This window comes from Trachemys scripta, chromosome 5 (assembly GCF_013100865.1).
Source record: "Trachemys scripta elegans isolate TJP31775 chromosome 5, CAS_Tse_1.0, whole genome shotgun sequence".
In the NCBI taxonomy this organism is placed as follows: Eukaryota; Metazoa; Chordata; order Testudines; family Emydidae; genus Trachemys; species Trachemys scripta.
The window spans coordinates 38,028,372-38,316,729 of NC_048302.1; the positions used below are offsets into that span (position 1 = coordinate 38,028,372).

Sequence of the window (288,358 nt, forward strand, 5' to 3'; positions counted from 1 at the left end):
TTAAATATTAAGTAATATTTTATGGACCTGTTGTAAACATTCTTTGAAAACAGGAAATGCAAGTATAGGTATAATAGGGTGGATTTCCACTGCTTGAAATTTGATCACTTGTAGCATAATATACAGCTCCTAGATAGGTTTCAGAGTAGCAGCAGTGTTAGTCTGTATCTGCAAAAAGAACAGGAGTACTTGTGGCACCTTAGAGACTAACAGATTTATTAGAGCATAAGCTTTCGTGGTCTACAGCCCACTTCTTCGGATGCTCCTAGATAGTTTCCTTTATACAAAGAATGTTTCAGAAGCAGTGTGAACTGCATGCTCAGTGCCTCAGATGTGGAAGTTATGTAAATTTATTCCTTAATTGGACATATTTGGTTTTCTGTGCATTTTCATTGTCTGACAAGCTTTTCAGACCCTTTAAGAACAAATATGGGAAATTTAGTTGTATTGTCCATTCTCTGCATAAATCATCTTTTTCCTGGTGTGCTTCATAAAAGAAAACATGTAGCATCTGCTAAATATATTTACTTACATCCTAAGCCCATAAAGATTTATGAACTTACTTAACTTTGAAGTCAATGGGACCATTCAGAGTGCAAAAAATTAAGCATAAATCTTTTGCATGATTAAGTCCCCAGAGGCTACTTTGGATTATGTATTGAAATTACTGTACACTTGTGAATCTAAACATGGTTGACGCATTTCTGTTTTACTATCCTATTCTTGAAATGAAATGAAGGCATAATTTGAGGTATTAAAAGGGTGAGTTCATACTGTGTTTTGAAAAGTAAAGTTTTACAGGTTGATTAACCAAAGTAGTGCTATTTGTTACCAATAAAGTTTTTTATAACAAAAGTAAACAATATTATTAGTAAAATCAACATTTTTATCAACAACTATTTTTGTTTATATATGTGTATTGTAGGTAATAACTCTTTTAAGGCTATACTTCACTGGATCAGTCATACACACAGTTTTTCAACATGTATTAAATATATTAACATTTTCTACAGAATTCTGTAGAAAGCCTCCTCATAAGGGGGTGTGTGTGTGTGTGTGTGTATAAATACATATACAAATAAAAAATCAGTATTAAATACAAAGATTACATTAGTATTCACATAAAGCATCTCAAGCTTCACAAGAATACTCTGAACAACTGATGGTACCTGGTGCAGAAGAATCTTTTGCAATGTTACTTATGGAAATGAGAAATGGTTTGTACTAATATCTGATTAGTTGAACTACGTTTTCCTCAGTTTCCTGGCATTTGTGAGGATCAAAAAGAGGAGATGTTATAGTACTGAAGCTGTAAAATGAGAATCTGAACCAGAGTTTTAGCTGTATGGACAGAGAGGAAAGTACCTTAAATATGTTGTGCAGGAAGAAGTGGCAAGATTTAGACCAGAGGTTGACAACTTTTCAGAAGTGGTGTGCCGAGTCTTCATTTATTCACTCTAATTTAAGGTTTTGCATGCCAGGAATACATTTTAACATTTTTAGAAGGTCTCTTTCTATAAGTCTATAATATATAACTAAACTATTGTATGTAAAGTAAATAAGGATTTAAAAAGTGTTTGAAAAAGGTTTAAGATGTTTAATAAGCTTCGTTTAAAATTAAATTTAAATGCAGAGCCCCCCCTCCCCCAGGATCGGTGGCCAGGACCCAGGCAGTGTGAGTGCCACTGAAAATCAGCTTGCGTGCCGAAGGCCACGCATGCCATAGGTTGCCTACCCCTGATTTAGACCCCTTCCACATGTTGAGAAAGTGGTCTGAGTCAAAGATGGATTCCCAGATTACAAACCTGAGGGGGGATGATGGTGTAAGTGGGGAGAGCTTGTAGAGGGAAGATTACGCTCAACATAGCCAAAACTGGCTGGGTATTGACAAGAATGTCAGACAGGCCAATATTTTAGATAGGCTTGTGAATCATCAGTGTAAAGATTAGTTATAAAGGCATGTCTTCGAATGAAATCTGCAAAAGAGGATGGGGTATGAAAAGAGGAGGGGGCCAAGAATGGAGCCTGTTAAACCTGCACTGAAAGCTAGAATGGGGATGAGCATGATCCTTAGACCAAAATGCTGAATGATTAGAGAGGCAGGGAGATAGAATAAGGGCCCAGGCAGGACAAAATTTCAAATGAGAGCATGGTTAACTGGGTTGAATACAGTTGACTGTGCAAGGAAGGCAAAGAATACCAATTCTGAGACTTGAACAGAAAGAGGTTGTTAAGAGACTTTGGTGAACGCTGTTGTACTAAATTGCATGCTGATATTTTGAATTAAGTGGAAATTTGTCTATGACAAAATTCAAAGATGACCTGTTGCTTTGGGGAAATTTTGCTCAGCATTCCAGTGATGGGTATTTCTAAAGTAGATCCCTAATGAAATGTGTTATGCTACTTTGTAAATCATAGAACTGTAATCTTCATTTCTGTTCAAAGTAAACAAATGGAAAATTGGTGTTACATTATCAGTTTAGGGTAGAACATTGGAACTTCTATGTGAGAATAACTACCTTAAATAGATTTAACATGCTATTGATTCCCTATTTCAATGGTAGTTTTGTTTTGCATTGACAGGGACTTGGGGAACAGAATTGGTATTCTAAGCCAATATTTTGCTCAAAAGCTTGAGGTGTGTGGTTTCCTATTCAAACCTAACATAAGAGTGACAGCTGTTGTAGGGTATGTCTGCACAGCAGCTGGGAGATGGGATTCCCAACTCAGGTACACGTACACACAACAACTGTTCGAGCTAGTGCTTAAGAATAGTTGTGTGGTGGCTGTAGCAGCAAGGGCGGGAGCTTGGACTGATTGTATACTGGCAGCTAATCATCCCACCTGACCCTCAAGGGTATGCACTTGCGTGGTTAGCCAAGCTACCACCCATGCTGCCTCAGTCACACCATTATTCTTAGGTGCTAGTTTAAGCCGAGTTAGTACGTGTATGTCTACTTGAGCTGGAAAACCCATCTCCCTGCTGTAGACATACCCATAGTGATTGCATTAAAGTAGACTACTTGGATATTATTACTGTTACAAATCAGACCAGTTGTTATGACAAACTTAATGTAGTTCATAGTAGACTGGATCTGCACTTGAAATGAAACTTAAATATTTTGGTTACTGTTCTCAATTGACTTTTGAGTTAAGATCCTATTGAGATGAATGAGGTTCACACCTCCAGAGCAAATGGTTTGTCTCATTCTGTAGTTTCAAGAAGAGGCATCACTCGGTTGTTTCACATTTGGAAAGAGATTAGATTGGGGCCTTGAGCCACTACCACAGTACAAAGACCAAATAACCAGGACGAGAATTTTTGTTTTAATGGCAGCTTAAATGCTGCAGAGAACACTGAAATTCAGCTTGTCTTGATTGCAGATTTGTCATTTGCTTCTAGCAGAAAAAGTGACAGTATCTGTAATGATATCGTTAAATCACGAGCCAAAATTCCAGTCTGATTTCCCCATTCCAAATTAAACTAATTTAATTTCTTTCCTCTTCTCTTCTTTCCCTAACAATGAATTTGGTTGTTGCCTTTTCTTATTCCTTGTCATTTTAGATCTTAGAACATGGACTTATTTAACTGAATCAATTTAGAAACTGTTATAGTGCACCCTCTTGTGTTGACACACTTATTTTTTTTCTGCCTTTTCAATTTAGCTTAAGTTGATAAAAGCTAAATTGATACTAGTCACTCTTAAACTGAAATGTGTGCACTGAATTAACTCTTTCTAAATTGATTAAGTTAGTGGCACAACTTTTCTTTCATAGACAAGAGGCTTCATTGTCACCTCATCGCAAGCTTCCTCCACCTATGCCCACCTGCATTTCTGTAGTTCAGTACATTATGCATCACAAAATTCTGGACATTGCAAAGGCAAGTGCTAGCACTATGCAGATGAGATTTACCCTTTGCTATGTATGACTGTACCACTACCACTAGGATGGTCCAGTGCTTGGAAAAGACTGGTTTGTGGATGAAGAATAGTTGATTGAAGCTGAACCCAAGCAACATACAGGGTATTCACTAAAAAGGTGATTAATGTTTAACTCAATTAATGCTTAACACAATGTTAACAAGGGTGAAGACTCTTGGGCCAGAATAGGGGAACAGGTTAAAGAATATGTAAATTAGATGAAATTCACCCTAGAGTATTTAAGGAACTTGCCAAAGCAACCATTAGTGTTTATCTTTGAAGACCTCATGGAGAATGGGTGAGGTCCCAGAGGACTGGATGGAGCAAAAAGCATAGCTCTGCCTTCAAGAAGGGGACTAAGAAGGAACTGGGCAATTATAGGCCAATTAGACTAACTTTTTTTGATTCCCTGAGAAATACTAGAACAAAATTATAAAAGTTTGTTCAAACCTGGGTGGTGATAATAAGGTCATAGGTATTAGCCAGCATTGATTTGATCAGGAACAAATTCTGCCAAACCATAGTGGATGGGGGGGGGGGGCAGTAAACATGACATCTGGACTTCAGTAAAGCTTTTGACACAGTCCCATAAGCAGACTAGGGTAATACTTCATCTAGACCATTACTTTAAAGTGGGTACACAACTGGTTGAAAGACTGTACTCAAAGAGTAGTTATTAATAATTCTCTTTCAAACTGTGAGGGCGTATCAACTGAGGTCCCACAGGGGCCTGCCTTGGGTCTGGTACCAGTCAATATTTTCATTAACTGTTTGGGTGATAGAGTGGGGAGTATGCATATACAATTTGCCGCTCACAGCAATGTGGAAGCGGTTGAAAGCTCTTTGGAGGACAGGATTAGAATTCAAAATGATCTTGATAAATTGGAGAATTGGCTTGAAATAAATAAGACGAAATTCAGTAGACACGTGCAAAGTACTACACTTAGGAAGGAAAAACCAAATGCACAATTACAAAATGAGAAATACCTGGCTGGACAGTAGTACTGCTGGAAAAAAATCGGGAGGTTGTAGTGGATCACAAATTGAATGTCAACGGTGTGGTTCTGTTGTGCCAAAAAAAAAAAAAAGCCCAATGTTATTCTGTATTCATAGAAATGTTGCATGTAAGACATAGGAAGATAAATTGCTGTTGTCTACTGAGCATTGGTGAGGCTTCAGGTGGAGAACTTTGTCCAGTTTTGGGCACTGTATTTTAACAGATATGTGAACAAATTGGAGAGAGGCAAGAGGAGAGCAACAAATATGATGAGGAAGGGTTGAAAAAACTAGGCATATTTAATCTAGAGGGATAGTTAAGCTCTGCATCAGATTACCTAGGGAGGTTGTAGAATCTCCATCGGTTGATGTTTTTTAAGAACAGGTTAGACTAACACTTGTCACGAATGGTCTAGGTATACTTAACTCTGCCAGCTTGAGGGGAGATGGATTAGATCAATAGTTTTCAAACAGGAGTCTGGGGCCCAAGGGGGCCTCAAGCAGGTTTCAGGGGGGCCTCCAAGCAGGGCCAGCAGTAGACTTGCTGGGGCCTAGAGCAGAAAGCCGAAGCCCCACTGCATGAGGCTGAAGCCCAGGTACCTGAGCCCCGCCGCCTGGGGCTGAAGCCTGAGCAGTGTATCTTTGTGGGGGCCCCTGTGGCATGGGGGGCCCAGGCAATTGCCCTGCTTGCTACCCCTCTAACGCCGGCCCTGGCTTTTATATGTAGAAACCCAGCTATTGTTGCACAAAGTGGGCCATGGAGTTTTTATAGCATGTTGGGGAGGGGATCTCAGAAAGAAAACCCCTGGATTAGATGACCTCTTGAGGTCCCTTTCAGCCCTACATTTCTATTATTCTATTCTAATAGGGTGAGGAAAGCATTTTGAAGAGTTTGCAGCCACAATGCAGTCTCCATTAGTTGAAGGTACTCACCCACAATTGGTCAAATTAGTCTCAAAGGTACCACAGGACCCTCTGTTGCTTTTTACAGATTCAGACTAACACGGCTACCCCTCTGATACAAATTAGTCTGTAGTTCAGGAGTACTCCTGGATTCTTCACTGATGCAAAGCTGTCGCCTAGCAGCATTCACGAGTAATATTTTCCTACCACCTGGCTAGGAGACTCCATCTTTTCCTGGTGATCGATGACCTGTCCTCAGTTGTTCATGCCTTCATCATCTTGACTGTACTACGGCAATGTAGCATATCTTTGCATGAAGCTTTCAGTGCTTAGGAAACTCAGCTGGTATAGAATACTGCAGCATTGTCTCCTCAGTAACACTGGCTTACTGCAAACACACCAGTCCTATTCGCCAATCCATACACTGGCTTACCATAGAATATCAGGTCAAGTACAAGGATTCAGCCCTTATCTTTAAGGTACTCAATTACATGGGCTCAGGGTATCTGAAAGACTGCCAAAAGCTCTGGAATGAAGACTGTGGTTGACAGCTTTGCTCTTCTGGCACAATGCAACTTTCTACAATAAAGGTGAACTCCTCTCTGCAGTATCAGAAGGGTAGCCGTGTTAGTCTGAATCTGTAAAAAGCAACAGAGGGTCCTGTGGCACCTTTAAGACTAACAGAAGTATTGGGAGCATAAGCTTTCGTGGGTAAGAACCTCACTTCTTCAGATACCCACGAAAACTTATGTTTATCCTCTTTGAACTCCTCCTCAGTGCAGTATTCCATTATTATCTATTTATATTTCACAGTAAAGCTTCCAACTGTAGCAAAAATTCTTGTTAGAAATTTTAAATTCTTTAATGATGATGTGCATATCTGTTGTCATTTCTGCCTGCCTTGGCTTCAGAAGTCCTTTTTCATCTGTGCTATGCAGTTACCTTCACTTCTGTATTCCTTTGCTTAAATTGCATATGCTCATTTTTGGAAGAATGGCAATTATGTAACAAAGGATACTTTTTCACTAGAAGAATCTCTCCTTAGAATTCTCTCACTTTCAGGTGTTTTGTTTTCTTAAACTGGTATGCATTCACAATTTTTATTCAATTGTAGCTTTTTTTCTTCTGGGTATATTTCAGTAATCTTAATGAAAATGAAATCATCACTTTTTGGTAATAACCTATTACCATGGACTTTGAGGTTGTTTTTAAATAGAGATTTAAATTTGATATTTAAATCTCAAGTTCTTTGTTCAATTCAGTTGTGGATCATGCTTCTTGTTTCCTGCATTTTTAAGATCAAATTACTTATGGTTGAGATACAGTAACATCTGTAAACAAAAATCATGGGGTTATGCACTGGTCAACACAGACTTTTGGTGAAGTTCCAGTTATTGATTCTTACTAACACAGAGTTCCAATATGCTCTTTAAAGATGGGGCATTCGGGTGGGAAGAAGTCTAGGAATAAAAAGGGAGATAATTTTAAGGGTGCAAAGATTTTTCTCATTAGGGATGCTTTTGAAAGGCAAATATTTTTGGTTCTATGTGAGGCCTCATTTTCTGTACAGTTTAAAAGATGTTGAATTATTTAGCCATAACAATGTTTGTTGGGACTACATAGTTGGATGAAACAATTATCTGTTCTTTACAGCATTCTAAACAAAAATTGTAATCCTTAATTGGCATTTACATGACCTTTAAGGTTTCCACAGTACAGGGGAAAAGATGATTATAGGGATGAAGCTGCTCTTTCAAAACTGTTAGTATATTATTTTTAGTAGCTTATTTATGTGCATTTTAAGATCTGGGGTGAAATTCTGGCTTTTTGGCCTCACTGCCATCAAGGACTTTTACCCCTGGTTCCTTTTCTCTTTTCTATACACATGACTTTTAACTCTTCTTGCCTAGCAGCTAATCCTTGGGGTTTTTTGGTCTACTATCGGAAATAAGTAAGTTATAGTATGGCATAAGTATGCCAGTGACCTTTGTGTTGCAGACCTAAATGGATAATCCAGTATTTTGAGCTTAAAATGTTGGCTGTGAATATGTAATAACCTTCTTACTGTCATATAATGTATATACAAGAGTAACAACTTTCGTGGCTGTAAACTGAGAAGCCAGAACTGATGCAAAGATTCAGTAGGTGTGACAACAGAGGTCTCAGGTGGCCAGTTCTGTTGATATTGGTACGAAATTTAGGAGAAACTCAGCTAACCCAATTGCCATATTATTAAATACATGTTTTTCAAGATGTTCATATTCAATAATATGAAATGAGAATACAGTATAGCCTGGTATCAAGTAAATTCCTCCCTATCATCTGTTTAGTTAACTTTTCTTTAAAAACATAGAAATATTTAGTAGATATTTCACACATATACAAACGTTAGGATTAGCAAATCAAAACCTTTACTGAGTAGTGATGATGTACAGTTTATCAAAGGCAACCCAATATTAATTCAACTTTGAGATCCTAAGTGAGAAAAAACAGATTTTATGCAACTGTGCTCTATGGTTTCATATAAGATGACACTTAGTGTTGACAGAAGTCAGCACCTTTAATCTGATTATGGTCTCTGATAGAAAATAATATCTGGACTATGATGAATACTGAACCATATCAAATTGACCTTTCTGTCTTAACACTTTTTCCATTTAATGATGTCTTTAACTCTTCTCTCTCTATGAAACTCCATTTACCTTTAATTGTTACCTTGTTTTATTCATCCGAGTTCTCTTAATATACTGTTCTAAAGAACTTATTTTAAAACATTTTTTTTTCTCTGTTGCAGATTTGCTGGGAAAATAATGAAATAAAATATGGAGTTTTCTATACTGGAATATATTTCATGGACCATGGGGGAGAGAGCCTATGCTGTTAAAAGGAAAAGGAAGACTCAAGGAAATGAGAGAACAGCAATATAATACCAGACAAGAATTTTCTATTTTTGTAATGTATTAAGGCCATAGCATTTAAGAATTCTTTCCCAATTCATGTTTTGCAGTAATACTTTGTTTCAAAGACATCCCTAGAAGAAAAAGTCAGATACTGGGTGACATGCTCAGCAAGAACTTTCATTCTAACAAAGATGGACTTTCAGAATATCTTAATTTTAACAGGACATCATTAGTTTTATGGGTTTTTCATTCTTTTGTAACTTTGGAGACTAAAAAAACTTTTTGTGGGGTTACAAATCTAGTTGACAGACTGTTCCCGATAAATAGCCAACAGCTGCAGAAGACAAACTCTTTAAGTGGATGCCTTTGTACTATCTGAACAGAATGCCATGACTTTAAGGCACTTCTCATAAATTCTTCTTTGCCTTATACTTGTCATATCCTTAAAAATATTAAAAGTGCAAAGAGCTTGATTTTTATATACATTTTAAAAAAAATAATGGCGTGGGCAAAGTTCTTGCGGAAGCCTGCGGGTAACCTTGGAAAAGTGTATCAGCCTGGAAGTATGTTGTCCTTGGCCCCTACCAAAGGCTTGTTAAATGAGCCAGGACAAAATAGTTGCTTTCTAAACAGTGCTGTACAGGTAAGAAAAGATTGTCACCACTTTTACACTTTTTTATTTTTTTTGTAAACAAGCTGATGTTTACAGCAATGTATTTGTATTATGAACATGTATCTGTTCTTTTTGAAAGGCTATTAAAGCCTCTGTGTAATGTATATGCTTCTTGCACTGCAGAAGTACAGTAAGTTTTTCATTTAATGGTTTTGACTGTGGTCATGTTTTCTTAATCTGTTGATAACGATGCCAGGTGCACTCCTACTAAAACCACAGTAGTGCTTTCTCATTTGTAAGAACACATTACTTTCCTGAACAAATGGTGCATATTTTACAAGTAGCAAATTTTTGAAAATCTGCTTAATTGGCATCTGTCCTTTAAGAATGGATTAGGGCTGTTACAAAACCTTTTACTTTGCTAACAAAATAGATTGTGAAAGATTGGGTAAATGAAAGAAACGGGAAGCTATGGTACTAGTGTTTTATGCATTTCTCTTAATTGGTGTAGATTAATCCGAAGGAGTTAGCATATACTTTTCAAATTATAATGAACAGTGACACTTAAATATCTGGTCTACCATTTTATTTGCAAGTTTCAGGAACAGACACTTGTCTTTCCCTTCAAATCTGGTAGCAAGCCACTTGTAATGTCCACACTGAATTTTTAAAACTTTTTTTAATATGTTGGGCAGGAAATGTTTGTAGTCATATTAATTCACAAAGTGTACTAGACAATTTTCTTAATTAGACCAGGCATTTTCTTTTACCTAAACTACTATCACTTGAGAATTTAGTATATAAATCTATGGTGCTTAATCCAAATTGTTTTTGTTAGTATCTTGGACTGAATTCTATTTTATTATGAATTTTTTGATCAAAGACCTGATTCAATCTCAGGCATGTATATATAGCAACAAATCTATATAGTATCTATGATCAGAAACTTGTTCCATATTCCCTTCTTATCAAGAAAATAAAACATAGGTTTGCTTTCACTGTATAAAAGCATATATTTTAAAAAGCCAATTCTTACATGTGTATGTCTTGCTACATACTTCCATGTTTATAGATGATCTATAGTTCTAAAAAAAATTCTAAATACCATCATAGGTCTCAAAATTCACCATAAATTAAGCTTAAAGGCATTCTCCTGGGATGCTGTATGGTGATAAACTTCCTTTCAGAGGGCAGCTATTTGTTCCTAAATATAGGGTTATTTTTTATGTTCTGTAGATTAGTACCACAAGTGCATATTATTCTCCTAACTTTGATGCCAGCCCAATAAAAAGCCCTTGTTAGTGTGGGAGAAAACCTAGTTCCATAGTAGACGATAACCTTTCCCATGTTGCCAGTGGGCAGAATGCCAACAAAAATCAGTCTCAGAGTAGTGTTGGATCTCAAGTGAAATTCAATTTTTAAATTGCATATTGCTGTGTTTTCTGTTTGTTCTTAATTATCCTGCTGTAGGGCATCTTTCCTATTAATATTTACATTAGCTTTAAAAACGGTGAAGGGGAACATCTGTCTCTTGTTGTACTACACTTTAGTGAGATCTATTGTAGAACAGTTTCATGTAAAAAACTAACACACACAAACAATATGTAGCCTTTTAGATCATACCAGCATAAGTACATTGCAGTACTCATTAGATTATGGTGTTAATTATGTCCTTTGACAAAGGGTTCGCAGCATCAGTGGATCTATGCCAGCTGTCAAAATGTTACTATTTTTAAATTGTCTGGTTGTATTTGTATTTAAAACAGGGAATAGTATGGATACAGCAGAATGAATATGCTGCTTTACATTCATTTTAACCGGAACAACCTGACCTATATTCAGTTTAGTTTTGCTTTTCCCTTAGAGTGCCTAAAATTAAACCCAAAGTCCATTTTTTAGTTACAGTTTCAGACAGTCCTACCACCCACCAATCCACAGATGTTGATTCGGTGGAGAGATAATTGGCAACAATGTTCTTTTATGAGGAGGAGAGTGGGTTGTTTTTTTCGTCCCTTCCCCTTCCTCCGATCTTTAAAAAGTGCTTTGTACTCTGACTTTGTTTTCAAATGTACTTTATTCATTTTTGCATCTATATAGACAGAATTTTTATTGTTCCTTTTTATTATTGCTGGGTTAGGTTTCAGCCTGAAAACTGCTTGCCACTCCCACTCCATACACAGTCTCTGTAAGAGAACTCTGATCTGTTGCACAAGCACTGCAACTTAGTTTTCATAAAATAAAAGGTAGATATAGGAAAAGATTTAGAAAGCCTCATAACTTTAAAAATTTCAGTGAATTGTTTTTATTTTAACCTGTTAAGACAAATATTTTTCAACAGCCCTTGTAATAAAAAGATAAATTGTACAGTATGGGTTGTGAATATACGAAAATTGTAGCTAACAATTGTTTTATTGTTTACACTTCTTTCTCCATTTGAAAGAGTACATTGGGAGGGTGGAGTAAAGTAAAAAGTCAGAGGAAGACTTCTACTACTTCGTGCATTTTCCCTGATAAGATCCATCTACATTTTGCTATCTCTATTTACCATAATTCCTGTAACCCCATCTCTGTTTGCCACTCACTTTATAAATGTATGTTCTCACTTGTTCTGCAAATTATAAATATTTCTTACACCCCTCTCCATTTTTGCAATATGAGGGACCATTATTCTTAAAATAAAAAATTCTGCACATGGGAATACATGTGTGAAAGGCACAAATGCTAGTCTTAATGGGGAAAAAAAACAACAATTGTAGTAATTATCATGCTAACATTGTACATGCCATATAAAGTTAAAAAAATAGTCTAATAAATGTGGTTAAATTAATCTTATATTTTTAGGTAAGAAATCCTTAGACTAGAATCCTTATTTTCTTTTCCACTTTATTTTTCTTGTAGGTTTTATGGCAGCTTGACATATTCCGACGGAGCTTAAGAGGTCTAACTGGACATATCTGCCAGGGAGATGCCTGCATATTTTGTGCTTTAAAGGTAAATACTGAATATTTCAAATGGAAATTAAATCAATTTGTACTTCCAGTTTTTCTATCCATTTCATGACATGGAGACTAATTTTCATCAGAATAAAGTAGTACTTTTCAGACACTAATGGTTGGTACATGTATTCAGTCAGCAGTGGAGAGAGACCTTACTAATGAGGAGTTGATCACTAGGTGTATGGAAATTGCAACCAATGTTTCAAAATCTTGTTCACATCTAAGTAGCAGAGGCACATACATTTATATTTAAACAAAATGTGAATTCCAACTTTTGTCCCTTATATAGATGACTTAAACAGTTTGTTTTGTAAATTAGTTTGTATTATGCTAATTATTAACTTTCAGTTTGCAGTTTGGGAATTTTGTTTTAAGTGTGTTGATCATATCTTTTCAAACAGTAACTCTGTTTTATAAGTTCTAATGCGTTTGTAACTGAATAATCGACTTTAAGTGTATTTGGGTTTTTTCCAGCTTGAAAGCAGTGAGCAGTTACCATAGTTATTGGATAATTAAAATAAAGCTCATAAGTGCTACATGTTTGTACATCAGCATCTAATCTGCATATTTTAACTATTGTCTGACACATTTCCATCTAAAACTGCATCAAAACTTCAAGTTCATAAACAAATGTTCTGTTCTAGTCTGTATATGTTTTTATACTGCCTTCTTTATTTTATAGTATTTGATTGCCTATGTTTAACATTGGAGGAAATATCTGTAGATGTGAAATAGCCAAATAAGTAAGTTTAAGCGGGGAAGGGGAAACCTCTCACACACTTTGCTTGGATTTTTATTCCTTTGTGTGTTCTTGGCTAACTGTGAAAGTCCACAGTAAACACATCTTTGAGATTCCAATATGATCATGTGGAATGGGTAGCGATATGTAGAACGTAAGAGTAGCTGATACAACATGGAATATGGGGAAAAATACTGTTCAGTAAAGAGATGTTTTTCTGCCTGTGCTACATTTACTTTGTATGTAATGTGACAAAGTTCCTCCTCTATCTTGGTGGGTCCTGTGCTTATTGGTGGATTTTCTTGGCTCAGAGATTCACCATGTGGGTTGGGGAACAGCCCAGAGACCTTCCCCTCTGGAAGAACCCACAGTCCAGGTCAATTGGGAGGTTTGGGGGAACCCAGCCCTGCCCTCTACTCCAGGTTCCAGCCCAGTGGACTGCAGCTGTCTATAGTGCCTCCTGTAACAGCTGCATGACAGCTACTTCCCCCTTCTCCAAACATCTTCCTTATTCTCACCACAGGACCTTCCTCCTGGTGTCTGATAATATTTGTGCTCCTCACAGCAGCACTCTCTCTCAGTCTCAGATCCTTGTGCCTCTTTCTCCCAGCTCCTCACACTCACACCACAAACTGAAGTGAGCTCCTTTTAAAACCCAGGTGCTCTGATTAGCCTGCCTTAATTGATTCTAGCAGCTTCTTAATTGGCTCCAGGTGTCCTAATTAGCCTGCCTGCCTTAACTGGTTCTAACAGGTTCCTGATTACTCTAGTGCAGTTTTTGCTCTGGTCACTCAGGGAACAGAAAACTACTCATCCAATGACCAGTATATTTGCCCTCAACCAGACTCCTGTACCCCACTGGTCTGGGTCTGTCATAGTAAGTACACTCTGCTTTTTGGGAGAGACCTATCTGTTGTACTGGCTGAATTTGTGGTACGAGGTGTGTACAGCACACAGTTAAGGAGCAGAACAGCTTGGTTGTCAGCTGCATTTCCTTTGGGCTGTGTGGGTTTCAGAGTGACTCTTAACAAGTAGTACTATATACTGTGCAGCACAACTGAACTAGAATGGTGTAAATGAGGACTGAATGAAAGGTAGTTGAAAGGAAATCAGACAACAGATTTGGGTTTAGAGGTATGGAGGGGGATTTAAAATAAAACAAAATGGGAGGGGTAAAAATAAGGGAATAGGAAGAACACACTTTGTCCTATGTGTGGGGGTTTTGGGAGAAATTCCCAAAGTGTTTCTGTATTTCTTCTGTTCAGAATTTTTCCACTCAGAATTTATACAACTGTTCTTCTATAAAGGCTTGTAGGCTTGAAAGTAGACCTAAAAATCTTTGTTTTGGTTCATGATTGTGAATATCTATACAATCTTTCCTACTGCTTGTGTTTCTTGGAGGTGGCAAGGCATTTAAATGATTAAAAACCCTGTTCTCATACAGGACCTCAAGAATCTTGCGTTTAATACTCTGATGGATACCAAAAACTGAACCAGCACGCAGAGCATAGAGGTGGCACATGATAAATATTTACAAATCAAAGTGAACTGAACGTTGTTAGATTTTATAAATGTTAACCTCCATTTTTGGAGGCCTTGCTTGTAATTTTTATCAAAGTAATAAGATAGTAATTGGTGTTTTAGGGGCAAGGGAGAAGTTAAATATTGTACTGCCATTTTGATTGTAGCATCATCTTTTTTTCATGAACATCCAAGACTAGCTTAACTGTTGTACCTGAAGATCTGTTGGACAGAGCAACATTATCACTGTGAACGCCAAAGAAGTGGAGAATATCACTATTTAGACTTGATGTGGCTTTTCTTATAAGACTAAATTTGAAGCCAAAAACTAATTCTTGGGAATGGACTTCACCTACCACTTTAGTTTTTGCCTCTTATTTAATGTCCCAAAAATTATATCAACTGCTTAACTTCATGTCCCCTCAATTGTTTTTTTTTTTTTTTTAAGCTTTGAATAACTAGATCAGGGAATACAAATAACTTTAGTCCAGCAGAGATATTTAGTCTTTATGTAACCTTCAATAAGTCTGTTCCATAGTTATTTCAAGAACACACACAGTATACTTAACTCTAGTGTCAGCTGACCCAGCTTCTTAGAACCTTCACTGGTTCTGCAGTTAACTGACTTAATTATAGTATTTTTCAGTATCGCTATACAAACTTCTAGTTAAAAAACAAAATGAATTGGATGCTGATCATAGCTATCTTTAACGGGGGAAGTGTGTAATTTCCAAACAAGTGTTTTGCATATTTCTTTACCATTTTAGAGAGGTGTATCTTTTTATAATCTACCCGTTTACATTATTTTTACAAAATCAGTCATTCATTAAATAATGCTCAAGTTACTCTAACATTTCATCCATTTCACCAGCCATAAAGCTAAACTGATAGATTATGCATGGCTTGGTAACTATTTTAGTGACCAAGATATAAAGTAAAGTTACAAATTTTAGACTATGTAAAAGCAGTGAATAAGTATTAATCACAGTTCTGTACATTTTCATGATTTTAATAGGCCAAGCATAAAATCTGCTTGCCTGCTCTATATTGATATGGCTCAGCTCGGTCAGAGTAAACTGTATAATAGATCACATCTCAGCAAAAATACAGAAATGGGATTGATTTGGAGGGAAACGATCTATCAATTTCAAAATGTACAATTACCCCATTGTATGTTTTTATATCCATTTAATATTGGATAGGTAAAAATAGCTAATGGGATTTTTTACTTGCCCCAGGTAAATAGATAAACAGGATTTTGTATTAAATGCAGTATTAAATTTCTTTTCAGCAGTAACATCTATTTATGAATTGTTGGCCTGTTCTGATACGATATATGAAAAAAATGTCAGTGAAGTTATCAATCATTTCACTTACTTCTAGACAATATTTGCACAGTTTCAACACAGTCGAGAAAAGGCACTCCCATCAGATAATATGAGGCATGCCTTGGCTGAAAGCTTTAAAGATGAACATCGTTTTCAGCTTGGCTTAATGGATGATGCAGCAGAATGCTTTGTGAGTATTTACAGTGGTGTTAATTTGTTTCTTGTTAAGAGTTTTTCTTGTTTTGGTACGTTGTCAAATTGGCTCTTTGTATTTAAACTCTGGCAGAATGGTGAAATAGGTCCTGAAGGATTTACTGTGCAAGGGCCTTAATAAATAAACACAACACAGTGTTTGATTATTTTTTTTACCAAGAGGATATTATGCTTTCACCAGTGATTTTTCTCCGTTCCAGTTGAAAGTACCATCTTGTACAAAAATTTACAAAGTAAGCTGCTCAATATAGAGAGAGCATTGAACCCAGTCAGCAGTTCTGAAACTTGAACTGTGCTCTTCAGATTACCCAACTGAGTTGCCATTTTAATGTAATGAAATAAAGTATCCTCTTGATCAATGAGATGTGCACAGTGAAAGAAACTAACATTTTCATTAGATTTAATAAATGTGATGTAGCCATTTCTGTTTGTATTTCATGTACTAAAACATAGTTCACACATCTAAGAAATATTTCACTGGCCATGTAAACTACTCAGTTGCCTGGTGTTTAGGTCATTTAATATGTGAGGGTTGTCCACAAAAGATAATGACTTCAAATATTACATAACATGAAATGGTGTCTGCTGATAGATTTGAAGTATGATCGCATGAGGGGAGGGTTAGCTCAGTGGTTTGAGCGTTGGCCTGCTAAACCCAGGGTTGTGAGTTCAATCCTTGAGGGGGCCATTTAGGGATCTGGGGCAAAATAATCTGTGAGGGACGGTCCTTGGTCCCGCTAATGAAGGCAGGGGCCTTGATGACCTTTCGGGGTCCCTTCCAGTTCTATGAGAGAGGTATATCTCCATATAATTAAGACAGTATATATCTGTCTTAAGATTTGCCTACATGAGCATTTATCTGAAATCCTCCTATTGTTTGTTTAGCACCAGAGAGGTACTAGAACCAATGGTGGGGATGCTAATATAGACAAAGATAGACTTTTTTACCATGGTGTCATCTAAAGCTCCTCATTTCATTGGTGGGAGATCCCTGAAAAATTTTAATGTAGAGATAGACTTCAGTTTTCATACAGATCCTGTCATCCCTGATGGGGCACGCTATTGTACCAACAGCTTCAAATTGTTTCTAATGGCTTGTGACTCAGTGAATGGCTGACTTGTATCTTCATTGTATTTCAACTCATGTTTTCCCCACACAAATTTGGGAATGGCTGACACTCTGTCATTTTTGTTTTTTGTAAATTGATCTAGATTGTAAGCTCCTTAGTGAAAATGAATCACCTTATGTCCATGTAGCACTACATGACTGTTAAGTAAACATTCTATCTGTCCCAATATGGTTAATATTTTCAGAGTAGCTTTATAATAAATTACTGATTACTTCATTTAAGTTATTACTACTCTCCTTCATATTTCATGATGAAATTGATGATACAAGACATTTTGAAACATGAGCCAAGTTCTTTACTGGTGTAAATTGGCACATCTCCATTGAATTCTGAGGATTTGGCCCTGTTTCTCATACTCTGAAAAGCAATGAAAAAGATTGCTTAGAAAAGCTTTCTTGTATGTAATGCGCTGATTTGATACCTGATTGCATGGAAGTGATCTAGTAACTAATTACAGTAATTGGTTGCTGAGATGCTATTGGTATCGAGCTTAATAGTATTTCATTTTGATTCATGTGATTAATTTTCTGCAAGGAGCACTCCATCTGCAACAGGGCCACTGTTCCTCTTGGTTCTAGCTTGATTAGCTCCACCCCCTAGCTGTTAGACAACTTGTGCCTACTTAACAGTGACCCTTCTTGCTGCAGTTTGTGGTGTATCCTCAGTTTCTAGATACTTTGCAGCTGATTAGTGAGCTCCTTACTGGAAGAGAGCATCACTATGAAGCAACAACACTTTTCAGTATTTGTTACCTGCTGTGTGGGACCTTCACCCTGCCATGAGAAGCCAGGGAAACCCCAAGAAACATAACCCTGTTCCCCCGAATGCATGGCCTCGTCCAACATGGGAGGTGCTAGGACTGAGGCAGAGACCTGGAGAAGTATGTAGTGGGGTCAGAGTAGCCTCACATCATATTTTTTCCCCTCTTTACTCTGTTTACAGGATGGAGGGGAAAGCTCTGTATTTTCCTCTTTGAAGTGTCTGCATCACAGGGTATCATTTAAGTAGATGAGACCCTAAACCTCCCTCCTCTTCCCCCTCACCCTCCCCTTATCCCCCAAGCACTGTTAGGAGTGGTCATTATGCTGAAGGAAGGGCTATCAAGGGGCTTTGTACTGGGTCTGCCTGCCAGGTATTCCCATCTTTACTCAGATGGAAGGCAGTTCATTCAAGGATTCTGAGACAGTGGATGGAAGACGGTGAATGTTTTCTTGAAGAGAAGTCCTTTCCCTGATCCAAGAGCAAAGAAAGGGGTTGATGCTGAAGATCTGGAAACTCTGTGGAAGAGTTGAAAGTCTAGTGCTCTGGCTTCCTCCTTGCTCAAAGTAATATCGCTGGCAGAAGAACTCTGGTTCTGAACATAGGAAAGTGCTGTGTGTCACCTTCAGTTCTGGCAGGCCAGTTCTCAGTATGAAGAAATCTGCTTCTTTGTCCTTCCCTCACCAGGATCTTGATGGTCCCTGTGGACTTCCCAGGAGATCCTGTTATAAGTTTCTCTTCCAAAGATCGAAAGGCTCCCAGAAACAAAAGTGTGCCAAGCTAGATGATGATAGTGTTAAATCTCCCCTTTCCTATTTTGGGTGGCAGGCATGGATTCTTCCAGCAGCACTGGTACACATCCAAAAGACAATGGTTTAAACACAGACTCACCAAACTGGTGAACTACACTAGTGGGGGGGTTGCTTTCATTTCCCTGGAGTTAACTGGAGATTCTTGGGATAGAGAAGACAAAGGCAGTTGGCCCAAAGAATTATAAAGCGGATGGTGATCAGTTGTTCTCCATGTCCACTGAAGGTAGGACAAGAAGTCATGGGCTTAATCTGCAGCAAGGGAGATTTAGATTAGCTATTAGGTTAAAAACAAGTTGGACAAACACCAGTCAAGATGGTCTAGGTTTACTTGGTCCTTGTCACAGCTGACTTGATGATTTCTCAAGGTTGTTTCCAGCCCTACGTTTCTATGATTGTGGGATACTTTTGGGACCCAAGTCCAGGGGGCTTCGTCTACACTGCAGAGCAAGAGAGCTTGGATTCTGGCTTGACTCTGGCTGAGACCCACCACCTGTGCAGGGCCCTAGGACTCTTGACCTGAATCGGAGCAATTTGTGAATAGATGGAATGGAGGTTTGGACTCAAGCCTGAGTCTGAGCCTGGGCTTATATTGCAGTGTAGGTATACCCTTAAGGTACTTCTTGCGGAAAGAACTTTGGTCCCAGCCTATAAATTGACTTTCTACAAAGGAGTCTGCATGTCTGGAAGGCCACTCAGGTAACACTCATTCTGTTTTGCAGTTCTGTTTTCTTAATGCTAGAAACTTTGACTGGGTATAGGCTGTCATGAACCAGGATAGTGATCAATGCAAATTGCCTGCCATATAAATTGCAGTTAAGAGGTAAATTTGCTGGAGCTAACAGGATCAGTGGCCAGAATAACACATTACTGGTAATATTCAAAATCCATCTATTTACAATGTCATCATTTCCTTTAGGAAAATATACTTGAGAGAATTCATTTCCACATTGTGCCAAGCTGTGAAACAGACATGTGCACTTCTAAATCCTGCATCACTCATCAGAAGTTTGCTATGACACTATATGAACAGGTAAGATCTTTGTGTTACAACTTAATTTTGGAAATAAAACAGATAATGAATTTGTGAAAATGAAAACATCTTGTTTACTTGCAGTGTGTATGCCGTAGTTGTGGGGCGTCATCAGATCCCTTGCCTTTTACAGAATTTGTGCGCTACATTTCTACAACAGCCCTGTGGTAAGTTCCTTTTCTCCTCATTTCCCCTGTTCACCTCCTCCCTCCCCCAAAAATGCAAAATCCCATGTATATTATTCCTATAAATGTTCATATTTTGTATATTTTTTTCTTTGCTGAAATTGACATATGATAAATGGTCCAAAAAATAATCTTTAGATAGTAAAGAAGAGGGTGGAGAGGATTTGATTGAGGTATTCATAATCAAAGGTATGGTACAAAACTAGCCTTTCTTTTTGTTTAACCTGTCACTGAACAAGGAAGTGCTCTAAATTGACTGCTCTTTAATTTGACGTAATAAAAAAATACTTCATAGATTCTAGGACTGGAAGAGACCTCGAGAGGTCATTGAATCCAGTCCCCTGCCCTCATGGCAGGACCAAATACTGTCTACACCATCCCTGATAGACATTTATCTAACCTACTCTTAAGTATTTCCAGAGATGGAGATTCCATAACCTCCCTAGGCAATTTATTCCAGTGTTTAACCACCCTGACAGTTAAGAACTTTTTCCTAGTGTCCAACCTAAACCTCCCTTGCTGCAGTTTAAGCCCATTGCTTCTTGTTCTATCCTTAGAGGCTAAGGTGAACAAGTTTTCTCCCTCCTCCTTATGACACCCTTTTAGGTACGAAAACTGCTATCATGTCTCCTCTTCTCTTTTCCAAACTAAAAAACCCAATTCTTTCAGCCTTCCTTCATAGGTCATGTTCTCTAGACCTTTAATCATTCTTGTTGCTCTTCTCTGGACCCTCTCCAATTTCTCCACATCTTTCTTGAAATGCAGTGCCCAGAACTTGGCACAATAGTCCAGTTGAGGCCTGTGACAACGTTGGGACTCACCACCGTGGCACATCCTACTGGTCGTCTCGGAATTGGTTCGATCCAGTAGAGCGCCCCCTTCTGGTGGTGTCCCGTCTGTCGTCCCACCTTTGGTTGGCGTGTGGACCCGCGTTGCTCCCGACGCATGGTGTCGTCTATTCACACCCCCTTCCAGGGGCTGGATGATCAACAGTCCTACCCCTCCAAGTCCATCCCTACAGCCCGGGATCTGGTGTAGTTTCTGCTGGCCGCTCCCTGCGGCCTATGGTTGGGTGTACTGCCAAGGGGAACAAAGGGGGAGAGGGGGACCCAGGCCTGCCCACTACTCTGAGTCCCGGTCCAGAGGCCCTCTAGCGACAGCCTCGCTGTCCTCCTTCTCCTTTCTCCCCTGTCTGTTCCTCTGGACCACTTCCCCAACGGCCCTTCTTCCCGCTAGGCCCTTTCTTTCAAGGCCAGCCACCTGGCAGGCTATGGAGTAGGACCTTCTCCTGCTCTCCAAGGCTGGCCTGCACTGCGCTGTCCGTGGTGCTGGCCTCCCAGCTCTGGAGACAGACCTTCCCCCCTGACGGCCTGGGACAGACTGACCACTCTCTCCCTGAGCAGTCTTTTATATGGCTGAGCTTGGCCTTGATTGGCTGTCCCCAATCTGGCCTCTGATGGGCTCGCAACAAGTCCTTCTTATTGGCTGCTGGGATGTGCAGGCACCCGGGCCTGCCGCAGCCCACACTCTCCGGACATGGTGCAGCCGCCCCACCGCAAGTCCTAACCAGCGCAGAGTAGAGCGGAAGAAAGACTTCTCGTGTCTTGCATTAACAGGTGTGTTGTGAGCATCCCAGAATCATGTTTGCTTTTTTTTTTTTTTTATCTTTTTTGTTTTTTTTTTTTTTTCAACAGCATCACACTGACTCATATATAGCTTGTGGTCCACTATAACTCCTAGATCCCTTTCTGCCGTACTCCTTCCTAGACAGTCTCTTCCCATTCTGTATGTGAGAAACTGATTGTTCCTTCCTAAGTGGAGCACTTTGCATTTGTCTTTATTAAACTTCATCCTGTTTACCTCAGACCATTTCTCCAATTTGTCCAGATCATTTTGCATTATGACCCTATCTTCCAAAACAGTTGCAATCCTTCCCAGTTTGGTATCATCTGCAAACTTAATAAGCGTACTTTCTATGCCAATATCTAAGTTGTTGATGAAGATATTGAACAGAGCTGGTCCCAAAACAGACCCCTGCAGTGCTTATTTCACATGTGTTGTTGACGACTGCAGGAGGATCAAACACCTACTGGAGTTAGCCTTCTGAGTAGGATGGAAAATTATGGTCACTAAAATAAGAGTAGTAATGCAAAAAATCCCTCTCACCTACTGCCAACTACTGTATCTTTTTTTCAAATTCCTTATTTATATTTGTATAAACACTTCTGTATATTTCTTGGAACAGCAGACCAGCTGGTCGTCTACTGGCAGTTATTTGGAGGTACCCGGGGGTAAATGGCAGGAAGGTGGCATAAGGGAAGTATGTTTCTGTAGTTGAAGAGTGAGAGGAGCAGTGACCGGACAAGGTTTTGGACGTGATAACGAAGAGGAAATGATGGATTTTTGAGAAGTTATAGATGGGAAAAGTAACAGGATTTAGTGGTGTGAACGAAAAGAGTGAAAAATGACAAGGTTATGAACCCAGGTGACAAGAAAGATGGTGGAATCTTAAGTGAAATTGTGATTTTTATGGTCTGCATGCCAATTCAAATGTTTGTCTTATTTTCTCTTATTAGAAAAACTCTTGAATGTTCCTAAAATAGTTAAAGGTGACATGCAAAGGATTCTTAATTTTTGTTGTTGTTGCTTTTTCTTGAGGTATGAAAGCTCTTTTTTATCTTTACCTTTAGAAATAGCACCAATGTCGTCATCTCTGGTCTCCTTTCGTTTTCCAGGAGTATCTCCAGCATGTCTGTGGTGGATTTTTTTTTGTGTGTGAACTTTGTGCATTATCTGAAAGTGGAGCTGTTTGATTTTTAAATAGAGAGGGCCTTCTTGAGGTTTTTATAATAGAAGAAATCCCTCCACAGACACTGAAAATAAACTCTTCAGGCCTTCTTTATACACCTATACCCCGATATAACGCCGTCTTCGGGAGCCAAAAATCCCTACCGCGTTATAGGTGAAACCCCGTTATATTGGGGAAGCAGCGGCAGGGCTCCAGCAGTGATTTAAAGGGCCCGGGGCTCCCTGCAGCAGCCAGAGCCCCAGGCCCTTGAAACGCTTGCTGAGCCCCGCTGCCGCTGCTCTGGGGTAGCAGTGGCAGGGCTTCATCGGTGATTTATAGGGCCTGGGGCTCCCCGCAGCAGCTAGAGCCCCGGACCCTTTAAAGCGTTGCCCGAGCCCCGCTGCTGGAGTCCTGGGGTTACCGCAGTATATGCGAACCCGTGTTATATTGGATCGTGTTATATCAGGGTAGAGGTGCATATCCATAAAACAGCATAGAGAAGGGCACAAAATAATTTTTTTAAATGTTCTCTTGGTGTATTGGGAACTCTTGTGTGGCAGTGAGGTGAAAACTGATGGCCAAACTCCCTGCCTGATGGGCATTTTCTTTCTTTCATGGATTTTGAAGGCATCCTTCAAAAAGTGGAAGTTAAATCCTAGTGAGGAAAATAGAAAGGAGCATAAACTCTGGCAAATGAAGAGTAAAATTATAACTAGGAAGGCCAAAAAAGAATTTGAAGACAAGGTAGCCAAAGACTCCAGGTAATAGCAAAATAAATGTTTAAGTACATCAGAAGCAGGAAGCCTGCTAAACAACCAGTGGGGTCACTGGATGATCAAGATGTTAAAAGAGCACTCAAGGACGATAAGGGCATTACGGAGAAACTAAATGAATTCTTTGCATCGGTCTTCACGGTTGAGGCTGTGAGGGAGATTCCCAAACCTGAGCCATTCTTTTTAGGTGACACATCTGAGGACCTGTCTCAGATTGAGGTGTCATTAGATGAGGTTTTGGAACCAACAGATAAAATAAACAGTAATAAGTCACAAGGACCAGATGGTATTCACTCAAGAGATTTGAAGGAACTCAAATGTGAAATTGTAGGATTGTTAACTGTAGTTTGTAACCTATCATTTAAATCAACTTCTGTACCAAATGACTGGAGGAGAGCTAATGTGACACCAATTTTTATAAAGGGCTCCAGAGGTGACCCTGGCAATTACAGGCCGGTAAGCCTGACTTCAGTACCAGGCAAACTGGTTGAAACTATAGTAAAGAACAAAATTGTCAGACACCTAGATTAACATAATTTGTTGGGGAAGAGTCAACATGTTTTTTGTAAAGGGAAATCGTGCCTCACCAATCTACTAGAATTCTTTGAGGGGGGTCAACAAGCATGTGGACAAGGGGGATATAGTGTATTTAGATTTTCAGAAAGCCTTTGACAAGGTCCATCACCAAAGACTCCTAAACAAAGTAAGCAGTCATGGGATAAGAGGGAAGGTCCTCTCATGGATTGGTAACCGGTTAAAAGATAGGAAACAAAGGGGTAGGAATAAATGGTCAGTTTTCAGAATGGAGAGAGGTAAATAGTGGTGTCCCCCAGAGGTCTATATTGGGCCCAGTCCTATTCAACATATTCATAAATGATTTGGAAAAAGGGGTAAACAGTGAGGTGACAAAATATGCAGATGATACAAAATTACTCAAGATAGTGACGTCCCAGGCAGACTCTGAAGAGCTACAAAAGGATCTCTCAAAACTGGGTGACTGGGCAACAAAATAGAAGATGAAATTCAATGTTGATCAATGCACATTGAAAAACATAATTCCAACTATATGTATAAAATTATGGGGTTTAAATTAGCTGTTACCACTCAAGAAAGATCTTGGAGTCATTGTGGATAGTTCTCTGAAAACATCCACTCAAAGTGCAGCGGCAATCAAAAAAACTAACACAGAACGTTGGGAGTCAATAAGAAAGGGATAGAAAATATCATATTGCCTCTTTATAAATTCATGGTATGCCTACATCTTGAATATTGCATGCAGATGTGGTCGCCCCATCTCAAAAAAGATATATTGGAATTGGAAAAGGTTCAGAAAAGGGCAACAAAAATGATTAGGGGTATGGAACGGCTGCCATATGAGGTGAGATTAATAAGTCTGGGACTTTTCAGCTTGGAAAAAAGATGACTAAGGGGGGGATATGATAGAGGTCCATAAAATCATGACTGGTGTGAAGAAAGTAAATAAGGAAGTGTTGTTTACTCTTCTCCAAACACAAGAACTAGGGGTCACGAAATGAAATTAATAGGCGTCAGGTTTAAAACAAACACAAGGAAGTATTTTTTCACACAACACAGGCAACCTGTGGAACTCCTTACCAGAGGCTGTTGTGAAGGCCAAGACTATAACAAGGTTTAAAAAAGAACTAGATAAATTTATGGAGGATAGGTCCACCAATGGCTTATTAGCCAGGATGGGCAGAGATGGTGTCCCTAGCCTCTGTTTGCCAGAAGCTGGGAATGGGCGATAGGGGATGGATCGCTTGATGATTACCTGTTCTGTTCATTCTCTCTGAAGCACCTGGCATTGGTCACTGTCGGAAGACAGGATACTGGGCTAGATGGACATTTGGTCTGACCCAGTAGGGCCGTTCTTATGGTTGAAAACAATTACTATACATTAGAGTTAAGCTCTAATGAGTCATCTTTTGCTTCCATCAATTGTAAACGTTTTCAGGCTGATAATTTCAGTAAGAGGTTAAAATTAACTTATTCCATACAAAAATTCTGCTGTTCAGCAGACTTTGCCATAAAATTAGTTGATCTTAGTATAGTTCCTAGTGGACTACCCTCTCACTTGAAACATAATCAGGTCCGGTTTGAGACACATTGCAGTGCAATTGCAGGGAAACTTGCTTGTCTGCAGTCCACATTATAATCCTCCTGATCTGGATAGAGGGCTTCAAGGCTGATGATCTACAATTTCAGGAGAACTAAATTCACTAAAGAAAAAATATTGGCAAATATCATTAAGAAAGGAGGGCAATCTTGTATTAATTCTTAAGTATACATTGCCACACTAAATTTTTGAGGCATTACTGAGGTAGCTTAAATCTGTTTACTATTAAAGTGGAAGATTTCTAGTGAAATGTGTTTCTATTTCATGTTTACAGCAATGAAGTTGACAGAATGATGGAAAGGCATGAGCGTCTCAAGCCAGAAATGTTTGCAGAATTGCTACAGGCAGCAAATACTACTGATGACTTCAGGAAGTGCCCTGTAAGTAGACAGAATAAACAATTCTTACATTTCTGTGGTTTAGACATAGGAAATAATTTCATAGGATTCAGATTCAGTAATATTTTTGGACTGCATTTGAGTACAGCTCAACTTCGAACATGCAAACTCTTGCATCTACTCCTTGAGTGACACTTTGTCAGCACTTACCTACACATGCAGCTATCATCTGTGTGTGAGGGTTTGCACATAAAGTTGTGGGCACACAAATGGCCATTGTGAAAATGAGGTACTTAAGTCCATGTTTTGTTAGTTGAAACTCTTCATTTACTAACAAACTACTTACTTGGTTGGATTTGATGACCCTGAATGATACATGCTGACTAAATGCAGTTTCCTTTAGTCTGGTTTTTGGTAGTGATATGGCTTGATAAAAGACTGTTTTCTATCTAGTTCATCTCAAGTCTCTTCTTTCTTGCTTGTGTCTGCCTTTCTCTCACTCTTGTCTCTCTCTCATAATTGTCTGGCTTTGTGTTCTAGTACTGTTTGTTTCAGGGCCACAGAGCAATATTCCCGAAAAACACTAAACAGTGATCAAAGAGAAGAAAATAATAATAAAGTCCGTGTCCTCCATCTCGTAAGTTTGCCATAAGTGGCTGGGGGAATGAAGCTTGGCTGACTTTGAAGATGACATGATCAGAATATGTGTCCAGTGTTTTATAACACTATGTGATTACATACATATCTTCATGGTTTCTACTGACAATTTAGAGGTCATAAATTTAAATTTGAGGCTAGGAAAGAAGTGTGGAACATCTTTATTTTTACTCTGGTCATCCAATACCTTTCTCATTGTCCTAGTTGTTGGCTTGTTCAATCTTTTGCGTCTCACTTTTTTCTTCTAGAGTAACTGTGGTCAAAAAATAAAAATCCGTCGTGTTCTCATGAACTGCCCTGAGATTGTGACAATCGGTTTAGTTTGGGATTCAGAACATTCTGACCTGACCGAAGATGTCATGCGGAATCTGGCAACACAACTTTATCTTCCTGGGGTATCTGAATTAAAATTAATCTATTTTGTTTTTAAAATTTCAGTCCCAACTGCTGATGCATCATGCTCATGCCTTTTTTTTCCTTAAAATAAGTTTATATATACCGTATATACTCTATCATAAGCTGGTTCATTTATAAGCCGATCCCCCTCCCAAGATGGATAAGTAAAAATGGAAAATGTTTATAACCTGATCATAAGCCGACCCTATAATTCTGGGGTCAGCAAACTTTGGCTCCTGGGCCATCAGGATAAGCTGCTGGTGGGCAGAGATGGTTTGTTTACCTCGAGGGTCCGCAGGCACGGAGGTAAATCTAAGTAAACAAAGCGTCTTGGCGTGCCAGCTGCTTACCCTGACGGGCTGGGACAGCAACTGGTGGGGAAATTTTTGTGGGAGGGGGAGGGAGAAGCTGGGAGTCAGGGGAGTAACCCCTGTGACCACCACCCACATGACAACCCCTAACCCGGGACCCCCACACTCTTGCCATCCCGTCCCTTCCCACCTTATCTGGGGAGGGCCAGGGGAGGATGTCTCTAACCTGGCTGGAGCTGCTCCGGCAGGCTGGGTGGCAGGGCCGCAGCCTGTTCCGGCAGGCAGGGCTGCAGCCTGCCAGCCCTGGAGCTGCAGCTGCTTCGGAGGCTGGGGGGAGAGCAGTGTGGCCAGAAGTGGAGAGACTCTGGCCCCGCCTCTTCCCTTCTGTCTTTGCTGGCTGTGCTGCCTCTCCTTGCTCCCTCTGTTGTGGGGAGGGGCTGTGTCCGACTTCTCCCTCTCTATACCCGTTCATAAGCCGACCCCCTTCTCTGGTGCTCCCTTTTTTACTAAAAAAAATTTGGCTTATGAACGAGTGTATATGGTAACTAACTTTGAAATTACAATTAACATTTAAAAATAGATCAGGGAGTATATTTTGTGTGAACTATTATAATAATCTTCATGACACATCTGTGGGGTAAAGTGGTGGTAGCCCCATTTTACAGTTGGGGAACTAAAGCATCCAGAGTAATGGCAAAATTATCAAGTGTCTGCTAACTTGAGATGGCTAGGACCTGGTTTTCAGACTTCATGGCATTTTATATGTTCAAGGCACAGGTCTAATCGACATTGAGTACCCAGAACATGAACACAGAGTGAATGGCCACTTGTGAAAAGCTTGGTTTAAGTGATTCCAAGGTATCAGTTCTCCAGGGTGACATTCAATTGCCTTAACCATGAGACCATCCTTTCTTTTCCTGCAGTCCTCACCTCATTCACTGTATACCTTCAAACTTCTGCAATAAATTAAGCAAAAGTCCTACAAACATAAGTGTCCCTCATCACACAATGGATTAGTTCTCTGAGCATTAGTCATCTTGTACTCAGAATGAGGCAGGGATACTTTAGAAATTACATGCTCATGTAACTCCTGTTATAATGCAGATAGACACACAAGGAGACATGCATGCAACCTTGACTTAATCTAACTTTACAACCTCAGACGTACTTTTTCTTTAATCTATCATAATCATTTTTACAGCTGTTCTATAGGGTTACAGATGAACAGGCCAAGAATAGTGAACTTTTTCTTGTGGGGATGATTTGCTACACGAGTCGACATTACTGTGCCTTTGCCTTTCATACCAAGAGTTGCAAGTGGGTACTGTTTGATGATGCTAATGTGAAAGAGGTAGGCTCTGCATTATTGATGCTAGATTTAATGACCTTTATATTTTTTAATGGTACATTGTGCCCCAAATATAATTTTTTCTGCATTAGAACATAACTTATTCTTTTGACACCAGACTTAAAACACAATCAGATGTCCTCATTTTCATGAAAAGTAGTCTGACAAGTCAGTTTTAAGTATTAAAAAAAAAACATGAATGCACAACTTCACTATTCTTAAATGTGCAACAATTGGATAGATGTTAGTGTGATTTTTCTTAAAAATATAGGTTTAATAAGTAATGAATATGATAAAATCTGTTGATGACTGTATTTGTAATGTGTTGATGTTTAGTTTGCTAACTCGTATGCAAATGTTTGCTTTTCTGCTCTAGCTTCCATAAATTTAAAATGAGCAGTACAGCTGCAGTTGTGCTGTGTTTTTAGGATCAGACATTCAATTAATGTAAAATGTCTTTTGGTTTATTAAGGTATGCTTATAATTGGATTTAAGTACTAGTTAGTTTTTATATTCGCAAAAATATGAACATTTTCGTATTAGGTTGGAACAAAATGGAAAGATGTGGTCTCCAAGTGCATTCGATGTCACTTTCAGCCATTGCTGCTATTTTATGCTAACCCAGATGGTACACCAGTATCGACAGAAGATGCCCCAAAGCATATAATTCACTGGTCTCATTACAAAGCAGCTGCAGGAGATGACTTGGGTAATAAAGTTTTGACTAATGCCATTTTTTATAGAATATGACCAATATCTGTTAGCTAATAATTGATTAGCTGTCCTGATCTTAAGTGCCTTTATCAATAATTATCTAAATGTCCTGATCGCATTTGGTGTGTGTATACTTAACATTAGAACTATCTAAATAATGTTTTGAATCAAATGTTAAAATGTGGATTGAGACATTTAAAGGATTCCTAACTAGAAACATTCTTTAACTGTAAAAACACAAATGGCCAAAGCACTAAAATTACACATTGGAAGAATATGGTAAATCGTACTTCTCTAAGTTGGTACCATCAACCTGCGGAACTCTTTGCCAGAGAATGTTGCGAAGGCCAAGACTACATTGGGGTTCAAAAAAGAACTAGATAAGCTCATGGAGGATAGGTCTATCAATGGCCATTAGCCAGGATGGGCAGGGATGTAAAACCATGCTCTGAAGTGTCCTTAGTCTCTGTTTGCCAGAAGCTGGGAATGGGTAACGGAGGATAGATCATTTCTGTTCATTCCCTCTGAAGCACCTGGCATTGGCCACTGTTGGAAGACAGGATACTCGGCTAGATGGACCATTGGTCTGACACAGTATGGCTGTTTTTATGGTCTTATGTTGACCTAAGTGATCTCATTTAGCCAAGAAAGAGAGAACTTTGATTTTTCTATTGTGTGGTGTTTTGTTTGTGACTAAATAGTATAACTAATAGTATTTAATTGTTAAATACTATTTAATATGTAGTCATGGCATGTTTTGTCTGCATGAGAGTAGATAAGTGATGGTATATATGTATTTTTTCGATACCCCCAAAATAGTATAAAACTGGAAAAAATGTTTTGAGGAAGAACTGTGAGCAAGTGATGACGGTTCAGAACCTTGAAGCTTTGAAGTTGCAGGAGACATATTATTTAGGGATTCATTATGAAAGGGCAGTGTCGTCTCAGTGTCTGGTCAGAATCTAGCCCTTTGACTCTGCAATGTTTGGCTATTGTTTTCTGTGTTATAAAATTTGAAAGTGATGATGAAAAGAAAATTGGATTTGGCCTGTTTCCATTCACTTAGTGAACTGTTGCCTGATGGTGACCATCTCAAGGAAGAAAATCAGAAGTGAATGCCCATCACCGTATTTATATTGGAAAAATGCATAATATGTAACATATTACAAAAATCTTCTTGTATGCCACAAACTATTAAGTGAACTATTAAGTAAAACTTAAAGTAATCCAAAACTATACTTTCTAATTCTTGAAATTAAAAATAAATGTGACGATGTAAATGAGCAAGAATTTCATTTCTGAAGATTAATGATGTGTAATGTTATAGGATTTGAGAAGTCATCCGTTCCAAAGTCAGATCACACAAAAGAGAATGGATTTGGAGAATGTGCTAGTCAGAAGAGCATTAAAAAATTTGAGACCGACAATTCAGCCTTCAGTAGAAGCCATATTCTAGCAAGTGGTGGTAGAGTGCCAGGTAAGTACCTTCTTAAATATGTAATTTCCTAACTTTTTTTTCACAGCAGTGTTATTTTGGATACATTTTCTTTAGCTGCAAAGCTTGTTCTGAAATAGTTCCATCATTGGTACTGAACTTTCAGTCCATCTACCATGAAGAATGATTGATTGACATGTGAAAAACTAATTTGAACTTAGTCACTATATGACTAAAAAAAGAAGAACAGGAGTACTTGTGGCACCTTAGAGACTAACAAATTTATTAGAGCATAAACTTTTATGCTCTAATAAATTTGTTAGTCTCTAAGGTGCCACAAGTACTCCTGTTCTTCTTTTTGCGGATACAGACTAACACGGCTGTTACTCTGAAACTATATGACTAAGTTCTCCACTGCCCTCAAGCCCCAATAAAAATCCACTATTGTAATATGTTGGGCTGTAGTTATTGACTGTAATTCTTTGCTTTTTAATTGATCTTTCCTTGTCCTATGTTTGGAAAGCAGAAGTAGCAATAGTCACTTCCTTTTTATGGTGGGTTTCTATTATATTTGTTAAAACATCAGTCCATTTTAATGTGTAAATCAGATTTTTCAGGTTAAGACAAATTACAAAATTCTCATATCAGGATATCACAATTGGGTGATGCTGATGCAGGAAGGGCACAGCTTGCCCTCCCTTCCATCCCCTCCCCCTTGTTGGGTTGCCAATGTGCTTTAAACCTTAGACCAGTAAGAGAGAGAATGAAGGACCTAGCCAAGAGAAACCAGTTCTGCTTAATTAAGAGATTTATTTCTCTTCTCTGTTAATTACCCCCTCCTGTCTTCCAATATCTAGATGTTAGCTAAAATTATTTTCTTCTTACAACTTGAAGCCAGACTTGATGGCTAAGTACTTTTTTCTTTCACTGTAAATTTTAAAAACGTTCAGCTTGCTATTAACTCACTTGGGACCGATGGTGACCCAAAAATGAACACTGCTCACTGACTATGAACATCAATTTAAATAAAACAGATTACAGATTCTTTACTTGAAACTCCACTATATTCTCAGAAACGAAGCCTTGCTTTTGATGAAGTAATTAGTGTTAACTCTCTGCTTTGTTTTAGTATGAGCCCTAAAGGTTAATTTTCATTCAGATCAAATAGTTTTAGATCCAGAGGGAAAAAATGTAGTATGTTCAATAGCTACAATTAAACCTTGCTTACATGAAGCACAGTCAGTGTACATATTTTGTCAAATTTATAACTTTACATTTGTAAGGATCCCTTTAAGGTAAGTATTATATATTATTGTTAATTAACCTTAATGGATTTTGCTGTGTGCAGACTGTTTTGGATTTTTAAAATTTGAGGTAGATAAAAGGTGGTGGTGGTGTAGTCTTCACTAGAAAGTGAAGATATAGTAAGTGTAATTGTACATGCTTTTTGCCATGGCTATTTAGATAAGATACAATAATGAATATTTTTGCAGTTAAGTTGGGGCACAGTGATCAGAAGGACAAATTAAAGGACATCTCCAAAGAGTGTGCCCAGAAGGCAGTTGACATGAGAAACTTTTCATCCTACCTAAGAAAAGATGCAGATAGAGGATCAAGAAGAGACTCTGGGAGACAAAGAGGTACATTTAAAAATCAAACTTTAGAAACAAATGGCTAAAATATCAATTTGTCTAGATTAAAAATGTTATGTGCTAAAGCTGCTACTTTAGATAAAGAAAAAAATCCCAAGATTAAAGTCTCCACTTTTACAGACATTTTTAAAATTTGTGCCATTTGAGTCTTTTTTTTTTTTTTTTTTTTTTTTTCCCCCCCTTTAAATTGTTATGGCATAGCAGGAATAACTAGCTGTCTTATGCACAACAATGTCAGACAGGGAAGATTTTTATTAAAAGAATGTACTTGAAGGAGAACTTCAATAGAGCTTCTTTTTTGTTTTCTTTTCTTTCATTTTACAAGATCTAATAGGAGAAGACCGCTCTCATTTTAAGTCAGGATCACCTCCTGCTGGAAATGGATTTAGACACTACACTGATCAGCGCCTATATGGTAGCCAGGGAAGAGGACCTTACAAACATGAAAGAGTACCAAACCAAACCAGGCCTACTGCACAGGTCTTAGGGTCAAATAAAAGAGAAGTTTTTCCTGCTGGGGAGAAAATGATGAGCAGGGTTAGGGCTGACAGTGCCACTGGCTATGATACAGACAGCAGCCAAGACTCTAGGGACAAAGGAAGTATCAGCAGAAGCAGAAACAGAGGTTGGAAACCTATGCGAGAGACACTAAATGTGGACAGCATTTTCAGTGAGACTGAGAAGAAGCAGCATAGCCCACAACATAAGGCAAATCCAAGCAGTAAACCTAAACATGAAAAGGAGCAGAGCTTTAACAATTGGCCAAAAGAGAACCAAACCCAGAAAGGGTTAATGACTATTTATGAAGATGAAACAAAACAGGAGACAGGAAGTAGGAGTTCCTTGGATTCAGAAGGAAAAGGAAATACTGAGAAAATTAAAGGATTTACAGAGAGAAAAGTCCATGCTGACAGTTGGCAGATGCAAAGGACTGAGTCTGGGTACGAAAGTAGTGATCATATCAGCAATGAATCTGCCAATCTGGATTCACCTATTGTTGAAGGAACTAGCCCACTGGACAACCAGGGTATTAAAGAAAGTGTTTCCTGCAGGTAATGCTAACAAATACTCTAAATAAGAGTCTTAATGAAGTGCGAATTGTTTTAGTGCCATGTGTTGTTTTCTGGATTGTGGGTAAAGTTAACTGTCTGAAACATTCCATCTTTTATTGTAGGCAACAGTTGTAGAAAATTAGGAAAGGTTGAAATTTCTCTCCTAGAGAGTGGGAGGGGTTGTGTAGGAAACACATGCAAAGTCAAAAACTATTAGACTAATTATGAATTCTGTATAATCACCGTGGCCCAACACTTTCACCATTCAAAACTCTCATTAACGCTTATGAGACTTGTACATGTAAGGGCTGCAAAATTGGTCCCTTAGTGAGTAGAATTTATGGGAAGGCTGAACAAATCCTATGAGAATGGTGTGAAAGCAATGTTGCATGTAATCTAGAATGAAACATTTAATTTATATTGAATTTTAGATGTACATCTTGAAGTTCAGTGGGTAAAGTGCGCCAAATAAATCTGTGCCTCAGAGCTTATAACGTAAATGCACACGTTGGTACAATTAACACACCAGTTTAACAAATCCTAAGCATTATTAAACTTTTTGCAAACTGTAATATACAGAAACAATGAACATAAGATGATATAAACCTACAACGGCTTGTTTTCATGGCTCTCTAACACTGAAGACCTTAAGCAGTGTTTTTTACCTGCTAGGAATCTAAATTTTCTCCTCCTTTTGAACCATGTTTTTTTTAAAAAAGCTAATATATTACACCAAGCTCTGCCACTTAAAATGGTCCTTGCCTTCCTAGCCAATGAATATTTTTGGTAGTAGAAATACTGCAGATAAACAACTGAATTTCAGTGGCAAGTTGCTTATACCATTTTTTTTATGTACTTTTCTAAGGCTGTCTCTACACTGCACACCTTTCAGTGGCACAGCTGTGCTGTTACAGCAGTGCCCTTGTAAGATACACTGTATAGCCACTCTTCGTTGGCAGGAGAGAGCTCTCCTGCTGACAAAATAAAACCACCCCCAACGAGGGGTGGTAGCTTTGTCAGTGAGAAAGTGTCTCCCGCTGACAAAGCACTGCTCCCAATGGCGCTTTTTATTGGTAAAACTTTTGTCAGTCAGAGATGTTTTTTCACACTGACTGACAAAACTTTTACTGACGGAAATGCAGTGAAGTTGGAGCCTAAATCATTAAACTGCTTTTCACTAATCCATTATCAGTGATTTCTTGTTTAACACAACTCCTTCTGAGGTGTATTGTACGTCTGTAAGCTTGTGTTCGTTCATCCCATTTTGCCACTCCCAGTGATGCAGACTTTCCAGACCCATCATTTTAACAAGCTATCAAAGGGAATTTCTTGAGACTGCTTTCAGGATGTAGGGGGAGAAAAAACTTGAAAGCTACATAATGTATGTGTATTCCAGTAGGCTCTTAGGGTACATCTACACAGCAGTTAAACAGCTGCAGTTGGTCCCCAGGTCAACTGACTCTGGCTTGCGAGGCTCAGTCTGTGGGGCTGTAAAATTCCTGTGTAGACGTTCAGGCCTGATCTCTGGCACCCTTCTCCCTCACGGGGTCCCAGAGACCAAGCTCCAGCCTGACCCCAATACCTATACAGCAATTTTTACCCCCACATCACAAGCCCTGCAAGCCAGAGTCAGCTGACTGAGGCCAGACACAGCTGTGCCATGGGTCTTTTATTTCTGGGTTAGATGTACCCTTCATTTTTTTTCTCACTTCCCTCAAATACTATTCCTTGTTTTCTTCTCCTGCCAAGTTATCTCTCCTATACTTTTAGTGATGTGTACCTCTTTTTCCCTGCCTTCTCAAGACAACAAAGGTAGAGAGTAGTCATGGTTCCTACCAAAGGTATTAGGAAGAGAGCTTAGGGACTCGATCCCCTTGCCGTACCAAATCTGTTGACTTTTCCTTTCAAGCCTGCTGTTATAACTTCCTAGCTGGATTTTGTGATAGACTTATTTTAAAAGCTTCACAACTAGGTACAAATGAATGGGTCTATGTGACAATCACAACTTATTGAGGGAAGATCTCAGTTTTAATATTGATACAAACAAGATGTTAATGAATAAATGCATGTCTAGACTAGGAAAATAGGTTGTGTTAAAATGTGTTTATGCCTAGTGTAAACAGGTCTTATGCTTTTAAAAAATATTTTAGCTGGTCGTGGTCAGAACAAGGCTCTGCCGTGTTTTAACCACCAAACATTTTAGGGTTTAAACTTGTAACACTTTGATGTATTTTCAGTTGTTTGCATCTAGTTGGATGTGATGGTAAATATCTGTCAAAATATAACTGTTTTGAATGAAAAATCCTAAAATCCATTTCTCCTGGGTTAAGAGTGACAAAAATTAAGCCATAATTATTTTAATGTTTTTTCTGGAATAGTTTTATATAAAAGTGACATGGAACATTCACTTGGGGCCCATATTTCATTCAAGGAAAATGATGTGCAATATTTCCCAGACTATGGTCCCATTTCTCAAACAGGGGTCACCGCTTGTGTAGGGAAAGCCCCTGGCGGGCCGGGCCGGTTTGTTTATCTGCCCTGTCCGCAGGTCCAGCCGCTCGCGGCTCCCACTGGCCGCGGATCGCTGCTCCAGATCAATGGGAGCTGCTGGAAGCGACGAGGGCCGAGGGACTTACTAGCTGCTGCTTTCCCTACACAAGCGGCGACCCCTGTTTGAGAAACCCTGAATTAATTGTTCACTCCACACAATCAACCCCCACCTTCCCCAAAAGATAAACAGATGGGTCTTATAGCATGACCTGAAAATTTCCATATTCTGAAATAAGGAATGAAGCAAATTCCAAAGCCAAATACCCTGGTTGAAAATCTCTGCCAGAAGTAGTAGTTTGAGGATGAGTTTAACCAAAGTTTTTGTGTGACAACTGTCATGGTAAATCTATCCATTGTTTACCACAGCATAAGCACAGATCTAATAATGTAAATCTGAAAAGTGCATAATAAAACAGCCTATTGCCCAACCTTCTTCTCTTCACTGAGATCTCTCTTCAAAACAGACTTTTTCTTTAAAGATTTCCAAAGAACATTACAATAGGTGATAATATGTAAACAAAAATTAAGTCTGCTTTGAGGTTTGATGTTATCTGGTCCACAGATTCTGTCTGATCCATTATTTTCCTTATATTGGTTAAAAGTCCTTTGGGGCAGAGCTGTTTTTTCCTTCTATAGGTGGTATAGCGCTGAAAAGAGTTTTAGATTATCGGTCTGAGCAATTGACAATGGTGGGGGAGAGGGAGCTACTCTTTGTAGCTGGATGTTCACGTACTTCTACAAGATACATCTTTGAAGCTGAATCAGTAGTATGTATTATTATTGAATCTTTCAGGATGCACAAATCAAAATGAAGTGCTATTTTTTCCATTAAGGTTTATACAGGGGCAGGGGATGGGAATGTAATTCTGGCTCTGTAACACCACATTTGGTTGTATTTGACCAATTTGCCTGTTTCAGACAATCTAACTTTGACTTGGTAATGTTTTTCTGCCTTGAAGCTATTAAACTTAAGTTTTTAGTGCATAAGGAAGGTTCTAACTGCATGGTAAAATTAAACTTTGAAGAAAATGGCAACAACATAAAATTTTGTGTCTCTGGGTGCTTGTCTATGTATGTTTGTGTATAATATTAAAAAAAAAAAATTCTGGAGAGGAGGAATTGAAAAGTTAAATATTTAAGAGCACTTTTTTTGCATGTGCCCATTTGGAAATACTTGGAGTTGAGAGCTTATCCTTTCTTTAAAAAGTGTGCTTTTTCTCACTCTGGTAACCTGAGAGGAAGATTTTTTTAAAGGCAAAATGGGAGTTGGGCACTCAACTCCCATTTATGCTTTAGAATATTTATCATTTAAGGGGAAACTTTCAAAACTATATCCTGCCTTCTCCCTGGCCTTGATTAAGGACAAATTTTAAGCAATTTCCCCTCCTCCCCCCCAAATAATGTAAGTTGTTGATGTCAATCACCTTTCACATCTAGCACATCATTTTTCAACCACTGATAACTTTGAGAACCAACTAATATATATTCTGTTCACCTGTTGAGTATACGGCTTAAACAGAAAGACTTGTAAATTTTGTAAGGAGAGGGAGGATTAGGACCTAAATTAGTGTTTGTAAAGCCAAATGAATGTTCTACTATAAAACATTTAATTCTTTGTGTGTACACTTACATATACGGGCAACTGTAATCGTGCACTAATATTTAAATTTTAAACTACAAGGTCTGTTTTATTTTTCAGTGACCAGAATCTGTCGATCAAATATGCTGAAAGTGTGTTGCAGTCTACCTCCCAGCAGACCAGAAACTATTTTGATGGTGAGAATTTTAACTTGCATATCTACTATAAAGTTTTCTAAAGAATCTCTAGATGTGCTGTTGTCCAAAATTGCCATTTTAATACTGTGTAAAAAGTTGAAAGGTTCCAGATAGACTTTGCATAGTTACTGGTAGCTCAAATTTTGCAGAGTTGACAACCCAATAAAAGTGAACTTCTCCTTCTCTTACTATGCCAACCGTTGCTGCTTAGTACTAGATTACCAAGTCTTAGATTTGCATTGGCAAAATGGGCAAGTGCACATGTGAAGTTAATTTGTATTTGGGTGAATCTGAACAGAATCTATATAGTACTGGGAATATGTCCCACTGGACCACCATTTTCCCATGGAGAGATGCCTTGCTTCCATTCTGTACATATCCTATGTGTTTATAGCCTTCCCCTGTCTTCCTGGTGGCAAGCTGACTTTTTTCTCCACAATGAATACAATATTTTGATTCATTCTTCAAATACTGTTCACCATTATTCAGTGTTCTGACTAATCTTAATAATTTGAGTTCTTCACATCACAACTTGGTAACCCTGGCGAAACTGATGCTGTTTGGTATTTCGGTAACCATGTTACATGTTCTAGGAACATGTATAATTTTTAATAAATTTGTATGAGAGCGCTCTTAGGCAGCCTCATTTGTTAAGAAACCGCACCAAGTGATTTTAAAAACAACCAACCAACCGCTCAAGTATGTTGGAACAGTAGTTCTTGCTGCAACAGAGAAGCTTGGGAGACCCTATCATCCCAGTCTGGTCATGAGGCTCATCACGTCCCCATGTGTTAGAAGATCATCTCTGTTAATTAACTGGTGGTATTCGTTGAACCCTTGAATTCACTTAAATCATGTTTCATTGTAAAGCTGAGTTGACTGTTACATAATTCAGATTGCAGTGCACTAGTGCAATTTTTTGGTTACCCATGTCTTTCAGCATGCTGGATTAGACTGCATTTGTTTCTACAGTTTACTTAGCTCTCATACAGTGCTTTCCATTGGTAGATCTCCAAACACTTTATAAATGGGGAACTGAGGTACAGAGAGTGGAAGTGATTTGCAGAAGTCACCCTGCAGACCAGTGGCAGAGCTGGAAATAGATCCCAGGTCTCCTGAGTCTCAGTCCAGTGCTCTAGTCACTAGGTCACACAAACAACTTGTCCTTCCTTGTGTATGCTATACATAGGCATGACAGAATTCACATTTTTTAAATTTTGAGCTTTTCACTTTTTATAGATATAAATATTCATAGTTGTGGGAAATCATGTGGTGGGAGGGAGGGGAGACAATGTGGAGGTTGAACAGTAATTATTCAATGAGATAAAGCTTCATAGCTGTTAAAACAAATTGTCAACATCACGTGTCAAAATATTCAAACGAAATATCCTTAATTCAAACTTTAAGTTCTCAAGCAACATCTTTCTCTATCTGTAAATTTCAGTTATTATTGATGGAAATGTTTGGGGGTGGGGATAGGGGGGTGGTATGCTTCCTGGGGTTACCCAGGGTTGTGAGGAACCTTGCTACTGCCCGCCCTTAGCAAGAAGATGCCTTGTCTGTGCCTGCTGTGGATCAGTTTCCCAGCGCTGCCATCCTCTGGCAATACAAGAACTGCCTTCCAGGCCTTGCTCTTTCTTTGCAGGTTAATGATAGGCACAGTCCAACCCCCAAGTCCTCCAAGTGTCTGCTTGGAGTGCCCAGCCCCGATCCACTGGACACTCACAGAATTCCCAGATCGAAAGGAACAGTACATCACAGCTTACCAGTTATACCATAGAAGACAGCTCCACTTAACACACAGCACTTAGGTTTGTTTGTAGAGAAAGCAAGAGCAGAGTCAAATGATAGCATGCAGAAATATTGAAAGCCAAGGGTTAGATATAAAATAAAATCATAACATGCATAGTAGAGGCTAAACTTAACTAAAGATATTATCATTAGACAGAGCAAAAGCTCACCTAAAATCTTTCCACAGTATTACAGCCATTGTCGTGCTTTCTCAGTGGAAAGATGCAGAAGCTTTTTTTTTTTTTTTTTCCTGTCCCTAAAGTTAGTTCATTGTCTGCACTTGCAGACAGAAAAACCTTCATTGCATGTACTTTTTTCTCCTCGGGAAACTTTGCAATCACTTGATTAGCATTCTGCTTGGACTGTAAATGGGTTGTCCATTGTGAACCTTACATTACTCAATTTATGTGTAGACAGATGGATAAACGTAAACCCATCTCTCACCTTTACTGGTGACCAGCCCCAAATCAGAGAACCTAAGAACATAATTTTCAGTATAATATATGCATAACTCCTTACATACTATCCATGTATGCATTTTATAATCATTGAGGACTCTTATGACACTAGCTTTCATTAGAAACTTTACATGATATACTTTGGTGAACTAGTAAAGTAAATACCAGAGCCAGGGGATCCCTGTAGCCCTTATGCACTCCTGTGCTCCCTGCCAGTTGGTACCATGAGGTCCCTGGGTCACAAAGGTGAAATCAACATTTACTGATAAAAATCTAGTCCTTCCAAGCCTAGCCTATGTACCCTTTTTAGAAATAGTCCCAGAGTTCCATCTCCTTTGTCTTCCTTTCAAAACTTTCTCTAACACTGGTTAAATTGAAATCTCCATTTTTACTGCTTGCCAACAATTAACAGTAATAAGTGTCTTTCTATTAGGAGGATGAGAATGTATAACTTTTTTTGTTAAATCTTTTTAAATTCCTTGGGTTCTATTCAGGAGATTTTTCTCTAGAACTATAGGTCTTCTGCTGGGTACAGGGCTGGCTCTAGGTGTTTTGCTGCCCCAAGCGCCAAAAAAAAAAAAATCTCCAAGAGCGCGACTGCCGAAGCGCAACCCCCCCCTTCCCCCCCCCGCCCCCCCAAACAACCCGGAATGCTGCCCCAACCACCCAGAATGTCGCCCTTGGAACCGTGCTTCGTTTGCTGGTGCCTAGAGCTAGCCCTGGCTGGGTATAAACTCAGTACTAAGTCCGATCTTAAATAGCTGTACACGTCACTCAGAAGCTTTTCGTTTTCATCAGATACATAGCAATATTAGGAGGAAATACTTACAATAAGGAAATCAACTTCCTTTACATATTAAAATGTCTGGATTTTCATAAAGCTGGTAGGTACTTCAGCATATAAATATTACAGGAAATAGGATGAGGTCAGCCAAAATCACAACCTAATTTCCGTGAAACAATTACATTTTCTGTACTTGTACAAAGCAGTCTGTCAGCTGGTGGCAATGAACATTAAGCCACTTGCTAAGGAGACACTTGATTTTATAATTACCTAGCTGCTTTTTTAATCTTCTGTTCGATTCGTGTGGCTTCTGTTTTTTTAAACCTTAAACCAAATCTACAGTATCTTTTCTCTGCTATTTTTCTAATTCTTTATTGGATATACATGACTTCTTTTTCAATCTGGTTTCCTTGTCACATGATGTGACTAACTTAAATTGCCAGGTATTGTGTGGATTACCTCGAATATATTTGCCCGTTAACATTTATGCTACAACAAAAATTTGTTGTATTGTCTTTGTGTATCAGTGGGAGAATGGACATTGGTGTTCACTGGCAGTAGGAATAAGTTAGTGACAATGTATCAAAGGATACCTCCGTATCTAATGCAAATTAGATGTAATCAAACAATATTTGAAATTTTCAGTTGCTGAGGTATTGTTCAGGGGTTACTGAATAAACTGTATTCAAATACTATATTTAAAAATATTTGTAGGGCAAATATTTCCTCAAAAATGCATCAGATCAGCATCATTTGAAAGCTTTGTATATAGAATCCTAAATATTTACTGTTAAACTATTCAGAATCTATATACTCTTCCAGATTAAAATGGGTATTTACAAGTTGCAACAAATTTGTTCCTTTTTAAAGCAAGTGTAATTAGTGTAAATTGTAAGTAATGGGTATAGTGCATTCTAACAGTTCAATTGGGGAAGTAATGTTGGGATAAAGGGCAGTTAAAGGAACAAATCAGGTTAGCATATGCTCAGATACATAGGTGTAACCACAAACCAGATTGGAGGCAGAGGGAAATAGAGAAGCCTTTGTCTTTTTAAAGGAACTTGTGAATTTTAAATTTGCATAGGGCCAAAGATTCTATTTTGAGTCCTTTAAAATATACAGAAAGATGTCTGTCATGTGCCTTTGAATTAAGTTAAGCAAATAAGTAGTCAAACTAAACCAACCAAGGTCCTCCACTAGCTATTGTATTAACCTCTTGGAGATGGGGTGTACAAGAAATAGTACTTTAGAAAGTTACACATACCCTGAACAGAAAAACTGAATTAAATCTAGTTCAGATTCCAGCTCTCACCGGCTACTTATTTGATTTGGGGCAAATGAGATTTTGTCTCGTTTCCCCTCCCCCTATCTTTATCATGGAATTAACTTTATAATTGATAGCAGAATTAAACCAGTTAGACAAGTGCTGAGTACTTTTGAAAATCCTGCCCTTAACTCAGAAAGCTGTTTACTCTGATCAGTTTTGATACAGCACTTACTTAGTAATTTATATTATTTATTAGTGAATTTAGTGTTCAGGAAAGCTGAAAGCTTGACTGCCCAAGAGACTGAAGTCCTTTTATTTTACAAGGGAGAGATAGCATAAGCAGTGGCAATGCAAACTTCCCAGCTATCCCTGCCAGTGTTCCTCAGACTTCTAAGCTGAAGGGACCTTCTTTGTGGGTAAGAGGAAAGCTTACTTTCATCTCCCATCTTTTGCCTACAGATAGCTTGTTACCTAAGCCTATTTAATGGAATTTCTTGCAGTGTGGATACCTGTCCATGCTAATTAATGGAGAGAGCACTTATTAATTAACTCTTGATGACTCCCTCTGACACAATATGTAGACCTACTGCATTATATTATTGGGATTTTTCTCTCCCTGCTTTCACATTTTTGTTGAGTCCTATGTTCTCATGATAGTTTATTTCCAAACTGAATATGGTTATTTTCCATTGACCTTAGATCCATTCTGTATCTTCTGACAGAGGCAGTAAACTTTCAATAAATGTGTCTCAAACGCCATACTTATCTACTAAGTAAGAGGATTATAAGCAAAATTCATAAATATCAATTACAGTATTTTAATCAAATAATTTATTTTGCCCGGGTCGGGTGTGAATGACACATTAAAGCAACTCTTGTTCTATATCTTTTCACCCTGATGAATGGGATGGAAAAGGGGAACTGGAAATGAGTCTATAGAAAGATAACTTCATTTAAATGCAGTGATGTGGAAATATTCAGACACTTCTCTCTTTGGGCTCTGTTAGTCATCAACATGCAGGGATGTTAACCCTTCATCAATTCTCTAAAGAATTATGGAATATTTTATGAGTATCGTGGATGTTTGTAGCTAGTGAAGCTCCATAATGACTAAAGCCTTTCCCATCATAAAGTTTTAGTGACGTGTAGAAGGAGTTGAGTCTTCACCTGAATCCTGGTGAATAAGTGTCCACAAAACAACTGCAAATGCTAAGGACTGAAGGAGAGTGGAATTACCCTGTCATCCTTGAGGCTGCCCTCCTTAGAATGGGGTTTTGAGGCTGTAACAGGGTTCATTACTGACTGCTGGCGTGCCTCCTCATGGCTCACCTGGGGAATAGCTCGTCAGTAGTCAGATGCCCCTTCCTGCGGTCACTCAGCTGTTGTGGTCTCACCCTCCAGGACTTGGGGTAGCCATCTTCTTTGGGACTCAGGCTGCTCCCTCTTCATGACTTGGCCCTCTAGCTGGATCACAATACCTTCCCTTCTAGGGTCTGTCAAAGTCCCTTCAGACTAACTGTCCCCCTGCCTTTCCTGGCAGTTCTCCACTCTGTCTGAGGTGGTGCTGCCTCCCCACTGGCTGGTAGGAGAACCCAGGCCCACCCTGTACTCCATGTTCCAGCACAGGGACCCTGTGCTCTGTAGCTATAGTTTACTTATTCCCAGACCTGCTTGCTATTTTCCTGGCCTCTGTCCTACTTCCTCCTCCTATTCTTTGGCACCACTGGGCATCTGAGCTTCCTCAGCTCTCCGTGGCTACTTCCCCATCTACATAGCACCTTCTTATTCAAGGATCTTGAAGAGAAATGCTACACGTTCTACAAATGAGTGAAGTGAGTTAAGGGTAAAACTGATAATCTTTAGTCCTCAACTCCCAATTCTCTTCTTTTTAGGAATTAACAACTAATTTCTTGCATTACTAAAGCCTGCAATGCTTTTTAAATAAAATGTTAGCTCTGTCATACTGCTAATACAGTGTCTCATCTGTTGTAAACACAATTGTTTTAACAGCATCAGACAACCAACTGTTTGTTTGAAATCTTGTTGAATTAGTAACGGGGGGGGGGGGGGGACAATGAATTCAAACACAAGGCTCAAATTGTTCCAGTTCATTTGAGGATAGGTGTCACATCACATCTTTATCTGAGTAAAAAGGGAGGAAGAAAGAGATGTAGTGTAAGGGATACCTTTTTACCCAGGAGAGATGTGATGTCTCATTCCCCTAGTGAAAATTCCAAGCATAAATTTACAAAGGAAAAGATAGGAATATGTCTCTTAAATTTTGTCCAAATGAACTTCACATATTAATCCCTGTTTCTTTAACGAAATCCAGTCACTGCCTTTAAAGACACAGTAAATGTAAGACAGTCTGTCTTGTTTTATATTCACAGATCTGTGTACTGAAATGTACAACTATTTAATTTGCATAATGTGAAACATGAACAACAACAAGGATATTTGTTTAGAGTGGCTGTAGTTGTGACTTACTCCATATTTAATTGACTAGAAGGAAGACTTTAGTCAAATATAGTTAGAGGATAAAATATGTCTAGTGATGACACGTGATTCTTTTAAAAGCCTGTTTTTATAACAATTACATCAGTGCAAGTAAGTGTGAAATGACATCCCAATCTCTAATTTTGAATATCAAGAGCACAAGATTTTAATCTTTCTCCCCATGCCCCAAACACACACAATCTGGTAATATTTACACGAAACACCAATTTAAATCCAGTTTTTAAAGTTATTGCAAGACACCCTTCCACACACACTCTGATCCATTGTTCTGTCTACATGTGTGTTTTAATTTCTTATTTTGGTCCTGACCCTTTTTTCAGTCAGGCTGCTATTTGAAACCCACACACAAAGTTTGCATGAACCCTAGGGGCAAAATCTAGGGCCTGCTGCCACATACCGGGTGGCTTTCCTTAAACCATTCAGGAGTGTGTAAACCTGGGGATGTAAAGAGGCAATGTTTCCTTCCTGTGGATGGAATGAGGCCCAGTGTTACCTTTACTTCCTTCTCCTCTGGGAGGCAGAGAAAAGTGGAACATGGTGCTTGCCCCAGGAGAGAGAAGTGATAGTCTCTACCTCTCCTCCATTCCGTCCCCTGCCCTCCCCCAAATTAAGAGGAACTATTTTAATCTAATACAGGAAAGTTCTGGATTGTAACTATTTAGGGAGCTTTTAAAATTGCACTCGCAATAGCCAGTTTCAAGATCAGGCCCTCCATTTTTTTCAAGATCTCTTTTGGTTCTTTTAACTTTGAAGGAACAATTAATTTGTGCTTAATTTTGTAGTGGGCCGGGGAGGGGGGAAGAAGCTGCCCACTATCTAGTGCCCACTGGAGAAAGTGGTGGGGGGAGGGTAGAAATCATTGCTGGCAACTCTAGTTATTAAATCAATGTGTATCTGCAGTGGAGGTAAGGAAACATTTAATTTGCAGGTTTCTGAGAAGTCATGAAATACGTGCAGATGGATTACTTGTCAAATTAAGAATACTTCAACCTTTTTAATTGGGGGTTGAGTAGAGTGAAAGCATTGTGAAACCTAACATGGATCATGTAGGGGCAAGATTAAACTAATTCTGACAACCAAATTAAGCCTCATCAGATCTTTTTTTAAACAATTTTTGAAAGTACATAAGCAAGTGCGATGTGCATGCCCTAGTGAAGGGAGGGCATATAACAAGAGCGGATGTCTGTAAATTACGAAGGTCCTTCATTTCATTTCTGTTAAAACATCCATAACAGTAATACTGTAATCTAGTTTTTCCAAGGTTCATTCCCAAATTTTAATCCCTCTGTAAATTCTTCAAATATAACCTAAAAAAAAAAAAAAAACCACTTTAACATTTCATTTGTCACACAGAAAATACTGCCAGTCATTATACTTTGGCTTCTTACTAATAGTTATGCATCTAAAAATGAAGTTCCTTTTGAGACAATTGGGTTTTGTATATTTTATTAGCAATATTTTGACAATACAATAGAAAATATTTTCTAAAGCATGTGGAAATAGTCTTCACTCTGCCCCCCCCCCCGCCAAAAGGTGGAGTTAGAATACTCAGCTGATAGAAGAATGGCTGTTCGTAGTCTTTTTTTAAAAACAAGGCTATCTATTCAGATGTTTAAGTGAGAAAGTAAATCCCAAAAATCTTACTGGCTTGTATTTGAGAAATGCCAAAATTATCTTTAATTTATTGTTTGAGTTTTTTGTGATGGTGTTGAGGCTTCTGCTGTGCAGTATGCTAACATCTGCCATATTTAGGTTTACAAAGAACCTGGAGCCAAAATTCCCCAGTAGACTGACTCTCTCTCTCTCTCTCTCTCTGGTTTTAACCATGCATGGATCTCCATGTCAGCAGAAGAGAAAAATAGCACATCTATTTTTAAATTGGCTGGAATTCCAAAGGCACAAACCTCCTGCTGTCTGTGAGCCGCTGTGATTGAACGCCTGCCCTGGTGACATTCTAGTGATTGCTTGCAAATCGTTGCTGCCTCCTTGTGTCCAATTTACATAACTGTTTCACCGAGGGACTTCACAACTCCTGAAACAAAATTCAGTAAAATCATTGACTGAATTGTTTAGCTAGGAACTGCAGTTCACATTAGTCATTTTATGGGGAGTAAGGAGCAATTGTGTGGAAAACATAACTAGATAAAAATAAGAACCAAATGATTGATATTTAAGATATGAATTCAGAGTTTGAATGTTGAAAGCTTAACTATAATCACAGTAAACCTAGTAGCAACTGTTAGGCTAAAAAGTTAAACTTCTTCCATGCCCATATCCTAATTTTGGATATAAACTTAATAGATTGACCTAAAAATACTATATTGTGGGGGGGAGAATCTTAAGGGATTCAAGACAAAATTTCTACTTTTTTCTATTGAACAACATACATTTTGAGTTTCAGGGTAGCAGCCGTGTTAGTCTGTATCCTCAAAAAAAAAAAAAAAAAACAGGAGTACTTGTGGCACCTTAGAGACTAACAAATTTATTAGAGCATAAGCGTTCGTGGGCTACAACCCACTTCTTCGGATGCATATAGAGTGAAACATATGTTGAGGAGAAATATATACACACATACAGAGAGCATGAACAGGTGGGAGTTGTCTTACCAACTCTGAGAGGCCAATTGAGTAAGAGAAAAAAACTTTTGAAGTGATAATCAAGATAGCTCAGTACAGACAGTTTGATAAGAAGCAAGTGTGAGAATACTTACAAGGGGAGATAGATTCAATGTTTGAAAATGGCTCCCATTCCCAGTCCTTATTTAATCCTGAGTTGATTGTGTCTAGTTTGCATATCAATTCCAGCTCAGCAGTCTCACGTTGGAGTCTGTTTTTGAAGTTTTTCTGTTTTAAGATAGCCACCCGCAGATCTGTCATAGAATGACCAGACAGGTTAAAGTGTTCTCCCACTGGTTTTTGAGTATTATGATTCCTGATGTCAGATTTGTGTCCATTAATTCTTTTGTGTAGAGACTGTCCGGTTTGGCCAATGTACATGGCAGAGGGGCATTGCTGGCATATGATGGCATATATCACGTTGGTAGATGTGCAGGTGAACGAGCATACATTTTAAGACATTTTTGGCAGAATGGCTTTCAGTATGAGGTTCTTAGGAAAAAAGTTTTCTTTATCTTGACTTCTGCTCTTTGGACCCATGGTTCCTGCTCCAAGAAGGGGGGAGGGATAGCTCAGTGGTTTGAGCATTGGCCTGCTAAACCCAGGGTTGTGAGTTCAATCCTTGAGGGGGCCACTTATGGATCTGGGGCAAAAAATCAGTACTTGGTCCTGCCAGTGAAGGCAGGGGGCTGGACTCAATGACCTTTTGGGGTCCCTTCCAGTTCTAGGAGATAGGTATATCTCCATATATTTTTATTTATAAGAAGAAAGTGCAAATGCTAGTAGCCATCTTTTAGACAACACTGCTCTACCCAGTATTACTATCAGAAAAAAGAGAAACTCAGATCAGCTGAAGAAGAGAGAGAGTCTACCATAGGCAATCCTGTTTACTCTTTTGCTTTTCAGTCTGGGGCTTTCCCCAGGTAACAAATTTGATGTAAGTGTCAAAAGCCTGATAGAACCACCAGAGAATTTTTTAATGTCTTGGTATCCTGATGGCAACCACCTCTTATTTTCAGAAATCTTGGCAGCGGCAGAAAGCTTGCTGTGGAGTCAGTGGGAATCCTGGCTGCAACACACTGACATAAGCTCTGGCAGTGCTGCAGCCAGACTAGGGTCGGCTGCCCCCAGGCTACTTCCGAACTCCCACCCTGGAGGTACCTGGATCCAGATGGTGTCCTCCAGGGGGTCCTCTGGATAAATGGCGAGGGGCAGGCTGAGCAGCTCCTCCGGGCTCTGGTCGGTGTTGGGCGTTGGCAGGTCAGGCCAGTCCTTGGGTCCATCGTAGGTTGCCGGGGTCTCCCAACCAGGAGCTAGGCCGGAGACGTCTGTCCTCTCCAGTGGCTTCCTGAGTGAGCTCTGGGGTTGGGCATTTATACTTTCTGTCCTGCGCCTTGACCTCTGGGGGGCAGGCGTGGGACTCGCTGGCTCCGCTCACTCTGGTGTCAGGAGGGTTCGTCCCTCTCTGGGGCGATGGGGAGCCACACCACCTTGCTACACTACCAATACAGGGTCCTGCCTTTTAGATTTTCCACACCACCAAAGGTGTTCACCAAGTGCTTGGCAATTGTGGCAGCTCATATTAAAAAAAGCAGGAATTCAGGTCTGTTCATACTTCAACTAACTAATTCAAGGAAGATCACACCAACCAGGTGAACTGAATTCAGGTAACCCTACAGCTTTTTGCCTTCCTGGATCTCAGTCAACAGAGAGAAATCCACAATGGCTGAGAGCATAGCTTTCATTGGAGCAGGAGCAGTGGACTCTAGGTCAACAGTTTACCTTCCACAGGAAAGATTCCAAACAATAATGGATCTTACCAACCAACTTCAGGATCACCCAAGAAAATCAGTGAAAACATGCTTGACTTCTGGGACACGTGGCTTCAAGCACCTGTATAACATGGTTTGCCAGACTTCACCTATGCTCTATGCAAGTGTTCAAATTAGTGTATCTACAGTAGACCCCATGTGCATGTGATGGTCATGGTCCGAGAAGAAGTCATCTCGTTAAACTGGTGGAAAGATTGACCCTCTTCAGTACTTTTCTCTACTCTCTGCTTACCAAGACTTGGGTGACCTCTTCTAGATCACCTTTGGATTCAGGGCCCCATGGTCTCCTCAAGAAGCCTGTCTCCATATAAATGTCCTAGAGCTCAGAGCCATCTGCCTGGCATGCAAATATTCCTGCCTCTTCAGGGTTCCACAGTACAAGTGCTAACAGACAACTTTCTACCTATGCATGTCAACAGGTAGGGAAGAGCAAGATCATCCCCCTTCTGCTGGCAGGCTATGTAGCTTTGGAATTGTGGGATCTTATTCAGAATACACTTAGTGGATCAGCACCTTCCCAGCCACAGACCAGGCCAACAAGTGTCAGATATTTTGTTCAGGGGCAGGGGGGGGAGTGGCGTTTGAGCCCAGGCTCCTTGGCAGATGCCTTTCTCATCTCCTAGATGCCAGGACTGATGTATGCCTTTCTGTTGATTCACTGTGATACCAAGGGTTCCAAGGAAGGCGAATCAAGACACAGGACCGAGCATTTCTGATAGCCCTAGCATAGGATAGGCAGTTCCTGTATTCACAACTGATGAAACTTTCAACACAGCTGTCCTCCCTTCCCTCCCTCCCCCCCACCCCCATCCCATACCATCCTAACCTTTGGTACAAGGAATAGGTTGCTACTTTTCATTTGCTTTTTTAGTGGCTGGTACATTAACTAGAAGGGTAGAAGAAACTTGTGCTTTCATGTCAGGTCCCCCTTATACAGGGTTTCATAAATACAAGGTCTCTCTTAGGCATCACTGAAGTTCCTGCTCAAGGTGGTTTGAGTTCTATATCACCCAATCTATTTGCTTCCTAGTTTTCTGTCTCAAACCTCATTCAACCTTGGGAGAAGCTAAACTTCACACACAATTAGTGTAGTAAGGAGAACTGTCTTCCTACATCAACAAGGCAAAATCATTCAAGAACATGCTCAATCTAGTCATGGCCTTTGCTGATAGTTAAGGGGGAACTTATACCCTCACACAGGTTATGTAAGTGGGTCTCCAGCTATATAAGGACATGTTATGAGTTAACCAGGTTAGATTCACCTTGCTACATTAGAGATCATTCTACTGGAAATCCTGCATCCTCTGTTGCCTTTTTGAAGAATGTCCCTCTCCCTGCAATCTGGGATGCAGGTATGTGGAGTTTGGCCCACCCTTTAAAAGACCCTGCGCTTTGGTGTAGAAGCTCCCAGTTGGGATGTCCATTTTGGTAGGGCTATCCTGCAGTCATTGTTAAAGAAGGAACTCTAGTATCTACCTCCAAGCAAACAGGCAACTGCTTGTTAGAAACCAAGAGTAGAATCCATGTAAACAATTGCTCAAAAGAATGGTTACTTACCTAAAGTAATTGTGATTCTTCAAAATGTGTTGTCCATGTGGATTCAACAACTCTCCTTCTTTCTCTGCTACTATGGTGTCCACCTTTCTGTGATTCTATATTGGTGAAAGAACTAAGGATAATTGTGCTTGCCCTGCCCCTTTATGTCCTTGGATGATGGAGACATGAGAACATCTAGGGCATAAGCATGGTCCCAATGGACATTGCTAGTAAAAAGAATCTGACCTTATGCACATGGGGGACATGGAAACCAATAGCATATATATAGTCAATATAACTTGAACACAGATACTGTAGGATTAAGTACCTGTTCTTTATACTTTTTGGGGAGTTGAAGTTAACCTTTAACCTTGTGCCTCCATGGACATCATCTAGAAATCTTAGAAATGCACTGTGTCCATCACTTGCTAGTGTTTAAGTATGTGATATTAACAGAGATCAGAGGTATATTTTTAGTAATTAAGCTATTCAGTATGTAGGTATTTTAGTAGGTATTCCTTATTAAAAAGCCCTTTTTTGAAGTGTAACAAATTAAACTTATGAAAAAAAGTGTAGAAGGTTTTTACTGGAAGTGGTTTTGTTGACAATATTCTTTTCATTGTAATTTTGAAAATAATGAACAGTGTCCTGTTTAGTGGAGGTTTGTTTTGTTAGTGTAAGTAACTTGTAATGAACCCCTAAGAAAGAGGAAGCATTTTATTTGTTGTAAGGTAAAACTGGGCTATTTTTTTTTCCAGACTTGAGGAAAGACCAAATGAATATGGAAGCTAATTACAGACCACACACTAACTTTCCTTCAGAAGCTCAATTGCAGATGCACAGTCCTCCACTGAAGAGGTAATTAATTTTTTTGTTTCTTTACTGTGAAACTTTCCTATCTGAAATGCAATGTCCATGTGGAGCTCCATTTGTTGACCAGAAGAGAATATATAATATATCCAAATGCATTTCAAACCTAGTCTTCAGACATTCTTTTAATATTGTACCTCATGTGTCAAAATGACTTGGCTGACATATTTGCTCTTTGAAAAGACAAGGAAACCTGATTGATGTTTATAAGGATCAGCCAACAGAGAACCAAATTTTAGGCTAGATTTTTAAAGGGATTTAGGCACCTAAAGACTCAGGCACCTAACTAGCATTTAATAATCTGGCCTTTATCTGATATTTAACCAGTTTAACTAGGTCAGGAGTTTAAAGTGATGTAATTCGTAAGTGATGTAATTTGTACATTCATACAACAAATGATTGGTCAAACTCTTCTGACAACTGTAAAAATGGGATAGTCAGTTCCCTAACACCTAGATCTGCCTTTCTGAAGTGATGTGTATCCACAGCTCCAACTGAAGTCAGTGGGAGCTGCAGGTACCTAGCATTTCTGAAAATCAAGACCTGGAGTGTAAAATTGGGTAACCAAAAGTAGTGGACATTTTTTTTTTTTTTTTTTTCAAATTTTTGACATACCTGACTTGCCCAAAAGTCAGTGTGGTGTAGGATTAGGTAAAGAACCCAGACCTGACTCCATTCTATGCTTTAGCAAGATTCCTCTTTCCTTATTGGAGGTGAATCTATGAAGCTTTTGTAGAGCTTTGTTAATCCTTCAAATTTCTTATGAAAGAAAATCTGCTGTGATTCGATACATCTTTGAGCTAAATGAATATTTGTTAAATAAGTTTCTTAATCCTCCAGTTAAATCAAGGGTAAAGGATATTTAAATAGTATCTCCAAGAACACCATTATAAAAAATTGCATATTCGTATTACTTAGGACTTATAGGTGTGGTATATGCTTTAAAAAAACTGCATGTGTAAATGTTTGTGAAGAAATCTCTTGTGACTGGTTCCCAAATACCTGTGCATGTTTATATTTTAGAGCAGAGATGTCACACAAGAAAATATTCCCTTCATCGACTCTACAGCCAAATTTTAAGGACCATGTTAAGAGAGAAACAAAGATCAGCAAGTTAAATGAACAGAGCTCTTCAGAGTGGCTTAATCCAGATAAATTTGAGAAGATCAGTATGCCAGTGTACAGTGCTGAAAGCTCAGCCCACCCTTATAACACTGAACTCTCAGTTGTGTGTGGAAAGAGAGTGAACAACAATGAATTTCTCTCATCCTCTCCGCTGCAGTCTCCTCATACAAGAACTCTTGGATCAAAGTCAGGGCTTGCATCTTTAGTTCAGCAGAATCTGTTAGAACAGTCCCATACGGAGTTGTCCTTATCTGGTGAATGTGCTGTTCAGTCATTTGGTAGGACTAATAATCTTCAGATTCCAGAAGTAATTTACCAAAATCTTCCACCTCCTTTACCTCCAAAGAAATATACTCTGAATGTTTCGCTAGGATCAAAAAATGAATCTACAGCTGATGTAACATTGCCAGAAGTGTTGCAGAGTAATCTTTCAGGTTTTGAAAGGCAAACAGCTATCGCTTCAAAATCTGCATCAGAAGGTGCATTTACAAATGAAGAAAGATTTAAAGAAACATTTCAAGGGAATGATCACACCATTCACAAACTGGATACCGCACCTAGGTCATCAGTTAATGACTGTCAGACTGTATCTGGCAGTATATGTAATAAAGGATCTCAGCACACAGGACCAAGTGTTAGCTCTCCTGATGCAAATGATAGTGTATCTCTAACAACCTATTTTTCAGTAGATAGCTGCATGACAGATACATACAGGATGAAATACCATCAGAGACCCAAGCTGTATTTTGCAGACAGTAGCTTCCACAAAGATAAGCATCTACCACCAACTGGAATAGACCTGGGCATCGTATACCCTGGTATTCTTGATTCTAGTCATCCCACATCTGAACAGAGATACAAACCTAGCATAGAAGGAATACATTGCAACAGGTAGATTGTCAAATCCATTTTCTTATGCATTTCACATGGTCTGCTTATGGGGCAGGAAGCATGGACTCCTCAATGTGTGGTGACAGGTATCCAGAGCTCAAAAGCTTGTTGACCAACAGAAGTTGGTCCAATAAAATATATTACCTCACCCACTTTGTGTCTCGGACATAGCTACAACACTGCATACTTAGGTATCCTGTCAGCTATGCTTTTAAGAGATATGACTGTTTAAATGATTCTTCAAATCTGGGTGAGCAGGGGAAAAGGTGCTAAAGTTTTGGCCATGGATTTGTCATTTTTCTTGCCTTAACAATGTTTACCTCCATGTGATGATGCTGAATAAGTTTGTAAGTCTGTTACAAATAGCCCCCTTAAGTGTGTGCTTTTAATTAATACCTAGGTAGATCAGTCAGCATATGAGATTAACTAAATAAAAAGTTGTTCATTTTACTGGAGAACTTAATACACTTGTGGCTTAGTGCTCACAGACTGAAAAAAGGTGTAAATTAACCTGTAATCCTTTAAACTAGCTAGTGATATGCTGATAAACACAGTACCATACATGGCATGGTACATAGAACAATATCTGCTTTATGAAACCATTGTTCCTAATGAGTAACAATGTGTTACCTATTTCTTCATCTGACTTCTGTGAAAGTCTAACTTAATTTCCTTTAAGTGTCTTTTTTTAATGCAAGTTTACCCAGAGAATTGGATTTTTAGTACTCAAAATGATGCCTTAATGAGTGATTTTACAAATTAGTGTAGCCTACGTGAACTACAAACAGAACTTTACAAGGGAATTGAGATTTTTTTAAAACTATCCTAAAACTCCAGTTCCCTAATTTGTACACTTTTTTTATCCAACTGTTGTTTGCTCCTTAACTTAAATTCTAGTCAGTGTTCCACAAGCAAAGCCGTGATAATTTAACTTATTACTGAAATTTAATTTAGCTATGTAAGCTACAAATTAATATAGTAGTCTGCAATGTGCTGTAGAAACAAATATATTTTAGGATATGAAGTTGTCACATAGCTACAACAGATTAATTTAAGAAGCAGTACATTTACATTCAAGACCTTATTCTTCAGGTCAGATTGCATACAGCTGCAAAATCAAATTCAACCCTACTATGTACTTGTCTGTCTCTTCACCTTCCCTCTTGAAAATACATCACTGTGGTTCACATAAACCTGAGCAAATTTATGGGATCAGTCAGTTTGACTTACTGTTACAGAACTTTGTCCCCAGCTAGCAGTCTCCCACTCCAAAACATTTCTAGACTGTATTTTCAATGAATGGGTAAATTTACATCCCCTTTGGATAGGCTTTTAATTGAATCTGCACTCTTTAGGGAGGTTCAGAATTCAGCTTCACTGTAATCCGTTAATGCTTTGTACCATTTGTTGGCCATTGAAATAACTAATGAATAACTAATAAATAATGCTACCAAAGCAGGACTGTGTAGAATGAGTAGTTGAAGCTCATGGCTTTCTTAAATGTAAAGGAAAGTGCTTAGATTTTTAAAATTGGGTGGTACTGATTACAGTTAAGTGTAAAATGCCTTTTAGTTCTGAGCTTAATGCTATATATGTATGTTATACTTGCCGTGTGGTCAAACAGGTTTAAATGTTTTTTTGTAAATTATGTGAATTACAGTGCTTCAACCAAATGGTGACAGTCATGGGTGTATATTAAGTTATCCAAAATATAAAACAGAAGCTGTGGTTACTTTGGCAATGTCCTAAGATTTGTCATTTTTAATATAATGCAAACATGATATGCCTCAGACTAAATATCTCAAACTAGTCCCTTTATACTTTTCAGTCACCTAGTAGCATTTGAAAGAATTAATTCTGGAATTGATATTGTTACATCTAAAGCAAATACATTCAACATGTATGGATATGAATGCAAGTGAAATTGAACCTACTGAAATCCTTACATTCTGTATTGGGGATAAAATTGGGTGGGGAGAAAGAACTTGATTTAAAAACACTTGGATGTGTGACAGCATGGAAGATTCCCACTGTTAATCTTTTTGTTTAAAAATAGCTTTTAAAAATGAATTTTGAATCCATACCAGATAGGCATTACTTAATGTACAGTTAATTAAAATTACATCTTTAAAAAACGTATAGTACTAGAACTTGTCAAGCTTTTCCAGAAATCTTGTACACCTCTACCCCAATATGTGACCAGATATAACACAGTAAAGCAGCGCACGAGGGGGGCAGGGCTGCGCACTCCGGCAGATCAAAGCGAGTTCTATATAACGTGGTAAGACTTTTTTGGCTCCCGAGGACCGCGTTATATTGGGGTTGAGGTGTATTTGAAATTGCGGTATTTTAATGTATAAAAAGCACAGCAACAACACTGAATACTATACAAGAGCAAACAGTCATACTTCTATACAAAGGAACAATGTGAATGCCTATTAGTAATACAAACAAGTGAATTTGGTTTCCAGAAAGCTAGTGAGCATAATTGGTGAGTTTATTCAAGACTAGCTGCTTAGGTTCTTCTGGGGTTCTGAAATGCAGCAATCTTCATTGAAGTCACTTAGATGAACATTGATCTTTCTTTGCTTGGAGCTGTCTTTCCAGGCAAAACCTTTTGTATATGACCTGTTTACCAGATAAGTTATATGTGCACTATTATATAAATGACAGCTTCACCTTTTATATTTACAGGTCCTATGTTTATTTAATATTTGTTAACTAATGTATGATCTGACATTGATTTAGCTAGAGTGCCTATTTATTTTTTTATAAATGTCCTGGTTAGATTTGTATAACAGACATTTTGTAATGTTTTAATGCATTTAACAGGTATTGTAATATATTTTTCAGTCTTTAGAATTTTATTTTCATGCAAAGTTGCATTTTTCTGCATGTTCAGACTATTAGATTAAAAACTAACTACTTTTGTGGCTACCTCTATTCTCTCTGTATCTTACACAGGTGGTTTAAAAGTGGTCAAACACAATGCTGGAACACCAACTAACTGTTTGCAAATTAGGTTGGTCATCTAAGAACAGTAGATAAATTTATGGTGCTTGAGTAGTTCTCAGCTATCTAACTTGAACAATGATGCTCACACCTTCACTAAAACACATTAGCCAGGAATACCTGGTGTTTAACACTCCCTCCCACCCCCCCAAAAAAAACTTAACTTTGTGGAGAATAAACATTGAAGTTTCCCAGATCTCTTGTTTGAACCATCAGTTCTGCTGTATGTGCAAAAAAAATGAAGTTTGTCTTCTGCTAGTTGCATTCAGGATCTCACCACCTGTACTACCCTGTTTTTACTCAAGACAGAATTCTGAACTTGCTCTTGGCAAATTTTTTAAAATCCACATTTAAAGATGACCATTAACCTACTACTGTTTTATGAGGTTCAAGTGTAAGGTTGTTTAAACTGTCTGATCACTGTTACAGCTTACTTTAGTACACTAGCAGGAACCATATTTGTGTAAAACTTTCATTCATGAAGATGTGTTGTGGTTAACATCTACCTATACAACTTCTCTCTCTGCATAAGAGCTGCTGGGGACACTAATGGAATTGCCTAATAGATAAGCAAAGTTGAAGTATTTGATTATGTAAGTGGGAGATTTTTTTTTTTTAAAAGGTTTAGTGACCAATGACTCAATTAGCTATTATATAGCTGTACCCTATAGTGGAGCCTAGCTTTTGCACCCTGGGCTATGGCCTCAAGCTCTTATGCAGTTTTGTTGTAAATCAAAAACAGTTCAATTACATGAGCTGCACTTCTCACTATTTTTTCCATCTGGTTCCTTCTACCTCCTCACTCTCAGGGGATTCTGGCTCTTATGTTTTCTCCACTCCTCCTATAGCTCCTCTTCAGCCCACATGCCCTCTTTTAAAGCTCAGTTGTTAAAGAACCACTATGATCCTGCAACACTTCACTTACTTACTTCAGCTACATCAGAGATGTCATGTGCATTTGGTGGAAAGTGCTGCATTCCATGTTAATTTAGGGGGTGGGATATAATTTCAGTGAAGGTGGTAGGAGCATGCTCCCCCCTGGGGACAAACAGGTGTACTAGCACAAACTACAGGGCAGCAGCAATGGCTTGGGGTAGCACTCTACCAAACCAGTGAGGCTCTGGGTATGTAGGTGAGTGGTTAGTATAAGTTAACACCCTTGAACAATGTAGTTATACTGATCTAATTACCCATGCCAATGTCCACCTTCTCCCATCAACATAGCTACTGCCTCAGGAAGGTGGAGTACTCATGCCAACAGGAAAAGCCTGCCCTGTGGTGTAGGTCACATCTTCACCCGTGCAGCCCTTTAAATATAGGCAAGCTTTAAGCAGCCAGGCTTGCCTTTTTACATGCCTTACTTAGTTACAAGGGGATTTTCATGTCAAAACCTGCTTGATATTTTAGAGGCAATATAACAGTAGTGGTTAGCACAGGGGAGGATGCCTTTAACAATGTGACCCTGTACCCACAGCACTACAGGTTATTCCAGTAGGGAAGGATAGTGGTAGTAAGCAACCAGCATAGTAAGCTGGGTAATTTAAGAGGACACCAGTAAAAACTTATTATGGCCATTATGTCTCCAGACAGAGCTGCATGGAAGTGTTTGAAAGTTGATCTTGCCAGCTCAGAAAAGGATGTCATAACCAATAAACTAACCAATCCACCTAGTCTGAAGTTCCATTTTTTTCAATTGATCTTTATTCAAACACTGAACATTATGTAAAAGACAAATGAGCAATCTATATTACTGTTATGGAAACTAGAGTATCCTCAAACTTTTTAAATTTAACTTAAGGCACACTTTACATTGTCACTGAAGTAAATAGGCTATAGATGAACCCCAGACCCCCTCAAATCAGTACATCCATGAATGGATCAATGTGTATCACTAGCACTCTGGCTTAACAGGTTTGAGAGTCTCATTTCCAGTTGTCCTGTTGCATGTAGTGTCTTCCTCTTCCAAAGCATGTTTTTATAAATAAGGTTCTTCATCTTGAATAGGAGCTGCCACTATGAGGAATGGAAAAATCAGGTTATATTGTCAGTGGTATAAGGTCATTAAGAAAGGAAATAAGCATAGGTCTACACTTAAAAAAAAAAATTAGATCAACCTCAAATCATCACTGAAGGCTGTGAAAAATGTTGCACCCCTGAGCACCATCAGTAGGTCCTAATCTCCTGTGTAGATGGGGCTAGAACTACAGCCTGTTGGAGAGGTAGATTCCCTACATAGAGGGAAAACCCCCTTCCATCAATATAGGAAGCATCTATAGCAGAGGCAGGCAAACTACAGTCCACAGGACCATCCTGCCTGGCCCAGGAGGCTAGCCCCCAGCCCCTCCCCTGCTGACCTCCTGCCCCCACAGCCTCAGCTCACTCGCTCTGCCACCAGCGCAATGTTCTGGGTGGAGGGGCTGCAGAGCCAGCCTGACCCAGTGCTGTGTGGTGGCAGGCAGCAGCAGCATAGCCCGGCTCCAGCTGGGCAGCACAGCTGTAGCGCCACCAGCCACTGGCGCTCCAGGCAGCACAGTAAGGGCAGGGAGCAAGGGAGATTAGCTAGAGGGCAGGGGGGAAGCAGCTAGGGGCCAGGCCATGACCCCCTCCCCTAACCAGCCATCCATACAATTTACGAAACCCGATACAGCCCTCCAGCCAAAAAATTTGCCCACCCCTGAACCACAGTAGGATACTGCTGTAGCACAGATATACCCACAGATTAGGTGCTGTTTTCTTCAATAGGAAGGTCAGATTTAATTACCTTTATACCAGTCCAGTGCTGTTTGAGCTATAAAACTATCAAAGTTTCTAATGTATCAATTTAAAAAAAGACTAATACTAATATTTGTTACCAACCAGATCAAGATCTGTCAATAGTACCACTATTTATTTGTATCAGAGGGGTAGCTGTGTTAGTCTGAATCTGTAAAAAGCAACAGAGGGTCCTGTGGCACCTTTAAGACTAGACAAATATTGGGAGCATAAGCTTTCGTGGATAAGAACCTCACTTCTTCAGATGCAAGAAACGACTTGCATCTGAAGAAGTGAGCTTACCCACAAAAGCTTATGCTCCCAGTACTTCTGTTAGTCTTAAAGGTGCCACAGAACCCTCTGTTGCTTTTTACTATTTATTTGAAACTTAACACAGCAGATTTCATATGTTTATCAGTGATAGCACTGTGGCTGCTTGACAGGTTTGTTTTCATAGATTTTTTCCTTCTCATCTCTGCTTGAAAGTTCAAGTTTCAGAGTTTTAATACTGTTTTAATTTCTACCACATATGAAGCACAACAGAAATAGACCTAGAAGAGGGAGAAAAAGTAAATGGGAAAACTGCCTGGACAGAACTTTCTTTAAATTCAAAAGCTTTCAGATCTATTTTTGGTAGAGAAGTTGTTTGTCAGAACTTTGGTTTATTCACCATACTTTTTAACTAATCAGAGCTCTAGTTGCAGATTTCCACTTTTAAGACATCTTACTGGGTTTAGTCACCTCCAGTCTTACATTTGCCAGCCCTCTGCTCAAAAACAACAGTTCTCCTTGAAACAGGGAAGCCTGCTTTTAAACCATTTGTGCTTCCTTGTGCCCTAGGGCGGTAGGAGCAGATTAGGTCCTTGGAGCAGATTAGAGTAGATTCAGGGCTGCTCTAACTTGTACTACTTCTAACAGCTCCCTAAGGAGCATTACACCAAGCAGGTTGCAAAAGCACAGCCCACTTCAGCCACACCTCATTCTGTCCTGCCACATTCTAGAAAAAGGGTGGGGAAAGTAGGGTAGCACCGAGCCAGTAATATGCCCATGAGATCACAGGCACAGAGTTTGTCCCTGTGTGTGCCAGCATTCCTTTTGCAAAGGGTGTAGCATTTTTCTATGCTTGCACATTTGGATGCCATTTGAAAGAGCCCTGCAAGATGTATAAAATATTGAATTCTCATTAACAGAGAAGCAAGATGTGACAGGACTTTCCTTTAGTCAGCAACACTGTTAAGAAAGCTTATTAGTCACTTCCCACCCACAGAACTGAAGAGACAGAACTAACATTTCTACTCTGACCTTGTACCTTCTAATGCAAGATGTCAGCCATGATCAGAGGGTCTGTACTCATTTTGGATAGCTTTGGCTTGTGAATTTCTACATGCTTCCTAAATCTAAAATAGAAATGATATTCGAGCAAGACAACCACTCAGGAAAAGTATATTACCAATGGACAGCTTTGCTGTTAGTGTGATTCATTATAGTACCACTACTGATACCTAATGGGAAGTTAACTTCTGCACTCCCTGTCTTGACAAAGCCACAGATATAAGTAGATTCTTTGAAGTTTAGCTAAGCATCCTGTTGCAGATATATATAGTAGTGCAAGTCTGGGAATCGCATGAGCAATTGCTCAGATAGGAACTGCAAGGGGTTTTTATTTGGAAAGAAGGGATGGATGATGGTGGGTCTAAGTGTATGTTCACACAACCAAAATGTATGTTAGAAGAACATAAAGGTTGAAAAGCCAAGTAGTCTAGTTAGGAAATGCCAGAATTAAGACAACCTTAATTCAGAACCCTTGGGCCTATGAATCATATTTCTTCCCACTGAATTCCTGGCTCATTCAATGCTCGCTTAATGAGCAACTATTTAATATTACATTCCTGTTGTTCAGTGTGCAGTCCCATGCCTTATTTCCTGCACCTTAATCAAACCCTCCTCATGGGCTTTTCTTTGGCACTCATTACAATTGGACAGGCATTCTGGCACTTCCTAATTTTTGAGTGCTTGAGTTTGCATCCTCAGTAATACTCTTAATATATAGGTTTTACTTAAAAAGGCAAAAAAAAAAAAAAGGCAGTTTCCATCATGTGGCTTCACACTGACACGCACATGGGTCATCAACAGGATAGGGACATTTTGATTCACTGCACAGGCCTCTGCCACTTGAGCTAACAGAGTAACTGATAGGCTGTCATCCTCTACTTTCACAAGCAACAGACTTTGCCACTTGTATAGACACTGACAGCAGAGGAATGGAGAGTTTTGGACTCCATTGCAGGCTTCGGAGAGGAGTATGCTCTAGTAAAGCACAGACCTTCCCCCTCATACCTAATCTTGAGTCCTTCCTGCCCTGTTCCCCTCCAACCTCTCAACTCTAGTCCCACCTGTTCCTCTTCTCTTCACTTAGCCCCAATCTCCACTGGTTACCCTGGCCAGCCTCTCCAAATACTGGCCTGTGTTCCCCACTGGCTCCCACCCCTGCAAATTTGGCTCTTGTTCCCAAATCAGGTAACCTCCAGCACCCAGCTGCCTGGGCACAGCAGGAGGGCACTGAGAGCACAAAGAGGCAGTCTCCCGGTTCTGGTGCCTGGACCCGGGCCCACAATAGCGCAGGGCAGCACAGAACTACCATTGCAAGGAAACTCCTGTTCAGCACCAGGGTGACGCATGCTCAGAACCTTCCCAGTTCTTAGCTGCAAGCTGCTAACAAGCCTCTACTGAGCATGTGCAAACTGCAGTGTTTCAAAAGTTTATAACGCGGATGAATTTTCACAGAAACAGCAGAAGGCAGATCCCTGGCACCAGACTGCCCCGTGCTAACGTTTGAGTTCCTGCTCCAAAGCATAGCCACACCTGGGCTTCTCCAAGAAATAACAGCCAGAATTTTTTTAAACCTGGGCAAAGCAACATACTGTCCCCTATCCTCTTTCCCGGCCACACCTGAACCACTCTGGCGGTCACTTTCCATGGAAAGTCAGCCTGAGACAGCCAAAAGGCACTAAGCACTTCAACCCCAAATACAGGCTACTGACAACAGCACTGGGCCCTACTTCCCTCACGTAAGTGAAGCCCTTAAACAATAATCATCACGGGGCTGCCCAGACGCGCAGGGCTGCAGACGAGGTGGGAGGTGCAGCGGAGAGCCCGGGAGTTTTACCGCAGGACACAGACTGGGGAGCCGGGGCCTGTGGGGGGAAGCAGGGTCGGGGGACGAGGGGGGGAGAGGAGCGGGTCCGGGTCTCACTCACCCGCGGGCTCAGGGCAATAGATAGACGAAGACGAGCAGCGCCAGGTCGAAGAGGACGAAGAGCCACACGTCGAGCCAGTAGGACTGTCCGGAGAGCGACAGGGGGCGGCTGCAGTCGCCATTCGCTGTGGCCGGCGCCGGCTCCGGGCCTCGCTGCCGCTGCTCCAGCCCCGCTGCCTCCATCGCTCCCCCTCCGCGGTAGCTCCTGCTTCGCCTACCAGAGCAAGGCGGAAGCGACGGGGGGGCGTGGCCCAATAGCTCATGCGCACCTGTTTGCTCCGGAGGAGGGGAGGCTCTTTGCACCAATGAAAACAGCGGGCGGCCGACTGCTGGGCTGGTCACGTGACCGCTCTACAGCTGGGCAGGGGCGGAGGGCTGCCCCCGCGGCGCTCAGTGTGTGACTCACGGAACGTATCTGCCCAGCTGGCTGCGCTCGCGCCCCGTGCGGGGATGGGGCCGCTGCAGGCCTCGCTCTGCCCCAGGCAGAACTGTGCTTCAGAGCTGCGTCCCGCCCCGCCCCGCCCTCCGAGCCCGTCAGCAGTACCAGAGAAGTACAGTACGCACAGAAAGAATTAAATTGTATTAGAGACTATTTAAAAAATAAACGATACAGAGAATTTGAAGCGTCAGTTATTGGTCATTGGGGGTAACATACAGAGTATAGGGGTATGTTGCTATAGCCAGGGTAAGTCCAGCTCCCACACAAGCTTCAGAAAACATACACCAAAACACAAACCCACATGCCTCAGGGCATAAGGCATCCACTAACTGTGGGGCTTAGCAAATTTTCTTATATGAGCATGTTATTCCACGGTTGCCCGTTATGGTGATTTTGCATGTTCCTGTGGGACCAGGTGTACTGGCCACTGCCCCACAGCAGAGGTGACTAGATAGACCACAGCTGTTATCTGATAAATAAATTATGTTTTCATCATTTTTTAAAAGAAATTGTTGCCTAAAAGATGTAACATCAGTGAAACATTCCTTCTTCCGTTCCATCCATCCCAGCCTTCCAGAGATGGCAGCAGCGATGCCAGGATGGAAAGTGGCTTTAAGAACAAATGATCCCCAGCCCATGCGTAGTTTCCATTTATACTAAAATGGAAACGGTTAGCCCAAAGTATTTTTAAATATGGTTTAGTTTTGTTCTAGTCTAGCCCAGGAAACTGTATCAGCACATTTCTTGGAAGAGTCATATTTATAAACAGTTGTGGCTAACAGTTTTTTTCTGGGATAAATGGGACTCTGGAGAAACAAACTTTCATAATATTTCAACTATCAAGCACATGTTTGTATCTACAGAGGTTCATGGAATCTGAGATGGTTTACAAATGTCCTCATGTAGCTGAAACTCTGTGGGTCTTCAACACCATAAAGAAATTATTAGATGTCTACACCTTTCCAATAAAACTACTGCTAAAACTATTTGATGGCTATAATCCAACCTGTTCTACTGTATGTGAATGAAGTCGGGTTCAGTTTAAAACTAGACATAAACCCTGGTTGTCACCTAGCAGACTACCCCACCACAGTGAAATATGCAAACCTGAGATACACTCTCACCAAATATAGACTCAGTGACCACAGATTAGAGATTGGAAAGAGGCAGATACGAAGCGCAATAAACCCAGAGAGGAGAGACTGTGCAGCCAATGCAAGAGAGGAATTCTGAGTTAAAGAAATACTTTCTACTAGTATGAAAAAGAGAATATATTTGTTCAAAATGTCAGGAATCAGAATACTTCTAACCAAAAACTGACAAAGAAAAACTGTGCCTGATCTTCAAAGAAAGGAGCAAGAGATGGCATGATACTGTTTAGCAACCTGCCACTAGATTAGGAATTAGGATTGTCCTAACTCTAAAGAGTTAAAGGTAACTCAGATCTACCAGTGACAAAAGGCTCAAAGTGACTTTCCCCCAAATTGTGCTGAAAGACTTTTAGAAAAATGTGCCAATAAATTTCTGAATAGTAATAGTGGAACCCTCAGTAGAGAGAACTCTGAACAATGGACCTGAAACACAGGTTAAATCAGTTTTGGCAGAGGCTTATAGCTGGTGTTGCTTCTTTGGGGCAAGTAGTTAGTCAATATTGGAGCCTGCCCTTAAAGGTTGTTTCCATTGGGAGGAGAAATTGGTTACATCAGTCAGGTATTTTTTTGATACAATCCCATTTATTTACAAAAAATATACACAAAAGCCTGTTTCCCTGAACACATTAGGAAAACAAAACAAACAAACAAATATAAAAACACAAGCAGTTTCCTCACTCTATTTCCAAGTCTGCCCCTCCAGTCATTTCTGTCCCCCATGGAGCTCTGTCTCTGTTCTTTCTAAGGGCTGTGCTCACAACTGCTTCTTCTCACTGTCCACTGGCTTTCTCCTTTAACACACAGACAGCTTGCCAAAACAAAACCCTAGCCCCTGCTTGAAAAAGCAGGGAACTTTGGAGCCCACAAGGCTGGCTTTTCATCAGGCCTTGTGCTGTGACTTGTCACATTAGGTGGTGGCTTGTACTGTTTCCAGCTATCTTACTACCTAAAGCCGCTTAATTAATCCTTAAAACACCCCTGAGTGACAAGTTTTGCTGGCATAAATGCTCACATGCACAGCGCTATGTCACTCATTGAGCTGGTTTTATTATGTCAACATGAGAGCTCTCTCCTGTCAGCATAACACGGCTACATGAGCTCTCCTACAGATGTCCCACTGTAAGCTTGTAAGTGTAGACATGGCCTTACTTAACTGGAATTTTATTATGTCTTAATTAAATGGAATGTGTTCTAGACCAGTGATCTCCAAAGTGGGGTGCGCAAGAGGATCCTTGGGAGTGCGCGGCAGGAGGAGTGCTTTTTTTTTTTCTTCGTCAGGCAGGAGTCTGAGCGGCTTTTTCTTTCTTTCTTTTTTTTTTTTGCTTTGGCAAAAATGATAGAGCTGGCGCAGCAGGGGGTGCGTGCTCAAACATTTTTTACTGATAGGGATGTGTGATCAAAGAAGTTTGGAGACCACTGTTTTAGACAAACAAACTGCAACATCAACATAAGTGTAACTCAAAAATTAATCTGTAGATCTACATAAATAATCTAGTTGTAGATAACACCTTTCCTGAGGTAAATCATTTTCTGAATAGGTTCTGAAATTATGACTCTCTGCTTTATTCTGCATAGCATGCCAGAAGGAAATAAAGTTTCGTAGCACAACAGGTGATACTTATTCTATTGAAATTATGGAAACGGGGAGAACTGCCATTGTCATGTACTGGCTTAAGTGTGTGATCAGGTTGTCCTGGGCTCACAGAGGGCAGAAATGCCTTTCTGTGCTAATGGGGAGTCTCATTTAGCTCAACTGCTAGAGATTTGGGTTTTTGAAGCTGAAGGATGTGGGGTTTTTATTTGATACCACAGATATCCAGCTGATAAGCATGTTTATCTGACTGTTCTACTAGATTTGTTACATAGTCTCCAGTGAGTATTTATAATACCACCTCATATTCTGTATCACTTACCTGAGGATTTCATGTATAAATCCAATGATACACAGTTTCCTTTCTCTGGTATTCAGCAGCAATAAAGTAGTGTCCCTAGCAATCACACCTTCACGTGACAACACTTGCAGAAACACATTTCAAACAAACAAGTTAAAACAGGTCCTGTAGCCTAGTGGTAATGTTCTGTACTGCCATGTAGCAGATACTTATGTTACAGTGCTGGGTGTGGTACAAATATCTAGATCAGTAGGAGAGCTCTGTGTAGCCTAGTAGGTAGTCTCTTTCACAAACAGCAGTTGGTCCAATAAATGATATTACCTCACCTACCTTGGGTTTCTAGATCAGTAGACTACATGGGTTGGAGTTTATTGCTTTTCTCCCACTTCCTTAGCCAGAAAGGCCTAGGGTTGCAGAGGTAGCATGCTCAATTCAAGGGAAAAGGAAAAGGCATATCACGAGACTCAATGGTTCTCTCTTAGTCAATGAAGAGAGTGTTCATGGGCTCAAAAACATTTAGTTTGAATCCTTGAAAATTTGGAAGCCTGCTCATTAGTTCTGTCCTTTACAGTATAGTAGTGATATTGACAGCATGCCATGCATCACAGATTCAACTCTGCAACATGTTTTTTTGTAATTAGGATTCCAATCCTGAAATTGGTAGGTAGGCCCTCATACCTGCATGGAACCCTATTGAAGTTAATAGGCACAGGGGTCAATCTACTCACCTGAAGCTCATTGCAGGGTCAGGGCTTTAGTTCTCCCCCTTTTTTTCTTTAAAGGCCATTATCTTTCACCAGTGTGTGTACGGAGTTCCATCACATTCAGTTTTGGTCTTGTAGTTGGATTTAAACCAGGAATGAATGTTGTTTACTTCTACATACATTCAGTATCCAGTTTTACACATCTTTATTCATGTGATTAGTCCCATTTAAGTTAACATTGCCATCTTCATAATGTATGCTAGCTCCAAAAATATGTTATTGTCTGATGACAAAACAGTCAGCCAAGCCCAACAGAGGCTCTTTTATTCCTCTGCCACACAAATGTAAGAAATATGAAAAAGTAACGAAAGTGGTAGCCCTGACCTGGACTGATACTGCAGGGTCCTTCACTTCCTAGTTGCTTAAGTTTTACAAAAAGAACAGGAGTACTTGTGGCACCTTAGAGACTAACAAATTTATTAGAGCATAAGCTTTCGTGGACTACAGCCCACTTCTTCGGATGCATATAGAGTGGAATAAATATATGCATCCGAAGAAGTGGGCTGTAGCCCACGAAAGCTTATGCTCTAATAAATTTGTTAGTCTCTAAGGTGCCACAAGTACTCCTGTTCTTTTTGCGGATACAGACTAACACGGCTGCTACTCTGAAACCTGTCATTAAGTTTTACAGTTCTTCTTTAGCCTCATGGCAGACTAATCCTCTGTTACTTCTCAGAAAAGTTTTCTTTCCCACTCTCTCTTGAGGAGCTGGGGCCTTATTTATATCTTCCAGCTGGGAATCAGAGCCAATCACTAGCTACTGCCTAGCTGGATCAGCTGATTTCCGACACCTGCCTGCTGGGGTTCTCCTTAGGCCTGGGCTTGCTGCTCACTGGTTTCCACAGGTCCTTAAAGGGGCAGGCTGCCCTGATATATATATATATATATATATATATATAATGAAATAAATTGATAGACATAAGTATATTAAAAGAAATTTAGCTAATCCTTAATGTAGGATTGTGTGTCCTATTCTTTATGGCACATTCAACTGGAATATTAGTTACTGAATCAAACTGTTTTTAAAAGTGTTTCATGATCACATCTAACCAGTAGATGGAGCTCTTAGACTCTGTGGAAAATAATAGCTCTGGTAGATGAAGTTACAGAAACTGCCAAAAAAATTCACCTAATGAAAAAATTTTAAATGCCCAGAAGGAAGAAAGTACAGGAAGATTAAGAAAGAAATAGCCAGAATAATTACTGTGTAATAGCTGCTCCAAAGCCATTAATATCACCATAGGTTATTTAAATGTATCCTTTCTGGAAAAGATTCATGGAGGAGCCTTGGGATTTGGAGGCGCCTAGAGATTAGAAGCTGAAAGCGGTATAATACACGGCAGAGTGCTGGCTAGCCATCTGCTGCCAATACAATATCCAGGGAGTAGATGCATCTAGAGTCCAAGGTGTTCACCAGAACCCTAAGGAAATGATATGAACCAAGGGAAGTGGGCCAGGGTTGGAATGGCTATGAGGCAAGCAACTCAAGCATGAATAGCACACCTGGGTGGCTACCATGGTAAGTGGTAAAGGTTTGTGGATCCAGGGCCAGTTTAGTCTGAATTCACCTTTTAGCTCTTTTTAAAGAGATGAATGAATCAAATTCCATATTTTTATCAGTGATCTAGGAAAAAAATCATAAAATCATTACTGCTAAAGTTTGCACAACATAAAGATTGGTGAGGCGGGAGATAATGTTGAAGACAGGTCACTGACACAGAGAAATCTTGATCTTTTGATAAACTGGGAACAAACCAGATAAGTGTGTTTTAATACAAATGCAAGATCCCACGAATAGGAACAAAGAGTGGTGAGTTATGAGATGGGTGACTTAATCTTCCAAAGCAGTGACTCTGAAAAAGTCTTAGGGATCCTTGTAGATGATCAACTGAACATAAGACTGGCCCTATTGGGTCAGACCAAAGGTCCATCTAGCCCAGTATCCTATCTTCCGACAGTGGCTAATGCCAGGTGCTTCAGAGGGAACGACTGGAACAAGTAATCATCAAGTGATCCATCCCCTGTCGCTCAATCCCAGCTTCTGGCAAACAGAGGCTAGGGACACCATTCCTGCCCATCCTGGCTAATAGCCATTGATGGACCTATCCTCCATGAATTTATCTTGTTCTTTTTTTAACCCTGTTATGGTCTTGGCCTTCACAACATCCTATGGCAAGGAGTTCCACAGGTTGACAGTGTGTTGTGTGAAGAAATACTTCCTTGTGTTTGTTTTAAACCTGACGCCTATTAATTTCATTTCGTGACCCCTAGTTCTTGTGTTTGGAGAAGAGTAAACAACACTTCCTTATTTACTTTCTTCACACCAGTCATGATTTTATAGACCTCAATCATATCTCCCCTTAGCCATCTCTTTTCCAAGCTGAAGAGTCCCAGACTTATTAATCTCTCCTCATACGGAAGCCGTTCCATACCCCTAATCATTTTTGTTGCCAATTCCAATATATCTTTTTTGAGATGAGGCAACCACATCTGCACACGGTATTCAAGATGTAAGCATACCATGGATTTATATAGAGGCACCATGATATTTTCTGTCCTATTATCTATCCCTTTCTTAATTATTCCCAGCATTCTGTTCACTTTTTTGACTGCCGCTGCACTTTGAGTGGATGTTTTCAGAGAACTATCCATAATGACGCCAAGATCTCTTCCTTGAGTGGTAACAGCTAATTTAGACACCATCATTTTATATGTATAGTTGGGATTATGCTTTCCAATGTGCATTTATCAACATTAAATTTCATCTGCCATTGTGTTGCCCCGTCACCCAGTTTTGAGAGATCTTTTTGTAGCTCTTTGCAGTCTGCCTGGGACTTAACTATCTTTAGTAATTTTGTATGTAATTTTGAACATTAACTCTTGGGGTAATGTTGTGTCGAGAAAGACTAATGCGATCTTTAAATGTGTAAACAGGGGAATATCAAACAGAATTAGGGAATTCTTTTACTTACATTTGAATGTGCATTTGTATATTGCATTGGTTAGACTGAAATACTGGAATACCAAGTCCAGTTCAGGTGTCAACACTTTAAGAAAGATGTAGAAAAATTTGAGAGGATTCAGAGAAGGGCTACAAGAATGATTTGAAGAGTGCCTTCAATAAATGTGTTATTAAAGAGAAAAAGTTAAGAGAAGTCTTGATCATGATATATAAACACCTACACAGGGAGAAGATAGATATCTGCCACTAGGGGGCTTTTAATATACCAAACAGAGGCATAACAAGATCCAATAGATGGAAGCTGAAATTAGAAAAATTCAAATTGGAAGTTAGATGCAACTTTTTAACAATGAGAGGACAACTATTGGAACTGCTTGTCAAAGGCTATGGTAAATTCATAACGACTTGGAATCTTTTTGTGGATTTTGGATGTCTTTCTGAAAGAAGTGCTCTATCTCAACCACAAGTTAGTGTTTACTTAAATAGCGGAGAAGAATAATTTCTCCACTGCAGGAATTACTAGGTTAAATGCTATGGCTGTGTTATACAGAAGGCCAGATTGGATGATCATAGTATACTCTTCTGGCCTTAAAATCTAAGAATCTATAAACATCGCAGATAGTTGCCCTATTTATCAATATTCATGTTCTTTGAGCATTTAACCAGCCATCCCACATCTGCTGCTGCCAGAAGTGCTGACAGACCTGAGCTAGAAGAGTTAAGCAGTACAGCTAGCTTTACAGCTTGGATGGCAGAAACCTCAATCCCTTTCCTCCAAGTCCTGCTGGAGGAGAGGACATATCCCAGCTCTCCCCTCCACGGGCCTCAGGCTGAGGAAGGCAAAGGTTATCTTCAGTCCGATCTAATTCCTTAGGGCTCTTGGAGGGTAAGGAAGATGATTTCTGGTGCGTCAGTTTCCCAAGGCTGCTTGGATATCTGATTCCTAGACAGCCCAGGGGAAGAAAAAGATGACTTGTGCCAGGATACAACCTTCTCCTATAAACTTCTCTAGGGATCAACCAGTGGACATGTTTCCCCTATCCTGATTCTTTAGGGAGCCAGTCCGGTATGGCTGCTCTCCCCAGACACTCGGTTCAAGCATTGCCTGAATGGGGACAGCCTCCCTTTCACTGAGTTCTTCTGCAGCAGGACATAGAGCTAACCTCTAGGTTTTGCAGTGGGGACCATTGTGTCTTACTCCCCAGCCCCACCCCACCCCTTTCCTCCAGAAGTCAATATAAGGTAAACAAAGGGAGTCCAGTCCTGCAGCGGGGAGGTAGAAAGTCAGCTCAAATAATAATCATATTCAGGTGGGAGTGTTTCCAAATATCAGGACCACTAAATATGAATCTCTTTTGAAAAATGGGCTATTTGGCCACCTCCTCCATACTTGCCACTGCAATATCTGGCATGCATGTAATAGAATCACAGAAATGTAGGGTTGGAAGGGACCTTGAGAGATCATCTAGTCTAGCCTCCTCCGCTGAGGCAGGACCAAGTAAACTTAGACCAGCCTGGCAGGTGTTTGTCTAGCCTGTTCTTAAAAACCTCCAATGATGGGGATTCCACAACCTCTCTTGGAAGTCTATTCCATGCTTAACAAGCCTTATAGTTAGAAAGTTTTTCCTAATATCCAACCTAAATCTCTCTTGCTGCAGATTAAGCCCCATTACTTCTTATCCTACCTTCGGTGGACACAGGGAATAATTGATCGCCATTCTCTTTATAACGGCCTTTACCATATTTGAAAACTATCAGGTCCCCCTAAGTCTTCTTTTCTTAAAACTAAATTAACATGTCCAGTTTTTGTAACCTTTATTTGTAGGTCAGATTTTTAAAACCTTTTATCATTTTTGTTGTTCTCCTCTGGCCTCTCTTTCTTTATCTGGATGCACTACTCCAGGTGAGGCCTCAACGCATTTATAGATCTGTTTCTTATTGCCTCTTACGTCCCAAGGTGTAGCTCATTTTGTGTCTTAGCTTTTCTGATTTTGTCCCCACATTTGTATGCTACTCTTTTGTATTTATCCTTAGCAATTCATCCATGTTTTCACTTTTTGTAGCATTCCTTTTTGGTTTTTCAGGTTACTAAACAGCTCTCACGATTCTTCCTATTTTTCTTTTAAATCAAGATAGTTTGCTGTTGTGGCTTTAATATTATCTCTGAGAAACTGCCACGTCTCCTGAACTACTTTTTCCCTTACCTTTTCTTCCCATGGGATCTTACCTACCAGTTCTCTGAGTTTGTTAATATCACTGAATGCATCTCCATTTCCTGTGCTGTGTTGGAAAGAGACTTTGGTTGTACTCTCTTATCTTATTTAGCAAAGTTTCATGACAATCCCATTGGAAAAAATCACTATGGAAAAGGCTAGTGAATATAGAAGGAAAAACACAGAAGGTCAAATTTCTTTTGAATTGGCCCAATACACAGATCACATCAAATAATAGGTAGTTGGATTAGATTACAGCTATGGTATCTACAACCTGCTCCAAAATGTTAAAGTAAAAATATTAGAAAAGAAACTAGATAAGGGCATGGGCTACATATATCTCTATTAATTTAAAATTGATTATTGGATTTTCTGCCCTAGAGATCCTTTGTTATTGGATGACTTCATTGAAAAAACATACCAATAAATGTACAGTAAGGGCCTGATCCAACTCCCATTGATACCAGCAGGAGTTGGATTGATCTTTCTAGGAGATGAACTATATTATCAGAGTCACAATCTTTACAGCTACAGACACACAAACTTCCAGGAGTTATGTACATGGAAGGGCTGCAGGATCTTGGGGATTTGTTTTTTTGAGGGGGAGGTTATTTGTTTTTTGTTTGTTTAAAATATACAACCAATATGATTCAATATACAATACATGGAGAAACATTACAACAACAAACACCTTTTATGGTGATAAAAGCAAAATGCCACTTGAAAAATCAGTGCAGAAACAGTATTTATTTTCATTTACAAAATGTAAAAAGTTTTCACAGCCCTTAACAATTCCATATATCAAAACAGTTATTGATGTATAATACAAATATGTAATATTGGAAGGACTGGAAATGCAAAATGTTGGCCTGTGTTTAAATCAAGACTGATCAATCAGTAACTTGGTGCTTGTCGGGAAAGGGAAACAGTTGCCATATGCAACATGATTCTTCTCCCATCAGATTTCTTTCTGGGCTTGAGGTTTAAACCCTTTTAAAGATTCTCTTGGCTTCAACTCCTTCATATATGTAAGTCTGAAAGAGATTAATGAAGAGGAAAAGGCTTTCATCACTGACTATTTCCATTGAGATTTATTTTACAGTTCCCATCAAGAGAGTATTTATTATCCATCACAGGTTTACAACCTAAGGGCTCAGTCCAGCTACCACTACATCAGTAACCCTCACTCATATGAGTAGTTCCATCAAAATCAAAGAGAAAGACTATAGTTCCGGACTGTGGATTTTTAAAATCTTCAGACCTAGATCTGCACTCCCTTACTTAGGCCTGGTCTACACTAAAAAGTTAGCTTACCCCAGCTATATTGCTTAGGGGTGTGAAAGCTCCACAGCCCTGAGCAACATAGGTAAGCTAATTTAACTCCCACCGTAGACAGTGCGAGATCGACAGAAGAATTCTTCCATCAACCTAGCTACTGCCTCTAAGGTCTACAGTAGGGGATTGGTCTAAATTATGCAACTTCAGCTACGTGAATAACGTAGCTGAAGTCGATGTACTTAGACCTACTTACGGTGTCTTCACTGCAGTAAGTCGACGGCTGATGCTCCCCCGTCGACTCTGCCTATGCCTCTCGCTCCAGTGGAGTACCAGAGTCGATGGAAGAGCACTCAGCAGTCAATTTATCACGTCTAGACTAGACGCGATAAATCAACCCCCGCTGGATCGATCACTGCCCGTTGATCCAGCGGGTAATGTAGACAAGCCCTCAGAGAGGTAGATTACCTACACTGACAGGAGAACCCCTCCTCAGGGGTGGCAGGTTTGTATAATTTTTGGTGGTGCCCGAACTGGTCCAAGTCGCACCCCCCCCCCCCCACACACACACACACACCTGCCTTGTAAGCTGATATATATTTTTTAAAATAATGTTAAAATGGACTGGAAACAGTAAGTGTTTAACAATTTCCCTATATTGCACAATGTGGGGGGATGAGGGCTCTGGATGGGGGTGAGAGCTCTGGGGTTTGGTGTGTGGGAGGGGCTCAGGGCTAGGGCAGAGGGTTGGGATACAGGGGTGAGGGCTGGGGATGACGGGTGTAGAAGGGGGCTCAGGGTGCAGGAGGGGGCTCAGGGCTGGGGAAGAGGGTTGGAGTGTGAGGGGGTGAAGGTTCTGGGGTGGGGTAGGGCTGGGGATGAGGAGTTTGGGGTGCAGGCAGGCTGTCCCGGGGCTGCGGCCCAAGAGGAGGACTCCACAATCCCCCCAGGCCTCTCCCCCATGGCAGCACACTCACCCGTCACTTTCACTGGACATGCTCCTAGGGGTCGAACCCCTCTCACCTCCAGGAAGCCCCCTTGCCTCCCCTGTGGTGAGTGCCGGGGGGGAAGGGGAGGGCTGCCATCACGTGTGTGTCTCCTCCTCTCCTCCCTCTGCAGATGGTGGCTGTGCTGCACCTCAGCCTGCTGCCAGTGCTGCTCCATTTTGTAGCCGTCAGCGGCCGGCGAGGGAGCACAGCATGAAGCGGCAGGGCAGCTGCCCAGGGCGCAGGCAGGGATGCTCCGGGGGAGGCACGTGGGGGCAGTAGGTGGGTCTGGGGGAAGCGCACGGGGCAGCAGGTGGGGCCAGGGGAGAGACCCAGCCCCAAACATTGGTGGAGCTGGGCCCCTGGGCCCTGAATTTGCTGGAGCACAGGCACCAGAAGCCTATATAACTCACCGCCCCTACCCATCCCGTTGGGGTAAGTAACATCTGCACTGACACGTTACAGTGGCACAGCTTCAACACTGCAGCTGTGCTGCTGTAGTGTTTCAAGTGTGTACAAACCCTTGAAGATTAAGACTGGCTCATTAAGGGAGGATGGAAGTTTTGTGGTTATGACACGAGTGGATCTCAAGGTATCAGATTTCAATGTGCAGCTCTGCAATAGGCATCTTGTGTGATTTGGGATGTCATTTAATATAACTACCTCTAAAATATGGGGACTATATGCCTTTTCTACTCACAGGGGCATGTGAAGACATATTCATTACCGGTTGTGAGGAACTCAGATCCTAATGTGAGAATGGCCTTATTAGAAACTAACAGATTCAGGACCTTTGGTCAGAATGAGCATGAACTCAGTAGTGGGCTCCTTTAGCGTTAGCTCAGGCTGCACTCAGATAATTGAAATGAATGCAAGTGGGTAGGAAAATAGAAAGATTAGAGTAAGTCAAAAAAGTTCAATATTTGAAATTCAATGGTTTTTTGAATTTCAAAATTTCAAATTTTGAATAAAAATAGGATTTAAAAAAAATAAATTAATGATACATCCCAGTTTCAAGCAGCTTTAAGAGAGGGCTCAGTTCTTTATAGTTTGATGCTGTGCATAAAGGAAAAAAATTGACTTAACTCACCTGAATTAATTCATCTCCTACGATTTCTCTGAATGCTTTGAGCTCTTTCCCGTTATCTTTCCGGTTGAATTTTCCCACAAGCTTATTTCCTTCCAGGTTCCAAGTACCCTACAGTGTAAAAATAAAAAAATCCAAGGAATTCACGACAATGTTGATATTGTATATTTATTCTCTGGCTGTTAAAAGAGCACCAAAGAGGTAAAGCAATTGAATATCAGGTTTTTGCAAAATGGCAGGTACAGTAAAGGAGTTTTACCCCCTCCACAACAACCAAAGCACTTCTAGTTTTGATTATATAAACACATACATACATATATATATAAGCATTCTTTTAGCTTGTCACTTTGACCATGTCACCCCTCTCTTTGCATCCCTCCACTGACTCCCCCATCTCCTTTATATCAAATATAGCTGCTTATCTTCACTTTCAAGGCCCTTCACAGTCAATATCCAGCCTATATATCATCTCTTATTCACTATTGAGCTGTCTGTGCTCACCTTTGATCAGCCCATGATGCCAGCCTCCACTGCCCACTTGTTAAATTTCCAGACAAACACTTGCATGCTTTCTCCCAGACTATCCCACATGCTTGGGACTTGCTCTCCATAAACTACCACAAAGTTGCTTCGTTATCCACCTTCAAATCCCTGCTCAAAATAGTTTTTCTATGATGTATAGATAAAGCTTGACAACAGTCAGGCTGCTAGTGTGCTCAGACCACTGCCTATCATGCAGACCAATATTGTCTCATTGTTTTCTTGTATACCCCCACTTCTCTGTAACCATCTGTTGTCTCTTGTATTATAGTTAGAATGTAAGCTTCTTGGGGCAGGGAACATCTTTTTGTTCTGCGTTTGTATAGCCTCTAGCACAATGGGGCCCTGGTCCAGGACTAAGTCTCCTAGCTCCTACAGTAATATAAATAATATAATATTTATTGTGTAAATACAGTTCTCCTTCCCACACAGCTCATACACATAATTAAATGAATACATTAATCTACCTCTTTCTTTGACATAGAAAGAATAGTCCCTCACAAATAATCAGTTCCATTTCATTCTCTATCACACCCTACTGTGGACTCTGACCCTTCCTACTTCTCAGACAAATGTCTGAGAGAGACAGTGGGTGTTTCATTGCACTCAAAGAGCCACAAGACCCTTGTTTCACCAGACCAGCTCAGGCAATGAATTGCAGAATTAGGGGCCTTGTAAGAAGGCTCTGCCTACAACCCTATCATGTTTAAAGCTAGAGGATGAAATCCTGGTTCAATTACAGTCAATGACAAAACTCTCCTTGACTTCAGTGGTACCAGCATTTCACCGAGAGCCTCTTTGGTCAAGCCCTCTAACTGATTTCAGTTGCCATCGTGGTTCATGTGGCGGGAGATTGTCTCTCAGGTAGCCAGGACCATGCCACATTGTATTTCCTACAGTAATGTCAACACTTGGACATTGCTCAAGCAAACATGAAACAAGTGCAGTTGCTAAAGGAAAGGTGTAATACACTCCTGTTAGCTCACATCACATTGATATCCTTGTTCGTTGTGAAGGATTTGATTTTTACATAGAGCAAGTGAATAAATGTTTCATTGCTCTGGCCTTATGCCTAGAGAGACAGATTCTGCTCTCTGCTACATGGGTTCACGTTCCCTAGACAGAGTCAAATTTAAAATAAAATTAGAAAGATGAATAAAACATCCCAGCAATAACTTTATTAAATACAGGCTTATCATATAAAAGTGGATTTCTCACACTGAGCTCAGTTCCATCAGCCAGGCTGTATTCAAAATTGACTCCCAGCATGAATATTATTTCTATGGTGCGGAAAGTACTTGATTCCTTGACAGTGAATTTGTTTCCCTCCTGCTGAATAGTGATTTTCAGGTTGTCGTGGGCTCCTAGCTTTCTTTTCATTACATTAATACCTAGAAAAACAAATGGACATCAAGCAACTTATATTGCAGCATCAGATTTGTATATTTTCCAGTCAGGGCTGGCTCCAAGCACCAGCCCAGCAAGCAGGTGCTTGGGGTGGCCAAGGGGAAGGGGTGGCACGTTGGGCGGTTCCGCGGCAATTCGGCGCCAGGTCCCTCTTGGAGGGAAGCACCTGCCACCGAATTCCCGCTGAAGAAGAAAGCGGTGAGGTGGAGCTGCCGCCGATCGCAATTGCGATCGCGGCCTTTTTTTTTTTTTTTTTTTCCGCCGCTTGCGGCAGCAAAAACCCTGGAGCTAGTCCTGTTTCCAATGACCTTTTTTGGGCAAGTGAATTTAATAAATTATGGGCCTTACTGGAGCTCTCTGGTCCAGGTTCTTCACCTTCATCTTTCACTTTGGCCAGGTCTACACTACCCCCCTAATTCGAACTAAGGTACGCAACTTCAGCTACGTGAATAACGTAGCTGAAGTTCGAAGTACCTTAGTTCGAATTAGTTCGAACTTACCTTGGTCCACACGCGGCAGGCAGGCTCCCCCGTCGACTCCGCGGTACTCCTCTCGGCGAGCTGGAGTACCGCAGTCGACGGCGAGCACTTCCGGGTTCGACTTATCGCGTCCAGACTAGACGCGATAAGTCGAACCCAGAAGTTCGATTTCCAGCTGTCGAACTAGCGGGTAAGTGTAGCCAAGGCCTGAGTGTAGCCATTTTGACCTGTGCAAAGTTAGTGCAAGACACTGCCAAAGAGAATGATTGCATTTCCCACCCACTTTGCTGAGGTTTAAATGACTACACAGGGTGCAAGGCAGTGGTGAATCAGCCTTTCTTGGACTGGTCATGCCTGCAGAACTTAATCTCTATTTTTCTTTTTCTGTTTTAGCTCCAGGTTCTTAATTTTTCAGTATGGTGACTTGTGTTTGTGAGTGCACTTTGACTGAACCAAACTCATTTCAATGTGATTTTCCCCATTGATGATTTAATCCTATGGCCAAAAAAGCAGGGAATTCCCAATCTCTCCCTCCCTCCCACCCCCCGCCTTGAGCAAGTAAACAAATCAGAAATTAATTAAATATCACAAGACATAAATGATTGCTTAGCTATATATTGTCTTCCCTATTTCTAAAACTGCACATGAAAATTCCTCTTCACCCTTCCAGACATTGAAGCCCATCAGGCATAATAGGGGATATTCTCAAAAGCAGCTTCTAAGATGGGGTGCCCAGTTTTAGGCACCTAAATTACAGGTCTTTACCAGTCGGTATGTTGCCTGCGGAAATTTACATTTCAAGGAATATTTCTGCAGTAATCTACCTTGCTCTCTTTCTGAACTTTATGGAAAAGTGCTATAGAATTTAATAGGGATGGAACCAAATGCAGTCTATAGGAAATAAATAGGTTCTCTAGAAATTAGTCTAAAACCTGAATATTAAGAGAGAAGAACAATCTTTCTATGTGGTTTTAAACCAACTTATAAAATGTAATAGAAAATCATATTCTTGCTATAGAATTATAAAGGAAGATTATCATTCTTTTAAATTCTATAGGACTTTTCCATAATGAGAAAAAAACTTTAATGAAGTGGGAAATTTTTTTTTAGTTATGCCAGTGTAAATCAGGATAGTTCCACTGGCATTAAGAGAGTTACTCCAGAGATCAGAATCTGCCCCAGTGTCTTGATGCTGTCTCTTTCTACGGTGGAAAAAAAAGATTATTCTGGAAGAAAATATGAGGTAGTCAGCAGGTGGGCAGGATAGCAGAAAGGCAGTTAACAGGAGGAAGACCAAGGGCAACACTAGCATTCAGTGATTGCTCTTAGACAAAAATGAGGCACTGGAAAAGTAAAGCTTACCCATCTGCTCCATGAATTTTTCATAGTTTTCACTTCTGTCTACCTTCCAGTTGCCATCGAATGCCATTTTTCTGACTGAAGTGGGAGTTCCTTGAGGCAGCTTCTAGTCAACCTGAGATGCAGCTCGGCTTTAAAAAGGGAATTTATGATCTGTCTTATCTTTACAGGATGATGTGGCTGGCTAAAGCTCAGCTCATCATGTGATCTCTTCAAGGTCAAGTTTTTGGATATTCGAGTGACCTCTCTTTTCTCCCCATCTTGTCAAACTATGAAATGCTTGACTACTCTGTCTTAAAAGATATAATAGTTATTGTGTTCACGTTACATGTGACATTACAATGGTGGTGAAAAGTGGCAATTCACTGAAGTTACTCTACTGCTCAGGTGAATAGTGCCAGCTGACTGGGTTTAGCTCCAGGACTTGCTAGATTGGACTTTGGCTGATACACTGTATGATTGAGTGATTGCTCCCTACACATAGAATTATAACAGTGCCAGATGTCATTGAAATAGTTCGAGCTTCTCTATCTTTGCAGATTGCAAGACAGAAGGTAAATTTTCATTAAAAGTGCAACTTCAAAATCAACTAAAATAATTATTTGGACTGTTATATCAGATAATTTAGAATGGCTTTTCACTCCAGCCAGTTTCAGTGGTATTTATTCAGCTAACATACAAGAGAAGCAAAATAAAGTAGCACAACTAACATGTCCCTTCTTCTACCTTAAAAAATAAAATGTGAAACACTCTGAGTAAAAGAAATACAAAGTATAGAGCAAAATTGCATAATCCTATATATATAAGGGGCGGGGGAACCTTAACAACAACATTTAAGTCTCTGTAGTAATGTCTAAATGCAGGTTAACATTACATAGCGCTTATGGAAAAGTTCCAAAACAAATTTGCAAAAGGCAAACTTTGCACACACAAAAAAAGCAGGCAATTTTATTTGGTAGAAAAATAAAAGATCATTTTGATGGTTAAAATATCAGACATTAAACATCATTTCCAGCACTGAGCACTGCATCCCTTTTGAATTAAGGGCAAAATTAAGACTACGTTTCGCCCTGAGTATGGTGCAGTGTGCAACCGTGGAAAGGAAGTGTGACTTGGAGAGTGACAATTCCTTCCCTGCCTGTCCTGTTTGCTTGGGGGTGGGGTGGGGAGGGAAGTAATCTACTGGGTTTTAGCAGATGGAGATCACTTTCTCCCATGTTGGCTCTGTTGTGCTGCCTGGAGCACTGGGATTAGAGACTTACTATGTGCTGTGTCTACAAGACATAATCAAGCCTCAGTGATGAATTACTTTTCTTTTACAAGCAGATATACTAATTATCTTTTTTATTATACTGGAATTTTCCTTTGACCTCCAAAATTATCAGTCTTTATATATATCAGATGCTATAGGTTAAGTTTATAGATGCTTCGTGTCCGATTATAGTTCACAGCAGTTTATTGATAGTTAATATAATTATTAACTTTATTTTCTTCATGGTTTTTATAGGTGAGTATATTGCCACTGGCCTCATGCAACTTCTGAATAATGTATTTTTTTCTATTCAATCCAATAAAATAGAAACCCTGTGCAATGCTTCTTCTGCAACCTTAAATTCAAGTCCAACATAATACCTAGCACTCATAACACTTTACAGCTGTAGAAAATTGGCTGTCTATGCTCCTCTATTGTCAGCAACTAGCAAAATTGAAAATGTTCCATGGGAACAGTGGAAAGAGACCTTTAGTTTGCATTGGAAAAGAGGAGACTAAGGGGGGATATGATAGAGGTATATAAAATCATGAGTGATGTGGAGAAAGTGGATAAGGAAAAGTTATTTGCTTATTCCCAAAATACAAGAACTAGGGGTCATCAAATGAAATTAATAGGCAGCAGGTTTAAAACAAATAAAAGGAAGTTGTTCTTCACGCAGCGCACAGTCAACTTGTGGAACTCCTTACCTGAGAAGGTTGTGAAGGCTAGGACTATAACAGAGTTTAAAAGAGAACTGGATAAATTCATGGTGGTTAAGTCCATTAATGGCTATTAGCCAGGATGGGTAAGGAATGGTGTCCCTAGCCTCTGTCTGTCAGAGGATGGAGATGGATGGCAGGAGAGAGATCACTTGATCATTGCCTGTTAGGTTCACTCCCTCTGGGGCACCTGGCATTGGCCACTGTCGGTAGACAGGATACTGGGCTAGATGGACCTTTGGTCTGACCCGGTACGGTCTTTCTTATGTTCTTATTATGTTCTTATGTTCATTATTTGGAAGCATATGAAGTCCAGCAAATAGGCATACTATTAACATTTCTTCGAAGCATTCTGGGAGAGGCAACCGACATCTTGGTTACACCCTGCTTTGTTTGTGAAAAGCTGCTCGCTGATTTCACAGTGCTCTCAGGGAAGTGAACTGTGAAGCTAAAACAACAACAAAAAGTTTGATTTGCTTCTTTGTGCTGGATAAAGATGGCCTCCTACACTTTTAAAAGATTTTATTATACTTATTTTTTTCACATCAGCGATATCTGTCAGGTTCTCCTTTCCCTTTTCTTGCTGTAAGGACTTGCTGATATCTTTGGAGGACCTAAATATTGATATCACATGAGGCTGTAACTTGAGCTACATCTAACAGGATTTCACTTTCAACTCAGATCACTGAGCACTCGACAGAATTGCTTGAGGGTTACCCTACTGAATTTGCCTCAATCCCCTTTCAAAACTTCTCTTTCCCAAGTAGCCACTGGAAAAAATCTGTTTCAGGAAATACTGAGCTGAGCATGATAAAGATCATGTCATTGTTCAGTGTTTGCTTAAATACATTATTACTGCTTGACTGCCCTACCTCATTATTATTAATCACCGCTCACTCTGTAAAGTACCACCTTAAACTATTCCTACTGACAAAAGGACTCTGAGTAGTGGTGAGCCAGGAAGGGTTTCTCCATCCAGCTTATTCCCACAATTCTTCCGAAAATTTAAAGAAAATACTTCTGGAGACTTGCAGGTGCTAATTAAAAGGAGTCCTGGATTCACCAAAACTTCTGTGCTACCCAGATAGTCTCTTCCACCCAGCAGCTCCCACTCCTGGGTAAATCTTCCTCCACACACTTATCCCACAGTTGGGCTATTGTCTTTCTTCCATTCATGGGTCTTTCATCTTTCTCCCAGGTCAGGTTGACTAGCCAGCTCAAGTCCATCTTGCCACATGGGCAGTTATCATCTGTATTCTGTACTCTCCATTACAACTTGTTGCTTTGGCTCTACCTCATTTCTCTATGCTGATCTCTCTTCCTGGGGATCTGAATCCCAAGGATGCTGCTTTAATCTGCCTCTGAAGATCTGGCAGATAAATGAGAAGATCTGCCAGAGGACCTGTATTTGTGATGTTCAGCAACATGTAGGAGGGACACAAGGGGGGGGCACCAGTTAAGGGGAGGCACGTGTCCTCCCCACATGACTCCTACCCGCCCTGAGCCTGGGGCCCCCATCCCCTCCCCATCCCACGTTACCTGGTGGGGTGTGGGGGGCTCTGTCCCGCTGCACTGCACCGGGCAGTGTCCCCTCACAGGCAGCGTGGCTGGAGGCTGCCTGGGAGAGTGCAGCCACTGCGCTGCACCGGGCAGCGTGGCCGGAAGAGGAGAGGCTTTGGCCCTGCCTCTTCCCTTCTGGCTCTGGCAGTTGCTGGTCCCTTGCCCCCTGGTGTTTGGGGAGGAGCATAGGACCCTTCTGGGCCCTCCCCCGCCCCATGTCTCCACGTAGACATTCACTGTTGCTCTGAGGACTAGTGGTCTTTTAATGATAGAACATGCTGTATTTTTCCACCCTCACAATTTACCTGTGCAGTTCAAGAATATTCATACAATAAAATCTGATCTTGATTTTCTCACAGGTAAAAATTATACCAGCTTTATTCATCTTAAAATCTTTTCTACTATGGCTCTTATAATAAAAGCTTTTTTTCGTTTGTTTGTTTTCTCCCGAAAGAAGCCTTGACCTGGCCTTTCTAATTATGCCTGTAGTCAATTTTTCCCCATGGCTGATGTGTTGTGCATGCTTTTGTTTTGCATGCCTTTTTTCTCATCTAAGAGGTTGCCTGTGCAATTTTTGACATCACAGTTTTCGCACATGAAAACCATGTCTTCAGTTTTTGAGGATACTATTGAAAAATCTGTCCCTTAGCATTGCTCATTACATAACATTGTGTAGCATGGAGTCCTACCTGGTTGAATTTGAGGCTTCCGGATGAGGCCTCCTCTCCAATCTGTATCAGTTTTAAAGTGCAGAAAATAGACTACACAACGTTTTAACATTTGAAGTTTGATCTGTATTGCCAGGAACTGACCTCTAATTGAGGTGGATGGAAATAAATTATTAACTAGCACAGCCATCTAATCATACCATCACTGATAATCAAGAACATATCACATAAAGCTGTACTATAGAAATTGAATGACATTCCAAAGATCAGGGGGACATGCATGTGTTTACAAGAGCTGACATTCTGCTAGCTCGCTGATGGGCATGCTGCATCTCACTCCTTCTTGCCTTGTCAGTCCTATAATTTGCCGCCATTGCAGAACCCAAGCTACACAGAGAAAGTTAAGGGTGTCAGACCAAGGTCTGCAATGCCACTTTTCTAGCAAGTGGGTCTAAGAACCTGTGACTATTAGAGCTACTTGGATAAACTGATGGCTGTGGACTTGCTTGGGGGTTAAGCACAAGGTTCCTTCTGCTGTTAAACTGGCTAGTTCTTCTGGATGTTATTCTCTTTTAGGTAGATGTTCAAGGGGAGTTGGACACCTAAGTCATTTAAGTGCTTCTGGAAAATCCCACTTTTAATTTCTGTCTAGGAATGTATACTGCATCTCTGTTTCTATGGGAGATTTGGCTATTCTTACCCAGATAGTCAAATTAGAGGATAAATTAGAGGATTGGGCCAAAAGAAATCTGACGAGGTTCAACAAGGACAAGTGCAGAGTCCTGCACTTAGGACTGATGAATCCCATGGACTGCTACAGACTAGGGACTGAATGGCTAGGCAGCAGTTCTACAGAAAAGGACCTAGGAGTTACAGTGGACGAGAAGCTAGATATGGGTCAACAGTATGCCCTTGTTGCCAAGAAGGCTAAGGGCATTTTGGGCTGTATATGTAGGGGCTTTGCCAGCAGATCGAGGGACATGATCATTCCCCTCTATTCTACATTGAAAAGGCCTCATCTGAAGTATGGTGTCCAGTTTTGGGCACCAAACTACAAGAAGGATGTGGAAAAATTGGAAAGAGTCCAGTGGAGGGCAACAAAAATGATTGGAGGCTGGAGCACATGACTTATGAGGAGAGGCTGAGGGAACTGGGATTGTTTAGTCTGCAGAAGAGAAGAATGAGGGGGGATTTGATAGCTGCTTTCAACTACCTGAAAGGGGGTTCCAAAGAGGATGGATCTAGGATGTTCTCAGTGGTAGCAGATGACAGAACAAGGAGTAATGGTCTCAAGTTGCAGTGGGGGAGGTTTAGGTTGGATATTAAGAAAAACTTTTTCACTAGGAGGTTGATGAAGCACTGGAATGGGTTACTTAGGGAGGTGGTGGAATCTCCTTTCTTAGAGGTTTTTAAGGTCAGGCTTGACAAAGCCCTGGCTGGGATGATTTAGTTGGGGATTGGTCCTGCTTTGAGCAGGGGGTTGGACTAGATGACCTCCTGAGGACCCTTCCAACCTTGATATTCTATGATTCTATGATAGTCCATTACCTTGATATCCATGTTTTGTGTGGAAGGCTCTAGGTTACTTCTTGTCCACCCACCATCTTATTTCATGAATCAAAATTAAAATTCTTAAGATGTGTGCTGTAAGAACACATGCAAATGTAAGAGGTAGACACAGAAATTCGGTCACTGTGAACACAGTGAGGATAAGTTCTAAACTTAAAACCCTTTGACCCACCAGAGCACCAGAAACTGTCACTACCTTAGTAAGCACTTTGGAAGGAGAAGACTGGCTGGTCAAAACTTAGAATTTCCCTTCTGTGGGGAATCTGAAATTAAAAAAAAAAAAAAAAAAAAAAAAGTTCCATTTTGGAACTAAAAGGGGGAATTTCCCTTTGTGGGAAATTTCTACAAAAAATTCATTTTGAAAAAAAAAAATTCAAAATGTTTCATTTCCAAGAGTTCAAAGTGAAATTCTGAAAAAAATTAGAAATGTCAAAAGCTTAGAAGCTCTGGGACCCCTGGCTGAGCCAGGAGCAAAGACTCCCAAATTCAGTAGACTTAAATAGGTTTCTCCTATACAACTTTATATAGTAGCGTGAGCCTACAGCCCTACCATGTACATTGTCCCAATGAAGTTAATTAGGCTTGTCCTGTTGGGACATTGTATCTCTTTGCTCATTCCCAGCAGATATTCTACACTCTTCTATACCTATATATAACAGTCACATCTTAAATTTCCTTGTAGATGCCTATAAAATTTAACCTAGCCAAATATTCCATCTGTAGGGCATTGTACTCGGAAGTTTGTTGGAGTTCAGTTAAAAAACAAACAAACAAACAAACAAAAAAAACCCCTACCACATTCAAGATTGCACATTACTAGTTAGAGATAAAGGAGGAATTATCCATCCAGTACTCAGAATAATCTCTTGATAGTGCACCTAAGGACTAAGATTTCATGGGAGCACTTTACTGATAGCAAGATAGTGGTTAGATTAGCCATGTGTAACAAGGCGTTTTTTAAAGAAAGTGCCTTGTCTTCTTTCGTACCTGTTAGGAATACACTGAACTAATCTGTTCATTTGAAAAAAAACCAAAACAGACTAAACTGAACACCCTGCCACCCTTCCTTCTTTTCTCCCCATTAGCAGTACACTTTCATAAGGACTGTAGAATTGGGCCTAACTGGACTGGGCAGGAGCAAACTTGCATAGCAAGAAGTAGGAGCAATTCTCTGTTGATAAGAGGGATATGTTTGATGAATGTACAGGTCTTTTGCATTGATAATGTAGGATATATTTTCCCCTTGTTATTGAGAAGAATTTCCATAGTTTTCAGGCTGTGACTATACAACGATTCTGTAAATTATCTTCTACATGGCTATTATTCCTGCACATGGCTTATAAAAGTACTCTTCAGAGGGAAAAAGTAATGTTTTCCCTCTAATTATAGTATCAAAATAGCAAATGTGAAAGCTTTTACTTTTCAACTTCCATTGGCAGCATCAATGCTAATAAGTTATATCTGGTTTCCTAAAAACAATATTTTTTGCTTTCATAGGGTTCTTTTTTTCCAGAGCCACTTCAGAAGTACTTGTTTCAAATTTGGTTTGTTAAGAAGTATAATCCAGGTGACTGGGGATAATGAGAACATCCTTCTAGCGATCATCTACTGAACCTGATGTGATTTATTCCCTCCAATACTGTAGGTGAGCTAGAAAGGAATGACTAAGAGAAGCTAATCAGAGAAGCTGATAGTGGTATCACAGGGTTTGACTCCCATCTTTTCTGCTAGTTCTTCAGCACCTGCCTCAGCAGGGCTTGGATCCTTCTGCAGGGGTGGTGACTCTGGGGTCCAGCCTGGGAAGGTATAAGTACAGGGGTGAAAGTAAGATAAAAGACTTACCGGTACGGGGTCCCGGCCCCCATAAGGGGTGGGCCCTCGGGCAGAAGGGGTGGGGCTGGGGGTCAGCCTCCCCCAGCCAGCCCTTTCACGCTGCCTGGCCAGTGCCGCCCAGGGCTCCAGAAGTGATTTAAAGGGCCCAGGGCTCTGGCCGCTGCAGTGACAGTGGCTTGGAGCTCTGGGCCCTTTTAAATTGCCGGGCCCCAGGGCAACTGCCTCTCCTCCTCCCTCCCAAAGGCAGCCCTGGGGGTGGGGGAAGGGACAGCAACATTAACATGGGCTGTGTATGGGCCGGTACTAGCGGCCACTTCTTACTGGTACGCCATACTGGCCCACTTTCACCTCTGTATAAGTGCCCTCTGCAAAAAAGGCCTCCAGAGCAACTGCAGCCTATTTCCCAGCATCCAGGAAAAGCAGAAGCTCCCTAAAAGTGTGTGTATGGGGGGGGGCACTGGCATTCAAACTGTGCCCCAACCCTCCATGCTGCCCCTTCTCCCTGAGCTCCCACCCCTGGGCTGCCCCTTTCCCTGAGGCCCACCCCCTATGCCACCTCTTACCCTCAAGATCTCCCCTTCCCCATCACTCCCCCTTATGGCCAGTAAAAAGTAGGAGGGCATAGTCCTCCCACTTTTAAAAGTAATGGGGCCCTGGTCCCCTGGCTCACCCTATTCTGGTGCCCCTGCCAGCAGCCCCCTTCTACTCCAAGCTCCTGGGCTTTATCCAGGCCACTTCTTTTCCTGCCCAGCTGAGCCTTATCTCTAATTAATCCCTGCTCCCTGGCTCTTCATCCAGGTGTTGCCTGGGCAGTCAACCGGCCCACCAAGCCACTGAAACCCTTTTGGGCCTTGTGTGGGGTGGACACCCTATCACCATGGGCTCAAGTGAAAGGGGTCTGGTAAATGAAAAGGCCCCCATAAGGGGTGGGCCTATGTGTGCAATTTCTATTTTTGGGAAACTTCGGGATTCTTCTTCTCCCCTTATATGCAAAGGTAAATTTGTGTGTAATTCTCTCTGGAGCTTGTCAACATTGCTCTTGAATGGGCTGTAAGTGTATTATGATATGCTCCTTCTCTTCTGCCTCCCAGAGGTCAGCCTCCACAGCTCAACCTGCCCAACAGAAGGAGCAGCAGCATTGACAATAGCACACACTGACACATACAAGGTATTTCACTTAGTCTCACATTCTGTAAATTGTAACCCTAGCTGGGATTAGAGAAAGGAGACTTTCTCTTCCATCCCCTATGTAATAACCAGAGCCATCTGGTGGCTATAACTTATAAAAGCTTCAGTTGTTCATAACATCAGTACTGACTCAGAAGCAAAACTATTGGAGTTGTTTGGAACATGGAATTTTTATCCTGCACGAATTTTTGAAATTTGAGTTCATTCCGAAACAGAAGTGAAGTCTGATATATTAAAAAATCTCAAACAATGAAAAATTCTGAAAAGTTTTGAATCAGAAATGTTGAAATGAAAAACTTTGACAGCTTTGATTGGAACAAAAAGGGTCATTCTGAATCTACATTTTGACATAAAATGCCAGAGTTTCCTTTTGAAATGTCAGTTCAACAACAATTTTTGTTTTGACATGTCTCACCAGAACATTGAAATTTCCTCAGAATTTCTGAAATTTCCTCAGAATTGGTATTTTCCCAATGAAAATCTTTGGCTTCAACAAAATCATGGTTTTTGGTGGGAAAACTTTCGACATGAAAAATTGTAATCAGCTCTAGAAAATGTATACATATTTGGGCCTGGTTTCCAGAAAATTCTTTGAGTTTTTGATTTTTCATACTGTACAGAGCCTATAGCAACTCTGGTGTTGGGAAGAAATGAAAGATGATTTTACTAGTAAGATTGCTCCCACTTCCACTTCTTACTGGTTTCCTCCTATAGAATTGCTGGACTACATGCATTTATAGTGCGACATACCAGGAATTAAGATAGGTGCTAAGAAAGACAGTCATGCTTACATATCAGTCACTGAACATCCATAATGCTCAGCAATGTTAGGGGTTATAATATGTTTAGGACCAAGTTTTCCTCAGGTTTGTGTGCGCACATATAGGTACAGTTGCTTAATTTGTATGTGCAAACTGAGATGTTATAGGCATAGGGTGGTATTTTCAAAAGAACTCAGTCTTGGTCTAACTCTAAACCCATTGAAATAAATGGTAAAAGTTTTATTGAAGTCAGTGGGAACAGAGTTAAGGCAACACTGAAGTCTTTTGAATATGAGATCCTAATATTAATTGTCTTGTTAAAGGATTACTAGAGGGAGGTAATGGCTTTAATGGCTGATTCAAACTATGTTAGAAAATGGTTAATATGTAGCACTAAACTGTTATAAAGGTTATTAAAGCATGTAGAGATTTTAATAAACTGAGGTGTGTAAAGCACTGAAGCACTTCAGTGACTGAACTCTACTGGATGGAACCAGAACTGCTGAGTCATACTGCTAATATTTAAAGGTGCTTCTTCTTTGGTAAGTGGCAGGGGACTCCCACTATCACTGGGAAGTTCTATATGGCCATGGTGTATCACACAGTGATGACAGGGAAGTTCCCAAAGGTACACTGCAATTCCACACCCGTGGCTGGCCTGTGTCAGTTGACTCGGGCTCATAGGGCTCAGGGTACAGGGCTGTAGACCCTTGTGCCCTGGGACCCTCCCTCCTCATGGCATCCCAGCGCCTGAGCATCTACACCTCAATTAAATAGCCCAGTAGCCTGAGCCCCATGAGTAAGGCTAAGTTTTTGTCATAGATATTTTTAGTAAAAGTCAGGGACAGGTCACGGGTAGTAAATAGGGTTACCATATTTAAAAAATAAAAAAAGAGGACACTCCACGGTCCCTGACCCCGCCCTTTTCCCACCCCCGGCCCCGCCCCAACTCTGCCCCTTCCCCAAAGTCCCCGCCCTAACTCCCCCTCCTCCCTCCCAGCCACGCGAAAAGGGGTGCCCGAGCGCTACTGGCTTCACGGTTTGCCGGGCAGCCTCCAGACCCTGCGCCCCCGGCCGGCGCTTCCCCAGCACAGCTGGAGCCCGGGAGAGGAAGTGCCCAGCCGGGGGCGCAGGGTCTGGAGGCTGCCTGGCAAACCATGAAGCCGGTAGCGCTCGGGCTTCGGGCAGCCCCCATGCCTCCGGACCCTGCACCCCCGGCCGGGCACTTCCCCTCCCGGGCTCCGGCTGCTGTGCTCCTCCCCCGACTCTTCGTCTCTGTTTGAGCCGAGCTGCCCGAATGCTCCAGCTTCGGGCAGCCCCCTTGCCTCCGGACCCCAGCCACCGGAGCAGAGCAGCTGGAGCCCGGGAAGGGAAGTGCCCGGCCGGCGGCTTGGGGTCCGGAGGCACGGGGGCTGCCCGAAGCCGGTAGCGCTGGCTCGGGCAGCTTGGCTCTTAAACAGAGCCAAAGTCTGAGTCGGGGGAGGAGCAGAGCAGCCGCGGGAGAGGAAGTGCCCGGCAGGTATTTTTCCCAGACATGTTCGGCTTTTTGGCAATTCCCTCCGGACGGGGGTTTGATTGCCGAAAAGCCGGACATGTCTGGGAAAAACCGGACGTATGGTAACCCTAGTAGTAAACAAAAATTCATGGCAGCCTGTGACCTGTCCCAGACTTTCACTAAAAATATCCTTGACAAAAGGGGTAGGTGGGTTCAGCGCCCACTGCTGCTGGGACTCCCGGGTCCCCCACCAATGCGGTGCGTGGGAGCGCTGGTCCCCCTGCCCCTGGGCTGCTGTGAGATCCCTTCACCGTGGGCAGCTGGTAGCTGCAGGGTTGCCCAGCTGCTGGCCATGGTTGCAGCTGGGCAGCTATGGGGAGTCCCTATTGCCCGCCGCATCTGGGCAGATGCAGGGAGTCCACAGGCTGCTGGCCACATCTGGGCAGCTGTGGGGTCCCCCCCACCAGGTTGGGGGCTGGGAGCTGCGAGGGCAGGGCTAGCTAGGAGCTCCAGCCCCAGAGCAGAAAATGTCACGGAGCCTCTGGAGGTCAATGGAAATCACGGATTAATCATAGCCTTACCCATGAGCCCAAGTCAGCTGACGTGAGCCAGCTGTAGATGTGTAGACATACCCTAAGGGGCTGTGCACTTGTTAGAATATAGTTACATGGTTTTAAAATACATATGCAAATGGCGGTTAGCTTAAGCAAATGGGCAATAATGTGCCACGTTGTGTGCAGACTCAAAAAATCTGATATTCAGTGACTCTATTTGGAAGTTATTGCTGCTTGCATGCATACTTACCCATTTTGCCTAGAGCTGCAAAACTCCTAGAGCCAGAAATGTTGCTGCTCAAAACCTAACAAGGCAAAGAATAAGAAATGCCGAGAGGCCTGTTGGCCTGAATCAGCAGTCAGGGTCAGCAGTCTGCACAAGTTGTAATTTTTAAGATTATGCTGTCAGATTAAAGTGTATTTACCCCTTATTTTGTAAACTCACCAGATTAAACTCTTGTAACCTCTGTTATATGACTTGCCCTTTGGGGGCTAATTTTATTCACACAGCACCTTTTACAGCAGCTATATTTGCCAAGCTTACTTTTCTAAAAAATCAGACAGTTTATGATAGGTCCTGGTATGTGTAATTGGAGTGCTTTTTAGTGGGAAAAACAGCCACTTTCTTTTTTCTTTCTGTTTTTCGTTTGTTTGTTTGTTTGTTTGTTTTGGAAAGGGGAAACTGTGCCACCGGTTTTCAGTTATGACAAACCTTGTGCCTAGGGAATTTCCTGATAGTAAGGCAAAAATTCTCTAATGCTCCAAAGCAGGATCTCCCATATCAACAGAGGTTTATAAACAGATACAATTAATTACAATACCTAAACAATTAGAGGCAATTTCTTGGATCAGGACAATGACATTGCTTTGAAAATTTATCCACAATAAAATTAATGACCAAACAGCAAAACATAGTTGACATCTTCCTTTTTTTATTTTACAAATCATGAAAAACAATACAAAGAAGAGAATGAGGAAATAAGTAGTTGAGTAGCAGTTTGATCATAGAAAATCACCTAGCTGTATATTCTTTCTTTTATCAACTATACAGTAACTAGGACAAACAATTCTGTTAACTAACTTAAGAGAGTTATGCTGAATAACTATGTAGTGGGGAAAATTGAAGAAGCAAGAACAAGTCAACATTCAAAAGACTTTAATACTACTTAAAAGCTGAACATAATATACATAGTAACCTTGTTAGCCTAATACAAAAATACTGTGCCCAGAAACTATATATTTGTTAAAATGTTTGAAAAGGTAGAAGAATACAAATAGACATGCTCAGTGGCAAGTGACAGTTCATTACGATTCCTTTTATTAAACTATAATAGAAATTTATTTTTAAACTATGTACAGTGCTTTTCACACTACATTCTTTAACAGACACATGCATGTGTCTATCATGTTTGTACACAGAAGGCTCAAATTCTAACTTCAGTTACACCTGTGTGGTACCATTGAAGTCAATGGGGGCTGGCTGAATGAACTATAGATTGTGCAGGTGTCACTGAGGGCAAGAATTTGGTCCAGGGTCTTTATCGGTATAGGCAAGAATAAAGATAAATTTGGCCCGCTTTGCAACTCTCTATGGGGCCCAGTCCAGCTTCCACTGAAGTTAATGGGAATCATTCCATTGACTTCAAGTGGGCATTTGATCAGAGACCCTATATCATGGAATGGACGAGCTCATGGTGCGGCAGTTAACAGAAGCCAGTTACTGTTTAACACACTTAATTAATATACATTTACAAATGGTGCTTAGATATGAATTTCTCTATGGAAACCAACCTCTCTTTGTGGAAAACAAGGCTTTCCATGCAATTTTCATTCAGCTAGCAATGCAGAACATAGAATTAGCCTGATCTCATAATTTGCTGCATCTAATAAAATATCACTAATATCCAGACCTGACTCAGATGATGGCTCTCATTTCTGTGAGTGTCCAAACAAAAAGGCTCAGACCCATCTTTTAAAACAATGCAGAGGTCTGGAGAGTTCTTATGAGGGTGATTGTTACAGACCAGGGATATTCTAGAAACAGCAGAGTGCTTATGGAATGTAGACTGCACGTAATTAGTCATGGAGGGGACTATTCTACAACCCTCACACAGGCCAAACTCCCAATTAAAGCTAATGAAATTTCTACCCACAGGATCAGGGCTTTAAGAGATACTCCCTTACAGCTTCATAATTTATAAATCATTTGCATTTGCACGAGTCAGCACTCTCTGCTTTGATTCTGGTTCACAATTGCGATGAGATCAAACCAAAACACTGGTTCAGCGCCCCATAAACTTTTAGGATCTAGATTTGACCTACCTGACTTCAGGCTTCTCTAATGGGCTGAACCAGAATACTGGGACCAGATGCCCCTGAAACTAAAGAAGCTTAGATCTGGATTAGATTTCACACCTGAACATGGCATCTCAGAGCCACCCCCAAATGAAATACATTGGGCTGGATTTTCAAAAACTCACCTTTGCATGCACTTGGGTCGCATGTGCACGAGGCAAAAGTAGGCTTCTAAAAAATTAAACCCATTGTTGTAAAGAGAGAGAGAGCCCTGCCACTACTGAATGTTTCACAGAGAGAAAGAACTCACAATCAATAGCCTGTCAGCATCCCCACCATCTGAAAGCAGCATGTGGTGACCCACTTAACTTCAGACTGCTGGGAGACATTAGAGACTGACTGGTTGACGAGATGCTATTGATTTATAATCAACAGTACAAATAAGTAGCTATTAAGAATCTATTGTGTGATTTTCCTTAGCTGCTTTTACTACATGCGAAATAATAGGAAACCTGTTTGTTCTACACTTAATACTGTATTACAGAGATGGTAACTTGCTGAATAGATGGTTTTATTATTTCTGCTTAAGATCCTCCCTGTTTTTTTAAGGAGAAGAGCAGGATCACTCACTCTTTAGGTGAATGTTAATATATGTGATACGATTATTTTTTTTAAGGGGAAGTAAAGAAGAAACAAAGGTCTGTATTAAGGGACTAAATTTTGCCCGGGGATGTGAGAACACATTTTCCATTGATTTCAATGGGAGTGTGCATGCACATCTGAGGGCAAAATTTGGCCTCACATTAGCACTGGTCTTTCTTGGTATCTTGATTCAAAGCAATATGAAGAACACACAGGGCCCGATCCTGCTCCCAAAGATGTCAATGTCAAAATTCCTGAAGATTCCAATGGGAGCAGGATTGGGCCAACAGAGGCTTAAATTCTATCCCAATTTGCATATTGTACAATTCCCATTGACTCCACTGGGTGCACAGGCTGTAAATCAGGGTAGAATTTGGCTCACAGATCACTAAGGCAGTTAGACACAACTCCTGATGAAAATAATGATAGCTGTGCAGCTAAATACATTAGTTGGCTTTGAAAATTTCCATCTTCATGTACAATGTATTTCAGGCAGAGAACCATTATTTACCTATATGGTCACCTATGTTATCAAAGACAACAAATATCTGTTATCTGCACACAAACCAACCATGCTAGAGCCTTGAAGCAAAAACTGCAATCAGGCAGACTGAAACACAATATAATGCCCTGATCATGCTCTGAATTTGCCTAAAATACATAAAACATAAGGCCCTAAACCAGTAGTTTTAAAGAGTTTGTATGTGGTTTTTTAAAATAAATAAATACAGATACATGTATGTTAGGACAATATTTTGAAAAAAAAACTTATGTAGAATAGAAGTCTACATTTGTTCCAACATATACTTTCTCCTATAGGGAGAGATTTTGTGGGGATGTATGTATACCTTAATTATATGCAAATACTATATAACTGTGTATATTTGTCAGTGGAAGTAAAAAATAATGGCTATGTGTTATTTACATGTTTGTTATGCCAAAGATATGGCTCCAGCATTCTTTTGCATTATTTAAAAATATAAATCAGGCCATGAAAAAACTGTTATACACCCACAGAGTACAGCAAATAAGATACATAATAGTTGGGTTCTTAATATTAATGTTGTATCACTAACAGTTTTATCACTATAGTTGATTTGTTGTGTCATCCCCAACCAAGTTTTGCTCTCGATCATACTAGCAAGAATAAACCTATAAATATTTTATCCACACATATATTATATATAAAATAAATGGCTTAGATAAGAAAATAATTTTACTTCAGTAACTGCAGTATGCATATTCCTACAATAAAAAGGAGAATACAGGAATATGCACATCCTGAGGTAATCTTATTTATCTAAGGAGCAATGACAAGTTTTTAATGATGATGACTGTGTTTGTGCCTATATATAAAATATTTTATATTATATATATATACACACACACATACACACCCCTCATATTATGTATGCATAGATACACATAGAGTACTGCATATCATAATACCCCAGGAATTGTTCATTATTATACATCGGATTTATGGAAACTTGAGCGACAGCTTAGAAAAAATATTTTTTTCATAGGCAAATGTTTTCAAATTTGGCTGCAATAATAATGTACTGACATTCATAGGGGATCTTAAACTAGAGTTAAATCAGTTGCTACTAACTGGGTTGATTGAAATGCCACAGAAAACAACAAGAACAGCCTCCTCTACATTTCCTTATTTCTAGAATCAAATAATATTTTGAAAGATTCTGAAACATTTACTTAACATTTCCTCTATCTATTATTTTTCATATTTGAGTGCCTCTGTCTCTTTTGATTCCTTCTAAGACCAGAAGCAGGAGGGATGATAAACAGAGGCTGTTTTCACAGCGTTTCCAGATTAACTGTAAGCAGGTGGTACTGAAAATCTCATGGGGAAAAAAGATTTCTTGCAGTTTCCAACTAAAATTGCATGGGCTTAAGTGGTTCAGGCAAACTGAATACACACTCTGAAATATATGAGGTTTGCCCATCACTACTGTTATAGATATGAAAATCATCATCTTTGTGGGTTTCTACATAGCCAATGTTGTATCTGCATTACTGAGAAGTCTTATGAGCCCTTGTCTCATTTTTAATCTACTGATCATGGCTACACATGGCAATTGTGCTCCCTTTATTCTAGTGTTTTGGGGTTTGTCTTGTCCATATGCTTTCTTGAATTCATGCCAAGTGGCCTATTAAAAAGAATTTTTATTAGGCATTTCCTCTGTTAAAAAAATTATTTCCTCCATATCTGCTGCAAATCCACTGTCTCTGAATGCTTTTTATGCCTCAAATAAAAATTTTAAGTCCCTGCAGTATTCTGACTTGCTTTTGCTTTCAGTCTTCCTTTCACTTATTGCTTTAAGACTTCATCTGGTTAAAAACTGTACCTAGTAGAATAAGTGCTAAAAATATTTTTTTAAATAAAAACATTCTAGTTTGCAAAGTTAACATTTGCAATCTCAAGTAAGCCTTCAAAGTGGTCATGGCCATTTTTTTAGTGCTACTAGTCTAATGAATCAGACTCACTAACAATCTCCAGAAACATCCTCTTTTCCAGATCATATTCTTGAATGAGCCAGTTTTTTCATCACATGCTTTCATAATCACATTCTCCTCTGCTTTTCCTTCTCTTGTGTCAGTTTGTTGGTTATGATGACATTAAACTCAGCTGCAGTATGAACATATTATCAGCAGCTCAGTAGTGATCCTGGTTAGCTCAGTTTACTTCTCTTCACATCCATTCTCTGTTTCTCCCAGCCCTGTGTCTGACAAGTTCTTCCAGACAGCCTGTTAGCTACCTTGTGAGTTGTGCTATCGTATCATTTCACTGAGTAGCTTTCGCATCTCTGTGTAATTTCTTGGCACTTCCACTGCAAATCTCATTTAGGTGCCTGATTGTTTAGTAATTCACAGTATTTTTTTTAAACTTCTCAAAAAGGTATGACCATTTTGTTGAGACATTCTTGTAAAATCATAAGGCATTGGCACAGTATATCACACAAGTCCCTGTGCTTTGTCAACTGAGGCCCAATCCTGCATTCCCACACAAACGAAGCTCTCATTGATTTCAACGAAAGTTTTGTCTGCATAACAATTGTTGGGTTAGGCCTTTAGAGTGAATTTTAATCCCCAAGCTCCTTTTTGTCTCCAGGCTTCTTGCAAAAGAATAAACAACATTGCTTATTACGTATGGTTACATAACAAAGAATAAAAGAGGAAGAAAAGTGCCATATATGGTAATCCTTAAGGTACTGGCCACTCACGAAACACTAAACAACTATGTACATCTGTAAAGTAAAAGGCTTTCAAAGGCAGTCCAGTAACCATACTTGTACCTCTGTGTAGAACTGAGAAGAGTAAACTAACTCTGCAGTTCTATTTTTCTACCTCACCTAAATGAAATATAAGAAATATACAATCATTATACATCATTCACATAAAAATGGTCATGCTATGCTTTTAATGGCAGGGGAAATACATATATATATATTTTTAAATACAATAGTGGCAAAGAATACACCAAATGCCTACAGTGTATAGCAAAATGTAGTATCCCCAAATTACTGTATCATCTGAGTAAACTCAAACTTGTATTTGCTAAATCAGAATCTCAGTTCCGCTTGGGCTGATTGCTTTCTCCATTAATCAGATTCTTGTCCTGTTGTTCAGCTAAGGATTGCCACTTCTGCCTATTCTTTCTACAGCCGTCCAGTAAAGGGAAGCAGGCTTCTGATACATGTGTCAGGGCCTGCAAGAAATAAAAAAATCAGACTGGTAATGCATAACAAAAACCACAGTTTTCCTGCTCCTTAAGATGTGCCCATTGGAGGCACTAGACTAGAATATGTTTGAAACATAGGGCTTGTTTATACTAGAAAGTGGAGCTGTGTTGGAAAACTGATTTTAAGAAAGGCTCCCTCTCACTCCAATTCCAATATGAACTCAATTATTTGACCTATGCAGACCAGGCTAATTTGGCCATCTTTATTGCTGATGCAATTATTGATTTACAGTTACCCGGGGACGTTTGGCCCCAGTGTATTCAGCAACTGATTAAGAAAGGTCTAGAGAAGAGCTGTGTTTAGTAGCCATTCTCAATTACTTTTCATCTCCTAGCGTAGACCAGTGTTTCTCAAACTGGGGACGCCGCTTGTGAAGAGAAAGACCCTGGCGGGCCGGCCCGGTTTGTTTACCTGTCCCGTCCGCAGGTCCAGCTGATCGCGGCTCCCACTGGCCGCGGTTCGCCGCTGCAGGCCAATGGGGGATGCTGGAAGCGGCGACCAGTAGGTCCCTTGGCCCGCGCCGCTTCCTGCAGCTCTCATTGGCCTGGAGCAGCGAACCGTGGCAAGTGAGACCCGCGATCGGCCAGACCTGTGGACAGGGCAGGTAAACAAACCGGCGACCCCAGTTTGAGAACACTAGTGTAGACCAAGCAATAGTGAGTTACTGTATTAGGCCAACATGGACTAATAAAAGGGAAGCAGAGAACAAGTTTTGGAAAGAGAATTGGACTCCAATGTTTGGGTTAGAATAGGGTGCATAAATAGTAGGGAAGGTCAAGAAATTTCCACTGAAACAAAATTTTGATGAAAAATGTAAAATCCATGAATATTTTTGTGATTTTTTTTTCTTCCTCATTCACAATCACATGTGATGAACACACAGCCCTTTACTCCTATTAGCTTCTGGAATTCAGTGGGACAGAAGTAATGAGTAAGGGTCCTGTGGTTGGGCCCACTGTCTGTTAGACATATGAAGTGACTGACTACTACACAAAGCAAAGGGGTGAAGTCTGAAGTTAATGAGTATGGGATGAAATTAGTCAGGATTTCACTCATGGAATTTAATTCTCATTCAAACAATAAAAGATGGTGATGCCTGATTCTACTTTTTCTTATATTTTTACAACAGTATAACTCCATTGGGCCATATCCTGTTGTAAATCAGTATAGTTCCATTGCCACCAATATAACTGAGGAACTGGCCTATTGTCTTCAAAGGAATTATTCTTGATTTACACCATTGAGAGGAAAATCAGGCCCATTAGGCACAATTCACGGGAATTATACCATTTAATTTTTTTGTATACGTTTAAATGGGTTTAAAAACGCTAGAACAGTTTACTCAAATGTCAGCATTAAAGTCAGTGAAATGAGTAAAACACTTTTGCTGTTATTTATAGATTCATAGATTTTAAGGTCTGAAAAGAGCATTATGATCATCTAGTCCAGCGGTTCTCAAACTGTGGGTCGGGACCCCGTTTTAATGGGGTCACCAGTGCTGGAGTTTAGACTTCTTGGGACCCAGGGCCAGAGCCTGAACCCTACTGCCTTGGGCCAAAGCCTGAGCCACACCTGCCATGACTTCAGGTCAGCTGGGGAGCGGGGGCTTGGGCTTGGGCTTGGGCTTCAGCCCTGAGTGGCAGGGCTCAGATTACAGCCCCCCCCCTCCGCCTGGGGATGAAGCCCTTGGGCTTGGACTTTGCCCCCCCTCCCCTCCAACCCATGGCAGCGGGGCTCCGGAGGGCTCAGGCTTCAGTCCCCCTTCCTGGGGTTGTGTAGTAATTTCTCCTGTCAGAAGGGGGTCAGGGTGTAATGAAGTTTGAGAACCCCTGATCTAGTCTGACATTCTACATAACACAGGCCATAGAACTTCACCCCGTGATTCCTGCATCTAGTCCATTCACATGGACTTGATCAATTTTGGTAAAATGGTAAACCAGACTTTCAGTGCTGCCTGCAGCATGTGAGACAAACTCCTAGGGACAGGATGAAAGCTCATGAAAGAGCCAATGAGTGGGCAGGCCAAAGTTATAATTGTGCTTATTGTTCATTTTTACAGTGTTCGAACACTGGAGAATGAACTGGTTCCTTGTTCTTTTCCAAGTGACATTATATGAAATGATTTATTGTTTCATTACGTGTTATTCATTAAAGAAAGCAGGTGGAGTGCCCACCCTGCTCTAAATAGAATAAATCTAGAATGGATCTGCTCCAAACTTAGCTCTTTCATGGGGCTTGCCTGTATTGTTAACTTGAATGACAACAACAAAGCATATGTCCCAGCCAAAGCTTTCTCCAGAGCTGGACTGTTCCATGCATTTACCTGTAGGATCCTAGTGCTCTCGTTTTCTCCATAGAGATACGCCAAACCCTCTTTTAACCTGGGTGGCAGCTAACAGGACTCACCTGGCAGCATGAATCAGCAGAAATAACTTTTCACCTGTATGGTCCTGCATTCCTATATAGGATCCTAGAAGCTGCCACCCCGCTACAGAGTTTCAGTTCCTACCACATGAGGTTTAGTGGCTCAGTTGTGCATTTCAGGCCCAGCCCTGCACTGTGCACAGCATGGAGCAGCACTGCCCCAAGGTAGCATTGTGTCTCCTGCAGGTACAATGTCTCCCAGAGCCCCTGCGAAGTGCAACATCCTCATAAAGGGTGGAGTGTGCACTCCCCTTATATCTTGATCAGTGCAGGGGAGGTCGTTGCGTACATCATTTGGGTGGCTACTGCCACTAGCTAGAAGTAGGCCTTGTTCTCAGGAGTGCTCCACAGATGCAATTTTGTTATGAAGCGTGGGCACAATCTGGCCCAATATATTTTGATAACTAGTTCACGTGAGACCCAGTCCTCCTCTGGGAGTTTCAGACTGGGAGATTTCCCAAGAATTCTTGTGTTGGGGGTTGGGTTGTCTTCCCCCTTTGGAAAAGGCCAGATATTCAGCCCTGTGGACCCTGAGATCTGTATGGATCACAATGCATCTGCAGAAGTAACAGGTCTCTTGCACAGAGGATCTGTAGTGCACAGCCACTCAGTCTCCTACAGCTGCCTACCTTCCACTAGAAGGAGCTGTGTGGGCTCTACAATAACAATTGCAACTATATTCCCCTGTTGGATTTCCAAAGCACGGAATGGGAAGCCGCACACATGACTGCTGATTCTGTCCTCAATAAATTGATAATTTGTTCTGTGGATTTCAGAGGCATTAGAGAGCATCCAGCCCTGCCTCCTCTCAACCTGCAGATGTGCATTCATGTAAAGTGGCTTTGAAGTGGGCATAGAGGATGAGGGATGAATGTGTGAAATTATCTTGCTCCCATTTCTAATGGATAGATTTTTGGGGTTAGGTTCCCATTTGCTCCCCAAGTTTCAGATCTCAATAACTGCACCCAGAATACATGATACAACCTGAGGAGGTTTTTCTCCAGTCTCAAAGATAGGAAATTAACTAAGTTTTAATACACAACATAATCTGATCAAGTACCTGGCTAAGCAGCATGCAATTTGTTGTTCCAAGAGCACATGGCAACTTGGTGGCAGAGCCAGGAATAGAACTCAGGGATCCAACTTCTGCCTCTCCACCTGGTTTTGCAATGATTACAACAAACCACTTCAATCGAATAAGTAAGCAGCTAATGATAAATGTTGAAATAGTCTTTTGACCAGATTGAATATTGAATAACAAACAATAAAGCATTTCTCATATATTATTCAACTATAGAACAACAGCTAACTTGGTTCTAACTTCAGCCTCTGCACTTGTTGCAGGCTACAATGCTTAGTTCTGGTTTAGTTAGTTGTATAATCCATGAAAAGAGTTGCCTCTCAAATAGAGTACCTCATAGAGCTGTAAACAAATGGCATCTATGAATCCAACTTGCATGCTGGGAATTTTATTTTTCTTCTCTCTGTTCATTAGATCCTGAAAACACACAAAGAAGTAGTCAGTTTTCACAGCAAACACCCAAGGTGAATCAGCTCTATATTAAAATAAGTTTTTAAAAAATCCAAGAGTCAATCTGGAACTATGTAGTAAGAAAAGTAGCAGCACAATATGTTGTCAAGTAGATAACTTGGCTGCATGAACAACTTCTGGAGTCTTTTTCCTGGAATGGCAGTGCACAGATCATTGGTGGTGGCTGAAGCCCACTTTAAGAGGGTGAGATGAATTTGCACTACTTGTTAAGAATTCCCTTCCTTAATAATTTAGCAGCATTACCAGCTACCTTGGAGGAAAAAACAATTACCTACCTTTTTGTAACTGTTGTTCTTCGAGATGTGTTGCTCATGTCCATTCCATTCTAGGCATGTGTGTGCCTGCGTGCACAGTCGTCAGAGATTTTTGCCTTAGTGATATCTGTAGGGTCGGCAGTGGCGCCCCCTTGAGTGCCGCGCTCATGCGTCGGTATATCAGGTGCTGCCGGCCCTACGTCCTCTCAGTTCCTTCTTGCTGGCAACTCCGAGAGATGGGCAGGAGGGTGGGTAATGGAATGGACATGAGCAACACATCTTGAAGAACAACAGTTATGAAAAGGCAGGCATCCGTTTTTTCTTCTTTGAGAGCTTATTCCTGTTGATTCCATTCTAGGTGACTCACAAGCAGTGTCAATGAAGATGGGCTCAGAGTTCACGATCTTGGAGCATGCAGTACTGCTCTGCCAAAGCCAGCATTGTCCCGGGCCTGCTGAGTAAGTGCATAAGGGGACGTAAATGTGTGGACAGCCGACCAGATAATCATCCGGCACCAATAAGGCCACCGACACAGCCTCGGGTGCCCAATCGTGCTGCTGGAGTCAAGGCAAGAAGCTGAACTGCCCTTCTGCCAGAGGAATCCCCTTCCAGTGACCACAGTGGGCCCTGTGACCATGGTGGGCCCGTTGATGCTTGAGTCTGACTGTTGCCCCTGGAGACCAGTGCCCGGAGTGGGAGGATTGGTGCCGGTATCGAGGGGACAGGTTCCAGTGCTGGGAGGACCAGAGACGTGATGGGGAGCACTCCGAAGTGGCAGGGAGGACAACAGGTGGGAGAATAAATGGTGCTGGTAGTACGGAGACCGGCGCCTCCCTCTAGGCAACCTGCGTTGCGATGGTGGGGACTGTGATCGCGGTGCCAGTGACCCAGAGCTAGCCCCGGATTTGCGACACGGAGGTGGAGAGCCCTGTCTTGTCTCAGGGGATCAGCTGCACTCCACTGCCCCCTGAGGGGTCTTAGCAGCTGGCTTGCCCTCTTGGGGAGCCTTTTCCATTTCCTGCAGCACGTGCTGTATCGGCAGCGCAGGTGGAGGCCTCTGCTCTCTTGCTGCTGTGGAAGCTTGAGAAGGCGTTGGTGCCATCAGGGGGTTGGGTCCCATACTGCTCCTGGGAGTTGTTGTTGGTGGACTTTTTAAGGGGCTAAGGGCCCTGACCGGGGAGGCATGCATACGCTGCTCTGGAGTGGAGCTGGGTCTCTTGCCCAATGACCCATGGCCCTTCTTGCCTGGAGCCGGAAAGCCATGGTTCCTTGTTTTTTTGGGGGGGGAGGGCACTGGCGACAGGGAGCGATGCTGGGCAGAGCCCGGTGCTGGGGGTGCATGGCGTGCCAAGGCACTAGGCGAGTCTTGGCAGATGGCTTGGAAGCCGGGTGAAGGCTTCCATGAGGAGAGGCCACAAATGAATATCCCGATCCTTCAGAGTCCTGGGCTGAAAGCTTTTACAAATACGACACTTGTCCTTCATGTGTGATTAAACCAGGGCTTAAACCTGGAAGACCGGGGCATGCCCTGCCTGGGTCGAAGTTCTTGCTGGGACTCTTAACTTCTAACTACACTTAACAACTACTTAACACTAGCTACTATAAACAAACTATTTACAGGGCCCTAAGGCTTGAAGTCAGTAGAAACGAAACCGCTAGGCCTTACAATGCAAGGAAAGGTGCTCCGACTAATCACCATAGGTGTTAAGAACTGAGAGGGCGTAGGGTCGGCGGCGCCTGATATACCGACACATGAGTGCAGCACTCAAGGGGGCACCACTGCCAACCCTACAGATACCACTAAGGCAAAAATCTCTGACGACTGCGCATGCGCACGCTTAGAATAGAATTGACATGAGCAAGCACTAGAAGAAGAACTTATGCTCTTTACACTATTGTCTGGAAGGTAAATGGTCCCTTGCAGATGTTTGGGAACAATAAAAGGAAATTAACCATCAGGTGTCAGAATGACTGGGAAGAAGCTCATTCCATACTCTGGTACCCACCACCAAAAACAACATTTAAAAAAGAAAGGGAAGTCCTGTTGGCAGTAAGAATTTTGAAAAAGGTGTTACCACACATGGCTTTCCTACTTACTGTTGGTTCTATGTTGAGTTCCTTTCTCTCTTTATCTCCTTGGTCAAAAAATTCTGTAGCTACAAGTTCAGCTATCTGTAAGAAATGTCACACAGTGTTCATTAGTTTTAAAGGCCTGGATTTACACTTTCTACTGAGGGTCAAAACAGAAACTGTTATTGCTAGGTGTCTGCCCTGAATGAAAAAGAAATAAGAACCTGATTCTGAAAAGAATTCTGTAACCGTATGCCTGCATGAAGTCCCAGTTGGTTTAAATGAGCCTAAATGCAAAATCTCTAGTATTGAGGTAGGCCCACTAAGCTGTCTCAGTCAAATAGCACAATGTCAAACAAAACATTTTTAGCAGTAAACAAACCAATATTGTATATGTTTTAACTATTTAGCACCAAGATTTCACTATACAAGCAGACATAACAAACAACTAGTATTTGTTACACATCAGTTCTGAAAAAAACGAGCTTATTAGTACATGCATTTCAGCTGTCTAACTCCACTGACCTGAGTGGAGTTGCATGGATTAGAAATCAGGGCCCAATCAGACCCAGTATGTTCTAGAGGCTCTTAAGATATTACAATGCATTGCACTTGTACATACCCTATTCCAAAATTTGCTCTATATATGTTAATAAGCTCAACTCACAACAATCCAGTGAGGTAAGCATTAATTTGCTGATGGGTAAAGTGAAGCACAAAAATGATAAGAGACAAATCTTTAAACTAGAGGTTACACCTAAGATTTTCAAAAGTGTCTAGTGATTTTGGGCATTTCAGTCAGTGGGTGTCCAACTTGAGATACCTGATCTCTGGCTTTCAGAAAGTGTTTACCATATACCCTTTGAAAATCAGGCCCCTTTAAAGTGTATTAAGTTGGAAACGCACACAAAAATGAGAGACCCTAGGCACAAATGTGCACTCACATTTACATGTGCATTTACCACAACAGCACAAGCAAACTGGAAAGAGCATCTAGCCAGCCTTCACAATCAAAATGATGATAAATACACATATAAACAAAGGTCATTTACCTTCTGAGGATTGCTTCCAAAGGCTGCGCCTTCCACCAGTGCCTTTGCAAAGTGGAAGGTGAGGCTTAGGAAGCAGAAGCTATAAAGGACAGCAAACCCTTAGAAAGTCTTAAATTAAGCTTATACCCGTTGTTGAATTGGCCATGGCTTTGTTATTGCTGACAAATCACAAGCAGTCATCAGCATTGCTCTGTAAAAACAAAGAAAATTCATGATTTGTTGTAACATGAAACTCATGTAGCCATTCAGTCTAGAAGCTAATAAATACAGTATCCAATATCAAATAAAATCAAAGCTAGGCTAACTGATGAAATTACAGAAGATGATAAAAATATCCTTTAATGGGGGACTAGATGACTGAGGAATGGTAACGAGGTACTATTCCTTTCTCTTGTGTCATATGGCCTGAGCAAATCTGGATCAGATCAGTTGAGATCAAATCCATTACCACAGGAAAGGCCCATGTGAAAAGAGCTGGCTTCAGTCCGTTTGTTAATGGACAGGTACCACTTTACAAAAATGACTGTCATCATTGACAATAACAGCACCTTTGCTGGCTGCTTCAGGAGGAAGGCTGAGGCCTGAATGAGTCATGGGCATGGACGTTAACTGAACTAGTCTGCCCATGGAGGCAGTGCCTTCAAAACAGAGTGGTAGCACACTGGTGAGGCAGCCTGGGGAACCTTGCCGTGCTGTTGGTGTGGCTGTTCTCTGTCCCTTGTGTTTCTATCCTTCAATCTCTTTCCTTTCATGGGAAATGAATTTGCTTCAAAACAAGCAGCCCTCCCTGAATCTTTCAGCTACAGATTACAACAGTTCAGTGCTTTAAGACAATGCACCTACAGCAAAAGAACAACATAGCATTCTGTCAGGAGTCCTACACCCTTTAGGAACAATAGAAATGCTAGTGGACAGATGCCGCATTATAAAAATCACTGTCATCACTAACAATAACTAGCAATTTTGTTGACTGTTTCAGGAAAAAGGCCACAAGAAGTTATTCATCAGAGTTCATCAGACAACCCCTGCAGCTCTCTTAACAATATTCAGATCCAGGTGTTCATTAACTGACCCACTTGACTTGTGTCAGCTTGTACAGGCCCGGATTAAACAGATTTATGTTGGTTCTACTGAAAGTAATAGTAGTGTGAAGTGGAAAACCTGATAGTTGGTAGTACAGTTTGTTTTTTAAACATCTGCCATTTACTTACAAAAATAGCTCCTTCTGCAGAGGATCTTCCCAGTTAAATTGCTTCTTTCGTAGAAGTTCAAAAAACTCTCCCCTTCTCCTTAAAACCAGTAAAAACAAGAGAAAGATTCACAGTCAGTCTGTCACAATCCAAACACCTGTCAGCAGCTGTTCAGCCAAATGTATCTCTGACTTACTTAAAGTACAGTGCTAAGTCTGTGGCAAGAATGGCTTGTTTTATCATTTTCAGCGTGACCTTGTATTCTTCAATGGAAAGGTTGCTGAGAATCTGGTTTCCCTGTCAAAAAAAACCCCCAACAACAACAGCAAAAAAAGCAGTGTTAACAATAAAACTTGGAACATGTCACCAAATTATTACATCCCCTCCTAGATTCTAAATCACTGGGAGTTGTTTTTTTGTAATTGATAGTTTCTTCCTACTCTGCTTTCTCTCGCATTCTCCCGCCCATGCGCCTGCATAAAAACATACTGCAGTATTCTTGAATAATGGCCCAAAGCTCTGTAGCAGCACCAGAGTAAATGACGGTACATTAGAATACTATAGTATTAAATAAAGCCCCTTCCAAGTCTTTATTTAATCCCAAGAGTTCGTTTTCCACAAGCCACATCCTGGAGCTGCTTCTTTTTTCCTCCAGTAAAGAGACTGTAACAGACAAATATATTGCTTAGGAACTTGCCAACTTATTTAACATACTGTAAACAACATATAAGACTCATTCAATTACAAAATAGCATCAAAAATAAGTCATTGCAGTGACCCACTGCAAAACCAAATACTGGGGATGACGTGAGGAGATCACATCTACAGTGTTTCTTCGCTTCTGTCAGGTGAATCAAGGTGAATCACTTGTACTATTGGGTAGGCCAATATTACCAAGCCTCTGATATGAAATGAATAGTGTAAATGTGCTATTTCTAAATTATTGTGCATGCTGAATAGCTGGTCTTCAAAATTAATAAATAATGTAGCAGGAGATTAAGAATGAGGTCATTTTATTAACATATTTATTTCAATTAGGTTTGGAGTCACTTCTAAATGTCAATGTTTGGCTCCTGGGGTTTGGTTCAGGCCCATCTATAGCCAAAAGGTACTTAATTTATTTTTCAGAACTGTTGTGTGCATGTGTAAGCAGGGATATACCTTACAAGGCAAGCAACACTGACAATTCAAACAAGGGTTCATCAGAGGTCACAGAAGTGGCAACAAAGCTTCTTATTTTCTTTGGTCCAAGGAAGCAGATACTCAAAATGAGAGTTGCAAGGCTTCCCTTATCAGGAAACATTTGGAAAGATTCGGTGACTCTCAGAAGTGGGGCTATGTATTTGCCTTCTTTACCCAAAAAGGAATAAAGATCATTTAGGAATGTATAATACTGGGAATCTATCCAAAAACTAAAAATATAAGTGAAATAGGCTAGGGCTTCCTTCAATGCACACACAAAAGCAAGGCATTTACCGGACTATTCAGGATCATCAGGCACTGATCAAAATGGTGATGCTCCATGATTGAGTGGCAATAGAGTTGAGCCAGCGGATGTTCGCTTCTGAGGAATAAAAACATCATTTGGAGAAAATGAGAAAGCAACTTAAAGGTACCAATCACCTAGCAGCAGTAGCCACACAACTTATTCTCCTCCCCCCACAACTTCATTCCCCGTTGGTTCTCTTTTCCTCTTCTTCCATGTGACTGGGCAAACAGAATGAATGCATTTAGAGAAACATAGGGGAGCACAAATGCAGAAACAATGTGACCACTTTTTCAAAATACTGACAGCTCCAATGTTCTGATTTTGATTTAAACTGGTGCCTGTAGAGGTCACTAACACACAAGCAATGAGAAAATAATTTAAGATTCTTTAAGTGGCAAGAGTCTAAAAATGGGGAAAAAAAAGGACACAGACAGAAAACTTCAAAAGAGGAGAATTTTTTTTAATACACCTACATTTACCTATCAGGTGACTTCTTGAATAAGCAATCTAGGGAGGTGGTTTTTCTGCAACTACTGAGCTTGCAAGTAGCAAATGGCAATAGTAATTCAATCCAAAGCCCACTAAAGTCAATGAAAAAGCTCCTAGTGAATTCAGTAGGCTTTGGATCAGGTCCTATAGGAGTCAATGCCAGCCATACCCTTCTTAGCTTTTGACCTTAGTGACTGCACACCACTCATCTTTCTCATTCTGTTCCAGAATAAATGCTTTGATTTATAATGAACAAGTTACTGAGCTATCATTTCTCCTGTGATCAATAAAAAATCCAAAGAAAAATAGCTTGTGAGTTGTGCAGCCTTTATTGTACCACTGATAGAACAAACAATATGAAACTAACTGTATGGATGCAAAGTTAATTTAAGGATATTGAGCTTATTGTGCTTACTTAATTTTGGATAAAATAGGGAAACTTCTTCTCTGAAGATTTCTCTGTTTTCTCCCTCTTCTCCATTGCATAATGGTGTTCTTTGCTTTTATTACTGAGCCTGGCAAATCTCCTATTTTTAACCATTTGAACTTCATCTCCATATCATTGCCCAGATCCCTTCAGCTAAGGACTAGTTGGGATTCCATCTGAAGCTTGTTTCACTACTGACCCTGTATCAGGCACTGTAGTCACCTATAACCTGATCCTGCAAATCCTTACCCATGTGAATAATCCTTACTTAAACATACAGTCCTATGGGGCTACTTGCACGAGGACAATTTACTCACATGAGTAACTGGAACTGCAGGATTGTGCCCCTCCTAGGAGACGAGTGCAAAGGATTATTGGGCAAAGTGGAAGAGTGTGTGTGTGTCCGAGGATGGCTGCCAATACACCTAGGGTGCAATTCTGCCTCCAATGAAGTCACTAGCAAAACTCCCATTGACTTCAGTGGGGTCAGGATTTCATCCTGATCAGAGAAACACATAACTAAGGAAGGACACAAGTTATGTTCCCATCTACTGTACCAAACTGGGACCAAGAGTGTTGCCTCCTCAGCATTTGCAGCCCCTGCTATTCTGGGAAGAAAGATACCAGTGGTGGGAATAAACTCAAGTTCCTAACATGATCAGTGCACGGCGTTTCCGTTAGGCCCACAGGTCAGGCCGAAGGACACCATTCTTTCTGAATACAGTGATTTGATTATATAACCTTCTCTCATTGCTCTTGCCTTCTTTACACACACGTTTGGGAAAAACTGTGTATCTGCCAAGAGATTTTAAAACTGAGTCCATTTCCTGTAATATGTGCTAGGAGGATAGTTCCCTTATTTTTTTTTTAAAACCTATTGCTCAAGAAAAGAATCTTGTGCCAAGTATCACTCCCCCTCCCCCAACAGAAAAAAAGAATTCATCTCTGGAAAACTCTTTTACTTTTAATTTGGTTTCTACTAGCCTGAGAGATTTAAAAACAAAATCCCTGGAACTGTTGTTAATGAAAAAAAGTAAAGTTATAATAGACTCTGATTTGTGGCATGTGTGAACGTTGGGTTTCGCTGTCTATGACTTTTTCCCAGGACATTTTTGAAGAGTAGATGACGCATATCCAGATGTTTTCCAGGAAATTTATTTTTAAATAAATAAAGGAAAAACATAGCTAACTGGTTCCAATCACTGTTTGTTTGTGGGTTACTGGATTCCCCATTTTCGGGTCAAAGGACTGCCATCAGTTCAGCTTTTGAGCTTTCTTTTGGTCTCACACACCGTACTTGGAACAATTCTGAGCCCCAATATTTGAGTGTGGATCAATAGACCTGAGAGGCAGGAATTTGCTCACTTTTTACTTATTTTCCTATATTTCCTCCCAGTCTTCCCTTCCTCACATGCATATACTTTTCCTCCTCTATGGGCTATCTTGACAGCACCTTACTGTGCCCACCAAATATAAAGTAAGCCACTTCCTCCAAATTTAGCTTCAACACTACTCTCCAACTCTGTCAGAAAGAGATGCTGAGAAATGCATACTGTATCTCTTCCCCAAACCTGGTCAGACACTGATGCAATATCACAGTAATTCTTTTATAACTATAGTGTCTAATCAAACTATTCATTTAATCAAAGCAATAAATAAAGGTCTCATCTGTCTCCCATTCAATACAATGGCCAAACTCCCTCTGACTTCGGTGGTGCTGAATCAAGCCTTAAATGTTAGATATCGGTGGGAAAAAAATTCAAAATCACCTAAGTCACTTTGGAGTATAAGTGTCATTGACTTTCAAGGAGACTTATGTTCCTAAGGGCTGGTCCACACTAACCCCCCAGTTCGAACTAAGATACGCAACTTCAGCTACGTGAATAACCTTAGTTCGAACTACAAGGTACTTACCGCGGGTCCACACATGGTAGGTAGGCTCCCCCGTCGACTCCGCGTACTCCTCTCACAGAGCAGGAGTACTGGCGTCGACGGCGAGCACTTCCGGGATCGATTTATCACGTCTAGACAAGATGCGATAAATCGATCCCAGAAGATCGATTGCTTACCGCCGAACCCGGAGGTTAGTATAGACGTACCCTAAGTGTCTAAGTCACTTTTGAAAATTGACTCAGGCCATGTCTACACTACAGGAAATATAGTGGCATAGCTACAGCACCGTACCTACGCCACCATAACTCTGTAGTGTAGACGGGGTGATGGAAGGGGTTTTTCTATCACCGAGTGACGGTAGCTATGTGGACTGCATCTACACTCGGTCAGCGTAGCTACAATGCTCAGGGGTGTGGAATACCATAAGGATGGTTTGTGTAAGGATGGTTTCTAATTTAGAACATAATGTCAACAATATTTTTATCTGTAAAGTTTCAGATTTTGAATTCTTTACAAAATGTGTCTTTTAGGGCCAGTTCTCCCAAATGGCATCTGCAAATGCTGAATGAATAATTGAGTGCACAAATATGTGCAAATTCAAAATATCTGACCACAGTTTAGGTGACGTATTAAAAATATGGGCTCCACTGACGTCAATGGGAACTGTATCTTTGACTTCAGGGGGGCTTCCATGACCTTGAAAGGAGATTGGTAAATGGAGTCTTTAATATAAAGGGCATCAATTCCAATTCAGCCCAAGGTTTAATGTTATACCATGACCGCAGATGCATTATGAAGATTGACTGCTTTTCTCTGAAGCAACGAGCACAGGCTACTGATATAAACAGGATACTGGAATAGAATGACCATTGTCCATTTTGGCAGGGCAGTTCCTACGTTTGCATGAGGTGTCTCAAGGACATGGTGAAGTAAATATTCTTTTGAATGTCAAATATTGAGAAACTGGAATCATGTACTACAGCAGAAATTTGCTAATCTGCACATAAAATAGTGGTCTCCTTGAGGGGGTAAGTGGGATTTAAGTGGTGAATGGGCCTTCTTCTGGCCAACTGCACAGGGGTGAACTTCTCCCAAAATTCTTAGTTGTGGACAGTGTATGATATTTATGTGTGCATGGTTTGGTGATGACCAAAGACAATTTGCTATTGGACTGACATTTCTGTAATTACAATTCTAGCTTTTCAATTTTATTGATAGAATTGTCAGTGACAATTCAATAATGATTTAAAGTTGATGGGCAAATTGATAAGGACATGAATTAAGGATCAGTAGTTCCATATTGATACCAAAAGCAACACCACATAGTAGTATGGAATAGAATGCACTTAGCACTATGAGATAAGACTTCAATTTATCACTTCTTAATAAGTTTTAATATCCTATTTTAAACTCATTCTGAAACTTCCTACATACTACTAAATGACCAGCTTTGTTTTATTTTCAGTAATTTCTTATTTAGCTTCTGTTTTTATTAATTAAACATACATTCTTAAGAAGTCTTACATCTGTATTTTAGCCTAAACAACCCACCATTCAATGAATTCATGAGAAACATGAGTAGCTGATCAGTTAAAATTACTTAGTCATGGTGTGTTTATCCTAATGTTCTCAGATTTATTGATTTGCAAAACTCATTAATTCACAAAGGCTCCCCCTGTCATTAATGCACATTAGCAAGATTCTACTCTTTCTAATTTTCTGTTTTGTTTTTTTATTAATTTCAGTGAAATAAGAAAATATATCTGTGCTTTCCCTTCCCCTCCTAACAGACTTGCTTACCTCTGTATATAAGAGTTATTCACCCCTCTGTGATCCAAATCATGGCTTAGGGCTGCTATCAGCAAAGCAAGTATCTCTAGGTCAGTCAGCTTGTTCTGTATGTAATAGAAAATACAAGAAGATGTCTGTTAGCTTTGCAATACAGATTTGATACTAAATGCATTAGTATTTTCAGTATATACCCTCTAGAACTTTGATGGTTTTAGTCAGAATAGGACAATTAGTTTCCTCAAAGAATTAGACTTTTAAGGAACAGGTTGATGTATTAAAAATAATAGATTAGATCCTCCTCTGGTGTAAAGCATAACAATAATACCTAGTTCTTATATAACTCGTTTTATCTGTAGCTCTCCAAGTATTTTACAAAGGAGATTGCTATCATTAGCCCCACTTTTTTAATATATGGGGAAACTGAGGCAAGGGGAGGTGAAGTGATTTCCCCAAGGTCACCCAGCAAACCAGTGACTATGCTGGGAATTGAACCCTTGTCTCCTGAATACTTTATTAACTAGACCGCACTGCCTCAGTGGAGCTATACCACTTAACATTAGTTGAGAAATTAGTCCCATATTTTAGTCAAAACCTCATCAAAGAATTATCTTTGGAGTTTGGACTGATCAGGCAATAGAGCCAGGTCAAATGTTCCACTGATCACTGGGCCAATAAAGAGATGGTAGTTTAAGGATCACAGGAAACAAAATCAAACACAGCCTGGCTCATTTTTAATGTATTTGTTTCCAGAACCCAAAGCAGAACTATTCTGCAAAGAAGCGGGGGAAGAGGAGAAGTCATAGCTACTCCCTGGCCATTTCATAACTCCAACATAGTGAGAAACAAAAGCTGGTGAAAACCTACAGAATCACACAATATCTTCTGAATGTGAGAAGAACACCGCTGCACAACAATAAGGGCAGGAACTGAAAATTTTAATCTCTCTCCTTTTCAACTGGTGGCTACATGGCTAACTGGCATATATACCATTTGAAGAACAAATTCAGTCAGTCAAATTCAGTGGGGCTGTTCCTACTTCTACAGATGATGAATTTGATCTGAAGTGCAGATGGCAAACAAATCAGTCTGGAAATAGCTGGCTTTGTGATTCTGTTAGGCAGAGTTGTGTACCAGTGTTTCCCCCCCCCCCGCCCCATTCCGTAGCCAGAAAATATTGAGAGCATCTTATTCAATGCCACTTCTGATTCCAGGACCCATGCCATTTCTTCTGCTTCTTGTTAATCAGGCTGAAATGTATACAATGTGTACAATAATGGAGCGATTATAGACAATGCAATAGGGGCTAAGAAGGTTCCCCAAACCCTTGGCCCCTAAGCTATTTGGATCTTCAGAGATCTCCTGTCTGTGGAGGCTAAGCACAAAGTGAAGGTGACATGTCCAATTTTTGCTGAGCATGAAGGATTCTGTCTATGAAGAGCTTTGCCTCTATTCATTATTAGTGTTACCTTTGGCTTTAGATGGAGACACTTATTTGTCCCAACAGAAGTTGTTGTAAGATGACACAAACCGATTAATAACAGGGGTTCGTGAATTTTAAAAAAGTTCATATTTGATATTTATGAAGAAAGACATTGTAGTAAGGTGACTCTTTTCCCCTGTACCTTCCTGACCGGTGTATGATATAAGCATAAAACTCAAAAATGCAATTATTTAACTTAAAAGGAAAGGACAAAATCCTGTAGATGTCTGGTTTGTGCCATTCTCATTGGAAGCACCTACAGGATGCTGCAGCAATAATTTAATAATACAAATTTCTATATTAGAAGGTGGAGGAAATAACCCGGGGAAAGCCATTTTAGACTTGATTCTGACTAACAGGGAGGAACTGATTGTGAATCTGAAGGTTTGTCAATTTGAGTACAAATGATCGTGAAATTATAGCTTTCATGATTCAAAGGAAAGGAAAAAGTGAGAGGAGCAGAATAAGTACCATAATACAGACTTTAACAAACGTAGAGAACTAGAAGTAAGATTTTCTTCCCATGGGACCTAAGAGAAAAAGGAGCTGGCTGTTTCTCAAAGAGACAATATTAAAGCCACAACAGCAAACTATCCTGATGCAAAGGAAAGAAAGGAAGAATAGTAAGAGATGAATATGGCTCCATTAGGAAATCTTTAATTACCTGAAAATCAGAAAGGAATCTTACATGGAAATGTGGACAAATTGCTAACGATGTGTACAAAAGAATAGCACAAGCAACTAGGACTAAGGCACAAAATGAGTTATAACTAGAAAGGGACATAAAAAACAAGAAGAGGAGGTTCAGAAGAGAAGAGAATACAATAGGAGCAAGAGAAAGACGAAGGAAAGTATAGGTCCTCTACTTAACAAGGAGTAAGTGCTAAAAACAGATGACATCAAGAAGGCTGAGGTGTTTAATGCCTATTTTTCTTCAGTTTTCACTAAAAGGGTAAATTGCGACCAGCTACTTAACACAATTAATATTAACAAGGGGGAAGGAACACAAACCAAAATAGGGAAAGAACGGGTTAAAGAATATTTAGATAATTTAGATGTATTCAAGTCTGAAGAAATTCACCCTAGGGTTCTTAAGGAACTAGCTGAAGCAATCTCAGAACCGTTAGTGATTATCTTTGAGAACTCATATAGAATGGGTGAGGCCCCAAATGACTGGAGATGTGCAAACACGGTACATATTTTTAAAAAGGGGAACAAATAGGACCTGCGGAATTATAAATCAGTCAGCCTAACTTTGTAACCTGGAAAGATACTGCAACCAATTATTAAACAATCAATTTGTAAGCACCCAAATAATAATAGAGTGAAAAGGAATACCAGCATGATTTTGTCAAGAACAAATAATGTCAAACCAAACTAATTTCCTTCTTTGACAGGGCTACTGGCCTAGTGGATGGGAGGAAGATATAGAAGTGATATATCTTGATTTTAGTAAAGCTTTTGACACAGTCCCATGTGACATTCTCATAAGCAAACTAAGGAAATGTGGTCTAGATGAAATTACTATAAATTGGGCCCAAAACTGGTTAAAAGACCATATTCAAAAAGAAGTTACCAATGGTTCACTGTAAAACTGGGGGACATATCTAGTAGGATCCCCAGGGGTCTTCCTGGGTCTGGTACTATTCAATATTTTCATTAATGACTTGGATAATGGAGTGGAGAGTATGCTTAAAAAATGTATTGAGGATTCCAGGATTAGTATTCAAAACAACCTTGACAAGTTGGAGAATTGGTCTGAAATCAATCACATGAAATTCAATAAAGACAATGCAAAGTACTGCACTTCAGAAGAAAAAAAAATCAAATGTACAACTACTAAATGGGGAATAACTGTCTAGGCAGTAGTACTGCTGAAAAGGATTTGGAGGGATTATAATGGATCACAAATTGTATATGAATCAACAGTGTGATGTGGTTGCAAAAAAGTCTAATATTCTAGGGTGTATAAACAAAAAATATCATATGTAAGACACAGGAGGTAATTGTCCCATTCTACTCGGCACTGGTGAGACCTCACCTGGAGTACTGTATCCAGTTCTGGTTGCCACTCTCTAAGAAAGAAGTGGACAAATTGGAGAGAGTCCAGAAGACAGCAACAAAAACGATAAAAGGTTTAAAAAACCTGACCTATTAGGAAAGGTTAAAAAAAAAAAATAGGCATATTTAGTCTTGAGAAAAGAAGACTGAGGGAGGACCTAATAAAAAGTCTTCAAATATGTTAAGGGCTGTTATAAAGAGGATGGTGATCAATTGTCCACTGAAGGTAGGATAAGACATAATCAACTTAATCTGCAGCAAGGGAGATTTAGGTTAGATATTAGGAAAAGCTTTCTAATTATAAGGGTAGTTAAGTTTGTGGAGTCCCTGTCATTGGAGGATTTTAAGAACAGGTTAGACAAACGTCTGTCAGGGATGATCTAGGTATACTTGATCCTGCCTCAGCACAAGGGGCTGGACTATATGACCTCTCAAGATCCCTTCCAGCCCTACATTTCTGTGATTCTAAGGTCAGGTTCTGAAGTCTTCAGAGAAGATGGACTGACTTCAGTGAAGATATTCCAGACTGACATAGGTCTTACTGAGATCAAAACTGGGTCTGTGCAAGTTTACAGTACTTAGTTAATTAAAAGGCTCTTAGGGTGAAAACAGTCAAACATACCTGAAGTTTACCCGATTTTAAAGCAGCAAACATACATTGGGCTGTGTTAAAGGCATGTCTCCAATTGTGATATGCAACGTTTTTTCGATAATTTTTCTTCACACTCAAAATCCATCTGCAAAGAACCTTTAACAAACAGCATCATTCAGTTAAATGCAAAATACACTACAACTTTAATCTTTTCACACACAAAAATAAAATAAAGAGAATTCTAATTATTGTAGATTTAATGCGGAAATTTTTTCATTTTTACTTGTCTTCAGTAGAGTTTAATATTAACACACTTTTATGTAAAAATATGGATAAGGAAAATCTGTGTCATCTCTTAGTTTAGCTTCCTCACTTCCAAAACCTAGAGTTTGCTAAACAGTTCATAGGCAACTGCAGCTTTGTTTTATTTATTATGTGGACACCTGTATTCCTAAAGTTACCAGTTCATGACGTGAACCAACAGCTAAATTATGGTTCCAGGTACACTAGTGTAGACCTACTATTTGGAGTTATGCTGATTTAACTGAATGAAGAAGTTGTTCACAGTATTTGTGTGTTCACCAGAACCTGTTTCATTTTGAATTAGAGGGAACCCTAAAGGTTGTCTGGAAAAGTGGACTGGAAAAGTGAACATGAGCTCCTGCTTCACACCAGATGGAATCAAAGCATAAGAAGAGACAGATGGACCTTGTAAATCATGTAAGTATGATATAAAGGCTTTTAATGCTTATCATATTGTTTGTTGTTATTATTTATGCAGATCCCTGCTAGGTGTTTTACAGAACAAAAAGACATAGATTTTGTCGTAGTTTTATGAAAGTGAAAGGTATAAAGGCCAGATCTTCACATGGTGTAAATTGGTCGAAATCTGTTGGCTTAAATGGAGCTATGCTGATTAATGACAGCTAAGGATCTTGATTATCATTTTGTTTAAGGAAATTTTAGTGTTCTTGCAAAAGGTGACACATTGACAGCAATGGAAAATTAACATCATCCGTTCACAAAAAAGAGCAAGGAGCAACAGGCAAGAGCAATAGAAGCTGCTACTCCTGTCAATATGCTTCAACCTGAGAATGGAGGGATCAGAGCTGGTGGGAAAAGATAGCTCAATTTTCCATGTCCATTAATGCCTGGGTGTTTCTGGCGAGGGTTCCAACATGGGTGCCAATTGTGGGGGTGTTTTTTTATGATGCAGACACCTGTACATTAAGAACTGGATAGAAACCGACTCATTATATGAGATGGTAAGGACTTTGGGTCTCACTTTCACCCTGGTTCTATCTGAATTGGAAGATATGCATTAGTCAGACACAAATAATTGGGCTCAATTCAGAGGTAACTGGGTGAAATTCGATAGTCTGTGATATATATAAGGGCACGTCTTCACTGGTAACGTTAAAGCGCTGCCATGGCAGTGCTTTAACGTGGCTTGTGTTGTCGTGGCATAGCTAAAAAACCACCTCCATGAGGGAAATAGCTACCAGCACTGGGAGTGTGGCTCCCAGTGGTGCTGCACTGTCTACACTGGCACTTTACAGCGCTGAAACTTGCGGCGCTCAGGGGGGTGTTTTTTCAAACCCTTGAGCGAGAAAGTTGCAGCGCTGTAAAGTGCCAGTGTAGACAAGCCCTAAGAGTTAGATTAGATGATCTAGTGGTCCCTTCTAATCTTAAATTCTAATAATCTTAAAATATACGAATCTATGAATTGATGGTCTAGTTGAAAGGCTCTGTATCTCACTACCAATTGCCCCAGCTATGCAGTCCCCCCTAAAATTGGTCTTGGCTGTGTGTTGAGGACACACACACATTTTTGGAGTGAAGTTGTCTGATGTTTTCCCTCCACATGTAAATAGCAGTCTGCAGCTTCTGTACCTCATGTTTCATTTGGAAATTCTGCACCAGGTTGAGATCGGTGAACATTCGAATTGAACACAATGTTGTCTCCATGTCGGAAAGCTCAAAGTCACTGAAGTAGAAGTCAGTTAGCTTGAGAGATTGTGCAGATGGCACAACAGCCGTCTTGGGAAAAATAAAAGAGAACAAACTGAGCAGTAGCAGTTAGAAAGTCTGGAATAATCACATCTTTTTGCATCAGGAGAACAGCAGTATTCTGATAAAGTTTACCTTTGCATTGTACTGAAAGCTGGTGACTACATTCCCTTGATTATCTGTCCCGATCCTTGTTTGTTCAATGTTAATCTTATTTGGTTCTTAGAATTAATGTAAATTTATCCATAAGCCAAAATTATTAAAAGGGTTACCTGGACCATCCTTCTGTCACCTAAATTACCCATGGCAATAGGCCATTGATTTTTAAGCAGGTTTTAGCTACAATCTTCTAACATGCTCTACTGAAAATGTTCAGAGGCTTGTGAATTAGGGACTCAAAAGGCACTTCTCGGACCATAAGACCCTGCCAAATTTCAAGTTCCTGCTCTAAACCCTGGAAGCACTAGACCTAAACAAAGAAACAGCTGGAAACTGTTTTAAAGTGGATCAAACTACCTATTTTCCTCTAACCTCATTCTCAGAAATGGCTGAAATTTTACTGCTGAAATGTTAAAAAAAAAAAAAGGGGGGGGGGAGGGGAATCACAGCAAGGCCAACCCTTGGCATGGAAAATTTTGGCTCCACCCATGGCAACTTAACTTTCAAAATCTGGCACTGCATTTAGCACTAACTATTCCAATGTCTCCAAACATTTTCAGTTTCTTTATACAGCAGTGAAATTCACGATATAAGCCCCTTTGCGGCATCTTCAGGGCCTTTACATTAAGGATGATAGAAATAAATATCAAGATGAATGAAGCAGAGTCTGGCACTATGATCCAAAAGCTCATACTGGTTTTTTGTATCAAATAAAAAAAGGCAGGATTTTCCAGTGCAATTCCCTTACACCTGTTTCAACTATATATCTATTGATGTGTTTTTTAAAAATCAGATAAAAGTCAAGACCGTGAAAGATAAAAAGGAGATCTGTGTTTTATCTTTCACCTTTATTCTTACTGAAGTCCAGGAATATTTCTATTAACATTAGTATCGTAATCATGCTGCTCAGCTCTCCCTTGGTAGAAATTACATTCTCCTTTCATAACCGCATTTACATTCTTCTCACTTTATTGCTGTGTATTACTTAAATCAGAAATGTAGAATCATGAAATTGAAATGGAAACTGACATTTAAGAAGGAATCCTACATTACAATAAACTGCCTTGGTAGGTGAAAGGGCCATGCACTTGGGAAACCTAATGGCCACTCAAAGCGTAACTCCAAATGCTACAGCTTTTTCACATTGTTTCCCAGTGCAAAAACAATGATTTAGTGAACCAGGACTACTATTTTACTTTGCTTTCCTTGAATTCCCAACGTCTTCCACTTCTAAAATGTTGATAATAAATACATTACATCACAACATTTATTACACTCATTCAAAGTAGTTAAAGGGGGGAAAAAGTAGTTCTGTGTGACCCCTTATTCATCATGGTCATGTAATTAGGATATGTTTTGCACAAAGTATGCCTTGTAAGGTATCATTCTAAAAGTCTTCATCTGCTAGACATTAATATCTTGTTGAATTGTATGTGCTATCATCGTATGTGAAGTTATGAAATTTGGCTAGGTATGTGTTACTGAAACATGTTGTGAGGTTGAAAACACCCACAAGCAGCCTTTCAGGTACAACAGCAAAAAGGCCAAACAATGTTAATGGCTTATTGAGGAAATGCATACAAGGACTACCCCAGGGACTGTGTACGATAGAAACCTCTCAGAGATAGCACTACACAGTGGGAACTGTTTGACCCAGGTCACAGCAAAAGAGCTTTCCAGAAAGTGGGAAGAAGATATAAAAGGGGGAAATGTCATCATGATGGCACCTCACTCTCCCTACAGCACAACTGAAACACCTGAGGAACAAAGACTGAACTAGGGGAAGTGATGGTCCCAGGCTACAGGGATTTCTAGCCGGTGTATGAAAACCTGGCAAACCCAAGCTGCAAAGCCAAGGCAGCTTGTGCCTTAAGAATCTGCCAGCTGGCTTATCACTCAGGGTGAGAATTTGCTAATTTTGCGAAATAACTCAGTTTGAGTTTTTGTTTATTTACTAGGTAATCTGCTTTGATGTGTTTGCTATCACTTATAGTCAGTCACTTAAAATCTATCTTTTGTAGTAATAAATTTATTTTATGTTTTAATCCAAACAGTGTGCATTTGACTAAGATGTCTGGGGAAAATCTTTGCTTTGTTACCACAAGTGTGCATGGCCCTCTTCACATTGAGGGAGAGGCCGACCAGGTATTAAACCCATATACTAGCCAGATTTGACCAGGGTAGGACGATACTGCTCTAGGGTCCTAGGCTGGTGGTTAGAGAGCTTGCCTGTAACTGCAGCTGGGTGTGTTCCTACCTGTGTGAATGCTGGTGAAAATGCAAGTTTGGGGGGCTTTGCAGCTTGTCACAGCAGCACAGTGTGAGAGGGAGCCCAGGCTGGTGGGTCAGAGGGCTCAATGGTACCCCAGTTCCAGTGGGAACCCGTCACGCTGCAGTCGGAGTAATTTTGTGATTCTTAATATGGGAGATTCTGATCTTTTCCCCAATAAATTAACGTCCCCTCCAATGAGAGATTTCAACTGTCTTGAGGCATATTAAACACAGAGGATATGAGCCTGGGTGTCTTGGAGGGTGAAACTCGCAGGATTTTAATAATGCAGAGTGCAATGGCTTGCTATATCATCACCATCCTTTTAGTGGTGTATCAACGTTCCCCCTAGCTATACAAAGTGAAGCAAACACAAGGCCTTTGCAACCAGATCTTTCATGAGGTAAAAGGATGTACACAGCAGGAGCTCAGCAGGATATTTTCTCATGTCTGCATTCTGACCTCTTCTATAACTTATCTCTTTCTATTCACTGATCTCCTGCCTTTGATGCCCACGTGGGAAGAAAAGCAACAAGCTTCTCCCCAACCGAGAGATAGAAACCACAACTTTCCAGCTATACATCAAAACAACTGTGGCTTGGTTATTTCTCCTCTCAGTTCCCAGAGACAACAGAGCTCCTTCTCCCGTGTCGCTGTTTGAAAGCCATTTTAACTATTGTTCCTCGCTTGTACTATTGAAATACACTGTACCTTCTAAATGTAGTATTAACCTCCCAAACAACCACTTCTTTCATCCAAAATGTTCACTTTTTCCACCTCAGCAAAATTACAAACCGGCACAGCATAGGGAAGGAAAGAAGGGGAGCTACCGCTACCTTTCTCTGCGTAACTGTGGTGCAATGAGCTGGCCTATAATTACTGTTGCTTACTGTATGTATTTTGATCGTGTCTGGAGGCCCCAATTAGGGACTCCAATCATAGTCACCTGGTGAAAATATTCTTTGAGGGAAGCTGAGTGAAACTGTCAGGCCCTGCTCTCCAGTGTGTGCGTATGGGTCACTCTCTCTATCCTGGCCCAGTGTGGAGGAGAAGCCCCGGTGAGTGTGTGACCCAAGGACCTCTTGATGCCAACTGGGGTACATAATGGTTACAGAGATTCTCTGGGTCTGGTATCTACATACTAGTCTGCCAAAGATTGCCATGTAAGTTCTCTAATGAAAGCCTGTGCCACACTCATAGTGAGATGCATGTATGGACAATATGTGAGGAGCTATGGATAGATACTACAAATTATGTTCTCTAAGTCTGTATGTAAAGGTAGGTCACCAAATGGTGACCCATATGCTCCTGTAAGGAGTGGGGAAAGAGATGTTTATCTCCCCCTAGCTGGTCATGTAAAACTGAGTTTTATATGGGTCCCAAGGGATGCCCATTTACAGTTTGAACAACATGCTAATCAGTAGATTGTGGGGACTTTAAGAACTAACAAGAACAGCAGGGCCTGTTTAGGAGAAAAGCTAATGAACTTTTGGAATTATTCAGATGAATCCCCAGTATTCCTTCAGTCTGTGAGGACAAGCCACCAGCAGGCTTGAGCTTATGAAATAGGGCTCTCAAACAACCTGGTTGAAAATACTGGGAAAAAGGAGTTGGGGTAAACTATCCTGTAGGTGTTAAGTTTAGGCTCTAAAAACATGTTATGATTTTGTTTTATCTATGACCATTTGTTTCCAATATTCTTCCTTTCCATCACTTGAATCTCTGTTCTTTGATGATAAACTTATTCTTGTTTTTACTATAAAAGTATCTAAGTGCTGTGTGTTAAGTGGAGTGATGATTTGGAGTTAAAACTAATAAGCTGGGCTGTACTATTCATTCAAGAGTGGTGAAATCTGTGAGTGCTGTGAGTGTGCAGTGGAACAGAGGCTGGCACTCCACAGGGACACTCGGAGGGTTCAGGGGTTGGTGTGTGCTTATTGTTTGCCTGCAGAGAGATAGCAGAGACCATGGGGCTGAGAAGGAAGTATTTGTACTGCCTGCGGCCGGGGTTGTCAGTGAGCTGATCCATGGCAGCTACAGGCAGGTCTCTTTCACACAACCCTCGGTACCCCTGGGAAGTGTGATAGGCAGGTGTGCACCCTGCATTCACCCCGGCAGTGGCATGGCTCTGCGCTCCCGCCATTAGCTCTTGCTGTGGTGGGAAGATGGGATACTGATGCCAGGGCTAAAGGGGTGAGGGACACTGCAGGAAGTTCCTGCGGGAGCCATAAGTGATTGGAGCAACTGAAGGATGGAAGAGGAGCAGCCAGGAGGTGGTGACATTTGAGGTGATCTGTATGGTAGATGGACTTGGGTGCTGGTGGCAGTGGAAATGCCCTGGGGGGAGTAAGGGGTCATGGACTGACAGGGCACAGGAGTGAAAGGGGAGGTTGGGGGGAGGGAAGTATTTTGGGGATTGGGAGGTTTTAAGAGGTGGGTTTAATGGGGAATGAGCAATGGTGGGGGAGGGTATGTAGGGCTTTAGGGAATGGAGGGAGGGCTCGGGCAGGGTCATATTTCATGGGGATGTTGCTTGGGGGGCCTTTGTGACAGGGTGAGTTTATTGGGGAGATGAGAGTTGGTGTAGTGTGAAGGCGGGATGGGTGGGGCTGTAGCAGAAGAATGTGGTTTGTGGAGTTTGGGTTTATGTGGGGGGCAGGAAAGGGTTGTGGTGTTTATTTGGGGATGGGGCAGCAGGGAGCTGGATGGGTTTAAGCAGTGGTTGAGGACTAGGTCAGGTATTGGTGGATTATTTGGAGGGGTTGTGGGAGAGGCAAGGGGCTGGGAGCACAGGGAGCTCTGTGGCAGTGCCAGTGGCCACAGCTGGCCGTAGCTGGGTCTGGCTTCCCTCCTCCACAGCCCCTTCCCCCCCTCTCTTCTCCTCCTTCTGTCTCACCTGCTCCTCTCTCCCTCACTGACACCAGCTCCAGCTCTGCTGGAAGGGAAGGGACAGACTCGTTTCTACCATGCCGGAATGGGGTCTGGCTCGCTCGGCACTGGACACACTCAGGAAGGACTCTGCCTGCAGCTCCATGACAGGGCCCTGTAGACCCACCTCACTGCCTGCCACTGGGCTCCAGGGACTCTCCTTGCTTGTCCTGTTGCTGGGCCACCAGGTAGTAGCAACATAGCTCACATTTGGTGGGCTAAGCCCCCTCTAGCCCTAGCTACCTGCCACCTAGAACTCCAACGGGCTAACTGCTCAGCACATGTAGATGGGTGCAAAAATGCATTTCAGCCAGTGACTATACTCTGCTTCAGAGAAGTAACCTTATGTAGGACAGCACTCAGGTATGTGCTAATGTACAATCCTAGAATGGGATAGACTTATGCCCATGCTTTCCCAGATCAGGACCTTAAACAGGTTAAAAGTAGAAACAGAACCGTTCTTTCTAGCCATAGACAGAAATACATATTCCTAATGCAGAGAATAAGTTCAGATTTAGGAACAAACATTTACCCTGTATTTAATTAAAACTGGGCCTTGGAGCACCAACTTCCAACCAACTTAAAATGACCCATTTGATCTTAAGAGTTGTTTGCCCTCCAACCTTCCTAAAACAGCTGCCAGATGGCTTCAGAAAAATATGATAAACACGATGACAGGTTTTTGCCATTTCAAGTGTTTTATTCTGTTGCTAAAAATATAAACAAACTAAGAAAAATGCTTTCATGACTGTAAATCAGAAATGGGGTTTGTTGACTACAGATTTTTAAAAGATTTTTTTTTAAAGAAAGAGCAAGATCAGCTTCTTACCCTGGTTTTAGGAACAAAGATTATACTGACACATCAGTTAATGGGCTGTAATACTACACTGGGAACTGTTTGACAATTACTGAATGGGTATTTGGGGGTCTACAATAATTTTAGATGAAAACATCCACCTGACAATTTTCCTAGGAGTCAGTTTTCATTTTAGATGCACAGCAGCAATTTGTATTATCAATACACTACCTTGCTCACTTGCAAACCTCAGTGAGAGTAGATGGGGGGGGTCACTCTTCCATGGTTTCATTTCTCTCTGAGAGGTCTCAGAAGGTAGTTTGGGGCAACCGTTCTTCTAAGCCTAAGATTTTCTCATGTGGTGTTTCTTAGAGCTCTTATCTTGTACCCCCTCTTGTTGAATGTGTATATTCAGTCATTGGAAGAATTAGTGATGAGGCATTAGCTGGCAGTGTTTTCAGTATGCTGGTGATACCCAGCTCTTTTTCTGAATTTCATCTGACCCAAATGCCTTACCTGGTGTTTGATAGGGATATAAGCCTGGAGGAGGACTAGCTGATTGAAGGAGAACTTAAATCAACTCAGCCAGACTCTTATTGCTGGGTTTAATATGCCTCCAGACAGTATTAAGATAGAAGTGATGCTGCTGAGATGGGGTAAGCAGCTGAAGGTATGGCAGAGATCTTATCTGGCCCTTTAACAGACACTATGAGCCCACCATTTGTTACTTCAGTTAAAGATCTGGGGGCATTACTGGATCCCCAGCTGCAGTTAGATGATCATGCAGCAGCAGTGACTGGGAGAGCTTCTTTGCTCATACACATCTGGCCAGGAGACTGAGGTCATTTCTTTTGGTTGTGAACCTTGCTACCAGGATCCAGGCCATTGTCACCTTGAGATTAGACTCCTGCAATGCGCTCAACAAGGGGCTGCAGTCTAAATCAACTCAGAAAATGATGCCAGGGCAGGAACTGGCAGCCTCTTTGGCAAATGGGCTTTCCTGCTGTATGGGGGCACCCAGCCCCCCAGGCTTGAGCTCAGGTGGCCAATCTGAGTGTCTGATGGAGCCACAACTTTCACCCTGCTATTTTTAGCATGCTAGCTCGAGCCCTACTAGTGCGAGTCTGTCTACCCAGGATGGAATGCTCACTCCCAGCTGCAGTGTAGACATACCCTTGAAACCTAACATCCTGCCATTGACCCAGCACAGGTCGCAATCTGAACTGATGAAATTCAAAAAATAAACTGGAAACATTGAGAAATTATTCACAAAGTATATTTTCCCCATTTTTCACCCAGCTATAGAACTAGTCAGAATGTTTTGAACTTTGATGAAATTTCAAAATTTGAAGGAAAAAAATTCCAATAATTTCTCCCCTTTTTTAGGCCAATGCCAGTTTTAATCTATAAAGATCTAAAGCTTTTGGGATCAACTTAGGTGAGAAACCACATCTCTCAAGGTAAGACTCCCTGTGGTACAGCAGAGACACTCCCCCCAGCCAGCTTTAAAAAAAAGAAAGAAGCTGCTGGCAGGGCCTTCTCTGTCAGGAACCCTGCACTCTGGAGTCAACCCCCATCCTTGCTCACAATAGCACAAACCTGCTGACCTTCAGCACATGCTACAAATCCAATCACTTTTCCAGGCTTTTGGAGAGGGAAGGTGAATGCGCTGTGGGTTGGAGTCTGTGGTTGGTGTGTCTTATGTTTTTCCATTTGTGGTTTTGGGGAGGCTGCAGTTATTTTTGTGTGTATTGGTTTGATTGTATTTTTAACATATGGCAGAGGCACCAGAGCCTTGGTATATAAAAACAGAACAGAAAACTCTCCCTCTTTTGGACAAATCAACATAAATAAACAAACAAACTTTGGCATGCTCAGTTGTGCTCATCAGATTGTGAATTATGACCAGCAGAAGGTCTATTGATTTGGCTTGGGTTCTTTTCTCTTAAAAAAATAATTGTTCCTCCAAGAATATGTTATAGGCAATAAAAAGAATGATTCTTTAGAATATTATTCAAACTCTGAATGATGAAATGCAAAACAGAATGCAAGTTTTCTTTTTGATGTCATCTATCACTATCATGTGTGGTTTAATTCTTTTATTCACTTAAAGGAGGCTCACTGAAAATAAAGATCTGTTTCACAAAGAAGCAAGACTGACAAAGGCCTATTGCTCTCTGCAATAGGAAAGTGGAGCAGGCTAGCAACCAGAGGCCCTTCATGGTCCTACAATTTCTACAGAAGGAAAACAGTTCACTAGTGGTCTCTGAATCCTGAGAGAGCCACCAGATGGTTGGGAGGAAATGAGCCACTGGCAGCCTCCCCAGAAGATCTGTGGTGTAGCTTGTTAAGCCACCAATGTGTTATTATTTTACATTCTCTGGATGCACACATGAGACTAGAACAGCGTAAGTGCCAAACTCAAAGAAAGTGAAAAAAGCAAGCTCCCACTGTTAGCCTCAGTCTGAAGGCCAAATTCGCCCCTGACATTGTTTTAATAAACAAATCTAGAAAGCATTTCCAAAGTTAGCAACATTTGCCTTTTGTTTTAAAACTCTTGACTTCAGTTACCACCATCGATCTCAAGCTTATCTTTGGTCACAGAGAGGAGAGCCAACAACGGAGTGAATCCAAACAAAAGTCTGACATGTGTAGGAGTTAGGTACTGAGTGGTAAACCAAGCCATAAACAAGGCAGTAGCTGAGTTGGGAACAAAATATAGAGCACAGAAAAAGTTAGCTGAGAAGCAAACAGGAGAGTGCAGCATGGGAGCTGTTACAGTAGTAGAGTCCTTTGACACTAAGAGTTTCCAAGAAATGAAGAGACATTCCAAAGTATGAAACACCATTTGCCATAATAGTAGTAATACTCTGCACTTCCATAGCACTTTCGATCAGAGGCTCTCAAAGCACTTTGCAGTCATTGATGAACTAAAAAGAATGGCAAACGAAGGATCAAAATCAGTCTGGTGCGGGACATGCGCAACAAATGAAAGAACATAAGGGATACCCATTTTGAAATGTAATCTGCCCTCTCTGATTTGGAGGAAGGATGGAAAGGCTTGAGAGGCAGATGAAGTCAATGAGAAGAAAGTCACAAAGAAAAACAAACTGGAAAGAGACAAAAGGGATCTTCAGGAAAGATAAGGCAATTTGAGAGAATGCAGAGCATAGCGGAAGCTCTGAGAAATGAAGAAAGATGGAGGAACGTGGCTTAAGTGAAAGCTGTAAGAAGAAAAGATAATGCACAAAAAAACTGTTTTAACAGTTGTGCCTGCAATCGGTATTCCGTCCTCAGACTAAGAACCCAGCAGAGATCAGCAGTCCAATCAGTGATCAAGAGGCAAGCCCTGAATGGAAGCCACTAGAAAGAAGAGACATGTTCTCCTGGGTGGTATCTCTGTTGGGGAAAAGTGGCCCAAAAAAGTGTGGCCAATAAAGAAAACACAATTGTTGCCTCCTAGGGACTAGGACGGGGTAGGCAACCTATGGCACGTGTGCCGAAGGCGGCACGCGAGCTGATTTTCAGTGGCACTCACACTGCCCGGGTCCTGGTCACCGGTCCGGGGGGCTCTGCATTTTAATTTAATTTTAAATGAAGCTTCTTAAACATTTTAAAAACCTTATTTACTTTACATACAACAATAGTTTAGTTATATATTATAGACTTATAGAAAGAGACCTTCTAAAAACGTTAATGTATTACTGGCATGCGAAACCTTAAATTAGAGTGAATAAATGAAGACTCGGCACACCACTTCTGAAAGCTTGCCGACCCCTGGACTAGGCTAATAGGTATCAAAGCCAGGAGTACCCTACCACACAGAAGAGATAAGAAGGGAAAAGAGACAGATGAATGGCCTTAGATAAGTTAGAATTATACCTAATGATAACAAGCTTCAATTTTATAATGAAGAATGTAGTGACTGAGATCTTCAGGGAAGAACAAACAGTGGGCATCAGCAATATGTCCCAGAAAGGGAGGAGTGAGACTGAAACATGTCTTGACCTACTAGATGCAGTTACTCATTGGGTAGTGGATGTTAACTACAGAAGTACACAATGAGCAAAGTAGGGGAATACATTAATTATAATATCCCAGGATTAGTATTTAGATAGAGTTGATAGAAAAACAACATTTCTGTCCTGTGGACATTCTGATATTTCAACATTTGTTTTCATCTCAAAGTAGATGAAAACTTGAAATATAAAAAATTTTGTGGTATAAAAAGTTATCAAAAAATTTGATCCAGAAATATCAAAAATTTTCATTCTGGGATATTGTTAAACTCTGCGTCTGCCTGAGCTGCCATGGTGCCTCACGGTAGATGTAGTTTCAGACCCCAATGCCCCCATTCTCCATATGGGCCTAGCTCCCTGGCTAGACTACATCTCCCATGATGCAATGTGGTCTTTTCATGTCCCATGATTAAGGCTGCCTGTCTGCCACAGAGGTCACGGATACTATGACTTTCCGTGACCTCCGTGACTTCTGCAGCAGCCAGCAGCAGCAGTTTGGGTGTGGGAGGGGGCTCAGGGCTAGGGGCAGGGTGTGGGGCGGAGGGGCTCCCCGGCTCCCACCAGCATGTCCCTGCAGCTCCTAGGTGGAAGGGCCAGTCCTGAGCTGCATGCCACTGCATGCTCCTCCCAACACCGCCGTGGGGGTCCCAGGCTGCGTGCCACCCGCTTCCCCCCCAGCACCAGCGGGGATCCCAGGCCAGTCATCCCAGCACCCACACACTCCCAGACTGCCCCCCACCCCCCCCAAGCACCCACAGCCCCCTCACCCAAGTTTTAGTTAGGGATATATAGTAAAAGTCATGGACGGGTCACGGGCCATGAATTTTTGTTTACTGCCCATGACCTGTCCATGACTTTAACTAAAAATACCCGTGACTAAAACATAGCCTTACCCATTCTACACCAATGAAACTCAGCAACAGATTTATTTTCATTGTAATTTAGACACCTAATTAACATAAGCACTTTTGAAAATGTTACCCTGCACATTGGACCATCTTTCATTGCTCCATATAGTAAGAATGCATTTTTTTACTATTATTTAAAAAATGCTATTACCGCTGTTACCTGCAGCTCCCTTGTTTCCTCCTCAGTGGCTGAAGCGTGATAGGAGAGGACCTATGGGATAAGGAATGAAGAAACCTAAGTACAAATAAAAGCATGCAATGTAAAAGCAACTAAATCTTTTTTTTTTTTTTTTTTTTTTTTTTTAAGAGTAAAAGGTTGAGATTATGCCTGCAATGTACTGACTTTAATGGAGCTCTGCATGAGCATAGGTACGCTCATCATAGCGGCTTCTTGATATAGCCAGGCCAAGAAAACCTATAAATGAGCAAAGAGCTCTGATTTAAAACAAAAAAATTAAAATAAAATAAACCACCAAAACCCCTTCTCTTGGGAAAGCTTTCATACCCCATTTCGAAGACAAATATAGCACAACACAGCTATAAACTATGGGATGACACTGTTCCCAAAATAAGTCCCTTTCTTTTATAGGTGTTTAACTCAGACATTAAAGAAAATTCTGTCCTGGATAAAATTTGGAAGAAGAGGTTTCAGTCCAGGAGAAAATATTTTTGTTTTAAATTAACAAACAAACCAAAAAAAACCCCATATATTATTTTTTATTTGTGAGAATAAAAGAGAGGAGAATGCTACTGTGTTGAGTTCCTTTAAACGTATGTGCAACTAAGAGACCAGCTCTGGCTTTTTTTAAAAAAAAGACATTTTTTACAGCCCCTACAGATTTTTTTTTTTAAATGATAAACCAGCAGTCACTAATGTGAGATGTAAATAAACCACCCAACCTTATTTTTAAAAAGCACTGAAATTACTTGACCGTACGGTTATCATCTGCCCCACTTGAAGCGACTAACTACATGTTTACATGAGAGTTGTAATGTTTCCTTTAGAATCTATTGGGTACATAATCCACATGTTAGAAATTTTGCAAACACTCTTATTTACATATTGGACAGATCCAAAGTCTACAAAATTTAAGTTTCAGGCTTACAGTTATCTTCCAAGTAATTCAGCATATCATGTTAGAACCTCCTTTAACACCACGGTCATTAAACCTAACAGTAAACAATTCAAAGGCTAGGACCAGATGACATTCATGCTTAATATACTTTGATGGAATTGAGGAAGTTGCAGAAAGCCTACAGTAATCCTGCTGTTATTGTAGATGCTGGTTTGTCTAAACGACTGAGCCAAAATCATCACAGAAAACCTCAAACAAGAGGACACGCCTAATCCTCCACACCATTTCCTCTTTCTGTGCAATTGGACAAACCAACTATGTTGATGACTGTTGTCAGTGTGCAGCAGGGGGTTTAGGGAAGGCAGACTCATTGGATTCCATGAGTGCACTTAAAATACAACAACAGATTGTAAATGCAAATATGGAAACAAGCAGCAAATAAGCGTAGCTCCTGTTAACGCAGGGGGCCAAATTCTGCTCACTTTACTCATCTGAGTAGTTTTAGGTTGTGAGTAGGGAAAGCAGAATTTGAACCAAAACTAGATTATATACTGAGCCAAATAAGGATTGCCTAGATTTTGAGCTCACCTCTAATGTCACCATCTGCTTGGCCATGGCTCTCTCCACAACTTCATACATCTGTGTATTCTGGATCCCCAAGCCACAAAAGATGACAAAGGCTTCCAGAAACTGTTCATCATTTCTGTTGAAAGCCTTGATTTTGCCCAAGTTTTCTTCCATCTTATTTACAAGCTGACAAACCCCTACGTCAGGTCATAGGAATGAAAAGAGGTAATATAGCAATTGCTAAAATACCATACTTATGTGAAACAAAACAGAACAAGATATTAGCTCTCTGAATTCTTATAGTCTATAAAACAAATAATCTGTGTATTTTTAAAGCAAATATATACAGGACACAAATTAGAATGCTATAAAAGGACACAAATTAGAATGCTATAAAAGGACTTTACTTTATTTTCATATGCCAAAGAATAAAAACTACACTACTATAGTGAGGTTCTTACCCACGAAAGCTTATGCTCCCAATACTTCTGTTAGTCTCAAAGGTGCCACAGGAACCTCTGTTGCTTTTTACACTACTATATGTTGTTCTGTGGATTTTCAAGTATTCATTAAGATCTACAATGCAGATATGTAGCTCTGTATAGCCTGCATTATCTTGCAAAATTCTACAGGGCAGTTTTCTTCTTGACTTATTGTTAAAAGTACTTTAGACTGAAGGACAAATTGTCTTTAGGGATTAAGTTAGAGGCTAATTAGATTTTTGTAACCATGCCAAAAGAACAGTTTTGAATGTCAGGATAGTGGCACATAAAGTTTGCACTTCCTTATTTGAAACAGTACCGGAAAGTTTAAAAAAAAAAAACTAAACAGAAAATATTTCAAGTTCAGGCTCAAAGTTCAAGTGTGCTTGCTATGATCTATGGCAGTGGTGGGCAAACTGAGGCCTGTCAGGGTAATCCATTGGTGGGCCATGAGACAGTGTTTACATTGACCATCCACAGGCACGGCCGCCCGCAGCTCCCAGTGGCTGCAGTTTGCTGTTCCCAGCCAATGAGAGCTGCAGGAAGCAACGCGGGCCACAGGGACGTGGTGGCCGCTGCTTCCTGCAGCTCCCATTGGCTGGGAACGGTGAACCGCAGCCACTGGGAGCTGCAGGCAGCCATGCCTGCAGATGGTCAATATAAACACTGTCTCACGGCCCACCAGCAGATTACCCTGATGAGCTGCATGTGGCCCATGGGCTGCAGGTTGCCCACTACTGTTCTATGGAGATGTGGTCTCTCCAATAAAGGGCCTGATCAAAGCCCATTTATGTCACTGGAAAGCCTCCTGTTGACTTCAGTTGGGTTTGGATCAAGCCCTAACTGCAGATGGCTTATTATTAAAAATAAACAGCTATAAATGTTATCACCAAGTTCTACTGACTTTGTTCAGTAATACACACATAGAACTTTCTGTGTATATGCCTCTAACATTTTTGACTATGAGGACAAACACTTGTCTGATCAAATGTAAATAATTATGCCACTGGAAAGTTACAGATGAACAATTAAAAATTATAATGAGTTAGGAAATGCAAAAAATATGATTGAAGATATAGTTTTGTCATATTGCATATTCTGTGCTTTTTATGCCACACATTTAACAGTTTAAACAATAATGTATTAAACTATATATTTCACCAATAAAACAGGAATACAAAACTCTGTTTTGTTGACACCCAGCTAGCACTGCTATTGGAACAGTAACTTTTGCATTTTCTTGCTTCTGGAATTACACCACTATAAATGGTAGCAGAATTTGGAGCCCTGGCTTTTTGTTTCTTATAATGTGCAGTCTTAAGGTCAGAGCCTCAACAATGCCAGAGCTGCTCTCAGCTTCTGAAAAAGGGAGTGGGGGTGGGGTGGGAATTATAATGGAAACTATTTTGCAACTATATCAAGAGCGGGTGTAATCAGCACCTTTTTAAGGCCTTGTCTACACTACGGAATGTTTACAGAAAATTCTCATCATTGCTAGCAATCTACACTTATGGTCTAAAATTACTCATTTTAGATTAAGGAAAAACAACAAGAAATATCAAAGTCTTGATGTATCTTCTCTGTAACCGTCTATAGCAACTCTGAGGACATATGGAATGAGTTCTTTGAAATGTAAAGGTTCTGTACACAGAACAGTTTCCAATCTACTTATAGCACAGTAACAGTGTCCCTTTTTTGCCAAATTATGCCCTATTATGGGAAATTCTCCCAGCCCAGATCCTGCTTTCACTGAAATCAATAGGTAAGTTGCAATTGAATTATAAACTCTTTGGGGCAAAATATGTCTTTTTGTGATGTAGGGTATGGTGCCTAGCACAATGATTCACTGATCCCTCATTGGGACCTTTCAGCACTACAGGTATATAGATAATACACAATAACAAAAAAGAATTCATTGGGAAATGGACTGGTTTCCCTCTGTGGAAGAGAAACTGATCTATCATTAGACTCTTTTGAGGGTGTGGGACAATCTCATGGATCTCACTGTCAACTCTCTGTTTAGTGCTGTTTATGACATTATAATCATTTCCATAGCAACTGTGATGTAATGAATGGGGGATGATGACTTCCAGCAGTGACTAAACCAGAAGATCAGATGAACTCTGAAAAACATAGATTTTGTTTTCATGTAAATGACTCTATTAATAAAAACAGGGGGAGAGAATTACAGTAAATATACTGCATGATCTATAAGCCAAAGCACTCTCTAAATAGAATGTTTTTCAAAAGTTTTCCCATGAGGCATGAATGGGTCCATGCACATCAGAATTAAAGGAGCCCAAATTCTTTTTTGGGGCATACTTATAAAACCACAGAAGGTTTCTATAATGCTCTCAGCACATATTTAAAGGGTATGCAGGCCCAAAAGGAGACCAAACAGAAAGGTTTTCTTGCTTTGTTGCAGATGAAGAAAGCTACTCTCCCAGAAAAATGTACTGTTCTTATCAGAGACGTTTAGCTTAAAAATAAAAATATACAAATAATGCAACCTGCCTGAGATGTTTAATCATGAATTTAAACAGCAAACAACAATAGAAAAACCTGTTTGAGGAGTTAAAAGTCTGTCCTAGAGTAACAACAGTCCCATAAAGCAGCTGGTATAAAATGTAAATGCTGAGAACTAGACAAGTTAAAGATAATTCCTCTCTGAGGACCTTCTGTTTCCATCAGCTACATGGAGTTGGCGTCTAAGAACAATCTGTCTCCATGAAATGAGGCCCAAAAATACATATGGAGGTAGGAGCACTGACTATGAAGTATTCCCCCATTTCCCAAATGTAATCATTGGAAACCCTTCTACAAAACAACACACACTTGGGATTTTGCAGAATTCGATGGTGTGGGTGGTTGAGAGATAGGAAGCTGAATGGCAACTGCTGTCAGAAACCGACACATGACAGTTCCCTCAGGAACTGTCCCCATTATAGTCTTGGGTAACTTCTTGCTGCTGGAAAAGGCACATATACATGGTTTCTAAATCTACAGACCAGGGATAACATTTTCAAAAGCTCCAAAGTGACTTTAGGGTACATTCACACTTCAAGCTGGAGGTGGAATTTCCAGCTGGGGTAGCGTACGTACACTCACTTTGATCAAATTAGCATGCCAAAAACCGAAGTGTGGCTGTGGTGATGTGGGTGGTGGGACAGGCTAGCTGTCCAGAGTATGTTCCCTATGTACTTACTCAGGTGGCTAGCCCATCCTGCTACAGCTAAACTGTTATTTTTAGATCCCTAGTTCAATCAAAGCTACCATATGTATGTCTACCTGAGCTGGAAATTACACCTCTAGCTCGAAGTGCAGATGCACTGTATGAGCTGAAGTTCCACTTTCAAAAAAGTGATTTACATATAGGAACTGAAATCCTGTTTGAGTGTCAACAGGCCTAAAGGTCCTAGATGCCTCTCTTAGTCTCTTTTGAAATGGGACTTAGATGCTTTCGAAAATGTTACCCTACAGGACCAATGACAGCATTGCCACTGTGCTGTCACAGAAGCAGTAGAATCCTAGAAAGAGTAAGGAGGGGCAGACACTATGGGTCAGTGCTCTCAGAGCCGTATAAGTAACATGCAGGCTACAGGGAAAAAACTGTGAGAACTTGAGCTGCCCTTGTTAATCTTAGGGTAAAAACTCATCAGGGAAATGAGAAAGTGGCAGGAGATAAATGCTCATGTTTTAAATATTTTCATTTTAACTCCCAAATCAACTTTTCCTGGTGCTTGCTTCTTTACTAACACAAAGAAATGTTCTGACCACCATCATGAAATGCAACAAAAATTATAAATAAAACGCTGCTTATTTTTGTTCCTATTTCAGTTTTTTTTTTTAAAGAAAACTAACTGCTCACTTGAAGAATGGGTGGTTGACCTACAGCAGTAATGGAGATGCTTACATTAAATGGGAGAAACAGCAGAAAGAAGTGAGACAAAATCTGGAGCTATGTGGCACCCATGAAAGGATTGTACAATTGTACTCACCAAGCAAAACACAGTACCAACTATCTCATCTTACGATTGAAACCATTGATTTCTTAAAGAAATATCTCATAACTGCATGAAATATAAAACCTGTTGTAACTTTACACAAGACCATACATTTGTTATATTCACCCACTTGCAGACATTTTTCTGTTCTTTGGGACTGATTCACCGCTTACTTACAGTAAGTTACATCAGTAAGTGAAATCCAGTGATTTCAATGGAGTTACTCTAGATTTACACAAGTGTAATGGGGAATAGAAGTAGATTTTCTATTTACAGCTTTGTTCAAACAACAAATAAGATGTAATAAAACATGTAAGAGACTATACTAAAAGATTACATCAACATTAAATGAAAAATGTGACAAAGTGTCATTTATTACCTTGGGCCTGTTCCAATAGCTAAAGGATATAGAGGCTGAATTATTCTGACATACAGGTAACATCTAGCTGCTTGGCCGGATCTTCATGAAGTTGTACTCAGTGTGAAGAGTGACTTTTGGCACTACCTAGTCACTGGATCATTCATTAGATGCACGTTCTACCTTTCTAGCTTTTTCTCCTTTGATTCACTTTTCTTTTTAGAGAATTTTCACACTGTAAACATATTTAAAGGCCTATGGTACGGAGACTTTAATGACTAAGAATACCCAGGGTGAGGTCCTCACCCAGGCTCTGAGCCCTGTACTCTGGCTAAAAGGTCTGGAGTGGTGTAAAGGGACTCCAAACACCCAGATCTGGCATGGGGAGGATTCTCCTGATGCAGGAACTGAGGAAAACAGCTCTTGTAAACTCCCTTGTAAACCTGGTAGTAGAGAGTGTGATGGGGGCGGGGCTGGGGACAGGAGGGACACATCAGGGACAGGGTCACCACATGTAGAGCTTCAGTCCATAGGGAGGCTGTCATAACTTATATAGGCCCCCAAGGCAATCTACATTATATCAAGACCCACATTGTAGCTTAAAACCACCATAGCTTCCCACATCCCTTGGGCTGCAAGTTTGGTGCTATCCCTCTTAGAGGTACCACCCAGAATCCCATCCATTATTTTCCCATAGTCATGTATGCTGTATGCAAAAATCTATACAAAGGCTTCCAAGTTACCAAAATCCCAATATGCACTGCCAACTGTATTTTAACAGGTATGTTAGTCGAGATGAACCCCAGGCTACCCACTAGAGTCCGCCTTGACCTGTTACAATAAATCTTTCTATGTCCACATTAAAGTTTTAAAATGTTGGTTGTTTTAAAAATACATCTTTACTCCCAGTCTAGACTAGCGCTATGTGAAATGCCTATGGAGGATTTCCTGAGGCCCTTCCTTAGTTTTGGCTCAGCTTTTACCCAAGTGAATTCCAATCAATCAGTCCAAACTCCCATTGAGGACAATGAGAATTCTTCTGTGTAAGGACTTAGTAGAAATTCATGTTTGACCCTTAGAGTTTCACTCTTATGGTTGAGCTCTGCTTCCTGCTCTGGGTGTGGGGGCTTCCTCAGAACCATTTCCAGATCTGTAATCAGGCCAGTCTGTCATACCCCTGATGAGTGTTAGAGCAGCTCCAACTTGCACCACTGATGCTGGTGCAGCTCCACCATGCTCACTCCTCGTCCCCAAAATACCCCCATGCCAGAAGAGTTGTTGACAGGTGAAGATTTCAACACTAGCACACTTACATCTCCTGGGCATTCCCCTCCAACATGGGGATTTTCTGCTGACCAGTTGTGATCAGTTCTGGCCTCTTTGCACCAGCTGAGTGGCACAAAGGAGCTGGATGATTAGAGAGTACATCCCATAGACTGTCCTTCCTATTCCTCAATACAATATTGATTAGACTGGAATTTTAACATAATTTGTTACATTAATTGAGCATGTGTAAATTTTAAAAAGTAACTATCAATATGAAATCTAAATAAAATATAAAAGAAGAGGTGGAAATAGTTTCAGGTGCATCTTCTTCCCCTTAGTCTATATGCCAGGGGTCTCAGGCTTTTATATTTTCTTATATTTTAAAGTAAAGCTTTTCTCTTACCTACTGCCATCCAAAAGACCCATAAAAAGAACAAGGAACTCTGACTGTCTACAGGGAATACCATGAAAATAATTACCAACAGAGTGCTGTCAGGCACACAAAGGAAATAAATACAAAAAGTAGAAAAAATTAATTGAGGTGTTATTGGTATTTTTTCACCTATAGTAGGTAAAAAAAATGACAGATAGGAGTATGATGGGGCCCTGAATTAAAAGCATGACAACTATTTCATTGTGCTTAAGGATTTTCTCTTATGATTTTAGATTTCATGTTGCTGAGATTTTACTCTGGAGTACAGAAATACTTCTGTATAGCAATTATACAGAAGTATCCAAAAAATCCTACATAGTTACATACCAGCAGTATAATATCAATACATTTTATCTCACATAAAGACAACAGTTAGATGCATGTTATGATATTTTGTGTAACGACTAGGCATGCAGTGTGCAAGTAGAAATGTAAACAAATCAAAATGGTAATACCTATCACTTTATTCTTCTTTCCATTTTTTATTGGTGTACAAAGCAAACTTTTTATGTGCTGGTTTACATTTTCTGCATTTTCATTCTGTTAAGCAAATAAAGAATACAGTTAAAAACTTACAGAGAGATCTATTCACGAGCCCTGATTGGCAGGCCATGCAAGGAAGGCAGATTATAAAACGGTAATTCTTAAACTATAATCTCTTTGGGGGCAGGGACCATGTCTTCATTTGTGTTTGTGCAGCATCTAGCATAACGGGGACTAGGGAATAATAAATAAATAAACGAGTAATAACAAAGTTTCGAGATGAATTTACAGTCATTTGGGTCTACTTTTTCATTTTATGATAGTTCCTTTCATTAAAATGAAAATGACTGTACTGTACACGCGAGACAGATTTTCAACTTAGGGTAGCTGAGGAGAAATCAGTGGAGCTCTAAGATACCTTCTCCACTTCCCCAGTTGTGAGGATTCTTAAGTAATGAAATAAAATGGACCTAATTCTGCTCTGTTACACCTAGTACTGGAATCTCATGGGGATAACTAAGAACAAAGCATGGCCCAATGTCTGATTCCATATAAGGGAAGGAAAAAATATTAGCATGCTAATATTTCAGCTCTGAAGTTTCTTTGATTCTTGGCTGCCTCGGTTAGTTTCTTTTTAGCCTTACAGGCATGATCGTTGCACAAATAAAGGAACATTTTGCCTACAGTGTAGGAGAGCATATGCTATTCTTTGTAGAAAACGTTCAAAGGGATGATGTAATGTGTAATGCTTTATATGACTCCAGGCACTTCTTTGCAATTAAGAGTCTCGATACCTGTGAAATTAACTGGAAATAAGGAGGAACGCCAGCCCCCTGAAGCCAGCCAGCTCTCCACGGACCACAGTTTGGAACACAGTGACCTATACTGTGTTGCTCTTGTCTACGATGTTTTAATTTATGGTGGTAACAACTATTGTCTCAACTCTCCTCTCAGGTGCACAGACACGTATCTTCTAAGATCTGCTGCTGCACTTTATACACTTGCTCAATAGTCTAGTTACACAGGTATGAGGATGTCTGTCTGAATACTCAAGGGTAAGCTCAATCATTATAAATGCAACAATTTGCAACAGATTCAGGGTGCTCATGAGAAATGAGCTGATAATGCTTTGGGGGTTATCGAGAGTCCTAAAGCCCAAACTGGGATGGAGAGAAAAGAAACTGTCAGGGAGCCTTGATTTCATGATTCATCTCTCATCCCCATACACCAATTCTCCTTCTTTGAACATCAGCAATCAACCAAAGATTTGCTTGCTTGCCTCAAAATGGCAAATAGACATCTTTTATTTTCTATGCCAGTGTGGACTGGAGTGCGACCTTGCATGCTGCCCTTCTAAGATGTGTTAGCTGTGCACAAGGTTTCTACCTGGTTAGTTGACAAGTTTTTCCATTAACTTGAGTCAGTGGTGAAAATTATCCTATCTACTCCATGTAGATCTCTGTTTTCTACTCTTATTGTTCCCTCTTCATGCATGTCCTTCCCTTCTGTCCACTGTCACTCCATTTTTCCTTCCCACTTTCTCCTCTTTTGTCCCTCCCTAATATTTCCTTCTGTTCTTGCCACTCTTCTGTTTCCTCTTCTCCTGTCTCTTCCATTGATTTCCCTATTGTTTAGTGTTTAAACCATTAACCTTTTTTCCAAGCTGCAACCATTATTTGTCCCAAATGTTCCTTCCCTTCAAACTCTCCAGCAATTGCAGTTGAAAGACACTGAAGGAGGGCTTTCATGAAAGCTAGTTAAGTGCTTGGAGGAGGGGAACCAATGGCCCCAAGGTAATGCTCATATGTGGCCTAATCCAAAGCCCATGGAGTCTCTCCTTTGACTTGAGTGGACGTTGGAGCACCCCACAATGCACACTGCTTACAGAAATAGACCAATGATCAATTGTTTGGAGAGATGGGGGGAGGGAGAATAGATATGAAAGGAGTATAAGGTGTGGACTCAATGTCATTGTGTTGAAGAAATAGATTATCCAGAATTCCTCTCCAGAAGTACTATTGTTTCCTCTTTATCCATGTATGCACATGTATCTAGAAGTAAATGCAGGTCAACATTTTTCTTAGGCATAATAAATCATTTAGAGTCCAGGGAACAATGCATTTCTGCATGAGCAGAAAATTCAAATTCTGCTGCCAAATCAAAGGGCTTGTCCTAAACAAACTCCTGTTTGAAATTGGTCCCCAAATGTTTCTTTTATGTATTTTAAATCTTCTGCCAAATAGTCACCTATTTCTTTGTCTACCAATCCAGGACATCCATTTTGTTCCCTTTCCCTCCCCCCACCCCCCCATGAGACATTAAATGGGGCTAGTCATGGGCTCTACCCTGCAAAGTGCAGAGTACTCAGCTCCCAGTATGACTAAACTGTGCACAGCTGAAAGTGGAAGCACTGCATAGCTCTCCAGCAGCCCCTATTATCCAGTTACTGGAACAATCTTGTTGGACATTGTACCTTCTGCCCTGCCTGCTGCTTGACCCCAGAAGGGAGAGAGTATAGTGGAAGCCCATCTGCTGACAATAATACACTCCCTCCCCGCTCCCACTCTCTCCCTCATCCACTGCCTACAAATGTATTAGGATATAATAAACCAACCTGCTTTTGCAAAAGTGTAACAAGAAGACCAGGCGGCTTTCCAGGCACTGTTCTGGGAGTAAGAGGCACAGGTTTGCTTTTTGCTGACAGAGACACCAAGGCACTAGAGCTGTTGCTTGGGCTTTCCACTACGCTGGTCTGTTACCAATTGTCCCTTCCTTCCTAAATCTCCAGATTCTATCCAAGTGTTCTCTGGGACACCCTGCCACAAGCTGGCTCTTCCCGATGCTGCCCTGCAGACTGGGAACCATGAGGTGTTGAAGAGAAGTGCAGTTGCACCTTCCTCGGGAAGCAAACAGTTCACATCTGTGTCATGGCTAACCTCTCCCAGACCAAAAGTGGGAGAAAGAACTTCTGAGTCTACTCCCAAATCTTACAGCAAACTGTGGTGACCAATCCTCAGGATTGATGTGGAAAGATTCCATCCTGACTTCATTAAAACCTCTCTTAGAACATACTTTTTTCTCTTGGCCTAGGAACATGTATTCTCTAGTAAATAAGTATAATTAGATTTATTTTTTTTATACTGATTTTCTTTGTGATTAATCCATCTTCTAGCCACCCTGCCCCACTGTGTGTCAGAACTGTATTGTTTGTAAATTCCTTGGGTCAGGGACTGTGTATCTTCCTCTAAGTTTAAACAGTTCTGAGCATTGGCAGTCAGTAAATACAGCAATGAAAGTAGTAATAAGGGTAGAACACACAAGACTTGGTCATATATGAAAGGTAAACAAAAAATCATCTGTGTCTTTTATTATTGGATTCCAAACTCAATTTCACTTTACTTACTGCCCATGGAAATCTTCTGTCTTTGCAAACATCTGGTATATTAAGAGGCTCCATGGTATTCTTGACATACTGAGCATACATATAATTTATTTTGTTTGCATCATAGTCCCTGATGGAACAGCAAGGACAGACAGATATTATTCATGGTATTCTTTATCTGACACTGGGACATGCAATAATTCTAAGCAAATGTAAAATATATCATCATATGTAAATCAAAGGGAAAGGTGTGATCAATTCCCAAGCACAGACCCAACCCAACACATAATTGTAGGCTGTGCTACAGTTAGATGACTCAGACAGTCCAATTTTGCATATCCACATCTCATTTAAATTAAACTAACAGAGATGATAACGTCCAGCCATTCCATACTGTGCACATCACTACAAAAGACCAAACAATTAACAATATTCTGAGAGTAACATTATAACCCTTATCTCTGATGCATGTGTTTATTTTGTTTAATCAATTACAAATGAAACGCGGGAGACGTGTAGGTGTATTTAGCGCTCCATGCATGCAAGTGACTTCTATTAAAATCCATACAAGTTCTATCTACATATTTGTGGTTCTGCTAAGGACTTGTCTACATGAGAAAGCTGAACAAGTATAACTCAAGTTTAAAAATTAACTGTTTTAGTGCAAACCGCTCTGCAGACATTTTGGTTTAAGTTTGGCTTATTTCAGTTTAGTTTAAACTTGTCCCTAACTGATTTAAGCTCAGCTGAAATAAGCCTGATTTCAATTGAAATATAAGCATCCACGCAGGGGTTTGAACCAATTTAACTAAATTGGTTTAAAAATTTATTTGAGATAAACCAGTGCAACTTTCCGATGTAGACAAGCCGTAAAACTTAGTTATGTCTTGTGTAAGCATCCAGAGGAAATTATACTCTTAAATGTTAGGATAGTTAGAGATGTATTCAAAATACTAAACTTAGGAAATAAATCAATGTAGTCTACAAGAATGAAGGATAAAAATGAATGACAGATGAATATATGCAATGTAGTTGTAGCCATGTCTGTCCCAAGATATTAGAGGCAAGGTGCATGATGTTGGTCCAATAAAAGATGTTACCTCAACCAGCTGAATGTGTGTTCACAGAAATAGAACACTTCAAAAATAATATGCATCTAGAAATCTGACACATTGGAAAATCAATAATAGATGAAATTCACATATTTTTCAACTGAGAACAGATGGCAGCATTTATGAATTTTCTGCTTTTAAGTTCATGTAAAACGTGCTCTTAGAATGAATGAATGAACAATTAATTGCATGGGGATTGCGTTAGTGACACAGAACATCTGTTTCAGGGCCTAATCAGAGCCTAAAATAACTTTACAAAATCAATCATCTCTTTTCTAATTGCTTAGTGCTTATGTATTTAATTAAGGCACTTCGCTTCTTGTCCTAGTCCTTCCCCACCCATTCTGGGAGAGCACCCATCTCCTGTCGATATACCTGTTCCCATCAGGCTTCTGCATTTTCTCTTTGACTTGTGAGTAGGAGTCTATTATTTTTCAGATGTAAATGGACATGTCCAAAGAATCCATGCACAATACTGAAGACAAGAAAGCATTCTTTTTTATGTAACAAATTCTGTTATTTAGGGACAAACCCTGCACTTCTGAAGAATGGCCTGATTTTGGGCACGACTCAGCTCACAGATTATGTGATGAGTATCAGAGAGTACCTTGTATAATAATTTATTCTACCTAATGCATATCACTGTGCCTTTTATGTCCCCGGGAAACTGTGACCTTAGCGCATTAGCCTTCAAGGCAGCCCACCATAAAGGGTGGCATATAGCTGTGCTGCCCCAAGAATATTTCAGGGAAGGAATTATGACTCGGGGACCAAAATTCCCTCCCTGCTTCCCTTGCTCTGAGCCTGAGAGAAGACTTCACTGCTGGCCTCTACAAGCAGTAAACTACTCTCAGAAGCATGCACCAGCAAGCAGGAGGGAAGTATGAATGGAAGAAGATAAGGCCTGCCCATTTGCCATCCACCTGCTCTAGAGGAGGGAGTAAGCAAGCATTCCCCCTTTACTCTCTTGTGCTGGCATGCAGTCCAAGTCCCAAATAGACCAAAATCTTTTGCCACCTTGAGCCAGAATCTTTGGGCTGAATTTTCAAATATATGTGCGAAAATTGCGTATGTGAAACAATCAATAGCAAAAAGAGGTCAGTCGAGCACACAGTGCTCAAACTGGATGCTGTACGTTGCATATCCAATAGTGTGCCCTGTGTACAACTTAATCTCTTTTTTTAATCTCTTTTGAAAAGTCAGCCCTCAGTGCTACATGAAATAACATTTTTGTAATAAATAGAAAAAGTTAGAGAATGGATGATATTCCAGCATTTTATGTACAGATTCTTTGACTGAGGTTAAATTCAGAATCTATTTAATGTGGGCACATTAATCCAGTTATTGCCTCTGTCTTTTCTTTTTACCCAGATTGAATAATTAAGTGAATGGTCTCCTGAAGTTATTGCAAAAGGGGCTTGGAGGTCAGGATGCTGGATTCTAGTCCTGATTCTGCCAATCACCACCTTGTGCCTCAGTTTCCCTACCTATAAAATGGGAATAATACTTACCCACCTTTGTAAAGTAATTTGAGATCCTTTGATTAAAAGTACAGCATTAATTAAATACAGATGGCTTATGCAATGATTATTGCCTGCTCTACAACTGAGCAGAGCTGTTCACACTTCTCATGAATGGTTTTCACAGGTAAATTCTAGACTAGAGGTTTGTGCCTACATGAGCTGGATTTCTGCTTTTTGTACATCTGCACAGACCTACAGGATAGTCTTTAGGTACAGCTATTCTAGGCTGCAAGCTCTTTCTTAAGCTGTGACCCTACAAAGATGTAAGTATGTATGTAACTTTAGGTACATGAGTAGTCCCTGATTGATTTCAAGGGACTATTTGTATGCCTAAAGTTACACACACACTTAAGTCTTTGCAGGATCAGGGCCATATTTATAAGCTTGTTGTGGCAAGGATCATATTATCTTGTGTATTTGTACAGTGGCTAGCACGGGGCGGGCAAACTTTTTGGCCTGAGGGCCGCATCAGGTTTTGTAAATTGTATGGAGGGCTGGTTAGGGGAGGGGGTCGTGGCCTGGCTCCCACTTCCTATCTGACCCCCCCCCCAGGACTCCTGTCCCATCCAACCCCCCGTTCCCTGATGGCCCCTCTAGGACCCTGCCTCATCCACACACCCCCGCTCCCTCATCCACACAACCCCGCTCCCTGTCCTCTGACCTCCCCCAGACTCCCGCTGCCCCATCCAACCCCTCCTCTCATTCCTGACGGCCCCCCCAGGACCCCTGCCCCATCCAACCACCCCTTCTCCCTTTGCCCTGACTGCCCCCAAAACCCCTGCCCCTGAGTGCCCCTTGCCACCCCATCCAACCCCCCCTCCTTCCTGACTGCCCCCCCCGGGACCCCTGCCCCCATTCAATCCCCTGTTCCACCCCCGATCACCCCAACCCCTATCCACACCCCCGACCCTGACCACCACCCCCAAACTTCCCTGCCCTCTATCCAACCTCCCCTCCCCCCCCCCGCAATGCTCCCTGCCCCCTTACCGTGCTGCCTGGAACACCGGTGGCTGGCAGCTCTACAGCCCGCCCAGCTGGAGCCACTGCCACCACACAGCACAGAGACCGGGTCAGGCCGGGCTCTGCAGCTGTGCTTCTCCAGGAGCTCACAGTCCCGCTGCCCAGGCAAGCATTGCGCCGGCAGCAGAGCGAGCAAGCTGGGGTGAGGGGGGCGGCGAGCCTCCTGGCCAGGAGCACGGGGGCTGGGCAGGACAGTCCCGTGGGCCGGATGTGGCTGTAGTTTGCCTACCTCTGGCCTAGCACCTCCATATCTTTTGGCCCAGAATAATTCCAAACCAACATCTATTGACACAGTGCAGCCAAGAGGATCTGAGCACCATCATTGCCAGGAGGCATTGGAGATGGATCGGTCATGTGCTTCGGATGGAAACTGATTCCATCTCCAGAGTAGCAATAAGGTGGACACCTGAAGACAAGCGAAAACAAGGCCGCCCAAAAACAACATGGCAAAGAGCTGTGGAAGCCGAGCTGAAAAACCTGGGGCACAGCTGGGGAACCATTGAAAGACTTGCCAGAAATAGACAGGAATGGAGGAGCTTCGTCACTGTCCTAAATGCCGGAGGCGTAATAGGAACATGATGATGATGATAGCACAGTGGGGTGTAACCTTGATTGAGGTCACTGGGGACTATTGCAATTTTTTTTAATAAATAATAATAATAAAATAATAGTAATAATACATGTTCAGCCAGTAGGTGCCGCTGTTATACAAAGCCAAATAATCAGAATTTAAGGCCTAACCAGAACTCCTAGGATACTAAATTATTAAGAACTCCCAAAAACTATGCAGTGGAATGAAACTGATTTAATATTGGACTTTTCCCCCCTAATACTGAAAGTCTATATGAAAATATTTTGTTTATGTGACATTTTAGCTGCAACATTCTAACTTCATTTTCTAGATTATTTTCAGCATTTAAAACTACCCCCAAAAATCTTAGGTTTTTCCTAAGGGTCCGATACTTGCCCTGCTTGAAATGTAAGCTAGCAAGGCATTCCACTACGTGGCAGGGTGGCAATATTTCTGTAAAGGCTCTATAACTGGAGAATGACATTGTATGCATGCAGCATAGGACAGTAGCCAATGGTACAGTGTACTCTGGCTCACATGCTGCTGATTACTACCAATGATCCTTCTGCTGGTCTCTGCAGAGCAGGACAGGACAAGTAAAGGGTGGCATGGGAGAGCCCTGTATGCTCCTCTCGGTTCACATCCCTTCTAAATCGACAGAAAAAGGCTGCATTAATGTGCCATACTTCCCATTGTGTGCTTACAGCCATGTTTAGGAGGCTATGGGAGCCATACTCTGGGGCCATTGAAAGTTGGTTGTGCTGGGTGGTGTAATTTTCTGTATTGCTTTAATTTCTCTTTCTTTGGAAGAAAATGCTTGTGCTGTTAAAACTGTTATCAAAATCTAAAACAATTACATTTAAAATGAAGGCTAACAAGCTTTTGGGGAGATAGTTAATAGCACAGTGTAGGAAAAAGGTATAGAGCACACATTGTCCAGGAGCCTTTAACTTTGAAAACACCGCATGAAATGAAGAAAATTAAACAAAGCTGCCTTCAGACACAACTGTGTGACCAACTCTGCTGAGACCAATGGGAACAGTGCATGCATATCTCAGGGTAAAAGCCTACAGTAGATAATAATGCACTGCCTAATTCTATTTATTGAAGTTATTTGTCATGAAAAGTTATTAAAAGCAAAGTCTCTTCAGTTATTTCCATTTGCCTGTAATGAACAGAAATTCAGATCAAGTTGTTTTACCTCTTCAGGACATCAGCTGAATCGTCTAATTCCTCAAACTCCATGTGAAACACCCTAGAAAATGACTCCTACAAATACAAAAAGGATTCTTATTGGATGGAAACTAGTAATATTCGTAATCCTGATTAACAATAACAATAGTAATAAGGAGAAAGTCAGCTGCAATTATTTATACTGAGTCTGCCTTGAGGGAGAAAGAGAGAAATCCTTGTATTTTACATTCCCTCCCCCCGCCCACCCCATGGCAATTCTGGCCCAGAACAGGGAAATTTAACTTCCCCGTGTCACTGAAAACCCTTGCATCTCCAGGGAACATTCACCCCAAGTGAGGGCAGGCATGTTTACAAATTGCTAACAGTTAGCTCCAGAGCTAAGAGTCTATTCTAACATTTACCCAACTCCAGACTAAGAGTGTATTTGTGATCAACCTCAGTCATGTCACTTTGCTTGGATGTGGAGAGTCCCAGGAGCAACAATAAGCCTTAAATGTATTGCTAGATCTCCTTATGGCTTCTTATCACTGTAGTATCCGAGCATTTTGCAAACACCAATGAATTTATTCTCACATACCCCTGTGAGGCAGGGAATTATCATTATCCCCATTGTATAGATGAGAAATTGAGGCACAGAGAGGAACTGGGCCAGACCCAGAGCATGTGTGTGTGAGAGTGCGTATGCAAATGGGAGCATAGGTGACATAAATCTCTCTTTTGCATTCCTGTGATGCTAGTACTGCTCTGCAAGGCAGTTTCTCCTGAGCTTTATGCAAGGGATGCTCTAACTAATGTTGGGCTGCAATGGCCACAAAGGGCCCAAAAGTGAAGCCAAGGTCTCATTTAGAGCAGCTGGTTTTGGCCACATCATTCTTCCTCCGGCCACTCCCCTTTTCCCTGCTATACCAGCCGCAGAGTGAGTGAGTGATGCAACAACCCATGTCAGCTCTCTGTCATGGGAGGAATATACTAACCCTGGAGGTGATCCTCTCTGGGATGGTTCAGATGACCTGAGGGACAGATTACACCAGCCAGCAGTGCAAAATGGCTGAACCAAACCACAGAATCTGACCCAGTTAGAGGTCATGCCCCAATGAATTGACATCCAAACTGAAAGGATATCATACAAACAGAGGTGAGGAGGCATGAGACTGGGAGAAGAAAATGTTGTCAGGGCCGGCTTTAGGCCAATTCCACCAATTCCCCCGAATTGGGCCCCGCGCCCAAGAGGGCTCCGCGCCCAGTGGCAGGGCCGCCCAGAGTGGGGGGCAAGTGGCAGAGAATCCCTTCCCTGGCTAGAGGTGCCTTTTTAATTTTTACTCACCTGGCAGCGCTCCGGGTCTTTGGCGGCGGGTCCTTCACTCGCTCCGGGTCTTTGGCAGCACTTTGGCGGTGGGTCCTTCAGTGTCGCCGAAGACCCAGAGCGAGTGAAGGACCCACTACCAAAGACTAGGAGCGTGGCCTGGTGAGTACAAGCCCCATGTGGTTTTTTTACGTGTTTTTTTTTAGTCATCCCTGTCGGGGCCCCGTCGAACCTGTTCGAATCGGGTCCCGCACTTCCTAAAGCCGGTCCTGAATGTTGTAGTGGATCAGTGATGGAAGGCTAGTAAAAGGAAGTGTGGACAGAAGGAATCTGCTACTGTGAACCGAAGAGTACACTGCAACCATTGCCTTTCTGTCTTCCCTCTTCTTTACAGTGGAGGCCTGATTCTCCAGTTCCTTGCACTTATGTAATAATTTAAATTGTGCAAAGTGGGTGTAAAATGTGACCAAATCAAAATGGAGGAGGGAAATAGAGAATCTCACCCCAGGGGCCTCTAAAGAACAAGAGCATTACTCCCTTTAAACAAAGTCACACTTGATACTCACAGTGCAATCTTCATCTACTATGAAAATGGTGCACCTCTGCACCTGCATGAAGGAGATTATAGTTGCAGCTATCTTCTTCAAAATTACTTCCAAAGATTGTTGCTCTTCAAAAATCAAGCTAGCAAGATCAAGAAGCACCTGGACAAAAAGAAACCCTTTGTGAAAATTCTAATAACTAGGAGTTAAATGATAATTATATTTATTAGCCCCTTGGATTTTTTTCACCAGTCTGATAACTTTGGTCATAGAATATCAGGGTTGAAAGGGATCTCAGGAGGTCATCTAGTCCAACCCCCTGCTCAAAGCAGGACCAATCCCCAGACAGATTTTTGCCCCCGATCTCTAAATGGCTCCCTCAAAGATTAAACTCACAACCCTGAGTTTAGCAGGCCAATGCTCAAACCACTGAGCTATCCCTTTTAATTTAAGTTTTTGCAGGGCAACAGGCTATGTGGGATGTCATTAATGGCATCCATTGTGAACACCTTTGATGAGAGAGGCAAAGAGTGTAGCTAGCTAGATACAGTATCCAACTATAGCCTGATAGATTTAGGAGATGCTGCTGGGAGAATTCTCAACCAGCCAGATGTGGCCAGATTATATCACCTGCTCCCCACTCAGGTGGCACGAAGGGTATGAAACCAGGTCTGAGAATCTAGCCTGACACGTTTATTGATCTGTAAACTCAAGGAACAACTTTGAAATTCTACCCTGCTGGAAATCTTTGGAACAGTTTCTGCCCATTTGCCTCTACACACCTTTTTTCATATTGTGTGTGGTGGATCCAGATACTTTCCTCAATAAATAGCAGTGGTATAAATAACTCTTTAACAAAGAGGATGGCTGTAAGATGCACAATTAGAAACACACAGAAAGATCAGCTCTGCTTTCCACTGTTGCTGCAGATACCGTAAGTGATTGTTTGTGGGTGTAAGGGAGTCTAACAGGCTGAATGAGAATAACTTTGGCAGAAATGCTTGAGCTATATAAGCCTCACACTCTGGAACATGCACATGCAACAAGACACATTCTGACTTTATGCAGAACCCAGGATACTGACGGGGAAGACATTTATAGGTATTTATGCACAGCCCTCCACAAGGTGCAGAGTCCAGGAATAACTCTCTAGATGAAGTATTAAAGCAGCATGCTCCCAATTAAATTTAAGCATTAATTTTAAAAAAATCTGAAATTTACTTAATATTCTGCTGCCAGCCCATTATGCAGGACAGCTGGTACTAGGGTTTTAATAGAGAGGCACAGGAAGTCCCACAAAGAGACAAATAAATAATTAACATATGCAAGGAACATCTACCATATGGTGAAAGCCAGAAGCTGTAAATAACAAGCATTAACTACTACCTGCCCATCACAAATGCCACATCCCAGGCTAGAATAAACCTGTTGGACATACCTGGTTACGCCTGTTTTCAAGCAGTGATGTCTCATATAGTTGAGCATTGTGAAGAACGATTCCACAAAATGCCAGATAAGCAGCAAAATCCTGAAAAACAGATAATTAAATGTTTCTAACAAGGTTGTATTTTCACATCCAAAATGCTCACTTAATGTGTCTGAAGAACTAGGTTTTTATTATTTTCTCTTTCCAAGCTTTCAGCTTCAATATAAATATGTTTGTTTACATCTTTTAATAAAAGTCCATCAAATCATCCTGGCTATGGCCAGAACTCTGGCAGTACAGTTTTTTGGTCAACCTGTAAATACACAGAAAGAAGAAACAATGGTCTTTGGTATGTGCCTTATTATCTGTGCAACTTATGCAGTAGCCCTCCCATCATGGGTGGCGGGTGAACCCCTGCTTTGGGGAGATTAGCACGCTGACTCCACCCCTTCTGCCCAAGGCCCCCGCTCCCCTGCATGACAGAGCCCTGAGGGCCCCCCCACCCTCGGCAACAGGAGAAGCCCTGAGGGGTCCCCCGCGACCAGAGGAGCCCCGGCCCACCCATCCCAGCCACACTGGGCCAAGCCACCTTTCCCTCCCCACCCCGGTTGAGCCAAGCCCCCAGCCCCCCAGCCCCTGAAGGCCCTCTCCTGGCTGAGCCGCTGGCCCCCATCACAGCACCGGGCCGGCCCCAGCACTGGGCCGAGCCGTCGGCCCCCCACACCTGAAGGCCCTCTCCTGGCCGAGCCCGAGCCAAGCCACTGGCCCCCCACTGCTAGTCCCAACTGGGCTTGTGAATACAGGACTTCCTCTTTCCCTGCATGGCATCTGGGCCTGGGTCAGACCCACCCCCAGATTTCTCCCCGGGCTGCAGGAAGCTCTGCAAACTTCCCCCTCACCCCGCTTCCTGAACCTATAGCTCCTTAGCTGCAGAGGGAGGGAACCCTATACAGGGAGCTGCTCTCCCATCTGCCCAACCCCCGTGCATCCAGACCCACTCATACCCAGACCCTCCTGCTAAGCCTCACCCCCCTGCACTCAGAACCCACCCTGATAAGCCCCATTCCCTCTGCACCTGGACTACCCTAACAAGCCACCCGCACCCAAATCCCCACCCCACCAAGCTCCAACCAGCTGCACCTGGAGCCCCACTCCCCCAGCATGTGGATCCCGCACTGAGCCTCCCACACCCAGACCCCCCTGACAAGCTCTATCCCCACCGCACCCAGATCCCCACCCCCCGTGCACTGAGCCCCAACCACCTTCATCTGGACCCCCTGCAGAGTCCCATTGCCATTGCATCCAGAACCCCCCAACAAGCCCCTGTGCATTCAGATCCCCTACCCCCAAACCCAGATCCTCCACTGAGCTGTCCGCACCCAGACTGCACCACACAGAACCCTCTCAAACCACACCTGGATCCCCCAACACTTGAATTCTGCCTTGCTGAGCTTGCCTGCCCACATGGAAGGGCAGGGCCCTGAGGTGTTTCTGGTCCTTGCACTGTGTCAGGGTTGGGTGCAGCCTCACTGCTGAGTCCATGTTCTGGGGGGGGAGCTGCACAGTGATCTCCCACCTCTGTGCAGCCAGTGGCCTGTGCTCCCCAATGCCATGCTGGAGCCTCCACATTTATTTGACAAATAAAATTTGCAGAATTTTAAAATATAGTACACAGAATTTTTATTTTTTTTGGTGCAGAATGCCCTCTGGAATAATACTCCCAATTAAATTTAAGCATTGGAAAAAAACCAAAACAAAAAACCCTTGAAATCTAAACAAAGATATACACATTGCAGTTTTTTGTTTTCACTTTGTGGTAGTAATTGGTATGTTGAAGGTTATTTTTGGTAATCATACATAAAATGTTTTCTTTGGTTGGTCTTGATCTCTTATTGCCATTTCATCAGGAATCTCCCATCTTTTTTAGAAACAAATGATTGATCTTCATGTTTTATCCTGGTAGAACTGTACTGGAATAAGAAGCAGTTTTGGGGAACCAACCCAACTAAAATCTCACCATTAAAAACTGAACACACAAAATGAGCATCTAGTATATAAGGAATTAAATATTTTTAAAAGTGGAAATCAAATCTTGCTTAAGTAGCGAAGCCAAGAGCTGTTTCTCTTCAGGAAAGGGATTAATTCTGATGTCCTGCAGATGTTCATTATGCATTCCATTGGAACAGGGAAGGAGTAAATTCTTACTTTGTTATTGCCAAGGCTTAAGTCAACTTCTTTGGCCTTTCGTGGTGCACCACAGTTTGCATGTTAAGTCTGAGAGCATTCTGAAAGTGCCTGCAATGTGAGAGTTCAGAATCTATGTGCTTTCTGCACTACTGATTATGTCAGACATGACTGTAATTTATGCAGTGCTTTATTTCTTTCTACAACTAGTGTACACAGAAATTAAGTTATGTAGTAATTTTAAAAGCTGCTTGGCAAGCTTTTTAGTTTTAATGTTAAGCTGCTACTGAGTGCCCATTGTGACATTCCTTTGAGATAAGGTGACTTCAACTACTAGCTGTTAAGCCTACACCCCTTTATAATGCATTCAATAAAGCACAGAAACATTGTGAATCCTAATAGAAGAGAGAAACCAAACTGACCCAGAAATTAAACTGATTCACACTGACATTTCTGCAATGCAGAAAGAATTACAGTTTCATTTTTTATTTATTCAAAGATTAGTGCAGTTTGGATAACTTCAAGATTTCTAGCTGTCATAAAAGAAAACCACTGATATATATATATATATATATATATATACACACACACACACACACACACACACTCTCTCTCTCTCTCTCCACATCCCTTATACCTTTTCATCTTGCTCTGTGAATATCCCACCAATTCCAGATTTCTTATTGATAGCTTGAGCCACACCAACAACCTAATGCAATGAAAATAAAGAAGAGTTAGGTAATCAAGAGGAGTTTGCCTCTGCACTGTCTGGAAAGCAATATTTACAGAAGATGACAAGCGCTGATTACAGGTACTTTTACACTCAACATTTGGCTAGTTTGAGAGTTGGGTCTACGGTTTTCATTTATTTATTTTTATAAATTACTGACTAGCTCTTTAGTATTGGATGTTCTCAACTAAAAAAATTGTACTACTGGATTGAATGTTTTTACCTACTATTGTTACTGACACCTAAGATTGCTATAATAGAAAGAGTGTAGACATTTCCCCCATATTAGCCAGTTTCTTTACTTTGTGCACTTGATGACATTTTCCATACTCAGTCACTCAGTTTGTTTGTCTGGGTCTTTCACACAAAAGAGTGGGACCATCTTTTTGTTCTGTGTTTGTACAGCACCTGGCACATGGTCCTGGTCCAGGGCTGGGACTCATCTGTGCTACCACAAGACAAATGATGATAATAAATAATAATAAAAAACATTTTTTAAAATAAGAAAATGTGATTGCCACAAAAATTACCAATAGGATTCAGAGGCAGGTGCAGTACTCAAAACTACTTTTTAACTTACTTTTGAGGCTGACTAAATATTGTGTTGATGTAGCTGATTTAATTGTACTAGACTAGGCCCCACTTCAACAAGATATGTACGCACCTGCATAGCTTAGGTATGTGAGTAGTCACAGTGACTTCAGTGGGACTGCTCAGGTGCTTAAAGATAGGCACATATTGTTGTACCTTGCTGAAGCATGGCCCTAGTCCCTATGGGGCAAATCCTCTGCAGCCATGGAAGGCCTTGAATACAATGGAATCTACTACTTGGGAGTTGAGATGCTGGTGGTAAGTAGCCTGTGCAGGGGGTCTGCACTCTGTGCTCGGTGAGGACCCCTTATAGGTCAGCACACAAGGGGTTTGTTGAGATGAGATAGGGATAGGTCTGAGGAAGAGGAGGAGAGTAGATCCATGATTACACAGAACCAAGCTATTCCCAGGGAGTAACAACAGCTACCGGCACTTCTTCAACCACAAGCCTGTAGTAGTGGCCTGGGAGTAACTCTGCTGTTTTTTGAGGTGGAGCCCCTGTTTCCTGGGGCTGTTGGTAGAGTCCAGGATTTTGTTCTTAGAATCTGAATGTATTTTCCCCAATTTGTACCCAAATAATTTGCTAATGTGGATTTTTTCTTGATGATAAACAAGGATTATAAATATAATACATATGTAATATTCTTACTGGATTCACATTTATTCTTCAAACTAAGGAATTTTTTAAAAGTTAGGCTTTTCCTAAAAATATATTAAGCAGGCACCCTAACAAAGATATATTTCCTCTGTTAACACTGTGAATATTGCACTCTATCCACATACCTCACTACCATAGTGTCTGGGCACCTCACAATTAATGGATTACACTCTCATAGCTGCCATGGGAAGTACTCCATTTTGCAGATGGGGAACTCAGGCACAGGATAGATAAGTGACAGGCCTAAGGCCACAGAGAAAGTCTATGACTCATCTAGGAATTGAACCCAGGTCACCTGAGTCCATGTTTGATACCCTTATTCACTAGAGCTCTGGACATAACCAATGTCCTAACTTTCAGATATTTTGTTGTCTTATCAAAGGCATTAGAATGAACATCCAACTGGCCTCACATAAAGATCCTCTACATATCATATAATCTGCATATATCAGGTCACTCCCCAGATAGTAAAAACTCCTTGTTGCTTTAACCAGAAAAATACTTTCTGTTGTAATCTCTGAAATGATTACAGAAATCAACAGACAAGCTGTATTTCCCGCTAGGATGAACTCTTATAAAAGCTTGTTTAACTTCAAGTTACTTTAAATTCCTAACTGAATCTTTTTTGTATACAAAAAAGGGGAATTTCTGATTTCAAGTTTCCTAATATAACTCTCTCTCGATGGTGAGATTAAAACTTTACTTCTTAGAATACAAAAAATAATCCTCCAGGGAAGTCAATTAAGATCTGAATTTCTCATATTTTTGGGACCTACTGAAAAGGAGAAATTCAGCCCCAAAAGTGACCCTTTGATGCAGTGTGCTTATTTAGATAAAAGGTGCAGAATGAACCTGGAAGAGCAGAGTGTTTGCTCAAAACATGGTGGAAATTTTAAGTAATTCGACAAGCCACAGCATGTCTCCTGGGGGTGCTGAATGCTCTCACCTCCCACCGAATACCTCCCGGGGCATGTTCAGACACTCTTTGACTAACAGCATTCTGTAGGCAGCACTAGACCTGAAGAAAATTGAATTTATTTCTAAATGCTAATGCAATTTTTATCAATTAATACAGGTGGCAAGTGAAAACTGCATGATGTATTTCTCACCATATGGGTCAATGCAGGAATATCCCACTTGAACAAACTACCTCAAAGGAAGGGTAAAACAAAAGGAACAGTAGTTCAGTTTTGCCGTCATCTGCCTCTATGGGATACTTGTTGGATTAGATCCATAATCTGGCACAGCTCTGCTGTGAGTCTGAGGCTGGGAAAGGTGGAAGGATGACACCTTCTGTCCCCCCACCCTGAGGCCTGTGCCAGGGGAATCCTCAGAGAGAGGCTAAATTGGGCTTTTGGCTGCTTTGAACCAACAGACTAGCAGCAAAGCAGACACTGAAGTGGTCAGGATTTGATCTATTATTTCTTACCATGCCCAAGGGATTGAGGGCCTAATTTTCCAATGTAGCTGCACTTTCAGGGTAACAAAATGTAATCACGGAGACCTTTTACACATGCAATTGACATATCAAGGCTCAAATTTCTGTTTGGTCTTGGGCGGGAACCCGTCTTCCCATCCCACATACACACGTACTTTCAAACTGAGGATGGGGATTCAAAAGGCTGAGGGAGAGAAAATTCAAAACTTAATTCCATTTATCAATCTATAAATCACTAAATGGATTAGTACCCAAAGGAAATTCAGATACAATCCCCACCTTAAAATTTAGCAATTCACTTTGAGTTTTAATCTGGCCCAGGCCTACTGCCTATACCCAGCCTGGATTTTGTAATGGCTCCCCCTCTGGTTTTATTTGCTTCTCTTTATTTGTTCCCCATTCTGTATGTATCCTCTGATCACATAAAGCTGTTTCTCAGCTGCTGCAGTAAGCTGCACATGGGTTCTCTAACTCTTCCTATCCACCAAAAATCCATCTAGCCAGCAACTGGCTAAACTACGCACACAGATGAGGGTGGAAATCAGACCACTGCTTAGCACTGACTCCAGCTCTCTGCTGCAGGGTGTGATTCTGCTGCCTGGGCAGAAATGAAATTGCAGGGCTGCTCTGAAGCTTAGTCCACAATTTGTGACCAATTTAGAGCCGCCCTTTCAGATGAAGGACATGGACATCCTTTTTAGAAACTGGGGTCTGTGACAGAAGCCAACAAAAACAAAGGATTTTAAACACAGACTTTCACAGGAGCAAATGTGAAGATAGAGAATATTTGTCCAAAGAAGTTATTCACTTGGACAGTATTTATCTGTGTTCCCCTTCCAATTATTACAACTATCTGTGTGCTGACAAACAGTGCACCATCCCACAAACTAGCTTAGCTTCTTCTTGAACCTACATTTACTATTGTGCTGATGAGCTCACGATCTTTTGCCACATGAAAGATGGCAGTGTCATAAGTTTAACTTAGTGATTTAACAGCAGGGTCCAATAGGAAGGAAAGATGGGTTCTGAAGACAAACAGTGGGGTTTCAGTGGTTTTCTCCTGATTTACCCTGTAAATGAGAGGAGAATCAAGCCCAAAGGGTGTTCTACTTAATGCTTCTGCCATTCCAAAAAAAAGTCCTTTGATTCATATTATATTTATTACTATTATGAACAATATAAATATAGATCTATGTATCTTTCCTACACCCTTTTACCCTCCCCATATTTTACATGGCACTGTAATCAATAAATCAGTCTCTTTCATAGAGCACCTATTAGATAGATAAGGTTGGAATCTGAGTCCTTAGCTGGTATAAGTTGGCACAGATCCACTGCCTTCAAGGCAGCTATGCCAATTGACACCAACCAAGAACTGTGACCTAAAAGGGCTGGCAAAAGTAAAATTTGCTCTAGCCTTTGCTATACAAGAACACTTTATAGCTGTAAATCAACATTGATACAGCTCCACCAGTGAGAACAAATTTAACAAGAATGGAAGCTGAAGAGTAGGACAGGATCCAGGAACTTAATCACGGTGTCAAATCCTATTCAGAGATACGCTAAAAGCAGCTGGATCACATTTGCCCTACCTTTCCATTGCTACTTGCGGTGGAGCTGCACTGGTGGCAAATTATGACTATGTAACTCACCAGTGTAGAAGGAGCATGAGAATCTGAAAAGTTACATAGTGAGAAGCACGGCGGTTTATTTGAAATTATGTTTTCGATTCAATTCAGAATTTTTGGCACATTTGCGGTGAGTCACGACCATGCTCCAGAGACATGGCATTATTTGTGACCCTAGCAGTGTAAAGTCCAGTGAACGGTTAAAACAATGGTATTTTCCATCCTGCTTTTAGTACAGACAACATCAAAAGAACTTTGCTGTGCACATGTCTGAAGAATTGTGTTTAACTGTTATTCATTAAAGTTATAACTGTTAAGCCAGTACTTAAGGAGGATGGAAAAATAGTTTTCTCTTAATGGGAGAGAAGACAATTTAAAGTCTCTCACATGAGCCTTCCCAAAATATCAGTGTCACAAATCAGGTCATTGTTTTGGATGGGCCACTACCAGCTAGAGACTGAAAAATGTCCATTTTAAATAAAGATTTTATTGTAAGGACCATGCGGTTCAATTCTCCATACAGCAAAACTCCCATTGACTTCAATGGGAACAGGAATGTGCATATGATTTATACACAGGGTTGCCAACCTTCCAGGCCTGGCCTGGACTCTCCAGGAATTAAAAGATTAATCTTTATAAAAATTATGTCATGTGATGAAATCTCTAGGAATATATCCAACCAAAATTGGCAACCCTATTTATACACAATGAACGATGCCCCTTATCCTATGAGCATTCACACTGCTGTACTGAGGTGCAGCTTTCCTTAAGTACAGCTGCAGCCTCTGAACAGTAAGTAAATTGTCTAGCCCCCTCACATGCTCTTGCAGTAACCTACAGGCACACTGGCTGATGCTCAGGTCTTTATTCACACCACTGGCCTTCTTGTATTTTTATTAGCTTTGAACCACAGGAGCTAAGACAATTTTAATGAGCTCACAGGCTCTCTGAGGCATCCGAAAGGTGAGCACTTTTATCCTGTGTAAACACCTTTCCTCTATGAAAGGAAAGCTTGTGGTGCTTAAAGAGCCATAAGGAAACAGTAAAAGGACTATGTTAGCATATACTAAAAAGACCATTTAGTCTCTTCTCATTAGCACTGCAGATTTCTCTTTTACTGAGAGAAGGATGCATACCAAGAGAACTTGTGCTCTTTTTAGATCCCTGTAAAGCCCTTCATTAATAGGTGTTTAAAAAAAAGGAATAAAACGGTTAGAAATTCATGGCTTTTCTTATGATGATAAAAATTCGAAGTGGATGACAAACCTTAGCAATTTTTGGTTCAGTGACACTGTAAATGTTTAAAGATGTTTGAGAGGTGTTTGCCATTTCTACATACAAGATAAATGGATTGTGACCTCATTGACAACAGTACAAATTCCAACAAACTGTACTGATTTCTGTGAGATTTGGCCCAGTGACAATAATGAGAAAAAAAAATCAGGTGGATAAGCTACTTATTTAACTATGGGAAATATTCCTACAGGCAGGCAATTAGGAAGAGACATATAAAACTGTTCCAGTCTCTGGAGTAATTAGGTAATTAGGACAAATGTGCTTCATATGACAGCACGCAGGTCATGAAGATTATAGGATCTGTATTTTAGAGAGATCTAAGCTTAGTACAAAACCAAAACACCTCAAAAAAATTTCTTGCAAGCAAATCATAAATGAAAATAGGTCAGATCTTCAGCTGGTGTAATTTGGTTTAGCTCCATTGACTTCAAAAGGAGCTAGGCTAGTTTACACCTGAAGGAAATCTAGCCCCAAAGTGATTGTGACAATGATACTGGATATACAGCTAAAAGATCTGCTCTAGAAATTATTTTGGAAAGTTCTATGCCCCATGTTATACAAGAGGCCAGACTAGATGATCACAATGGTCCCTTCTGGTCTTGAAATCTATGCATCTATGAACACAAAAAAGCCTGCCTGAATTGCATGTATTAGAAGAGTGGAATCCACACTGCACCTAGCATATTTGGGGTCTATAGAATTCCTCTACTGCTCTCTGTAAGCCCTGAAGGATGCTGCAAACATTAACAATCCACAGACATTCAAGCACTTTTTAGCTGGTGAAGACACTGCATTGGTGTAAAAGAATCAGCAACAAGAAGAAAACATGTTTTATTAGACAATGTCTTGTTGCTTAGGCCCAATATTTTACCTTCCTTAATTCTTTAATAACCAGGTGATGTGTGAACAGGGTTGAAAGCTGAATAGTTTAGCAACAGAAGCCAAGTTAGCTATTTTTCATTTTCTTGTTACTCTTGTAATGTGCCCACAAAAACGTCCTGTATGCTTCTTGTATTCCCAGAGCCCCAGTAGTGAGGGTTTAGATGGGGTTTAGAAAGAGCGGGGATGGGGAATGACAGGCAGAAGTTGGCAGGGAAGAATTTAGGACTGGAAACTCTGAGACACAGGGAGCGTTAAGGACTGAAATAACAAGCAATCTACCTGCATCAGAAAACCTCTAATTTATGACAGCCACTCTATGGTTGCCAATGGGCTGCAATGCTGAGTGTTAGTTATTCCCTTTTTCAGCCCCAGCACAGCCCTTATGCTGTGGTGGTGAGGGAGGGAAGCAGAGGACTGCATGTGCCAACCTTATGCAGCTTCTATATAAGGGGAATTATCCCCCAGACTGTTGCAGCCCCTTCACACATCACTAGAGAAGTATGTAGGAGCTATGATCAGACGCTGGCCGAGAGAGAGAGAGAGAGAGAGAGTGAGTGAGTGTGTGTGTCAGAGAGGGGGGACCTAAGGTTCTGATCCAGCTATCAATAAAGTCGATGGAAATACTCCTATTAGATCAGAGGCTACATGTTTTGGTAGCGTCTCTCCAGTTTATAGGAGACAACCCAACACCACAAACAAATGCAACTTCACAACTGGCAGTAATTCAAATCCCTTGTCATCAGTCACAGAAGGGAGATCAAGAAATAAATAGGAATAACCGCCCTTCATACTCATTTCCTCCCACCAAAGCATAGCTGCACAGTGTGGGGAAGCTTCTATTGTTGCTAATTGTTCAATAGATGGAAGGCTTTTGGCTCCAGGAATGTCAGCTATTCCCTTTCATAAGGCTTGATTCAACTTATAAAAGGAATTCTCTCTCTCTCTTTCCCTTAATTGTCAGAGGTCACCACAGTCACTAACTGTTTGAAATGGATAGCTGACTTCTATACCTACCAGTGGCAGTGCACCCCCTCAGGATTTCATGGAACACAGCAGACATTTCTTCAGTGCTGATGGCTGTGTTCTGAATTTTATTTTATCTGGATGGCTTCTTGCTGCATTTTTGTACACGCCACTCTCAGGCCTAATTCTGTGAAAGCTACTTCAAAGAGAGCCAGTGCCCTTTTTCACAGTCACTTCCTTTTCACTGACTTTAAGAACATTCTTTTGCTTCCTGAGAAGATTTAATGATTCAATAAAGCCAGCACCAGAAGAAAGATGATTCACTAAACCAAATAATGGTGACAGAAGGAGGAAATTCAACACTATCTGCTTTAAAAAAAAAAGGGCGGGGGGGGGGGCAACTGATATGAAATTATGGCCTGTGTGATTTTAGGCTTATTCTGCTTCCTCATCCCTGCAGAGGCTGAGCGTGATTAATGGCTACAAAAGTATGCAGTCCTGCTCAGATATTTACTTACAGACTCTAGCTTTTAACTAACAACACTTTCATTTCTAATGCTCTTCACCATAATGTGCCTTAGCTAACTGTTGGAGTGCCAAGATGTACAGGTGCTCATTAGGCAACATCAACATCAGGGCATAAGCATAATTCAACTATGTCTACGTTGTGGGAAGGAGGTAAGAACCACCTTCCCAGGTTGATTGTCATTAACGCCCTTGGCTAAGCCTTATAAAAATAAAAGTCAGCAAGACAGCAAAAAACAAATAACAAAAAAGCTGTTATAAAAAGCATAGCACCCCTGATTTGTAGCAAAGCGCTTCCCAGTGACAGAAGAGCAGGCAAAAATAAAAACAAAATTAAACCAAACAACTGTAGTGATCTTTTCCAGAATGAAACATTCACCTAGCAGGCCAGCAGGAAGTTGAATCTCATGTACTCCTGCTCAGGGCTTGGAGTTAATTCAGCTCAAAACTCCCATATGGGAAAATCCTATATACAGTTAATAAGGATGAAACCAAAATAGGATTTTATAGAAGCTACTGTAGACAGTCTATAGAATTTAATAGCGAATGATCTCCTTTCTAAACCAACCATGAATTTAACTTAGAATTCTATCCACAAATTTTCACACACAAAAATAATTTACTATGCAGTTCTACAGGATGTTTCTGAAAGGAATGGTTTTATAATGGTCATATACAAGTCTGAAAAATTAGATGGAGAAGTGCTCAGAAGTGGAGATGACGATTTACAGCAATTTCTGTAGTCCATTTTCAGATCTATGAATCCATCCAAAACCAAATGCAATTGGAACCCACTCACTTCAAGCATAAAGGTGCCTGAGGCTAAATCAGTGACACTCCTGTGTTCTTAGGCATCTATGAGTCATTTTAGAGGACCAAAGGTGTACCTCAGGGATGGAAAAAATCTTCTGAGACTCAGTCTATGCAGTCAGTAGAGATCAAGGTTCTGGGCTGCCACCATCCCAGGGCTCCTGCTGCTGTTCTCTCTTGCTGATAAATCATGAAATCTCAGGCTACAAGGTATTAGCTTGCCTGTTCACTGCAGTTAGCTTGTGATAAGTGATACTTTGCACGTATAATACATACAATGCCTTTGATTTGAAGCTGTCAAAACACTTTACAAATGTTAATAAATTAAATAACTTAGAACACCCTTCTGAAGTAAAGAAGTGTTATTATACCCATTTTACAGCTGAGGATCAAAAAGGAGAAGTGACTTGGTCCAAGGTCACATATGAAATGTGCAGTTATCCCATACTCCCATTCCTGGGACAGAACATTAAGAGTCTGATTCTGCCATCCTTACTCATGTTGGGTAGTGTACTCCCACTGAACTAAACTTGCAGAGAAAGATACTGCTTAAAGGTTGCTGAGCATAAAGCTGAGCATCAGACCCTCAGTCTAACAAAGAACTTAAACATATCCTGAACTTTAAGCACATGAGTAGTCTTATTGGCTTCAAAGTTAAGCATGTGTTTAAGTTATTTGCTGGATCATGGCTGATCTGGAACAGCACATGTACAGAGGAATACAGAGGGCTTAAATTCATCTGGAGCTGACCGGAGCAGAGCTCCGGTAAATATTTTCAACCCCCTGGAGTTTTTATAGCATGTTGGATGGGGTGTGGGGGGCGCTGGAAAATACTCTATAAGAATTTAAGCCCTGGGAATATAGGGGTAGGCGTCTCTCCTACAGTGAGGAGTACTCTTGGTGCATTAAGAATGTTGGAAGGCTGTGTTATGGCTCTCCTAACCAAAATGAACGAGCTATCTTCTCAGTAGAAGGAAGGTACTTTTAACAATCCGGCTTCCTGAAAATGCACTGTAGCACTGAACTGGAAATAATCGAGATCTACAACAGCGGTCGGCAACCTTTCAGAAGTGGTGTGCCGAGTCTTCATTTATTCGCTCTAATTTAAGGTTTTGCATGCCAGTAATACATTTTAACATTTTTAGAAGGTCTCTTTCTATAAGTCTATAATATATAGCGAAACTATTGTTGTATGTAAAGTAAATAAGGTTTTTAAAATGTTTAAGCAGCTTATTTAAATTAAAATGCAGAGCCCCCTAGACCGGTGGCCAGGACCAGAGCAATGCGAGTGCCACTGAAAATCAGCTTGCGTGCCGCCTTCGGCACACGTGCCACCCCTGATCTACAGCTACAGTTGTGGCCAACAGACACCACAGTTTCCCCTTATAAATAAAACAAGAAATAACCATGGTAATTATATGGTAACAGCTGGCTAATACCAACTTTTTACTAGTGGTCACGGTACCATTGATGATAAGAATTCAGTCAATTTTAGAGTTCTGTGTGTTTTCTCTTACATTTCATAGTAAGTGTGGCTGATTTCATAAACTAAGAGGGTATCAGGTTATGGAGTTATCTATTGTCATTAGAGAATTGCCAGAAGAAAAAACCCAGAAGGAACCAAATGGCATGTTTCAAATGGCTTTGCAGTCACTGTATGACAGTTTTAAACATAGATATAGTTTGAAATGGTTTCACTCATGGCAAGTTTGTTTGTTTTTCCCTTTGTAGCGTAAAAGTGAGGTTTCTCATCTTTCTTCTCTCTTGATTTTTCTGAATAGTTATAAACATCAGATGGCATATTCTGGAATGCCAAAGCAAACTATGTGGCAATGGTTGTTCTGTAGGATGGGACAGAGGCTCCATTTAGTTACCAGAGATTGTGCAGGAGTGGCTTGCAGATATCAGAACTTGCTTCAAAACCCTTCAAGTCCAACTCAAAGATTGGCCAGCTTGCATCTGTAATTCTTCATGGGGAAAATAGGAGCTTGTCACAAACAGACCTAGCACTATGTAAATCTCCCATTGCTCTGAGCCTGAAGAGTACATACAGCAGTGTTTTCCAGTCCTGAGCCTGATAGGCCTAGTTTCTATTGGCTCTTTCAGCTATAATTAATAAGTAGAAAAAAAGCTTTATAAAAGTTTCCTTTTTGTTATTAACAGCTACTTCCATTCTTTGAGTGTCTATGAAGTACTGAGGTTCTTGCTCTTGCATATGGTGCTTTTTGTTGGTAAGACCACTACAGTCCTTCATTAGTCCTTCTCCATGGGATCTGCTTCTTGAAGAGCTTATTTCTCATCTTGTGTTATTTTTAAGTAGGCTCCTCAGCTCAGGCTCCACATGGAAGTTTAGACTAATCTGAGCCTACTTTTCATTTCTACCGGAAAAATCTTCATTCCCTATCTGGCCCAGCAGTTTGATATTCATATTTCTGCAGATCAAACGCTAACTTTTTGCTTTAAACATACCAATAATATAAAACAAACAACAAATGTATCATACATATTTTCCGGGGGCCAAATTTCAAGGTAGAAAAGACCTGCTTCTCTTTCTAAGTATTTATTTTCAGATGTGTCTCAGAGACATATTTGGCTACATATTTGGACTGTGACTAGTGAAATCTTGCACTAAAGCAGTTTTCCTTAGCTGCTAGATCAGAGATGGGCAAACTATGGCCCGCGGGTCACATCCAGCCTGCGAGACCGTCCTGCCCAGCTCCTGAGCTCCTGGCCGGGCAGCTAGCCCCTAACCCCTCCCCTGCTGTCCCCCCTTCCCCGTAGCTATGCCGCCGCGCGGGCAGCGCTCTGGGCGGCGCGCTCATGCAGGGCAGCACAGCAGTGTGATTGGCTCCGGCCGGGAGGCGCGGCTCCAGACATGCTGCTCTGAGCTGCATGGTAAGGGGGCCAGGGCTGGGGGGGTTGGATATGGGGCAGAGGGTCCTGGGGGGCAGCCAGGGGGCAGTTGGATGGGGCAGAGAGTCGGGGGGGGGCAGGGGATGGGGAACAGGGGGGATTGGATGGGGGTGGGGTTCCAGGGGACCTGTCAGGGGGTAGGGGTGTGGATAGGAGTCGGGGCAGTCAGGGGATAGGGAGCAAGGGGGGTTGGATAGGGGGTGCCGTCCTGGAGGGCGGTTATGGGCAGGGTTCCCAGGAGGGGGCAGTCAGGGGACAAAGAACAGGGGGGGTTGGATGGGTGGAGGGTTTTGAGGGGGGCAGTCAGGGGGCGGAAAGTGGGAGGGGTCGGATAGGGGGCGGGGACCAGGCTGTTTGGAGGGCACAGTCTTCACTGCCTGGCCCTCCATACAGTTTCGTACCCCAATGTGGCCCTCAGGCCAAAAAGTTTGTCCACCCCGTGCTAGATACAATATCATTACAAAGGCTTGGTCTGTTTTTTGTTTTTTAGGTTGGGGAGGCATGGAGGAACCACGGTGGTTTCTTTGTTTGGGGTGGGAGATGCTTTTAGTAGAAAAGCCAGCTGAAAGCAGATGGTAATTGAGGGGTTGATTCATGGAATTAAATCTCATTCCAGAAAAGTGTCAGCAGAGCATTACAGTGAGGGTTATGAGAACCTTCTGGTAAAAGACTTTAAAATAACAAAAGAGTCCCCTAAGAGAAATTCCATAGTTCTTCCAGTTTACAGCATATAGGAGTAACACTTCATTTCCCCCCCTTCTCCTTTAGCCTTCACCAATTTGTTAATCTGTCAGTTTGTTTTCTATTTTCATAATAAAGAGGTGCCTGCTTTATTTCATCTAGAACCCCTGTTGTGCTTTGAGGGGAAACCCAGCTAAGATTTTTTTCAGGATCTGCAAATTGCCAGTTACAGGTTCATTCAGCCCAACAAGTCAGTGCTGGTATATATGAGCAGAGAATACTTATACTTAATTCTCTCATATGTATGACCACAGTAAGAAGTAAGCACCCATGTATTGTGGCCAGCTGAATTTTATCATGAATTTATGATTCCAAGTTCTTGGCTTTTGGTATTCTTGTGTTTTTTCCAATGCACATAAATAAAACATGTGACCTGGACAAAACATAGACCCTCCATCTTGCATCAATCATACCTCAAGCGCCACTCTCCCAGCCAGAAGTCACTGCACACAACATTCTGCTTGCTCACTGATTGGCTCATGGCCAGTTGCAGCTACTGCCAATTAACATGCGGAGGAACTTTGAAGTGGGAGCAATGTCTGACTGGGAGAACAGTGATCATGTTCATGTTCAGTGTGAGGTGGCAGGTTGTAAATTTGAAACACTTTCCTTCTGAGACCTGGAGCAGTGAAACAACACTTTGAAACAGAAGTCAGATGTAGGAGATCCCACATTTAATCATTGGGTCAACCAGGACCATCAGACCCAAATGAATGAGATAAATCAAGGTAAAAATGAGAATTGGGGTTAAATATGAGAGATTGGTGTCTTACACAACAGGACTGGGAGAGTGAAAGGGTTAGAAAGAAGGGAAAAGGGTATTTTCAAATCAGTTTTGTGAGCAATTTTTAACAGAGTGAACTAATTAGACACACACTGTGAACTCTGCTGAAAAAGGAAGATTTAGTGGACAGCAAATCCCTGTCTGAAAATTTCTGGGGCACTCCTTGGTTAGCCTATGCTGTGCCAACATCCTGAGAAATTGAATCTTATTCCTTCCAGCTTCAAGAAGCTCTTTCAGTTATTGGCAATACATAAAAACACAATGAGCCTGATTTTCTGTTCACTTACACTAATTTTACACGAGTGTAATTGCATTGGCTTAGTTGGAGTCACTCCTGAATTACACCAATGTGAGAAGGAAACCAGGATCACTCTGTCACTCCTCACTTAATTTCTTATTTTCTAATTTCCTCTTGATAGTGTTTTAGCTGTTGCCACCCAATAGAGACCTACTTTATTTATGCTTTGAAGTCCATGACAAAACTCCTTTGACTCTAGTTGTAGCAGGATCAGACCTTAAAGGAGTATTGCTGTGAGAAGTGACACAAGACTGGAGGGGAGAGCTGTGCAGAGAAACTGAAGACCTGATTCTGATCGCATGCACTCCAGTGTAAATCAACTAAGGGTAATGTGAGCTGTGGGTGCTCAGATTCTCTGAATCATGCCATTTTTATGTAGGTACTTAAAATGTTGATACAGGTGGCTAACTTCAGGTACATAATTTTGAAAATGTTGCCCTGGGTCTATGAAAGGGAGCCCCCGCTCGATATCTTAAACTTGTGAGGTGTTTGGTAGAATGTTATGGTCACCATTTTACATAGTGGTAAAAACTGAAAAGTATCATCTAAAGATAAGATTTATATGCATTGTGAAAAGCCACAGTAAAACAACATTTGAGGGATATCTTTGATTCAGAAAAGAGAGAAAAGGAAGATCATCTTTCATTCAAAATAAGATAATCACATGTTTCTGCAGGAAAAAGTCCCTTCTCATGGCTTATTACATGACAATCAGTGGGACTGTAATTAGGCCTGAAGTTATTTGGGCACAACTGGCATGTATTTTACATGTTTAAAAATAGTAGCACATACATGATAAGCAGCTATAGTTTGAAAGAATCTCATTTATTTTACAACTTGTTCCTGCATTTCTTCCACACACAAAACTCCTATTGATTTTACTGAAGTGAACTGGGAGTTTTAGGTGTATAACAAATGCAGAATCCTTTTCGTAACTGGAAATAGAAACAACATTGTTTAAAAAAAACAAAAATTGTGTGTAAGCTCTTCTCAACAACTCTGGTTAACATAAATAAAGTAGAAAAGATAAAATTTTACTCCATGGAATGATATGCAGACAGGACATTTTAAAAAAAGTTGTTTTTCTACTGTGAGATAAGTGTTTAAAGGAATTAACAGAGCTACAAATGCTACTGTATAAGATGATCCAGGTACTGCAACTTACCTCTTCCCTGTGGTTCTTTATTGGCATACAAAGAATACTCTGAGTCTTGTATCCTGTGATTTGGTCAACTTCTGCATTGAATCGGGGATCCTGATGGGGGAAAAAGTGGAATTAAGTACTAAAGAATGTCTTGTTGAATTCCCCAGTTTATAGGGCCATAGAGGAATTATAGCATTTGTCTTAACTATTACCCAGTGTCACAATGTTTCCATTATGAGACAATGACTATGTAAATATAAGTTATTACTGACCGAGTGAATTTCTAGCAATACTGTACAAAACAAACTGCTTATGAGGAATATAAACACTTGTGGATAAATACAAATGTCAGAAAATGCAGTAAGCTTAGGAACAGCTGTTTGTCCAGGCTAGATATTCATGCATAACCATTTTTAGTACATCTTTTGTTCTCAGAGGAAATTTCCAAAAGATTGGCAGGCGTGGCTAAATCTTATTAATAGGATTAGGATTTCCATTTGGGGGTTAAAATGAATAACAGCCCATCTGAGAAAAAAGTCAGAGAATGGGCTTTTATGGAATATACACCAAAAACATCGGAAATGAACTTTTTTTCCTTTTCAGTGTTGAAAAGTGTTTGCAGGAGGAGGCTGACAAACTCCCAAGCTTTTCTAAATCTCTCTCCCATTCTCACTGAAAAGTCAAGCCCATGAGCTTCAGAAAGCAGCTTTAATGCAAAATAACCATTTTCTAAAACTGACTGTTGCTCCTGCAAGACTTATTCGTAATGTACCTAAAAATAGTCATTGACAATCAGAATAAATTCTCACCACCAATTTGAGTCATTCAGTGCAATCAGCCCAATAGGGAGCTGGCAAACTTTAAGCATTATGGCATTTGTAGGAATACATACTAGGATAGGAACTTAAAAGAAAGAGCTTTTGGTTCTGGGCTCCTCTGCCACCACAACTTTGAGGTAAGCTAGTGCTTGTACAGGAAGAATGGTCTTGACTGTGAGGCATAGGGCAGGTGGCCAGAAGAAAAAGAAACACCCTATATAAAGTCTGATATGTATTGTGTATGTATAAAATCCCTATTATTACTGCAAAAAGATGGAAACACTGAAAATGACTCCACTGGCAATATAACATTTTTGCTATAACCAAAGTTATAGTCATCTAGGCTGGGACTTTCAAAGGAGCATAAGAGGCTCCTTTGAATCCCAGCCTTAATCCTAATTTCACATTTGGTAACATAATTATGTTAAAGTGGTATATGTCTGCAACTATGTACCATGAGTAAAAAAATCATTCCCCTTGTATTTACATAAAATGCAATGAGAATTAGCACAGACAGTCAAAAAATTCCAGGTATAAATTGTGCAATGAGATTCATTTTCTTTCCTTTTCATTTTGAGTTTGGTTTTGGGGTTGTTGTTTTTTTGTTTGTTTGTTTGTTTAAATGGTGTATCATTCTGGAACACTGATTTTATTTAATCATCTCACTAAAATGCAGCAAAATGTTCTTAAAAGGAAGATTATTAATTCACCAATATTTGATTTCAAGCTCAGTACAATGACCCTGATCCAGGAAAGCTATGTACTTAGCTTTAAGCATTTGAATACTCCCACTGATCTCACGTGCTTAAAGAGAAATATATACTTAGGCACAAATCCAGAAAATACTTATCAGAGTCTTCATGAACAATGACCATTAAAGCAGATTATATCACCCTTATATGTATTGTTGCTGGAAAACATTGTTTGGCAATATCACACATCCTCAAAAAATCCACTCAGGAGGATGAAGTGATGACTAACTAGAAGTGGTAATTTGCAAGTCAAAATTCCAGTGTTTGTTCCACTTGGGATCCCTTCTCTTCCCTTATCCCTAACTTTGAATGCACAAAACCCGCTTTATCTATCAAGCAGGGTTGTTTCTTATAGGATGTTCTCCAGGTTGTCCAGTCTAGGCTTAAATCATAACAAGTAATAGGGGTTCTACCACTTCAGTTGGGAGACTTTTCCACAGCCCAATGTATCTTATTATCAGGGTTTTTTCCTAATATTCAGCCTACATTTTCCTTTGCTCAGTTTCATCCCATTATGCCGAGTTATGCAGCCTTAACATTTATACAATTCCTAGAAGTAGATTTTCATATGTTGGCCTATGTTTATTTTTAAAAATGCAAACAATTATTTGCCCCCATAATTTAGTCACTTTAAATACCCAATTTCTTGGTACTATCAAAATCATAAATTTCTAAGTGACCTGAATTAGAAATGCAAATAACTGTGGGTGGAGAAATAGAAACCTGATTAAGGCCAGGATGAAATCTTGACCCTTACTCTCAAATATCCATCACTAGTTTTCAAACGTCCATTCCTCAAACATCATATGTAGCCAAATGTGCATATATTTTATATAGAGATATCTGAGGCCAGATCCTCAGTTAGTGTAAATCAATCTGGCTCCAATGAACTCCATGTATTACACTAGCTGAGGATCTGGCCTCTTTTTACTTACACAAAATTACCATATTTACCTCATATGCATTCTTGATGTTCAAAGGCTGGCCCAAGGCTGCTACATGTCCCACAATCCCCTTGTTCCATTCCAAGCGAATGCAGTTGTTTGAAGCTTCTTCCAAGGTGGAACCTTCTGCAACATCGAACAGCCTGCTGACAAGAAACTTCTCATTGGAGCTATCCTCACAGACCAGGAAAAGGGAATAACGGTCAGCAGCTATGAGCTCATGGATGTGCAGGAAAATTTTGTGACAAAGGGCTGTGACATCTAAGTGAGTGGAAATATCTTTCACTAGTTCTAAGAGTCTTGAGCACTGATCTCCTGCATCAGTCCCAATCCTTGTAGATTGCAGAGGCATCTGTTCCTTTTTTCCAGAGCCAGAAAGGAAACTCACGGTTCCGACGGAGTCCTTGACAATGATGGGCCTTAGAGGCCTGTCAAATTCAGAAGCAGAGATTTTCCTTGCTGGTGTCCCAGGGTTGGGGCTCTCAGCTCGGGTAGTCTGATGAGCAGGACAAGAGCAATCTTCACTGTGGTTTTTGGTTCCTTCCTTGCAAACCGGGATGGTATGAACTCTCTCAGCAAACCATGCATTGACCATTTCTCTGCAAAACAGAAGAGAAAGGTAATAAATACTATGAGTTAACAATCCCCAAGCAATAATAATTATTTAAAGGGACCAACCCTTTTTACACAATACTACATAAAATAATACATTTAGTGAAACACCTGCTTCTCTTTAACTCAGTGTTGTTCATTTCCAGCCAACACTGAGACTTAAGCACTAATATCTTCAAAAAGCACAGGAGTACTTGTGGTACCTTAGAGACTAACAAATTTATTTGAGCATAAGCTTTCATGGGCTACAGCCCACTTCTTCGGATGCATAGAATGGAACATATATTGAGGAGATATATATACACATACAGAGAGCATGAAAAGGTGGGAGTTATCTTACCAACTCTGAGAGGCCAATTAAGGAAGAGGGAAAAAAAACACTTTTGAAGTGATAATCAAGATAGCCCAGTACAGACAGTTTGATAAGAAGTGTGAGAATACTTACAAGGGGAGATAGATTAAGTGTTTGTAATGGCTCAGCCATTCCCAGTCCCTATTCAAACCTAAATTGATTGTATCTAGTTTGCATATCAATTCCAGCTCAGCAGTTTCTTGCTGGAATCTGTTTTTGAAGCTTTTCTATTGCAAAATTGCCACCCGCAGGCAGGGCCGGCTCTACGTTTTTTGCCACCCCAAGCAAAAAAATTTTGGCTGCCCCCCGTCCCAGCCCTGGGCTCCTCACCGGACCCCCCTGCTGCCCCAGCCTTGGGTTCTCTCCCCCCCCAACCTGCACACTCCTGCCGCCGCAGCCCTGGGTCATTGGTAACTCACTCCCACGGCAGGTCATTCAGCAGGAATTTTAGATGTGCACAGAACACAGACAGGATTGGTTCCCATATGGTTACAGAACTGCAGTAAAGTGGAACAATTTTCAGCTTGTGTGACTGGAGGATATCCGGATGCATATTATAAGACTGTCCTACATAAATGAAGAAAAGTTGAGGTGCCTTTATTATTCTTTTGTTCCTCTCTTTCTTTCTATGGGGAATTTGCCAATGCAATATCACTGTCTTTCTTTTAAACAAACAAACAAACAAACAAACAAAAAAGGCAATGGCTGTTGAAAATAGCAATTCCAGTCCTAATAACCACTGGGAAGCATTTCTTGCTCAATTTTATCCTATTTTTTCTACAGCAAGTTACAGTGGATCAGTATATTTGATTTGGGAGAAATGAAGTAACAGCAGCCTGTCTTGTAGGAGGTGACTTCTGGGTACTCGTCTGGCTCTGTCAATCTGTTTTTTCACTTCAGCAGGTGAGTATTGTAGTTTTAAGACATCTATCAAGCATTCTTAAAACTACAATACCCACCTGCTGAAGTGAAAAAACAGATTGACAGAGCCAGACGAGTACCCAGAAGTCACCTCCTACAAGACAGGCCCAACAAAGAAAATAACAGAACACCATTAGCTGTCACCTTCAGCCCCCAACTAAAACCTCTCCAACGCATCCTCAAAGATTTACAACCTATCCTGAAAGATGATCCCTCACTCTCACAGATCTTGGGAGACAGACCTGTCCTCGCTTACAGACAACCCCCCAACCTGAAGCAAATACTCACCAGCAACCACACATCACTGAACAAAAACACTGACCCAGGAACCTATCCTTGCAACAAAGCCCGATGCCAACTCTGTCCACATATCTATTCAAGTGACATCATTACAGGACCTAATCACATCAGCCATACCATCAGGAGCTCGTTCACCTGCACATCTACGAATGTGATATATGCCATCATGTGCTAGCAATGCCCCTCTGCCATGTACATTGGCCAAACCGGACAGTCTCTACGCAAAAGAATTAATGGACACAAGTCTGACATCAGGAATCATAACACTAAAAACCAGTAGGAGAACACTTTAACCTATCTGGTCAATCAATGACAGACCTGCGGGTGGCAATTTTGCAACAGAAAAGCTTCAAAAACAGACTCCAGCGAGAAACTGCTGAGCTGGAATTGATATGCAAACTAGATACAATCAACTTAGGCTTGAATAGGGACTGGGAATGGCTGAGCCATTACAAACATTGAATCTATTTCCCCTTGTAAGTATTTTCACACTTCTTATCAAACTGTCTGTACTGGGCTATCTTGATTATCACTTCAAAAGTGGTTTGTTTGTTTTTTTTCCCTCTTCCTTAATTGGCCTCTCAGAGTTGGTAAGACAACTCCCACCTTTTAATGCTCTCTGTATGTGTGTATATATATCTCTCCTCAATATATGTTCCATTCTATGCATCCGAAGAAGTGAGCTGTAGCCCACGAAAGCTTATGCTCAAATAAATTTGTTAGTCTCTAAAGTGCCACAAGTACTCCTGTGCTTTTTGCGGATACAGACTAACACGGCTGCTACTCTGAAACCTGTCACTAATATCTTGTGTCTTATAAAAAAAGCAATATTTCTGATCAAATAAATGACGCTGAATAAGGCAGAAAATTATTACTCATGACATAGTTTTCAGTGCATAAAAGCTGAAAATTATGACTACACTAATCTCAAATACTTCATCCTTTTCATTTCATAGAGTTTAAGGACACAAGGGACCACCAGATCATCTGATTTCCTATCACAGGCGACTAGACTATTATTCCCTCCCAGTGGCACATAAGAGGGACTGAGGTGTACCAATGCCCAAGGCCCCTGAAATGGCAGGGAATTAAGTGAGAGCTATCCAGATAATCCTGGCAAATGATAGTCTGTGGCACTGGGGTATGTAAGGCAGCTCCCCCCCCCACACACACACACACAAAGTCACTGTCAATCAGACCTGGGGGGAAATTCCTTCCCAACCCCACATATGACAATCAGAGTCTGAGCATGTGAGGAAGAACCAGCCATCTCTCATCTGAGAGAGAGAGAATGCGCAATTCAATCTCCAAACCCTGGCCCACTCACCCTGCCCAATATCCCATCTCCAGTCATGGCCATCCCTCAGATGGTTCAGAGGAAGAAGACTAAAAAACAAAAAATGGACAGAAAAATAGTAGGGGGAAATGAAAATTAGAAAAATTCAACCTATGAAAATTTTCATTTAAAGAAAAGGCCATTTTTCAACAGAAAATTTCAACCAACATTTTTTTGCCAGCTGCAATTCTGACCAATAAATTTAAACATTTCACATCCAACTTTGGTTGGATAATACATTTCAAAAAATTGAGCTTGACCATTTTATTTATTTTTATCCCAAAATAAGGGGAAGTCATACTGAAGTAAAAACAAAAACAAAAAAACCTTAAGGAGTAAGCCTCCAATCCAGCTCCTATTGACGGTAATGGCAAAACGCCTATCAGTCTCAGCATGCCAGATTAGATCCTAAATGTTCAGACTGTTACTCTCCTGAATGATCCTTACTCACCCAAGTATTGTCACTGAAGCTTGCACAGTTAAATACTCAAAAGTCAGACAAAGTTTAGGTTGAACATGCCACCTTAATTTTGCCCCTTGAGCACATACATTTTGATACAGTCTTTAACTGCATACCCACATGTCACTTCTCAAATATATAATGAACTTCCAATACATGCATGATCCTAGTCACTCACTAAAGTCAGGATCTTACAAACACTACAAACATGTGTGATTCTACTCACGTGATTAGTACCATTGATCTTAATGGGGCAACAGCGTCGGCGTGTAAAATTTGGGACACATGGACCATCCATACTGGTATTTTAATTAGTTTCCACTCCCTCCACCCTCTAAATGTGGAGAGGTACAAAGCTGTTGGCACATTATAGAGTGTCTCTGTTTCTAAAAAAAACCCTGCTTTTGTAATTCAGTAACAGTATTACAAGGTCCAGTTTGTACAGAACTTTATCCCATACAGATGGTACAGCAATGACTGCCAATGTGCCTGATTATAGTGGGAAACTTCCTTGGAAACTGAAGATATGACAGAACAAACAGAATTCAGGAAAGAGAACTTGGGGTACTGGATTGAGAAACAGCAATGAAAACTTGGAACAGATAACATGGAGATCTTCAGAACAGAATTACTGCACAAAGACCCAATCCTGCAAGGAACCAAGCACCTAAACTCCCAGGTTGCAGAACTCAGCTTTGAGATAGCTCCTCTTGAATGATTTTTCCACTCTTATAATGAATGAGAGTTACATACAAGAGGATTACCAAACAAGGTCCATAATATTATAAAGAGGAGCTGGTTTAAAAAGATTCTTGAAAAAATGTATTTACCTCAAATTGAGTGCAGTATATCCTTTAGGCAGATGTGGCAACCAGAGTCTGTGATTGTGGTGCATTTGCTTGCCCTTTGCAAGCTCTGACTTTTAAATGCGGTGACACTATTTACAGTTATCATTTTAATGGAAGGGTCATCAGGAAGGCCAGCACATGTCTGCCCTTTGTCTTTAGTGGATCCCCAAGGTATGTACACAGTAAGACACAGTCACCCGACCCCTTTACTTATGAAAACATGCATCATCTCTGAAATTAAAGTAATTTTTCTTATGTACCCAATAAACATGTAGTGACATTTTCTTGGCTAAAATCTGAAACAGAATTTTGTAATCTCAGCTGATCATCATAAGAACATAAGAACGGCCGTACCGGGTCAGACCGGTCCATCTAGCCCAGTATCTTGTCTACCGACAGTGGCCAATCCCAGGTGCCTCAGAGGGAGTGGACCTAACAGGCAATGATCAAGTGATCTCTCTCCTGCCATCCATCTCCATCCTCTGACAAACGGAGGCTAGGGACACAGTTCCTTACCCATCCTGGCTAATAGCCATTAATGGATTTAACCACCATGAATTTATCCAGTTCTCTTTTAAATGCTCTTATAGTCCTAGCCTTCACAACCTCCTCAGGTAAGGAGTTCCACAGGTTGACTGTGCACTGTGTGAAGAAGAACTTCCTTTTATTTGTTTTAAACCTGCTGCCTATTAATTTCATTTGGTGGCCCCTAGTTCTTGTATTATGGGAATAAGTAAATAACTTTTCCTTATCCACTTTCTCCACATCACTCATGATTTTATATACTTCTATCATAGTCTCCTCTTTTCCAAGCTGAAGAGTCCTAGCCTCTTTAATCTCTCCTCATATGGGACCCGTTCCAAACCCCTAATCATTTTAGTTGCCCTTTTCTGAACCTTTTCTAGTACCAGTATATCTTTTTTGAGATGAGAAGACCACATCTATACGCAGTATTCGAGATGTGGGCGTACGATCAATTTATATAAGGGCAATAATATATTCTCAGTCTTATTCTCTATCCCCTTTTTAATGATTCCTAACATCCTGTTTGCTTTTTTGACCGCCTCTGCACACTGTGTGGACATCTTCAGAGAACTATCCACGATGACTCCAAGATCTTTTTCCTGACTTGTTGTAGCTAAATTAGCCCACATCATATTGTATGTATAGTTGGGGTTATTTTTTCCAATGTGCATTACTTTACATTTATTCACATTAAATTTCATTTGCCATTTTGTTGCCCAATCACTTAGTTTTGTGAGAGCTTTTTGAAGTTCGTCACAGTCTGCTTTGGTCTTAACTATCTTGAGCAGTTTAGTATCATCTGCAAACTTTGCCACCTCACTGTTTACCCCTTTCTCCAGATCATTTATGAATAAGTTGAATAGGATTGGTCCGAGGACTGACCCTTGGGGAACACCACTAGTTACCCCTCTCCATTCTGAGAATTTACCATTAATTCCTACCATTTGTTCCCTATCTTTTAACCAGTTCTCAATCCATGAAAGGATCTTTCCTTTTATCCCATGACAGCGTAATTTACGTAAGAGCCTTTGGTGAGGGACCTTGTCAAAGGCTTTCCGGAAATCTAAGTACACTATGTCCACTGGATCCCCCTTGTCCACATGTTTGTTGACCCCTTCAAAGAACTCTAACAGATTAGTAAGACACGATTTCCCTTCACAGAAACCATGTTGACTATTGCTCAACAGTTCATGTTTTTCTATGTGTCTGACAATTTTATTCTTAACCATTGTTTCGACTAATTTGCATGGTACCGACATTAGACTTACCGGTCTGTAATTGCCGGGATCACCTCTAGAGCCCTTTTTAAATATTGGTGTTACATTAGCTAACTTCCAGTCATTGGGTACAGAAGCCGATTTAAAGGACAGGTTACAAACCTTAGTTAATAGTTCCACAACTTCACATCTGAGTTCTTTCAGAACTCTTGGGTGAATGCCATCTGGTTCCAGTGACTTCTTAATGTTTAAGTTTATCAATTAATTCCAAAACCTCCTCTAGTGACACTTCAATCTGTGACAGTTCCTCAGATTTGTCACCTACAAAAGCCGGCTCAGGTTTGGGAATCTCCCTAACATCCTCAGCCGTGAAGACTGAAGCAAAGAATCCATTTAGTTTCTCTGCAATTACTTTATCTATCATCTTTAAATGCTCCTTTTGTATCTCGATCATCAAGGGGCCCCACTGGTTGTTTAGCAGGCTTTCTGCTTCTGATGTACTTAAAAAACATTTTGTTATTACCTTTGGAGTTTTTGGCTAGCCGTTCTTCAAACTCCTCTTTGGCCTTTCTTATTACATTCTTGCACTTAATTTGGCAGCGTTTATGCTCCTTTCTATTTGCTTCACTAGGAATTGACTTCCACTTTTTAAAGGAAGTCTTTAAAATCTGCTTTTTTTACATGGTTGTTAAGCCACGGTGGCTCTTTTTTAGTTCTTTTACTGTGTTTCTTAATTTGGGGTATACATTGAAGTTCGGCCTCTATTATGGTGAAAGTTTTTTTCTAAAAGATTTTCTAAAGTGGAAGCATCATACTGTATATGACCAGATCATAGAATAAATTAATATAGTTTTTGCAAATCACATAACGTGTGGGCACCTGAACAGTTGAAACCCAGTAAAAGTGTCTGATCTTTTGGTAGCCTATGATGGAAAAGTCAGAGGTCATATTTCAAATTTGGGATTTTTTTCTTTACTTGGCATACCATAGAATGAGTGTACCAAATTACAAAGGTGCAGCGGACTGAGAAGCACAGTGAATCCTGTTAGTTGGTCAGTGATCTGTTACAAGTAAGGTTGGCTGGAAAACAAGAATTCTGTTCCTCAAAACATTTTGAGGTTTCAGAACATGGTTTTGTTCCACATCAGAATGAAAACAAGACATTTTGAACATTTTTATGAACAAATACGAGAGAACCAAGAGACCATTTCCATTGTAAAATACAAAGCAGTAAGGGGCTGCTGAAAATGATTGGGAAAGCAAAGCTAAAGGGATTGATTAGTCTCTAAAGTCTTTTATTTCAACTATACTTCAAAACAATAGATATTACGGTAAGCCATAACCTGAAAAAGAAGCATATTTGTCTTCCCTTGTGAAGATTTGAGCACTGACATATGACTTGAAGTCTTGACTGGGACTAACAAGTACACAGATGTGGTGTTAAAAACTGATTCACTGAATGAGGATAGATTTAAAATGTGGTGATTCTATGTAGTGAATACTTGTCCAGGAAAAGGAGTGATGTTACTGCAGACTACACATCAGTATGGATTTCAGGATCATATATGAGAGAATATTTTTTCCCTCAGGGCAGTGGTTGGTTAAAATGATCTAACAGAACTGCTGGACCAATTTCTGCTCTTAATCACACCATAGTGCAGAAGGATAGTCCAGTGGTTATGGCAGAAGATCTGAGTTCAATTCCCTGCTCTGCTAGAAGCCTTCTGTTTGGAGGGGAGGGATAGCTCAGTGGTTTGAGCATTGGCCTGCTAATCCCAGGATTATGAGTTCAATCCTTATTTGGGGATTTAGTTGGGGGTTGGACTCGTGATGTCCCTTCCAAGCCCAATATTCTATGATAACTGAAAGCAGAATCTGATCTTTATCTGGGCTCCCAATTGCAGTATTTTGGTCCTGATTTTACAAAGATTTACACATGTGCTTATTATTCACACACTGTGAGATAATCCTGTCAAGGTCAATGGGACTAACAGTCCATACAGTTAAGCACAATTGTAAATCTTTTGCATAATCAGGGCCTTAGACTGCATGCTCTTTTGGGTAGGTAACTTGGATGAAATGCTGGCCCCATTAAAGTCAATGGGAGTGTTCCCATTGAGTTCAGAATTTCATCCCACGTGTTTCCACTTCTTCTGTGAACAGCCTAGCACACTTTTGGGTGAAATAATAATAATAACTATTATTGTGTATATCAACATCTATTACAAAGCACCCATGAATATTAAACAAGTCTGATAACTGGAAAATGATGTCAGATAATAAAATGCAATAGAATGACCACTAAATGATTCCACAATTGCTGTGAAAGAGAGGGTTATGGTTAATTATTTAAAAAAATATATTAGGAAGTAAATTCGGGGTTTATTTAATATATTAATAAGTATTCTCAATTATCTGTCTTCATTACAGTGTCATCATAATTTCTCTTTGAAAAAGAGATCTGGTCTCACCCAAATGGCTTATGAAATGATATTTTCATATGAAAAACTACATCAACAGGAAGAATGATTAATATATTATCATATATATCTGATTTTAACAAGGACTTCTTTATAGCACTTAATATGCTGAGCTTCCTCAGATGATATTAAAATATGGGCGGGGAAACTTTGTACAATACATGAAATCATACTTTTCAAGAGGCATGTCAGCAAATTCACGCTGCAAGCTGTTTGAATAAGAGACAACATAAGAAGCCAACATCTAATGTTTCTCTTGATTGAAAGAGGAAAGGGAAATTTTTTAGAGGGGAAAAAAAATCATGGAAATGGCCAAAAATATCCCCTGAAGAAATAAACAGGTGATTATTAAATAAATAGTTGTATAAGAAGACTCCGTGAGCATCTCTGGATTAAAATCAGTGTTCCCGACTCTTGTGATTTCAGCATGAGACTTGCGATATTTGGTGTTTTTCTTTAAGCCTTAGCTCTGGAGATAAGCAATTACCTGAAAACCTCTGCTTTCATTAACAAAAATAAGCTTCTAGCCCTCCTGGTCGCAAAGAAAGCTTGAAAATGTGATTTGAGTGCACCCTAAAGTCTCAGAAACTAGAAGGCAACTAAAAAAACCCATTTATTATTATGTTAAAAACTCATGATTTTTAATCCAGTCTCAGATTGTGTGGAACCTGACTCATAATTTTTGAACATTTGGAGTTAGAAATACTGTAAAATCAAATGTAAACGCATTTATACAAGCAAAGAACAAGATGGAATAGCCTTCCTAACCTGCTCATTAATCAGCCAAATGTACTCACATACTTAACATTTGTAAGTCTATGATAAATTTGTACCTACCTACTGAACGACCACTGTTTATTAGAAGAGGCACACGGAGCCTGATTTTCTACTGCCTTGCATCTGTGTGATCATTTACATGAGATGAAAGCAAGAGTAAAATGCTATCATTCTGTCCTGGTAGTGTTTCACACTCAATTTGCACAGGTGTAAGTGACTATAAAATGTAAGGCAGTGGAGAATCAGGTGTACAGTGTACTGGTTACAGCATGGACTTGGTTTTTCGGAGAAGAGACCTGCAACTTTATTTGTCTGTAAACTGCCATAGCACAGGTTTACCAATGTAATAACAATTACAAACAAACAACAAAAACCTCTAACCCCAGCTCTGACTCCATGGCCCTAGAGTGATTCAATCTTTCCATTTCATTTTCTCCATCTGTAAAGCAGGGATTTCAAAACTTATCTACCTGTTTCACAGGGGTGGTGGGAGGATTTAGAACCTGACTGTGTAAGACTTTTCTCAACCAAGTAGTCCCACTGCCTTGGAATAAGGACTTTCTCCTCATTGGAAAGAGAGTTTGCACTATTAGACTCTATGTTTGTAAAGCACTTTGAAATGGAACAAGACTATGCATTATACATTCTGTTAGCTTGACTGTAGAACTGTATAATTAGAAAAACATATCTTCCCCCTAAATGTCTCTTTGATGGTGGTCTAGTAACCTGCTAATAGGTTAGTGTGTGGGTTTTTTACGAAATTGTGTAGATTAAGACAAGAACAAAATCCTATAGCTATAGCTCTCCTAAAACATGTTCTTATATTTTAAACTGATTAGACATTTGCAGAATTTAGGCAACAGTAAAGTTGTTTGAATTCAGCTGGAATAACAACAATTTTATTGACCTGTTCTGAGTAACACTTCTTATAAGGAAATTATTCAGCTCCGTTTTCTCACACAGCTATATGCATGAGTTGAAGAACTAATGTTTCATTTGGATGAAATGCAAAACATAGTTGTTTTAATCTTTTTAAAAATCAATCAGAGGATTGACTTGACTTGTTTTTGCTTTTTCAGTACCAATTTCCATTTAACCATGACAAGTATAACAATTATTTTCTCGGCATACAATAAGCCATATAAGTAAGGTCTATCAGTACCAGACACCTACTGAACTACAAGAGAGATTAGTGGAAATAAATGAGAAATCACTATTTATGAGACAAATGGGATGTGAAAAGGACCAAATTAAGGGTCAATCCTGCAAACACTCCTAATTCACACAAGTAGTCTTCAGTGGGCATAGGTATTTGCAGGATTTGGCCCTAAGGTTCTTAGGGCCAGAGAACTGCTGTGAGGGAGAAGTGGCAGCAGTGACAGTAGAGATTAGGTTTGTATAAAACAGGAGCAAATACTAATATCCAGGTGCTGCAAGAAGCCTGTTCACCCTTTCAAAACTGTAATATGCTCTCACCCCAGCATAGCCCTTTAAACATTGCTTGGTGTGCATAGCCACACGCCCTCCTTACTGCCTGCCTGCATCCTTTTCTTCCAGTGAGCCTGCACTGTGGCAACCATAATTGAGCCCAAAGTTCATGAATGGGAGTAGGTGATGGCTATTTTTACAGTCATTTGCATTTAGTCACATCCACTCCTCCCTCTCATTATAAGACTGACATTGAATGTTAGAGTATGGTGAGAACTGAATTTGCCAGGTGACCTCTTCCAACAGAAAACCTTTTGAGAGGATTTTGGGGGCAGAGGGGGAATGAGGGTTATTACTTTTGAAAATGGAGAATAAAATATTTGGGGAAGAACATATCCTAAAGTATATGGATGTTCCCTTGTACAAAGCTACATAACTCCAGCTCTTGTTATTTATTATTTGTATAAAAAGCTTACAAGTTAAATAGACAAGGACAGAAAGTGGGTGGAAGGGAAAACAGGCACAGAGGAGAAGTGACTTGTCCCAGGTCACACAGCAGGCCAGGGGGAGATCTGAGAGTAGAGCTGAGCTCTCCTGACTCCTGGTCAAGTGTTAAATCCCACAGACGATACTGCTTCCCACTAACTGCTCTTATGCAACTAATGCACTGTGACCTTAGATAAGTGACTTCACCACCATGCATTTCATTTTACCCATCTGCAAAACAGATATTATCCTTACCTACCCCAAAAAAAACCTATAGTGATATTTAATGAGTTAAGGAGAAATTAGGATTGCCTTCCTCACATTAGCAGTGATACTATCTGTGTCAATAAGGGTCACAAAGTGATCACCTTAACATCTATAAAGCACTTTGAGATCCTTAAAAGAAAGGCACTCACGCCTGAATTCATCTGGTATAGAATGCCAATGTTCAGTTGCATTAATTTTTAGAGCCTGATCCTACTGCTGTTGAAGTCAACAGTTTTTCAAGATAGGCCTAATAATTAGTCTTTATCAATGTGCTTTTCTTAGAATAACCACTAGACGTCAACAATTTTCTTTTCAGTTTTTTTATGTAATTTAGATGTGGAAATAATTTCAAGAATCATCATCAACTTGAAATCTAGTTGACTTTTAACAAAACAGTTTAAGGTCGTTTCTGGTACTAAACCTGCCCCGTGTTCCCTTGCCAAGAGTTGAGGTTTTCCCATTTTCACACATTTTTTTACATGTTTTCCTCTCCCCTCTTGCTTTGTAAAAGACCTAAACAAACAAGAGAAGTTGTATGGCTACATAATGGAAATAATGAAAAACAACAATATACAAAGTGCTGTCAAATGCATATAACTGAAAACACATAGAAAACTATTTTGTTCTAATCCCTTGATGTGTTTGTTACTTGTAACAACAGTAAGCAAAGGTTTTTTTTTTTAAGATAGAAGTGTGATTTTAAAGATGATAGTGTCCATTTATGGGCCCAAATCAGCAAAGTTCCTATGCACATGCTTAACTTTAAACATGTGAGTAATGAATGGGATAACTCATGGTCTTGAAATTAAACATGTTCTCTGCCAAGTATAAATGTAAATGAAGAACTCTGGCTCCTGATTCAGATACAGTATTCTTGTTAGAGCTGAAATTAATGATTTTTCAGTGTTATACAATAATTTAAATCTTGCCTCATGTTGGTGTTTTTTTCAAATAGGACATACAATTTGATTAGCTGGTTGAAGTGAGAATACCAAAAAGTGCATGTCCTTATGATAAATTATTATTCTTGGCTATTTACAAGTCATCTTTTACAACTAAACTGTAGGCCCAACCTTTTTTGTTTTCTTTTCAAAAACAGCAATCTGGCCTAGAAGGGTTTTTCCATTCACAATACAAAAAAGGCACAGCAAAACTACAGCGATACAAAGGTCAAGGTTTTAAATAATAAATGAGATATTTTATTTTTCCTGCTGATATGTTTGTTTCTTGCCCCAGCCTCAAAATAACTATGGGACCCATTCACTGTCCTATGAAGCCAATAGCAGTTTTGCCATTGATTCTAGTGGAAAAAGGTTTAAGCCCTAAAGGTGAAATTCACCGCTATGTACTACTAAAGTCCCACTTAAATTCCCAAAATAGGAAATAGTAGGATTTAAGTGGTGCAGAGGCTTTGGGCTGGCCCTCTGTACAGGGGTGAATTCACCCTTAGCACATAAATAAATGGGAAAAAAATTTTTTTTTACTAAGTAAATATATTTTGTGGCTGGTACCAGGCCTAACGTGAAATGACAACCATTGAATTACTCACAAGGGCCATTTGAACAAGGGTTTTTTTTTGGCATTCTGTAAATAGAGTCTTTTGCATCTAATGCTGTTTTTTGAGCAATTCATATAAATCACAAATTATTCCATGTAAATTTATTTATGTTTCTTGGACAGTAAAGAAGAGGGAGACTTACATTGTGTGACTTTGGTAATTATATTTGTCTATGACAAAGAAAATATATTTTCTTTAATTTAATGTTCAAAATGAAAATAGATTGTACAGTATTAGTCTGACTCAGGAAACGTTGTAGGAGGTTGAGCTGCATTGTTTGTAGTACTTGACCTGGATCCTACATTCTCCACACAATTCACCTTTAGACAAACATTCAAAAACATGCAAATACACTATGAAAACCTGAACATACACTCCTTGGCCTGAAGACATTCTGATGAACAGTTTAAATTTCACCCCATTCAGAGGGCCAGCACAATGTCTATGCACCACTTAAATCCCACTTAAGCTTCAAAATCAGACTTAAGTGAAATTTAAGTAGTATATAGCCTTGTGCTAGCCTGCTGCATAGGGAGTGAACTTCATTCACGATCAGTAGCTGAAATCTGGGAGGATTCTTCAATAGACGCCAGTAGCCAAAATGTTTGTGAATTCCTATGGCTAAGAAATACAAACCCAATGGTAAAGATTCTCTGACTATCCATCACACCTTCCCACCTCCTTGAAATGGAATTTATACTCCCCTCCCCACACTTTATTTTCTTGTACCAAAAAGTTAGGGTCTGATACTCTCACCCTGATGCACACAAAGCTCCCAATAAAGTCCAAGAGGGAACTGCCTGCACCTGCACTGCAGAATCATTTTGTACAAAAGGTGTGTGGGGCAGAAAGCCTGTCGACCCTGCTTTCTCTGAATTCATAGGAAGTTTTGCAGCTGCATTGACCTTCTCCTTTTAGACCCCCTTCTTGCAAATAAGTAGGCACAAGTGTAACTTACTTGCCTATATATGTAACTTGACTCATATGAGTAACTTTCCACACATGCCTACGCATTTGTTGGATTTGGGCCTTAAATTTTTGCAGTGGTCTTAATGCACAGTGTATACATTTCTTTGGGGAGCTGAGGTTCCTGAGAAAAGGGTTTAAGAATGCGTGGGCTACTTAGAGGAAAAGGATTTTAAGAAAATTAGTTTTTAAAGGAAACACATTTCATGGTTTTTACAGAAAAAAAACCCTATCCTCTTCCACCCCTTTCTCAGTCAAAACTCTGTAAATATATATAACGTGAACAAAATGTGCAAATGGGAGAAAATATACTGTGGCCAGAATGGTGTAACATGACTAATGTCAAAACAAGGTTACACCAGGGATTGATTTGACTCATTCCTGTAAAAATGTTCTATATTTTTAGGATTCATTTTTTTCAGAGGAGATTACCAAAGTATTTTCAAATTTGATTATTCAAAAATAACTCTCCAAAACACACATTCAGAATCTGTTTGACAGTCTGAACTTCTGTACACTTATTATAAAAATGCATAAACTTCCTCTAATATAGAAACAAACTAAGATAGGCGTATTGCTTTGAATAATACTATGAGACAACACCCAAGAACTATAACTAACATAAGCTTATGAAGCTAAAATACTAAATAGATGGCTCAAGATGAAAGACATTTTCCAATATCTCCCTGAAGATGGAGACTTTGAAGACCTCTGAACTGAGAAACCAGCCCAAATGGAATACTTGGAGCTGTCATTAAGAGAAATGAACTATGCTTGCCCTCTCACATATCATGGATATAGTCAACCTGTGTTATAATAACCCAAGATAGTTATAGCAAAGAGCCTTATTTTCACTAGGACAAAAGCAAAGCTTAGCTTAATAATTTTTATCTATCAGACCATACATTTAGGAAGCCAGAAAAAAAAAAACCTCTATGGAACAATGAAGTTGCCTATAGCTGGAATACAATTGTCCCCTGAGCTGAGTGAATCACCAGTGAACAGTGAATTTGTCTGTGAGCACGAAAGGTACTAAGAGAAATTCACACCAGTATTTTTAAGAGGAACAATAAAGGAAACCAGAAATATTGTATACACTAGTATGCTGGTTTCTTGAAGAGAGCTTTAAGTAAGGGTGAAGCTTGGGGGATGAAAGTGATGTGACAAACTACCTAGATAACATTTTTACAAAAAGTATACCATCAGTAATCTGATACTGATAACAGACTCATCCCAACTGTAACAGAAGTTGGTAAGAACAAGGAATGCAAGGTTAGTCCAATATACCAATCAAACTTGTACACCATTCAATACACCATGCTTAATAATATTTGAAGAACGATTTTAACATCGATTATGAAAAGGTTACAATAATAGTATGGGTAATCAATATAGATTCTAAAATAAAGTCCATATGCTGTACAAGAATGAGATGAATTAAATTTAATTTGAAAACCATTTCCTCCGCTTTCTGAAAAAGCCACTTTTACAAACAAAATTCTAAAATTTTGAAAGGGAAAAACATCACAAAGGAAGATTAATTTTAGTAGGGGAATGCTTAAAAAAAGAAATAGCTTAATTTTACTAGGAAATAGGAACTTGAAGAAGTGGTACAACAAACCAACAGATGTACAGTATGAACTATTACCACTAAAAATTTTGTATTTGAGTAAGCCAAAATTAAACAAGCCTAAATAAACGAAGCCATATTTGCCCCGCTGTAACTTCATTAAGTGCGCCAGGGACAAATTTGAACCATTGTTCTGCATCTTGATCAGAGATATGATAAAAACTCACATTTAATATTTATTTACACACTTCCCAGATAGCCTTGTATAAAACAAAAAGTAATAAAATACCTGTGGGTACCTGATACTATAAACCATTATCAAGTGAGTAGTCCTTACTCCCATGTAGTCAATGGAAATGAGTATGTCGGTAAAAGCTTCAAATTTGAATAAGTTTTTGTAGGATCAGGCCCAGGTTGTACACTTTCATATCAGAACGTATTACATCACAGAATTCATTCATCCACCAAATCAGTACGAACTGTGGAACAGAAGTAATACGGCCTATACTGAGCACCTTCTAAAAAGTGCTGAGCAGCCTACAGGAGATGTTCAGCATCTTGCAGGATTAGATCCATAGCTTGTATCCATAACGGATATAAGGTTTAAACTGTTATACAATTAACTTTTACAAAAAGGATAACAATGCTATGCAAATTTAACACACAGGTGGTCCAGTCTTGCAGCCCATACTGACATGGGCCCAGAATACTGACTAGCAATGCTTCCATAGCTGTGTAGATTACAAATAATTATAAATTAACTGAAATATATATTTTATTTTAAAGTGTTGCTTTCTAGGAAATGTGGTCTCTCCATAAACCATACACAGAAATCCATTAATGATGATGTGATCTATACAAAATAGACAAATATCACCTGTATTTTACAGAATATGTATGATTCTGTGGCTCTAAATTTATAAAATACTTGGGATAAAACCACCTAAACTAATCTTTTCTTTCTTTTTTTATTTACTCATGTGAGTACTCCTACTGAAGTCAGTGGGATTACTCTATGAGTAAGGAATTGCACAAATTAATCCATGAAGGGAGAGAGGAATATTTTGTATAATTGATTTTAATATTGAAAAGGTACTTGCTCAATAAGATCCCAATCCAAAGCCCATTGAAATCAATGGAAAGAGTTACAAGGATTGGGTTTTGAATCACACACTCAATGTTTATTCTCAGTTTTGATTCTTAACCTTGCAACAAATGATGGAGCTCAATTTTGTTTCTGCTCATTTGTATTCATATTTGAAAATGTAACAGAAAAGCTCTGATGCTTTCAGCAAAATAAAGTTACTTATACATAGCAATACGAATTCAGACTAAAACATGATGTGCCTATTCCATGAGTTACCAAATTAATTCAAGGGGTGTGTGTGTGTGTGTGTGTGTGTGTGTGTGTGTGTGTATAAAAACTGATGAAACAAACTAAAAAGTGCAGAACTAAATTAGATTTTAAAAGTACAGGTTAAAAACTATCTCAGAGAAATCCCATTTACCAGACAGAATAAGTACAACATTAAGCAAAAGTAAACTACAATCACCTCAGTTCAATGTAATTATTCCTGTAGCACAAACTATGCAATTTTTAAAAAAACAACAAAACATGAAATCAAATTCAGGGTTCTCTATCAAGCCATATTCCAAAATAACTCCACAATATAGACAATTATACCATTTACTAAATACACTGTAATTTTCACTCCATGCATCTGAAGAAGTGGGTTTTTTTACCCAAGAAAGCTTATGCCCAAATAAATCTATTAGTCTTTAAGATGCCACTGTACTCATCGTTGTTTTTACTAAATACACTGATTGCTTCAAACTCTTAAAGGTTTATGAAGCATAATTTGAGAGTATACAAAGAAAACCAGATAGGCCATCAAATAATTGAAAACTTGCCTTTTCTTTGTATAGACTCCTGCTTATAAAATAAGTTCAAAACAAAGCTGTTACACATAAGTCAGACTGGCAGACAGTTCTGAAAATAATGTGACATCTCTATAGCTATAAAAAAAACAACAACAGGATAGTTGCCAAACAAGCATTTGAAGCTGACAGTTTTCTGTAGAAATCTTATAAAAATGTATGGGTATTTCAGTTAGTCACAGGTACCTGATTAATTTGTATTTTGTGAACCACTGCCTTTTTCAGACCTTTACAAAAATACAACTGTTTCTGAGTGTTAAAAAAAAAAGACTAGCCAACCTACTCCATGGGGAAAACAAATCGAGATAATGGGTTACTATTAATTAGCATTTGTATTTGTTCAGTGCTACTTCCAATTTCCAAAGGAAGTGTGGCAAGCTGACCTGATAAAATGCTACTTCTCAAAGCTGGTTAAAATACTACCACCCTATTTTTCATGGATAAACAAACTATCCTTCACTCATATACCATTCACCAGTATTCTGTAAAAATATAAAGGTTAACCACACATGCCAATTATCCCCATCCAGCTCTTACTTTTCTTAAAGCTATTTAACTTATTTTAGGGTGTTTTTTTTAAGATAGCACATTTTGATTGCTGTTTTCTAGAGAAATGAATCTGACAGCCTGTCTGCTATGAAAGCAGCAGGAGGGGAGGAGAAGGGATCTCGCACAGATGGTAACAGGGAAGCCGGTGACTGACCCCTGAAGCCTTCTCGCTCGCTGCAAGTCAATAATTAATGGGGATCTCTCTTCTTACCGCCCCATCCCATGCAGAGAGGGGCAGCAGCAAAACTCATTCAGAACCCATCCATTCCTCTTAAGTGACTTGGGAGGTAAGTAAATCAGCAGCGATAGCAGATGGTGCAAGCCGCTCAGGAACAAGAGTGAATCCGCAAAGATGGTGCGTGCACTCAAAGGACCGAATTACACAACTTACTAACCAGCCCTGCACTCCGATATGCCGTGGGAGCTGCAGACCGCCTGCACTCTGCATCCCCACGGCTTTGTTTATAGGAAAATATTCAAACTGGAAACCCGACTCCACTTCTAAAAATAGTTGCATTTACTCCCTTTCAACCGCAATCCCACCGCTGAGGTGTCAGGGACAATGATGAGCAGATATACCTCGTCTTATCTCCAAACGGCAACATGACAAGCCAGAGGGGCGTCAGCTCAGACGAGCGACTCTGATCTCTACACTAAATCTTTGCAATAAATAAATAAATCCAAGCCACCCTCCAATAATAGTTCATAGGAAAACTTCTTAGCACTGGCGCTGTCCCCGGGCTGCTTCTTGCAGTGTGCAGCGCAGCGCTGCCCCCTGGCGGGGAATATCCCTGCCGAGAGCTCCCTGCAGCGTCAAAGCCTCACTGGGAACTTCTCTCCCTCGCCTGCACCCGGCTGTGCGCCTCCAAGAGACACCCCTAATCAATCCCCTCCCCGGACGCTTCCCCACGCTGCGCTAGTCCACGTGGAGACACCACCTCCCCGACACCATCCAGCATCACCCGCCCCCCTTCCCCACCGCCCCCCTTAACTGCTGCAGCTCCCCCCAGTCCCTTCAGTCCCCGCCACTCCCTATGCTCATCCTGCAGAACCCCTCCGGCCGCAGATTCCCCCCCACACACACACACACACGTATCCAGACTTTGGTCCCCTCCCCAAATGCTGCGCCATGCACCCCCCCCCCCTTCCTCCAGCTACACAGCGCCACTCCCTTTAGCCCCTACTTCCCTTCCCAACTGCAGAAGCACCCCCAGGTCCCCACTCCCAGCCAGACTCCCCTAACTGGAGAGACACCCCCAGCCCCGCCCCCGCTCGCTCCCCAAACGCAGCGCAGAGACAGCTCACGACCAGCCGTTCCAGGCGCCTCAACCCACTTGGCACTTCCACCGCTCACCCCCTCTCCCGCCTCGCCCTGCTGTCCGCGGCAGAGATGTCAAAACCGGCCCGCTGTGCGGAGCCCGGAGCGCAGCGCCTTGTGTGGCCATTAACAAGTGACACAACCCCCCAAAAGCGGGGTTAGACGTTAGCAGGGGCCCCGGTCTATTTCTGTGGAGGTGGGGGGAATGTCCCCATGGCTACTCGTGCGAGGTGAACGATGTAGGTTTACAGAGCGAGCCCTAGTCCCAGGTCAGGCCCAGGGGTTCCAGAACTGTGAATCTCCCCTTGCACTGCCTGCCAAGTCCCCACTGCTCCGTGGCTCAGAGCCTCGCAGCGCCCGGGGCGCTGGGGCAGCGCGTAGCGTGGGGGCGCTGAGAGCCACCGATGCAAACTGCAAACCCTGCACAGACTGAAAAGCACTTCGGGTGCAGCAGCACCAGCACCCCCTGCACCTATGCGCAGCGCGGCTCTGCTGGGGGCCAGGCCGGGCAGGCAGAGCCCGCTGCGGAGCAAAACCCCGGGAAGCGCTTGCCTGTGAACTTGGGTGGCAGCGGAACAGAGCGGCTGTGTGTTGGTTTCAGTTTTGGCAGCTGTCGGGAGGGGAGCAGTGGAGGGGAAGGTGCTTCGGGGAAATCCGAGGGCTCGGATGCGGGGAAGGAGGCTCTGCCGCCTCGCCTCACTCCCCGCTGCTCTTACCTTGTAGCTTTCCTAACAAAGTAAGAGCGGGTAAAGTCCCAGTGATCATCCAGCCAGGCTTCTACCGCTTCCTGCTGCGGTGGGGGGAGGCAGCTGCGCTCCATGGTCCGAGCCGCTCGCTGCCGTCCCCGCTCCCTGGCCCGCCGCCTCTCGGACTGCCACCGCCGCCGCGCTCGGCTTGTTGTTGTTGATTTCACCCCCTTCCCTACGGCCTCTTGTCTAATCAGAGACAGGAGAGCTCAGGAGACCCTCCTCCTCCTCCGCGCAGAGCTTGGACCCTGGCGCTCAGCCAGCGCCCCACCCAGCCCCACCCCCCCAGCGCTCTGCCTCTCTCCTGCTCCCAGGTGTTTGCCCGGGGCAGGCGGCGGGCAGCCAGCCAGCTCCGCCGCGACTCCAGCCCCGGTCCTGTCCCGCAGCGCCAGCACCCCCAGGAGCTGCTGGCCGCAAAATATCTCGCTGCGGCTGCTCCTCTACCTCCTCGTGCAGGGGATTACCCTGCTTCAAACGGGGGCAAAGGCGCGAGGGACCTGGCTTTACAGCAGCACTCTACTACGGGTGGGGGAAGCGCCCAGGAGCGAGCCTACTGTCCGTGGGGCACAACGTCCCCCCAGCTGCAGCCCAGGGCAGTGCCAGGAGAGCTCTTGATTAAGTGACTGAAGGAAAAAATGAGACGTTTGTTTGTGTGCCACACGCTGGAGCTGCTCCTTGTTTGGAAGGTGAAGCCTGGTGGAGCAGATGCCCCAGGAGGAGGCCCTAGAAAGAGAGAAAAGTAAGTTGAAAAAACAGAACTATGAATCCCAAGTGTGCCTTCATGGCCTTGGGTTTTCCACAGTATTATTTTTTAAAGAGTCTATGTTTCATCCCTTGTATAAAAGGTGGTAGATTGAAATCCCTTTCCAGAATGTCTCACTGGAACATAGCTCTAGCCATAGGGCACTAAAGCCCCCATTTTCCATCTTGCCTTCCTAAGGTTAGGTTCTTCAATCCATATGTGGATACCAAAACAGCAGTAGCCTGGTTTTCAAAGGTGCGGAGCATTCACAGCTCCTATTTTTTCTAACTTTAGGTGCGTAGGTTTGAAAATTGTGGGCTAAATGCTTGACCACTAGTATGACCCAAGCACAAGAATCACACAGCCCTCAAATCCCAGATTCCCTATCTAGAGAGCCCTCATAATATTTATTGAAGGTTAGACCTTGGAACAGGGATAAGTAAATGTGAGATTTAGGGGCTTTAAATTTGTGACAAAGACTCAGGAATGAGAAGCTTCAAATATTGTAGCACAGGAGACTGGAGATTAAGCGCAATTATTAACATGCGTAGTTGTCTGTCCTCAGTTTCAATTTCTGATGGCAACATCTCACATATAACAGCAAGTTTCTATGGAAAGGGGAAAACAGGAGTTTAAAATGAGTGGCCTACTTTGTAATCAAGTAGGATAGAGATATATTCATATAGGGTGTAAATCATCTCATTGCAGAAGGCGAATACAATATTTTCAGCCGCACATAAACTTGTGATGAAGGCTGGAAGACTGCGAATAGAGCAGATACCCATGAATGCCTCTGTAGTTCTTGTGTGCTCTTTAGGGGGACTCCACTGCAGTTCCAAACAGGTTGATGCAGAATTTGGGAGTGTGGGCTGAGGTAGTGGTGACCGGCCCTGCTCATAAAATGGCTTTGCAACTATGCAGCCTGAGGGAACAGATTCTCTATCATTCTCAGGTAATGTATGCAGAAAATCCAAATGTTTGGGCTTTGTGAAGGATTCATGGATTTCAACTGTAATTATAATAAAGTGGTGCACACAGAAAGGGAAACAACAAGAACTTCCCTAATTTGTTTTATAATAGTCTCAGAAGGCTTGTCAACAGCTGCAGAAAAGGGGAACCAGGAAAGTCAGGAATAAGCCAGTCTGTCTAAATGGGAAGATTCAAAAGGCTATTCGACCTAAACGGAACTTCAAAATTTGGAAATCTGATTCTAGTGAAGCCAATAAATAGGAGCATAAATTACAGCAGGCAATAAGTAGGAGGGAAATTAGAAGGGCCAGAATGGACTGAGCAAATTAATGGTGTAAAATGGACAACAAGTGATTCTTTAAGTACATCAGAAGTGGGAAGCCTGGGACAGAAACAGAAGGTCTGCCATATTATCAAGGTTAAAGGAAAATAAAGACATTGCTGAAAAGCTAAAAGATAACTTTGCACCAGTCTTCACTACCAAGGATGCAAGGAGAAACTTACCCAACACTTGCTCTCTTCTGATAATAAAGATGAAGTACTCTGAGAGAGTCAGGTGTTGGAGGAAGAGGCGCTGAAACAAATGACTAATTTAAATGCAGTAAGTTACCAGGCCCATGTGTCATATTCCCAAGAGTTCTGAAGGTGCTAAGGTATGAAGTTGCTGAGTGTTGCTAACAAAAATATGTAATCTTATTAAAAACAGACAATAATCCAGAGGATTGGAAGGAATCAAATAAGAGGGGACATTACAAAAAAAAATAAAATAAAGGACAGTATGGAAAACATAAGTCAGGAACTTCTGTGCTGCCTGTCTCATAACACAAGAACAATTAAAAGGTAGCAAATTCAAAACTGATAAAAGGAAATACTTTTTCACACAACTCACAATTAGACTGTGGAATTCATTGCCAAAGGAAATAATTGAGGCCAAAACCAAATGTGATTCAAAAAGGGATTAGACAGTTATACGGATAACAAGTATATCCAGAGTTGTCATAGTAAATGTAACACATTTCAAAAGGAATCTAATGCTTCGAAGTTTAAGCCAATCTCTAACTATTAGACCAGGAGGAGACCTAATGTGGGGGCAGATTGTCTCACATCTGTCTGCTGTGAGGTTCTTACGCTTGCTTGAGAAGCATCTGGCACTGGCTACTGCCAGAGACAGGACACTGGACTAGTTTGACATTGGGCCTGGTCCTGTGTGGAAATTCCTATGTTCCTATGATGTCTGCACATATGTTTCCAGTCCGTCATCTGATAAGAAATCTGAGCATTCACTTATATTTAAGTTGTTTAAATATTTTGGATTATTTCACAAAACAAACTGAAAAATACATGAAAGTACTAATATTCTTTTATCTTCTTTATATTTTTTCCTTCAGTTTTCTTCCCACTGTACAAATAATGATTTTTTTAAAATTCTTTTTCACAAATTTGGCTGATTTTAAAATCTAGGGGAAATTTCCCTCTGAAGGATACTACAGTCTCAGGTCTTCACAGTGACCCTTTTTTTTTTTTTTCTGGATGAGTCAAATCCAGGGTGATATTTCAGAACGTATATGATAACATGATTGTGGTGTGTTTGTATTAGCTGGTTTGCTTTCTTTGGATGGACTATCAAGTTAGTACTACAAAGGAAATATAGTGCCATTGTAAATAATCATAGACAACACACAAACACTTATGGAGACTGTCACAGGTCTCCTATGGATGTTTCACTCTCTAATATGAAATGTTCCTTATAATCTGCCTCTAAATCAAAAGGCCTCTCAGTGTGTTGTGCATCTCAGTTGCAACACATGCTATCCCACATCTCAGATTATTATTAGTAAAAGTATCACTGATAGTAATAACATTTTTTTATAGTAGCTCCCCACAAAGGACCCAGTTGAGAATGAGTCCCCATTGTTCTGGGCACTGTGGAAATGTAGAGCTAAATGCCAGCTTGCACAGACACACGGGAGCAATGGGGTATAAACTGGAATGATCAGACTACCTGCACCAGGTAGGAGAGCATACATTTTCCCACACACAAAGAAAGGGGAAATCCCGGAGGCAGATTCTGGTTCCGGCTTGTCACAATGCCATGATTTAGCCCATAGATAAGAGACAATGTAGCTAGTACAGGAGATTATCTTCCTGTATTCACAGTGGTAAGACATTAGTGGCTGAGAAGCATGCTATCCAAATAGAGATTAGAATACCCTTTTCCACAACAAGTATAAATGGAACTGCTAGGGGGTAGGGAAGGAGATTGTCACTGTATATTTTCATGAATATACTATTTGTACTATCCTGAACATGCTATTTTCATTTTTAAGATGACAAGTGGATATAAAAGCCAAACACAACAAAGATGTGAAGGCTAAAAGTGGAAAAAGCCTTCCAAAACTCTGGCTTGCAAAGCATACAGGAAAGAACTCTGCATCTCAGCTCACACCGAGGCTTTTCAGTTTGTTCCCAGAGCTCAGATGACAGCACTAATAGCTGTGAGCTTGGAAAGGATTCTGAGTAATGATCTATGAATAAGTAAACCCTATTCAAGTTCAAAAGCTACTTGTGGCAAAGCAGGACATTTGTGTGTTCAGTGTCACAGTTTCAGGGTAACTGCACCTATATTCCTCCTTCATGGTCTACTCCAGGAGTACCCCAGTCAGGTACTCCTGGAGTAGACCATGTCCCACTCCCTTCTGACCAGGGGTTTAAAGACTGCACAGCTCCCTGCCTTATACTGACCACCAAACCAGCCTGCCTAATGGTCAGTGCCTGTGCATTGCCTTCTCTCCAAGGGGTATGAAGTGTGTATTGCCAGCAGTTACAAGTTACCATGCAGTTCTCTATAAGCAAGCACATTTATGCTTAAGGTAAAAGTATTACAGAGAAAACACAATAAAAATAAACAGATTTAAACACACACTAACATACCAGGAGTCACCCACCTATCAGTCTTTTGCGGTCCTAGTAGGCCAAAGTCTTTCTGACCCTTCCACAATGGTTGAGAGAGTCTCCCCTTGGACAGAAGGGCCTGTCTGTTTGCTGGATCAGGAAGAAGGTCATGAGTCAGTTCAAGCTTATCTTTTTATACCAAAAACCCTTTCTTTGTTTCTTAGTCTCTAGGAAATTCATCCTGAACCAGTCTATGCAAACCACCCAAGGGGGTGAAACATCTCTGGAGATGTTTACAATCTTTGAGGTAATCACCCTCTACTGTTTTAGCTCCTAGAGGAGCTGTGGTAACCCTACTCCATGGAGTAGAACACAATCATACATAAACTATTCATAAATATAATATTATGGTCCTCAAAGGTATTACGTGCGGGTTGCAATATCTGTCACATTCAGTATAAGAACCAGCATGTACAAAAGTGCTAATGCTTGATTTCTGGAGACATAGTAGGGTTTGGGAGTGTTTTGAGATGTACTGAATTCTTGCTTGGTATGCTTTGCAAATAATACAAAGCAAGGAGACAATTAGAAGATAAGAATATGATTTTGCCTAGTCTGACATATATAAATTAGAGAGTGTGATAACTCATCTTTGTCAGTAACAACAAATAGAAAAGTATATAGTTTAGAGACTGATCTATTCATGTGCTATGTTATGCATAAAGAGAGTCTATGTTTATTCATTCTCATTTGAAATAATAAGTCATTCCTACGTTTCCCCATAAAAGGGAATAAACATTTTCTTCTGCGTTTTTTAGTCTTTTGCTTTAGCTACAGAAATGGCAAGTCATCCAGTGACCTCACTTTCTGAAAATTTGCTTCTCAAAAACTGTGATTGCCACCTGAAATGTAGCGCAGGCAGCTATAGGTGTTTAAAGGGTACACTGTCAACAAACTTAGTTCTCTGTGTGTAGTGCCTGCAGGATTCTTTTCCCATTGCGGAAAATTGCCATCTAAAATCCTTGTACTGAGGTGATCTGTACACTTGTCAACGTCACTGCCAAAATGAAATTCTGCTTCCATCTACAGTACAGCATGCAGTCATTTATCAACATTTAAACAGTGTTATTTTCTGATTTTGGCACATAAAAACCTGCTGCTAAAACACTCTGCTGCCCCTCTTCACCATTCTCCATTACTGATATTGCTCTTCACACAGAGCCATATCCTCAACCCTAGCTAAGCCCACTTTGCATTGCTCCACTGGTGCATTACAGACGTAAAACTGCTTTAATCATGCAGAGCAGGGAATGCTGCCTCAGCTGTATAAAGCCAACGTAGTCCACTTTATGTCACTCATGATCTCCCTATCCACATCAAGGGTGTTCCAGAGCAAGGAGGGACAAGTGAGGAGCACAAGGGGAGAGAGCTGGAACACAATGCATTCTGACAGTCATGGGTGTTGGAATCCTAAGGGATTCTTCCAGTGCTGTAAGTCAGAGCAACTATATGGTTGCTCCAACTTGGGTGGGGGACTGGTTCCCTGTCTGTCCCCAGTCCCCAGCATCAGTGGAGAAGTAAAAGTGGCTTAGTCACCTTTGCGTCCCTTCCATAATAAATAATAATTAATATTAGTGGGACAGAATGGGGATAAAGAAAGATCTGCAGTCTCTTTGGCTGATCATCTAGCATCTTTCAGGTGCACATGACTCACTAAAAATAATTCATTTTTTAAAAAAGCTGCAAGAAGTGGAATGTCCAAGACTATGGAACTAAAGGCTACAGTCTCACTACATCCACACAACTGGAAAGTATTAGAGCAGAACTAAGTCATATTAAATTGATTCTCTTAAAAATCAGGCAAGAATTAAAAACTCAGAAACGTCCTTGCGTTTTTGAGAATCTGAACTGTTCAGGCTTTATTTTTTGTGTGTTGTTTTATTTTTGGTGCATCAGTCAAGTTGCTTGGACACAGACCCACATTCCTTGAATTCTGCAAGGAGTTTGTCTTAAATGAAGGACTTTTATTCTACTAACCTAAAAACTTTTTTAATGTGTATGATGAAGTTTTTATTTCTAACCCAATTTCAAATGTGTAAAGGAGAAGCACCTAGAAACATATAAAACACTTAAGAGTTCATTTTGAGATGCACACAATATTCAGCATAGTGTACCAGCAAACATGAAAGTAGCTACCTACTGTTGAAACCCTTTATTATATATGTGTTTCTTACCCACACATATACAAATGAAAGAAACAGAATACCAATGCTATGAGAGAAAAGAGACTGGTTTAGAGATTGTGTCATTATTTGTGTGTTTCTGTTTATAAAGTCATAAACAGAGTTGTTTTACAGAAATCAATCCATTTCATTGAAGCAATGGTGTTATGGATAGGGTGACCAGAGACCAAGTGTGATAAATCGGGACAGAGGGTGGGGGGTAATAGGAGCCTGTATAAGAAAAAGCCCCAAATATCGGGACTGTCCCTATAAAATCGGGACATCTGGTCACCCTAGTTATGGACTTCATCCACAGTTGCACTGGAGCGGAGTTTGGCAGGGCTGGGTGTTGGGGGCAAGGTAGATTTTCACCACCTTTCTGCCATCCCCTGATCCTGAGGCTAGCCAGTGATTGGTTTGCTTTGGCTCCTAGCACAACTAATAGTAACCTTAGGGCTGTTCCAAACAACCAGAGGGACTGGGATGAAATGGGCAGCAAGCTATGCTGGCTCTACACTAGCAGGAGGTTTTCCACACAGTTGGGGAATTCCAAGCTGGCTACTTACGCAAGCTTTCCAGACCCTTTGCATTTCTTGAATGATAAAAGGGGCCAGAATCTGACTCCTTACAATTAAAGAGCCCGTTTTTAATTTTATAATCTCATGAGAATTTTTTGCAAGTTTATTCCTCCAACCCCTTCCTAATAATTACTGGAAATGCTTCCCAAATAAACACAGCTTCACAGAGCTGCTACTGCGCTACCTACACTGCTTTCTCCTTTGGGATAACATTGCATATATCTTACAGGAAGCCATGCAAAGTAGTAGCTTCCGCCTGTTTTGATTTGAACATGATACAGTATTTTGCCTCTATCAAAACAGCAGCCAACATTTTTCTCACCCTCAGGAAATTAGCAGCTTCTCAAATTGTTTGTAATATACAGATTATCAACTGGATCATAATTGCCTCTCCTATTTCACTGTCTGGAAAGAATAACTTAGACCAGCGGTCCTCAAACTGTGGGTCAGGACCCCAAAGTGGGTCACGACCCCATTTTAATGGAGTCACCAGGGGCCAAAGCCTGAGCCCCACTGTCTGGGGCCAAAGCCTGAGGGCTTCAGTAGGGTTACCATACGTCTGGTTTTTCCTGGACATGTCCGGCTTTTCGGCAATCAAACCCCCGTCCGGGGGGAATTGCCAAAAAGCCGAACATGTCCGGGAAAATGCCGGCAGGGCACTTCCCCTCCCGCGGCGGCTCTGCTCCTCCCCTGACTCTTCGGCTCTGTTTAAGAGCCGAGCTGCCCGAGCGCTATAGGCTTCAGGCAGCCCCCTTGCCTCCGGACCCCAGCCCCCGGCTGCAGCGGCTCTGCTCCTCCCCTGACTCTTTGGCTCTGTTTAAGAGCCGAGCGCTACGGGCTTTGGGCAGCCCCCATGCCTCCGGACCCTGCGCCGCCGGAGCCTGGAAGGGGAAGTGCCCAGACGGGGGTGCAGAGTCCAGAGGCATAGGGGCTGCCCGAAGCCCAAGCGCTACCGGCTTCACGGTTTGCTCCACAGGCTCCAGCTGCGCTGGGGAAGCGCTGGCCGGGGGCACAGGGTCTGGGGGCTGCCCGGCAAACCGTGAAGCCGGTAGCGCTTGGGCAGCCCTTTTCGCGTGGCTGGGAGTGGAAGGGAGGAGGGGACGGAGTTAGGGCAGGGTTGGGGCGGGGCTGGGGTGGGGAAATTGGCAGGGCCAGGGCCCCGTGGAGGGTCCTCTTTTTTTATTTGTTAAATATGGTAACCCTAGCTTCAGCCTTGGGCAGTGGGGCTCATATTACAGGCCCCCTTCCTGGGGCTGAAGCCCCTGTGCTTCAGCTTTCCCCCCACTCCCCTGGGCAGTGGGGCTTTGGCTTTGACCCGCCCCCCCCCCTTCCCCCGGGGTCGTGCAGCAATTTTTGTTGTCAGAAAGGAGTCACTGTGCAATGAAGTCTGAGAACCCTTGGCTTAGACTTTGGGCTCAAAGTTTAATTTATTAGTTGATGGCTACTGTTTAGTTTTTATCTCTTCTGCCTTCCACTGAAAATCTTAGGAAAAATATTTTGTCCCATGGGAGCTGAAGATCTTGCTGGGTTGTTTAAAGCAAGATTGTAAACTCATTGGGGCAGGGAACAGTTCTAATCCTCTGATCTTTGTAAATTCATGAAGGATGAAGCTAGTAAAGGAATTTCACCAATATTTCCAACCCAGTACAGAATATGCAATGGAAACATGGCCAGACACAGATAAAGCATTTAAAAGTGACTTTGGGTCTAAATTCAGACTTGATGTAGCTGAGCACAACTCCATGGAAGTTTAACTGGGGTCTGAATTAAGCTCCTTGTTTATATAGAGCTCCCATTTATGTTATGGGACTGTCAAAGGGCAAGATACTGCCCTTGGTTCACTTGGGAGTTCTGAATGGTGTGTGTAGGGGCAGGTTGTAGATGTAGTCCCCAGGAGGAATTCTAGCTTAGTATGCTAGAATCAGTGAGGCCTGTTGGGCTGTTGTAGAGAGGTACGGGGGAAGGACTTCCTCTTCCCACTGCCTTTGAACAAGCAGCTCCTTACAGAGGTGCCAGGAGGCAGCAGACGCTGTACTCCCCGGTGAAATTCTGGCCAGCCCGAAGGTGGCATATGATGTATGTGGCTCCTTGCATCAAATTCACACAGAAGCTTGGGGGTAGAGGGGGAGGGATAGCTCAGTGGTTTGAGCATTGGCCTACTAAACCCAGGGTTCTGAGTGGCGTAGTTAATTTGACCTAAGTCCCCACGTAGACAGCAGTTGGTTGGTGAAAGAATTCTTCCATCGATCCAGCTACCACCTCTCGGGGAAGTGGATTACCTACACTGAGAGGAGGATCCTTCCAGTCAGTATATGTGTCTATACTGAAGTGCTACAGTGGTGGAGCTGCAGCGGCGCAGCTATGCTGCTGTAGCGTTTTAAGTGTAGACATACCCTGAGTGCTTTACCCAGACCTGAAGAAGAGGGCTGCATAAGCTCAAAAGCTTATCTTCCACCAACAGAAGTTGGTCCAATAAAAGATATTACCTCACCTACCTTGTCTCTCTAATATCCTGGGACCAACTTGGCTACCACAAGGATACAAAGTTTGTTTCACAAGACCTATTTTCTATATAACCATGTTGATTGGCATTAATTATGCTACCATCCTTTAATTCTTTTCTGATTGCCATATTACCCATATTACCCTTCCCATCATTTTGCCAGAGACATATGTCAGCTAATTGGCTTAAAGTTACCCAAGTCATGCTATTTACCCCTTTTTATATACTTTCATTAGCTTTTTATCCAGACCTGTGGAACTTCTCCAGTTTTCTAAGACTCTGCTCAAAGCAATGTTTCTCTGACTTTGAGCTTTCTGTTCCCTTTAATTTTATTGTATTTAAGTTTGGGCTAATAAACAGGTAATTAATCCACCCATTGTCACTTTTGGGATTTGCAACAAACTTCCAAATCTACACTTTGGTGGATTACCTGAGATGTATTTTGGTGCTACCAGGTGAAGGAAACATTTCAAGGCTGCCCTATCTCTAGCTTAAAATTAATTTGAAATCTTCATAATAAAAGACACAAGGTGCCTAAATGTTTGTATATATTTGTTTTGGTTTCTTCCCTCTTACCATGTAGAGTGAAGTGCTACCTAATGATGGCATTGTAAAATAAACATGTATTGTAAAGCATATTGCTGTACACTCTTCAACTTGCCTGGAGGATTTGTAGATGTCATCCTACTCACAGTATTATACTATAGTCCACCACTGATAGCAAAACCAGACACTTAGTCAGTGTCCCAGTTTTTAAACAATTCTGAATCTAAAATTATACCCTTTGACTGATTTTATTTACTTATGGCAGCATTTCTCGAACTGGGGCCCCCAGAATTCAGGGAGTCAGCCAGCCCTGCTGATCAACTTCTCCCGCTTTCTCCCTCTACTCCTTCCCCTGCTCCCAATGCCTCCTGCACACCGAGGAACAGCTGTTCAGCGGCATGCAGGAGGCACTTGGAGGGTGAGTGAGGAATTGAGGGAGGGAGAGGGAGGAGTTGATCAGCGGGGCCAGCGGACCCCCTGGAATACCCTTGGTTCGCCAGCGTGCAGGAGGTGCTGGGAGGGAGAGGGTGGAGGGGGGACCGGGCGTGCCCATGGGAGGGTGTGGAAAGAGGCAGGAAAGAGAGGGGACGGGGTGGAGCAGGGGCTGGAAGAGATGGGGTGGGGATGGGACCTTGGGGGAAGGTGTAGAGTGAGGCGTAGGATCTGGGGCTGAGCTGGGGGTTTGGGGCTCCACGAAAAATTTTAAATCAAAATGGGGGTCCTCAGATTGCTAAAGTTTGAGAACTGCTGACTTATGGGATTACTGTGGTACTCAGAACTCAGACTTGATCTTGTCCAGATTCCTAAGGAATCAACTATTGAACATTTTCTATAGATTTATCTAGAAGACAGTTTTGAATGAGGAAATGTTCCCTTTAGCAAACCGGCACTATACTTAAATTTTAAAAAGGTTTCAGTTTATTTGGCTAAACCATTGGGAGTACATATACTTCAGTAAAATGACATTCAGGTTTGGTAAGGTCATTAAAGTAATGCTGCTGCAATGTGGGTCACTGATTCTGGGAAAATAATAATAATTAATAATTATTACAATTCTGTGTAAAGGCTCCAATCAAGGACCCTTTATGCTGGAAGCTGCACCATGAAATACCTCTTGCTGATCTGGGCACATTATCAAATACTCAAGCACCTTCTTAATCAAAGTGGAAAAAAACCACACGGAGCATAAAAATTAAACACACAGTACACCTACACTGCACAAGTACGATGCAGTGGAGATGAAAATTGTTATCAAGTTAGTTTACAGCATGGAGTGACAGACTCAGATAAGTAAGTAATAAACTAATCTGTGATTCTGAAAGGTCAGTGAAAACACTTCCAGTTTACCAATCCCTTAGCAACGGAAATAAAACAGTAAACAAAGTGAAGAGCCAAATTACTTAATCATAATGTCATGATGGATATATTAAAAGAATGACTGGTTTTGAACTTAAATCTCCACTATTCTGAAGAAGTATAGGCAAAATGTTTTAGAAATTAGTTTGCAGCTAATACTAGCCACAGCACTGGTAACTGTATATATTGGGGTTGTGTGGCATTTAATTATACTCAACAAAAAAATTACAAGAACAGTTAAGATGGAAAGAGGTTGTTACCTACTAATATGGGTCTATTTCTGGATCCTATTTAATTTTTTTTGGAAGGGTATGGCGTACTCCTTTCAGGATCCTTCCATTTTCCCCTTCAGCTTTCATGTCCCATCCCTAAAGACTTCTGTGGTGTAGACATTTGTTCAGCCAAGGGAGTCTGAAAGGGACTATTCAGAGCCCACCATTGCTGTTATTAGATCAACTGCAAGCTGATGAGAGGTGTTCCCCACAGTGGCTGTGCATTCTGCCGCCTCAGTTTTTTCCCCCAGCTTTAGCTGACCTAGGGAGTGGGAATCTAGAGCCTGAATGGTTCCAGCAGGGGTATTCAATTTTTTTTTTAGTCAAGCTCCAAATTTCTTGGTCAACGTATAGTCAAGGTTCAGACTCCAGAGAAAATAATAACAATAATGATAATAATAAGTAAATAAAAATATTTTTAGGTCTGTTCAAAAACGTTTAGTGGTCCATATTTGGCCCACAATCTGGCTATTGACTACCCCTGGTTCAGGACATCATAGTGGGCTACAGAGCCTCTCACTATTAGGTTACTAATTAAAACCACTCCAGATCAGGGGGCAAAAGTTGCTGGCATTATGATTTTGGAGAGGGTTAGTGAGGTGACTCTTTGACTCCTCCCATCAAATAATTTGGGCCACCACCAGCCTCCCTTGCTGCAGAAGTATTGAAACTGAGGTGCTTGTGCTGGGATCCGTGCATAGTTACTGACATTTAGAAATATTTTTCAAAGAATAATTCTCCAATTAAGGCAGAGTTTTGGGGGAAAACAGGCTCCAGTTGTAGGGAGTTTTCTAAATATGTTTGTAATTTTAGGTCATATTCTTTGGGACAAATTCAGTAAGTGCAGAACACTTGCAGTTCCTGCTGACTTTGGCCCTCTTCAATTTTTCTGAAGTTATTTAGGTATAGAATCTAGAGAAGCCAGCAATATTACAACGTAAGTGCTCAAGATAGCCATCCCCTAGCCATAATAGAGATGTAAGATGTCTGCCAGGGAAATACAATAAAATAAAGACATAGAGATACATTACATGAATTTACCGAAAGGTTGTGTATGTCTTTCCATGCTTATTCTCTTCGTCCATTCTTTGATTTCCTACTTACCTTCCATCTCTGACCCATTCTAGATTGTTCGCTCTTTGGGGCAGGGGCTGTTTCTTGATGTGTGTTTCTACAGTGTATAGCACAATGAGGCCCCAATCTGATTGGGGCCTTTGAATGCTGTTGTAATGTATATACTTACAGATTGCAAGATAAAATGATTTTCACTGGGAGTTAGGCACCTAAATGTCATTTGTGCCTTCGAAAAGCTCTTCTGAGAAGAGGTGGGGCTGGGGTGGGGATTTAGGAAAGGGGTCTAATAGGGGAAGGGAGTGGGCGGAGTTGGGGCGGGGACTTTGAGGAAGGAGTTGGAATGGGGGTGGAGTCAGGGCAGGGCCAGGGGCGAGCACCCACCAGCGCTGGGAAAAGTTGGTGCCTATGCCCTACACCGTAGCAGGACTGATTTCAAGTCTAGTGTAGGGCATCTGTAATGATGGTGATGCCTTTTGGCAATCTGTACCAAATGTCAGATAACAGGATAATCCTTCTACGCTAGATCCTGTGTCCCATCTCACTTAAATAGGCGCATGAGACAAGACTTTTAAGTACACCTTTCCAGTTAACCGCAAGCACTAATACAAGGAAGGGACTACCAATGGCTTAATATACTTAGTCTCCATCTAAAATTGGAGTTGACTGTATTAGACTGACGTATGCTGTAAACATTTTTATGTGAACTTGTGGTTGTTTAGAGGATGAAATACTGGTCAGTTCAAATTAGGTCAACTTGATTCAGTAGAAATCAAGCTACCGACAGCTGTATAGGTCTGAATTTGAAGAGAGACAAGATGGGTGAGGTAATATCTTTTATTAGACCAACTTCAGAAGTTGGTCCAATAAAAATATTACCTCATCCATTTTGTGTCTCTAATATTCTGGCACCAACATGGCTACAACAACACTACATACAACAATGGTAGCTTGAAGAAACAATTAACATGTACCCAGTACAGAAGAAACAATTGATTATCTATAAAATGATACGTGGGATTCAAGGGAACTTATGACCAGTGCTGCTGTTTAGGGCCTGATTTTGTCAGATGCAAAGCATGCTCAACTCCCACTAACGACACTGGAAATTGAGAGAACTCAACACCTTTCAGAATTGTCTCTATGATACTTGGATCTATAAGAAGATAAATTAGCCATCTCTTACAATGGTGAAATTAACTATGTTGTAATGGAAATAACTACAAATTTTCTTCCTAGCAACACCTCAATTGGCGTAAATCACCATTACTTCATTAACTAGAATGAAGCTATAGTGATTTGCACCAGCTAAAAATCTAGCCCTGCTTCTTACCATTAGCATATAATATATTATTTCATGTAAAACACTTCCTCACTATGAAGTATTACAACTGATTTGAAATCTGGCACAAAGATGTATTTGTTAAGTGAAATACTCTAATGGTTTATATATTATAAGAACTTGTTTTATACATTGATCAGATGGGATTCTCAGGGGAGTGCTGAAAGCTGAAAACATTTCCTTTTTAAATTTGATTTTGTTAGTGTTGATAGCTCTGCAGCTTTATCAGATGGGCACAGGTTTAGCAGTCACTAGCAATAAATGGCTTAAAGGGCACAGTTTGGCAGGGCTGCATTAAAGCAAACCAATAATGCCTTCAAGAAATGTAGCAGAATCATGTGTAGAAAAACATGTGGAGAGCTGTTATGTCAGAGTCCTGTGAAGAAGCCTTTCATTTGGGCTGAAAACGCTTTTGGTGAATAGGCCAGCATAGTATCCAACACAGGAAGCAATTGATAGTAAAATGTTATTTAACATGAACAGCACACATCCACAAGAAGCAAAGCTCAGAAGTGCAAAGTCCATTCAAGAATAAAGCAGAAATGAAGTTACCTAGAAGCTATCATTAGACCAATAACAAAAATTACATTAACAATTGATATTTATATAGGGCCAAATCCTCAAAGGTATTTAGACTGCTAATTCCCATTGATTTTAAATAAATGGGAATTAGATACCTAAATACCTTTGAGGACTGGGCCATAGTGTCCACAGGACCCCAAAAGACTCCCCAGACTGTGGACCGGATCCTGCCAGATGTTAAGGGAAATACTGGACTCCCTCAGATCCCATTCACTTCAGCAAGGGTTGAGGGCATCCAGGTCCCTAATATATAGAAATCATTCACTGACATGTGATAGAAAGTCGCCGTTTCCAAGAAAATAGAGCCGCCATTCTGCAGGAGAAACACGGCACAACCGTTTTTTAGGAAGGGGAGAGAAGAAGAACTGCAGTTGAGTCTACAGGTGGAATTTTGTGCTTTGAATCTTGCACTCCAGGAGTCATGTTTTCATACCCTTAGCAAAATGAATATGGGGACAAGTTTGTTTGTTTTTTTTAAAGTCCCAGACCTACACAGAAACATGTACTTGTATGTGCAGATTGGATAAATGTGCATGGAAAGGGTTTGTTCTATGGCTAAAAAAAAAAAAAAAAAAAAGGACCCAGTCACTGAAGACGGAAAGACCATAATTCTGGCATTAATCAGGAGTAATTCCACTGAAATCAATTGACTTACACACGTGTATAACTAGTGGAACTGTCTCTTATCATGTGCATGTACAGTGCCTAGCACCCTGGGACCCCGATCTCAGATGGCACCTCTAGCCATTACTGTGCTACAAATAGTAAATCATGACAATGCTAATAGTATGAGCTGAATCAGACCCAAGGAGAGCAAATCAGTCAGAAAGAAATGGATACACTTGGACAGTGATACATAAGAAGCATATACTTTAGTTGAAGCTGGTGTTTTGAATCAGTTAGGAATGCCAAAAAGACTCTTCAGAAGCCTGGAATTCCCCCCAGCTGTACCAAAGATGCTGGCTATGTCAGACAATTGTTTGTAGCAAAACTCTGCAGAGTTTTCTTCCTTTTTAGCCAGAAATGTGGTTGAAAAAAAAAAGTATTTAATTTTTGTTTTAACTAAATCTTAAGCAAGAAGGAGGCTGAGAGTCCCTTGCAGACAGGAGTGCTTGTTGTGCCTAATTTGGTCCAGTAGTTTCATGAGAGGAGTGAAAAAATAAAATATGACACAATATGTCACAATTCACAAAATGAACTGATTTCAGCACAGTATTTACAAACCTAAGACCTAACTAATCAGTTCTCCAGCCACTGAACAGCTGAGTAACTCACACACTCTAGTTCTCCCCATCCTTTCCTTTAGGGCCTGGGGTGTTTGAGGGTGGGCTAAAGGGAGGGTTTTATTTGTAGTGGGTTGTGAGATTTTTTTGTGATACTTTTTAAAATATATTTAAAAGTACCACAAAAAAACTATAGATCCAGATGGATATGTCTATGTGTTTAAGATTTTATGGCATCTAGAGCTCCAGATAGACACTTTACAGTCATATACACTGATATAAATGAATGATTAAGAGCATACAGAGAAGAAGGGTTGGAAACATAGATTTTAGGCAAATTTACAATATGTGATGAAAATGTGCAATGCCCAGGACTTTTTTGGTAACTTTTCAAAAGCTACTTAGTTTGCATTGAAAGTTTATTAGTTTTTTAAAAAAATAGGTCAGCACCACCAAAATATTTGATTGAACTCATCTCTTTCTTGACAACTGGATACAACTCACTTGGCAGTAAAAATCTGCAGTTGATCAGGTTTGTCCTCACTCTGTATGTACAGGAAGAAGATGACCACCATAAGCTGCACTATAGGCCAGCCTGGGCAACATCTCTTCCTCAGGCCTTGCTTGAAGCACCCAGTGGCACTAGATAAACCAGCAAGCAGTCACTAGAGCACATCTTTTAGTGCAATTAAAGCCTAACGTGTGGCTGAAAACTTGGCCAAACTATTTCTCTAAAATACTTTTATGGCCTCCATAACTGTATATTTGAGTGCCTAGCAAACAAATTAATTTATCTTCTCACACTCCTGTGAAGAGATAAATATTATCCCCAGTTTATAGATAGGGAAAACTGATGCACGGAGAAATCTAACTTTCTCAAGCTCATATCAGAAGTTCATAGCAGAGCCAGGAAATGAACTGTGATGGGTTGGATCACAGAAACCCCCTTGGGAGCTGCCACCCCATGTGCAAAGACTACCTCTGCTCCTGTTTTCCCTGCCAGCTCAGGACTCCAGCACCCTGTCTTGCTGAACCAGACACTCCCGCCTGCTCCAACACAGACTCCAGGGTCTGAATCACTTGCCCCGAAGCTGCAAGTTTACCTGAAAACAGCTCACAGAAGTGTGCTTGTCTCTAGCACTCAGATGCTCAACTCCCAATGGGGTCTAAACCCAGATAAATCCGTTTTACCCTGCATAAAGCTTATGCAGGGCAAACTCTTAAATTGTTCACCCTCTATAACACTGATAGAGAGATATGCACAGTTGTTTGCTCCCCAGGTGTTAATACATACTCTGAGTAAATTACTGAATAAAAAGTGATTTTATTAAAAACAGACAGTAGGATTTAAGTGGTTCCAAGTAGTAACAGACAGAACAAAGTAAGTCACCAAGCAAAATAAAATAAAATGCGCAAATCTATGCCTAATCAAACTAAATACAGATAATCTCCCCCTCAGAGATGCTTCAGTAAGTTTTTCTCAGACTGGACACCTTCCAGGCCTGGGCACAATTCTTTCCCCTGGTACAGCTCTTGTTCCAGCTCAGGTGATAGCTAGGGGATTCTTCATGATGGCTCCTCTCTCCCTTTGTTCTCTTCCATCCCTTTATATATCTTTTGCATAAGGCAGGAACCCTTTGTCCCTCTGGGTTTTCACCCCCCCTCACTGGAAAAGCACCAGGTTAAAGATGCATTCCAGTTCAGGTGACATGATCACATGTCACTGCAAGACTTCATTGCCCACTTGCCAGCACACACATATACAGGAAGACTAACAGGTAAACACGGCCATCTGCAGACAATGGTCCTGGTTAATGGGAGTCATCAAGATTCCAAACCATCATTAATGGCCCACACTTTACATAATTACAATAGGCCCTCAGAGTTATGTTTTATATTTCTAGTTTTAGGTACAAGAGTGGTACATTTCTACAAATAGGATGATCACACTCAGTAGATTATGAGCTTTGTAATGATACCTTACAAGAGACCTTTTGCACGAAGCATATTCACTTTATATTCACCTATTACCAAATCTTTATAAAACTATCCCAGTTACATTATATTCACTTATTATCATGTTTTTATAAAACCATATAGACTGCACAACGTCACATGTATCTGAATTTCTTGCATCTCACAGTGTGCCTTAGCACAAAACAATGCTAATCTGAACCTCTTGGCTTGGCAAAATGAGCTGAAAAATCTCACGAGAACAGAATTTTTCCCCTTACCTTTCCAGTACTTGCTACTTCCAAAAATATCACAAGAGCAGCCTGGCTGGAAGCACAAGCACAGAAGGATCTGAAAATGAAAAACGGTGAAAGAAAGAAAAACACAACCAGACTTCGTTGAAAGTTCTGAAAAGGAACAGTCCAAATTTTTGAATGAAGGTGAAAGATGGTCTCTTATTTTAGTCAGTCCACTTTGTTATCAATCCCTAGCTTAAATGAGTCAGGAACCTTCATGTTACCTTGAGTCATGGCACTTTTAAAGTGACTGAATCAAATTCTCCTCTTAGTTACAAAACTGCAGCCCTATTGATGGCTGCTGTTAAACTACCTGAGAGCAGATAAATTATCTGAAAGGAGTATTACTATTTATACACACTAATTCCATTTCCTGATCCTTTTAAGAATATTTCAGAAACCAAAAGAAAAAGGCTGGGGGACGAGGGAAAGTAAAGAAAAAGAGCGGTTTTTTGACCTGTCAGTAAAGTTGAAGTGAAAGCTACAAGAAAGCTGAGCTGCCCTCACTCCTTATTTTAGAATATGGATTGGGCACAGATATCGTTCAGCTGAGCTCTCAGCTGAAATACAGTGCTGTTTTTTCTTTACTATGTCTCTGCCTGGGGGTTCAGCTGTTTCTCACTGAAAGTGGCTCAAGGCATTAGGACAGTTGGATTCCTTTCTGTCACAGCAGGGAAACTTCAGATCACAGCAGCCTCTCCTACACAAAAATAAAGCTTTTATTTGAGCTTCTCGGGATTCCTGCTGCTTTTGAAGAGCTGTGCTAGTGAATGGTGTACAATAGTTCCTAGAAGATGCTGATACTCTAGTGAAAAGAAATAGGAGTAAAATGCCTTTTTTTGTCAAGGTGAAGTTCAGTTCTCGCTCTCTGCTAACACTGTTCTCAACTATTTTACACCTGTCACTCCAAAATCACTCCCATAGCTCCATATCTTAGAATCCAGATATCTCACTGGCCTCCCTATTCCCCAGCTTGGTCCCTTCCAGAAAGAAGTAGACAAATTTTTCTTCCTGTCCAACACTCCTATCGTGTAACTCCCACCCTTCAAAGCCCTTACTAAATTAAGATGAAAGTTCTTGTCTACCTCTTCAAGGTTTTGCACTACTCCATCCCATTATATCTCTATTGTTGCTTGATGCCAGCTTCAACATCTCCTTCTCTTCCTTTTCCTATTCTAATTCATTATTTACTGCTGAGGCCTGAAAAAGTCTTGTATTCCTGTGTACCAGGTCCTAACTTCTCTCATTCAAATTCCTCTTGCAAAAAATACTTCTTCCATTAGGCTCACAAACACTAACATCAATATAAGGCCATCAGATCCTAATAAAAATGCTAGTAGTTATCAGCAATCTCTTGAACTCAGTGTGTTCTCCTCAGATATTGTAAGATCCTTGGGGCAAGGACTGTGCCTTTTTATTATATACATAGTAGTGTTTCTGTTCACTGCCTGAATGACTTGACCTTTAAAAAAAATCTCTGATTCTGCCAGAATGAATTTCGTTAATCAAGAAACAAATTTGGAGATGAATCTCTGCTATGAGCCTGAAATTCACTCTATACTTCCATTTGTGCCAACAAAACTTTGCTCACACAAACATCCATGAAAGTGAAACAAAAAGAGCCGCAAACTCAAATGCAAAAGCCTTAGATATAGTCACAAATAATTCTCATTATTTGCCCTTCTTTGTTGCTGTCTAAAAAGGCAATTGGGTTTCAGGTTAACCTGGACTTAGCCCAAAAATGGAAAGAAAACTATTGCTGATGTTTTATTCCTCAATAGGGTAGATTAATTACCAAGCTCTGTATAATAAAATGAAACAAAGCAGCTTAAAGAAAACAATTCAGGAAAAGAACATCTCTAAAATAAACAATAATGTTCTCGTCTGGAAAATACATAATTGGTCATAGAGAAGCTAGTTGTAGTGGAGATCATATTGCTTATAAATCAGTAGCAGAGCAAAATAGAAATACTTTATCTGCATGAGTACTCCTGGATTAATACACAGGGGTAGTGAGATAATCTGAAAAAGAGTGTGATTGTATATTCAATATCCAAAGAAATTATTCAAAAATCAATACTTGGGGCTGTACCTGCTGTTTTGTTAATTTTCACCAGCACTTCCCTTATATGATGGAGGAGAAATAACTCAAGCAGTCTGAGCAAATACATAAAAAGAGAGGAGTGGCAAGAAAAAAATGCTTTTGAATTGTGCCATGGCCTTTCTCCAATAGTCTCTCCTGGATCTTCCTTACAATTCATCCTGTCAAACAGCTGACAGGTAGTGTGTTCCTCAGACACATCAGCAAAGTCACTCATACAGCTTAGCTATCTGGAATGCAGATGCATTCACTTGCATCTGCTTTCTAGCCAGCTGCCAGAGTTTTTAAGGGATCATCATCCACAGATGTTTGACATACAGAGATGAAATAGAAGTTCAGATCAAAGGGATCCAGAGCTAATAAATACAATTGTCGTATTGTCTTCTGAATCAGACTCCTGAGGAGCTGGTGATAGTACCCATGTGGCTGTTAGAAAGTAATTTGTCTATTTTGTGCTCTCTTGTGTAACTAGAAGACCTTTTGTGAGAGACACCAGGGCTGGAAATTGGAGACAAGAGGAAAAGCAGTAGATCAACATCAAGCCTGCTACTTTATTTGTGTGTGAATTTTTGGTGCTTGGTGAAGGATGCTGGTTTGACTTGGCTAGAGACTGAAGCACTCTACTTACCCTCAGACCAGATACAGCAAGTTGTGTGGGTCCCTCTCCATAGTGCACAGTAGTGTCAGTGGGGATGTCTACACTGCAAACCAACCAACCAACCAACCTGTGGCAGTGAGTCTTGGAGCCTGGGTCAACTGATTTGGGCTCACAGGGCTTGTGCTACAGGGCTAAAAATAGAAGTGTGGACATTCTGCTTGGGCTGGTGGTCTGGTTCAGAAACCTGGAGGCGGGAGTAGGTCTCAGAGCCCATCTACACTCTTACTTTTAGCCCCATAGCCTGAGCCCCATTAGCCTGTGTTAGTTGAATCGGGCTCTGAGACTCACTGCCACAGGGATTTTTTTGCAGTGTAGGTGTATCCAACATGCCGCAACAATAGCTTGGATGTACTAATTATATTATTGAAAGGAGTGTTCAATGTCCAGGCCTATCCAAATCCTCGGTGTCCCTAAGGACTATCAACAAGTTTGCCAGTTCATGACATTTATGGTAGTAGCTTTTTTATGTGTCACTTATCCACTGGAGAGTGATCACAAAACTCATTTCCCACATGCTACCAAACAGCCTTCAGATGGTAACAAGTTTTAATTACTATCAACCTGGATTCACACTGGAAACATAGAGGCACCAAAGCGATGGTGCTGTTCCCACTGTTGAATGATCTCCCATGAGCCATGGACAATGGGCAACATCCATACTCATTGTAGTGGATCATTCTATAGCATCTGATACTGCCAATCATGAGTTCCTGCTGGGGCATATCAGAGACCAAGCAGTGGGTATCAGTGGCAACTAGAATCAAATAGTTCAAACCATTCCATTTTTAATAATGCCAGTGGCTTGTAGTGGGAAACTGTACCTCTACCTCCAGAGCTCTCACCTGTGGAGTTCCACAGATTACTATCTTTTCCACCATCCTATTCAACATTTACATAAAAGCACTAGGAGAGACACAGTGGAGTTACTTTGGATTCATGCCAGTGTGAAAGCAAAATTAAGATCAAAGACTTTTCTGATTATTCTGGGAGACTAAACCTGACTTCTGTTGAAGTCAGTGGTAAAACTCCTATTGATCATGCCTTAAGTGTACATTTACAGGAGGGAGAAGCAGTGGTATGCTGCAAATATTTTAAAAAGAGGATCCACATTTGTTTTCCTTTTCACCCTCTGTTACACAACATGCAGAGAGGCATGTGTGTGCTGGCAGAGGAGAGGAGTCTGGGGAATCTATTCATTCCCCCCATTTAAACAAACACTTTCTCATAACCATAACCAAGAAAGGAAGCAAAAGTCCTCAGCAAAGTTATATTAAGTGCATTAGCTACATGTTTATACTTTGTTTCTGAAAAATATACTAGCTGTATTGATAACATGGCAGTATTCAGCTTTGCAGTTTGACACAGGAGAGGGCCTAGTGAATATTTTTAACCTTGTATGGAAACCTAATTTTGTTTTGAAAATACCTGCCACTTGTTATGTTCCAAAGCAAATATAGTGCTCTTCAAAGCATGAATCCTGCAGATTAATTTTATCTGGTAGGAATGATCTAACAGTACCAAGAGAGAATCTAACACCTTCATAGGAAACCTTGCCTTCCATTTGGTGGTGGGACTTTAAGAAGGAGCTCTTGCAAACCCAGAGAATACACCTCTAGGAAGAAGACTTGCCATTTCATCCAGAAAGGAATCTTAGAAAGGGTTATATATAGGATACACTACTAGATACTAAGCTGCTTACGTAATGCTCAGTTGCATACCATTGGTAGCTAAGATGCGATAGCTTTGCATTTTAAACATATTGGGTCAAACTGTGATCACATTTAGATGAATGTAAATCTGCAAGTTACTCTAGCTATGTACCAGTGTAACTGTGATAAGAATCTAACCCAGTCTTTCAGTTAAATCACATGATTCTGTATTTCCAGTGCTATGCACAAAGTTCTCTCACACTGGAAATTTAAACCAGATGTTATATTGGTGTGCCTGAGAATAGAATTTGGTCCTGAGAGAGCAAAAACATTTATGTTGTTAGTTTACTATTTGCATTTTATTCAGCTTGAGCATCTCATATCACAGTGCCCTTTTATTTCAAATAAACTACTTTCACTTATTAAGAATGAATGGCAGCTTCTAGATGTAAACTTCAAAACAAAAGGGAAAAAAAACATAACCAAGAGCAATATTTCTTTAAAAAAAAATACAGCTGAGAGATTTGGATGAAAGATTTTGCCTTCCATCAAGACCTCATAATCCTAATTATCACAGTAACAGACCTCCCTCCCACAAAGCAGCTAAGTCACATATTGAGTTGCCTACCATACCCTGCAACATTTTTAGCGGGTAGTGTTGTCAGTATGTGACATGGTTTTCTGTAGGTATTAAGCAAGCCCCTTCTCTCAGGAAATGCTTCACATCTCTTGCAGAGTTGGAACATATTGCTTTTTAATACTATTGGCTGCCTTGTGATAAATGAGATCAATAGAACTGAACTGACAAAGCAAAGAACCAAAAGTCAGTTGGGTAATTTGTACGGAGGAGTGACCCTCTAAAGTTTCAGAGCTTGGGCTCTGATAATCATATCAAAGTTTGGGTACTTATCTGAACCTTATCTGAACTATGTAAAGTCCTAAACCTCCTGGTCTGCAAAATTGGGTTGGAAATATCACAAGAGCAAGCTTGTACTGTATATATCAAAATCTGGTGTCTGATCTTGTTCTTATTGAAGCCAATGGGAGTTTTGTCATTTTCAAAATCTTGTAACTTAATTAGAATCCTGCTTTTAGTTGTCGTTAAGGCATCTAGCTGTCCTGCTTTGTGAACAGCACACACCATACTGTGTCACACATTAAGAATAATGGATGGATATGATGCCTAATTTCCTTGCTATCAATAACTTTTCAAAAGCTATTATATACCACATCCTGGATTAGGAAAAGAAATGGCCTCAAAAACATCAGGACTAATCACTGCAATCAACTTTACAATTATCCTTTCAATTACTGTCCAGTGACAGCGAAAAGAACCGTACCCTGTAATCATCCGCACATAATGGGTCAAATTCTACTCTCCGTTAAGCTGGTGTAAATTTGGAGTAATTGCTTTGATTTTATCAGGGTTGCCCCAGAATTACACCAGTATAGCAGAACACAGAAGTTGACTCATAATACCTATTTGACTTCATTGGGTATTCTGCACCTAGATCGTGCCAAGATCAATACCCTCAATAAGTGACAACTCCGGCTGATAATGCCACTCTTTTTATTTCAGATTGAAAAATTTACTGAAATATTGTTTGTGTTTTTCTTTATACCATGATTCAGCTTTCACGAAAAGAATTTTCCAGGCAGGGTGCAGGACTCGTTCAGCCATTACTCTAATACCAGGGCAGCTCCACTAGTACTAGCTCTAGTGGAAGAGCTAGTATACGAGACACGACATCTGTGTCATCTTGCTCTGCCCTGACCAGGTCTAGAAGACACATTGGTTAAAAGACTGGCTGTACCCAGGGGACTTGTCTAATGTAGCCCTCTGAAATTGCTATCATGTGTGGAGCTGCCATACTGTTAGAAATATGTTGAAGGGGGAAGGAAGGGAGGAAGAAAAAGAATTAGTGTAGACCCAGTCTTTGTATATGATCAAATAAAGTACATGGATATGCTGTGGGGGGGATACATTTGTCTTGTGCTTTAAGGGCCTGATTCTCTTTACACTGGTGTCTACACTGTAACTCCATGAACTTAATCCAGATTTACACTGGTGAGACAGGAGAGCCAAACCCTTTTAGTTCAAAAATAACAGATATAAAAAGGAAAACAAAAAAGGGCCTTGACAATTATTCCTTGGCAGGTTCCAACTTCCCCTTCGAAGTAAATACTCACTCATACAAAATTAGGCAGACATCTCTGCATATCCATAGCCAGGGAAGACACAGATGGACTCAAAATATGAGAGAAAAACAACAGGCAGTCACTTTAGAAAGGAAAACATTATTTTGATATTTTCTAGCTGTTACTTTTTTGTGCACACACACACTCACTCAGGTTATAGAATGAAGGGTAGCTAACAGATAGGAAATACTGAAAAAGCACTTCACCCTACACTATTCCAGCTGCCAGCACTATTCTCGTAGTCAGGGTCTGTACTGAAATGTCAGTCTGAGAACACAGAAAGCAAATACCATGCACCAGCAAAGGCCATGCACGACTTGGGAGTGAAGCCAGATCTGACAATTGTTGTTCTCTAATATCCATTGGTAAAAGAGTGGTCATGCGTAGCCAGACCTATGGGATGCATGAAGACTTCATTCCAGATATGGGGGATCATTCTCACTTAGAGATCACATTCCTGTGTGTCTGAATTGTCCTGCTGATGGTAAGGAAGATTTTACATCTCACAGATCAACTTCTAGATGTGGTACAAGGATCAGGAATATAATACTTACAAAAAGACAGGAAGCAAGAGTTGATGCCCTGGAGCAGGGATGATATTAAGTGAGGCTAATGGCCCAAGCGAAAGCAGTATTTAACACACCCATAGACAGTTTCACACACAGGGATCTCTATACTGCAGTTCTCTCACAGCACAGAAAAGGAGTTTTTAATGATGTTTCCATTTGATTTGCTCCCATTATTGTCTAATGTTTAAGGCAATGGGAAGACAGTGTGGTCTGATGGCTAGAGCACATGACTAGGAGGCCGGCCTTCTGGTATCTAATCTTAGCACTGCTGCTGACTTGCTGGGTGAGCTTTGTCATTCATTATTTTTGTAACTTATTATTTATTAAGCAACAACCATCATATAAACAAGTTATAAAAAAGATAGGTCCTGTCCTAAGGAATTGATTATGTAAAATGTACAATGGGCAAGTAATTTAACCTCTATATGTGCCTCAGTTTAGTCAGCTGCAAAACAGGTATACTAATATTTACCTCCCTGTTAGACTTAAATCATTAATGTTGATAAAGTGGTTTGAGATACTTGTATGAATCATGCTATATTTCAACAAACTATTATTAATAAGATGAGCCCACCCTAATAAAGCATTTCTATTCAGAAGCCCATACACAGAAGTGCAATCATCACAGACTGCAAATCCCAGCATGAGATTACCCTGCTTGATCTAATTTGCCTTGGCAATGAGTTACATTGTATCACTGTAGGCTGCATCCATCTGTAGGCCACACTTCACCTCCCTACCCCCCACCCCCAATCTAATGACTGTAGTTTTTCATCTCCTTTCAAATACGCACGCCTCTGAGTTTTAATTACCATTAGCCCATATGCTGATAATTAATCTATTCAGTCTATGAAATTATGTTGGTGACAGGAAATGGAGAAGGTTTTGCCAATTTATCTAAGCTTTTCTAGGGAACATCCAGATAACAGCAAGTTGCCAAATGAGAGCTATACTCCCACTACCACAGTCTGTAACAGTGTGTTGCCTGCTTTTACAATCCAGATTTGATGATTCAACAGCAGAAGAGCAGAATAACTAAGAGGCTACCTTCCGCATGCACATCACAGTGGACGAAGTTCTCTCTCTCTCTCACTCTCGCTCTCTTTTTTTTGAATGCCGTATATTTTAAGCAAGTTCAGACAATTCTATGGATTTATCAGTGTAAGGGAGATCAGAGAGAAAGAGACAGAGGATTCTGGTTTGTATCAGTTACAGACAATGGAGGAAGAAAGGTTATTGTTGCTTCACTCTGGTCTTCCATTAGAGGCTATTAAATGTGCTCTCTGCAATGTGCCTAAAGCCAGTTTTTTCCATTCAAACAGGAAAAAAAACCACATATATCAAAAGTCTTCAAATATTAGGCAAACTTCAGGTTCAGTTTAACTCTTCAAGGATCAGATTGTCAACTCAGGCCTTGTCTGTTATTAAAAGAAAAGAATTCTAATTCTTTCCAAGAATTCCATCAGGAAATGTTTTCAGACAAAATTGTCTTCTCTGTAAACAAACAAAACAAACAAATAAACTTGAGCTAGTAAAAAAAAAAATCTTCCTTAAAAAACTCCACTTTCTACAGACTTAACATACGGTTACATAGCAGTCATTTTATACTGATGAGTGCATTTGAGTATATTCTTTTGCAAGACAAAACAGAGCAGTCATTGTTTAGCTTTGATTATATCAACTGTAGCCAAAAAAGGCATTTGTCATTACTTAACACTCTAGGGTCCTGATCAGGATTGGGCAGTTACTGGGAATTAGTTAGAGAGGTAAATTTTGCCAAGTCATCTCTTAAACTTAAATGTTGGTCAGGATATGGCATTCTAAAGTGTGAGGTAGGTTTCCTCCCTCTAAAGAAGGTGGTGGTGATCTCTGCTAGTAATGGTTCCAAGGTATTCCTGACGCTTTCACTAGCCAAGAACAGCATGGATCTGAGTTGCAGGTGGTGGCTTGGTTTTCCTATAGTGCTTCTAGGATGTTGTCCTGCTGTGTGAAGGGGCAATAAGGGAAGGCACCATGTCATCAGGCCTTCATTGGTGTCCTGAAAGGCCGTCTCAGATTTAAATGATTTCCTCTGAGAAGTGGGTTGATAATTCACAGTAGGATGTGCTGGGTTCTGGAATTGAATGGAGGTATTGGCGCTAACAATGTGGTTAATGGTCCAGAATAGTTCAGTGGAGATGTTCTAGTAAGCTGCTATGGTGAAGGAGAAGAAGAATTTCTTTGCTTGTTCCACAACCAGGGCATCACTGATGCTTGGGTTTTCTTCCTTTCTGCTTCTGTCACAGGTCACCAGAGAACCACGGAGATTTATTGGGGTGATGGAGAGGGAGGCGTTTCTTGAGTCCCAGAGAGTTAATGGCTGTGGCTAGTTATTAACCAAATCATTACTAAATTTGCTAGATTTACTAAATATTCTATCCCAAAGCTTTTTGGAAGTGTGGAGTTATCTGCAAGGATATTTTGAGCTTCCAGCAGCAGTCCACTATGATTGCTTCTTCTTACTTGAAGACCAGAAAGGTTTTAATTTCTGTCTAGAGGAAGTAGTGGTTACTCCATCATGGGGGGCTTCTCTGGAGCCACAGGCAGTCCAGAAATAAGTTCCAGGACATGAATAGCTCTATGTGGGGGTTCACTAAGATTATCTTCAGAAAGTGTGGAGAAAAGATTTGGGGCCATTGCATCAAAGAAGTTATCACCATGGGTGTTGATGCGTCTCAGAAAAATAAGAATTGGGAATTTCATCACTATATCAGATCTCAGTCGACTCCTCTAGGAACCAGTGTTTTTAGAGGTATACAGATTAGCAGCAAGCATTGTCTCTGCATTCACAGAGTAGTGAGATACTTTCAAAGGACAAACATTGAGAGTTGAACGGGCTTAACATCTTGTGGCTTGGGCCCTTTAGGAGGTTTGTAGATCCCAATATGGGTCATATTCTCAACTGCAGTCAAGTTATGGTTGGTACAACTAGGGTAAAGAGGGGAAGCTGGGATAAAATTACATCTGCAATCTTCCAGTCTGAGGCCTGGGTTGGGGCTGGTCTTGTTCCCATTGTCATTTAGAGCATCCTCAGTGCTGCTCTAAATTACACTCTGCTGCCTATAGCCCCAAAGAGCCATTCTAGTTGCCAGGGATTGCTGGGGCAAAAGGATGGCATGGTCACCTACCCAACCTCCTAGGACCACCCTTCCACCCAGGGGTGGGGTATCAGTTCTATGCCTCCCAGCTATTTTCCTTACACACACTTGATGAGAACAGTGCAAAGCACTTGGCATAGACTCTGGGATCATATTTATAGCATCTGCATGTGTAGACTAATGAGGCTATGTCTATACTACAGCTGATACAAAGTATCACTATAGTACTGTAACATAGACACTTGCTACAGTGACAGAAGGTGTTTTTCCATTTCTGTAATTAATCCAACCCTCCAAGAGGCAGTAGCTTGGTTGATGGACGAATAGTTCCGTCACCTTAGCGCTGTCTACACCGATGCTTAGGTCATTTTAACTATGTCGCTCAGGTGCCTTAATCCCCCTCCCCTTCCCCCAAGTAACATAATTAGGTGTTAGATGTCAACCAGGCCTAGATCATAACATTTGGAATCCATACTATATGCTTTTGGGGAATCATCACAAATCATTGTTCTGAATTGGTAAGTCTTTTACTAGCAATTTTGTCTTAAAGAACGCATAAGTACTTTTCTGGGAGTGATAGAATGCTTCAAATGCTGCTTTAGTGGGAAAAGAAATTATGATCTGAGATGCAGTTATTATTACACTGGCAGTGCACTGGTCTGAGAGTCAGGAGAGGTAGGTTCTGTTTCCAGCCAGGGCCGGCTCCAGGCACCAGCTTGCCAAGCAGGTGCTTGGGGCGGCCACTCTGGAGAGGGGCGGCACGTCCAGCTATTCGGTGGCAATTCGGCGGACGGTCCCTCACTCCCACTTGGAGCGAATTGCCGCCGCAGATCGCGATCGCAGCTTTTTTTTTTTTTTTTCGCTTGGGGCGGCAAAAACCCTGGAGCCGGCCCTGTTTCCAGCTATGCCACTGCCCTGCTATGTGACACTTTACCTCTTCATGCCTCTGTTTCCCCTCTTACAATTTGTCTTTCTTGTAAATTTAGACTGCTAATTCTATCTTTTAGTATATGAGTTTCACAATTCCTAGCACAATTGGACCTGGATAGTGGTTGGAGACTGCTGTAATATAAATAGTAATCCAGTGAGTTTGTGAGTTTTGAAGTTGGAGTTTTAGACTGCGCTGTGGATGGAAACAGGTGCAGTGTTCAGATGCTTGGATGACCGCATTTTCATGCTTTCTAATCTTTGTCTTTTTTTTTTAAAGTGTAACCTTAACTTTGAATTTCCAGGAATTCCAAACATTGTGTTTTATTCCTGAAAGGAGAAAGAGAGTGTGTATGCATGTGTACACATGTATATAGGCAGAGGCAGACAGACTTTCCTACAAACTATACTGAAATTTATAACTTGTATAAAGAAACAGAAGCTATTCACACCCACTTATTGAGTTCATCAAACTCTAGAAACATATCTGCTTTGAATTCCAGGATCCCATGGAAACATATTTGTATATGTTTTCCTTCTGTGCCAGTTCCCCCCTTAGATCTCAGAAGGGTTGTGTTTATTCTTTTGTTCATTTGTCTTACGTTAGCATTTTTTTCTACCACTAGTTCCTGAGTTTGATTTTCGAATTGGATGCCCTACTTTGGGCCCTCAGTGCATCTATCTCCTGAGAGCTGCCTTTGCAAAGCATAATAGAAGTTGTTTTGATTAACTTTCTTCAACGTACACTGTATCAGTGAATTTACAAATAGTTCCACTACATCAGGGGTGGGCACTATGGCCCATGGGCCACATCCGGCCTGCGGGACCGTCTTGCCCGGCCCCGAGCTCCTGGCTCGGGATGCTAGCCCCGGCCCCTTCCCCGCTGTTCCTCCTTGCCTGCAGCCTCAGCTTGCTCGCTCCGCTGCTCGCTCTGCGCAATGCCCTGGGCGGCGGGGCTGTGAGCTTCTGGGTCGGTGCAACTGCAGAGCCCGGCCTGACCCGGTGCTCTGTGCTGCGTGGTGGCAGCAGCGGTGGTAGCATAGCTGTAGCACCATCAACCACCAGTGCTCCAGGCAACACAGTAAGGGGGCAGGGAGCAGGAGGGGTTGGATACAGGGTAGGGGAGTTCGGGGCAGTGGTCTGGGGGTGTGGGTGTGGATAGGGGTGGGGGCGGTTGGGGGGAACAGGGGTCCCGGGGAGGCAGTCAGGAAGAAGGGGGGGTTGGATGGGGCAGGAGTCCCAGGGGGCCCATCAGGAATGAGAGGAGGGGTTGGATGGGGCAGCGGGGTCCGGGGGCAGTCAGGGGACAGGGAGCGGGCGTGAGTGGATGGGGAAGGGGTCCCAGAGGGGCTGTCAGGAAACAGGGGGGGGGGGGCAGATAGGAGGTGGGGGCCGGACCACGACCCCCTCCCCTAACCAGCCCTCCATACAATTTACGAAACCCGATGCGGCCCTCAAGCCAAAAAGTTTGCCCTCCCCTGCACTACATGATAGATTTCCTAAAGCATTCTAAGTAACCATTTGTTTCTTTAGAAGAGAGCACATGCTCTACTATCCATTTAATCAAGTGACAGAAGGAACAACCTTAATTGACAGTTCCAAGAAGAACAATTAAGTAGACAGACAAATTTGAAGTTGTTTAAAATTGACTATTGCCCCTGCAGTGCTGCACGGCACCATTTTATTTTCCAGCAAGCATTAGAAATGTTAATAAGAAGTCACTATTAATTATAAACAGTGCAGAATTGCTCAATGGTCGTTTCCACTTAGTAAAAACTCCAGATTTTTAGATTAGATTTACTAAAAAGATCCTGGGCCAGAGGCTATGTCCCAGACCCTTTGTTTGTGCACCAAAAAAGATAGAAACCTTTATCAAACAGAGAGCTAGTTCATGATTCTCAGAGAGAGTGTGCTGAAAAAAATGCTTTGAAAGATGAATAGAAATAGTTGCTGGTAAAGCAGAAGGCAATATAGCTGCACCTACATCCTTGTTGTTATTGTTAAAATTAACAAAAAGGAATAAGGTGACTGGTTAATAGCAATCAGGAGGAATAGAGGTACTTTTTTTCCCATAACCAGTTTGGAATATGCCCCAAAGAAGTTGGTAAGTGAAAATAATGTAAAGTCTGAGAAGACAGCAGATGTGAGAGAAGCTATTCTAATAAAAATTGTTGTGGTCAAAGGCCCTTCAATTGTAGCTGTTCAATGTGTGCAGAAAGGCAAAACCAACATGGTTAAATACACTTCATTTTCTCTTTGAAGCAACATTTGATGTCACGGAGCTTCACTTGCTCCAGTCTGTAGGCATATAGTGATACAAAACCAGATTGTGCCTGCAGCTATTGGGTGACGGAGGTTCTTTTCCATTTCAGATTATGCAATTGAATGTAGTGCAGTTAAAGCCTGGTTCTGCAAGATCCTGAGCATCCTCAATTCCCATTGACATTGAGGAGAACTGAGGGATCTCAGCACACACAGCCCAGAATGTGCACAGCATTTTGTTCTATTGGGTCTTTATTCCTTTGACTGTTTAACTCTGACCCTGAAACGTTCTGGGAGTTGAAGGTGCTCACCCGGCCCTTTTCAGGATCAGCCTCCAGTGAACAGCTTTAAGGATTTGATCAAGGGCCTTCTCCTCTTTTCAGCCAGTCAACCAAATGCCTTGATATTTTATGTATTACATTACCTTAATAAAATGATTCTTTGACTAAATGATTAGTTTGACAGGATTATTCGAACACATTAGTGTATACATTACACTGTACAGCTAGAGGTTATATATAAAGATAAAACAATATTTGTTTTTAAAATAAAATCTTTTTAAAAAAATCTCTGTAAGGATAAGTATTGTGTTAATAGCAAGGAAATGACTATGCTAATGAAGTGATGTAATGTTAGTATGGAATTGAGTTTGAAAATTGTGTTTAAACTCTAACTTCTGTGTTTTAAATGCCCCCTATGAGCCAGAAGCCTCCAGAGGCTGAACAGGCTCACTCTGAGTTGAGTAGAGTTTATAGGTGCTGTGCCTTGTCTCCAGTCAATCTGCCTCTCAAGCACTTACTAAACATTACTCTCCCTAACAATACTGAATAGAATTTTTTTCCCTTTAGGAGGGGCTCATTTTTAGAACACTGACCAGTGATTGTTAATTTGATACTATAACTCTGCAAAGAAGGTGGCAGACATGCTGAACTCAAAACCATATTAGAAGAGCTGTCTTAAGAATTGACTCAAGGGAAATATATGCACAGTGAGTGCTCATGGAAATATAACCTTGCTGCAGAATGTTCAGATAAATGAGAGAGAATGTCAGGCCCTGGAGATTACAGCCTATTTAGTATAAAAAAACAATAAACATACAGATACATTTTCAGAAGGGTTCACTCATTTTGTTGTCCTCAGGTTTTGGGGGCCCAACTTGAGATACCTTGTATCTGATTCTCAGAGGCAGTGAAGATCTGCATCTCCGGCGGATATGAATAGGAGCTATGGGTCTTCAGGACCACTGAGAATTGGGTATAAGATGACACTAATTGAACACACAAAGATAGAAGCATAAAACCCTTCTGCAAATTTTTGCCATTGTGTTTATCTGCGATATATTGGAAAAAACTTCCCCAAGGACTTTCAGTCTCCAAGGCACATTCCAGAATGCAACAGCAGATACAATTTTTATTTCAAAGTAATGAGAAAAAAACGGTGATCTAATGATTTCAGCATAGGTCTGCATGCCAGGAAGGCTTGAACTCTAATATGTCTCTGACACTGATTTTCTCTGTGGTTGAGGCAAGCTCCTCATTCTCTCTATTTGCACTTACCCCTTTGTAAAATAGCCTGGTAGAGGTTGCTTCCTTACAGGAGTATTGTGAGGCTCAATTAGCATTTGCAAAGGGCTCCGTGTTATTGTGAATGAAGAGAAGCTGAAAATACTCCATCAGGTAAAGTGGGTATTTCCAGTACCTTTGCATGATCAGATCTGCAGCATAGGTAGAGATAAGGTTAGCTATCCTTTTGCCTATTGTCCCCTCCTTTGAGGTGACCATTACACAATAGTAATTCTGCTTTTTTTTCTGGTAGCAAAGTAGTGTCAGAGGATGGGGTGTCACAAAAGGTGGTGCTGGAGCAAACTGATAATTAAAAAGCGGAGACCAGGTGGGTGAAGTAATATCTTTTATTGGACCATAAAGATATTACCTCACCACTTGTCTCTATCCTGGGACTGACATGGCTACAACTACACTGCATACAATAATTTAAAAGCAGTACGTCACTGCTTGGAAGGGTGTTAACAGGCCCTTCATCTTGAATAGTCCCTTGAAATATATGTTAACTATTTATGCTTAACAATCTGTTCCACTTTGTATTTAGCTGTTAGACCCTGAGTACATTGTCCAGATCTGAAGGAGAGCTCTGTGTAAGTTTGAAAGCTTGCTTCCCTCATCAACAGAAGTTGGTCCAACAAAAGATATTACCTCACCCACCTTGCCTCTAATATCCTGGGACCAAGACGACTACAACAGTACTGCATACCAGGCCAGATGTCATTCACCCAGGAATTCTGAAGGAACTCAAGTTTGAGCTGATAACAAAAATATGCAACCGCTTATTAAAAACAGCCATTAGTTCAGCGTGCATCTTACTCCAATAAGTCTTACACCTGTACCTGGCAAATAGGTTGAAGCAAAAATTAGAAATATAACAACAAAACCTGGAAGATCATGAGATAATAGGTTTTAACCAGTGTTGTTTCTGAAAAAGAAAAGTGTCTCTCATATTCAAAGAATTCAGTCAATAAAATAATAGATACATTATATCAACCAGTTGTCCTTTATTTAGACTTCCAAAAGGCCTTTGACAACATCCCATACAAGACGCTACTAAAGAAGCTAAGTAGTTGTGTGATGAGATGCAAAATATTATCATGGATCAAAAAAATGGTTAGGAGACAGAAAGCAAAATAAGATTAAATGTTCAATTTTCATCATGGCAAAAGGTCAACAGCAGGGTGTCTCAAAGTTCTGTACGAGGTCCTATGTTGATTAATATAGTTATTAATCATCTTAAAAGCGAGGGTAGTGAGGTAGCAAAATTTGTAGATGATGCAAAGTTTTTTAGGTTTGTCAAGACTAGACAGGACTTTGAGGAATTTCTGAGAAACATAAACTAGCTAATAGAATCAGCAATATGATAGCAAATGAAGTTCAGTGTCAACAAATACAAAGTAATGAACATGGAGGGGAAAAATTTAAACTACTTGTACTGCTTAAAGAGCTCTAAATTAACTTTGTGAACACAGGTAAGGGAGCTGGGTATCATAGTAGAAAGCTAATGAAAGCCTCTGTTCAGTGTGCATCTGCAATAAAAGAAACCTAACAAGCTGTTAGCATGCATAAGGAGTGGGATGGAGAATAAGATGGAGTGTCAGCCAGGACTCTGAGGGACATATTTTCAAATCTGGCTTCTCAGGGTATATTTACAATGGAGCTGGAAAGTGTAATTTCCAGCTTCAGCAGACATACCCATACTAGCTCTGATCCAGGTAGCATGCTAAAAGTAGAAGTGTAGCTGCTGCAGCATGAGCCGTAGGAGGAGCTAGCCTCCGAAGTACATACCTAGGGTCTCAGACAGGACTGTTAACCAGTCCCACCAGTTCTCAGTGTTAACCAGTTCTCACTACTGAGGCTATACTTCTATTTTTAGCACACTAACTTGATCAGAGCTAGTGCAGGTCTGTCTACTTGAGCTGAATATTATACCTCCAAATGCAGAACAGACACCCACCTAAACTCCATTTGCAAGGTGTTTGTAGGCGCAGATCGTGGTTTGTAGAGAATGAGCTACACATTCTATAACTCATAAGAGCAGTAAGAGGGCAATTTAGACTATCATTTTTATTTTTTTTAATCTACGATATGTTTTTGTTAATCAGCAAAGGGAATCTGAGAGACGAGAGGAAAGGGAATATATTATGTGCTGCCATATTACATTATACACGCTTCAGTGAAGCAAGAGCAAGCATATTTAAATGCAATTGCAAGCTGTGTTTACATTAGGCTTTTCCTTAAATTATGCATCATGGTGGTGTCCTTGAACTCTTGCATTTCTTGTTTAAATGAATGCAGTGACATCTTGTGGGACTTTTCCCAAGATTCAACTAGTCGCACTTCCTGTGAATACATAAAACACCAAACCATCTTCCTTGAGTACAGAAAACATTGCAATTATTTTTGCTAGATAGTACATACAGTATTTTTGGAGCTTGCCAAAATTTCTAGAGCACCCCCGCAAACCAGATGAAATGCAGGATTGTTACCATACCAAAACCTTTCAATAAACCTAGACTGTTTCATCTAAGATTGGACTGAGCCATGAGTGAAAATGGGTTGTGTTTCAGGCACATTTACAGTTCAGAGACCTAGGTTACCAGAGAGAGATTTATAGTTCAGTACTGAGGCTAAACAAAATTCTTAGATATATTTGCAGCATTGTGCTCTGAGTTTATGGATTAATTCAAACCACTTACTACGCAAATAACGCAACCATTTGCTATCTATGCCTATAAAGCCTTTATACCACTATATATCATCATGTACTTTCTCAACTTAATTAATTCTACATCACTGTGAGGTCAATGACTTACAATTTACACTAGAGTAAGAAAGAAGAAAATCGGGTTCATATATGGGTCAGATCTCCAGCTGGTATAATTCTGTGTAATTCCATCAAAGATTTTTTCTACAGGACACACCTGTTTGAATTCCTTTCATCCAATCTAATACATAAAGTGAAGTCAAGGAAATATACCAGACTTAAAATACTGACTCTGTGGCCTAACATGCAGCTGTCCTAAAACAATGAAAAAAATATCTGCCTGTATTTTAATTATTCATAGACACTTAATTGAAAGAAGAAAGGCAGGATTTGGCTAAATTGAAACTTGGTGTAATGAGTCAGAAGCAAATACCTCAGATCTTGTAAAAAGCCCCATCCCATTCAACCAGGGTTCAGCATATCCACAGACAAGGACCTATCCAAATGATCCCAAAGCAGGTATATAGGCTCCTAAGGGAATCAGTCTCTCTTATCCACTCAACATCACTGTCTGGCTGGAAGCATTCCCATTACCTAGTAGTTCTGACAGATTGCCCCTGCTCCCACTCTAGTCCATGCTCATTTCCACACTAACTAGTCCCTGCTCCAGCTTGCATCTGCTCCTGCCTCAGTTGGCTGCCTGGCGATTCTGACACTTGAGGCCTCTGTACTAACCTTAAAGCTACAGTATCATTGGTGTAAGTCAGGAATCAACATGCAGCTCACTTTAAAAAAAATGCTTTAATCAGACTCAGTCTGGTAAATTTACTGAATTGATTCTTAATCTTCAACCTGCTGGGGAGAAGAGTGGGTGAAGAATTTCTGTTAAAGAAGAGGTGAACATAAGAATGTCCATAGTGGGTCAGACTAAAGGTCCATCTAGCCCAGTATCCTGTCTTCTGACAGTGGCCAATGCTAGGTGCCTCAGGAACCTGTGATGTGCTCTCCCAGAACTCCTGATAAAGAAGAAACATCCTGATTCCCCAAAGAGCTCAAATTATTGTCACAGCATTTTCTTCCAGCATGAAGGAGGTCACACTCCACAGACCACACCACATGGTACTGGGAAGTGAACAATAAATAGCATGCATCCTTTCAAACTGTCCTTGGCTGGCTCCCTGTTCCCCATGAGGACCTGCTGGGCGTCTCCTGCAGCTCTAGATTTGATAGTGCTGTCTGAACTGGCCCTGTAATGCCTTTCCATCAGTAAAATCAGTTAAAGAGAAGCATCTTGCATTCTATCAGAGAGAGCTCCTCTCTCAAAACTGGTATTATGTCATTCAGATTTTAGACGGGGATGGGGGGGAGAAAGTAATTGCTCCTTAAACTATTTTTAAAACTCTAACACAGCATTTCTCAAACTGGGGTCTGGGGATCAACTCCTCCCCTGCCCTCCCAGTGCCTCCTGCACACTGGGGAACAGTTGTTCCCCGGCATGCGGGAGGAGCAGGCATAGGGTGCACTCGGGGAAGAGGGGGAAGAGGAGGGGCAAGGATGAGGCCTTGGGGGAAGCGGGGGCCTTGGGGGGGTCTGTAAAAAAAATTTTTTTAAATTGGGGTCCTTGAGTCGCTAAAGTTTGAGAACTGCTGCTTTAACCTATCAATGCCAACAGATTTATACGCCTTTATACCATTAATTACTACCCCACTTCTTCGTGCCCTGCTCCACACAGGCAAGCACAGTAAATGTAGGTCATGGATACGTCCCTTTTTTGTTTTAAAAGGTCTTTTCTTACATTTCTGTTTCTTTCTGATGTATATCGTTGTGTGAAAAGGATGATAAATCCTTTAAACATTCACTGGTCTCCTTCAAATCCCATGTTTAGCTCCCTCTTTCATTTCTAATCATTGACATGCTGATTACAAGGCCTCACTTTTCTACTTAAGAGATTAGAACACTGTCCTTCCTCTTTGCTCCTAGAAAGAACTTCTGTTAACATAGAAGCTGCCACAATAACATTGTTGGCAAAAAGGGGGTGCCACCTTGGAGTCCAGTGTGGTAGAGCTCTGGAGTTCCACTCCACTTGGAGACAGGTGAAGCTAGCAAAACCTGAGGGTGCACCCGTGAGGGGCTGGAAGGGGATATCAGGCACTGCTTTGTAACCATGTCAGGACAGTGGGAAGAGGTGTTGTAGCTTAGTGATCCAGTCTAAAGTGGGGTGAATGTAGACAGGGCCGGCTCCAGGCACCAGCTTGCCAAGCAGGTGGTTGGGGCGGCCACTCCGGAGAGGGGTGGCACGTCCAGCTATTAGGCAGCAATTCGGCGGACGGTCCCTCACTCCCGCTCGGAGCGAAGGACCTCCCGCCAAATTGCCATCGCGATCGCGGGGTTTTTTAAATTTTTTTAATTTTTTTTGCGCCTCTTGGGGTGGCAAAAACCCTGGAGCCAGCCCTGAATGTAGAGTTCTACACGGGAAAGAGTTCAGGTCAAGGCCTGTCACTTGGAAAGAGTGCCTGGTGGGGAAGAGATCACAAGAGCAGCTGCCCACTGAGCCATCACCGTCCTTATACATAAAATAATATTAATCTCAGACTGATTTTAACCAAAATACAATTCTTTGAAGTCACTAGTGGAAAAAGAAGAAATACAGGCCAACAAGTTTATGAAATATACTGAAATTTTCCTTTTATTTTCAAACTTGCCATAATGTGAATATTTCTCTAAGAAGGTTTTGCCAGATATTTTCTATATACTGTAAAAAAAAAAAAATCTATTAAAGAGTGCCTATGTGAAAATCAAGGCACAATTTAATAAAACAAATACAGAAGTACAAATAGATCCAATGTCCTCAGTACTCTATCCAGTCCACCGAAAGAAGACCTCCTCAGTTCACTCACCCTGAGCTGGGGAAAAGAAAAACCGTAATAAAATAGCCCCAAAAGTCCTTTACAGTACACTAGGGGGTAACTTCTTCCAAATTTGGTGATCGGTCTAACACTCTACATGTGAGTAAATAGTAAGTCCCCTCCCCACCCCGCCTCCAATATACAGTACTTTTGGTGTCCCGGAGTTACTGAAATGTTCTAGTTAATGGTAAATTTAGCATATGGTCTAGTTACAGATGCTTTTTAACTCTGATAGCATTCAAGAAAACATGCTTAGAGTTCATTCGTCCCTAGTACAGATTGGTGTCTAGATTCCAAGGCCTGTTTATACTGTACCTAAACAAAATAAAAAAGAGCAAATTCTTTTGTTTTACAGCTAAAGAGAGAAGTCTGTTAAATTCTGACATTTAATATTAAAACTGGAATATGTAGGCATTAAAAATGTAAATTCTAACATTAATCTTCACTATAAAATAGACATGTGGGTTTACTAATGACAATACTTTGGAAAAAAGTGAAGTCAGCCATTCAGGAATTAGGACAAAGACTACAGCATGGATCTGCACTCAGCTACACTAGTGTAAATCTGCAGTAACTCCGTTAACTTTAATGGAGGGAGAGCACATAACAGAACAGCTCTTTAACAATGAAATACAATAATGTCTCATCTGTGCTTTGCAAACACTGCTGGCTGCCCAGTCACTTCAGAAAAGTATTTTAAAGCCTAGGTGGCAGATCCTCAGCTAGTTTAAATTTTTATAGCTCAATTTTCATAATGGTCACTCTGAAAATTTGCACCAATAGAGGATCTGCTCAGGTTTTAATCCACAAGGGACTTAATGTGCTGAGACATGACTACCTTACCATGCACAATACCCCCAGACAACTGTGTACCATATAGATTTTGCAGCTGGATAGACGCAGGTTCCAGCTATCAGGGACTGGGAATTGAGCATTCGAAACTGCAGTACTCCAGCTGTGCAATGTAGCTTTCCCAAAAAATCAAGCTAAGCCCAAACCAAACAGCTTTTATATCATAGTGTAGAACACTCCTTTTCTATATAGCTGTCATGAACTGGGACAAGGGTGGTTATAGCCAGTATCAGGCACCAAGCAGGGCTGGAGCAGACTAGGAATAAAGCAGGTACAGGAGAGATCATAGCTGCAGGCACATATATTGAGCAGCGAGAGATCAGTTGATGCTGCTGGGTTTAAGAGCAGGTTTGCTGACTTAGTCAGGTAAAATGGTCAATTAGGTGGCCCTGCTGTGGCTCAGCTGTGATTACAGGCTGCTCTGAGATAGGGCAGACACAACTGCAACAGGCATCATTCCTGACAATAGCCGTTCAAGAGAATAATAGGGTGATAAGGAACAGCCAATTTGTCAAGAACAAATCCTGCCAAACTAACCTAATCTTCTTTGACAGGATTACTTACCTAATGGATAGGGAAAAGCAATAGATCTGATTTATCTTGATTTTAGGATAGCTTTTGACACTGTCCCACATGACATTCTTATAAGCAAACTAGAGAAATGTGGTATAGATGAAATTACTATAAAGTGGGTGCACATTTGGTTGACAAAATGTACTTAAAGAGTAGTTATCAATGGTCAAATTGGATGGGCATATCTAGTGGGGTCCCACAGGGGGCTGTTGCTAGCCAATAATTTAATTAATGCAGGGCCGGCTCCAGGCACCAGCTTAACAAGCAGGTGCTTGGGGCGGCCAAAGGAGGGGGCGGCACCTGCGGCAATTCGGGGGTGGCAGGTCCCTCACTCCCTCTAGGAGCGAAGGACCTGCCGCTGAACTGCCGCCGCCGATCGCGGCTTTTTTTTTTTTTTTCCAATTGCCGCCGCCGGGGTGGCAGAAATGCTGGAGCTGGCCCTGAATTAATGACTTTGCTAATGGGGTGGAAAGTATGCTTATACAATTTGCAGATGACACCCAGCTGGGAGGGGTTGCAAGCACTCTGGAGACAGGAACATAATTCAAAATGACCTTGATAAATTGGAGAATTGGTCTGAAATCAACAAGATGAAATTCAATAACAGTAAGTGCAAAGTACTACACTTACGAAGGAAAAATCAAATGTACAACTACAAAATGGGGAATAACTGGCTAGGGGGTAGTATTGCTGAAGAGGATCTGGGGGTTATAGCAGATCACAAATTGAATAAGCAAAATCAGATGTAGATGCAAAACAGACTAATATCATTCTGTGGTGAATTAATAAAGGTGTCATATCTAAGGCATGGGAGGTAATTGTTCCATTCCACTCAGCACAGGGGAGGCTTCAGCTAGACTATTGTGTCCAGTTTTGGGTGCCACCCTATAAGAAAGATGTGGACAAATTAGAGTCTGGAGAAGACCAACAAAAATATAAAAGGCTTAGAAAACCTGACCTATGAGGAAAGGTTAAAAAAAAAAGTGGATATGTTTGGTCTTGAGAAGAGATGGTTAAGGGGGAAATATAATGATAGTCTTCCAACATGTTAAGGGCTGTTTTAAAGAGGATAGAAATCAATTGTTCTCCATGTCCACTGGTGGTAGGACAAAAAGTAATTGGCTTAATCTGAAGCAAGGGAGATTTAGGTTAGATATGAAGAAAAACTTTGGAACTATAGCAATAAATAAGCATTAAAATAGGTTACCAAGATATGTGGAATTCCAGTCTCTGTAGGTTTTTAACAACAGGTTAGACAAACACCTTTCAGGGATGGGCATACTTGGTTCTGCCTCAGCATGGGGTGGCTGGACTAGATGACCTCTCAACATTCCTACCAGCCCTACAATTCTATGATTCCCCAAGAATCCCTGTGCACTCTCTCTCTCTCTCAAAACTAACAGAGAAAACAAAACAAAAAACCCTACACACCATCCTGCATATTCAGACCTAAATCAGGTCCTTTGTTTTGTGCTATCCTGAAATATGAAACAGGTGGAAAGCCACCCTACCCAGCTGGTTTGAGACTGCTACCTTCTGGCCATGCTGTAAATGTGTGCCAGGGATGATTCTGGGAGGAAAGGGGCATAAACTGAAGTGCCACTGCTCTCCAGCAATCCCTGATTGTGGAACAGCCTCTTGGGAATTGCTGCAGCCAGCTGTTATTTACAGCAGTTCTTAGGCTACTCAAAATTATGCCAGAGGCCAGTTTGTCCCCTAACAAGTCCCAGAAGTGAGGGAGAGCAAAGATATCTTAAAGCTACCTTTGCAAGCTTCTTTCACTGAAGAAAAAGAGGAAAAACACTTTTTTGGTTGGTTGGTTTGGTTTGTTCTGGGCATCTTGTAATCTAGAGCTGGACCTCTTCTTCCTGGCCAAACTATAAGCATAAATCCAGATAAGATGAGAAATAAATGTTTGCTGAGACTTGATCAGCCTCCTAGGCCTGCAAGCTATGTTCTATACGTGGAACCTGAAAAGGACATAGACCTACAGCAGACAGTTCAGTGGTAATCCAGCACGTCACTAATATTAACCAGGAATCAATGGCAGTAGAAGAGAATCAGGCCCAAAGCCAGGATTCATCAGGAGGAATCAAATGACTCCAATAGCTAGGACATAGAAATACAGCAGATAATGGTCTCAGTGTTGATCAATTTTCTTGGTAACTGTGTTCTACTGGATGTGTTACAAAATTCATACTATTCTACATGTTTTTTATTAATGTTGCATTTTGTATTTCAGTGATACATCTAAACACGATAACCCCTATAGATGTAAATTGTAAACTTATCTTCATTTGGTGGTTCCCTGAATTTTGAAACTGAGATTTGTTGCTCAACCTATGAAATGGTGTTGTTTTTATGAATTTCCCTTTTTCTCTGAGGCAGTGTTGCTTTAAAGAAGTGAATGCATTTTACCAACAAAGTCACATTTTCTTTTTCTTTTAAACAATGCTGTATTTTTATATAAGCAGTAAGCATGCCAGACACTTGATGAAAAATGATGTGCACCGCACACTTGATTTATTTCTTAACATAAGTTGAAAAAACACAGTGGTTTTTAGGAATTAAGTTGTGACATAAAACAGAATATTTATGTCAAGAGAAGAATAAGGGGACCATTTTTCAATTAAAAACAAGGAACGTGGGTATGTTACACAGACCATGCAAATTTACATGAATTGTATAAACATACGAAAGGGTCTAATTATGCTTTCATAACAAAGTATAGGGCATTATGATGTCAGGACAAATTACATTAAAAATATGGAATTCATGTTACATTATGAAAGAGCCTTCATACAAAAGCCAGTAAGAATCAAAGGCAATTTTGTTCACAATGGGCCTTATCCAGAAAGTTGCTGAGTGCCTTTTATAGCATGATGGGGAACAGAGGCTGCTGAGGACCTCATTGGCAGCACTCAGAATCTTGCATGATAAATCCTACTAGGCTTGAGATTAGTTACCTTATAATTTCAGCAGACACCAAGATCCATTTTTATATAGTGTAAAACAATGAATCAAGTTTGCTACATTGCAATACAGTTCCAAGGGAATTGTGCTGGGATGAGATCAATATCTAAGGCAATTAGCCCATAGCAATGCATGAGAGTTAAACATTACATTTTGTTTTCCCGTAAATACTATTCAAACATGTACCTGGCAGGCTTGGCAGAGCAGTCAGAGTCTACATTTTTGTGTCATTGAAACCAGAAGTTGCTTATAATGTAACTATCCAAACATTAGGCTTATTATTACTGCTATACGTTCCATTCCAGGACTCTGTGTAACAAAAATACCATAATTTCCTCCAGTGGTATTTAATAAGGCTCATTCACATTGTATCATAAATATCAATGACAAGGCACTCAGGTTTTGGCATTTGTACATAAATGGCCTCCTCCACTACAATTTTTTTTGCTGGACACCAGCCAGCCCCTATGTAGCTGGTTGACATTTTCTGTTGTTTTCTTTTAGACAAATTTAATATATTCAAACCAAACCAAACACACTCTGATATTTTTTCACAGCATTAACATTTTTGGCAAACTCTTTGCCCACATTGCATATCTAGGATGTCATATGCGTTGCAGCTTAACAGACATTTTGGACTCTACCCCATGTTAGCTTGGCATGGTTTGACCTTGCGTAAGAGTTTACTCCATGTAAGTGTATCTTACAGTGTCTATGAATGGAGCTGTGGGGAGGAGGGGATTTAGACAAAAACAAAATGGCAATGAATATTTTTTAAACGTTTCACAAATTTTCCCTCCTCTCCCTTTTTCAACCAGCTGTACATATGAATTAAGAGGCACCCATCATTTCCACTGTTGGTTGATTAGGAAGCTTACTTTCTTAAGCTTCCTAGCAACTTTTATCATGTCTGCCACCTCAAGCTGAGCTCTGCAAATTGTTCAAAGCCATACAGTTCATAAAATATGTGCACTGAGATTTTCCAGGCATGTAGGGGATTTAGCCATACATTGTCCATTAATCTGAATGGAAGTTGTGTGACAAAATCTCCTGAATTGCACTGAGGTCTGATCCTGCAAGGCACTGAGCATTGTGAACCCAAGCATGGGATTTACTTTAAGCATGTTTGAAGTCATAGGAAGTACTTTTGTGCTTAATGTAAAGTTTGCGCTTAAGTGCTTTGCTGGATTAGGGCCAGAATGCTCAGTACTTTGCAGGCCTGAGCTCTGAATCCCTTTGATCTTCACTGGGAAAAGTTGACCTTCCAGTAAAATGGAAATTCCACAACAAGAAGAAAAAGGAAGCAAAACTTAAGAGTGAAGTCTACTTCCTGAGCAAATGCAAGAAACAAAACATCATCCCCGGAGAACTCACCATCTATAACCCTCTGAACACTACACACAACTCCTAATATGCTAAACAGCTCAGCAGAAGGACTTCAGAAAAACTAAGGAAACATTTCCTACACCTCACATACTCCAGAAGGGGCCACCTTGAGCAAGAAATAATCATACTCCCACACACTGGAAGGGAAAAAATCAGGAAACCTACCTAGAGATCATGCAAGAAACTCAAAACTATAACAAAAACCTGATGATGGCCATCCAACACAAAAACAAAAAGTGGAACCAACTGCAACCCACAGAATATCATCTCTGGGAGAAACCAGGGTACCAGGACCCACCTCATGAACACTGCATAACACCTCAACATCATCAATTTATTAAGATTAATAATTAGCTACTAACTGGAACTAAATTATCTGTACTCTTCAAGGAATGGAACTTCTGTCCCACCGCAGAACCTGAGACCATTTTAACATGTGTAGAACTAGAAAAGTTCTTCCATTGACTCTGCCTCAAAGAATTCTTTCACAACAATGATGACGCCACCCACAACTACCCCTCTTCTGGCCTTCAGACAACCCAGCAACCTCACCAAGCTCATCATCAGAAGCAAGCTTGTTACTGATCAGGACACACTAACTCAAAGCAGCACCAGACGCTGCCATAATATCAGATGCAAAACCTGTAGACATACCTCCACTGCTGCAATGATCTGTACCTCCACAATGCACTTTTCAAGATCCATGGGTCCTACTTATGCCTATCACAACATGTGGTGTACTTTATCTAGTGCACCAACTGCCCCAATAACAAATATGTGGGTGAAATGAGACAATCACTGTAAAATCACACAGAAAAATGATTGATAAAAGATGAAATCACCATATCACCTCTGGGTGAACACTTTTCATAAAGCTCCAGATCTTACCTCTCACTCCTCATCTTCAAAGGAAACCTGCACAACACCTTCAAAAGATAAACCTGTGAGCTTAAATTAATAATTTTGCTAGACACTAAAAATCATGGATTTAATAAAGACACTGGATTTATGGCTTATTACAACAATCTGTAACCCACTAATCCCCCTTTTTTGTCCTGTGACTGTGGAGGAGTTAACTGGTCATGTCACTGTGAATGGTCTCTTACAATTTGTGTTAACTTATGCGAAACTATCTGTTCCATCTTGTATTTAGCTCTGATACTGAGGCTACGTCTACACTACCTGCCTGAATCGGCGGGTAGAAATCGATCTCTCGGGGATCGAATTATCGCGTCTCGTCGGGACGCGACAATCGATCCCCAAATCGATGCTTGTACTCCACCAGCAGAGGTAGGAGTAAGCGCCATCGACGGGGGAGCCGCGGAGGTTGATTTGCCACCGTCCTCACAGCGGGGTAAGTCGGCTCCGATACGTCGAATTCAGCTACTTGCGTATCTTAAATCGACGCCCCCCCCCCCCCGTAGTGAGGACATAGCCTGAGTAACTTTCCCAGCCCTGAAGAAGAGCTCTGTGTAAGCTCGAGAGCTTCTTTCTCACAGCAACAGAAGTTGGTCCAATAAAAGATATTACCTCCCCAACCTTGTCTCTCTAATTTCACTCAAATAAAGTTTGGGGTGAAATCCTGGTCCGAGTAAAAACAATGAGAGTTCCACCCTGGAAAAATGAGATGCAGATGAAATAGAGGCAATGCTGAGTATTGGATCTGTTCAGATCAAATTGGTTTTATTTTATAATGTGATATAAGATGGATGCTGTAGAATAGTAAACTCTATAGTGTTTTAAGATTCAATGAAGAGCAAGATAGAATGGACATAGAAACAAGTGCTAAATATTTAAGACTTATTTTGTTACTATCTTTTCCCTTTTTAGGGATATATTGTTATAACAAAGGTCACCTTACTAAGAAATTACGGCCAGTTTTGACTTATTATCTCAGTACTTTTTTCACTAGACAATGAAAAAGTAGCATTTTTCTGGAGACAAAAGTTATACTCCCTGAAGAGCTAAGATCCCCTGCAGAGAACAATTTTGTATGCCTGAAAAGTTTGGCCTGGCAAACACAACTCCTAGAGTAGCTCTTGAAAATAAAAATTATTAAATGAAGAAAACCCAATTTTTATTTATATACTTATTTAGAGTTTTACAGATTTCTACATGTGTTCTAAGTACTCCGGACATAACATAAAAGACCACATTTCTTAAGGTTGTCGAATTAGATGGATTTGCATCCAAAACACCATAAATTATTTCTATTCATACAAAGATGAACTCATCTCAGGCCATATGTTTTGGATCCAGATTTGCATTTGAATTTTAGAAACCTCAGATTTTGGTGACTGAATTCAGGGTTGGGTTTCATCCACTCTAAAAGATAAGGGACACTTGGCAAATTCAAATCCAATCTAGGAATATTTGGTTCCAGGATTTAGGTTTGGCCCCAGTATAGAGAGAGGCCAGATTAGGATCTGAATGTCCTGAAAGTTTATGGATGTTTGAATTTGGTGTTTTGGTTTGGGCCCATCCTAGCTTTAGCTTTAACTTTGATTAATATAAAAAACAACAACAAGGAGTCCTTGTGGCACCTTAGAGACTAACAAATTTATTTGGGCATAAGCTAAATTTGTCAGTCTCTAAGGTGCCACAAGGTCTCCTCGTTGTTTTTGCTGATACAGAGTAACACGGCTACCACTCTGAAACCTTTGATTAATATGTATACCTCTGGGAACTGTACAGCATTCAAGAAAAAGGATGGTGTGGAGTAGGGAGGTTAATTAGATATGTATACAAAACCCTAAAATGATTTTATAAGTATCTGAAGCCTCAACAAGCTAGTTTAAAACAGATCCAGAATGGCTTGGACTGTCTTTCTCTTGTTCACTTGCTGGTGGGGTGGTGTACAAGTGCTTACTTTTAGTTTACACTTGTACTCAGAAACCTGGAACATTCTGATTCCTAATTTAGAATGTTCATACCAAATGCTTTCTAAGTTCTAAGTATGAAAACAAAGGCAGATCACCCAGGAATTTCTGATTAGGAAAGGCTGTTTCCCTTCACTGCTGAATCACCATTTGTTTACAAATCAGTATGTCCTGTATAACCATTACCTAAATGTCCAGGGTAAAAAGCAGTTTGTTTCAAAGTGGAACCATTACCCTACTTAACCTCTTTTAAGCAAAGAAAGTAGGGGGAACATGCTCCATCTGAAATGCAAAAATGTAAAGAAGAAACTATGGGGAGAGACTGCATACAACGGGCTCATTGGTTACAGTACATATAAGGTACTGTGTTATTGTGAAATAATATCAACATATGGGTGTGAAAATGCCATTTTTGATTGACAAAAGTAATTGGTTTCTGGGGATGGCAACCTGATGTGATAAAGAATGAAATAATGAGAGAATAGATGACACCTTAGGAATGCTAAAGGCACAAGGCAGAAGCCAAAATGTTCTCTATCACTCACCAAATGTAAAAAATCCAGTATAATTATGTCATTTCACTTCTATAGTGCCTTCCTCTCAAAATTCTTGACAAACATTAATTAGCTAAGCTTCACAACACACTCGTGAAAGAAGGAAGCATTAGCCTCAGTCTATTTTACAGATGTGGAAACTGTGTCTCAGAGAGGTTAAATGACTTGCCAAGATCACAGGAAGTTTGTGACACAGCCAAGGATAGAACCCAGCCTGCCTGACACCTAGTGCTGTATCTTACCCATAAGACTGTCCCATCATAAAATTAAAAGTGTGCCATTGTAGTCCGGAAGGGAGATTTTTAAACAAATTAGGAAAATAATATTTAAAAATATTTTTGAGGGTGCAGACAGTTGAAAAATAGTTTTAATTTAGACAAGTGTTTCCCTTATTTCAGTTTTAAATTCATCATTAACTAAAGCACTAGCAAAATTAGGACCCTGTGGGAATTTAGGGCCCAATCCTGCGAGGTGCTGAGCACCCTCAATGACCATAGAAGCTGATAGAACTGAAGGGCTCTCAGTCCATTGTATATACAGGCCTTTAAAGGCAATAGCTTGCTTTCAGTCCTAGGAATAGGTCTTGACAGGGCCGGCTCCAGCTTTTTTGCCTCCCCAAGTGGCAGAAAAACAACAACAACAAAAACGATTGAACTGCTGCCGAAGTGCCGCCGAAGAGGAAGACCGGGATTGAAGGACCCATCACCGAATTGCCGCCAAAGACTGAAGCAGACCGATTGAGCTGCCGCCGAAGTGCCGCCGCCGCTGACCCGGACGTGCCGCCCCAATGACGGATGGACTGCCGGCCCTTTCTATTGGCCACCCCAGGCACCTGCTTCCTTCGCTGGTGCCTGGAGCCGGCCCTGGGTCTTGAGCTGGTGTAAACTGGCATTGAAGTCAATGGAGCTATGCTAATTTACACCACTTCATGATTTAGCCCATTGTCTTTATAATGGACACATTTTCACTTTTAATTTCATCATGCATAACTGATACCTTTCTTGCCCAAGATAGGTGTAAATCAATGGAGCCTTTCAGCCTCTGCCATTTCCCATTAGATCTCACAAGCTATGCCAGTGATGCCCTTTGCATTGCAAGGGGATGGAGCAGGCAATATGTCCACTGCCACCCTTCTCTGGATGTCCTACCAGAGAAGAGCAACTTTAATCTGAAAAAGCAACTAGGAGTCCTTGTGGCACTTTAGAAACTAACAAATTTATTTGGGCATAAGTTTTTGTGGGCTAGAACCCACTTCATCAGATGCATCTGGTGCCACACGGACTCCTCGTTTTTGCTGATACAGACTAACACGGCTACCACTCTGAAATTTAATCTGAAAGAGTACCTGAGCAATACTTTAATATGGACTTGTTCTTGCCACATCCACTCCACAACTAACTTTAAGAGCTGTGCAAGGAGTCCACACACTTCCTCTGCTTACTTCTGCAAAAATCTTCTGAATCAACTTTCCTCCACTGGGATCCCTGCACCCTGGGCTATGGTGGCAAAACCCAAGGCCAAATCCAGCCTGACTTTTTATTTCTAGCAACCTTTCGGTTAATTGTGATTTGTTTAGTAGGGTCAAACATCTGTACTGCTCTATTTCAATGTTAATATACTTCATTCTAGTTACAAATGGAGGTTTGGTTTGGTTCTAATATACTCTGAGACCCTTAGGGCCTAAAAGCATAACCCAGATATAAAAACTGAATATTCTGAGGTTCACATATTCCTGGTTTCTGTAGGCGTAGTTTGACTTCTATATTTGGGGGGGAGGGGTCAGCTCCAGTCAGGCCAATGGATCCGCATATTGGGGGAAAATTCCATACCTGCCCGAGGCTTGTAATTTGTGGGGGCAATGCCCCCAACCTCTCCCAACTACACCCATGCATGGTTTCGGAAAATGGAATATGTGTAAGGATGCACAGCTTGATATAATGAGAAGTCTCATCCTTTGGTTTGGAGTTAAAAATGAGGACTGCTAATGTGGTTTCACTAAAACAACACTGTCTTATACAAATGCAAAAATATACTAAGCCTTAGCTTCAAATCTTCTCAAGTAACCGGTCCTAGAGAAATGGGTATGTGGTCTTCAACTTTATTACCCTATTATTGCTAGTATATTTTGAAATATATAGAATGCATGATATGAGTAGAGCTGAACAAATAAACCATGAGAAGAAACATTAGCAAACTTTTCAGCAAATGTATTTGCAGCCCTTTTTATTTGCTTTTGTGTGTGTGTGTGTAATATCTGTGGAGAGTAAAGCATGGGCTTGTAACAGATTAGTTCAATTATCAAATGAAATTTATTTCATGATGAAATAAAATCTATTTCAGGCAGCAATGGAAATAGTTTCTAAAAGTTGTTATCTAATCAGGGAACAGAAACAATATCATGTGACTTAGGTGAGGCAACAGCTGAACTATAGAATTGTGAATATAGGGTACTCAAATACAACAAATGTCTCACAAGTAGTCAAGTATCAGGGGGTAGCCGTGTTAGTCTGTATCCACAAAAACAACAAGGAGTCCGGTGGCACCTTAACGACTAACAGATTTATTTGGGCATAAGCTTTTGTGGGTAAAAAAACCTCACCTGAAGAAGTGAGGTTTTTTTACCCACGAAAGCTTATGCCCAAATAAATCTGTTAGTCACAAGTAGTGTATAGTTGACATATTGCTTTTCATACAAAAAACTGTTGAACTACTTCATATGGTGCAAAAAAATTAGTTAAAATTATGTTCTGTCCAGAGACAATTCACAAACAGGAAAACAAGCTGAATTCATAGTGTGTCAGATTCTGATATACTTACTCATGTTGAATGGTACCATACTTCACAAATAGTCTCACTGAAGTCAATTGAACTAATTACAAAATAAGATGCTACCCAGGATGAATAAAGATATCAGAATCTGGCCCTGGATATTTTTTTCCTGTGCATTGTCCACCCAGAAGTGCAAGAAGTTCAAGCAAACAATATATATGTTGCCTGTTCCCCTGTTCTATCTTGAAAAAATCACCAGTGCCTGACTTTTCCACCAAAAGGCATGCAGAATTCTGACTACTTGTAAGTTTGTAATTCATGCCTTATGTCAGGGCTACCAAAGCAGTAAAAATATTGGAATGTTTAAAAAAATCGTTATGTATTTCAGGAAAACATTTTTGTCAGGAATGTTTCTGGAACAAATCTTCAGCTTTAGCTATTTCAAGTTCACGTATCAGTGATGGAATGCCTACTGGCACCAGGATGTACAATGGAATTGTCCCATAGGACGATTCTTTCCATCACTGTTTTTAAGGTGTCTTTTTCAGATTCTTTTTGTAACAGCACATCATTTAACAGCTCATTACTTAATGGAAACTAAACAAAGCTTATTCTAAAAAAAGAAAATGTTGATATCTGTCACCGCACTGTGAACTTTTTTTTTTTTTTAATGCATGACTCATTCTTGTGGAAAAGGTCTTCAGTCTTGTGGAGAGTTTGTATACCTCCAAAAACAGTCCCTCCCGAGTTATCCATCCTGCACAGCCTGGAGCTCAGAACTCGAAGAAAGAGTGTCATTGCAAAGAGACTTTTTTTTCTGCAGCTGTGGGATGGAAACCTATGTAGATAGTTTGCAACAGTTTGGCTGAATAGTAATTTCTGTTCAGTGGATATACAGAAGATAATATTTTAGAGGTTCTGTTCATCCTTTAAAACAAAGGACATGTGACAATCATCAATCTTAATAATCCCGAGCTGAATGGTACATATTGCTCTCAGAGATTTCCCTACACTCCCCCTAGGGCAGTACAGAGGCAAGGCTGGGTGCAAGGCAGGAACAGAAGGAACAAGGTATAACAGGAGCAGGCACAGTGGTGGGTATGAACATTGAGAAGCCAGTGTGGAGCTGCTGCTGCTGGCTTAAGAGCCAGCCTGCTAGCCTTTGCAGCCAATCAGGTGGTGTGGCTAATCAGGCAGCCTGTTGCAGGCCAGCTGTACTGATGAGACTGCCTGGAGATTAGCTCTGCTCCAGGCCCTGATTTGTGACAATACCCCTCTTCTGGAGGGTGCCATCTAGGGGCCTCAGAACCTGGTTTCTCAGGGTAAGCATGATGAAAGGTGCTCAGGAGATCCTGGGCATTGAAGTGTTCTGCAGGCTTCCATGAATTCTCTGGGCCATATCCACCCTAGTCAATTAGATATTGCAGTTTTCCTCAGAGCTGACAAGTCTAGAATCTGCCAAACTGCATATTCTTCTTCGCCCTGAATGATTATAGGCAGAGGAGGGGGAGTAGTACAGAATGGGAAGGGGTTCTTGACTAATGGATAGAAGACAGATATGAAAGATTGGGTGAATCTTGAGGGAATCTGGTAGCTGTAACTTGAATATAATCTGAAAAGGCACCAAGTACTTATGGTCCAGCTTCACTGAGGGGCAAGTCGATCACAGATTCTGGGTGGACAACCATCCTTATCCCCTACCCGGAAGCTAGGTATTTGGCTGGCAGGATCAGTGGTCATACTGTTAGAAGTCACTAAGGCAACCTTCAAACTGCCTCTGGCCTTCTTGGAGTATATGCTTGACGTGGGCTGTGAGTTCGGTAACAGCAAGGATCGATGATTAGGAGGGGATCTCTGGATGAGCACAAAGATGGAAACCATAGTTAACAAAAAAGAGAGTCTGCTTATTGGAGGCGTGTGTGACATTATTGTAAGCAAACTCGTCATGAGGGGTCAGGGACAGCCCATCATCCCGATGATAGTTTTTTAGGAAGCAACATAAGTATTGTTCAAGGACCTGATTGATCGGCTCTGCCTGCTGTTGGTGCTGGGGTGATAGGCTGTTAGGTTAGGGCATCAATATTCAGATGGCATAGAAATTCTTGCCAAAGCAGGAAATGAACTGGGATCCTCGGTCAGAAATCATGCCAGAAGGCAAGCCGTGGAGAGAAAAGATGTTGCATAACACTTTCAAAAGACGAGCTGGCGAGCTTAAATTCATAACTTTGCTAGACACTGAAAATCATGGACTGAATAGAGACACCCGATATATGGCTTATTACTACAATCTGTAACCCACTAACAACCCACCCCCCCAGCTGCTTCCCCCCACTCCTTCTTTCCTCCCATGACTGGAGGGGTGTTAACAGGCCGCTTCACCTTGAATGTTCTCTTGAAATATGTGTTAGCTACTTATGTTAAACAATCTGTTCTAACTTTGTATTTAGCTGTGGAACTTTGAGTTAGTTTTCCAGAACTGAAGAAGAGCTTGCTCAAAAGCTTGTCTCTCTAAGGCCTTGTCTACACTGCCACTTTACAGCAGTGCATCTTTCTCGCTCAAGGGTGTGAAAAAACATCCCCTGAGCGCTGCAAGTTTAAGCATTGCAAAGTGGCAGTGAAGACGTGCTGGGAGCCGCGCTCCCAGTGCTGGTTGCTACTCCCCTCGTGGGCGTATTTTTTTTTTTTTACAGTGTTTTTTATAGCTCTCTCCCAGCGCTGGTGCTGCGACTGCACAGCCACAACAGTGCTTTAACGCTGCTAGTGAAGACATACCATAAGCAACAGAAATTGAATATCCAGCAAAAGATATTGCCTCCCCCATCTTGTCTCCATAAAATAAAGAGACCTTTGTATAGGAGAGGTGCTTTGATGTGGTTTCAAAACCGTGATCAAAACCTAGTTCTCCAACTGGTCCGTGGACCACCAGTGGTCTGCGAGCTCCATTCAGGTGGTCCACGGATAGTTCCCTCTAAGGTGCGCACCTGGGCGGCCACACACGAGAGAATGAAAGGCCACCCACCTAATTAGTGAAGCCGCACAGGCATGGCTCCACTAATTAGGTGCCTGGCACCTGAGAAGACGCACAGGTAAAGTGAGGTGGTGGCCTTGGGGGGGAATAGGAGGTAGGTGGGAGGGGGCAGTGGGGTGAGAGGAGGGAGTGAGGGGAATTTGGGATGTGCAGGGCTGCGACGGCCAGAGAAAGAGGCGACTTCCCCCAGCTCCAGGGCTGCGGCTGCTGGGGAGAGACCCCCCTGCTTCCCAGCCCCAGCTTGGGGGCTGCCGTGGTGTGGGAGAGAGGGCACATATATTGCATTAGAAAGGTAAGACTACTAATATTAAAATATGAGTTGTGTGTTTTTATTTGTAGAACAAATTTTTTTTAATTATTATTTTTTTAATATAACACTTTTATTCAGCACGCTTGACAATAGTTAGTTAACGGTACAAACGACATTTGGAAAGATTATTAAGCGGTCCGCCAAGACCCTCAACAATTTTCAAGTGGCCCACGGGGGAAAAAAAAAGTTTGAGAACCACTGATCTAGTACATACCCTATTGTCACTGGCTTGGTACAATCTCATGTGGCCTCATTGTTCCATTGTCCTGACTGTATCTACTTATTCCCACTAGTAGAAAGGGCTTTGATATGTGGAAAGTAAACTATTCCCAAAATCAATGAACTACATGCTCAGCTGTTCCTGAAATTCATTTTTCCTGTTTCTTCTTTCATGTAAGCCAATATAAATCAGGAGTAACTCCTGAAAGTGATGGAGCGACTGCATAAATACAACGGAATAATTTGAGGTGTAAATGAGACCTTTCTTGCCATTGTTTTGTTTTTCTTTGCAGTTATTAATATTTTATTTATATATCCATTACCATCAGTGTGTAGAATATATAAGGGAATACTGCTTGATTCTGATCTTACTCATATCAGTTTCATATGCATAACTTCCTTGACTTCAAGGGAGAAACCCATGATTTATTTTAATTCCACACAGATATAAGGCACATGATCCCTACTCCAGGCAACCTACACTCTGAAGTAGACAAATGAATCAATGCAGATATTTAATGCACCAGAGCCCCAATCCAAAGATCAATGGCAGTACTGCACTGGTTTTTGGCTCAAGCTGCAAATGACTAGAAGATGATTTTATCTCCCTCTCTCTCTCTCCCTTAGTTTTTCTTTAGCACCTATCTCCATAGAATTTAAGTGCTAAGTTTTGCTTGAAGGAGTGTAAATAATAGATACTATTTTCTTTTTATAATACTTCTTTCATTGGTTTAACATTTACAGACTTCTCATTTGGGAAACTTAAACCTTGTGAATTCATTTTAGGTAGTTCATAATTTACTAGATGAGTAGGAGACAAACTAATGCTGTTCTTGGCCACATAGAATGATAATCATAAAAAAAGTTACATGAATAAAGTCCTAAGCATTCAGCACATGCACACACATGCACGCACACACACAAAATTAATCATGAACTAGAAAGATCTGAGCTCTTTTCCATAATCTGCCTACAATATGATTTATGAAGGACTTAGCGTTGCTCATACAATGTTGTCATTGGAAAAATCCTATGAGTGAAGGGCCAGGATTAAACTGTTTAAAACTGGATTGCTCTTTTTTATAATTTAAACTGATGTTTCATTTTTTTTAATTCATATTCCTTCCATATTTCTTCCACTGGCTTCCTTATCCCTCTTGTTGGTTCTTTGGTGCTGTTGCCAATTTGCTGCACCAAAACAAATATCTGCATGAAAGGTCTTTGCCAGTTGGACTATTTGTAAAGCACCATTGCGAGGTCATTTTTATTGTCTTCCTTAAAAAAAATATGTCCATATCAGGAGACACTTCACTAAGTATCAAAGCCAACCCTTTTCGACAGAGCTGAAAATACATGGTAATTATAAAAAATAAAAATAAAAATAAAAATAAAATCTGAGAATTCTAACCTGTCTGGAACACGAAGACTGTAGCCATCTGTTAAGTGCAGCAGAACTACGCTGCCCACTTGTTTACTCACTCTGCTAGAACTTAACTTATTATTAACGGATTGCTTTGTTCATACCTTTCAGTAATTGAAGCCTGAAACCTTGGAAGCTGTATTGAACTAAGTGTATTTCATGGTTTGTTTGTTTTTCACCTGGCAGCTGATAAGAATTGGATTTATTATTTCATGTTAAATGCTCACTTCTCTATGCTTTAATGTCTCAGGTATATGGAATGCTGAGACATGAATGCACAGAAGAAAACATGTCATTAGCCAGATGACCCTTAACAAGACCCGACAGTGAGGAGCATCGTGGAGGAAGCCGTACGGGACGTGGTCAGAAAATGCATCGCCAAGACCCCCTCCGAGCAGGATGTTGCCACTTACCTCAGTGGCTCCCTGGAGGCTGAGTTTGGAAGAGAGGGGGGAGACCTGTCCTCTCTCTGGTCCCGCGCCCGCAACGCCTTGAGACACCTGGGAAAGAGGATTGGCTGCCGCTGGAAGTGGTGTGAGGAGCACCGGGAGCTGGGAATACTGGTGCCATGCATAAAGACCCCGGACCACAGCATCGTCACCCCAACCGCCAGAATGATGCTGGGAAGGACCCTGAAAGACGCCATCTGCTGCCACTATGCCAAGAACCTCAAGCGGAAGCCAGACCAGGGCAAGGTGTTCGAGGTGTCCAGAAAGTGGGATGCCAGCAACCACTTCCTCCCCGGGGGCAGCTTCACCAGGTTCGCTGACTGGCGGTTTGTCCACTGGGCCCGACTCAACTGTGTTCCCCTCAACGGAGCCGTCCGCCACGGCAACCGGGACAAGCGCTGCAGGAAGTGTGGCTACACCAACAAGTCCCTGCCCCACATCCTGTGTGGATGCAAACAGCACTCCGGAGCCTGGCAGCACCGCCACAATGCCATCCAGAACCGACTGGTGAAAGCCATCCCGCCGTCCCTGGGAAAGATCACCGTCGACTCCACCATCCCCGGGACAGACAGCCGACTGCGACCCGACATTGTTGTGACCAATGCGGAAAAGAAGAAGGTCCTCATAGTAGACGTCACGGTGCCATTTGAAAACAGGTCACCGGCCTTCCATGAGGCCCGAGCACGGAAGGTGCTGAAATACACCCCTCTGGCTGACCCCCGAGAGCCCAGGGCTATGAGGTCCAAATACATGCCCTGGTCGTAGGAGCCCTGGGTGCATGGGACCCCCACAACGAGCCGGTACTGAGAGCGTGCGGAGTCGTTTGATGCTATGCCCAGCTCATGAGACAGCTCATGGTGTCTGACACCATCAGGTGGTCCAGAGACATCAACACGGAACACATCACGGGACACCGCCAGTACCAGGTTGAGAAACCGAGAACACTGACCAGGAAAATAACCCACTTCCTTCCCTGATGAACTGAGGGACGCACCCCACCCATGTACTTATTCTCTACGACTTGGACTCTTAATACATTCCGTGGGTGGCTTACCCGAGCCCACTTATCCACTGATGCTTTAAAAACTCCCACTCCCCAATCTGGATCTATGCTGGTTATGTGATATTTATGTATCTCGTGAACTTTGTAACCGATACTCGCAATCCCCCATAACCCAAGCCCGACCCCAGATGTACAGTACCTTCCCTCTTAACTTGTGTAAATTTGATTTTAAACATTAACTTTAATAAAATTTTTAATTCTGTAATTCTTTCCCCAGTTCTTCCCCTTACATAGCTGTCTTAAATTATTGTATGATGGTGGGAAATCCTAGGATAATTCTATAATTTATGATATAGGAATGTCACAATGAGGTTATAAACTTTTGAGTATTATAGTAAAATATTTCTACTTTGTCTAAATTGGGATTTAAGAATGATGATCAGCCATAAGCCACATCTGCTAATATTTCCTTAGTCACAAAGAGATTCAATTAGTTTTTGCAACGTTAGATCATTAGCAAAAATCAAGTGAAAACAATCACATGACACTAACAAAATGATTTTTCCAGTCCACCTAGAGGAAAGCCATTCTTTGTGGACTTTCCAATGATATTTTCAGACCTCTATATTGGTTATGTACCATTTGCTAACACCAGTTCTGTTAACCAGAATAGTATAAAAATCTATTATAAAATATAATTAGATAAATATATTTATAAAATATAATTATAAAAATCTATAGCAATAATGTGTAACACAAGACATGGGCATTTCTTTATGGTGCTTTTTCTTCTGATAAATCTATTACCTTATCAACTTTTAAAGTTTGGGTGCTGAACGACACAAGATAGCTTTGGATATTGGTGATCAAACCAATAGGAATGTGTGCTTAGAGCAAGAAATTTATTGTCCTTCAACTACTATAGTTCAAGCCACTAAATGATTCAGCTTAGCAGGATATGGGAAAATGCAAATTGTTTTACATGAATCTTTCTAGGGAAATAAACTATTTTAAAAAATCCCAGAAAAATGCCTATAAACCACAAAAGAAGCACAAATGGTTCTTTTTGCAAACTGAGCTCACCATCTGACGGTCAAAATCCTGCACTTACAACAACCCATTATGCTTCTCAGACGGGACACAGTGCTACTGGTATCTCATTTTTCCATCGTCTATCCAAACATTCCAGTCACTAATGCTTTTAAAATTAACAAACAATTTGTAACATAGAATGTGCACTTCCCTAATGCACTTGCTGTTTTGTTAGTACATTGCCTGGCTTCACCAAAAATGTGGCCCCTTGATCATTAAATTGTTTGAGTCTTCTTTTAGGAATTCCACCAGGGTCCATCATCAGTCAGGTATCCAGGGAAGCATGTAAAAAACTAGCTAGAAACCAAACCTCTGTAGGCGATTATCTCTTGCTGATGGGTTCTTTTTGCTTTTCCCATCATTGACCCTGCCCCCCAATACATTTTTCTTCAGTCGTAAAGAAAATACTCATGAAGATACCTGATGTGGAAATGGAAACAATGAGACACCGACACCATAATATCGTGAAATGCAGACTGTGACTCTATTTAAAACTATTATGCAACTGAAGTAACCACCCAAATCTACTCAGCAGGCTTGTTCCCGTGCAGACCTCAACTAGCACCAATGGACCCAGTGGTCTATAAACCTGAGGCTCCATGTGAAATCCATGCCTCCCTACATCCTCAAGCCTGTCAAGGGACTTTGACTGAAGGCCAGTGTCCTAACCCACTTCTCTCCTCTACACTGGAAGTAGGAGAGCTAAGATGAGGGGAGCCAAAAGCTGTAAGAGACATAGAGGTATCTCCCCTCACTATGAATTGCTGTGCCCAACACCAGTTCCCAGGCAGTTCACTGGATTAGTGAGACAGCACGTTGAACCCTTTCTAACCCACCAACCCATAGGAACCTGCCAAAGCTGTGACAGTTTGATTTTAAACCTCCCCATACCAGACCTTCCAGATGGAAGGTGAAAAAATCCACACAGCAGTTTGCCAATTTTTAAATGTGGGAAGGATCTCTTCCGGATCCCCAAATTGATGATCAGCCTAGCCCCTGGCATCACCAGAGATCTGGCAGCTAGATTGAGGGGGAGAAGGACTGAAATATGGAGCCCACAATAGCAACCCCCCAGGCACTGAACTGCCTGGATATTACATCAAAGGAGCTATGCCAGTGCTCCCGAAACTGTGAGGTATGCTCCCCCAGGGCAGCATGGAGGAATGGTTGATGTTCAGTAAGGCCTGGTCCTGCCCCCTCAGGGGATGGGGAGGGAGCGCCATGCTTCCAGCCCCACTCTGCCCCAGACCAGCTCCGCCCCCAGCCTTGCTCATCCCCTAGTCCTGCTCTGGGTCCTCCAGGCCCAGTCCACTCCACCTCTGCTCTTATTCCCTCACCGCCTCCAGACCCGCTCTACCTCTAGCCCCAACTCCTCCCCCCCCCTCAGTTCCGCCCCCACCTCCGCCTTCAGCCCAAGCTCAGCTGCTGAGGAAGCCATGCAGTAATGGAGGGAGGCATGGACAGATTTTGTTAATGGTAAGGGGAGGCATGATTTGAAAAGTTTGTGCACCACTGAGTGATGCCAATTTCTACCCCTACATGACTAAACATATAATATGGCGTCTGATTCTCCACTCTCTTCGATCTTGGTGGCCATTTACACCTGTGCAAAGTGGATATGAAATGCTACCAAATCAGAATGATTATATTTTACACCACTTTGCATTTACTTTGCACAGTTGTCAATAATTATATAAGGTGCGAGGAACTAAAGGCTCATGATAGATAGAAATTGAATGTATCATGTATGTACCACACACCGGGCATTTCATGTTAATATAAGTATACATATATCAGCACATTGATATAGGCAGATATTGAGGCAGATCCACTGCTAGCATAAATCAGTGTAACTTCATTGACTTCAGTGGATCTGTGCTAATTTATAACTGCTGATGATCTGGTTTGTGATCAATTAATATATCATAGGCCTGATTCACCACTGTTACTCCAGTTTTATGCTGGCATGCCACCATTGAAATCAATGGAATTAAGCTGGTGTAGAACTGTTGGTCCTGGTGAATCAGACCCATTATATACAATAAGGAAACCTGACTGGAGCTCCCCTTTTATAGCTTTGAACCTCCTCCTAACAATTGTTACCAGGACTGAAAAGCTATCCCTAAGGAAAGTTAAATTACACTTCTCTCCCTGCTAAGTGCAGAGAGTTAAAGGCACAAAATCACAGTCACTCATGTATGCATGTGTAGCTCTCAGAAGAGGTAACATATGATATAAATAATTATATATATGCAGGCCACAATGATCGTTTCTGCCTCTTTGTTGAAAAGAAGCGATGGGGTCAAACAATTATTGTAATTGTCTCTCTTAATACTAGTCATTTTTTCCATTGTTAATTCCTCCCAGACTTTATTAGTTTATATTTCCAGCTTAGGCCACTGAAGAGATCACCAGTCAACAGCTACAACCATCCAGGCTTTCAGAAGAAGGAACTGAAGAAGTGAATGTATTTATTTTTTTTATTGGAGTTTAATTTCATGCATGAATTTCACTGCTGGAATTTAGAACAGTGAGTTCAGCCAAGATGGCCTTGTGTTGTGTGAGTGCTGCCCTCTTAAAAAAAACGGAATGTGGGGACAGTTCCTCTAGGGATTGTGTGTTGGGGGGAGTTAAAGTCAGGTAGTGACTTCCAGAGTTTTGCTAGTTTTGTTAGCCCTTTCAATGCACAGGGTCCAAAAATTACAGATAGTTCAGATAAGCATTGTATGACTATCCAAACGTAAAGAAACAGAACTGAATCACCAAGTTTGTTTTTGCTTTTTTTTGGTTCACCTAACAGATTTACAAGTTGGTGCTACCTGGGAATCTTTGGGCAACATCCTATTTAGAGACAGCTTTGCTGGTATATCATATCTTCCTGAATCTCACTCTCTTCTCTTTTTATTGCTAAAGGCATATGCATGAATTCAGGCTTTTTCCTACTCCTCCAGGTTATTGCCCATTTTGAATCACAATCCTTTGTTTGTGACAAAGTCACGCAGTCTCCAACAGTGTGGATTTGTACTGGCAATCTACTCAAAGAACTCAAGTGGTAGTAAAATAAGTCTTCGTTATAGTAAACGCTGCAACAAGCTATCAGTGGTGCCCTTTCTGGTGCCTTATTGGGAGAAAAGTAAAAATATTGCTAAGAGTAAGAGGTAAAAAATTGTCCTCATCTCGTATGCTGCCTGGCACACTGGTGCCAAATTTAGCAAAGAAATAGGACTTCATGCCTTGAATGCCATGGCTATGTGATCAGAGAGCCTTAGAGTGGGCCATCATGAAAACATACAAACAAATCAAAGTGATTCAAACATGCATGTAGCTAATGAAAAATAACTATGGGTGCCTTTTCTTTTTCCTTTGACCAGGCTTTGGCTCATGCATCCCACATAGCAACAATTGTGATATTCCACAAAATGGACTATGTCATATGGGGCTTACATTTACAGTAGGCAAACTATAACTGGAACTATGGAGGACAAATTCAGAAAATATATGGCATGCAGTGTAAACAATTTTTCTTTACATAAAATGTTTGTCCAAGTTTCTTTGAGGTGTGAGAAGCTCTTTAAAAACTAATTTCCTTTTCAAAGTTATTGTTTGATTTTTCATTTTTAGCAAGAAGGTTTCAAAGACCAGATCTTCACCTGATGTAAATTGGCATAGCTCTACTGAAGTCAGCTGAGGACCTGTTCTCATCACTTCAAGTAATACAGGACTAGAACTGTGGCTTCAGTCTCCACGGGGCAGAGCAAACTTTGATTCTGGGTTCAGTTCGTACAGATTTGCACTGTCAGGTCAAAACGATAAATCTCTATGCAGCAACCCTTGGGAGTGGGTAACTTAAAACACGGTGCAAGTTTTCATGAAAGGTTTGTAACAAATCCTGGACCAAGAAAGTGTCACCTGCTTTCTGGATTTGTTAGAAAAGTTCTACAGATTTGCTCCATGAGTTCTGGATTTGTTTGCAAAGTTCTACAGCCCCAAACCTGCTGCCATTGGAGTCAGTGGAAAAACTGCTGTTGATTTCAGGAATGCAAGGTAAAGCCCTAGGAGGTTTTTGAAAGCATCATTAATTCCTTCCTTTGGTCATTCTGCTTAAAGTTCTGCTATCTGTCACTTATGGTTAACTACTTTCTAGACAGTTGTTTTAATCTTTTTATGAAGTTAAAGTGTTTTCCATACCTGCTTTTGCTTCCTTTCTCACTTGTTTTCCAGAGGATTTGATTGGTGCCATGGCAGATTAAGAGTTACCCTAGCAACACTAAAAACACACATCTCCCTGGAAATGCATCTCTGTGGGCTAAAGCACTTAATTCATGACCTTTTGCTACAGCTTGTTCCAAGACTAATTTAGGGAAAATCATAAAAAAAAAAAAAAAAAAAAAAAAACTTGTGAAGACAAACAAAGTTTAGCACATTCTTTGCCCCACTGAAAACTTAGCAAAACTTTCATGCTTGCATTTGTTTTTCCCACCATATACTGTGGGCCACATGCTGACCTCAGTAACACTAGGATCAATGTGGAATAATCCCACTGGAGCTACACTAGGTCTACTCTAATGTAAATTAAAGTAGAATTTGTCCCTTTCTGCTGGGTCTTTACATTTAGCAGTATCAAATCCTGCCTTTATTCACTCCTTCATCCAATGGAGTTCAATAGAAATTTTGCCTAAGTAAGGACTACTGATTCCCACAAAATATGTTTGTAGAAGACCTAAAAGTATGTTTTACCCCCTTCCACAGTTAGTCAGGCTTTGCAAAGTAATTACATTCACCATACACAGATGCTTATGTGTAATGAATAGAAATTCCAAGCTTTCTGAAGTTCGCCCACATATAGTTACAATGAAATATAATGAAGAAAGTGACTTGACATTCAAGCTCTTTTTGAGTATGCTGCATACCCTTTCCAAGGGCAGTGGGCGAGCTGCTGTGCTGAACCTTTATCCTGAAGTTCATCTCCTTACCCTTTGTGAAACTGCTGTGTTTTTTCTTAGACTCGGTTGAGACATTTTTATATTTTACAACAATGTTATTAAAAACCTGCCATTAAAATAGGGAGGTGGAGGGGAAGGGAATAAATACCCAAATGGAGATATTTTTCTTTTGTTATAAATCACTGAAAATTGCCCTGTTCTGTTCACTCTCTCTGAAGCATCTGGCCACTGTGGGAAGACAGGATATTGGGCTAGATGGACCCAGTACAGCCATTCTTTTGTTCTTATGAAAAAGTACCTTCTCCCACGTAGTGTCAAAGAGAATTTTTCAGTAAAAGGCCAAAGACTAACAACTTAGCTTCTTTCAAATCTGAAAGACTTCTTAGCAGGATGATTTTGTTATATTTGTGCAGATCTGAGTCGGAGCTTTTTAAATCAGTTTAGGTTGGATATTAGGAAAAACTTCCTAACTGTCAGGGTGGTTAAGCACTGGAATAAATTGCCTAGGGAGGTTGTGGAATCTTTGAAGGGATGGTCTAGATAATACTTAGTCCTGCCATGAGTGCAGGGGACTGGACTAGATGACCTCTCGAGTTCCCTTCCAGTCCTACAATTTTATGATTCTATGAAAACTTCCATTGATTTCAGGATGAGGCCCCAAAACTGGTAGAACATAAGAACAACCATACTGGGTAAGACCAAACATCCATCTAGCCTGTCTTCTGACAGAGGCCAATGACAGGTGCTTCAGAGGGAATAAACAGAACAGGTAACACTGCTCTACAGCCAAAATACTTCTGAAATAAATGTAGTCAAACTTTACTAATTCTGGGTCACTGAGAATGAAAATGATGCTTAAAATTGTTGATTGGCTCTAGTTTTCAAGATATGCTATTGGGTCAGTATATACGACCCTTGACTTGGGAATGGCGGAGGATACGTGAGTTATAAAGGGAAGGGATCTCAATTTAAACCAGAAATGACTAAAATACCTCTTTGACTGGATCTATGAATAAATCTATGACTGGGTTTGGACAGTACTTGCTTTTTAGGCAAAACAATGAATGATGCAATCTGAAGCTGGTATTGCGTCGTACATGATATGAATTGCATCATGTTATTCCTAGAAGTCATGGATGATGCAATCATAACGAAGCTTACATCACTCTGCTGAACAAATTACCCTATATCAGTTCTAGAAATCATACAGTGTCATGCTCTCTTATTTGTCAGTGTTTGATTTTGCAAAGGGACACATTTCTGTTTAGCCAAAGTGAGCAGAGATGCCTCGTACTTGTGTGAACAGTGCAGATAACTTCTGCTATGTTTGTGGTGAAGTGACTTTTGCATCCCAAAAGCGCAGTATAACCACTATGGTTAAGAAAGCCTATCACCTTTATTTTGGCTGCAAAATTGGAGATCAGGACAAGAAGTGGGCCCCACACATATGCTGTGACGCTTGTGCAACAAATCTTCGCCAGTGGTTGAACAGGAAAAGGAAATCTATGCCTTTTGCAGTGCCAATGATTTGGAGAGAGCCAACAGATCATACCAGCAGTTGTTACTTCTGCATGGTGCCTCGAGTTGGGAAAGGTGTGTCAAAGAAGAAAAAGTGGACTGTACATTATCCAAACATTCCATCAGCTATACGCCCAGTACCCACCAGTTCCTGATGCACCAGAATCATTCTCACTTGAGTCAGACGAGGAAGAGGAAGAGGATGAAACTTCTGGTCCTGAACCATCAATGTCACAGGACCCCCATTTTCTCCCATCCTCCTCCTCTGAACCACACCTCATAACACAAGGTGAACTGAATGACCTCGTCAGGGATTTGGAACTACCCAAGAGTAAGGCAGAGCTGTTGGGCTCCAGACTACAGCAGTGGAATCTCCTGGCAGGTGATGTTAGGGTTTCCATGTTCCGTGACCGTCAAAAGGATCTTGTCCCATTCTTCTTCATGGAAGGTGATCTTATAGCCTGCAACAACATCGATGGTGTGATGGCAGCCCTCAACATCCTTCACGATACAGATGAGTGGAGACTGTTCATTGATTCATCGAAGATGAGTCTTAAAGCTGTTTTACTGCATAATGGCAATGTTTTGCCATCAATTCCAGTTGGTCATGCATTCCATATGAAGGAAACCTATGACAACAGGAAACAACTTTTGAGGTGCATAAACTATGACCAACATCAGTGACAGCTTTGTGGCGATTTGAAGGTTGTTGCTCTCTTGCTTGGTCTGCAGACTGGATACACAAAGTACTGCTGTTTTCTCTGCGAATGGGATAGTCGTGCAAGAGATTCCTACTATATCAAGAAAGATTGGCCACTCTGACAGTCATTGGAGCCTGGGAGGAAAAGTGTTCAGCATCCACCACTTGTTGAATCAAGGAAGATTTTGTTACCACCCTTACGCATCAAGCTGGGGCTGATGAAGAACTTTGTCAAGGCCATTGACAAAACACAAGCAGCTTTCAAGTACCTCCGTGGAAAATTTCCAAGGTTAAGTGAAGCTAAGATAAAGGAAGGTGTCTTTGTTGGTCCTCAGATTCATGAAATTCTTCGAGATGATGCATTTGACCATGCACTGTGTGGCAAGGAAAAGACGGTATGGAAAGCCTTCCAGTTAGTGGCAATAAATTTTCTCGGAAACAACAAGGCAGACAACTACAGGTTGTTGGTGGAAAACCTCCTCAAGGCATACAAAAGCCTTGGTTGCAACATGTCACTAAAGATACATTTTTTGCACTCTCATCTAGATTTTTTTCCACCGAACTGCGGAGCAGTGAGCAACGAGCACGGCGAGCAATTTCACCGGGACATTGCAACAATGGAGAAATGCTATCAAGGCAAATGGAGTCCATCAATGCTTGCAGACTATTGCTGGACAGTGACAAGAGATGCTCCTTTTAATGAATACAAGAGACAAGCCAAGAAGCTCCGAGTAGACACTGAATAGGACTAAACTATGTACTTAATAGTTTTTTGCCTTTTGTTTCATAATACATTTTATTTATATAACCCTTTTGCTGATTTTTAAAGTGTTACATAAACAGGACAGGTGAAATATTATCATGTAAAGCAACCATAAACACATGAAAAGACCTAGGTTTACAATTTATGATTAAAACTCTACTATCTACACAATATACATAGACATAAAATGTAAAAACTTAAATATCTGAGAAACAGTAGCCAATCGGTTGTTTTAATTGTCATATTTGAATTCAGCACATCAAAATACATAATAAATAGCACATTTTATCTCTGAAGCAGAGGACTTCTCAAAAATTGTAGACCAGTGGGATCCATCCTCTGTTGCCCATTCCCAGCTTCTGGCAAACGGAGGCTAGGGATACCATCCCTGCCCATCCTGGCTAAGAGCCATTGATGGACCTATCTTCTATAAATTTATCTAGGCAGGTAAAATATTTGTTCACCATGATGATGGAATTATGCAAATATGTAATGGGAGGCACTCAAACTTGCCAGGGCAGGGAAGAGAAACAACTTAGAAAAGAATATTGATTACTCTTCATTTTATTTTATTTATTTCATCACTTGGTCCATCACTGTCAAATAGTCTGGGGTATAAACAATCCCTGATTTATGTCTATGCTAATGAAGCTGTTTATGTCATCACTATTTGAGCTGGTCAAATTTAGTAAAAGAAAATGTTTCTGTAAATATTTTTGTGAGCAAAGTCTGCAAATTTGATTGACTGATATTCTCTGGTCCTTTTATGCACATAACCCCAAAGCAATTAGAGAAGATAAATAATACCATATGATTTAGGAGACCAGTGTATGGTGCAAGTATCAATGAGTGAATACTCATAGTGATCTTATCAAGTTTGTTGAATGATTGCAAATAACTAAGAAATCTGTAAAAATCATGACCTGATTGCAGATGACATGTGAACAGAAAAGTAGTTTATTTGTGCTTGCAAATCAAGTAGTTCAGGATAATACAGTAATTACATGGGCATCTGGTTACACATGCAAATGCATGGGCGTAAATGGAAAAGCCACTTGGAGATTGTATGGAAAATGTATACTGTCATTTTCAATGAGAGATATGCAGGACTAAAGAAATTTTTGAAAAGGTTATAAATTAGTGCCAACTATAGCAGACATTTGCTGACTTCCAAACACTAACTCACTTCACATAGGCTACTGAACAGCCACCACAAAATAACAACTTTTGATCAAGGCCAGTCTGGAATGGATTCAAACTAATAACCTAACCATGGAAAGGCTTCATAAACCATCCATAACTACACTCATCACCTAATACTGACTGCATTTATTTCTATCCGATTAATAGCATTTAATTAAAAAATATATTAATCAATAAATGTTGTGGCAGAGGTTCATGAAGCAATCAGGACTATGATGTATACAAAGATGGTAGGAATTACAAATGGTCCTGAAAAAATTGCTGGCTTTCCTGGAATAAGCTTTCCAAACTGAAGTGGGGTCACTGATGGCTCATGTTGACTAACCTTCTAAACTCCCATATATCTAAATGAATGGGAATTTGGAAGTGTATATGGGAGTGTGATGTCAAATGGGTGTAATTCATAAAGTGTTAAACAACCGAAAATGGCTGAGAACTTAGAAATTCGATGGTAACAGACTGTGAATCCCAGTGATGATTGAACCTGGTGATATTTTAAACAAAAGGAGCTCTTGACCATGCTTGTAGCTGATTCCATCACTTCACACTGGTTCAGACATTCTAGGCCTCAGACTGACACACGGACAGAGTGACAATTCTGGAATCTTATTTTTATATGTATGTGGAGGGAGAGAAATTAATACATATATATCTTTTTTTTTTCTTGGATTGCCCCTCACCTCAGTTGATTCTTTTAGTAATGAAATAACCTGCTTTTCTAATTACATATGTTTCATATACAAAATTATACAGAATAAAATAATTATACAGAACAAAATATTTTTTCAGTAGCTGGTACAGAGAAATACACTAGTGAGTTCCTGGCTCTAAAAACGTAGTTTTGCTTCTGCTCCTGGGCACATTCTATCTTGTATAGGGCTTCAGTCTGATGATGCTTCAAAATAATATGTAATTAGAGAAGCAGGCTATTTCATTACTAAAAGAAAAAACTGAGGTGAGGCACAACCCAAGGAAGAATAATTCCAGGAGAAGCAGCAAAAACAGGTTGTTCACTCATAGCCATATATGCTTATCTGTATCTCTCTGTTTCTTTTAATCCTGTCCAGCATTTTGCCTTGTTTGGGGGTTTTGTGTGCGAATATTATGAACTAATGGCTGATGAAGATTTCATGTAAATAATCTCCAGAAAAAGCAAGGCAGAAAGAGATCTGCATCCATTTTACATTTTAGAAAGATTAGCTGGAGAGCTAATAGCAAGAGAAAATGTGACATGCTGTTTTATATGTGTCAGTGCTTTCATTCATGCTTCTGAATTTCTAATACATAGAGTGGTGGCTGGCTACAAGCATTTCCCAGCTGGGAATGAGATATTCTATCAAGCGTTGTCAAATTGAATGAATGAATTATTAAGATCTTGTACTATCAGACAATCCCTAGAATTATTTGTGAAATGAAGTAACAATTAGCATATTTGGGATGTTTTAATCATAGCTTAAATTCAGTAATGCAGTAAATACTCAACCTTATGAATTAGTAGAGACTATCAGGCTTTCAGATGGGATTTTTAAGAGCCTAAGAGAGTTAGGGGCCTATCATGGGATAGTCCCTCGAGAGTCCTTTCCAACCTCAGTAACTGACCACAATCACTCCATATCTTCTTACCCACCACCATACTTTATTATATGTTATATTTCCATTTAGCAGCCAACTTCCCCACGTGCGTCTAAGAAAGGGTACAGCAATAGAAGTGACCACTCCTATCATCTTCTACCTTCTTTCAAGATTTCTATGCTCTTCCTAGCACTTGTTTCCTGTTTACTTATGTAGGCCTACCTGCTGGGGATACTTCCACCCAATTAGCCCCTGTGCTGTATCTCCACTCAGTTAATTGGCCTTCTCTGCCAATTGCCTGTCTTTCAGTCAGAGCTCAATTAATATAACCTGGTGGGGATCTGAGTGACAGGGTGCTGAGTTAGCTCCCATTTAAATTTCACAGCCTTCTTACAAATGGTCAGTCTATCTGGGTACTGTGTTGCCAGGGCCTGCTTGCCATTGGATCTGAGCTCCTTACAAGTATCCTCCCAACATCCCTGTGATGTAAAGAAATATAATTATCCCTATTTTAAAGCTGGGGAATTGAGGCATAGAGAGATTATGGCCTGATTTTCAGAGGTGCTGAACAATCCCAGTTCCCACAGAAGACAATAGGATCTGCATGCACACTGCAGCTGTGAAAATTGGGCCATTTATAACTTGCCTAAGGTTACACACAAAGTCTGTGGATGAACTGGGAATTGAATGTGGATCTTCTGAGTCCCAGCCCAGTGCTTTAATCACAAGACTTTTTCCTAGAAATATGCCATGGAAAAGAGCTACAAGAATAATGAGAAAAAATGTGACTATTTTATTTGAAAATTTTTACAATTCATTTCATGTACATCTATCTATCTAGATGTGTGTGTGTGTGTAAGCATAAAAATGAACTATTTACCTACTTCTTTAATGTGAGTGAATAATGAAAAACCTCGCTGAATAATTTATTTACATATTTTCAACTAGCTTTCTCATGGGATCAATGGGACATTTACCACTGGTTAGTACTCTCATATAGTTCTTTGCAGAATTGTCCCCTGGGACTGAGGTCCCCCTGAATCTGAGATGCCCATTGAATAATTGTAAGATAGGCAATCCCCCTCTCCCCACAGCCGTCACAATTTCACTTAATGGTTTTGGTATGGGCAGGGTCTGCTGCAAATGAAAGATAAGGTGTGACGGGAGGAGGGGGAATACACTCTCCAACTGCTGAGCAGCACGATCTCTATATTGCACTTGTAAAAACTAGTCCCAAGTTCAGATCCTGCACATACCATGAGTAGAATGAGGTGGAATTGACTTCAGCAAGAGTTCTAGCTGAGTAAGGACTGAGTAAAAAGTGAATAAGGAGTTGGACCTCAGATGTGAATGTGGCCTACCCAAAACTCCTACCCAAAAGATCCAAACATCCTTGAGGTATGGAAACATTCTGATTTGAATGTGGATCTGACTTGTGTATCCTGGGTCCATCACAACTGGTTAGTTTATTTGTGCACCGTGGGCTCAGTACTCCAAGGTGATAAGCAACTCCTGAAGGGTCTGAATGCCAATAACTCCCATTAACATCAATGGGAATTGTTTTCACAGCAGGTAGGCATGAGCCCAGGGTGATGAATTACCATGAAGGCCTGCCTGAAGTAGGAACAACTAGAAATTCTGAAAAAATGTTTATTCTTACAAAATTCCTAGATCAATTTTAGAGGCTTATGTGGTTTGGATATCTGGATAAACTTTGGAGAAGGGTCCAACCATGTGTGTCCTGCAATGAACCCAAACTTCATCCTAGCCCAGAATTTCAGCTGATGTAAATCAGGGAAGTGTTGACATTAATGGAGTTATAGGGATTATATCAGATGAGGAGCTGACCCCATATCTTTTAAATTTGCTTCTTGTAGTTTAATTTGTCAACAGTGTTCATCACCTAGCAATGTGCACTTTTGATGAACTAGAGAGAGCCTTCCTTTCTTCCTGAGAAACCAAACCCAATTTTTATATGACTAAATAGACTATAATTAAAAATACTGAGGACTGATTATATTGCAAGGGCATGAAAGACATGTTAATATAATACAGAAAAGAACAGTTGTGCATATTGTTACTGTAATCTTTCATTTTCAGTGTAGGGTACCCAGGTAATGTGTCAGCATAGACTTTGTATTATGTCAGTAATAGCAAACTGGATTATCTGTTATTACTTTCATCTTGTATCTGATTCATCAGGTGAATTAGAAAGTAAAATAGCTTCTTTCTATAAAGCCTGTATAACCTTATTTGAACAATATACAGCTGTATGAAATCTCATGTCCTTATAAATACAGTGCCAAATTTATCCCTGGTGAAAGCCCATAGAAGTCAATGGAGTTGAAAGGCTCTTACCAAAGGCAGAAAACTCTCATTTCAATGCCAAAAGCTGGTTTTGCAGCTAAACTGGCAAATTCTAGGTCTGGGGCCAATGCATTATTTTATTCTGAAGAAGGCACTTAATTATTTCTGTTGTGAAAAGCTGTACTCTGCTGGCAAAATTTTGTCCTGAGTCAACTCTATAGAGAGACAGGTCAGCTTCCATTTACCATGCTTCTAAGGAAAACTTAGCTATTGTGCACAGACTTAGATATTGCAAGTATTCTTGTTATTAATTTCAGATTCCATTAATTTTATTTGCCTTTAGCGTCTGTAAAACAAAAGTCAAGTCTAAATATATACATTTCCTACAATAATTTCTCTGACTCCTTTAAAAATGATCAGTGAAGCTATACCTGGGGTGAATTTGACCTAGTGGTGTCTGTCTTTGAAAATTATCTACCAAGTCTGTATTAAATGTATTATCAGAACTGCTGCATTTTATCAAACAGCCACAGGCTCCTGCCTGAAATAACTCATTTGTAATGCTGTTACCACTGAGTAGGAATTTGTGGAAAGCCAACAATCAATCAAAGGTTTGTCATTTCACTCTTTTTTTTATACTGATAGCAAATGAGCTGCAAATGGACCTGTTTACATATTCCCATCATCTCCAGAGGCCTCACAGAACAGCAGCTGTAGATTTCGCTGTTCTTGGGCAGAGATACAGAAATTGAAAGCATTTGTTAAATTGCCCAAAGCCAAGTTGACCAGAGCAGCAGGGAGAACATCAGGATGTTTGAAATGGAATTCAGCACTGCCTTATTTTTCACCTTTAGCCCCATCATAAGAGAAACTTGTACAGGAAAAAGAATATTGATATGTCTACTGAACCACCAGAAAGTAGGGAAAAAAGATCTTAGATATTGAATATTTTCATGGGTTAAATTGCAATAAGGATATTTTATTCTGATTTTTGTGGCTGAAGAACTGTGTAAGTGAAGAACGGGCACTTACAGAGTGCGATAGAAGAAGTTAAATCAAACATACATCCTTAATTGTCAGTTTTATCTGTATTTCTATTGCAGTAATGGCTAGAGACCAGGGTCCTATTGTGTTGCTAGGTATTGTACAAACATAACGAAAAGATAGTGCCTGCCCCACCGAGCTTACAGTCTACATATAATGTGAGAGACACTAGATGGATACAAGAAAGAGAAGGGGGAGCACAAAGTAACAATTCTGATCAATACAATAAGCAGCAGTCACCGCACACTCGGTGCCTAACAATTGCTGGGCTTTTTGTAGACATTACGGCAGAGATGAGCTTTAAGGAGATATTTGAAGAAGGACACTGTGGTTGCTTTGCAGATTTTTGGGGGGAGCGCCTTGCCATAATATCAAGTGACTGCAATTGGAAGTATATCTTATCAGAAAAGTCCCATCTTCCTCACAGTACAGATGGCAGAACTGTGTCTCTCTTCAACTTTGGTGTTGTAGCATCTACCAAACTTATTAGATACCTATGTCTCTGGCAGCCTACCACATATATAAAATGGTCAAAGTTTAAACAAGTAGATCTTGATGAGCAATACATCTCAGATAAAACAGTGGCACAAAGTGCAACATTGGACTACTTTGTCATTTCTAGGATGGCTCACATTTTAACAGTCCACTTAAAATAAAATGTTAGGCACATATTGTTAGGTGCTGGAAAGGTTCTGAAAATACAGTAGGAAGTCACTAATTCATACCCTTCACTAATCTGTACAACCTATCATTTTCACACATGAAATGTTGGTCTTTTCTTAATTAACAGCAGTTGCTGTATTGATGTCTCGTATTAATAAGCCTTTACTACTTTTTACAACTGATACTACAAAACAGTAAAGTAATGTAAAGAAACTACATATATCAAACAAAGGAACAAAGTACATTTTGTGGTGCAGTACCCTTGATTTTTTAAATTGTTGTTTGATTTACTTGCCAAGGCACAAAAATTACCATTTCACAATGGTGCTCTCAATCAGTGGTGTGAATTAATAAGCTTCTACTGCAAATAAATAATGAGGAACTAGATCTGCTACAGATACTTGACCAAGCCTGACCCCCAATAAGACGGCTTCTGTGCAAAACAGACTTCAGTTGGTTTAAGTGTCCAGTTGAGGATTCTCCCACCATGGAAGAGTCCTCCAATGATATAGAGCCAGCATAGCCAGCTTTATACCTGCCAAGTTCTCAGCCCTGGAGGAGGCATTGTTGCCTTGGCTGCAGGGGGAATGGGAATGCCCAGAACAGTGCGAGGGGACAGACAATGGTGAAATAATCCTTTGATGATCATTGCAGCTGCATATACCTTACAGCAGTCCTAAAGCTGATATGAGCCTGAGATAAGCTGAACTGATTTCTATAGTCATCTCCATTTGAGCGAGGTGGATCCATTCTGATGTGGCTGCATTTTACACCCATTTTGCACAGATGTAAATCAATATGTAATGTGGAGTGGAAGATGCATCCGCAGTGGAGAATCAGGCCCTAAGATAGGAGAAACAGGTGAAAGAAAAACCTTTGGCAGATTTTTTTTGCCAGCTATTATTCCTAGGAGTTTAAGGTTTAATCCTGTATACTACATGCACACAAAGCTCCCATAAACTTCAGTGAGAGCATTGGGTGCACAAACAATACAGGAATGGGTGCTTCACATAGTAATTCAGATAGTGGTCAACTGGTGTTAATTTTCCCTGTGCATTACCTATGTATAAACATCTTTATTAAATCACCTTGTCCTGACCACTTACACTGCATTCAAAGCCCTCAGATTATGTCATTTCTGTCAGTAGCGGAGTGCATTAGTAGTTGGACTTTGAGTGAAGTCAAATATGTAGTTAGCCAGATATTAGTCCAAGGCCTTTTAAAGAACTTTATTATAACACATTTTAAATAGGGCACTGTAACAGTGAGTACTGAGTCAACTCAAATCCCCAACCATGGACATTAATTGCGACCTGATTGAAAGACAGGCAGTTAGCAGAGGGTGCCAATTAACTGAGTAGAGACACAACTGAGGAGCTAAGTGGGTGAAAGTAAGCCCACCCCCAAGAAGCTGGGAGTATGTAAGCACACAGGAAGGCAGAGCTGGGGAGGAGGAGAAGGAGAAGGGAACCGAACCGAACCGGAATGGAATAGAACCCACCAACTGGTCTGTGGAAGGGATCAAAAAAGTATGTTGGTGGTTAAGAGCACCTGGAGTTCTGGTAGTCACCACTGAAGCTGGAAAAGACTCTCAGGAGATCACCCTATGATAGGCACAACTCTGCCTTTATTTACTATTGCAAAAGCTTTGTTTCTATATTAATATTTAGCAGGGAACAATAAGAGGTTTTAAAGATGTTACCAATCTGAGCTGCCATGAAATGTTGCTAAGTGCAAGCAGCCTGATCCTTTAGAGATGGTAGGCTTCCGGCCAGTCACATAATCAGCTTGCTCTTCAGGACCATAATGTGCTGCTGCTATAGATACCAGTACAGTTGTTGAGGGCAGATGTATAAATACAGATGTGACATTCAATTTTTGCCAAATTGGTCTTTTTAAGAAAAGATTTTCCTGCCTGTTTCATTCTTCTGCGTTCAGTTACAGTTCTGAAGGCAGAGGAAAGCATATTCATTATGGCTAGATAGGGAGAAAGAAAAGTGTGGTAAGTCAGAAGTGGGAGGCTGGGGGAAGGTGATTTGGCAGGCAAGGCCAATCACAAGCTTGCGGTCCAGCTATTGGGTCCACATTCTGCTTACCCTATTCTCTACTTATCTTGCATGGAACTCCAACAGGCATCTTCTATTCAATATACATGCCATCCTTTCCATGAATAATGCCTTGCCTCAGACCCCTGAAGTTTCAAGATAGAACATTAGGTTTTTTGTTATATATATTTTAGGGTCACTGAACCACACAACATTTATTTGCTGCTCTAATATTTTTCTGACTTCAGAATTACCCATTGACTTTTCTTGGTCTTGTAAGACAAGTGAATGTGGAGAAATTGTAATGAGTTTGGCAGGCTTGTTTGCCTCGTGGGTTTTTCTGATTCTGTCCAACTATAGTCTAATTATATCAGTGCATGCAGATTAATACTGTCATATGAAAAGCCTGGGAGAATGGAGAAGAGCTCATAGAATAGAACAAAACCACAAGGTTAACTATGACCCTGAGAATCTCCCACAATGTAAAGATGTGCACTTCCAACAAGTCACAGGAAGAGATGAGATGAAATAGGAGGGGAGCAATGACACTTTAATGCAAGGTGCACTGTAAAATGGCTGGACTAGATGACCTAAAAGGTCTCCTTGGCTCTAGGGCTAATCTCTGTTATATTGATGTAAATTAGGAGTAACAACATTGACATCCGTGACTTTGGTGAAAACATGCTGGATTTACAGTGGTGTGAGTGATGTTAAAATCTGGTAGGTAAATTCTATGGGCTCAATTCTCCTCAAAATGAGTATGTGTGGTAGAATCAGGCCTTATAAATTCATTCTTCCTTATGGGTACTTGTTTACAGTTTTACAGTTTTTACAGTTTATTTACTGTTTGCTTTTTAACTATCAGTTTTATAGATATTTAAACTGCTGATCATATACCCTGAACTATTCAATAGGTCATTGCTGGTATGCGGGAGGGAGTAGGTAATGTGGCAAAATAGAGAGATGTTGGGGTTTGTAGGATGTGATTTTATGAAATTATGTTCTCACATATTAATGTTAAATTGAATTCTTCAGATTCAGGGGCAGAGAATTAAGACCACTGTAAAACATAAATACATTTGTTCTTAACATTTTCCATTTATTTTCCTCCTGCACTTTAATTTTTAAAGTGACGGTGCCATGCCTTCTGCAGAAATGAATATCAAGTTCCCAGAAAGTAAATAAGTGTGAATTTGTTTTTAATATATATGATGCACTTTTAAAAGATTAAATATATGCACCAGATGATAACTCAGATACAGACATGCTTTCAGGTTATTGTGGTTGGAAAGGTTTGGTTTTTCTTTTTCTGACTGAAAAAACATGCTAATTCCCAGGATGCCCTCTTCCCAAATAACCTGGAATACTTGAAGTTAAGATAGTTCATGTTTTTAAATTGTATCACACCACACAACCAGAAAGAAAAAACTGAGCGCACTGACTAGAAATAGGAACAGCATGGGCACAAGAAGTGCAAACTTCCTTCAAGAGGCATTTTCATCCTGACCTACAACATTCCTGTATTTCCAGGAGGGATTCTCTCTTACATTCAGTCTGCCTGGCAATTATGAGAAATTTTGCTAAAATCTGTGAGGGGTTTCCTCATGAGGTTGAGGCCCTTGAACTCATTTCACTTATGAATGTTTTCATATTGTTTCTAGAATCAAGAAATTGTTCTAAAATGTGATACTGTACATATAAGACACATGTAACCATCAGAAAACTAGATTGTAGCTTATTTGCCTCTTTGTTTTATATTTTACCTCCTTTTGTTTTAAAATAGTGGGAGAGGTTATTTTCAGTCACTTTCTGGGGGCAGCAGAAAGATAAGAAGGCTTTTGTGGATGCTCAGATACAGTGCCCCAGTAAGGGTCTTGGAATAAAAACCAGCGTGTAGCAGAGTAACACACAGTAGGGTAGAAACCCTGAACAATATCTATTCCCCTGTTAGGAGTAGTGAATATACGTAGCCACTAGATGGCAATGTGATGTGGCATTGTAACTGGAGATTTGGGAGTGATGTGATGAGACATTGGAGGTGCTATTCTTGAGTCAGAAATGAAAAGCAATGTTTTAATGAATTAGGTCAGGGAGACATTGTTCACTATCTATCTGATTCCCGGCACTTTGGCAATGATTCTAGCCATCCTTATTAAGACTCGATCTACATGAATCTTCCCCCATGTCTGTTTCTAACCATTGACACCAAATGAATGTCATGTGTGGTGTCAGTTTTGAATCTGATATGTTCTCCGTCAAGGAACGGTATGCTGCCTTTGCAGTGGATGGGCCCAGTGGTTTAATACAGCAGTGGTATTTTAAAATAAGCCAGTTGTTTTAGACAACAAGATCTGAAGTTAGCTAAACCCAGTACTTGTTGTATTCACAATATTTACTATACGAAGTAAAAGGAAGTACATTGAAATACTCAGTAACACAGTGAAGCACTCCCAATATTTTAACAAGGGGCTGCCCCCAAAATGTTCCCCATTAGCCTGTTCCAAACCTCATGACCCAGGGGTGTGAGCTCACAGAAACAAGGGATGATGAGAATTCCATTCATTTTTTCCCTATTTAAACAAAACCTTTCTCATAACCAAGAACGTAGCAACATTCAGCCAGCAAACTTGTATTAAGTTGCATTGTATTGGAAATATATTGAGTGCCTTAATAATAGAGAAAATCATCCTAAAGAAGACAAGGAGTTAAGATTTTGTAGGAATCTCCAGAGGTTTCCTAGCACAGATTTTCCCTCCCCCCAAAAAACCTCCCTGTCATTTGGTGCAATCTAGTCTATTCCAAAAGCAAAATATATGCTCTAGTGTTTTATGAGGTCAAAGAACAAAGCATCTCTAAAAGAGGTGATTTAACAGTATCCCCAGAATGGATGACTTCACCAGAAGAAGGGAAATCATACCAAACTTTCCTTCAATGGTATTAGTTTAATAAGTCCTGAACTTTATCTAATGTACATGTTTCCCTCTGTAATATATCTAAGTATTTCTAAGATATCTATTATCTTGGTATCAAAGCCTCTAAACTTGGGATGGAGATGTTCAGATTCTGAACCAAGATCCAGATTTGAATTGTGAACTTGACCCCAATTTTTCTATAATGGACCAAAGAAAAGCTCTGAATCTAAACACCCCAGAATTCTGCCAGGTTTGAAACGTGGATCAAGATCCATCATTGTGAATCTAAGTCTTCAACGAGGCTTAGAAATGTATTAATGGAAACCCCTTTGTGAACCCATCTGGTATGTTAGATCCTTCAAATCTTTTCTTAAAAGAACTTCTAGGAGGCCTATAACTCTAGTCTTACCTGCACAGTAACAGTATCATTAACATAGCTTAAAAAATTATGAAGCCATCTAATGTGTGCATTATTAACCAAAGCAATTGCATGACCTCATCCTCACCTCCTGACCCTCTGGCTGAGAGTTTTTTGGATAACTTAGGCTTGGCCTACACTAGCAATATACGTCGGTATAACTGTTGCTCAAGGGTGTTGTTATACGGACTTAACTCCTTATGTAGACAGCAGGCTTCTCCCGTTGACATAGCTACTGACTTTTGGGAAGAGGGATAACATACGCAGAGTGGAGAAGCCTTCTCGTCAGTGCAGGTAGCATCTTCACTGAAATGTTACAGCGGTGCAGCTGCACCGCTGCAGCTGCAGCCTTTTAAATGTAGACAAGCCCTCAGTTATTTACTACTGGAGTGGGAACTCCATACTCACCTTCAGTTGTGCCTTACTATTCAGGTAGTCCTGATCAAATCAAAGGGACTGCATTCCTAGTAAAGTACTACTCCAGATGAGCAAGGGGTTCTCAATCATGTCCTTCACAAACAACAAGAAATTATTTCAAAAACAAACACAGATACTGCTGCAATCTAGCCTCTAGGGCTGTATATTCCGACTCAGTCTTTCAGAGTTCCCAGTATGTCAGAATCTCTAAGAGTCAACAGGAAATATGGGACTGCATAGTATCCTGCAGGCTGTATGAAAGCTTACAGCTGATGTGTATTGCTTTATATCATGTATTTATATTACATCCAAAAAAAAGTTAAAAAAAGGTTATGGTTACAAAGTCAAGCACTCAAAGGTTAGGAAACACCAGAATGTCAGTTTCTTGTGGCACTGAATTTGTCCCCCTAGTTCTTATACATTATGATAGTCTTTAATTACATGATTGGATCCTTATTTTTTCCACAGCATCCCTGCTTCATTCAGGGCATGTGATGGGCTCCTTCAACCAAAGAGAACTGTACTGTGGCTCTAAATTCCTCAGAGTGCTTTCCTCCACACACCAGCATCATCCCTGTCTTGCTCAGATTCAGCTTCAACCAGCACTGTACATGCAGAAGAAGACAGTCCCCTCCAAAGAGGTTAACATTCCAACAGGTAAAGAGAATAAAACAAAACAACCCTAGGGGACAGGGAAACAGAGACCAGTGAAGGGCAAGGTAACAGCAAAATAATTGTATTTCATATAAGAAGAAGCAGTCATTGTATACTCACTGACTAATATAGGTAGTGCACTGTATGTTGCAGAGTAAATATATAATAATAAATAATATCATCATCTGGTTTTGTAGATAAGATGACATCAACATTGTTCTGTTTTAACCCTGTATTACCTTCATTAGGGATAAAATAACCAGTCCTGTGGGGTTCCTTCCAATCCCAAAAGAGGCTCTTTTGGATTCTCATTAGCTATTGGAACATAAGCAAAATGTAAGATTACAAAATTTTATATACATGTCTAAAACCCAGCCATCAGGGATATGTCTTCTCATTCAGCTCTTATTTGGAACATATGTACTGAGGAGAACTGAACTTAAACACAGCATCTGGACCTCATTGAAATGCTGGTGATTTTTTTTACTACCAAGTCTTCCAGCTGGGTTGATAGAGACACAAGGAGGACAAGACACTTGCTCAAGATCACAGAGTGAATTTGTAGCTCAGCCCAAATTTGAGCTGTATTCTGTCTTTTGCCTTAAACACTAAATGCAAGAGCTTCCAATATCCACTTTATAATAATTTAAATCATCTGCAATTTAACTTCTAGAAATATAACAATCTCTCTAATTTTTTCATTGTTGAGATCCTTTTTAATTTTTGACAATGACAATATTTTTTGCATTTGTTTATTTAATTACACTGATGCTATTGTTTAAAAATCATTGTTCTAATCTGTTTTCTTGTTCAGGAGCACATAAAAGGAAAATGCTCATGACTTCACGGCAACCCAGGCCAGAATTCTTCTGGTTCTTGGCTCTTTGTTGTCACCGCTAGACCACTGTGCCCCCACATTGCTTAGGAACACACTGTACTCCAGTCCTAGACCACAATGCTGCGATTTATAATGTGTGGGCAGATTCCTGCATCCACAAATGGTCTCATTAACTTCAGTGGGTTTTTGCATGGGTGCCGGATGGCTTGCATGTTATAAATTGCAGGATTGGAGCACTAGATTGGAAAGGCTATTAAGGATATAGCGGATATGGAAAAAGGTTCATAGAAGGGCCACGAAGATGATCAAGGGTATGTAATGGTTCCCATATGAGGACAGACTAAAAAGGTTAGGGCTATTCAGCTTAGAAAAAAGATGATCAAGAAGGGATATGATAGAGGTCTATAAAATCATGAATGGTGTGGAAAAAGTGAAGAGATAAGTGTTATTTACTCTTTCCCACAATCCAAAAACCTGGGGGTCGCCCAATGAAATTAATAGGCAAGCAGCTTTAATACAAACAAAAGGAAGTATTTTTACACACAATACACAGTTGACCTGTGGAACTCATTGCCATGTGATGTTGTGATGGCCAAAATTATAATTGCGTCCAAAAGTATAATTGGGTTTAAAAAAAAAAAGTCCACGGAGGATAGGTCCATGAATGGCTATTAGCCAAGATGGTCAGGGATGTAATCCCATGCTTTGGGTGACCCTAAAATGCTGACTGCCATAAGCTGGGAAGTATTCAGAGAAGAAGAGCTCTGTGTAAGCTTGAAAGGTTCTCTCTCACCAACAGAATCTGGTTCAATAAAAGATACTACCTCACCCACTTTGTCTCTCTAGAAGCTGAGAGAGAAAGACAGGAGTGGATCTCTCTCATAGTACCCCGTTCCGTACACTTCCCCTAAAGCTCTGGTACTGTCCACTGTTGGAGACAGGATACTGGACTAGATGGATAATTGATGTGATCCAGCATGTCATTTATGATCTTAAACAGAACCTTCTGTATACTAAACATTATTAATATTAACAGGCTATTCATTATTAATTAATGCAAATGGACTAGTAATAGAAAGACTGCAGCTGGTGACAATATCCTGTCGGTTACAGTATTTGTGTGTTTTTACTGTTGTACCTTTCACCTCCTGTGCGCCAGCTGACAAATGGTTTATTCCCAGTTGAAAGGGGCTTTGCTTCTAAAACTGAAATTAAGGAACCACAGGGACTCCCAGATTCTAATAATTGTCTGCTTTATTAGTCTTTTCTTCCAATTTCCCCTCCTTCCAGGACCATATTACAATTCTTCCCACACATTTCTTGTGTTCCCTTAATATCAAACTGTGCCACAGCGCATAGTGTAATTGGAGGGTTGGGGGAATAATCAAATTCTCTCTGTTTCAGGAAAAATAGGGAATTGCAAATGCAAAACTTCACTTGTTACATTCCAGCTGCAGACCACGAGGGTTTTTCTAAGGAAACTTGTATTTAAGCAAGGTGCTTGATGCAAAAAAAAATCCCCTTCAGGGTATGTCTACATACAATTAAAAACCTGCAGCTGGCCCATGCCAGCTGACTTGGGCTCAGGCTGTGGGGCTTTTTCATTGCAGTGTAGACTTCGCCTGAGCCCTGGGATCCTCCCACCTTGCAGGGTCCTGGAGCCTGCACTTCAGCCTGGGGGTGCTGAAAGCCAGTGGATGCCACCCCAAACTTTTTACCTCATCCCCCCGCTTACTTCTGTCCGTGCCTCCTGAACTACCAGAGCTGGGGCCAGCAGCGGGGCTGAGGCGAGGGGAGGGGGATGCGGACAGTGGTAAGGGGCCAAGGCTGGGACCCCATGTGCCCCCGGTGTGGGGCCAGGGCAGCTGGGATCTGAGCCCCTAGGCGTGGGGCTAGGAACAGAGCCCTGGGAGCGGGGCAGGTGGCAGCTGGGACCCCGCTTGAGGGGCCAGGAACAGAGCCCCAGCCATGCGTCCAGCAGCCGTGAGTCGGGACCCCAGGTGCGGAGCCAGCAGCACTGGGATCCTGGGAGTGGCATGGCAGGTGGGACCCCACACAAAATCTGGGGGGGGGGGGTCAGCACTTCCCGCACCCCTAGTTCCCATGCCTATGACTGCAGTGAGGCAGCCCCGCAGTCCAAGCCCTGTGAGCCCAAGTCATCTGGCAAGGACTGGCCAGTGACAGGTTTTTAATTGCAGAATAGACATACCCTCACTTGCTTAAAAAGCTGAATGTTTTCTGGCTCATGCCTGTGAGACTCCACTTGCAAAAACCAAAGCCATTTTGGTCATCTGTAGATAATATACTCTGGAATGGTATATGGCCCACCCAGCTCATTTCAGTAGGAAAGAAGTGCTTCAAGGACAGAAAGAAAGACATGTATACTAAGGTTATTCTGAATACATTAAGATTTGTTATGTGAAATGTAAAGAGGGCTCTTGAGACAGTAAATAGCAGTATAATAAATCATAATCAGTAGGGTAACAGGTCTTTAGATTTTGATATTCATTGCCCACATTTACTGCTCATGAACTGAATAACTCTGTATTGGATTAACTCTCCCTGGTTAATACACCGATGATTACAGCTATATAAACTGGAAAGTGGAAAAGCTTGGCAAAATTCAGACACTGTCTGGTCCATACTTTCTCTGTAGTTTTTAATTCTGAGATATCTTCATAGAAATATACAGGTAATTCTGATTCCAGTCTGTGGTGCAAATTACATGAGAGGGTGGGCCACCTTTCAGCTCCAAATCATGGAAGCTTTCAGGGGCCAAATTGGCTCCCAGTGCAAGTTAGAGCTTTCTATCTTGTGCCAGAGGATAGGGGCTCCGAAGGAGTCACTCCAGCAATTGGGATCACTGGAGCACATTATGTTCTTGCTCCTGCTACACCTTGGAACTCCCTGTGTGATGCAGAGATGTGCCATGAGTGACCTAGGAATGCAATGGTGCCACAAAGCAGCGGAGATCTAGCTCACTGATAGTTGGTGACATAAATTAACTGCAACTCTGGAAAAAAATGCAGCTTATTCCCTCCTCTACATCCAGCTAGCAATGCTGGCTGGTGCATGGGGTCCAGAGTCAAAATTTCATCCAGAGTGTATCTACACTACAAGCAGTACAGTGGCACAGCTGCAGCTACACCTCTGTAGCACTTTAGTGTAGACACTTACTACAGCAACAGAAGGGTTTTTTTCTGTCACTGTAGAAAATCCACCCCTTCGAGAGGTTGTAGTTGTAGAAGAATTCTTCTGTTGACCAAGCTGCATCTACAGTGCAGATTAGGTCAACATAAAGGTTGAACAGGGCATGAAAGCTTTTGCAGCCCTCAGCGATGTAGCTAGGTCTACCTAAGTGTAGATCAGGCCCCATTTTCCACCAATCTGTCCTCTGGAGGGAGCATCTGGTATGGAGACTCTGATCCAAGATCTTACTAGCCCTAGTGCATTTACACAGTGGGGCTGAAGGGACCTTATTTCTCTTAATACCATGTGTGGCTATGTTAGGGTTAGGAGCATTGAGATTGATACAGGAATCACTGGGTGAAATTCCATGGCCTATGTTAGGTCAGACTAGATGATCCTAATGGTCCCTTCAGTCCTTAAAATCTATTAATCTAGCCATGAGGGGGAAAAACAGTTCTTGTATAGTTCTTGTAGTAGATGCTTTTGAATAACTGTCAACACACACTGTACAAAATGGTAGTAAATCTACATGTATCTGTACTGAAAATTAAAATATATGTACTGTTAAAAAGATGTACTATAAATGTTAAAAGATGTGTATATTGGCAAATAAAGAGATTGGACCCCTGTGGGCTGGGGGCTCCTTACTCTTATTTCCTTGGTTTCATGATGGGATGAAATGGAATGTTGATATTTTATCGTGTGAGGTCATCAGTTACACTAGGGGAAAAAAGGAAAATAAATTCAGTGCACGGTGTTCAACCTTAGATGTTTTGAAAATGGAGTCACTTGCATATGAAAAAAAAGGATTTTGATGCTATTTATAATACAGCTGCCACAACTGACATGTCCTTCCACTCTCTCTCTCTCATCAATCTTTCAAAATAACTACCTGATAGCGTACATCCATAGCTTTGAATATCTACAGAACATTTCGAAAGCACTTGAAAAGTAGCTATGCTACACCAGTAAAGTCTTTTATGTGTGCTAGCCAAATGCATGGAAGCAGTAATTGGAGCAGAAGAAATTTCTTCTATTAGTCATCTCTTCACACTTGGCTCTCTTTCCAAAACTTCCCCAAAGAACAAATCATTTAGCCTCTCATTTGGGAAAAAGAGATATCTGAGGGTGCATGGGAAAAGGGCAGCCTTACCTAATATCTGCCTGACCTTTTGACTCTGTTGCCCTGGATGAAAGGAATTATTTATGCTCTCAACCACTACACTTAGCAAAGCTTGGATTGCGTGAATGGTCCAAATATCTGAGGAAGGGCCATTGAAACAGATGATAGTCTTAGGACTGGATTTTCAGAAGACTTTAGTTCCCATTTAGGCAGCAAAATAAGGGGCCAGATTTTCAGAAAGCCTCTGCATATTGGTTGCTCAGGTCTTTGAAAATCTGGCTATAAATATCACAAAAGAGTCAGCTGGAGCCTGAGCACTTTTGAAAATCTGCCCATTATTTATGTGTCTAAATGAGAGCTAAGCTCTTTGAAAATTCTAGACCTTAAAGACAGTACTCTACTTTTGTTTGACGAGTGGAATGCCCATGTATGTCAAAAGAAGTTCTGAGCAAAGATTAGACTATGGTCTTACGTCTGTAAGAAGCATGAGTCAGTTAAATGCTGCACAACTATAAATTCAAATAATGGATTCTAATATTCTTTACTTGGGCTCTAAATAGGGGAGAGAATATGGTGCTTTCTATTGAATTCCTAAGGAGCATCTAGCACTGAGATGCCAAAGGAGCTGTCCCCCATATAAGGTACATGTAAAAATTGTGCAAAAACAAAGGGATCCATGATTAGCTGCTTTCCCAGAAGTGGGTAACTGAGATGCATTCCTGTATAATGAGTGACTCTAAAAACAAACCAAGAAACAAAAAATAATACATACTATAGAATACTAGAAATTTTAAATTAGAATGTACCACTTTTTATAATTCACAAATTATATAATTCAGTTATTCTTATCCCTACTGTATCACAAATATTGTAACATTTATATTCCCTTAAAGAGGGAAATGAAAACATAACTATGACATTCTTGTTGCTGTTAAGGCCATATATGGTACTGCCCTATATCCATGGGCACAGCGCCCATTGTCCTCAATAGAAGCTCCAACAGGGATCAAAAGCTGTATGTGGCTCTTAATGTGTTCTCTTTGGATAACATGCCAAAACACATACATTATGTAGGTCTGTATGTAACTGTTTTAAAATGTTCTGTAACCAGATGTACATCAACAGCTAAATGCTGCAGTATGTGGCCAACAATAATACTTTGGTAGGAGTATAATGGCATTAGTATAACAGCAACAAAAAGTATAGGGGAGAAACTTAACCAGTAGAAAAATGACTACTGAAATTAACTTGCTTGAATGTCTTTTTATGTTGTTCGGTCATTACTAGTCATTACACTGATGGAGAGATTTTTCTATCAGACAACTTTAAATAACATTTTTCCAATGTTGTGTCACACTATTGTGGTTCTTGCAGGAGGAATATGGCTTTAGTATTGAATAACTGAGACAGGAGTACTGAAAAGTACAGTAAATCCAGCATAATACCCTTTTACCCCAAAATCCACATTCCAAAAAAATCTGGAAAAGCAGAGCATTCTCATCTGAGTTATTTACACATGAAAACAGCTGAAAATAATAGCTTTTCACGTAACAAGAAGAATACAGCTCACCAAATGAGGTGAAAGAGTAAAATCTCAAGTCCGCTTACCAATATGTAACATACCCTACTCACTATGTATCACCTTTGTATTTGGCCCACTGAGTCTGACTGCAAGGAAATCTAGGAAACCTAAGCAGCTGTACCTTGCATACAAAAGGCCCTCTTTCTTTTTGTGTTTGTCTTTGAGTCCAAGGCTTATGGGTGTGATTCAGTTCTCAGGATGAAAAGCAATGCCTTTTGTTTAGCATAGTAATATTCATCTCTAAGTCCCAAAGTTATTCAACCAAACCAAAACAGCGATGAAACAACAGTTCAGAGATTCCATTTAGATAAGGACCAAAAAGGGCGCATGCATGCCTGTCCTATTTGTCTGCAAAACTAGGCTAAAAGTCTCACAAGAACATGCTTTTTCCAAAAATTTCTGGTAGTGCCTGTTTCTGGATAGGCTGAAAATACCAAAGGAAGGAGCCTTCCTTCATAGAGTATTTTGCTTCTGGTTCCCCAAAGTGCAATAGTGCATGCAAAATGAAGGGGATAAAATTAATCAAACTTTTCAAAGGTGCAGAAAAGTGGGTTCAGATATGAAGCATGGGAGAAAGATGGAGTCTGTTCTTTTTATTTTAATTAAATTGGTGCTCATGAAAGGTGCTGTAATGATGGCTCAAGAGACTGAAGTCTTTTACCTCTACTCCCTATTAAATAAAGCACAAAGATCAGCAGCAATGCATGCCTCTCTACGCTGCCTTGGCAATATATTTCAGCCTGGAACAAGAAAGGACCAATGAGAATCCCATGCCCCCAAAACTCCTGAACTCTCTGCTGAGACTCTGAATGGAAACACCAATTTGTACCTATTACAGTGGTGGGTTTTGTGAGATGGATGGAGAGGAGCTCATTTGACTGGACAATGTAAAGGAAATAGGCTATATGTGTATAATTCATTCAAATCCTCTCAGCCATTCAGTCGCAGAAGTGTCTATCCTTATTTGATCAGAACCAGTTCATCAACAACTGACTAGTAAAAACTGTGTTATTATGTGAATTATTTCTAGGGGTTTTTTTAAAAAGGAGAAGAAAAGAAATAATCAGAGACCTGATTCTGCCCTTCTTACTTATGATGGCAAATATCTTATTCTGTGAGAAGTCCTGTGAACTTCAATGATCTGCATGTTCTCAGCATGACAGTGTTTATACAATACTTCAGCAAAGCTATTTAATGCTCCTACTAACTCCTGTTAATTAACTCTTGTACATATGTGCTCTGAGAGGAGAATGGTCCTCGAATACACTGTACTGTGGAACCAGAAGGATTTGCTGTATAGTTTTTTCCTTATTCATGGATTTTAAGAATCAACAAAAGTTAAATCACAGTGAATATTTCCAGTTGTACTTCTCTGCTCTCACTGGTCAGCTGCCTGGGAGTGGCATGCCAGTTGTTGGACTGCACCTCCAAAGCAAATGCAGCAACAAAGCTTCCTCAGACGTGCTGAATGGTTCTGCACAAAGAGGCAGCAATGCTTCCCTAACAAGGAAGGCTGTTAGCAGTGCTGCTTCCCAGGGGGGCTAGATACTGATCCTCTTAGTCACACTGAGTAGTCCCTTCCTCCTTGAATATTCCATTGACATCAAGGAGGAAGGGACTACTCAGTATGCGTAAAGATAGCAAAATCTGGCACTAACAGCTAACCTACGTTTAGGCAGTGGCAGTGTGCTTCCTGCACAAGGCCCTCTGTCTGTCTTGTCTATTCATATTACAGTGCAGCTGATGACACCAGCAGGCAGCTGGCAAGTAGCAGTGTTCTTCTGTCACATCAGGGGCCAGCAGACCACTTGAAAATAATTGAGAATATTCAGCTGTCCTTTTCTTCTTTTCAACCATGTTGATGGAACTGCAGAAACTGTAATGAAAAATAATCTGGGCCTAAGTTATACGTATCCTAAATAAAAGCATTAGAAAATGACTGTGTGAGTAAATAGGAACAGCAGGTTTCATTAGTGGCTTATGAACAACACAGAAACCTGTAAGTGACAATTAACAGCAACCCACAGCTTGTTAAGTCCACGATAAAAGGTTACAATTCATAGAGTACCATCTGGAAGGGAAAATGTGCTTAAAATGAAATCATTACCTAATACTAAATACTTTTATTAATAACTTTCTAATTGAACCTCACTAGCAAGTACAACAGAGAAGTGCAACAACATTTCTTAAAATCTCAAACTTGAAACAATTCAAGCTTTCCCTCCCCTTGGCTTGGGGATCCTACCAGGAAATTGTTTCATGGACTAAAGATCTTTCTTTCTCTCTGATTCTGCATGATAGGCTTTATCCTAGCCACTATATCCTGCCACAAACAGTAGTTCAACTTCAGCTTGACAAAGGGTAGCAAGGTGGATTAGCAGTTAGAGAACAGTCGAAGAGTTTGTTTTAAGAGATACCAGCAGCTGCCCTCAAGAATGCTTGTTTACAATATACTTCATTGAGGACAAATCTACATGTCAGCAGGGTTTTTTAGGATTGAAAAGGACTTGGCAATTTCTCAAAACAGGAGGTTGACAGAATGTCCAAGACTGCAGGACGAGGGGCAACAATGGAAAACATCCAACAAAGAAGAAGGGGTGGGGGAGGACAGAGAGGAGGTTGGGAGGAGAGATTGGGGTAGGTACTCAGAAATTATGTGATGAGTGCAGTATAAATGCCTAGATAAACAGATATAGACTAGCGAGGTTGAAATCATTAGAGGGATAGGGAACAGGGAGAGCTAAGGCCATACATGAACATTGGAGACATGGCTATTGAAGTCCTTAGATACAGATGAGGAGTCTTTCAGGACAGGAATTATCTGTGGATATATTTGTGCATGAGAAAGTGTGCTGTGGTGATCCGAACAGACTGGAATTTCAACATGAGACACAAAAGAGGGTTTGGCATTAAGGATGAAATCAAGATTCCAGACCTGAGAGGCGATAGTTAGGTCAAGAGTTGAGGAAAGCAATGAATAAGTATGAGTCAGGTATTTAGATGTGACTGAGGATAGAAGGCTGTCTGTCTTGGTTAAATTCAATTGCAGGAAATTAAGGTGAAGTCAAATGTTGACATGTTTATGTTGGAGAGCAAGCTGAGGGAGGATTTTAATGAGAGGCAGAGTTGGGTGTCTGTTTAAGAGGTAGTTGAGATTGAAATGCAAGCATAAGAAGCCAGAGAAAGAAAGCAAAGGAGATCGAGAATAGAGTTTTGGGGACCTCTAGAGGAATGATCCGAGACAAAGAATCTATTAGAGAGAGACAGACAAAATTAGAGACATATGGACAAAACCAGCTGAGGAGGGAGCCAAAAACATCAGCATAGCTCTTGAAACATTCAAGAAATCCTGACTTAAAGTGGGATTTTCAAAAGCACAGGAAGGCAAGATTTACACAGGTATTTAAGTGCTGTGTTGGGGCTTGCTCCCATCAACTGTTAGACAAGGGGTTAAGAGCAAATTAGTGCACCTGAGATTGTCTCCAGGCCAGAAGGGATGGAGTTAAGTAAGATTCATTAGGCACCTGACTTTCTAAGTAAGCTAAGGGAATTCTGATGGGGAGACTATAGAGAAGGCAGGACTGTCTTATTAAGAGAAATTACAGAGTGTAGTTCAGATTCTGGTAGGAGGGGAAGTGGAAGCCCGTAGATAGGGCTGAAACAGGCAGATGCCAGGTAGGAGAACGTATGGGGAATAGGTTAAGCTCCTGTGGGGGAACCCCTGAGGAAGGGTCAGTAGCTGTGCTTCAGTGAAGCCAGGGAGGGAAGAGTAGTTAGTTCAGCAGAGAGAGGCTAAGCTAGAAGCCTGAGACCCAAAGGGAGGCTGTGTTAAGGGAAGACTGTGGGGAAGCAACACAAGGGGGTTTAGAAGCAGGAAGCACCCAGGGAAACCACAGCTTGTCTGAAGGAGAAGACTTAGCTGTGGGTAGTGGGTGGGCCTGGATTCCCCCATTAGGCCTGGAGGAAGGGGCATACAGGCCCAGTGCAAGGAATAATGAGCCCAGGGTAGGACTGAAGAGTAATTCAAAGGATGAGCTAAGGAATAGCCCGAAAGGGGGGCTGAAGGTGCTCTTGTTTGGGCGGCTTTGTGAACTTTTAGTTGCACCTTTTTGTTGCAATGCTCTGGAAAGGGGACTGAACTTTATGTGACTTGCTTAGAGGACTGAGACACAGAAGACCTGGTGAGAGGCAGATGGCCTGCAGGAGGTGCTGGAGACAAGGACCCCTTGCAGCATTGCATTCTGACACAAGGGGGATGATGTGGTGAGTACGTTATCTTACAGGTGCCTAAAGATGCAGGTAAGCACCTAAGTGAGATTGGTGCCTAACTTCCACTGACTGCCTTTGAAAATTACACCAGGCACCTTTGGCATCTTTAGACACTTAAATGCCTTTGAAAATATGGAGTTCAAGTCCCATTGACTTTTTCCAATGGGACTTGTGCTCCTAAGTCACTTAGGCTCTCTTCAAAATTTCAGCATTAAACAATAATTAGGCTTTGTCATGAAATGATCCTCTTTAAAGGACTGAGGCAGCACTTAGAGTGCTTATCAGTATAGGCCAACAATGGGTCTGACTTGCATATTTTAAATTATGCTTAAAGTACAGTGCTAGTCTGAGTAGTGACAATGTACAAATGTCACCTTCTTAGTAATTTGGGTCCCGTGTATATTCAGTCTTACATGCTGGCTTCAGTGACAAAAATAAGATTTTAAGGTTTTTTTTCCACTGTTGTTCTTGTAGAGCCAACACTGAAAAGGGCGGGGGGGGGGGGGGGGGGGGGGGAGCTGGATTCTATTCCATCTTGTACATCAGTGGAATTATTTACTACATTCCAAGCAGTTACAGCAATGTGAACACCTAAAGTAAAGGGCGTGCACAGGTGTCACTAAGGGTGTATCCACACTTCAATTAGACACCCGGGGCTGCCCATGCCAGCTGACTCAAGCTAACGGGCTGTTTAATTGAGGTGTAGACATTCAGGTTCTGGCTTCAACCTGAGCTCTGGGAACCTCTCACTTTGTAAGGTCATGGTGGGGTTGCATAGATGTCACTGATGGCCTATTGGGGCCTCCAGAACCTTTAATGCTAAACTTAGCACCAGGAGTTGTGCTTAAAAATGGTTAGTTTTATTCAATATTCAGGCCTTTACACAGGCTATATACAAGTGACTGAGTATTAAATTAAACTTTCAGAAGCAATTGTGATAAACTTCCATAATATAGAAGAAACTTAAATTGAAGCTACTAGTATTCTGCAGATGGGATAAACCCTGTTTATTTAGCAAATCATAGCATTTAAACGAGATTACTGCACATCACTGACAAGCAGCAATATGAGGAAAAATGTAATTGCAAAAAGTAATTGTCTGTTTTAAAATCAGACTTGTTGTCAACCATTCAATATTCATTTATTGCTGTGCATTCCTTAAAAATGAGTAATGGGCTGAAGAATACAACTCATTTGGCAAGCAGTAAGAAATAGTTGACCTTGTATAGTGTTCACTAAGCCAAATGACCATTGCAATGTGGAACTATATATTAATCAGCTGCTACAGAAATTTAAGACTTGCCTTGGCATGATGTGTTGACACGAGCACACACAATTCATGCTGTTATTCAGTCGGATCTTTATGTGCAGTATATAGTTTTGCATATCCACAATACTGATTTCATATGTGAGTTAGTTATTTCTATGCACAGAATCTCCTCTGTGAAGGAACTATTGTCTGCATGTCATTTAAAGTAAGAGATCTTTCCAACAATACAAGAGGTCAATTTTTATATTGTAATTTTCCATATTCTCCATTCTTTACAATGGCTGTCTACAAAGAGGTGTCTTGAGTTGAAATTGGCACTATAGATCATACAGTCACTCATGGTGTTGGCCCTGAGTACATGCAAGATGTTGTCCTTGAGCCATTTTTATCTCTATTTGTCCAGCACTGTTTACAGTTAGTGCTGGACAAAAATTGCTAGACATTCTTTTTGCAAAGGAGGTTTTGGAAAAAATTTAACTAGCTCTATTTTCCACTGTTGAGTAGCTGACTGTGCTGGTGGGTCTTACATTGTCAAGCTTGCTCTCCCCTGAAATAACATTAAAGCTTGTTTGTGAACAATCTTTTTCAAACTTCCCTTTGCACCCTGTAGTTATTACCTTCCCTTCATATCCTTTCATTTTCTTTTAATTAATTATCTTCCCATATGTTTCTATATATTGATTTTTTTTTAATTGGGTGGTATTTTATTCAGTAGTTATTGAAATGGCATGTTTTTCTGTTGTACACAATCTCTGGTGCTTTTTATAAAAACTGATTAAAATATCACACAATAATATCCTTTTCATAGGTATTTTATTTTACTTTATCCCATAGAATACAATCCTCTATTAAATTCTACAAGATAATGGGAAAACTATAGAAAAGCTATACATTTCTATAGGGCTTTTCCATAAGGAAAACCTTTTTAGGGATTCAGAAATGTTTGGTTAACTTCTATCCCTTTTTTCCCCCTTTTCCCTGGAGCTTTAACATTTTCTGGTTTCAGAAAGGACAGGAAGTAAAACTGCCAAAATACTATGAGAGAGGCTATTCTCATGAGAGTAACAACGCAATTTAATAGAACCAAAAGGCTTGGATAGTTCAGAAAAGCTTAAAATACGCATCTAAATGTTCAGTTGCATGTTAAAATGAACTCCTGATCTTCTTGAGATTTGTCAGTCAATAAACACAATAGTTGTGCAGATAAAACTTCTGAAATCCTATACTGTAAGTGATCAATATAATTATCTAATCTATTATTAATTAAAACTTTGTTCACATTGAAAATATTAATATACATGAAGCTAACTTTTACTCTATGACTGTGTAACCCCACTGAAGTCAGTGGGACTGTGGAAGTAAAGCTGAGCTGGGCACATAATCTATAAAAACAACACTATTCTGTTTTTATTACAGAATTCACTTTTACAATTGAATTCAATGGGACTTAATGCACAAAGTGTCAGTTGCAAGATCAGAGCCTAAAGTGATGGTTTTTCACTTGATCAGAAACTCTCAATCTGCAATGAAAATAACACATTTTAAAATTTATCAAGCCTCTTTAAGTGCACAAATACTTGCTGTGTTTTTGGCTGACATCATTTGTTCCATTTAAGAAAGCTTCAGCATAGTAGAAGACCAGGCTGAATACAGAATTTGGAAGGACAAATTCTCTAGTGAGTCTCATGCAGTTCAAATTTGCTAAATTTGATGACTGGGCAACAAAAGGGCAGATGAAATTCAATGTTGTTAAATGCAAAGTAATGCACATTGGAAAACAATCCCAACTATATATATATAATATGATGGGGTCTAAATTAGCTGTTACCACTCAAGAAAGATCTTGGAGTCATTGTGGATAGTTCTCTGAAAACATCTGCTCTGTGTGCAGCTGCAGTCAAAAAAAGTGAACAGAATGTTAGAATCATTAGGAAAGGGATAGATAAGAATGAAAATATAATAATTCCACTATATAAATCCATGGTATGCCCACACCTTGAGTACTGCATGCAGTTCTGGTCACCATCGCAAAATAAAAAAGATATTAGAATTGAAAAAGGTACAGAGAAAGGCAACAAAAATGATTAGGGGTATGGAACTGCTTCCCTATGAGGAAAGATTGAAAAGACTGGGATGTTCACCTTGGAAAAGAGATGACTAAAAGGGGAATATGATAGAAGTCAATAAAATCATGAATGGTATGGAGAAAGTGAATAAGGAAGTGTTATCAACCCCTTCACATAATACAAAACTGGGGTCACCCAATGAAATTAATAGGGAGCAGGTTTAAAACAAACAGAAGGAAGTACTTCTTCACACAACACACAGTCAACCTGTGGCACTCATTGCCAAAGAATTAGATGAGTTCATGGAAGATAGGTCCATCAATGGTTATTAGCCAAGATGGTCAGGAATATAACCCCATGCTTTGGGTGTCCTTAAACCTCTGGCTGCAAGAAGCTGGGACTGGGCAGCATGGGATATCACTCAATAATTGCCCTGTTCTGCTCATTCTCTCTGAAGCATCTGGCACTGGCCACTGTCAGAAGACAGGATACTTGGATAAAAGGACCATTGGTTATGATCCAATTGCAAATATGATTATTCTTGTGTTCTTATATGAAATTCAATGGGTAGGAATCTCATTTGCTTACTGTGCAAAATATAAAAGCTATAGAAACTTGTGTAGCAACAAAATGTTGCTATCTGATGGTTTTCCCCATCTGTAGCCATGTTTCTCCATGAGGAAAAATACTTAAATAACGTAATTATTTTTTTCCATATCAGCAAAAACAAATTGTTAGCAGATGCTGATTGATTCCATTCTTCTGTGCAATTGGGTTTATGATACTGTGAGTACAAGTATAGCACTGCCAAGTTATTAAATGCTTGAGATAGAAGCTGAGTGTGAATAAAGGATTTTATTACTTTCAGTAAGACATCTTAGCCCAAAATGTACTTGCTTGCTTTTGCATGGATCTAAATGACTTGTTATCTAAATGTAGATATAATATCTGTCAGGTAGAATAAAACAGATCAAATAATACTTACTTTTGTCCTTCAGATATTTTTTATACTCCATCACTGAGCTTTCATTCTTTCTCCTTTATGTACATTTATTATTTGCATAATTGCCTTCTAAAATGCAGGCTAAAAGCACAAATCACTTTGGTTTTCTTGATGGTTTTTATTGCACATGAATAAATAGAGCTATCTCTGTTTCCAAAAATGAAGGAACAGGGTTTCTCAAAGATGTTTTATAGACTTTAAAGGATACCACTGAAGAATGTAAAAAGGCTCAAGGGCCAAATTCTTCTCAAGCCCTGCCCATGCTTAGAAGGGTTTGCTAGCATAGCTACAATGGTGCCACTATACTGGCAAACATCTTAGTGTAGATGCAACTTAATACTAGCAAGAGTTCTTCTGCTTATATAGCTTAAATCAGTCCTCTGAATGGAATAAGCTATACCAGCAAAAGGACTTCATCTCTGTATAACCGGATCTGTCCTAGGGCTTTTGCTGGCATGGGGTGGGTGGATGGGGGAGAGAGAGCTTGACATCTGACATAGCTGTGGTAGCAAAACTTTAAATGTAGACCAAGCTTCAATTATACTGGTCTAACTTTCCAGTAACTCCCCGTAGGTCTGTTTCTGTGATTTAGTCTTAAAATTCTAGGGTGTGCCTATAACCCTGTCTAGTACAATCTTTTTGTCAGATGACACTCTGATGTTGGTGTTTTTTTTTTTTTTTTGCAAAAAATTGTTTTTCAAAAAATTGCCAACATTTTATTTTTTTTCTGTAGTTTTTTTCCCCCATGCTTATTTCTCCTTCCTTCCCCACCACCCCCATCTTTTAAGATAATCTTCAAAATGAAAAGGGGGAAAGAAAATATGAATTTTTAAAAAGGACTTAAATTTAAAAATGAAAAATAGGTCAACTTTAAACCCTGTGAATTAAAACTTTGACACTTGTCTTTGAGTATTTTCATGGAATAGCTTTTCTATTTTTCCACAAACTCTTGCAACTGGTATGTAATTACAAGGCAAATTCCATATATAATTCTATCTTCATTCTGATTTCTTGGTACTTGTATACTAGAAATAGTACCTGATAAAATAAAAAATTACTGTAATTCAAAAGGAATAATTTAATCATGCAGTTAGTGCTAGTATTTAAGTCAGTGACTCCAGCAAGGATTGTTGCACTTCTGGGGATAAGATAAAAGGGGGTCCACCTGGACCCACTACCCCTTGGACTCAGAATTGGGTAGGGAAGACATTCTGGAGGGCAGTAGGACCCAGATAATGCCTCATCCCCTGTGGCCCTAGGGGCAAGTTGCAGAGAAGAGCTAGCTAGATACTCCAGCCAGTAGGATCAGAAGCAGGCAAACCTGTAGAATGTCCTCAGGCTTCCTCTGCCCCTGTGCTGACTGGCTGTTTGTTCCAATCCTCTTCCCTTTTCACCTCAATTTTGCTCCATGCCTGCCCTTCTTACCCTTTTCTCCCTTCATCTGAACCCCTCCTTAGAAACCCTCCCCCCCAAAGTGGATCTAACATGTTTGCCAACATCATACAGTTCACTCTGTTTGTGTGTTACTCTCCTTCCTCCCCCCCCCCACCTGTGTCTGTCTTGTATATTTAGACTGTAAGATCTTTGGGGTAGGGGTAATCTAGTAGTCTGTTTAGACAGCACCCAATAAAATGGGGTCCCACTCTTGGTTGGCCCTTAAGCACTACTGTCATAATAATCATCCACACAAGTTCTCCTGCAGTTCCAAGGAAGTCTTAGAAAGTACTGCTTAATACCTTGGAAGGAGATAAATAAGGTCCAGTTCCAATTATGTTAATGAAGCACACCTAGACCATCATAGTCTAATGTTACATTAAAGTTCCTCAAAAAAAACAACCAATAATCCCCATGGACAGAACTAGCCTGTGCCTTCACCCTCCTGATTTGAGGAAACTAAAAATGGAAAGGAGAATCTGACCTCTTACCATCTGTGGAAGAAAGAAGTTGTGTAAAACAATCTTCTGAAACAACTGTTGTGTTCAAACTTAAGTATAGTAACTTGCTGAACACTGATAAATTATTCCATAATCCTGATTCTTCTTATAATTTTGAGAAGTATTATAACTGCACAATATGTTGTCTTCATCATAAATGGCTAATCTGTGAGGATGTTTAATATAACACAGGATGTGAGCAAATTATGCATCTTACAAAAACAATTTTTGTACTGGTTCCTCACTCAATGTGCAGTTTCAACTTTAATAAATATCCTAACTGCACACTTTGTGAAGATTTATGTGAGGCTACTTGTG

At 40.8% G+C, this 288,358-nt stretch overlaps 3 protein-coding genes and 1 long non-coding RNA gene across 12 annotated transcripts in view; 1 reads left to right on the forward strand and 3 right to left on the reverse strand.

The window, feature by feature from the left end:
- USP53 (ubiquitin specific peptidase 53) overlaps positions 1–56,785 on the forward strand; it is a 57,984-nt gene extending 1,199 nt beyond the window's left edge. The window contains exons 2-16 of one of the 2 annotated variants that reach the window (XM_034770951.1): positions 8,617–9,365; positions 12,234–12,326; positions 15,975–16,109; positions 19,750–19,863; positions 19,948–20,030; positions 26,018–26,123; positions 26,987–27,133; positions 28,647–28,796; positions 29,337–29,502; positions 30,835–30,984; positions 32,436–32,582; positions 32,920–33,646; positions 37,896–37,972; positions 51,531–51,630; positions 52,666–56,785. In XM_034770951.1, the coding sequence (XP_034626842.1) occupies positions 9,222–9,365; positions 12,234–12,326; positions 15,975–16,109; positions 19,750–19,863; positions 19,948–20,030; positions 26,018–26,123; positions 26,987–27,133; positions 28,647–28,796; positions 29,337–29,502; positions 30,835–30,984; positions 32,436–32,582; positions 32,920–33,646; positions 37,896–37,972; positions 51,531–51,630; positions 52,666–53,662 (3,336 nt within the window). In that variant the 5' untranslated portion in view covers positions 8,617–9,221 and the 3' untranslated portion in view covers positions 53,663–56,785. Of the gene's footprint in view, positions 1–8,616; positions 9,366–12,233; positions 12,327–15,974; positions 16,110–18,363; positions 18,792–19,749; positions 19,864–19,947; positions 20,031–26,017; positions 26,124–26,986; positions 27,134–28,646; positions 28,797–29,336; positions 29,503–30,834; positions 30,985–32,435; positions 32,583–32,919; positions 33,647–37,895; positions 37,973–51,530; positions 51,631–52,665 lie in introns of those variants that run through there. The other variant, XM_034770952.1, reaches the window with a different exon arrangement.
- A 1,558-nt stretch (positions 56,786–58,343) lies between these two features.
- Positions 58,344–62,925, reverse strand: LOC117877656. Its single transcript, XR_004645782.1, has 2 exons — positions 62,679–62,925; positions 58,344–58,683 (listed from the first exon to the last, which is right to left on the reverse strand). It is a non-coding gene; the product is annotated as an uncharacterized LOC117877656 (long non-coding RNA).
- A 9,913-nt stretch (positions 62,926–72,838) lies between these two features.
- FABP2 (fatty acid binding protein 2) lies at positions 72,839–83,560 on the reverse strand. Of its 5 annotated transcripts, none has more exons than XM_034772299.1 (5): positions 83,452–83,555; positions 79,235–79,346; positions 77,205–77,377; positions 75,450–75,557; positions 72,839–73,132 (listed from the first exon to the last, which is right to left on the reverse strand). In XM_034772299.1, the coding sequence occupies exons 2-5, from the start codon at positions 79,299–79,301 to the stop codon at positions 73,082–73,084; spliced, it is 399 nt and encodes a 132-aa protein (XP_034628190.1). In that variant the 5' UTR covers positions 79,302–79,346; positions 83,452–83,555; the 3' UTR covers positions 72,839–73,081. The 5 variants fall into 5 exon arrangements, with proteins under 5 accessions (XP_034628190.1, XP_034628191.1, XP_034628192.1 ...); XM_034772300.1 differs by having other exon boundaries at positions 79,235–79,362; positions 83,452–83,532; XM_034772301.1 differs by lacking the exon at positions 83,452–83,555 and adding an exon at positions 82,742–82,870 and having other exon boundaries at positions 79,235–79,362.
- Positions 83,561–91,745: 8,185 nt separating this feature from the next.
- Positions 91,746–191,079, reverse strand: PDE5A (phosphodiesterase 5A). Of its 4 annotated transcripts, none has more exons than XM_034771040.1 (21): positions 190,847–191,079; positions 170,233–170,821; positions 167,730–167,819; positions 152,945–153,016; positions 150,136–150,225; positions 148,722–148,859; positions 146,860–146,927; positions 141,454–141,562; positions 138,023–138,107; positions 131,046–131,221; positions 129,542–129,592; positions 118,186–118,332; positions 116,323–116,448; positions 112,169–112,263; positions 107,547–107,634; positions 106,267–106,367; positions 106,092–106,169; positions 105,007–105,070; positions 103,856–103,930; positions 101,367–101,450; positions 91,746–97,494 (listed from the first exon to the last, which is right to left on the reverse strand). In XM_034771040.1, exons 1-21 carry the CDS (start codon positions 190,948–190,950, stop codon positions 97,357–97,359), a joined length of 2,568 nt encoding a protein of 855 aa, XP_034626931.1. In that variant the 5' UTR covers positions 190,951–191,079; the 3' UTR covers positions 91,746–97,356. The 4 variants fall into 4 exon arrangements, with proteins under 4 accessions (XP_034626931.1, XP_034626930.1, XP_034626933.1 ...); XM_034771039.1 differs by having other exon boundaries at positions 129,533–129,592; positions 190,847–191,078; XM_034771042.1 differs by lacking the exon at positions 190,847–191,079 and adding an exon at positions 189,392–189,641 and having other exon boundaries at positions 129,533–129,592.
- Between the last annotated feature and the right edge of the window lie 97,279 nt (positions 191,080–288,358).

Bases quoted from the DNA above. Each gene is read 5' to 3' on its own strand.
- FABP2 (XM_034772298.1), bottom strand. From the start codon at position 83,542: ATGTTAAAACGTTGTGTAGTCTATTTTCTGCACTTTAAAACTGATACA. The intron at 75,558-77,204 runs GTGAGAAATCCA...TTTACACTGTAG, and splicing joins CTGATGGAACTGAGCTCAGT to GGTACTTGGAACCTGGAAGG. The intron at 73,133-75,449 runs GTGAGTTAAGTC...AATCTCTTTCAG, and splicing joins TAGGAGATGAATTAATTCAG to ACTTACATATATGAAGGAGT.
- PDE5A (XM_034771039.1), bottom strand. From the start codon at position 190,950: ATGGAGCGCAGCTGCCTCCCCCCACCGCAGCAGGAAGCGGTAGAAGCC. The intron at 153,017-167,729 runs GTAAGTTGCAGT...TCATTGCATTAG, and splicing joins TAAAGAACCACAGGGAAGAG to GTTGTTGGTGTGGCTCAAGC. The intron at 107,635-112,168 runs GTAAGCAAGTCT...TTTATTCCTCAG, and splicing joins AATAACTCTTATATACAGAG to AAGCGAACATCCGCTGGCTC.